This window comes from Camarhynchus parvulus, chromosome 4, assembly GCF_901933205.1.
Source record: "Camarhynchus parvulus chromosome 4, STF_HiC, whole genome shotgun sequence".
NCBI lineage: Eukaryota > Metazoa > Chordata > Aves > Passeriformes > Thraupidae > Camarhynchus > Camarhynchus parvulus.
This window is the reverse complement of record NC_044574.1, coordinates 30,234,876-30,523,233: the sequence shown is the minus strand read 5'-3', so window position 1 is coordinate 30,523,233 and position 288,358 is coordinate 30,234,876.

Here is a 288,358-nt window from a genome sequence, read left to right as displayed (position 1 = left end):
TAAAAAGTGACTTGTAAATATAAACAAATTCTACTGCCTTCCTGTTTCTGCTTTTTCTCTCATATGTAAACAAGTTCTGAAATGGTTTTTGACTTTTTTTTCCTGCTTGTTTTTGACCTTTACAATACAATGAATGCCAATGTGGGATTTGGCCTGCAGGATTACTTCTTTGAAGTATGAAAGAACAAGAATGTGAGGTGTCCTAGCTCATCTCAAATGTGAACTTTTCAACAAACATTGTTTTTGCCAAAGCATTCATCAAACTGGCTAGAGAAGTTAAACAAGCCCCATGCAAAACCCAAAGCTGTTTGGGTTTTAGGTTTGGAGACCTTCTTCTTTTAATATACGAGAGGTGTTTTCCCTGCAACTTCCCTTTATTACACTATACCGAGTAAAAGGAATATTCATTGAGAAACAGGTGGTAAATAAGACTTTAGAAAGCATGGAAAATGCCTTTCACTCTCCATCCACTCAGTGAACCTATCTGATCTTTATTCAGCTTTCTCCCTGCAATCTGCTTACACAAAGCAAACAGGAGAGGAGGAAAATTTTCTCTCAAAAATGACTGAAATTAAGATTCACATGTTATCTACTGGGCAGTGATTAAAAAATTTAGATTGTGTGTGAACCAGTCACCCTTCCATATATGATGTTAATTATTAAAACCTGAAGATGTGGACTCTACATTTCACTGGAAAATGAATAAATAAATTCCTTCTACCTTTAAGATGTTTTAAAACATATTTTATACAACTAGCTTCATGTAACAGACTATTTACATTTGGAAGAGAAGCCTTCTAAATGTTTGGTTATAAAAGATAAAACCTACCAGTTCATTAAGTATTTTAAAGAGATGTTGAAACATTATGTTGATCTTACTGTGGAGGAGGAGACCTTTGAAAAACTAATAGTAATGTGGACTCCTTCTGATTGTTTAATTGTGATTTGAATTTCTTAATTACTGTTTCTTAGATTTTTCACATATACTGGGGAGAAGGCAAAGCTGTACTTCAACATTTCAAAGAAGAAAGGGTTCCACGGCTTTTTAGATTGAAATAGAAATCCATTAAATATTAGAACAACATATAATTTTGATCTATGAGATGCAGCCATCTATAAGATATAGCAATATGTAAATATTTACTCTTACAAGTATGACATAGAAAATTGAAAATTATGTACACAAGTTCATTCATCAAAATACCAAAGTACTGTATGTATTCTTGCAGCTCCTGTCTGCCTTTTCTGTGCAAGTGGGTTCTGGGATCCCACAGAAAGCAGGAAAACCTCGAGAGTTTTCATGATTGACAAACCCGCATTCCCAACCAGACCTGAGGCTCAGTCTGCTTCTCAGTCTCAGAAGCAGGGGAGGGCTGTCATTTATCACAGGTAAGGGAGGCACATTTAGGTTAAGTCAGGCTGAGGCTCTTGAAGTGAGGACCCAGGAGACACGGAGAGACCACCTTCATTTAGTTTAAACAAAACAAAAGGTCTTAATTGCAGAAAAAGCCAGTAGTGTATGAGAAGTCAGAGCCCAGGGGAATTGAGAGAAGCAATAATGAGAAATGAAAAGCATACCCTAAGTTGAAGGTCTTGTTTATTTTTGTGACACCTGCCTGAACCAACCAAGAGTTACTTGACTGCACTGATAATTGTTGGAGTAAAAAGATCACATATGTATTGGTTTTGCTATCAAAAGTCACAATTACTGATTTCAACCTATTTTTGTGCTCTGCTGCCCACAAAGAAGTCTTTGTGGGTGTAGGCAGACACAAGGGATCCAGCTATGCAGCAGATACTGGCTGTTAAATTACAATTTAGATGCTGTTCCTGTGTGCAAATTAACAAACGTGAGGTTTTTGTAATAAATCCTCTTTCAAACATTTCCATTACTTACTCTGCTTAATTCAGTGCAGATATCTTTAGAAATACAAACCAGTCCTAATTAGCTTTATTCACATTATAACAGAGCCAGAAGTTTGAAGCAATTGAACAGGCTAAAAAGGGGGCTATTTAATTTATAATAGGTGCTATAAGGTAATCTGGACTTCCCTGAGGATTCCTTTCTGGCTTTGTTATCATGAAGTGACCCTGAGTGGCTGTTATATTCAAGAGCAGGCTGGAGAACTGCTGCAATATCTATATGTTTCCAGGGGAATTCTTTGTGGGTGGGCAGATCAAATGCTTTACAGCTAAAGCTCAACACCTGCAAATCTTGGCAATTTGGATCCATGTCAGCTTGAAGGGAGGAAGGGGAAAATGCCTCTTGACACAGTCACCAAAAGTGCTGCTAAGAAAATAGTCTCTTGTGAAAGTGTACTGTGATTGAGATTTACTTAGTGGTGGAATCTTAGACTTCTCAGGTATGTTCATGAGAAGATCAAGAAACAGGAATCGCTAAAAAATAATTACATGGATATATTAGGACAATCTTGTGGTGTGATAATTACATGCTCACATCTAGTAAGGTTATCTTTTAAAAACAGTATGATTTCTACAGCTTTTTTATGCTTCACTGAAAAAAGTGCGTTTGAGGATTTTTTCTAAATAACTAAAACTCAGTGAAATAATAGACAAAGGGACCAGTTTAATTGAACCCAGCCCTGTTTTGCTGATTCAGTGTCTTGTTCATCAAAGAAAAATGGAAATTAATAGTAAATGAAATTTGTTTTCAGAAAAGCAGAATCCCAGGAACTTTTTTCTTTTCATAATCATTGATAATTTCAGGAGTTGATTGCATAGAGAACAACAAAAATGAGAGGGAAAAAAAAGGTACAAGTGTCTGAAATTTTATTTTCTCTTCTTTTAAATAATGATTTAAGAGCACAGTCTTACATGAACATAATGTGTTTGATGTATTAAAGCCAACAGGGATCCAAAAAGACCTGACATTTCTGATGCTATTTTTGAGAGGGGTGACACTATTGAGATGAGTGGTTCCACTGCCTGAACATCTTCTTTGAGCAATGTACTCTACACGTTGTCAGCAAAGATAAATGCCTTAGGCATGCCAGGGATTTCAATTTGTACTCATTATCACTCTTTGTTTCATGGATGATTAGGTGCTACAGAAGTGCCTGTTATCTTTATCCCAAACAATGTGGAATAACCTTGCTCATTCTGTAGGTAACAATTGATATTTAGTACAGATTACTCTGCTGCAACTACTATTGCAATAAAATTATTATATTTTTATAAAGAAGAATTAAGATAATCAATATGAGCAAACTGGTAATAAATAGAAACAGCTGATGTTATAAGTGTGATTAAGATGGCAGTTTCATGCTTAGCAAATAAAATGCTTTAAAGAAACCAAAATGTCACCTGCAAAAGTGCAAATGCTTTCTACAACTAATAAAAGTCTAGTTAAATTTAAAAGGCCAAATTTTCATCTTCTTTTTTTTCAGATTCAAGAGAAGAAAAATGTCATGGCTTTGTCTAAAACATCACATTCTTAGCCTGTATCTCCCCCAGTTCTTGCTTTTTAAATTTTTTTTCTATCTTGGTTTGATATTGGGTTGGGGGGATGTTGTTTGTTTGTTTTGTTGTTTTTATTGATACTTTGGAAGGACTGTATTTTTGCAGTAAGCTTTTGTTCAGAAAACCATTTCCAAAATTCAAGATGAAAACCTGGAAGAGATTATTTAATTGAGCTGAGCCTGGGCTTGGATTTCTCTTCCTGCTCTAGCTGTTGCTGAATAGAGACTGTGTTTTGGTTTCTGCTGTAATCCAGGCAGGAGCAGGAGGCAGAAGGCTGATTCCCAAACCTCTGCTGAACATACAAGGAGTTTTGAACCAGATCTGCCTGTTCCTGTCCCTTAAAACTTTATATAACCACACAATTTTAATGTTTACCCTGATGGGAAGAGGGAAATATTTTAAAATATAAGTGATAAAGAACAGGGGAAATACATTTCCTGATTATCTCTGGCTCTAAATCTACTTGTGGTTGTAAGGTCAGAATAACAGTGCTGTCCCTTTCCATCCTCACAGCCATCAGCCATTATAAGTGCTTTTCTGTGCTGAATTTTATGGGTGTTAAAGATCTACATGTTCCTTTCACTTCATCCGGAGTTATGAGCATTTGCTGACTTTCCAAATATTGGAGCTGAAATGAAAAATTCCACTCCACTCTTTACTGCCTAGTAGCATTCAGTGCCAACACAAAGGTTGGTAAAATACCAGGGGATGTGCATGAAGTCAGTTTTAAGTGTTATGAAGGTTCTCAAATCCAAACAGTTTTTCTTGTAACACTGGAACACATGGGTTGGATGCCTCTAAACAAAGGAACTTAATTGATATGGATATAATTAAAGGTTAAATTCCAAGCAATTGGAGCTCTTGTTTGTCATTAAAGCAAAGCATTCTTGACTTTTTAAACATTGTTTTTAAAGTTTTTAAATATTCTTACAGTTTTTCTACATTTGAGGTTTTTCCAAGTATTACATTTTAAATTTCAGAAGCTGCCTACTTGAGCCATATATATAAAAATCTGTTCAATTCAGTCAGCTGTAAAAGTTGTTTAACAAGGCATTGTTCTCTGCAGGCTTAGCAATATAAATGTTGTGTAAGCTGAGGAATGAATCTGGGCAAGAATCTGCTCAACAAAAGTACATTGAGTAGACACAGAATTTTCAAGCATTGGTGTCTGAGGATCTATCTCACTTTTAGCTAATCTAAAGCTTGACATAATGAAGGGCAAGTTTTACACTTGCATGTACCACAGGGAAACAATAGGATTAAGGTATTAATACAAGAAAATAGCTAATTTGTCTTGTAAACTGTTTCATCAGGGACCACACAGTCAAATTCTCCAAGTGTCTGCTTATTTAATATTTAGTCACTGATCTTGTTCCCATCCTTAAATTCACAGGATGGATAATTTAAAAATACTACTCCAACCCAGAGAACTTCTCTGCTACTCTCCAATATATAGTTGCCAGAACATCTCCTTTGGTTCTCATTTACAGTTGTACATAATGACTTCATGACACTGACAAAAGAAATAACAACTGGTATCCATGCCATTTTTTTCAAGTATTATCTCAACTATCATGTCAGTACTTTGACAAGTGATGGGAGCAGATGTATTGCTGGGCCTGACAAAAATATGACAACACTCATGCACTGTTTGTTTGCTCTCATCTTTGTGACCTTTAAAAGCACCCGAAGCAGTGAGGTATCTAAGTCCACTTGAAAGCTGATATATTCAACTGGCCTTCTTCACCCTTCAACTCCATGTGTGTCCGCTGTGTGGAGGAATCAATAACTAAGAAACATCTAAAAGGTAGGGAGCATATGCAAATATGGGATGGAGAAAAAATAAATGTAGACCGGAGAAAAATGCAAGGACTGGAAGTTTTTGCTAGGTTAGCACACAGTGATAATATAGAAAACATACTATGAATTAGGTTATTGTACGGTTATTTCTTTCATTTTGTGATATTGCTAGTCTTACTGTCCTAAAGTTATATTTCTCAAACTCAAATTTAAATACCCATTGTGTGTTTGGAGAAAAGAAGTATAAACCGCTTGAGGCAGAAAATATTTATTAACAGTAGTTTTCTCTTTTTCAGCATAATCATCATTTGCTTTTACTGTTAGGATATTTTTTAAAGCTACCTGTCAATCCTTATATCTTGGAAAACAAATATGGTAGGAAATATCTGATCTCCAATAAAGGTACCTAGATATGTCTGTGTCCAGAAGTATACTACCTCAGAAGAAATACTAGTTTTATTTTTCGTTTTCATGCAAATCCTCTCACAGTACCATTTTACAGTTTTGTGTGCCGAGGGGAGGATTCCCCCTTTGTCTTTAAAATTTGTTGTAAAATTTAACCCAATCATCATGGAATAACTGTAGGTGTTTAAAAACAGAAAAGGTGTAAACTCAAACCAATTTAGCAAGGCATGGGTCAGAATTGCAGCAGGGTTTCACCTTGGAATCACAGCTAAGTACATTACATGTACCATCACAAGCTGTTCAGGCATCCTTGACTTTACAGGATGTTCTTGCGCAGCAGTTGCTGAAAACTTGTAAGCTTAGCTTCTCATGCCCTTATCCAAACTCTTCAATACCACAGAGATAGGTGACACCATTGTATCAAAGAGAAATGTACTTAAGTGTAATGGAGTGGAAATTCACTCCAGCAGGTTTAAGTCCAAGTGTCAGATTGTCTGAAGATGTGTTTCAGGATTCAGCTCCACTAAGTGTTTATCTAGTGACAATGTTGCTAAGGATACAGCCATCCTCTCTGCTTATTGCCTCAGCCACTGAATACTTGTCTTATTCTTTCAGAAAGTTTCTACAGAAAATTTGACTGCTTAATGGAACCTGAAAGTTGGTGGTCATAATTAAGTTACAGCAATTGTGTATTTTATTTCAGTGGAATGTAGCCCTACTTAGATCAGGGAGTGAGATGCAACTGATTTTCAGCATCTGATTTAATAGAACTGCTACTTTCTTTTTTTGTTGTTGTCATTATACATGTTAAATCAATATTTCAAGTTGGTTAGTGTTCTTCCCTGGGGCATCTTTTTTGATTGTCTGTGATTGTCAAAGCTACAGTAATCACTGTCACCTAACACAGTTAATAATTTAAGGTTAGAGTTGTAGCACTCACTGAAAATTGGTTTGCATCCCAAACTTAATGTCATGAAAATTCCTTTTCATACTAAACTGAGTGACATATTGAGAAAAAACTCCATTTCATTGATCTTCTACACATTGATGTAGGATGCAAGTTTCCATTCCAGTCTATTTAGAATGAGATAACAACCCGTTCCATACACACAGTCCAAAACCATCTTCAGTTTGGACTGTAAATTTATAAATGACAGTTCCACAAATTAGACTTGAAAGGAAAAGCTGAGCAGAGGGTTTTAGAACTTGCAAAATTCAGGACAATTTGTACAGGAAAGAGCCTGGCTGTTTATGTTATAACTGCATAAATCCCAGAGATGTCTATGACCAAAATGAATGAAAATAATTCTGCCATCTTCTCACTTTTCAATCTTTTTTTGGTCCCTGATGATTAATTGTGGCCCCACACTGAGTAAAGTATCCATCTATTTGTAATAATCAGAACTTTCTTAGACAAAAATATTTTTGGAAGCTGTTGTAAACAGCTACTGGGAAAATACCTCTACAGAACTCAGAGCTAAGTTTGAAATGGATAAGCCTGAATTTTCCTGTCTAAATATTTTCTTATTCCACAGTTAAATTACTGAGTGTAGCCTTGATCATGTGAAAACATTTGAGATTGTTTAACTTGTGTATAAATGCATGCAGGATTCATCTGACTCCAAACTTTTTCATTTCAACAGGCTTGCCACTATATTTCCTAGATTAAATTAAGAGACTGGATTCCACATTAGTTCCTGTAAAGGAATGTGTTCCACTGGTCCTAAGTCTTGTGTTTGCTATTTTATATTCTACTCAGTCCAATCTCTCTCTGTTGAAGTACCATCTGTTTTCTTACACTTGGCCTTCATCATTATGTATCTTACTTATAAGGCCTTAGTTTTCCTATTTCAGTCTCTCTCTAAAGGCTCAGATGTATTTTGGACAGAAAGTCTTGATGTCCCTGGCCAAATCTCTTCTACTTCAATTGATTGCCCACAACCAGGCTGATTCTAGCTTGCATCTGCATTTATTCCTTGTTCCATATATGTTCCTAGTCAGAACTTGTTTCTCACCACACTGCAACACACAGTCTTGGCCTTTAGAATCAGATCTTTCTTTTTAGGCATCTCTCTATCAGATTTCCAGGAGCAACTTCCAGCCTTTTGCTCTCCTCCTCAAAAATTGTAGCTCTTCTCCTCTGTCCTGTTCTCTCTGCCCTTCCTACTACTCTATTCAAACTCAAGACTTCTTTAATCTTTTCTCTAAAGGTTTTATATGTTACTACTGATTTTTTTTTAAGTGAGAAATTTAGGATTTAAAAAAAAGACATTTCTTAAGCTCTTATTTGGTCCAGTAAAGTTAGTCAAAAATCAAATTTTTTTTTTTCATATTTTGGGACTAGAGAGTGTATATTAAAGCCAGACACTTTGGTAACTTTATTTACAGTCATGTCAGCAATCTAGTGTAGGGGGTTTTTCCAGTACTTCAATCTGAACGGATCTTTACAATTTTAAGAGAAAAATAAACAAAAAACCAAAATCAAATGCACATACAAAAAATTATAATATATAGTCCAAGAAATATTTCCAAGCAATATTTTCTGTGCTCAAAATTCTTGAGGATTGTGGCTTAATCCAGAGTTTTTCAAGTTAGAAGGCTAGGTGTATTCTTCTGTCTTAAAAAAACCACCACCTTTTACTTATTTTATCATAACTCTACACATTTAAGGTTGAAGGTTTATTGTAGCTAAAATTTGAATTTACAGATGTAAATCTTTCTTATAAACACATATAGTAATTTGTGAAAATAATGGTAAAAAAACATAGATTTTGAAAAAAACCCTCATTTTTAGGAGCTGTGACTGATTTGTTATTGGGAACCATGTCCTCCTCTATCTGCTTCTGAAGCTGAACTAGAAGAATGGTCAAGTTACAATTATGTTAAGATACTTTTTAAAGATATAGACCTTTCAATAGGATTATGCAGTGTGTCCCCTTTGCCAGCATTTAGACTTTGATTAACAAACATAATACCTTTCACTCAAGTGAAGCAGGCATAAAAATCTTCTGTATATACTTAATCTGCTTACTGTTATCAGGCATGCAAGCCTATCAGAAATAAACATATCTATTTTATATATTCCCTTAAGAAAGATTGTCTGGTGCCATTTCATAAAAAAGATTCTTTCATTTTTTTTCTCTGCTTTTCTTTTCTTTGAGTTATATCACTACTGAGAGTGGGTGTTATCAATTTCTCAACAATCTAAGCATAGTACTTTAAAGAGAAGAGAAGAATCTGTAGCATCTGCCAAAGTTCTGTTTCAAAAGGAAAACAGATTTAAACAAACAAGAGTATAATTTCAGAATGTGAAATTATTCTATTTGCTGATATCATTCCTTTTTAAAGAAGGATTTCAAAAGGATTCTTATCACGACCAACATGTTTGAAAGCATAAAATCCCGTTACCTTCTCAAAATAGTTTGATATACTGAAGCAGCTTCTGTGGCAGCCATGAGCTACTCTGTTGTTCGGTTTTTAATGAAAAATATCTTCTGCTAGGGTGAGATCATAGGAGATATATGTTGCATTGTTCAGAGTATTGGAAGAAGGCTGCATAGTAATTAAATTATCACTGCATATTGTTATCTATTTAAATAGCTGATCTTAACATCTACCTGAGCACATGCCCATTTCTCTCTTGATTGCTTCATATTTTCAGACATCTTCCCTTCCTTGCTCCAATATGCATAAGAACCATATCCAACACTCAGAATAAGTGAAACCTGTTGTGCTACCTAATCCCACAGAATAGTGGCAATTGGCATGGAGAGTAAAAAAGAAAATAATCAGTATTTATAATTATCCATACTTTCAGTTTCACATAAGCAAACAGGAAGAATTTTTCCTTAAAATTAACTTAGCACTAAAGCTTCTATAATAGAGAAATTTGTGTCAAGAAGATTGGAGGACTTGTTGGAAGAATGACTCTTTCCAATGCCAGCTTGCATAGTCAAAAAAGCACACCTCACCATTTAGAACATTTCAAATCTTAAGAGCTTTCTTTTACAAATCCCAAATTTGATTTGTTTTCCAGACCGATTGTTTGTCAAATCAGAAAATATCTTGCCTTATTTTCAAATAATTGTAATCTCTTAAACTAGATATCCCTCATACCAGCTGTTCAGCTTGATCTGTACTTTCACCTAGGATGCTTGCTCCTTCCAAGCTGTCACATTCTACTGCTTTAGTAACCCATGTGTTGATCCAATTTTGATGAACAGTTTTCAATCCCAAATTTATCTTTTTTATCTCTACGGACATAGAGATAAAAAAATTTTGTATTCCCTTCTCAAGAAATGCTCAGTCTTTTCTTTCAATTAAAAAAATACCTTTTGTTTTATAACACAATGTTGTTTCAATTGTGCTGTCAGGATGCTGTTTTGGGAAAAGGAGGAGTGGTCTCAGTGGGATTAAGAACTGAATCAGGAACTCAGACTGTGCATTATTATATAAAACAAACAGGCACACCATGAATTATGTAGTTTTACATTTCTATCTTGGGAATCTAATGACAATGTAAACCACTTGAGCTTCAGTTGTATGGCTTATGATGTCAGCAGAACGCCTCAGTGGAATTCTAATCTCATAATTCCCAACTGCCCACTATACAAAAAGCATCTAGACAGAAGAATGAGAAAAGGAGATGATATTTCACTTTGTCATCTATCTTAGGAGTATGAAATCCACTACATCACAACACTGAGCCTCTTCTTTCAGAATGTAATCCTAGAACAAGAAAAAACTATGGATTTTTTACTCAGGTAAAGATTAATTTTGCTTTGAACATACACATTAATATGAAATACATCCACAGGTTTTTCAAATAGCAAAATAAATGTGGCGTTGATGTTTTTAACAAAAATATCCTGAGCATAAGGGTCTAAATACTGAGCAAGACATGATGACTCGAACAGAGTAAGTCTGAATACTAACATATTACTCAGCTTCCCAATGTCACACACATCAAAGAGAAGATTTATCTCAGAGGATGGCTGATGCTCTGTCATCTGGGGAAGTTGTTCTGCCTAAGAGCATTGGTAGAGAAATTTGCTATAGCAAAAGCAGAATAGTTCTGACACAAGGACCTAGGGGACCCTTCTTGACTTCAGTACGTTTTTTAATTTACTCCCAGATAAAGAGGGATTGGCAAAGCCCTCAGTGATTTTTTTCACAGATAGCATGGTGAACATAAGAGGAAATGTAAGGATTTACCTTTTTCTTTAAATGTTTTTTTGTTCCAGTGTGAACATATTACTTAAACTCTCCTTCCCATTTTGAGGGGGTGGCTTCTTTTTTTATTGCTGTTTGTGAAACTCATAATTTTAATGATAAACCACACCCATTTAACGAAAATGACTGTCATTCACTGATATAACTCCATAAACTAAATAATTATTTATCAGTTTGATGAAGCATGAGGGGTTTATTCCTACTGTAAAAAGTCACTGAATCCACAGGAAACTCAAACCAAGCTGAATATACTCAGTTCTGCACTCTCCTTCATAAGAAACAGGTTCTATTGCCTACTGCTCTTTGCCTAACTGGGCACTATTAAATATCTCTTGGGGTCATTTGTTAGACTCTGCTTTCAGACCTGCCTAATGGGGTTTTGGTCTTTCTTCATTATTCATCTCTAATCAGCTTTTTCCCATCCCACAGATATCTGTTGCTAAATCTCCAGACAGGAACAACCAGCTGGCAAATTGCGGACAGTCTTTGAATTTAAGCAGATTTAGTAGGGTTTCAGTGAATGTTTATAGGGCTTAAGCTAATTGGAAATAAGATTTACAGTGCTTCATTTAACCAATGCCATTCTATACTTAGAAAGAGAATTACTGGTATATCTTAAAACAGTAATCTAATTTACTCATGAGTATAACTTCCTTGAGTACAGACACAGCCACTGCCAATTTAAGGCAACAGACCAGATTTAGTTTTAACTTCTACAGTGTGGGAAGAATTAGAAGGTCATTATCTGCAATTATACCACATATAGACAAATAGCAAAGTCACACTTGACACATCGGGATCAATTAGAATCAAATGGTAGTTCTTTCAAAGGAAAGTATAGAGTCTTCAAACAAAAAGTACTGATTCTTAGAGTTGTTCATTTCTAAGGAAATTTGGTGCTTAAATGCCTCAAAATAAGGCTTGCTTACATTCATGGTAACCACTTGGCAATAATACAAAATATTGTTTATGTTAATTTGACAAGACCAGATAAAGGAAAAAAAAACATTCCTAGAAAGTAATTCCCAAGTCTCCTATCACTTATTTTATATCTTAAGGACATTTCCACAAACCTCTGCATCATTCAGTAGGCTAGCGAGAACAATTGTCTATATAAGTATAAAGCCCATCCTCCCTGGGAACTGAAATGGATTTTCATCCTGCTTATTAATTTAGTTCATTAATAATTTAAAACAGATCCTAATTTCTTTATGCTCAGGACTAAACAGGTGCATAATGTCGCTGTTGCATTCCAGCTGTCTTGCTGAGTTTTCATTTCTTTTTTTAAAAGTGAGATCTTTGAATAGTTCTTATATTCCCCTTACTCTTTTCACATATGCCTCAACAGGCTGTATTTCTAATGTAAATTTCTTTACAGTATTTTGAACTTGTTTTCAGTGGAAGGTAAATAAATAAGGCTGGGTCTATTTACTGCATGTAAAGTCACTTAGGAGCACAGCTGAAAATGGTTTATTTAAGTTAAAGCTGACAGGTGAGTGTTTTAAGGTTCTGCTAAAATCACCAACCAGTATGAAAACAGGTTAAAACTTATTTTCATTATGATAATTTTACCAATGTAATTTCTGTTTTAAATGGCTGCTAATATTACAAATATGCAAGAATTCACTGCAGAAAATAAATAATAATAATTATAGTAAGAAAAAGAGCTGTCACCTGCAAACAGCTGCCATGAATTAGCCTTGCAACTTTATATGGGTTGATACATATCTGTCTGTGTCAGCTATGACACTGCTATTGCTTAAGATTCTCAGTAATTGTAACTTGTGATCCTGAGTCAAATTGTGGACTGAGCAGAGAGAGAAGAAAACATTCCTTCCTCCCCAGCTTCATGTGTAATCCAAAAAACATCTAGAAGATGCCTTTCTGATTTTTACATATCCTAAGTCTTTCTGCCATAATTGTATCATTTTCTGGTTCAGCTGCTACTCAGCATAACCAGGTTAACATCCCGTAGGGTTATATCCCTTACACCACTCTCATGAGGAGTCTGAAACCCAGGAGGCAGCCAAAAGCAAATCCCCAAGCAGCTTGGGATTCAGAGACATGTAGCAGGTCTCAGAGCAGCTAATGAGACTGTGTACTGTGCTGATTTGCTCCAGTGGTGCGGCTCTGGCATGGATAAGCAACAGGCTGCTGCATTTCCTGTTAAGTTTTTCTCTTACTTTTTAAGTGTATTTGTCTCTTCCCTGTTTGGAAAGAAGTGTTTCAAACTTAAAAGGAATATCAGCTTCAGACAAGTTTAAATAATATTTTCTCTAGAATAATATCTAATAGCATTTGAAAGATTTGCAAGCAGCTTTTAATCCGCTTTAGGAAATCACCCAACAAAGGAAAATAAACTATAGGGTAAAATCACAGCTTTATTTCATGCTTGAACTCTAAGAGCCTTTGTCGTGCATCATTTTAAAAAGATAAAGTGTTGAATTAATTTTTAACGTAAAAGACTGTTGTTCTTGTGGTTGATTATGAGGAAATCGATGACCACACCGAATGCTCTAGCAATGGGTAAGAATTATTTCTTAATACTTCATTATTATTAGATGGTAGACAAACCTTTTAGAAACAGCAACATGTATTTAGATGACCTGATTTTAAAACTGTGGAACACATGGAGATTCCCTCCAATATATATTCATGTTATACTCACATAAATCCTTCCTGTCATGAGTAACACATGGAAATCGTGCTTACTGGTAGCTATGTACTATCCTCCATTATACCCTTTTTTATTCTTTCTTTTCCTTTTCCTGTTTTTACATCTGAAACTGAGAATAGCTTGTCCCAATACTAGTGAAGTGGATCGGGTACTGGAGAGCAGAAATGAAAAAATATGTGTGGGCTTGACTGAAGAAGAAATATGAGACATTGTGGTTACTCACACCTTGCTCTTTATTCCCATTCATTTGTAATCTGTGTATAAATACAGGGTGGTGACAACAAAAGAGAAATTATGATTGTTTCAATCAATATTTGGATTTCTGAAAGAGGTATTTAGAGCCTCACAGGACTTCACAAAAAAAATGTAGTGGCATATACAATTTTAGCTGTCTTACATACAGTTGTAGACTTGAACTTAATCTGTACAAGTAGCAAGTAGTGATAATTCTGAGATCAAAAAAACAAAACAATCTACAAAGAGTTCTTTTGTTCTGTGGTCCAAAGTACGGTTACCTGGCTTAAACAAAACTCAAAACTAATAATTTATAGATTACACTTACATATTCTTACACTTACACTGATACACAGGCAGTGACTGCTAACCTGATAAAAGCTGTCCCTACTCAGGGACATACCTATGTAGGGTGTGTCCCTGAATACAACTGAAGATATTGTTCAGACTTTCAGATTTTCCTTACTACAAAATATCACTAATTATCTGGCCTGATGTCCATATTTCACTCATTTTCATGCAAACCCTACTTGTTTCTATGCTTACATATGGAATTTGAAAAAATGTAAAATGACTTAATAATGTGCTTTTAAATGAAACAAGATGTAAAATGAGGCGTCACGAAGATCTCAAGAGAAAATGCATATGGGAAGGGGAAGATCAAGAAAACACAGCAGATTCCTAATTTTCCAATTTCCTTCACTGAGCCCACAGTGTACATTTTTCTCTATGACCCTGAAACATTTAAACCAAAACTAAGTCCTACTAACACAGGACAGTTTTTATTTTGAAGGCTTAAGGACATCAGTTGTAAAGAGGAGAGATGATATCATAGGCCTGACTAGGTAATAGTTATGATATTGCAGCTGCAATTTGGCATGTCCAAGACTACAGCATGGCATTACTTATGTCTTGAAAAATCTAAAAAGGTTCCTTGAGAAAACATACAAAACTTTCTTGGTAAAAAAACCAACTTTTTCTTATAAACAAGGTAACAGTTTTCTTCTGTGGATAGGCAAAGAAATAGACATGCTTCTGTCTTCTCAGATGATGCTTGATTGTCATTTTATGGCATACACTAATATTTGATTCTGCCAGTTGAAAGACAGATTGCTAGCACACTCTCCTGACTAAATAAAAGTTTTCCTCAAACAAGACAGAGCTTATCACATGAAAAATACAGAAGAGAAACAGGATAAAATAGCAAAATTAGAAATTCAATATAAAATAATACTTCTGCTGTTCCAATCAAGACATAAAACAGATGTGACACTGTGACCAAATAAAAAATAATATTGTTTTGCTATAGACGTGAACCACCCATTAGAAATAATTTCTTTCCATGGCTGGCTTTCATAGTACAATACATTTGGCACAAGTGAGAACACCCATGGTGGAGTACCAAGTTTAGAATTATTTCTCATGATGGATAAATTTCAGAAAAAAATTTCATCATAATGATATAACAAATTGGTACTTAAGCAGATGTTTTATCTGGACAAAGTAGTTCAGAAACCTAAAAGAAGGCAGACAGGTTTGCTTCTGCTCATCAGTTCTTTAGTATTTAATTTCTTTTGGGATATAACTTTGAGGAATCTAGGTAAGATTATTCTTAAAACAAAAAGTGACTAAGAGTCTTGTTACTCTGACATAGAAAGTGGGTCTCCAACCTGCTGATATGCTCAGCTCCTTTTGCAGCTGACATACTACCAGACAGAGATCTGTCTCAGTTTGAGCAGTTGTACAGGGAGAAGAGCTCCTCCTGGCAAGGCAAGTTCCTTGCTGCTGGAGGAAGCAATGTGGGTCATGCCCATCACAGCCTTTTCAGCTTAACTCAGCCAAGTGTCATTGTAGGAGGAAAAGCACAGGAGAGCCTGAGCTGTGAGCTGGCAGAGTGCTACTCCATTACACCACTTTCCATTCAAAGCTAGAGCCATACAGAGCTGCTCCCATTGCGACAGTGACAGATAATCTGCAAACAAGGAAACTCAAGGAGACCTCTGCACTTTCCATACTGTACTTTACAGCGTTTGTCAAGGACCTTGCAAGGGTTGTAGATGTATACCCATCATAAATTTTGATTCCAGTAGTTGCTGTCTGCCTGCCAATTATCCAGAAATCAAAATAGAATTCCTTACCCCCAGCCCTAATTTCCTAGCTGATCATAATACACTCTGGAAGGCTATCCTTTCCTTTATTTTACTGATTAATGCTACCTGTATGCTAAATAAATTTTAAAATCTTTCACGGTGAAAGCATGCAAGCTTTTGAATATTGGGGCAGCTGAGTCCATAGCATAATGGGGTCTTTGATAAATTCCAATTATCCTGCTAACCATGACTCAGGCCCTGAGAAGAAAAGTTTTCAGTTCTGCTCTATGGCTTCACTGGTAGCAGATTTAATCAAGTTCTCATCTTGCAATAAGTCACTGACGGGCATGTGATTGTAACTGGCTGTGACTCACTGCGAGCGGGGAATGGACTCCCTGATTAAAATGCTCCAACATAATCCTGGCATTAGGACTACTCATGAGGTCACAAACCATCCTCTTGCATGTTTCTGCTTAAATTAAAAGTAAGAATTTTCAGATTTTAAGTGCTGGACAGCAACTACAAATAAACGAACAATTGTTATGTCAGTGTCCCACCAAACCAGGTAATTAGAACTTAATAAACTCATCATTTTTTAAATGAAAAATAGACATGTCTATTAATTTTGAGATGGCAGTAATAATCTCAGAGACTTAAATTGTTTTGTTTGAATTTGGCTCTTCAAAATCAATATAGTCTACTATGACACCTGATTTCACCTGCCCATTTTTCAACTACAGGATTAAAAAAATCACACTTTATGAATAAAAAGTAATGCAATAATTAAGAAGTCTGTGAGTAGGCTAAGGAATCTTCACTCTTAAAAATCCTGAGCCTTTATTACATTGAAACTAATTTTTTCCTTCCCCCCCCACCTCCTCTTGCTAACACCTTCTTGATGTAATGAAATTCATACCATATAAAGGAAAGAAATAAAACCTAACCTTCTGGAAAAGGATATTGGAAACTAAGGCAATTCAGATTGTCTTGTAGTTAAAGCATTGGCTAAGAATCAGATAATGCAGGGTTAGGATCCGACACAAACTTCCTGTGTGTTTTCTGAATGCTGTTTCCAGCCAAACTATGATAGTTTGTTTAATCATAGTGAGCTAAAGCATGATCCCCTGTGATTCATTTGAAACTACTTGTGGAGCAAAGCATCATGCCTCTTTGTGAAAGGGGGAAAAAATCTTCAGCCTCCTCCTCCCTTGTCCTTGGATCAATGGAATGGTAATACAAATAGGAACTTGCCTCCACAAAATGTTCCATTTATTGCCCCACTAGTGTTGTTCAGATATTTCAATGATGGTGTTAATTGTCTTGGTCCAGAAAAGCATATAAGTATGTTTCTGGCTTTAAACACAAACACTGCCATTAAACTTTATGGCTTACTTAAGTGTAAGACCATTAAATCATGGAGAAGTCTAGGTGAAATCTGATTGCTATACTTAGCACCTCTGAACCATGGAGTTCTGGAAATACCTACAGCAGTGCTGAAAGAGCAGTTGTTCTGGGCTCACTGCTACCTCCAATGCAAGGAGATCATTTAGACTTCCTGACTGATGAAGATTCCCCCTCAAATATCATACATGATAAAGAAAATATTACCTAAGTCTCTAAGTATGGCACTTATACAAAACACTTATATATTAAAGAGTTCTATCATGTGTTATCTAATGATATTATTTTGTTTTACAACTATGTCCATACACATTGCATGTAAGAGCCGTTTTATACCCCAGTTCAGAATGAAAAACATATTTCTTTGAGCATTGTTTCCTCACCGTTCAAATATACTGTGTATTACTCAAGAATTGCAGTCAACACTTTCTATAATCAAGCTTTTAAAATATTCCTTAGTCTGGGACAAGTATTAAATTTCTATCCCCTTCCTACTGAGAATTTAAAAATCCACATTTGAAGCTTGATATTTAAACCGATTATTATACTTTCACTCTTTCTTTGGCCAGCTTCTTATTTAGTAGCTCTTGTTTCTAAATGGCACTCCAATTAAATGAAACTAAAATGAAACTAAACTAAAATCGCGCGATTTGTCACCCGAAACCTTTAAAAGCAATATCTTCAATTTTTTTATCTGTAAAATTTTGTTTTACATGTAAAAGAGTAAGTATTCTGCATAAGAAATGTGTCAGCTTTTCTGGGGTTATATTATCAGCAGCACACATGACTTTGCAGTGTTGTGGTCTACACTATTCTGGAAGTCAAAATAAACTTCAGTACATAACTTACACAGCATCATCTGACATAGCCACAGGCAGCTTCACACAAGAGTTCAAAAACAATTTGCTTGGTAAATTAGCTATTTAATATTGCAGCAATATTTGATTAATTAGTCTTCCAATTTATTAGTGATACATGGAAATTCAGAATTAGATTAGATTCCTCTTCATTATACATTAAAATTATACATTCAAATTAGTTTCCAGTTAATAATGTAGATACTTGACATATCTACTAGTATTCAGTATCACCACGTATGCACATTGTTGATAATTCAGAACTCATAGCTGCAGTTTTTCCATCATCAGACTTGTATTTACTTGGTCACATATGAAATCATTCTGCCATGCAAGAATGCATGCATTACCAAATGCTCAAGTGCATTTGAAAGTTGTTATTTGATGCACGGATTCAGATTGTGTTCTCCTAAATCTCTTCTCCTAAATTTCTTTTGCAATTTAGAGATGACCTATTGCTTACAATTCTGACACTTGATTTCTAAACTACCACCACAAAAGCTTCCGGTGGTATATGCATGTTGTATGTCAGTGACCCTCTGTAAGAAAGACATGCAAAATACTTTACCTGATGGAGCTGGACAGCAGCAATGTAATTGCAAATTGATGCCCTGACTCCACATTGTGGTGCTGTCTCATATTTTTGTCACAATACTCGGGAAGGAGTGCAAGCAAGCTCAGCAATTGCACCAGAAGCCAATATAACGCAATATCAGAATGTCACTAATCAGTTATTTCTCAGCCCTCTGTGATTTTGCTCATTGGAAGTACTTCCCCTTCCCTTTCCCTTCCACCTAAGTACAGCAGCTGCCTAGAGACCTGTTTCTGTCTCCTTCCTAGACCACTAGCTTGCAATCCTAGCCATGACATCTCCATGAAAAACAGTCAGAGGTTTACTATAATACTTGCAGCACTCCCAAGCTTTCTGTGTTTTAAATATACCTGGGAACATGTATCTGAAACAATACCAAACTCCTATTAATAATGCAGTAACACTCCATAATAACTCACATCTCTTTCTCATTGTAAACAAGTTTGGATGACTGGATGACTCTTCCCTGTTTTCCTCCCCTAGATTTTGAAAAAATGGGGAGGGGGGAATATCTTTTTTCTTAATACCACTGTTAAAAACTGGTCTACAGTGTCTCAGAGTAGTATGTTTGCATTTTAATAAAAGTTTTATTCAAGTTTCATACTTTATCAAGGGATTCATCTTTGTTAAGGATCATGATTTTTGAAAAGGAATCTGATGCTACCCACATGACATATATTTAAAGGCTATTACCCTAGCAAAAAAGGGGAGCTATAACTTAGAAATTTTTTGTCCTAAACTGGGGAACAATGGTATCTGTTAAAGAGTGACATGTACCTTTTACTAGATGTAACATAATATCTGTATCGCTACTGCAGGTTTAGCCTGTAAATCAGAACTCAGCTACTTAAAAGCAATAGCTGACCAGTACAATGTAGCAATGACATATTTATAGAAATATAAGTGTATTTTTTTGTTGAAACTTGCCAAAACCAGCAACAACTTGCAAACTTTCAGGGCTCCACATATCAGGTATTGGATTTGTCTTCATTCTGCATCAAGGGACCACTGTCTAATTAACTGAAACAGCCAAGTGCATTTGCCAGCCTGGATTTACAGAGGCAGGTATAGTGTGAACAGTGGTCCCAGCAGGGAAAATCATCCAGCTATCCTGATTGCATCCCAAAATATTTTGGGAGTTTGCTGAACAAGAGTCACATTTACTGAGGTGCTGATTTCACATTGCTCCTGTTTGGGTTACAAATGGTACTTCATGCTAAAATAGGAGAAGAAATATTTTGTTATGAGAATTAAATGGCTGTAGTGATTGGTAAAATTGCATATGTTTCTCTTGGTAGTTTCTTTTTTAAATTTTATTTCTTGGATTTCAATAAGCCTCCATCTTTTCAGCATGTGAATTTCCTCATCTTTTCTCTTTTTTCTTTCCTTTTCTTTTTTTATTTTCTTCTCTTTTTTTCTTTTACATTTATAGGAGTTAAAGTAAGTGAAAAGAACCTGTCTCACCAGTACCTCCCTTCAAGCAGCTCCAAGACCTTTGCACACAGAACTGACTGTCAATAAAAGAAAGAGACATGAGTCTTTGAAAAGCATTGAGACATACATTTTGGGATGGTTTTTTCTAGACAGAACTTCCCTTTATTTGGTAAAAAAGATAGCCAGATGAAGTACTAGAATACATTATAAGGTAAGGGGAAAAAGCATGGCTATAGCCTCACAGACTTCACTGGTTTTACTTGGGCCATAGTGGCTAGTACCATTTTTCAGATGGTAGTCTCTTTAATGAAATATAAAATTTTTAAAACTGTGTATTATCTATTTTCAAAAGCCTCATTCAAACTTATAATACTATCAGTACTGTCTAATATAGAGGTATTCCCACAGCTGTCACCTTGGACAAATCTATAGGGGACCCAGAACAAATCTTAATCTAGTTTTAATAATGAATAATGAAGGATTAAGGCCCTGGTATAGTAATGAACCACACTGATGGCACAAATTTCTTTTAAAATAGCTTTTATATTATCTGCGAAAAATATTATTCCTATACCATTGCTGATGGTTTTCTTAATAAGTGGGGATTAAATACGGTATATCTGTTTCAATATATGATTTTACAGCATGTCCTTGTCTTAGTTCATTAACAAATTAGTTTGCAATTTCTTAATACTATTTCTTTTGTTCATATAAATCCTTTTAAAAAAAAGTGCTCAAAGTATAGAATTCAGAGACAGGATGACAATTTTACCTTGCCCCAGATTTGACAGGACTACAATAAACCCCATTTGTAGATGAAGCTCAAAAAGAGGCAATAGCTTTTCTGTCTAACTAATGATTGAAGTGCACATGGACATGGAGAGTAAGAAAGATAACTCCATAGAATTAATCCATAGATGGATTAAATGACACACCACTGGTTAGCTAGTGTGGCAGTGGAAGAGCCAGGAAATTAAAATTAGTTGCATCTGAATTTGAGAATACAAAACATAGGTCTGTTGTGAAGATACCAAGCTGATATGTTTATACTCTGTTACTTGCTGCACTACAGTAAAAAAGGAGGGAAAAAAGGCACAAAAAACTCCCTCCATCCTGCATAATCTCTCTGCAGTAAGTCAGCAGTGATGTTTCTGTGATAAACCAGCCATGTGTTTCTCACTGTCTACTCACTTCTGATATGTTTCTCCTGCCTTGGAAAGTTACTGACTGATTTGTACAATTTGCATGAATTTTTGTATATTTTATATAATGCTTGAAGTGTTATATTTGTCTTCAAGCATGTTATTTCTGCAGTTAACTGAAAAAAAATTAGCATTTAAATGAAGATGTTGTTAAATTCTGTCACAGAGAAAATAATGGAACTATTAGTAGAATATTTTTACTCTGTTGAGACATGATATAGCTGTAAACTAGGCTATGTAAACTAGAGCTGAAAAAACTAACACACAAACTCAGGGAAACAGAGTATCTTCTTATTGCTATTCAAGGTGTAAACATCATCCAGAAACCAATTACCTTGGCATGTGAAGTTTGCGTATGTATGAAATAAACAGGAGAATCTGCAGCATCACACCCATTCCCCATTCCCTAAGGAAAAAAGTATCTATCCTGTTGATAATAATAAACTTTAAATTTTACTTTTAAAAGTAGGAATGGATCTTTCCATTCCACTGGTGGGAGATTTAAATTGTGCCTTAAATTACTGACCTCTATAGCTGGATTTTGCTACCAGACATTCTTAAGATGGATATGAAAATTATTTTCTTCTAAGGATCTAACAAAGGAACTGGGGGAAAATGGGGAAAAATCCATAGCAATCATAATATTGAGTCATAAGTAAAAAATAAAAAGTAACTTCTCTTAAGAATGTATGTTTTAGAGCTTATTCTGCTCTAAATTGCACTGAATCCACTGTTTCTGAGTATTAAATTACCATTAGTAAAGTAAAAACATTTTTCAGCTTTTTAAAATACGTATTTTTAAAGCTCTTGTTAATTGGTTACATATCAAATCAAAATTGTCTGTATGTAGTTGGATTTACAGTAAAAAGGGAAATGTGTTTTGCAGAACAATCTTTCACCTTAATTGCATGTTTATTTATACTAACCAAATTTGAAGGCCAGTTAGAAACATTATATCTAGCCCACAATCCCAAATTTAAATTATCAAAATCCAAGACTGCCTTTATTTAGTATTAAAATGTTGTTCTCACTAAACAGAAGTATTCATTTATGGTTTTCAGATTTACTAATATTAGAAATAAAACTCCTGAACAGAGCTTGCAAGCCGGAAGACCTCGAGGAAAGCTTCTATGCAGGAAACCCAAGGCGAACGAAATATGTGTTTCTTTTAAAAGATGAATAGTTCAGGGTATTTCTAAGTGACGTTAGTACTATTCAAGCCATTAGTTACAAATTATCGATTTCGTAATGCAGTTATCCTATTTGAAAATAGATTTTAGAAGCCATCTGTGCAATTCCCATTAATTTGCATAGAAGAGAATCTGAGCTTGAAACTTTAATTTTCAATCACTTTAGTGGCACCACTGATGAAAACAGCTACCACCCCACATAAACAAAATATTCACTCCCTAAAAACAAGTTCTTGGCCTCAAATTTATGAGATTTCCTCTTAAAGATTCCTCTAAAAATACTTCTTCTGAAGAGGATAATTTCTTATGTCTCCATAAACTTGGAAATATCCTAGAATAAATTTCTGGTCAAAGATTAAAATAGCAATCTGTGGTAGAACATATTTTTGACAGGGAAATAAAGCAGGCTGCCAGACATCTAAGTGGATTTACTAGAACTTAATTCTACTTGAATACATGAGTAACCATGATTGGACAAGATGGTCTATATCAGTCTCTGTTTTGGGCTTTGCAATGAAGATATAAACCAAATATCTCAACATAAAATTATTATCTTGGGGAAACAAAAATATCGGATGCTAATTGCTCACCTGAAAGTATTTCATGCAGACCTCAAACTAAAGTTTGGCTGCAATGCTGAACTTCTGTTTTTCCTGAAGTGCATGAGTAAAACATACTGTACATTACTGATGCGATTTGTGGAACCATATCCACAGCTTTCAGATTTTATTCATATGCACACACAATTTTAAGGAAACCAAAGCATTACAGAGGCAATTACTGCTCAGTAAAATTGCCAGATCTAGTTAGGGAAATTTGGAAAATAACAGGGACCTATATTATTTTAAGAAATACCATGAGAGTTTATTGTAAGCAGAACAGTCTGCATTGGAGGATTAGCCTATGACTGAAAGAAATAACAAATGGAACAAAGATATGTGGTACATGAATGTTAATTCTACTTCTGTGTATGTGGGTGGGTTAGTCTGTCTGTCTGTCTAAAAACAATTAGAAAACTTGACTGTTGCAGTTTGAACTAGGACAGTGTGTCAAAAAAACAGTGCATATTTTATGTCAATATAAAGGAACTGTGTCCTCATGGAATACCCCCAGTGAATGCTGGAAAACAAAGATTTACCTGCAAAACAATGTAGATTTTGTGATATTAAAAAGCTGTTGGAGTCAGAAATTTAAACCTAGTAGAAGATATTGAAATACCCAAAGTAAATGTTCATTTAGAAATATTCTGTAACTTCATTAAACTCTATAACACTCTTAGGATCCAATTATTTAAAATCTAGAGATGCCTCTGTCCAAATTAGGGTGCAAATGAGACCATATGCCAAAGTCAATAGTATGGATTTTATTTAACACTAAATGTGAAGTAGAGAGGGAGATAGGGAAGTGAGAGGGAGGGAGAGGAAAAGTGCAACAGAGAAACAGATTAAGTAGAAAGAATACCATGACTCCCTAGATTACAACTACATCCTAAGGGTTCTCTTCACAGGGGTTGCAGACTGTATCCATCAAGTGGTGGAAGGAAAGAGCCCACAGAACATCAAGCCCATGGGATTTATATTATGCTGAGGCTGGGTGGAAACACCCCTGTAACTCCTCTGGATAATATAATACTGAATCAAGGCACATTTTGTGAGTCTTTGACACCTTCTAAGATGTTGCAGCTGTCTCATGTCAGGGTTAGTTGAATAGATCATGGCCTATCAGCTGAAATGAATAATACCTCCATTCCACATGTGAATGTCCCTGTATTCAGAGGGAAGGTCCCACAGTTGAGTCACTATGTAAGGGAGTACTTTGACATTATAGGAAGAATTTACAGGACTTTCCTCTTATCAACCTCTTCCCTTATCTGGGAAACCTCTTTGTAGGCTCAGGTGTGCCTGCCCATCTGCACCTGGGAAGCCACTCTGAGCATCAGGGCAAAGCAGCCAGCCCACTGTTTAAGCCACGGGCACCAATCATCCAGTCTCCTACAGCTCCTGGGTGATTACTGCAAGTGGGTGAATGGTTGAGTCATTACTCACTAATACTCCAGTCTCTAACAAACACACAACACTGCTCCAGCCTAAATTGAATTACCTTAATTTTGGTCAGGATAATTAAACTTGAAAAATTTTTACTAACAGTTTCTTCATCTATTAAAGAAGCAGTAGAAAGTATTAAACATACAGTGGAAAGCAGTTTCTACTTTCATAATGGGGGTAGGTTGCCTTTGGATATGAGGTGTAAGAGGACCTGGGCTGCATGATATTCTGAACAGGTGAGAGAGGGGTGCATGGTGGTACTAAGTGACTCAGGAGAGACTCCTCAAAAGCCAATTGTGATTACTGCAGGAAGTCCTTCTAACAAAATGTCAGACAAAATAAAATACAGATAAACAAAAAGAAATGCACGTAGATTAAAACAATCCCAGCTTTAAATACACAGTATTGTGATATAAACTGCTGGGAAATTAAAAATTTACAATAAGGGATTCTAATAAAAACATTAGCCAACAGTTCAGAAGCATTTGATAACAGAAATAGGACACCAGGTATTATTAGAAGGGATAGAAAATGAACTGAAGTCTGCCATTGTTCATTTACACCTTGTGCTGTTCAAAAAAACAGGAAAAAAACTGGAGAAAAGCAAGGCTGATTCAAAGTAGAGAAAGATCTCCATGCAAAGAGTAACTGAAATGTAGGACTTTTCAGTACTGGAACCATGAAAGGGAGGGATGTGAATAGCATTGGAATGCTGAATAGGTAAAGTTTGTTCACTGTCTCTTACAGTAAAATCATCAATCAACAGGCTCAAAAAACCTCCAAAATAGGACTTTTTTTTTTTTTTTTTTTAAGTCATGTACATAAGTTCTGGAATTCCTCATTGGAACACATCTGTAGATACTAAACATCAGATTTTTCCTTCATTAACTAGCCTATGAAGTACTACTAAATATAAAGACAACGCCTCTGCCTTAGCAATCTTCCAAAACATGATTATAGACTCAGGGAGTGCATTTTAGAAGTTTTGGCTCCTCAGTGTCTCAAATCAGTCCTCTGATTCTATTCACTTGCTTTCAGTAAAGATTCACATTTGATATTTACCACTGTTGTTGGCAATGTATTGAACTTGTTATGGTCTGCTTTGATTAATCTGCTTTATGTTAATTTGAAATTATGCATTCATTTTCACTGAAGTCAGAAATTTCAAAGGTATCCTGTTGAACTAAGTTTTGTGAAAAAGATTTGTCAAATGGAATTCAATAAAAACATGTAAATTCATATTTATATGAACTGTAATATCATTAGCTGTCTAATTACATCTGTTACAGCAGTTTCAGAGTTTTTTGATATAAACTTGTGGAATATGAAAATAAAATTTGTGGCTCCATTTAACTAAGAAGTCTCTGACAATTTAAAGCTTTTTTAAAGCCAGGTAAGTTAGAAAATATCATTAGGTGTGGTGTTTTACTTTAACTGGTACATTTCCCTGATGACACATCATTAGAGCTTCTGTAAAATGAGGAACGCAGAATGAGACAAAGCTTCAGGGAAATAAATAGTATTAGGTACAAGCACTGAGTTTTCTTACTGTGAAAGGCAAAGTGTCTTAAAATAGACATAGCGATCTCAATTTTTGAACTTCTTCCTAGGCACAATATTGACATTATAAAGATACAGTAGAGTTTAGGTATATTATACGTTTATAGGTTTATTCTCTCTGCACAGAGAATATATATATCATCACAACCTTTACATTCCAAAGAATGTGGATACTAGGGAATGAAAGGACAATGTAAGGTTATGACATAGCCTTTGATGGCCAACTTTGGTCCATCTTAAGTAATCTTTCCATCTGGTGTCTATTTTAAGCTAATGCAGGATATGTAAGACAAATATCTGTTATAAGACTAAATATGACAAAATAGTTTAAGTCATTCCAATTTCTCACTTCAGATGCTGAATTGGACACACTGTATTCTTTCTTTCTATGTAACAGATAGAATTCTGGTACTCAGTCTGGAAAATATCAGTGCTCATCTGGGAGCACTCTGTCCCAGGCAACCTTTCACTTTTTGCAAAGGCCATGAGGGTAGAGTTCAACTGCTGAACTGCTACTTCTCTATTCCCTTTCACATACTCTTAGTATAGTGTTAACCTTTGTTCTGTTTCTCTTTTGTTTGTTCAGCTTCCAAATTCTAAGAGAATGCTGCATATATCCTCTTAGATATCCTTAGAAATATCCTTAGACCTTTGATGTACCAGACCAGACCGACACTACAAATACAGACAAAGGGGGTTTTCACAATTCTGTATTTATAGCTACAAAATGCAAACTTGCCCTTCATCAACTCAGCCAGCTGGAATTCTGCTCAGTACATGAGTGGGCATACAGAGTCCTGGTGGAGTTTAGCCACACTAAACACATGTGCAATAATATTGTAGGAGGTATACTGTCTCAGACTGACCCATGAGCCATGCTTGAAGAAGCTCCTCTACCATTGTGGGAAGACAGCTGGGGGTAAAATGAGTGAAAAACAGTAAGTTACATTCACATTCTAACAGAAATTATAACAGCACAGAAATTATAGGGTGAAATGCAATTGCTACTTCCTGAATGGAATCCGGTGGCCAGGCACAAAATCTGTTCCATGATGATTCCCCACATACATACCCCACATCCTGCAATCTTAAGCACACACTGAGGCATGAAATACAGGATGGAGCAGAGCAGAAACACCACAGCCAGGCTCTGCTGTAATCCTTGCAGGCCTGGGACTGTGATGGTTCCGTGTGTCTGATACAGCACACAGCAGCTGTCAGCCCAGGGCACGTCTTGCTGCTGAGCCACCAACTGTGGGAATGTTGGTCTCTTCAGATGAACTCAGTTCATCATCATCTAAATGTAATACTAACTCACACCTCCATCCCAAAATTACCTGCCCCCATGGTATGACCACCTTTCACCAACCATGCACTCTATTTTATTGCCTATATCTTCAACAGTGAAGCGAGAGAATTTTACACCAATGAGTAACAAATGTTTGATGGGAGAAAATAAGTTCCACTTAAATATAATGAAATAGTATAAAAGTGAGTTAAGAATGGGAAGAAGTTAGGAAAGACTCCATAGTACCTTCTGGGATCAGTCGACTGGCTGAACCTGTCTTTTCTTTTGTAGGGACATCTGTTGGTAAGAACCTTCCTCTATGAGCACTGAATTATTGACTCGAGCTGGTTTTCATTGGTGATTGGAACTTGCCTGTATATTGCTTAAAACTTACTGTTGCAGTCAGTAACCATCATCAGCAATCTTCAAACATTAACCCATCACAATTTTCTATTATCAGCATGTTTATTATTAAAGCCTGTCACTCTGTGAACAGTTTACCATGAGTCCCTCAAGTTCAATAGCAGTCAACAGCTGCAGATAACATACTCAATGAAACTGAGGAGATATGGGAGTGGGTACTTCTTTCTGGTTTGTAGTAAGAGATTTGACTCCAATATGCTCTTGTAGCATGTCCCTAACAATATCTGAACTGCCCTCTGACACAAAACACTGTTCAGTGGAGTCCCCATAACAGGACACTGACAGACTGGTCAGGCACAAGGGGCTTGGCTTTCCTGGGGCACTGACAGACCAATTAACACAAAGTTTACAAGAAAACGCCCTTTAACATGACAATCATGAAGCCCTTCATGACTTTTTCCAAAGAATACAGAAGTGTAAAATCACCCTAAATGCAGAAATAATTTTGCTTCCTTGCAGGAAAGATAATCAGTAAAACACAGGTAAAGTCTAGACCTTAGACAAATCATAATCTTCAGTGTTTCAGAAATATAAAATCACGTGTCTGCTAGCCAAACCCATGCACACACTACTTGGGTGAACACCTAAAACTGGAATTCTAACAGAGACAGAGAAAGTCTGTCATTTCTACTGTTCTTGATCTGTGGAGTTTAGACAATTAGCTTACACTAGACACCTGTTCTCTGATGGCCACGAGATCTTCATTAATGCTGCATTAAAAGTCTCTGTCACAGGCTTTTTGACTTGCATGTTTGAATTAAGCTATCCCTAACAATACAGAATTTAGCTTTCAAAGCTAGTGAGAATAAGGATATCTACTTGATTATGAGCATAAAGACTTTATAAAATTATAAACTGAACATCATCTCACCCATTACTCAAAGCTGCAAAGAAAGAACTATGTTGTACTATTCACAGATCATAGGAAGTGAAGTATAAAATTACAGTACATGCATAAACCTAACATGTAAACATTTCATAAGCCAAGACATCCAGTTCAATTGCTTTTCAGATGTGTCAATGACTTACAAAATCATATCCATATTATGACAGATTTTGATTTTTTTTAATATAGACAGATCCTCCTATAATATTACCAATTTTTAAAAGGAAGTTATGGTTAATTGTGAGAAAGAACATTATGGGAGTGTATGCATTTTGCATAGCCTCACATCTTCACTATTCTCTGAGCTGTGGTACATCCAGCAAATTCATTACCACAGAAGCTGGTAGCTGCTATTTCACACACTTTTTACTACATTCTTTCTACATTTTTACAATATCATATAATCTTCTATGAAATATAAACTCAGAAGTTAGGTAGTTATGAAAGAAACAAAACAGTTTTTAATTAGAAATTATGTTTTTTCATTAAATAGAAATATTTACTGACATTTCAGTTTTCTATCATCTGCATGCTTTCCCAAGAAATTAATCTTCACAACATTAATATCAATATAGAGTCATTCTGCAATGTCTGCATTATATTACATGGCTATATAACATTGTTAACATTTTATACTTTTTGACCATTGAAAATATTGATTTTTATTGGTTGCTGTATTCTCTGTGCCAGAACTCTTCCAAGTTCTTGTGTGCATTTCAGAACCTATGTCTTGCTCTGCCATGTGCTTCATTTCTTTCAGGAGTTATTTGCAAAAAGTTTTCAAGTGTTACACATCAAAAGTCAGACAGTGAACTCTGACCAAGTTCCTTGTGAGCTTTCAACCCAGGAAAGCCATAGCATAATGAAAAATTATAAACCATACACAAGACTCCAGAGCCTGTTTGCCCTGTCTGTACTGGGACCTTTACAGCACTCAGAAACAGCTGTGTAAAGCAAAAAACGTGTTGCTGCATCTAAAGGGGTTCTTAAGTCTGCTTTGGTTAAAAACTGGTTGGTAAGAACACACAGTTTTGATTCCCAGTTTGAAAGCATTGAAAGCATTAAGGCATTGTCAAATAAAAGGGTATGGTCATCACAGGACAGCACAACTCTTGCACGGCAGCTTTGATTATCATCCTTTATTGTGAACCATTTGGAATAGCTTCTGTCTCAGACAATGCAATACACCTTGAGCATGCAAAACCAGTCTTACATACCTGCAATGTGTAAATGCCTGCAGTCCAGGGAAAAATACCAAAAATAACTTCTTCTGGAGTGCAGTGTACAATACTGTGATTGCACAGAAAAACCTCATATAGACATATCTGTGTATGGTCTATACACATAAAGTGTTTTATCCTCGCCTTTGAGCAACATATCTCAATGCTCTATTCTCCCTTGTACTTCTAGAAACCATTTATGTCATGACCATTAAAATCAACCAGGTTTGATCCTCATTTTCAACATCACAGGGAGAGGAAAATGACATGCAATAAAAGACTGTGAGCTGGGCTCTTCAGGGTCATATGGAGAATAATAAACAATCAATTGCAGGAAAAGAACTGCACTATTAACAGGAAATATAAGATTTGTTAGAGTAATGCCTTAGAGGCCACTGTCTGAATGATTTTATAATATGTACTATTGAATAAGCAATATAATGAACTATCAGACACGTATCCTTATACCAGGTTTTCACATATCTCATATTGATTTGCTCTCACACAGCTTTGCATGCCATGTAAAACTAACTCTGCTTAGTTTTGATGGGCAAACTGTATGATATCCTTGGCAAATGAACTTATCAGATAGATACACGGACAATATAAATGTGTCAAGAAATTCCAAAAAGTCTTTGTTGCTTCTACTTACATAAAAGAACTGAAAGAAACATCCCTCTCCGAAATACCACACTTCATTTTATGTTCAACATAATGCCATAATCAGTCCATTAATTTACCTATCTAGAATATTTCATACAATCATACCATGTATAAGACAGAATATCTTTCCTTTATACCATAAGATTTATTTTATATTTCTTTCACCCTATTGAGGTAACCTGATAAGTATTTACTGGCAGATCACCTGGTCTCTACCTGGCATGAGGTGACAATGCAGATGAAAAACTGGCTGTTCCTCTGGGGAAGAAAATCTGTGTAGACAGTGGCCAAGGATTTAATTGAGTAGCAGATATTTTGCATTGTCTTGGGACGCTTAAAGCCAGATTGGCGCAATTAAAAAAGCACTAGCACTACCTCCCAGAAAAAAACCCAATACCCCCAAAACAACAACAACTTAAATTCAGAAGCAGCATAGATTTGGCACAAAATGCACCAGCTGATGCAGCTTTTTGGGCAACTGAGACCCAGCTCAGCCGTCTGATTTTCCAATATGGGTATTCTGATATTGCAGTGTGTCTTTTGGGCTAAACTGAGGTCTGCTCAGCCTCTACTGATTCAGAAGCAGGAAAAAAGTATATGCATATCTGTTGTGCTGCTTAGGAAACTGAAAAAATTTCTACCCTCTCATATTATGATGTGTTCCCATTGGTATTTTGAGGACAGGGTTCTTTTTAGCAACCCAGAGCTGCTGTTGCGTTAACAAAATATCAGATGAGCTCATTACAGAAGCTAAACTAAGCCATTCAATTTTAATACAGAAGAGAGAATATAGCTATGGAAATATGTTCTTTTAAAACAACTTGGTTCTGAGTTGAGACTTAAGCTGTCAGTTTCAGTCTAAAGCCTATTTTTACAGCCTGATTATAAACCCCTAGAAATGGAAATGTTGACGTATCCTTGGCTATAACAACTCTAACAGGAGATTCTGCAATAGCCTGTAAAATCAACTATTCTAACTAAAACCTCTGTTTATTTCATGTTACAAGGTAAAACTTCTGTTTATGACTGAAATAGATGAAACTTCTGAAGTATACAATACTGAAAAAGTAAAATAGGTGATCTTCAAAGCGTTACTCACATCACAGTATTTATACTATTTATACTCAGCATACAAAGTACTCCTAATATTTCAGTCTATTTAAGACCATCTTTAAACATAGATATATCTGCTTCTCCTCTTAATAAAACTCTCTCATGAAGCCCGTTGTATTTTTATGTTATTATTTTATCAGACAGCATGTGGTAAAGACTGGGTCTGTAAGACTATGACAGCATGTTGTAAAGACTGGGAAGATGCACCCCTGACCATGTACAGGCACACTCATGATTCTGACGTTATGTAAAAAGTCATCTTTACAGGACTTCCATTACTCACAGGGTTTTTACCATCCAACCGCACTTGAGTGCTTTGCTTGACTGCAGCTGGAAAGGATGGTAAAAAGTAAGGTGGAAAAGGATAAAGAAGGACAGGCATTGAATGGATATATCTATTTCATGTGAGGGTCGGTCAAGAAATATTTTTGCTAAGGTTTTTTTTTTTTATGTAAAAATTCAGTAGGTAAGGCTTGTAATAGGAACAATCCTGTCTGATTGAAATGCTAATTCTGTAGCTATAAAAAGTTCCTTCTTTTAATTAACAGTATCAAATTAAGGACAAATAAGAATATGCAAGAAAATTGACACTCATCTGATTACGCATAGGAATCTATAGTTAAACACAAAATTATAACTAGATAGCTGTTTTTATCTCACTATCTCTATATTAATGTCTGCCAAACATTCCATGCAATGTGTGTCCTTATGAATTCTGTCATGAATCAAGGACACAAATAAAACGTTATAGAATTAATTCAATGAAATATATTCATACACAGAGAGAAATACATCATTTTTACCAAATATACATGTAGGAATCATACAGATTGGTACGTGCATTTTACAATTTTAGTGTTTTGGTTCTATATCTGACTTGAAAGCTATTCCCATGAAGTCAAAGACATTTTTCCATTATTATTTTCAAGTCAGAAAATTATTTTGGTTAATTATTTCAATTTCAACACTAATATAAAATCTTCCTATTTAAAGTGAAGAAAAACTCCGAATCTATTCTTTTATCTCCATTTGTCTCAGGGAAGAAATAGAGTCCTGTATAGGAAATGATAGATAGGTAAGTCAGCTGTGATTCAAGCATACAGTCTGTAAATATTTCAATTAAAGTGTTCCCTAAGAAAGAATTGAACCTACATGAAGGACTAGATGTATTTTCTATACAGTGCACTCAAAGTATGTTAAAAGAGCACACATTTGTGCCACAAGTTGGTACCCAGGCCGGTTTTTGAGGGAAGCAACCTGTGCACTGGATTAGCATAGATGCCTCAGCAAGGCATCCCGCTTCATTCTTTTAGCAAGAAAAGCAGGGTCATGCAGCCTGCAAAACTGGCATTGCTGGGCCACTTGCTGCTGGAACCAGCATCATCTCATTCAGAATACAAATTCAGGTCACGCAGCAGAGCACACTGCTGCACCACGTAGCAGCCCTTGTGCTTGAGCAGGCCTCATGAGTTCAAATGCACTCATTCACATTGCAAAAAATCTGCTGTTTTCATTTGTTTCATCTTCTATGCCTGGATTTTTAAGTAGTTTTACACAGGAAAGAGGAATGCTTCAAGAAAAGCAAAAAATAAGAGATAATTAAAGGCAAAATTCAGTTGTTTTCTTTTTCTTTTTATTTTAAGTATAATTATCTTTCCAAGTTAAAGATGAAAAAGTAAAAAGTAAAATATACATGCATAACCATGAAAGGTTCTTTTAAAAAAGCTATTTTTGACAAAGCAAAATAAATTTTAGGTCCCTTCAGATGGTAATTCTCTAGGCAACGCTAAGTAAGAATGGCTCAGAATGCAGCTCAAATGAATTGTCTATGTGTTCAATAACTTTCTGGCAGTCGCAAGCTTCTGCATTTTTTTATTATGTTCCAGTGTACACAGGTTGTATGCTTTCCATACTGATATTTTATAAAGTCCAAACTTTGAACAATGAGTGAGAAAGTATACAATGCAATGAGTATTACTTTTACTTCACCTTCTGAAATATGTCAAATGTAATTTAAAAAGTAAAAGTAAAACCCAGATCAAGGTGTAATTAAGAAAGGAACATTATTCATTTGAACAGAGTGAGAATTTCACTTCATGATTGTTTAATAGCTATAAGTTAGCATTCTCAAAATCAGTGGTAGGTTTTGAAATGCTAACAAATGCATTATCAATATTTTTGAAGAATTTGCGGTATGTAAACACAAACTGTAAGAACAAAATTATTCATATAACAGTGTTTGTGTTAAACTTTTAACTAACAGTCCACAGTTCTACATGCATGCATACCAGAACTCCAACATTTAACAATTTTCAGAACTTCAGCAGCTCACCAAAATAAACAGAAACTCATTTCTCTTTTGGGAATATCAAACAAAGTCTTGCACCAAATTGAATTTAAGGTTTCAATCACTTACTCAAATGTATGTTTATGAGGGCAATGCTGAAAGATGATGAGACACATTTGTGACTACAGAAGAAACCCAAGCATATCCCTTGGATAATATGACAGATTAAGAAATTTGTTGTTTGGCTGATGCACCCTTTCAGTTCACTTAGATGTAGAAACAAAATAATTTTTCTACTTGAACATTCTTCCCGTATTTTAAGGCTAGTTTTGATGAAAATGTAGTTGGTGTTCAATTGTTTAGAATTTATTTTCTCCTGCTATTTTTTTTAATTCTTTTGTAGGGTTAACTCACATTTTCATAGTGCAGTGTTTCAGCTGTGGATTACAACAAATATGTAGTGCCTAAATTAAAGTTGGTTGGTGGTGGTTTTTTGGACTGGAGTTATAAAGTAACTCTTCTCTATTTAGTATGCCACAGATCAGTGTTAAGCTGTCACATCAACAGAAGTGTGCTTTTTTATTTTTAACATGTGTTATATTATGCTGGTAAGAAGTTGAGTTCTGGCTCTAGCAGAATTGTCTTACAGTCAATAAAGCAAAATTCATTTAATATTAAATTTGATCTTTACTTTTGAATTATTAGACAGCCTGGTTTATGCTGATATCCTCATAATGCTGATATGCCTCCCCCATCAAAAGCTGTCACAAGCACATTCCAGCAAAATGCAAATATAACTACAACAAGATCATAAAAAAATACTTTAAATATACATATCTACTACTTAACATTTCTCCTACAAGAAAGAAATTGGCTGTATGGGCTATTTTGAGTTGTTTTGAATAGCTGCTACTTATATTTCATATCTGTATAATTATACAACATGAAAATGAGACCTAAACCACTACGGACCTCATGACAAACACTGTCTGTGCAGTAATTAATTTCATCTAGCAGCAGAGTTTTAGTATTTGAACATTGATTCAAGAGAGACTAGAAGAATTTATGCTGACCTTTTATGTCAGTGTAATCATTCCACAATGAAGATGGCCACAGAAAATTATTGTCTTGTTTAGACAACTCCAGAAATAGAAGAGTTCAGCAGTTGTGTGCATGTGCACTCAGCATCACTTCTTAGGGTAGTAATAAAGGCACTGTAGATAACACTGACATTATAGAACTATACTCATCTGAAATTTGAAGCACAAATATATGCTGTCAAATATTAAACCTACTTGCAGGCACAATGCCTCTTGCTAGTCCCTTAGACTCTGTTAGTATTTACAAGAATTTTAAAAGGTGAAAGCATTCTATAATGTAAATCCACCACACAATATTATGGAAGAAAAGTGATTTTTAAATTTTCTTTATAGATAGCAATAAAGGAACCATGGAGAATAGAAGCTAAGGTATTTGTAAATTAGACAGACTTGAATTTAATCAAATAGGTCTATATTACACCTCTCGTCTTTTGAAGTGGATTTCTTGAGGACTGCCATCCTGACTAAATGCTCTCATGAGACACAGAGGGCAAATTGTCTGTTACTGAATGTGTATCCCTGTTAAGTCCAAATGAATCAAGCTATTACAATTCAGGAGTTTATTAACCCAGTTTCAGGTGATATGACATTGAAATTTCATGACTTTTTTTTCCCAGCAAATTAGCCATTGAACCAAAATGATTGAGAGCTGCCTCAATGTATGTGCTAAACTGGCTGCAGAAGTGCTCTGTCACTCCTGCTCTGTCACAAGAGCTGTGGTCACTACTGCAGTACCACAAGAGCTGTCACCACTATCATTGCTACAAAGACTGTCACACTGTCACCACCAAAAGAGCTCTGTCACTCCTGCTGAAGAAAGATGGAAGCTGATGGTACTAACCCCATTAGAACATTTGAACTCTTGCATGACCAGGGAGCACTGGTTTCCCCTTCTGCACCCATTTTATTTTCTCCCAATAGGCAGACTTTTTTTTTCCAAGAAAATAACTATTTAAAATGTGACTCTGATCACAAAGAAATTTTACCATCTATATTTAGATTTCTACATAAATATGTGATTCTGAGGAGCTCTTGCTGAGCATATTTCCTATTCTAACTCAATAACCCTTCTCAATTTGGAAATGTCAGAGTATGGTTGCAATGCTTTATAAAAATAAATATCTACATTACTAAGAAGCTTTTCTGCTTTCCTTTGGCAAGTAACCTCAGATTTCTCTTTCACTTGAGTGATCCTAATCCAAAAGTAGGGAGATTTCAAACACATAAACCAAAAAGTCTAAGAGCAAAGCAAGCCTCCTTACTATCCTAAATTTAGCCAAATATGAGGTATGTATTTGAAAATGTATCTGAAAAAATGCAGTGATTTATAAGTGCCAGGGGAAAAAAATCAGTTAATCACTACAGTCATCAAAGCCTTCCTCTCATGTGGTTTACTATTGAACACCTACTTTTATATTCTGCCATGTATCAATTTCTAATTCATGACTCTGATTGCAATCAGGGGACATCATTGCTCTGTATCTGCTGGTACTCATTAATGTTCACAGCCATTTTTGAGCTGTAAGGCTTAGATTCCAGCAGAGCAGATACAATGCCTAAATTTGTTTTATAGCTGAAATTAGGGAAACCCTTCTAATGAATGAGTACCAGATCATCAAATCCCATTGCTATAACTTTATTTTTAGCCAGGATTTTTAATATTAATCCTAACAAACCTGTGAGGATTAAAGATAAAAAATAGCCTGTCTCTTTTCTTCTATCTAAATAATTTGATTTCCCTAATTAACTGTCTAGGATGGAAGATTCATTGATTATTTGTTTTATCAGTGATACATATATATATTTTGCATAAACAACCTTTGAAATGATACTTTAGATTTCCAACTTTCCCTGTAAAATAAAAGACATGATATGTTTTTAGGCTTTTAACAAGGCCTTGGTCATTCTAAAACTGCTGGGTTAGGGTTTTCCTAATAGCTTTATCTTCTCCCTTGCAACTCCAATTCTAAATATAGATTTATCATTATCTGATTTAGGTAAATGAAATAAAGCAAATTAATGTACCCCAGGATTTAGTGGTTCATTGCAACCTGGTTACTAAGAGCCAACACTGAGTCACATATATTCTGGTTTAAGTAACTAAAGAGATTGGTCAAGACAAGATATCTGTATTAATAGTAAATAATTATATCCTTAGTAAGTATTTATTGCTATCCAATATGTCATTAATATTGAATGTCTCCAGTGGAATACTTTCTTTTCTATTCAGACAAAGAAAAAAAAAGCATGTTCTGATTTTGTATATAATCAGGTTAAAATCAGTCCACAGGTGACAAGAATCAAAATTTTTCTCCACTTACAGTAATGACTCCCATAAGCAGCTTGCATCAAATGAATAAATATCTCTCTATAGGGCAGAGGACAGCCATGCTTCCTCTGGGGCTCAAAGAGAGGCCTCAAACTACAAAAATGTAATCCTTAGGGAAGATACTCATAATCCATACATTTATTGAAAAATATCTATCCTCTTCCCCACATGAACCCTACTCCCCCAAAAAACCAATCAGTGAAGCAACCCTGAGAATGTCTATTTCAGACAATGTATGCCTACCTTGGATTTTACTCCCTGAAAAGCATCAAGCCATTTTAACATGTTGAAGTAATGTTGTAGCTAATAAATATAGCATTATGCAGAATAATTTTAATGTCATTTGCTAAGAATAATTTTTCTGTCTTTACTGTTGGTTGAGATTGAATATTGACTTGTATGGAATATATATCCCTACAAACAATAGTTTTAGAGATAAAGATATCTCATATTCCATTCTACAAACAAAAATAGTAAAAGCATTAGTAATGAAATACATCTTCAAAACTTTAGGAATAAATTTGCCAATTATTTTACTGAGCTCTCTCAAGCAACTATTTCTTACGTCTAATGACTTTAAAATTAAGTTACAGCTTTGTTACAGCTTTTGATTTCCTACCTTTGAAAGAAACATTTTTTATCTATTTTTTACTATATTTTTGATCCTTTTCCCATGTACATATGTGTATTTTAGGTGTTCATAACTATACAACATGTAATGGAAATAACAAATCAAGACAGAAATCACAGACAGAGCTACATATCTCATTACCTTTTTCTCTGATAATGAGACTGTCTTGATTTCAGTTACTAGCATGTAGACTGGTACTCATCATTGTCACATAAGTCACACATCATTTGTACTTTTCCAAATATTATGGATATTGAAATAACTCTTCATAGATGAGTGAAACTATTGTTTTACCACTGTATGAGGCAAGCCATGTGAACACACAGGAGCCAAAGCTTATGCTAAACATCACCCTATTCCTTTGAAAGCACCATAAATTAGAAACTGAAGGCAGGGAAAGGATCATTGCAAATATGAGTACCAGTGCCTAACTGAAGACAGCAGAGTGGGATGGGATCACTTAAGGTTACTGAAACTAGCACTGACCACTGATCAGATTAAAAGGAAGACATGGTGGACAGTTGTAGCACTGTCTTTAAAAGAATATAGGTAAGAAGCTTGAAGACAGATTTGATTTCACTGAGCCTTGGTCAGACTCACTAGAGACCAGTGATGTAGCTCAGCTATGAGATATTGTTCTGGAATGAGGGGAATTCAGTTTGCCTGGACCATGACCAGCAAAGTTATTTTTTACCTCTGAAGTGTGACTGTACAGGTGCTTTTGCTGTTTGGTGCTTAAAATCCATTTTACAAATCGGAAGGTGCTCTGAGTGTGCTTTCCTGACAGATACGGGTTGCTATGAATTTTAAAATCTTATATAATTTAGAAATTAGATACTTCGATCTGTTCGATCTGTTCGATCTGTTTGAAAGGAACAGGAAAGGTCAGAAGTTTAGGAAGAGGAAGAAGAACAATGAAACAAAGATAATGAAGCATTGCTACTGACAGTAAAATTATAGGGAAGTTATCAAAACCAGAGATCACAGGAAAAGTAGCACCTTAAATCATATATGAACTGATTAAGTGGATAGGTACCACAGGTAGAACACGGAAGGAAACAAAAGCTATCTGAAAATCATACTAGCTGACAATATTTGAGTTTTAAGAACACTAATTAAGAAACTTACTAAGTCCACCAATATTTTTGAAAGACTAATGGATAGATGAACACTTCAGGTAAGAATATGAGGAAAGGGAAGCAAAAACATGGATTTGATATACTGAAGCCTAAATAATCTGGTTTTCTTTGCATCCTTATTAAAAAACATAGCCAGCACTGTGAGTTAAAAATAGGAAGACATCTGGAGAATAACAAAATCTTAAAACTCAGAGAGTAAAACTTTAAATACAAATAATAGTGACAGAGAAACAGAACTACTTTTTGATGTTACAAGCAGAAGTGGAATAGATGAGGGGAAACAGTAGCCAAACTATGTCAAGATCTTCAATAGGCTTACAAAAAGATCTCTGAGCAAAATCTTACATTAGCTCAGTAAGCACTGCCATGTGAAGTAAGATTCCAAGTGGAATGCAAACAAAAGATGCTGATAAACAGCAATATGTATAAACTCAGAGACAGGTAAGCAAGATGTCCCAGAGGAAGTGCCTAGGTATTGTCATTTTCCACAACATAAAAGTATGAAGAGCATTAGGAGCACTTTCATTACATTACCACAATACTGACTGTTTTGGAAACACACAAATGTATTAAGCTCTAAGGAATAATCATTGCAAGCAAAGTGGGTATTTTCTTGTTCCAGTAAAAGTGAATCAGAGTGTGGTGCGAAAAACAGATAGAGCCAGGACTGGAGTATGTTATAGTCATACTTCTATCTAGACACAAAAATGGGACTGTAACTCTGAGCCAAGCTCTTCATGCAGTGCAAACGACGCCATTGGGAACATAAAACTTATGTTCATTTAAACTATTCTGTGAAGCCTCAACCCTGACCCAAAGCACAACCCTAACCCTAAGCACAGCAGTAAAAGCATGCTTTTGCTGAGGCTGAGGAATCCAGCACACAGCTGGTGCCAGGCAGAAAGTGGAGGGAGCAATGCTCTGGAGCAGTGCCTTGCTCCCCTTGGCATGCCATTTGTAGTTGCAGTGCTCCTGGAGCTCTGGGCTTTGAAGTTTTTTAAGCCTGACTCCAAACGGCATGCTAGACTACACCTGATAATTTTGTTTCCCAGTCACTGAGCCATACTGATAGGCATGAGGGAGAGGAGACTGCACTATGTCCTATGGGAGATGGTGACTGCTCTCACAGATCTTTGTAGCTTTTCAACTCCTTCTCATGACTTACAGCCACAGAACTTCAAAATGCCTGTCTTCAAAGGGGAACCAAATATCATCTTATGAGAGCTTACTCAGCACAAGTAGAACAGGTGACAAAGGAATAGGAAGGAATGAAAAAACAGGACAAAAAAGCAGAATTTTATTTCAAAAGAAAAATGAAGCAAAGACTTAGGTTCTCCATTTTGCAGTGTCAATGGACATGTATAATTTCAAATGCCAGTTCAAAGTTTGACATAGTTGATCATGATATTTAAAACAGTCGCATACGCATGTTCATTGGGTTGTGTCCATCCATGTCTCTAGGAGAAAAATACATTATACTATTCAAGGAAAAGTACTAATATAGAGACTTTAATGATTCAATAAAGACATGTATAAAGGTAAAAAGTTAAAACTACAACCTATCCACAGCTTACCTGCAATAATAAAAGACTCTCTCTACCAGCTTTGCTTTTCCAATTAGCTGAATATTTGTCAAGAATGATTAATGAGCAATTGATTATAGTTTGCTTTCAACCTGGGATTAAAGATTAGGAAGCAAATCCTGAGTTAAATCTTCGTGCCTGAGAGGCACAAAGATTCTGCAACAGTGTCTGTGCACAAGGACATACAAGATACCAAAGGAATTGTAATGAGGAGGTGACAGCAACACGATTTGGAGTGGGGCACCATCTTCTGTATGCAGCCAGTTTAGGCTTAAGGCAGGATGCTTGAAGCATCCTTTGCTCCACAAAAGGATGAAAACTTCTGGAAAGTTTCTCTTCCTGTTCTGCTCAAATATCCCATTGTTCAAAAGACCTACAACTGGCTTTGAATGAGAAGAAAAGTACTGGTCTTCAGGAATTCAGTATTTCAGGAAATGCAGAAAGACGGAGAAAAATATGCAAAGGGATGTAAATGGTTGTCTCTATGTATGTACTTTGTATTGGGAAGGAATCATACTGCCAATAATCCCTAATTTCTTGCCTGGCATAATTTTCATATCTCAGAAGCAACTGATGTGAAATAAAGTACAGTGTCTAGTAGATCTGGACAAAGACTTAGAAACTACATCATGATGACAAATCTATATTAGAATAGAGATAAGATAGAATATGCAAATTTTTCCTTTTTGCTAATTTCAGTGTTTTTGATAGAGATACTTGGGAGATTCCCTAGCAATTATTCTGTATGGTGCCAGGAAACTAAGCAACAATCTCCACTCAAGAGCAGGTTCCACTGCTGAAGTAATCAGACAGACCTCATCCAAATTAGTGAAATAATTTTATTTCCATCAATAGGGCATCCAGCTCTATTTCTTGACTCTTCCTCCTCCTCCGCAATTTTTTGTTCTCTTTGCACTGTGTTTTTTCAATATTGATAAAGAAATTCTTTTCTTTTCTTCCACCTGTCATATACAATTTTGAATTGGCTCGATTTGCCAAAACAATACAGTCATAATTTTCTGGTGATATGGAAATGCATTTTGAAATTAAATATGTCCTGCAGCAGCAAATTTTTTCTCTGCCAAATTAGATATACAGCTGAAATTTTAGAGATCAATATCCGCTCTCCAACTGGGCTGTCATGGCCATGATTTTGGCCTTATTAAAACAGGAATGTGTTACTTTTAATTGTATCATATTCTACTACAGAATACCAGGGTTTTCACAAGGATATTTTTCAGCAGCAGACAGAAACTGCACAGAGTCAAACACTGAGAATTGAGAGGATGTGATCTGATGACATTATTCAGTGAGTGAGTCAGTGCATCTACTCAGGCACAAAGAAAGAGGAACTGTGTTTTAATGTGGTATGTACTGTCACAGGACTATCAAAGGAAATTCAAGTGGGAGACAATATGCAGCTACATTAAACCCCTTAGCATTTGAGTTCCTCAGTGCTGTGCCTCGTAAGAAGAACATAAGAAACCTTTTGGAGCATCAGCAGCATGTGGCACAGCCTGCATAAACTAAAGCAAAAGCCTTTGTGAATGCAAATCTCCTGTGGCAAAAGTGCAACTGTTCTCGCCTCATGAATTAACTGCAAAGTTGAAAGTCCACTTCATTTTAGAATTCAAACCTTTTTGCTATTGAATGTTTTGTGATATTGGGATTTTTGCTCAAGGACCCTCTTAATGACTAGGATTTTTTTTTGCGGCAGTAAGAAATATCAGCCTTTGGTCCCCATGTCTTTTAATCTGTAACTAATCAAATGCCATAAAAATGTATAGGTTATAGCATTTATAGGTTATAACATTAAAGGTTATATTTTTTCAATATATTAAGAGGAATACACTAAGAAATTAATTTTATGCCATATGGCATAAACAAACATTTGTAAATACCCAACAAAACAAGTTGCTGCTTTAGAAACAGGATGTGTGCTCAGGCACAGATGGTTACCTTTTCCTTTAAAAGGAACCTTCTCTTGAAGATCCACAATAATAAATAAAAACAGTTCTAGAGACGATCAGAAAACATTCTATAACAAACTACTGCTCTTCTTGCCCGCTATGAGATCTGTTATTATTTAAGTAGACTAAAGAATATAACTCTTGTAAATGTCTACTGCATCCTCTGTTAATTTGAAAAAAGAAAAAGGATGCTGACTTGGTAAAAAGCAAATGGGAGGGGGGAAGAGAGAAAAAAAGAGAGAGAAGACAGGAAGGATCTGAATGCCACTATTCCTCTGCATTGTGTGTCTTTTTCCCTGCATTTGTAAGGTCATTCTATAAAATCAGATTTTATCAGGCACAATTAAGTAGCATTTCCCTGTATAATTTTACCTGACCTGGTTTTGTTTTTTAGGTAAACCAAACAGAGCAAAACAACTAAAAAAGTATTTAGACATATCATTCTGGTAAAGGCAAGTTGCAAGTTCAAGTTAGTTTCTCCTTGTGGTGTTAACCTGAGTCTCACAACACGCATTTGCGATACACCCATTATAGAGACACCCTGAATGGTACAGTGAAAGGATTATGTATCAGACAGATTTCAACTCAAGTTTCCGACTTGCAGAGCTGTTGAGATACACTTGAAAATGTGGCCAAAGATCCAAAAAAAAATAAGGTAGGAAAATTATAATAACTGCAAAAGAAACCATGGAATTTTAGAATCCTTTAATCTGAGATAGATATTTACTGATTAACTGGGATTAGATATTTACTGATTAACTGGGATTAGAAATTCTAAAGTATAGGCTCTACATTTAAGAACAGGATAATCCCCATATGATTTAAGCAATGAAAACACATGGTGATGTCTTCCAGGCCACTGTTTTACCCTTATGGTAGATAGCACAAAGAAAGAAAATTGCAGTTTCCAAAAATGACCTTGAGCTCACTAAAAGGAGGTAGGCTCTGAGGATCTTAGAGAGGCCCTGCAGGAAGGAGATCACAAAATGAAGCACTTTTCAGCTGCTAAAGACCAACCAAGATGTCTGCCAGCATAAAAAACTCTAGATACTATGCCCCAGATATTTCTGGATTTATCTAAACAGACCAACATAGTTGGGATTCTTTTTCTGATGCCTCTAAACTGAAGACCTGAAAGAAGTTACACATTTATAGTGACACTGAAGTAAAAAAGAAATCTAAAAATGCAGAAGAGAAAAAAAAATATTCTCCTGAACTGCTTCAGACTCCACATTCATGTGTTGGCAGGGAGATAGCTATTTATAATTTTAAAATAACACTGTATCATTGTGTATTATTTAACTGCAACAAAGGGAAATTATAAATATATTTCTTTTTTTCCTGGCAACTTCTGGAGGAGGAGGGCAAAGTTGTTATGTACTCGAATTGTATTATATTTACTGAATTTAAATTACACTTTGCACACACTTTAAAGATTTTTGTATGTAAACAGTACAGTTACCAACCAGTAACTGCAAAGAACATAATAATTTAGTGGTATTAACATATTTTGTATATTTTTCAGCAAGTGAATTAATTGTAAGTTATGTACTTTTTATGATCATTGAATGCTTAGTCTGTAAGTGTTTAATTTGAAACATTACTGATTTGCAATATGTGTTTCAAGTTAAGTGTTTGACTACATTCACTTTCCTTTCTGTCATTATCTGCTGATTAGTTTACCTATAATTGAAGTCAATAAAGTCTCCTTAATGTACTCTACTGCTGTGTATCATTAAATATTGGTTGTAATCATGGAATCACTTCAGTGCTTTGGAATTGCAAGAACATGTAAAGGATGCTCTGATACTCTCTTTCTTACTGAATAAACACTTAAGCATCCAAAACACAAATTAGTAGCAATTTTATTTTAAATTGTAATCACTAGTTGTAACGGTACCCCATTACCTAAAATTCTGATTTAGTTGCAAAATTACGATGTAGTCAGCAACTGGAATAAACAAGCCATCTTTAAGCAACAATAACACATATAAGGAGATTCCTATTCAAACAAAATAGAGCAAAGTGCCATGTGGCAAAGCTTCACCCTCCAGAGAATCCAACTCACATTTCTTTCTGCCCCAGAAGTCTGTGTGGCAGCACAATGTCAGAGACATCTCCAAAACATCAAGCATCTCAAAAATTGTTCAATAAAGCAAAAAGTAAATCATGCGCTACAGTGTTTTGCTCAGTCAAGGTCTTAATTTGTCGACATCAGTTCAGCATAGTCCTAGAAATATTGTGAATGAAGGTCTCCACATCAGATACCTAAGCTTACTTTAGGAGGCCTTGGAATGTGTAGGGTACCAGGAATATGATTTAAAATGGCAGGCTGATCAGAGGGACTGTTAACTAGCCAGCTATGGCAAATGGAGCAGTCAAGGGAAGGGACAGTCACCTTCTGCTTTGCAATCACTAGACCACATCTAAAATATTGCATCCAGTTTTGGACCCGCCCCCCCCCCACCACTACAACAAAGGCAGGAGTTCAGGGGAAGGCTACCAGAATCATAAAGATTGTTGTTCTTGTTGTTCACCCTGGAAGGAGAGGCTGAAGAACCAGGTCTTGTGAGTCTGGAGGAAAGACAGCTTCAGAGAAACCTAAAAACAAAACACTGAGAAGACGGAGCCATGCCCTTGAAAGCACTGAGTGGGAAGAAGACAAGATAATAGTGATAAGATGGAAAAATATCAGACTGGACATAGGGGAAACTTTTTTACTCTATACAAGTATAGTCGAGTAGTTTGTCCTGGGAGATTGTGCACTCCATCCCTGAATGTTTTTAAATATCCATCTGGATATGGCCCTGGGAAACGTGGTGTGCTTCGGCAGCTGACCCTGGCTAAATGGGAGGTTGTATGAGAAACCTCCTTGTTTCCTTAAAACATTGTCTGATTCATTGTCTGATATTGTCTGATTCAGTGACATGTGTTAATACTGTGACCTTTTAAAAAGAGACAGTAGCAACTACAAACAATCAGTTCAAATTTGAGAATGCCCACAGAGACAGGCAGAAAAAAATATTTGCTTACTTTTCCATTGCTGTGAGCTGTCCTACCAGCAGACAAGACTGGGACAAACACTATTTCCACTACTGGACTAAAGCAGGGTTATGTTTGGCTAGCAGGGATTGTTGACAAGGGATCTTTCATTCTTCTACCCTCTTCCATGTCATGGAATCAAAGGATGGTTTGGCAAGGAGGCCTTCACATATTTAGTCAGACTTTCTTTAAAACTGCTATAGTACTGAAAATGAACAGGACAGAAAATTGCATTTAAGCACTCTGTAAGTTATGAGAATAGCTAATGCATTTTAAATCTTTAACTATGAAATTGTTCAATTGATGCACCTGTATAAATATATTGCCACAGGCTATACATTACATATAAGACCAATGAAGTGGAAAACCTATTTGTCAGTATGATGTGATTTACTGACAGGGTATATTTCTTCCTCAGTGAAAATTAAAAATGGAGGATATATGCTGCACTATAGTCTAGTTTTGGTATCTGAGAAATTACTGATGAGCTTAACCCTTCCTGAGGGCTGCTGACATGTAAACTCTATTTTTTATTATCTAAAAAAAGGCTTTATTGGTAGATTTGAAAAGAATCACTTGTATCTCCTAAACATTTATAATTGCTCTGATGAATTAACTTAGAAAATTTCTTCCTTGTTGAAGCTTTTTATTTAGTTTCAGTAGGTCTTCAGCTAGCAGAGTAAACATTTTGGTCTGGCTTCATCACAACTATTTTTGCACAAAAATATGCTATACTATCCAATAAATGATAACTTCTGTTCTGCTTCCATTCATCAGAAAGAAAGCAAGAAAACTGGAAAAGAAATCTGATGCTCAGTTATTAGCTAGTTTGTAGCTAGTCAATTAGTCTAGTTTCCTGAATCTTCGTTTTTTGCCTTTCATGTAGAAGGTAATGATACATTCCAGTCACTCTTCCTCACCTGTGGAATTTTTTTTGACATCCATAACCTTCCAAAAATGAATAGAGTAGCTTTGCAATGACAAACATTAAACATTCTACCCCATTATCAGCCTCAGATGCACCCTTTAAATTGCCAACAACATATGTCTATAGACATCATTGTAACCATTCTCTTAGTGGTGTGCTTCATCTTTTCTTCTTGGCATAGATCTAGGCTGACCTTACCTGTGAACAATATAAAAAGACTGATGTTCTGTCCTTTTCTCTGTCATTTTTGACTAATTTGCCAACCTCATTCTGCAGCACTTGCTCAAAAGCTCAAAGCTTCTTCCTTATTTGCAAACAATCAGCTGAGCAGAGCACTCCTCCTTGTGAGCAGCACAGTAGCTACATTAGGACTCACAAAACAACAAAATCTCTCAAACTGCTTGTGCACCGCTGTGCTGCTTTCTGAATTCCCCCACAAGAATCAGGACCTGCGGAGCTAAGGATTTTCCAAATTGTTACGTAGCTCTGAAGAGTTAGTTAGAATGTTCATCCTGACCAAAATAAAAAAGGAAGGTCTGTGAATTGTCTGCAAGTTCTGAGCTGTGCACAATATAAATTCTGTAAAATGTAAAGTCTCAAAAGTGGAGGAAGATAAACAAGGCACATCCCCTCCTCCTTTCTCCCTACCTCTGAAGTGGGAGAGATACATAGAGAAGTTACCTACACCATCTTGAATGCTGTCACTGTACAAGTACTGAGACTATTTATTTAAAGACTATTTAAAGACTTCGTACTTGGCAAATATTCTGAGGTTTGTGTTTAATGCAGTAAGAAACACATGAGAGTGACAATTCAAATAACCTGTCCTTCTTTAAGCAATACTCTGGTATCACCTGATACCAGAGTATTCCAAATTCGCTTACCCATTCATATGACTGAATGGGTAAGCAAATTTGGAACAGGTTTCCAGGGTGACTTATATCTGGATTTTTAAGTGATGATTCATTTTAACTGAAGTTATAGAAACACAATCACTGTAAATATCTGCACTACCAACAATGACATTTGAAATTTCCAATTATTTAGAGTAAGAATACCAGTTTTAACTTCTAATGACTGGAATAACTTCTACTTTGGAAAAGCCAGAGACTATTCTTGGAGAAAACATGATAAATCTGGGCATTGTCCAAGAAAGTTTAAATTAAGATTTACTGGTTTGAGTCTTCAATTTTTTTTCAAACAGATTAAACTCCAATTGCATTTTATCTTTTCTTTTTTTTTCTTTAATTTCACCCCCTTCTTTGTATAATAGCATTTTTATTTGGCAATACTCCCTTATAATTTTCTCCAGTCAAATAATATCCCTTTCTAAGTCATTTAATTTCTACTTCCAAACCCACTAATAATGCATAATAGGAGACTACACTACCCCTCAAAGCCAACTTACAGGCTTACCTAAACATTGCCGGAAAATCTTAGCATTCTCATTTTTATAAGTTTCCCAACAGAAGGCCAATTTGTTTTGGAAGCCTTCAGGATCTCATAATATGGATAGGAGATCTTTGTGATTTATTTTTAGATGCAGAAAGTTTCAATTAGATAGTAAGGGTGAAAGAGTCACAGTCAAGAGGATGTGGGGGTTTCTGTTCTAGCTGCAGGCCTAAAATTAGATGAAGAATCACCAAAGCAGAAAACTCACCATTTTACTTTCTTATCAGACCTGTATTCTTCTAAGATGGAAAATGTTGCACTAAAAGATGCCAATATCCCTGCCTATTTTCTATGTATAAAACAAGAAAGCCCTGTTCATTTGACTGACACAGAAAAGTTCTAGAAAATACTTCAATGCTATAAAGAATTATTATTTTCCCATTTTTTTCTGCTATTTTTTATACCTCTAGACACTTCAAGACAGAATTCTAAGTATTACACAACACAGCAGTGGGTCTTGCTCCATCTCTAGGGGGTAAACATTTGTGGCAGCCTTCCATGAACTAATTGGCAGGGGCGGGGAAGTTGCAGCAGGAGCACTGAGCAAGAGTCTGAAGGTAGAAAAGGAAGATGGCTCAGAACAGCACTGCCCCAGCTCCATGGACTCTCCCTTTCCATCACTGCTTTCCTGTCACAGCAGTCAGAATGGCTGAGACAGAATTCTCAGACAGAATAAGCTTATGCCTGGCCCTCTACACAATCAATACTATCTAGTTGCTTGATTTAGTAAATTATTCAGTTAAGATATACTTCATGAGTGAGTGCTGCAGGTTAAATTCTGCCCAAAGCAAAGCTCCTTAAAGTGAGATCTTCACTACATGGCCCAGATTTAACTCCTTACACAACTGAAATGAAAGGTACACTTAATTTTCATTAGTACCTCAGATTAAATCAATAGTTAAATAACAGCAATCTTTGGTTCAGCCACTGAAAATATCATCAGAAAGGCAAGATGCCCAGAAAACATGGAAATGTTACAACTATAGGATTTATCAGATCATACATGAAACAAATGCTGCAAAGTAGATCTTAAATTGAATGCAATCATTGGAAGTAATTCTCAAGGTGCATGTATAAGAGGCTGGGACGTGAGATCAGCAGGATATGAATGAGACCTAGACAGCTGGTTGTAGCTGAACATGTAATTCACTTAAAGTTCATTGTAGTTAATTGTAAGAAATAAATGAGAAAATTGCTTTGTTACCCCCTCTCTGAAAATTACAGTCTAGATGAAACAAATACTTTGAAGAGAATGGCTTCTATGAAGGAAGTTATAACTTTAAGGCAGGAGATTGCTTACACAGCAGGATACAAACTACACCAATTAAAAAAAAAAAAAAGGCTTTTGGCTTATGTAGTGAATCTGCCAAGCAAATGAATTATAAGGAACCTGCTGCAGTTTGTCACCAGTACGATTTATTTGCAAAATCTATGTAAAATGCATCTACTATATTCCTGAATGGTTAACAGATCAGCATAGAATTCAAGAAAGAAAAATCAACTGCATTGTGCATACTGCTGTTTTCCATGCAATAGAAAGTTTGGCAAAATATATTAATATCAAAATCACCAAAAGAGAAGGAGACACAGAGATGTGAGTGTCTTCAATCTAAATCTGCCAGTTTCAGAAAACCTGCATCTCTGATCTTTTCATTACTATCCTGGGGAAGACAATAATGTCAGAGTTTTAAGCCATTATGGTGAACATAAAATTTTAATGTTCTTGTGGAACTTTAAGTGCATTTTTTTTCTCCATGTAACAACAACACCAACAACAAAGAGAAAGAAAGAAAACAATAAAAATCTGAGTCTTACCCATCAGTGTGTTCCAACAAGAACCTTAATCTTTCATGATGTCCTTAACTTTTGAGAAGTCTTTTTAAAAAAGTCTTTTTGATCCCCTTAAGTACAGCAAGAAATCATGAAGAGGCATTTAAAAACATTGCTCTGGAATCTCCTCTTTCTTTTCTTTTGAAGCTGAAAATACATCTAGGTTAAAGATTTATTGTTCTACATTCCTAAGCAAGCTAGATGAGTTTTAAAGGAAGTCCTGAATTGTTTCTACATCTGAACGATCTGAAGCTTGATGAGGCCCAACTCTTGCAAGGGGGCACTTGAGAAGAGATTCTTAGGCAGAAAAAAAAATTCACCATGACGAGTAAACATTGAAAAGCATACCTGTAGGTTGTAGAATCTGTGACTGAATGATTTAATTCTGAAATTCTTTGTTTGGGGAGCGTTCTTTAAAACTGACTAGATAAAGGTTTGCTAAATGACAGCTATTACTGATGCAGTTGTAAGTAGGAAAAATGAGATAAGATCGTTATTTCAGTCTTATCAGAAATCTTCACACCTTCATTTTTGTGACTAAATTAATAACTTTACTCCCCTCACCCCTCTTCCCATCATTTTCATCTCACTCTCAATACCTAAGGATGTTTTAAACTGATCACAATCTTCCCCCACTCCTGCTGACTTCAGCCACTATCTTCCCTATCTGCTCTTTAAAGGATTGCAATGAATCTTCTCCTCCTGACCTAATAACCTTTGCCATGAAATTTCACAGGTATCTTTCTCAAACTTCTATCTACTAATATCTGTCCTCCTACATTAGCTGATGCTGCTTTTGTAGTCTTCTTGTGAGCTCTTCAGGTCACAATAGGGAATCCTGAGGGTACTAGCTCTTAAGAAACACAGATTCTGTTCTGACAGAAGGCACACAAATCTTTGCATAACTTCCTGATCACTTTTTGATGAACACAGCCAACAGATACAGATTTACTGATATATAAGAAGACTAAGATTTAAATCTAGTCAGCCCTGGCTCAGCTGGAAATTAAGCCACATACAGCCTCTCCTCTGTCCATGAAAAAGGACAAAGTGCTCCATACCCCACTTTTTTTCTCCACTCCAACCCATGCCCCCTTCTTCAAAGTGAGACTCCCTTACTTCTGCCCCTAGAGATGGTGTGAAGGGTGTAGAATAACAACCTGCATGCCCACATGGCCCCTAAAGGCCTTGGCCAAAATTAGGGTACCAGGTCATGCAACATTTATTTAATATTCCTTAAGAATATGACTTTAGTACCCAAATGAGTTCTGCATCAGAATCCTCAACTCCCAGAATGAGAATCTTTCTGTAATTGAAAATTCCACACTGTAGTCACTTCGTGATAAATAAATCTACTATTTTCTTCGAGCATCTATGAAATACCAATTCTTGGTTTGTCTGAACACTTTTTACAAAGTCCAGCTCAAGAATTTGGTGACTAGGGCTGCTTGGATGTCTTTTCATTAATTGAAGTTTTTCCTCCAGTCGCTCTGGAGAATTAGACCCAGTGTTTTCAATGTCTGTCCTTTGTATTCCACCCTTGTTCTTCTCTCACTTCTCATTTACAATATAATTGTTCCAGCCACTAACCTGTACCTCATCTTCATTTATACTTTTTCTCCTAAAAATAATTTAAATATCATGATTAGAGATTTCCTTCTGAGAGAGATCTGAAAAGGATTATTCTATATCTTTCTTTTCAATGGTGGAAGCTTCCCAGCAGTTCACTGTTGAAATATTCACTTTTCCTCTAGGCAATCCCTTCCATATCAGCCTGTTGAATGCTTTTAGGTTTGTAGACAGAAGCAAACTTGCAAGATATGCAGACAGCTTGTGAGCTAAAACTCCTGAGCTTTGAGGGGCTTGTTTGCCTGCAGGGTGAACACAGTTCACTGCAGATCTACCAAAGTTCCATTTTGTTAATAAATGTACAGCATGTAGCAGCTAAATGAAAAATGAAATTCAGTAGTAATTCCTGAAGGACCTCAGGGATGCATTACATCGACAGAATGCCAATTTGTATCTTTAATATGATATTATACTGGTGAAACATCAAAATCATTTTATATGGATGCATGTTACAACATCCTTGTGGTTAGAAGAGTAATGTAAACATAATAAAAATGCCAGTTTTACCTTTTATTTTTCTAACGTGACTGTATATTTGATGGTACTAAAATACAGCTTTGAAAAATCAGATTTTTAGTCAAAGAAAATTCAAGAAATTCTCAAACATAAGATCTCCTAAAAGTTACTCCTCCACTGACTCCATTAGCAAGGTTTCGAGTTGCCCTATCTCATGGAAGAAATACCATGACTACTTTTATGTGCATTACTTCTTTTGGAGACATGAGGCTTTGCTAGGCTTTTTGTATTGTATTTTCTTTAGCTGTTTTGTGTATGCAGCCAGTTTTAAAGGGAGATTTTGGTCATCTTTTAAGTAGTCATGCTACATTAGTTGGCAATATTAACCACCTCTCACACCCTGGATATTAATAAATATTTTGGAGTTAAATTGAGTTGTACTAACTTTAGGCTGCAGCAGTGATGGATTATTGACTTAAAAATTAGTTTACCAGTGTGATGGGTAACCCCAGGCAGCAGCCAAGCATCCACATTGCAGCTCTCCCCCACCCTACCCAGCAGGCTGGGAGAAAGAATACAAATAGCAAAAGCAAGAAAACTCATGGGTCAAAATAAAGACAGATTAATCAGTGAAGACAAAAGGAGGAAAAAAAAAAAAAGAGATCATGCACAGCAAATCACTCATAACCTCCCTAAGCCCCAGCTTTTATTGCCACAAAGTGAGATTATATGGTACAGAATATATTTCTGGCTTAGGTCAGTAGTCCTAGCTATGTCTGCTCCCAATCTCTTGCCCACACCCAGCATACTCAATTAGGCAGAACACAGAGAGAAAACAAAGAATGCCTTGCCACTGGCAAACCACTGCTCAGAGGTTAGCCCAGAAATGTTTATCAGCACTGGTTTAGCCAAAAATCCAAAACACAGCAGCACAATGACTGCTATGAAAACAATTTAACTCTATTCTATCCAGAGCCTGTACAATCTTCTAATCCAGCACCACTGTTGGCAAAGATTGCAGGCACTGTACTGATCTTCTATCCACTCATCTTCTATCTTCTATCCTGCAGTATCAAAATTTTTAAGTTATGATTTATGCTGGAACTTGAACTTTTTTTTTTGCTTTGATTGACACCCTTTAAAAGGAAGCATAAACAAAAAGAATAAGTTGCAATTGTGGAAAACATTAATCAATTTTAGCATACTGAGATTTTGGGGTTTTTTTTCTGCTCTGATTTGGACCACAGTTTTAAGGCCACTTTTTTGTCTTCTCAGTATGAAAACAGTGCCATTCTCTCAGAATCCACCAATAAAAGTTCATCTGGGACATTTTCTAGATTATTACATCAGCATTCCAGCACACTACAGCTGCAAAGATAGCTCCAGCAGCACTTTCCACAGATCTGCATTTACAGTCAACAGTCACATGCAGTTACTGCTAGATTTAAAATTCAAAAAAAATCTCTTTACTTGTTTTTATTTAATAAGGAGAATGTTTCAGTTGTTCCCTCTTAACACTGAAATTTAACTCCTGGTGGCTGTAAGTGTATGACTCAGTAAGTTCATGCTTACAGTACTTACACTCCAATCCATAACCTTGGAGGAGAGAGGAAGAAGATGCACCCTCAAGGTTTCTTTTGAATCCAGTCTAGATTAATAATATGCAGAAACCATTGCTGTACCAACAGCTATTGAATAGTAACTGCAATTAAGTAGGTATTTTCCTATCAGGTATCTGTCCTTGCAATTAACTCATACCCATATTTTTAGTCGCAGGTGGGTATATAAGGAATAGGGACAGGTTATTCCATTACCCTAAGGGCTTGTATGTCCTAAGACTATGAATCTGCCTTTTGAATGCATTACACTTCAAATTTAAACTGCAGCCTGTTCTCTGATTAATTGTTAGACTGGAAAATTTTAGTTGTGGACTTCTTGATTAAGCAAAATGAATTAGATTTCCACTTAACCAAAACAGGACTGATTTTTACTACTTAGTTTTACTACTCAGGACTAAGAACAACTCCCTCAGTCTTCCTCTAATGTGAACATTGTTTTAAATATAATGCAACTAGTATTAAAGAGTAGTATTTCAGATAAATAAGTTTGTGTTATTTTATCCTATAAGATGGTGGTAATATGTATTATGTGATGCAGACATAATTTTACATTTAGACAAGAATGGCATTTTGTCGGGACCCAGGACACACCTCTGGCTGTCCAGGACACCAGGACCCCTGTTAGGGGTCTCAGAGACCCTGTCACAGAGCCCAAGACACCTGTGGTTTTGATTGTGACCCATGGAGCAAATTACCAACCTTATATGAAGATCAGCAAGCCACAACAGTTTAGGTAGAATAATAGTGAAATTATCACGGGCTGGAAAAGAAGATTTTGGGTTTTTTGGTATGGGGGTTCAGGAGGCAAGATGGAGGGAACTGGGTGTGTCCAGCCTTTCTCCTTCTTCTTCTTGGCCTTCATCTTCTGCTGTGATGTTAGCACTTGGGGATTGGTTTAGAATATAGGTGCACTGTCTAACATGGGTGATAGGTATTGGAGGGTAAAAGTAAATATGATATACGTAATTTGTGGTATAAAAGACGGCGCAGCCTTGGGAGCGGGCGGAGAGCGTCGTGGCTGCCTTGCTGGTCAGACCTCTGTCTGCCAGGGAGAAAATTTTGTAGATAAGACTTAATAAACAACCTGAAGACCGAACAACAGAGAGTCCAGTCTCATTCTTCAGAGCCTGGGGTCGCTCCCTGGACCACCCAACTCACCTCGGGGCAGAGAACAAGCAGCTGACCCTGAGAGCATTTTATGTAGCAAAGGAGAGATTAAGCCTAAGAAAATTTAAGGTGTACTTTAGTATGAAAACCTAAGCATGGTATTGGCTGAATATGACTATATAATTTAGTTGTCCCCTTGCATAGAAATAATTAGTATATGGAACCTACCGTTTATGGGAGAAGGTAGGTAGCAGGCAGTATATGGTCACCAGGGAATACTCTCCCAGCTTCAAAACAAAGCAGAAACATTCTCTATGCAAGGACTGTCAGGGAATGCCTAGAGAGCAGAGGTCACTGGCACCTCAGTTAGCATCTTGTTTCTAATGGCTCTCCTAGAAAATGCATTCCTTTGAGATGCAACAAAATCAATTCAGGCAACTACAGAATAGTTGGGGTTGGAGGGAAGCTCTGGAGGTCATCTTGTACAAACCTCCCTGCTCAAGCAGGGTCACATTTTCAGACACTGTTTTGAGTGAGAGAAATAGTATCACAAGAAAAGGACCATCAACACTTCTGCTTTCCCCTCCTACTTCTAAATTTCCCATAAAGAGGTGAAAAAGCTAGACAGATGAGCATAGAGAGGTTTTTAATATGAAAACATTGTACACTTTCCTCTTCCACTTACTGCGCTGAAACAACTTCAGCTATCCTGGTATGTTTATTCAGATCCTGGTCAAATGGGGAAAAAAAAAAAAAAGAGGGAAAAAAGAATTCATTGTTTACCATTAGGAGAAGAGGAAAAAAAAGTTGGGAAGAGAATGGAAAAAAGATGGTCAAGATAAAGGCAGTTTAATAAAGCAAAGGCAAAGGTCATGCTTGAAAGCAAAGTAAAACAAAGGATTTATTCTTTACTTCTCATCAGTAAGCAATGCCCAGCCACTTCCACAGAAGCCAGGCATCAGGGCAGGTAGTAGTCCAGAAGACAGAAGTCAAAAGTGACAAATTCCCCTTGCTCTCCCTTTTCTTCCTTTCTTTTAGCTTTCCTTGTTGACCAGACACCATATGGTGTGGAATGTCCTTTGGTCAGTTTGGGTCAGCTGTCCTAGCTGCGTTCCCTCCATAGTTCTTGCCCACCCCCAGCCCACTGATGGGGAGACAGCACTGATGCTGTGCCAGCACTGCCCAGCAGCAGCCAAAGCACTGGGGTGATATCAGCACATTTCCAGCTACCAATGCAGGGCACAGCACTGTGAGAGCTGCTGTGGGAAAATGAACTCCTGCTCAGCCAGGGCCAATACACTTCCACTGGTTTTCTTCCCTTTTCTGTGTCCAGCAGCCATTGTAGCATAAGTGAACACCACTGACATAAAACTATTACACCTCTCTGTACATCATCAGTTTTGTTTTAAGTGAAAGCCAAATGTTTTAAGAATTGAATTGAGGGGGATGAATATTTAGTATACAAAGTGAATATCTTTTGTTTTGTTTTGTAAATGTATGTTCTGATTTCTTTAAATCTGGTTTATCATATAAGAAATCAAATTTCCAGAATTTGCCTTGTTTCTGCACTGCTACTTTTTCCCCCTCCATGTGGGAGTAGGACTCATTTCCAGGAAAAAAAAATTGTGTGACAAGCAATATTGAAAGCTAGCATTTGTAACATTTGAAATTATCACAGTATAGAGGTCTACATTTTGTATCAAAAAATCTGCATTTGAACTTGGTAGGGTCCCTTAGACAATATCTATTTGAAGCCTTGAGGTGTAACAACAGCTACAGAATTAAAAATAAATTCCAAGGTCAACAGTAGTAGAAAAGATTTCAGTAACAACTTAAATAATGTGCACTCATTCTTTACTAAACATTACATTTAGCCATTGCAGAAACTAATAGGACAGCAATGTATCTTTCAAAGATAAATAGCCATACTATAATACAGTGATATGTAAAACATTTTAAAGTATAGTTGTTGAGTCCTAGTATTTATGAGATAGAGAAAGCAAAAGCATTATGCTACAGGGAAAAAAAAGTAATTTAAAATACCTATACATACTGAAATTCTTGAAATAGTAGGCTTCATATGAACTGGTCTGAGCCTGTGATGTACTTTTAAGTCTAATACAGCCACATTATTTATCCTTTAGTAAGGCTAATTAAATAGGTTGTGTTCCATACAGCAACCACAGAAATTGCTTATTACATGTTTTACATATTAATGCTGAATACTTGTCATGGAAACCACCCTGCTGTAGCAAACCAAACTTAAAGATAGTTTGCTTTTTCAAATGACATTGGAAGATGGGGTCACTGCAGATACACATATGTACTTTTAAATTACACTGAAGAGCATTTTAAAGGCCTTTGACTATGACTAGAGTCTGTTAATGTTATAGCTTTTTAAAGTCTATAAGTCTATAAGTCTTAAAGTTTGTATAGCTCTGAGTTCCTATACATCTTTGTGTTTCAAGCTGCGAATTCATCAGAAAAGAGGACAGAAAAAACAAGATGCAGAACAAATGTTTTGGTCATTAAATTGTCATTTTCCATGTATCCCACTGTCCACAGCAATGTGTGACAGCCATTTCCCTGAAGGACTTCACAATCACCCACAGTAAGGACAGCTGCTGACATTTGATAACGTAAACATGCAGAGAGTGGAATATTCTAATATTGTGATGTATATTAGTGTTCCTTGGGTTAGCATGTTAGCTAGAGACTGTGGCTGTGACTAATCCCTCAGGAGACAGGTGTTCATTAATTTCAATCATAATTCACTAACAAAACTATTGATTAAAAAATTAAAAAATTAGAAGGTGAGGAAGGCAGGCAAGGTAAGGATGATTGTAAACAAAATCATTTGCTATCTCAAGATAGATGGTCTTAAGTTTAATATTCTTTGTAAGTGGACAATCTCAGGAAGACTAGCTTGACAAAATAGCTCATTGAAATATTCCAGCTCCTTGATTCAACGTTTGACAAATGGAACAGACATGATTTGTTTTGGTCTGCAAGTGTGATGTTTGCATCGATTTTTTTTGCTCTGAGGATCATTGCTGAATTTCAAAATGGAAACTGTCATTAACACTTCATTCCTTCATATTTCCCACCCTCAACCATAATTTCACCAATTGCCTTTTTTAATGAAGAAAAGTGATGAAAAATAGTGAGCTGTCAGCAGCTGTTTTTCCAGCTACAGATCTATGCATGTAACCACATATTTATTATTCATCTGCTCTTCTCTCCCAAACTGTCTTTAAAAATAACAATTTATTTTTGAACTACTTGTAGCAATATTTAACCACTGAACCCTTTAATTACTTAAACTACTGACAAGCAGTGCTCACTCAATTGCTGAGATAATAGTTTTGTACATGCAAGCTGAATTAAAAAGGTAAATGAATGAATGTTTAAATTTTTAATAACCTGCCAGTTTTGAGTAGAAGCTGAATTTTCCTGAGTGGTAAAGATGCCACCTAAATATATACATGTGTGTGCGTGCAGGTATGTATGTACATACAGAAGTATCTGTTTTACCTATTTCCTTGGCCAAGTATTTTGTGTTCAGCTTTTTTTTCAGTTATGCATCGTCATATAAAAGGTGCACATCTAAACTAAGGTTGTCACCTACACGGCTTCCTGGTACACTGAAAGAAACTGTCACCGGCAAAGGACATGCCACGTGATTTGCAATCCTCATTTAGCATAGGACTGAATATGTACAAAAAGGGTTTACCTTTACCCTTCAGCTAAAGAGGAATCCTAGATTTATTTTCTGCAATAGACACCTTTTAGAAGGATAAAATTCTGGGACAACCCCCCAGCTTTGCTTAGAAACATGCAGCCAGAAAGTGAGTCTGTCATATGGTCAGGAACACTTCCCTAAATCTTTATACTTTTCTTGGCTCTTAAACTTAGTGTAAGTCTGTTTTGTATTTCATCAGCATTATATTATTTATCAGTGCCAAATACTCAGGATACCATGAAAATAAATGGAACTGAAAAGCAGGGATACCAATTTTTATTCTGAGTTGTAACTTGATGTGAAGAAAGCAGATTTAAGATCCCTGTGTATGTCACATGGGACTCTTCAGAGCCATCAAAGCCCACAAGCCCTATGGACTAGGACTTGACAGAGAACAAGGGAGGCCAACCACACAGTCTGCCCTATGCACTCCACAGCACTCAGGCTACAAAGAATTCAGGAATCCCTGTATTTCAGATCCACTTTGCTCCTGCTGTCTCACAGGAAGGGATATACACATGTTCTTACCAACTAAAACACACACAGATGATCTTTGAGCACCACAATCCCACAAAAACCATTTTTCCTTTTTTTCATAGAAATCACTTTTCATCCAAGTTTTCATGCAATATAAATGCGTTCCATGCTAATGCCCTATTCATTTACCATTGCTCACTCTATAGTGAGAAAATAATTATAATAATATTAATAATAATGCTATGAGAGACAAGAATGATTCTAGGGTCTTCTAAAGTATACTTTTCCCTACTTCCCATAATAGAAGTGATGACTTTTTAAACAGAACATAGAAAAAGTGTGCCCTAGCTAATTTACAAGATAAAAATAAAAAAATATTTTATAGATAAGGAATCATTCGTTCAGAGCTAAATACATAATGGAGACTGTTAATTGACTAAATTATAGATTACCTCATCTTTGACCTCACAGACACTTGGATTTCCTCGAGGACTGATGTCCTTACTGCTCAAATGTCTCATTTTGAACATGATGCTTTCCCTTACCTAACTAATTAACTGTAGGATCATGTTTGGCATATTTCCTAAAACCATTCCTATGAAATAAGACTTCTTGTAAAACTCTTCCAAAGAGAAAACAGAAGGTGCAAGAAGGAAATGTTGTGTTGCCATTTTAATCAGCTGGGAATTAGGAAATCTCCCTGGAGCTGAAGAACTGGGCTTCAACTACTTTCTTAACAAAGCATCCACTTCATGAGGACACAGTAAATTTCGTTTCTTTCTGCCCACTCCATCACTCTTGAATGTTAAAAATGGGTTCAAATCTCCTCACATAGAGAACAATCTCTTTCTTTCACCTCAGAAAAGATCTTCAGCAGTAATCACAATCTCTTTCTTTCACCTCAGAAAAGATCTTCAGCAGTAATCTGCCAGAGAAAAGGCAATCTTCCAGGTTCAATAGAATTTTGTGAGAAAGGGATGAGTGATAACTAACTCCAAGATAATTTTACAGCTGTGAGCCAGAAATGGACAGAAGTACTTCTGTGAATTATAAACTGTGCATCAGAGAAGACAGCACTTAAACACATCCTTCAGAATTCCCTACTGACTATTTACAGTATTTTATACTTAGATCCAGGTTCAGCTTCATAACTTTATGGTATGTATAAATGTCCAAGTAAGGAACAAAGTCACTCAGTATTCCTGTTATAGTGCACCCAGAGAGACAGGCTACACTGTACTCTTTGAGTGATCGGATTTACTCCCCCACAGAACATGTATTTCTTTACTCTCTACAGAGGGAGCCTACAAAACTAAGATTCCCACTTTATATGTCTAATCTAAGCTTCTGAAATACAGTGAGTATGGATTTGGTTTTGCAAGATTTATGTTTATCTCTTTTCAATACCTAACTTCCACAAAACTGAGTCAAATCATTCGTGCCTGAGCTCTACGTTACATCAGCCAATCTTTCAAACAGAAGTGCTGCTAGAGCTAGCAATCATATTTTACTTTCCTGGGACTGGATCCAGCCTGTTAACTCAAAGACAGAAACAAGTTATTCTGAAATCAGAAATTATTTGTAAGTGAAAAATGCCAGGACAAACTGCTAGGAATATTAATGATGAATATGTCAACCAGTTCTAATAAACATAATGAAGAAAAGTCTGGTAAAAACTCACTAGACAACATGCAATTAAATATAAAACTATTAATGAATTTCAAGTTTTATGTTCCAGATGAGAGAACCCACCATTACAGAAAAACAGCTAATGACATATTTGCATTGTTCTTCAAGGATATTTCTTCTAATTAAGCTTTAAAATTCAGCGTAATCAGAGGAAAAAAATACTTGAGAACCAAGTTTTTGAAAAATAGGTGTTCACAATGTAAATAGCTAGCAGACACATTAAAATAAGAAATACATAATTAGTTTTGCAATAAAAGACTGCTACTTATAGTTTACTTTTTGAACAGTCAAGTATCTATTTGTTCATACAAGTACACAAATTTTTTACATGAAAATTAAGGATTCTTTTATTTTTACTGAACTAAAAAAGACCCCTCTTTCAACTGATATATCTACACATTATGCTACCACAGACATAATTTATTTATCTTGATCAAAAATAAAGAAAAAAGTCAGAAATACAGAGTTTTTCTGGAAATATTTTGCAGCATCCTTTAGTGGAGAGAGATGCCTCAGTCCATTAACACAGCAAAACTAAAAGGCAAAAGCAAACAGAAGAAGCAGCCAAATTCTAAGGATCATTGATTTGCAAAGAGGGCACCTTTAGCAAATCAGTGGTACTCAGCCACTATGTGGTTTTATCTTACAGTGTGGCCTGAGGAGGGGACAGTTTCAGGGAAATAATATGGCTCCAAATTATCACAAATATATTCCAAAATTCATTGACTCCATCAAAATGGTTTTTGAAGATACAGTCATATTTGCACTAGAGAAGTAAATTTATGAGTTTTCAGAGGAGACAAAAAGACATTAGGAAACAACATGTGCATATACATGTCCATGTGACACAGCCTGGGCACCTACTATCCAGACAGAACTTTTTTAATAGTTTTTTCCAGAATAAAGTAGCACCTTCCTGACAAAGATTTGTGACCAATAATAATGGTGGTAACATTTTTTCAAAGATTTGTAAAGCATTATACAAGAATTGACTTATTTTTCAAAATAATACCTTACTAAATTCAGCATAGTTTCCTCAACAGAGCTTTATATATTCAATCACTGCCTAGTAAGTATCCTTTAAGTCTTGCTTAAATCTTACACTGGATTTTTTCATGTTCACTAAGGCTGAACACCATTCTCTTAGAGAAATCCCTCCTTTTGCTATGAGGTCTCTTTTCTTTGAATAGCACTCCAGAAAGTTTTAAGCCAGGTTTTCTAGAGTTCTAATTGTGCCTTCATAGACTAACCTCTAGATGGGAGAAAGCCTTGAGGGAAAACAGAGTTATGCGTACACATGTTCCTAATACACACATTCCTACACCATTCCTTCTACATAATGTGGTAATTGTTCTTCACATACTGGCAGCCACAGAATTCCATAAGTTAGACACCTACTGGTTTTGCCATTAATAGCTTCAATATAAATGAAAGCATAATCCATGCCTTCCCTATGTTCCAGCAAGAGTTCTCTCTGCTTCCCTTCTTCTCTGAGTCCTATTTAAGTTGTGAAGAATAGAACCTCTTTTTCTGGGGATACAGCACTCAAAGACAGCTCTAACTAACAGAACCACTAGCCTTAAAAATGAGAAAATCAAACTTTCTTATTTTTTCATTACTGTGAGCTAGTATTTTACATTTTTCAGGACTATCCCTATGTTTCTAAAAACTAAAAATTCTGAGTCTGGCTAAATTTGAAATTTGGTATGGCCACTATTTATGTCTTCAAACATTAGCAGTTCTGAAGACATAACTTTATCTCATCATATTTGCTCAAAATGGACAAGTTGTACCTAGAGATCCACAGGGATTAAAACAAGCACAGATCTTCATTTTCTGTACACCTGTAATGGGAAATCATTAGCCTTGTCAGGTACTTCTTCCCTTTCATCTTTTAACTTGAAGCAAGGGAGGTGTCAGATGAGAGATGAACTTGGGGATAATTATTCAATTAATTTACTCAAAATAGTAACAGATTGGTGCTAACTAGTTCTGTTGTATGTTCTGATTGTTCTCCACCAGCTCAAAGAAGACTTATAAATTGAATGGGAAAACAAGGGTTCAACCATCTGTGTGTTTAGTGTTTCGTTTTCCCTTAGCTAATTTACTGTCATGCATGTGGTGTGCAAATGAACTTAACTGGACATTTACTATCAAGTTCATAATAAGGTGATTCTCTCTGGTACATTTAACAGAATTAGTAGTTTAGAAATGCATATGGTTCCCTATTAGTTTCAACCTTCAACCAGTAAAGGAAACTTTAGGTTTTTAGATCATATCATTACAAAAGCAGATCACCTCTTTTCATTAAGTCTCTGTTTGAGAAGCTCACAGACAAGTAAATTACGAACTTCAGTTCACTAACATCAAAGTTAATTGAAGAGACAGGGTATGGTGAAATCAGGACCAGTTAGGTAGCTGTGTAGACTTGAGGCAAAACTAAAAATGAAGGCCCAGGTTATAGATACAATTTATTAATACTTTTTTCAGCAAGCCAAAGCACTGAAGTAATATTTCCAGGTACCTAAATCAACAAATACATAATGTGTGGAGTTATCTGCTGAAATTACTGAAACTTTCAAACACTTAATTTGATGCTTATCTTGGTAGACTACTACCACAAATTGCAGAAACATTTACACTAGATGAAATTAATGCTAATTTGAAAAATAAACACAAATTTTTTATTATTTCACTTAAATTCTATATTTTTAAAACTTACTAGGCCTAATAGGGATATAAGAGAATTATGCTTTCAGAATAAAAAAATTGGGGCAGGAATAAGATGAGACTACTTGTATTCAGGGTTTATCCATATAAATATGCATTTTATGTAAATAAACAGTTTTCATTCACCATACATTTGAGTCTAAAACAGCTGTCTCTGAAAGGCTGTGCTTCCACAGTCATTCTTGACTGTGAAAAAAAATATGCTTCAGTTTTTCTCCATATGACTTTGCCTGATGTGCAAACATAAGGCGCAATTCAGCTGCTCACTTCTCAGCTGTGAAGGGACTTTGCTGCCACTGCTTCAGGGAAAAATAAATTAGTCACAAATTATGTGGCTGTTAATAAACAGCCATAACCAACTGGTAAAAGGCAATCTTTTGGGGGAAAAAAATCCTTTGAGAGTGCTTTTTATCGTATTGGATACAAACTGCACAGGGCTACAAGGTACCTTTCAGTGAGTGACCACAATAGTGGGAGTGAGAATCATCTCTGTACTGTCCCCAGCTCCTGAAGGCAGAAAACTGGGGCAAGGAAAGGATAATTAGGCTGATTAAAGGTTTGTTACTCTTGATCTGCTCTTTAAGACTTCTCCATATTCTGGCTTTTGCAGCCAGAATATCTTCTATTCTGTGAGACCCTGCGTTTGCTGTTCAGAGACAGCAGGTCATCCCTTCACTAAAATGTTTTTTAAAAGCCTGCTTTATTAATTCTGTCATGTTCTCTCAGCATATGCATTTATACTAAAACATGAGGTGAGACCACCTTTTCTTAGATACGGACCAGTCCTTTACCCTTATTCCACCGACCATGTCCCTGAATCCTGCTGTCAGTCACACCAGGTAAGACATGCTCTAATGCAAACTGTGCAAATAAAAATCAAATAAATTGAAGTCTTCATGAACTGTTTTGAGGAAAAATTCAAGTATTTTCAAATTACTTCCTGGCCTCATCCACACTCTGAAAAAGAAAATTTCAGCAATGTGTCACAACATTATTAAAATTCATATTGCCCTGCAATTATGTATGTAGAATATGTATATTATTATTTTTCCCTTTCACATTTGTCAAGACATAGTGTGATGCTGTATCTCCTATGTCTTACCAATCTGTCATTTCCTGCATCCTCTCTGCCAGGTTCTCTTACCTGCTTGTGGGTCTCCCAAACTTTCCTTGCAACCTCTTCCACTCAGAAAACTTTCTAAGCAAGATAGAATAAAAGCTTTTTTTTGTCCTTCCAACATTCCATTTGAATTGCTTTTTCTGTGGAACCTACACAGTTCTGAAGATGAGATCACCATTATCACACAAATCAGTATTAACACGTTGGAGTCCCTCTCACTGTATCTACCTGTTCTTTCTCCCTAGTGAATCTTACCTAAAAATTATCCTTTCACCATTCTTGAAGACCACATCACGCACGAGATGTTAAGTGTCATTGGCAGATTCTACCAAGAACCTAAACAAGTTAATGGAAAAAAGTTAGTATTGGGAAAGGACATGAATGAAAAGAAAAGCAAGAGCACAGATGAAGCAAACAAAGTATGAGGAAAGGAACTGGAGTAAATATCTGAGTACAGGGAAAAACGTCCCAGGTTATAATTGTGAAGACCATTTAGGGAGAACTGTGAGAACCCCCTGTGGACTTCAGATTCCCCCTTTCCATTTGTGACAGAGCTATTATTTGCAGGAACCCTTTGTCTCTGCTCCCAAAGACAACTTTTCTAGGCACAGCACCTACTAATTCCCTGTCACTTGAGCAGAACTTGATTTTTTTTCTTCTGGAAGGCTGGTCTGAGTGAAGCATAAAGGCCCCAGAGGATGAAAAACTCTCCCAAATATTTCTGGATCAAGAAACTGGGGAAAGAAATAACCCAATCCAAGTTGCAGTTTTCCCCTCCCACTTTTTTACAGTTTGCATTTGCTTTCCTCTCCAAAAGAAAGGTAATAGTCTTGGCATAAGAAACAGACTATAAAAAATGTATTCAACCCAAATGCTAAGCTTCCTCAGTGCCAAATCCTCATTTAAGGAAACGTGTGCACGCTGGAATAAATTTTACTACAGTTAAATGGAGGGAAATCTTCTTAAGGCACACCAGTCAGACTTGAGGCAACATTTTGGATTCACTGTGATGAACCTTGCTGCTCTGACTTGGAGGCAGAGTTTACCTCCTGACTGGAAACAGCTTGGAAGTAATTTCAGACACACTTCACAATACAAACACCCTAGAATAAGAACTGGAACTGAGGCATCCAAAATCTTCAGGAAATCTTCTGAGTAGATTTATAGATTTAAGAAATGCACATATAAAATCCTAAATTTCCTAGAAGCAAAATCTAGAAATCTGATTTTCCAGCTGACAATATTTAGCATTGTCACCTAAGAGCTACTGTTGACAAGGTGTTTATCCTCAGGCTAGGTGTTCCCCTTCACACCTTATTTGCCAGTTTAACTCTCACTGATAACATATAAATATCTCTTTTTGATAGGAGATTCATGAAGCACACAGTTCCCAGTACATTCAACAGCCCAGTAATTAAAGTAGTTCTGAATTTCCCTTCTAACAAATTCTTCATTTTCAACTTCAATCCAGCACACCTTTATGTAAGCTGGAGGACATAACAACAAAGACATTGATGATTCTTCCAGAAAGAGCTTTTAAGGATGCTCTGCAGTCTACAAATAAATACATGTTTATAGGCTAGAGGGAGGAAGGACAGGTCATAAACTGACATAAAGGCTTACAGAATTGGTCAGGATACTCCTGTGGGAGAGTTCAGTTCAAGTCCCTGCTTCAATAAACATTTATTAATCTATACCATTTGAACAACTTGGAAAACAATGGGTGTTTGCTTCAGAATACCTTGCCTGACAGTTATGACATTCCTCCAGGCTTACTGTGACAGTGAACCAACGTAAACTAATTCTTACTGTCTTTGAATGGGATGAAGATGGCAAGAAAATGTGTTTTAAATACTACCTGGGAGCAGACTCCGAGTTCAGCTTCTCTGGTGGAACTAATTTCTTAGTTGCCTTTGAGTAAATGGCCATAGGCCTCATTACTATCTTCAGTGTTTCTTTCTGTCTAGTTTACGTTATTCAGCTTTCATATTTCTGTGGTTTTTGTCTTGGGCAATTAATTGTCTCCAGACAATGCAGATAGGGACGCTCAACCCAAGGCTGTAGTATTTTCAACGTTATAGCACCTAAATAATTTTCTGAATTTAACCATACCTGTTTTGGTTAGAATGGATATTATTGACCAGAGATTTGTTGTATTCCTCCAAAAATATAGTAACGTAAAAATAGGTTTATACCAGATATTCAGAAACTTTGCTGTATGCTATTTGGAATCATGCACTATTCCTAGCAGAATTACATCACTCCAGGAATTATTCAACCAGAAAAAAAGTAAAATCAGTTTTTGACTCAAAGTAAATCAAGCATGCATGAGGTTCTGGTCAGATTTTCAGTTCTTGTTTGCTTCAAGTTCTAATGCTCTTGAGAAAAGTGAAAGGAAAGCATACAGACTAACATTAAATAAAAATATTCACTACAGGTTAAATTAAAGACAAGAAGATGCCTCTTTCATTGTTACAGTATTATGAGATTTGCAGGCTCATATATGCTTCATGTTACTACCAGATTCACAACCACACACATCTATCTTACATTTTTAAAGAATAAGATTTCTTCTTGCAATTAACTGCATTCATAATTTCCCTGCCACTGTTACAGTGAAGGATCAGTGCCACCTACAGACAGGGATCAGAGTGGAGTCCAACTCAATGTGAAGGAAAGTAAGAAAGCATCTCAAATGTTAAATCCTGGAACTTCTAGTTAAAACAATCCCTCAGTAAAGAGCAAGGGTTGACATCAAGATTCACAGAAATACTCAGATCTTTTCATCTGCTAATGCTTACTGATCACAAGCATTTCCTTAACAAGTCACTACAAAAGATGAATTCTGGATGCTGCATTTGGCTGTATCACATGTCCAAATGCAAATCTCATGCACATCTGAATAAAGCAGAATACACCGCTGTCAGCTCCTTTTCTGTGCATCTAGCTAATTTTTGTTGGTTGTTATCTGAGTCAGTTCAAAGGGGAAGAACTCTTCCCCCTCAATTATGAGTGCCAATTAGATTCTGGTTTAATGATCCAGATACAATTAAACCCAGCCAACTTCTCACCCCAGACTAGACTGTATTAAACCAAACCTAAAACTTCAGAAGAGATTACAGGAAGGCTGGCAGAACAGAGCTCATTAATCAAGCTAGTTTAAGTGTTGGCAGAGTCATTGTTTCTCTTCCTTCTGCAGAAAGGAAGATAGGAGCAGAGGGGACTATTCTAGTCTAATCTCTTTGAACCCAAACCAGTTTGCCTACCCTTCCTGCCCTCGTACACATATAAATCCATACACACATCCATGTGTAAACAGGACAAACTGTGATGGAAAGGCATTAAATATTTACATACAAATAACGGTGGGGGTGTGTGGGGGTGTGTGTGTAAGAGATGCTAATCTAGCACCACTGATACAGCACAGAAAGCACAAAATTCACAATTCACCCACCTCACCAAGAGACCTGTGGCCACTGTAGCACAAAGGCTTCAGTTCAGAGAGGGATGGCTGCTGTAGGTGTGGAGAAACAAAGATTGCTGCAGCCTTTGAAAGCCAGCATATGACTTGTTGCTGGTGATGGATAGAAGAAACACAGCATAACTAAGGCTCATGAGAATAAGGAAATCAAGCTTTTTATTTCTTCTTCTGCTGTACACTTCCTGCATAACCTTGTTGCTAGTCTCTCAGAGACTAAGTTTTGCTATGTGTTAAAGAGGGTTAGTAGTACTTACTTACCTGACAGATATGAGATTAGGTTAAACCACCTAAAGCCTGGAGACTCTCCTAGGGAGAGTTCATTTGCAGAAGTAGTTATTAACTATTACTGCTGGACTGGCATATTGCAGGCAAACTCAGCAGCTTTGGGGATTTTAAAAGAGGAGAGTAGGAAGTCATTGCTGACCTCTCCTTTTAAATCTTACTTCAAACTTTGACCTTCTGTTTCACATAATAGGGAAAATATGGTTTTATGAGTTGCCAGGAATTTCTCCAAAATTATTTATTGCCATCATTCATTTTACCCAGAAACAGTCTGAGCACAAAAAGAATGAAGAAAAACAGGCTCAAAGATCCGTAATGTAACACAGCAGACTGTTAAAAAAGTGATGAGATTCCGCTGTAGAAACCATGTTTTATGCACTTCCTTTTTATTTTTAATCTTCTCTGAATAAAAAAATAAAATAAATAATTAAGACATAGAAAATAATTTCTTAAAATTACATTACACTTTATACTTTCTCAAAAAGCTAAAAGTTTTAAGCAACTTTATTTTGCAAATCTGCTAATTTTTTATCTATGCCTTTTTAGAGAGATGTTCAACTGATAATAGCTCCCATAATCTTAGAAAACAATTTAAATTCCTTGAGTCACCTTTCACATTCTGTTGATTCATGTTACTTTATTTGTGGTAGCAAAATATATAAAATATGATTTAGCTATCTAGACACCAATCAGCATATCAGTAGATTGCATTGTATAATTAAAATATATGTTATATACTTTCACAATTTAGTGAATTAAAAATTCGAAGATTATTAAGTATCCTCATATCCATCTCACAAATAACAGTTAAAATAAGTTAAAGTGTCTTGTACTTTATAACTGGATCAAATTGATTTGAAATAGCAATTTCCAAAAGCTCTGCAGAACTGATGTAAATCAATTATTCCAGACGAATGAAACTCACAACCTGCTCATCTATCTTGCAGTATGGGAAAGTTCTTCATTTATCACCAGTCTTCTCTTGAATTATACACTCCAATTTTTTCTACTTTTGAATGATACACTATTAGGAAAAAATTCAAAAACAAAGCCAGGCTCATAAAAAATATTTTAGTTATGACAGCAGACATAATCATTCCTCAGCAGAGAGCAATGGTTTACACTACAATGAAGTCCTACATTCTAATTTTTCCTGCCAACACATTACATGGTTGGACCTAACAGTTATCCCACTGTCTAAATTATTTCTCTATACAGTAGAAAATGTAGTATTTAAATCAAAGAGAGGTCATTATCTATTTATGTTGACCAAATACACTAGAAAGTGTAAGGTTTGTTATTCAAGCCAAGTACCACCCCAGTGATACTGTGCATATAATATTTACTAATCCTGAGCACTTTTGCAATTTTTTAACAACATATGCCATGGGAATTTGGGGGGAGAAGTGGAGACGGAAAATGGCATACTTCAGAATTGAACTAAATCCAAACTAAATAATAAGCTTTATTTAAATGTTATAGGTTAGAAACATTGCTAACACCAGAACCTTATTCAGCAGTGTTATATGATTGCTAGATGTTTCTTTCACCTATTAAAGAGATTGTTAGCCTTCTATTTTTTCATCTTCTACATCTCATTTACTTTTAATCTGACATCCTCATTTAGAATTACATCTGCAGTTAGAACTTCTGTTGATGCAAGTCTTAATTATGCTAAGGTTTAGAAGCAGGAGTTTAAGTCCAGGTTTTGGTTTCTTTAATGGATATGCTCATTATTTATAGATGTTTCTATACCCGTCATCACAGTAGATCCTTTGTGCCAAAAATTCAGCCTGCACTATAACCCATTCCTACATTCCCTCCCAGGTTCTGCAAATAAATTCCTTTGGACAGTTAATCTCCTGTGAAATTTTGTACATTTTATTATAAATTTTTAACTAAGATAACGTTTGCCTATTTTGTTTTCCATTAGTACAAAAAGAAGACGGAAACACAGAAACTCAGCCCTGAAACAAATCTTGTCTCTGTTAAGTAAAAAGCTGAGCACTGGTTCCCGGCACTGCTCCCCACTGCTAACGAGGCTTTAGCCAGGCAAACTGAAATCTACCTCCCAAAAATGTTTTTTTCATGTAAATATAAGGCAATACTTTATTTCAGGACAGACCCATTCAGTGCATAACGGATCAGGCTGTTCAATGCATGAATCTCTTCATCTGTAAAATAAGATGCTAATAATATTCTCTAATTAAACAGACACACAGACTCTTTTAAAAGCTGTAGTTCTCTAACATTCTTCAAAAGCATTCATCTTCACAGCTGAGGAATGAGAAAATGGAGTAGCAATTACAAGTTTTTCCCCGGTGCTCCTCAGCAAATGAGTACAAGTACTGGATTTCATGAACGTTAAGTTAAATCTTCACACACATTTGACAGGAACGACACGGGCACATTAGATCTTGCCCTAGAACAAGGAGGTGTATTTAATAACAACTGAGGTTGCTTTTAATCCTTGGATACCACGTTGGGCTGCCCTGTCACTCTACAACTTTTTAAATGTCCGTGTAGATGAGGGCAGGTAATGGACTAACAACTTGATATTATGTGCATCCACTGTAAATGTAGGCAGAAAACTTGATGCAAAAACTGCTATTGGCATTTTGAAAATATGACGGGCAGGTTCTGAGTTCTTTATAAAAGAAAGAGTCCTTTCCTTTGACAAATATTTTTGTGGAGAACTTATATTGGCAAGCAAAATTTCAATAGATAAGAAGAGCATAACATACTATTTATCTGTTGGGTAATGTGATTGGCGATCCTCTTGATATGTTCCATCTGTGCCTAGGGCATTGAAAAGTTCTTTGAAAATTCAATTATTTGATTATGAAATATTTCTTTTTGCTGAATTCTGCAAAACTGCTTTCAGGATTGAATAGTAAACGCCTAGAAAATAGTTTGTGTCCCTGGACTGATACATAATAGATGTTGATTCCTCACAAAGCAGACAACAAGCATTCTGTGGGACAGCACTATAAATACAAAAGTTTGGCTTTTGTTTTTAATATAGCACAGTCATATCCATTTTATCTTTAATTCAAGAATAGAACAAAAAATCCTATACAATCAGCTCAGATAAAGTGAAAGTGACCTTCAGTTTGTTTTTCTGTGACATGTATCAAACCATTCTTAATGCCAGAATATTTTCTTTAATGAGTCAAATAATTTTGCCAGAGGGAATTATAGTTCCCTGTTATTATCTTTTTGTCTATCAATAGGCCTTGTACAAATAGGAGCCAGATGTAACTGCAAAATTGTTTTCTCATCTGAGCTGCATGTCATATCAGTTACCATAAATACAAAGAAAAAGCACCTGTACTTGCCTTTGGGTCTAAATCTGCACTTTTCAAAGGGCTCTAAGACATCCAGACTCCTGTGAGATTTCCATCCTCAGAAGGCAGTGGTTATCTAATCATGCTAAAGCCCATGTTGGAGAGGAAAATTTGGAAACAAATCAGTCTAGCACTGTGTTCTGAAGTGTTGTTGAAAATTAGTGCAAATGTCAAATATCCTTCACATTTTTCCAAAGTAATTAAGATATTTGCAGAAAAACAACTTTGCAACCAACCACAGAGAAGGAAAGAGCATCTCAGTGGAGCTTAATTTACTTATAAACTTCTAGCAAATCAAGACAGTATTAACAGACATGTTTCTTTTATTTTTGAAGTACAGAATAAAACTGATGAAATTTTACGACTGGGGTCACAGAACATTTCAGTATGGCAAATATCAATAGGATATCCTCCTGTGGCTGGGGTCACATAACACCTGCTACAATGGAATCTATGCTGGTCTAGATAATCTTGTAAGATATTAGAGACAAGAAAAAAGGTTGTATGGATTCTAGGAAAGACCAAGCAAACAATGTGAAGCAGTAACCAAGTTCTAATGTATTCAAGAAATGCAAGATAAAAACTTTTGGAGGCACAGACTATCTGGGAAGAAGAGAGAGGCAGACTGAAGAAAGCACAAGTGCTTCCCCTACTTATTTTTTATGGCAACTCTGGATGCAGAATATTATGCTAGGAAAAAATCCTTCAAGCAAATTGAATTACATTTTTATTTTTTAATGCAGTTAAAGAGACAGAAATCTTAGTTCAACTACTAATCAACCAAATAAAATTAAGAGGCCTCATTTTGTGAAACCTCTGTTAAAACTAAGAGTATAAAAAGAAAAAGATATTTCTAACATTTCCTTCAAAGAGACCTTTTCTGGTTATTTTGGCAATAATTACATAAAGATTTGTTTTACTTGATCATTTTTTAAAGTTGGGTCCCTGCAATGGAATTACTGTCATATACTTTAAGGATAAACAAGAACAGAATATGAGTTAGGATGAATGTTCAAAAAAGAATCTTTAAGGTATGAGATATTTCATGATAATAAATAACAGGGAACTTAATTTATATTCTGTATCTCAGTAAGATACTATATGTCAAGAAGTTGAATATACTCAGTTCTTGCTATGACAAGGGAAAATGTTTGTTCTAACATTCATGCCTATCCACTGAAGGCAACTAATGTCCCATACAATCTCTATCTGGATGGAAAAGCTATGAATTACAAAAGCTGAAATATATGAAGGCTTCAAATATATCCACATGGAATTTTAAAATACTGCTAAGGTTTGTATCTATACCATCCTATTTTTGGTCACTGTTCGCATGTGTGCTTCTCTGGTCATATATGATTTTATTGATCTTCCATTCCTCTGAAGTTTTTGGAATTTAACTGTTGCCATAAAGAAACACTTTACTAACTATTTTTTTACATTATTCCATTAACAGATATTTTTCAAAATCAGAAAAAAGTAGCCCAACAAATCCACCAGGGAAACTAATTATAGCTGTATTTACATTCCTTAAAGGTTACTGAAAGAGAGAGCCATAGTAAAATTTTAATTAATTATTACAGCAGAACAGTCTTAGTGAAGATCTATTGCTCTTAACTGATGACTATCCTGGTTTTGGAGGACTTCTAAGATGTGTATAACAAGACCTGATAACCTAATATGCATTCTAAAGTGTTTGTATTTCAAGATTCAGAAGGCAGATTACTTTAATTTCTAAGCTTGCATCTTCCTTAAAATACAACTAAATAAATCTTGGCATTAGGTAAAACATTCCAGAATTTTTGTGAACAATTTTTAGAGACTATGGAACAATCCTGCAGAGACATACGTCAAATTAAGTAATGGTATACAAATGGAAAAAAAATCTACTCATTGCTGTTCTATATTCAGGACATGTGTGGAAGTAATTGTAAATTATTTGCAGATAGAAAGGTCTAGACACTTTTTTAAAAAATAAGGATTTTTAAATGGAAATGCCATCAGACATGAATCAGTTGTGACACTGTGAAAATTATTTGAACACAAATCAATAGAGTTGAAATGACCGGACTCTACTGTAAACAACATAATATTCCAAAATGCTTTTAATAAATCCTAAAATTATTTGGTTTGCTGTAGAATCTGCTTGTTTACTGTTGGATTATATAGGACTATAGCAAAACCACTGAAGACTACTGGCTCATTACTCACGTGGAATGAACTTTCTATTGCCTTTAGTGCTTTTTTATTCCATCTCTGAAGTTCCCCCCTCTGTAACCTTGATACAAATTTTACAATACATTCAATTCAGACTACTTTCAGATAATTAAAAACTGTTCATCACATTGATATGGCTAACAATCAGCAGAGATACTGCTATTAATTAAGTCACATAAGATGGAGATGTGAAAGTTTGTGACCTAAAAGTGCTGGCAGATTATGTCAGTAACGTAAAAGATAAGGAGGTTTGGGTTTTTTTTAAGGCTTATATTAAGAGAAATTAAAGGTATTGGGCCCCTCACTACAAGAAGAACATTGAGGCACTGGAGCGTGCTGGTCTCTCCTCCCTGGAAACAAGCAATAGCAAGAGCGGAAATGGCCTCAAGTTTTGCCAGGGGAGGTTTAGATTGGGTATTAGGAAAAAATTATTCATGGAAAGGGTGTCAAGCACTGGAACAGGCTGCTCAGGGAAGCAGCTGAGTCACCATCTCTGGAGGTATTTAAAATGTGTAGATGTGGCACTTAAGGACATGGTTCAGTGGTGGACTTGGCAGCAGGTTAATGGTTGGGCTCAGTGGTCTTTTCCAGCCTAAATAATTCTGTGATTCTTTGTTTTATGGATATACACCTGCTTAATTAGACATAAATTGCTAAATGTTCTGTTGGTCCAAGGAATTCCTATCCCATTTATTTCAATCCACAGGACCAAACATTCAGTCACTATATGAAGAGCTAAATGCCAAATTCAATCAGATTTGATACAGAAAAGTAGATGCTAAAAAGTTCTTGGACAGTAAGACCTGATTCATAGAGTACTAGGAAGTTTCTACTTCCATTCCTTTCTGTTGTAATATTAATGAGCAGAACTTCAGCAAGGAGTATTTTCTCAAGCAGAGTTCCACTTTTCTATCAGTAGAAATCAGTAAAATTAGCGTAATGGGAGAAAGTTCATGAACAAAATACCCAATTCATACACACTGAGGTTTCTGGTATCCTCTATCTATTCTTTTAGGCTCATTTTAATGGACTAAAAGGGAATGGGGGAGCAGACAGAATGCAAAGTTTTCTATGTTATTAAAATATTTGAGATTACACAAAGTTTCAGGTTTTGACAAATAGGTCAGGTGTTATCCAATGCACTGTGTGCTTAGCAGTTGAAGCTTTGTAATTACTTCTAAATAGAAAACCTTATAACCATCACAAAATGTTCATGGTGTTAGGATAGTCAATAGCACAACCACTGAATTAAATCAACTCTCTGTTTCCCAGGCTTTAGCAGCCACATTGATGCAATACCCAGAGATCATTGCTAGAAATCTAGGAACCCATGTTCACAGAAAGACAGACTTACAACAAAAATAGGTTTTCATTTAATTAACACTTTTCCTGACAAAACAAAACCCATTCTGGCACCCTGAATTTCCCTAAGTGCTCAGGAATCCTTACAGTACTAAGACAGTTTGTCCATTGTCTATTCCCAGCACCCCTAGATGCTGTGCATTTTAAATATGAATAGTTACATCAGAGATACATTTTTCTTTACATTTCTTGGCTATCTCCCATCTGTTCCTAGTCTTATCAACCTTACTATTTTCTTAATTTACTGGTCACTTGTTCCAAGAAATCATTATGTTCTCCAGGATTATTTATTCTTCTCATGAAGCGGTGTATGTTACTGGCATCTTTCCTAGAATTAATTTCACTTTTAGCAATATCTCCCCATGGCATCAATACATTTTTTTCCTTTAATTTTTAGAAGATCTATTTTCTACTTCAGTGATTTCCTGTTTCTTTCTGATTCAGGAGTCTGTATATTTTTAATATCTTGTACAATTTTTCTTTCATCTTTAACTATTCTTTTTCTCACCGGTTTAGCAAGGTGGCCTAATAGGTCCTGTGACTCCTTCCAAGAAAAGGAACGATCATAGTATAGATTTTAGGATTTCTATCTAGAGGGTGATTATTTTCCTACTGTCCTACAATGCTTATAGTGAAGTTAACAGCAAGACCAGTTTCTTATCATGATAAGAAATGGTAGGGATTTTAGAGTAGATGAAGAAAAACAATGGGATGCAATAAAAAAATAGAGAGACTGTACCATGAAATAGAAAGAAAATATTTAAACATGGTATCATAAAAAAATCATGGAAGTTTAGTTTTAGAGGACTGCGAATCACTAGCTGTCTGATTAAGCAGACAAAAGATCATGAGCAGCCATGGAAATATATCAGTCCAAGCAGTCTAGTCCAAAATTCTGTACGTACAGTGGCTCATGAGGAAACATAGCCCTTTTTCAGGCCACAGCTTAGCAGAATCAAACAAGTTGTATGCTGAAAAGAATTCTGCCACTGTCTTTATTTCACTGAAACCAAATTACAGTAATGTGAACATTGTCTCAGAAGATTGTTTGCAGAGTTTTATCTTTATAAAAGAAAATTAGAGCCAAAGTAACATAGCCATTCACTTTTTTTCTTTAGCTCTTTTTATGAGACGTAATTCAGATCAAAAAATTGGCCACCACTGCTAAATGCGTGCTTTATGCTGTATCTAAGACCACTGCAAGAACAACATTTAAGATTTCCTGATAATTGTTTGTTATGGCAAAAATGGCCTATCTGCCCTGAAAGTCTTATGAATTCCAAAAATTTAAAGTATTAGTAGTAACAAAATGCATTTGTAACTCCTCCAAACTAGGCTCTGTTCAGAGTGAAATGACAATGGAATTGTGAGATACAACAACAATGCTGGGACAGTCCAGCTGTGCCAAGCAAAATATACTACAGCTGAAGAAAATTTTGTCTGATGATAGCTTCTTCTTCTTCATAAGCAAAGCCACATAGTGAATCAAGAAAAAAGAAATAAACCAAGACTACAAGGAAATGTTATGAAGGCATTTGACTTCAGAGACAGAAGGCCAGTCTCACCTGTTGGAAGAGGACACTACCCAGAAAACAAACACTCAGAAGGAAAATAAACAAATAAACAGAAAAGTCCGAACAGGGCCGAGGGCCCATATTCCTTTCCCATTGCAAGCAACTCAAACATATGTTCTGTGGGGTTTTTTGTTGCTATGGATTAAGTGTTTTCTCTTTTTTTCCAGTCAATCCTCCCAACCATAAGTATCCTATTTGGTAAGAGAAAGTCTTAGATATCCCTGAGTTTCTCTATGTGTTTGTATTGAATTAGATTAGTCAGCAAGTATTTTTATCAGTTATGAAAATATCTAGCAGACAAGGAAAGAAATGGCTGAAAGTGCAAATAAACTGCAGTCCCCTAATCTCTGCAGATAGCACATTTCCAGAAAAAGCGCCAATGTAATTTCTTCCCCATACACACAACAAAAATGTAAAAGCATAAATGAAAAGTTCTAAGCCAGATCAGTTAAAAACCATTTACAGAAAAGGGCTAGAGACAGGAATTGTTCAGAAACGGAGAAGTCATTCAAATTGCCAAGTGAGTCATTTATATATGCAGATTGCTTGCCTAACGTATAATCTTGAAATATGCACTTATAACTCTGGCTTCAGTGAAAAACTTGAAGTTGATATTAAAAATACATGTAGAGATGAATTCTAACCAGTATTCATAAGCCCAATGTGCTACTGAAGGATAAAAAAGTAGAAGTACAGGCAGAAGTCAGACATTTCTTTTAAAAGTATTTATAACTGGATTTTAGTTAATGTGGAACAGCAGTATTGCTTAGGAGCATATAAAGAAAAAATTATGAAAGAGACACTAGTTCTGCCATGTTTAATTTTTAAACACCTAGAAAATTAGGCACCCAGCAGCAATATTCAAAGCGTTCAACAAGCTGAATTTCAAATGACCATTGGGAAGTGAAAATTCAAAAAAAATTATCTCATCACCCAGATGTAATAAAGAAATTAAATCTCTAAGATTTTCAAGATTGAACTCTCTCCTAGGATTATTCTCCTAAACCAGAATATCCTTTTTCAGGAAAAAAAACATAGTTCTATAAACATGTTTTTAATATCTAAATAAGATTGCAATTACAACAGCATGCATTTATAGGTAATAAGCCTGATAGCCTATTCCACTTGGTTTGTAATTAGATCTAAACCTGTAGCTCACATGTTCTGACAATTAAACTGCACAAATAATCATTGCCTTTCACTCCTCTTTCCTAATCCTTCTTTTGTCTTTCTCTCATTATCCACTTAGAGGTTTACTGCTAATCCAAAATGAAACAGGAGACATGGAGAGGCATGGTCTTAGTGAATGGCAGTATTTTGTGTAGCAGTAGCCCTGCAGACACAATACTCAGGCTGCTGTATTCAGCCTCTACTTCTCTACATCATGTTGAGCAACTGCACAGTGTTTTGACACTCTCCTTGGCACAAAGGTCAAGTTTAGATGTTAGGAAGAAACTGTTTATTGTGAGAGTGGTCAGACACTGAGACAAGTTGCCCAGATATCCCATCCCTGGAAGTGTTCAAGGCCAGGTTGGATGGGGGTCTGAGCAACTTGACCTGGTGCCCATGACAACAGGCTGGAACAAGATGAGCTTTAAGGCCCTTTCCAACAGAAACCATTGGAAACCATTCTATGATTTTATGACTCATAGCTTCGGAGAAGTGCTAAGATTCCTCAAAATTAACCTTTAGAATTTGGGCAGCTTTCTAGAATAACAATTGCTAGACAGAAACACAGTTTTCAAGGTGAAAAGCTGTATAGGTACTGTGGTTTTTTTAGTGGGACTAACATTAACTGCTTACATTACACACCTGTACCAGGTCTGAAATAAATAGCATGTGATCTTATTTTGATAACTAACAAGTAGTTAATATAATAATGAAACAAAAATAATGCTTATTTTCCAGGTCCTATGAGAAGTCTATTCAATACCACGTGGGGATTGTTTAATTGGAAATTATGTGGGAAAGTTTTATTTCTATTTCATTTTTATTATGGCCTCTTGTCTAATTTTGAACCAATTTTTCAATCAAAATGGACAGAAGTACATCATGAGGGTATCAGGGTACTGAACCCTGGCTTGTTCAAAAATATATGACTGAATGACATAGCTCTGTAGTTCATTAATGTGACCAAGGGACCAGCTTAATGACAGCCCAAGGGCTATCCATACCCTTTGGAATTTTGCAGGAATTGGTGCTTGCCCCAAAATTGAATTGTGTTTGTATTGTGCACTCACTGACCAACAATAAATAGTTTGGTAGCTATTTTTTTGCTTTTCTTCAATCTAGCATTATTAGTGTGAAGTTTTTTTCCAAGCATGAATTAACATGTATAGGAGATTAAAAGGGAAACTGTTCCCCTTGGAGCAGTTTTTGAATTTCACTGGGTCATTGTTGCTTCAACAGTAGCACAAAAAAACACTGTCCTTCTGATTTATGAGCTTTAGGCGTTCTACAGACCAAAGCCTGAACAAAATCCTCCCTCATGTCATTTCCTAGGAAATACTTAGCCACAACTTTGGCAACATTCTGATAAATGCTATTACCATAACAGTGGTAAGTATCAGTGGGAGCCATTGTCTTACCAGTTAAATTATCATAGGAGCAAAACATTTCCAAAGTGATTTTAACCCTACAGTTTATAATAAACACTTCAACCTTATTTTTGCTACTAGTAATTTCCAAAAAATTTCTTTTAGAGAAGTGTAACAAATGGTTTGTGCTACTTAATTTAAAGATTAAAGACTTAAAAAATATTTTTGACATCTAGCACTGAAGGAGGCAGTGCAAGCTTTACACAGCAAAACCAAAATATATTCTATCAAACACAAATATCTTTCTGCCCTTAAAACTTGTTAACTTCTCCTGTGCACTGTCAAACAACTGTTGTCATTCACTCTGAATCAGACAGGATGTTTTATAAATTTTTGTCATCTTGGTTTCTACAGAGTATGATTCTCATTTGAAGATGTGTTCATACACACGCATACAGCTGTTCCCATACAGCTGTTATGCTCAAAGGCATAAAATGCATAATGCAATACTTGAGGCAGACCAAAATCAAGGACGAGCAAATAACTCATAAATAAACTGTTTCTCAGAAAATCACTTCATGTTCCTTCCTTGTAAACACATTTCATTGCAATCTATGTCAGTCTTTAATTCTTTAAGTGTTTCTTAAGTTCTGACATACATAATGAAAAGTCAACATCGAAATGTGTGAGAAATTGAATAAATTTTAAAGTTAGAATGAATCACAGTGCTCAAATAAAGGAGCATATGAAAGGAGTACATGACAATTAGAATAGGCATCCAAAAATTATGGTCGAGAGGGGAAAAGCTGTTTACAGCCTCATCCAAAATGTAAAAACCTCTACATACACTGTTATCTGAACTAGATCTCTAGTGAGATTTAATCCCATGTTTCCCTTACCATCTAGCTACTGTGAACTGTAAACATTTGGGAACCAAAAGAGAACCAGGGAATATTTTTTTCTTTCTGTTAGTGTAGGGCATTTTCATAGAAGAGACTTAAACTTTCATCTAGGTAGACCAGAAGTATACATATGAGCCAACTGCTTTAAATTTGGACAAATACCTGAGTTCTGACCCTGTGTCAAGGACTAGTTATGTGCTGTATGCATATCTAGCAACTATAGAATATAAAACATATAAAAAACATCTGAAATAGGAATTTAAGCATAAATTTTTGAATTCCATGTGACTGATTGTATTTACTGGAATATTGTCTAGTGCTTTGTCACTCCTAGTAAATATTGAAACCTAATGCAAACTGGCACGGGCTCAACACAGCTGAGGGCTGACAGCAGCCAGTTGATTGGGACTTCCTTTGGGACATTAAGGCCTCCTTACAGCCAAGACTGAGTGATGTAGCTAGGAAGAGTCTGCTGTCACTTACACAAAAGACTAACTCCCACACCATTTTCAGAGGAAAATGCTTTGAGGACAATTTCAGAGAAATTCCATGATTCCTAGACCTGTTTTAAGTATACCCACTTTCCCTGTGGAAGTCCCTCAAAAAACTAAATGTTGTAAGTCCTCAGAAAGAGTTGCACATTTAATGCTGAACCAGGATGGGGGGGAAGACCTCAAAATCTTTCATGCAGTTGTGAGTCTTCACCCTGAGTTATCTACCTACCTCATTAAAAAAAGAAAAAAGTGGCTTGTACTAATCACTCAGCAGTGTCATCTAACTAGCAAATGGTTCTCCCTGAGGCTTTTCTACCTTCTGTAAAAGACTGAATATCAAGACCATCAGAAAGCAAGAAAATCAGTTAGTGTGGTCAGGGAACTTCCAGGCTCCTTTTCCTACTCTAAGTAATTCAGTCTATAAAAGCTGGGCATATGACTCCTATGTGGTAGCAGTACTTTCTATTCTTCATTTTTAACTGCTTAATTTCTCTTCCAGACTACATAGAAAGGAAATAACATTACAAGATTCTAATCATGCCTTACTTTATATACTTTATGAAGTAATTTACCCAGGGTACCTGGCAGGAGCTGTCAATGTGATTCACAGAAAACTTCAACACCCAGATCTGAGAAGCTGACTAAACTCCAAATATGGCTGCAGGAATTTTTTTCAGGATATCAGAGAATAAGCCAAATAACAGCATACCAGCCCAGTGTCCTGCCTCATTAGCACCCCCAAAAAACCCAAAATACACAAAAAAACCCCAACACATCACAAACACCAAGGGATAAAAAACCCCAAGAAACAAAAAAACAGACACAATAAAAGCTGTAGATGTCTTCTTTCCCCTATGACACTTGAAAATCTAGACCTGAGCAGACTCTGACATACATCCAAGTTGTAACTTGCCCTCATACTCATAGATTCCCAATATTATGTTTCAAAGAGCCTTGACAGCTTTTCTAAGCCAATCCAAGACATATTGCTCAGTAAGGAACATCAGCTGACATCTTAAATAATCTTGCGACAGCCATTGTAATCAAACAAGCCTCCATCTTGCAAAGTAGGGGTGGAAGAAGTTGGAAAGACTGGGAATCAGTAAGGTTAATCCTTCAACTTAGCACTTCTGTTCCAGGGCTGTACAGGACACTCCAAAGTATGACTCCTGAAATAGCAGAATTACTTCCTCTATGGGGCTTGCAAGGTGGAGTGGGGTTAGGTGTAGTTTGGACTCAGGAAATTTATCTTGGTTTTCTTTTCCATCATATGAAATGGAAAGACTATTTATTCTAAAGGGGATACATTTTATTTAAGAAAAATTAGAATTTGTTAGACAAATCACTCAGGAAACACATAACCAAAGGCCCAAAACTAAATTATTTAAACTGTGGCTAAATGAGTAACAAACTAGAAAGAGGCCACTTCTATCAGCAACATTCAGATACTTCACAAATTCTTTACTTCAGTCCAGTCAAAATACAACAGGAAAGCATTTTAGAGGCCTAATCCTTTCCCTGGGTTTCCAGTGATGTGTCGAAGTCAGAAACCACTTTGGAAGGCTGGTCAAGCCACAGCATTTGTATCCAGCCTGTCTGTAAATAGATGAGTATTATTGTAATAATAAACAATAGGGGAACCGAAATGCTGGCAGTAATGCTTTCTGAAGGACGATGAAAATTGCAGCTCACTGTCCTCTGGCAGGGATTAGTTTCACAGCTTTGAGGAATTTATCATATAATTGAGTAACATGTCTCCAAAGAGGAAAGCTGGCTATGATAGCAGGATGGAAGTTAGCATTAGAAACACCAGAAAAAGATAAATCCAAGTAAGCCATTTTTGGCACACAGAGACAGGTCCAGTAAAGGTTTGCAGAGTATCAGTTTCTTTCCCAAGTCAACAGAAAATGTCTATATAAAGACATATAATGTCTAAGTAGAATCTTGAAAGAAATTATGTGAGCAATTTGATCTCTTTCTTGCAGCAGAACCCTAACATATTTTCAGTCACTAACTGTGACCCAGTAAAAAGAAAATTCTTCCTTCCGAACCAAACAGACTTACTATCTGGATCCTGTGGTTTCTGAGCAAAACCATTTTAATTCTCTATAGAATACTGGGATGTATTATATCAATGTCTCTTCATTAAACCAAAAGTGTAATAAGTATTTAAAAATACAACAGCCACTAGTGCTCTGTCGCAGCTCGTATGTAATATTATTCTTCAAAGACAGCAAAAGCCAATGTAAATTCACAGCAGTGTTATGCTCTGTAATATTGTGTTCCTGTAACTGGAAAAGTTAAAATATTTCTAGCAAAAAGTGCTTCATATTTGTTTACAGCTGTTAGGTGGTGTTATAACCTCTGCTTTTACAGAAATCTTCATTTCTATACATTCTTTTTATTCATTCCACTATTAAAAATCCAGAATATTCTGAGCTTTCAATGTCTTTTCATCATATGCAAACTCACTATGGGGGGAAACCAATCTAATGATTGAGAATGGCTCCCCTATAAACCTTCCAAAAACTCACTGTTGCAAAAGATTTCAAAGGGCTCATGTGTTACTATCGGCAAAAAAGTCAGAGTGCAACAAAGATTTCACATCAGATAACCCCAGTACAAAGCACACAATGTTTTTTCCAGTTGAAAATGGATGCTCAGTTGAAGCACATTGGCCTAACTTGACTGGTGCCACTGAAACTTGCTAATTTATATAGCAATGTAGGTTCTGCTGACAGTCCCTTAAAACCTCAGAGGTATATTCCTGGTCCTTCTGGCACCAAACTTCCCCATGCCTAGCAGTTTGAGTGAAGACATTTTTTAAAATAAGAGGAATCACCAATCTTCCATCAGTTACCAGACGGGAGATAAATAGAGGGGGAATGTTCAAATTTTTTCAATATGAAATTACATGTGCCTAAAGTGGAGAGAAAGTGAGAGTTCTGATTAGGGACTTAAGTCAGAAAGTCATATAATTTCCCCACCACACGTGGAAAAAACCTTACAATTAATCAGAGTTGTCACCACAACTCTGAGCACAAATATTCCTTTAGAAGTATGTGCTGTAGCAAAAGCAGTGTTAACAAAACATTATGCATAAGAATGATCACAATACTGTGATATCAAGTTGAAATATTCTTTATCCTGAAGTTAAGAAAATTTTTTTTTCCTTTAAAGAAGAAAACTGAAAGTTTAATTTGCATAAATTTTTCTCATAATATAGTGTATACACTCATTCAACAGCCCATGTGCTCTCCTCACATTTGGTTGCTAAGTAAAATATATGTAGAATTGTAGCTAGTAAACATTTTATTGCAAAAACACTTGGTTCAATCCCCTAAGTCCTTGCATCCTTAAAAAAATATAATTTCATAGTTTTTATTCTGTCAAAATGAACTGCATTTATCATTAACTCAATGTTTTGACTTAGATTTGAATTCAACTATCCTGTAATTATTCAAGAAGTTAATGGGATCATATCTACTTTTCTTATGATCTCAGATGCATGGTAATCAGTAGTTTAGAAGCAACTCTCTCCACCAACTCCAACTTGTCATACTTGTGGGATCACAGAATCCTTCCAGATCTAATTCCTCCATGATGAAGATAAAGCAGAAAGTGATTACAAGCAAAGAATCTAAAGCATAGCTACTGCTGAAGAGGCTCAGTCTACTGATTCAGACAAAAACTAGTCCAGTGAGACAGACTGTGTGGATGCCAGGACAACTATTCCCTCTATAGTTCTGCTTCTTCTTTTTAATGTAACTTTTATAATTAAATGGACCACGGATGATAAAAACATTGCCTTAACCTATGTGTATAACAATTTTATCTTTTTTCTCAAAGCCATTCTTCCCATGTATCAAAGTCTTAGTTAACATCCTGAGGAAGAAGTAATCCACGTAGTGCAAATGCAGGGCAGAACCCTGCAGTCTGACGTGTATCTGTCATTCACTCAGTTGCAATATTGTAAAACTGTCACATATTCTGCAGATGGTGTCTGAAGATCTCTACAGCTCTCTCCAACAATTTCTGCAGATATCTCAAGTTATCATAGCAGAGCCTGCTTCCTGTCAATAGGACACAGTCTTGTGCCGTTCTGGCCTCTTTTGTACCTCAAAAGGTAAATCAGAAAGCAATAGTTAAGAAGAAGGAGACAACATGCTACAGAACAACCCAGCATTCAGCCAGTTCCAGGCCACTCAAAAGTGTATCATTATACGTAAAGCAAGCTATGTTTGCAATTAGTTGCATAAACTGAGCTGCAAAAATGCAGCTTCACTCACTGTTAACGTGAACTGGGGAGTGAGCTGGAGCTCACTCCAGGGTCTAGGCATATAGAGATCACCTTGCATGAGGGGGATATCCTATACTGAGATAATTTTCAGCTTAATGTTCCCTATAATGAGACATAAACCACATGTAACTCGGTCAAGAACTTAGCTTGGCAATGTTAAGGCAGCACAGTAAAATGAGATAAGGAACATTAAAATGCAGCCCGCATACTTGTCAGTCTTCACATTAGCTTCTTCACTTCATTGTGAAAAATCGAGTTTGTAAATCTCTATCTTGATAGCATCTAACTTTCAGGTCTATTATTCCTACCATGGCAATTGGGGACACTGTTGAGACTTCAAATGTTTTCTTGGCTCCATTGTGCTACAAGAAAACTTGAGGATAATTAAAAAGGACAGTACTGATTGGAAACTGCCAATCACAGAAAACAGCAAAGGTTTTTGTAGGCCACAAAAAAAATCTCTTCTGATATTTACATGATCCTGGATAATCCAGGATCATTTATAATTAGCTGAACTTGAGGATGTCATTTCAGTTTTTAGAAGGGCCAGTGTCATTACTTTGAATTCTGTGAGAGCTGTTTTACATCACTGAATCTCTACTAAAGGTCAACTGACAACACTAAAGTGTTGGTGAAAGAGAAATCATTACATGTAGCATTATTGACCGGTGTGTAAGTGCCCCATTAAAATTTATGAAGTTACCAATGATTGCTTTTCTCCAATAAAAATATTTTACTAGATAAGCATGCATTTGATATAATATCATGCTTAAAGGAAATTTGCAGCCTTCTTCTTCTGGTTCTTCTTTTTTGGGTTTTGTTTGGTTTTGGTTTTTTTTTTTTTTTGTGAGACAAATGTGGTACTTTAGATTATCTAGTATTTTCATCTTTCAACATAATTTGAAAATAGCATGTAAGAATCAAAGTATGAGTATTCATTTTAATACTTATTTAGGAATCTCTTCTTGCTACCAACCATGAAAGAAGCTGACTAAGAAAATCAAGATCGTTCACCTTCTGGCATATTATGGCCACCATCATCAGAATACAATCTCCCCGTCCTCCCATTTCAAATGCCAGAAATTAACTATATTTTCTTCAATTATTGGATCTCTGGACTGTGATTTCATCAATTATAAACTCTTTCCTCTTTCTGTCATTTTTAAGGAAACATCTGGGTAGGATTATTGAGCCTCTCTTGCTATTCCTCTTGGTCCTTGAGCAAAATCATAATTTTTGGAAAGACAAAACATGTCCAAATTTTCTCAATCTCTTTAAATGCTTAAATAAGCAACTGAGGCATAACATGTTTTGTTGGTCCAACAAAATATGAGGCCCTAATGGGCATATACAGTCTACAAAGGTATCACAGACATGTGTCCCATCAAAGCTTGGTTTTCATGCAGAAGGTGTGAGATTAGCACCTAGGTGGGCCTCTACCTGATATCAATTTGAGACATGAACAAGATATGCAACCTAGAAGTGCTCAAAAGATCTCCAAAAGTGGATGCAGTGCTCTGTGGATCTTCACCTATTCTTCTTGAAAGCATCTTATGCAATTTTTTTTTCTTTTCAAATACTGCAATATTTTCCTGAAACTGTTCAGTGAATTTCTAATTTAGGAGAGAGAAATTAAATATATTTCATTCAAGTCATGAATGAAGAAGAACTGTTACAACTGTGCTAGTTTTAGCTTTATCAGCTGAAGAAGTAACGGAACCCTTTTCAGGAATAGCCAATCTTTCTATTCATAGATCTGTTACTGATAGAGGGCACAACAGTGTTAGCAATGACTTTTAGACAGTATGCATTTAAAGAATATTAACTGTATCTCTGGTCCACTTTTTTTTCTAAGAACTGGAAATCTGGTACAACATGGGGTACTATTTATTTCGGCCACTTTACTCATTCAGCACTCAACTGATGAAAGGTTCGACATGGGCAAGAAAGGAAGAGAGACAGAGGAGTTCCAAAGAAGGCAGTTGCTATTGACAGGAAACAATCTATGATGTCCCCCCCTGACACAGGCACTTGTCAAAACTCAGTAGAATCCACTCCTCTCTCACACAGATGCAAAAGAGAATGAAGTATTTATTTTCCAGAAACTTTCTGTCTTCTCTAGTCAGGTAGAATTTGCTTGTAGCATTGGATATCAAAAGGACATAAAGGAGAAGCAGCAAAAAGATCTAACTTCCAAAGAATACTTTTTCCTGCGCTTGTTCTATTTTTAATCAATCAGAATCGTTGTATCATGCAACTTTCAGAACTAAAAATATGTTTACTCCTATTCTCCCAGTTAGATATGTTAAAAGACATCTCAAACCCAGCCAGTCAAGTAAGAAAACACTTAGAACACAGAGTAAAAAGCTTTGTGTTACATGAATAGTTTTTGTATCAATATTCATTTACTGTCAACTTGGAAATTCAGGCTGATTTCAAATGACAGTCTAAAATATATGAGCAGCATCAATCAGTCAAGCTTTATTTCATCTGCTTTTGTTGTGTCAGAATTATGTATCTTATTATAATATACAACACGAAAACGCAGTGGAAGCATACAACAAAAATACAAACTATAATGCCTAGTAAAATACAGCAAAAGATACATCAATTTATAGTATAAGGTAGTGTTGGCACAGCAAATGCTCTATAACAGCACTACTGAGAATACTCTAGCTTCATGTTGCTGTCCTCTCTCTAGACCCATATCACACAGTTACCTCTCAGGAATTTATGTTTATTTAACCTTTCAAGTTCCCTTAACTGGGCTAATGCTAAAAAGGAGTCTTTTCTCTCCTCTCAGCAAATATCTAAGTAAAATATTTACTTCCTTACTCTCTGTTTTAATATTAGAACTGGGTTCCATTCTCCTTTGCTGTAGAAAGGAAAATGCTCATATCTGTTCTGCTCATGCTTTTACAGAGATGCTTCCTTTAACTGGCAGTCTTTGCTTTTATGTCACAGATAAATGATAACAAACAGGAGGGGGTGGATGAAAAGCAGGTTTTTTTTATCTGTAAGCAGCCATGACCATATAATTTTTTTATTTTACTTTGTCTCCTTTATTGTCTTTCCTCAGTTCTAAAGTCAAAGTAGATTCCTGTACCTGACTTCTTTTCCTTTGAATACAAGCATAGCAGATCTGATCCTCAAGTTTTCTTGTGCGAAGAACCCCAAAATTCCTCCCTCCATCCTCCTTAGCAGACCTTGGTAACCAGAGTTAGCAGAAAAACTCCTACTCTATCTGGGTTTTCCCTCAGAGAGTAGAACTAAGCCCAGGTAAGCTTTTCCAAAGAAGCCAAATCTTTTTTTAGTCATAGTGCAAAGCAGTGTGTACCATTTCTGCAAACAAAGCATTTAAATTCATACAGATAGATCTATGTCTGTCACTAGTCCTGATATGTCTAGTGGCTCTTACTGATTTACTGATATGTTGCACAAGCTCCAAATCTGTATCAAAGATTCTTAACTGTCAAGATCCTGTTTTGCTCAAAACTAAAGTAAACATCATAGTTAGAATACCTTCTTGCAACAAATCTGAGATGAGCCATCTCCCCCCTCTTCTGCCTAATTGATTTGCATTCTGACTGCCCCATCCAGATGTGGAAACACATACACATACATAGATACACCTCCAAGATTAGTCCATTTTCTATCAGCTATAGTGATTGCAGCATTAGTTGTTCAAGCAGTTGATTCATATTACAGTTCCTAGTGATGTTAGTAAATTGGTGATGTTGGACCAGTTACTCCAGCCTACCAGGTTAGACCCAACATTGCTGAAGCAAAGCGGAGCAGAAGCTTGAAGCAGATGATAGACAAAGAGCCTTGAGCACCAGATGATAGCACTGAATCCTTCAGGTCTTGTCTTGGTTGATATAGATTAGTAAAGAGTGAGAGACATGATTTAACAAGTGCAGGATTTTTCCAGATGAGATTAGCATGGAGTGGCTCTAAGGATAGGAATGGATGGCAGAAGTTGTAGGTGACTATGAGTCAAAGCAAGGCCATAGATAGTTTTATGGCTTAGAAAGGAAGCAATAGTGATTTCTGATTTTAGCGGGGGCAGAACTGGAACAGGGAATATGACAGTACTTTGGATTTCTATCCACAAGTGTAGCAAAAGATGAGAGATAGGCCAATGAGACAAGTCCATACATTAGTGAAGTATGTCACCTAACAAGTTCTGGGGAAAAAGCAAAAACCTTCTACCAGCTCCAGCTTCCTAGACTTCACATATGAACAGAGACATTTTTTCTGTGACGCACTCCTTACTGAAAATGTAAAAAGCCACACATGCCTCAAGTTTCACGCAAAAAAGGCTCTAAGTATTCTTTTGGTCTCAGTCCAGGCTGAATCTGTGACATGGTCTGGGTTATTTAAATGATACCTGGCTTCATTTTCTGGTCAATTCCTTTCACTAGATGACTATTCCATCTTTCACCTAAGATGAACACAACTCTAGTCAGAAAGACGTGCCAAGACAGAGTGAACCTAAAGAAAAAGAAAGTATTTATTTTGAAATAAATATACAACATGTAGAGAACGGAGTTCAGAGTTGAGATCCAAGAATATCAGGCGCTGGTTGACTGTCTTGTGGAAGTGAGATGCATGCAAGAATTAGCTATTATCTGAGGAGTCAGAGTGACTTACTTCCTAGACATTTCTTGACACCCAGCTCTGTGACCAAAGAGAGAAGTAGCCCATTTTCTAGCATGAGTCCAAGATCCTCAGTCAGGTGGTTTTTCCCCACCAAATTTTTCAAGAGGCGCTAATACTCTAAAAGTTCAGAGGAGGATATACAGATACAGTTATGTCATGGCTTGTTTATGCCAAAGTTACAGTTTTTATGGCCACAGTTACATGTTCCAAATTCTGGATCAGAGTACAAATTCTTCAGCTTGTACTCTCTCCTAGGCTTAATACAGGCTCTCTGGCAAAGCAGCTGAAAAAAGCAGGTGCACAAGGTCCTCTTCTACTCTGTTCTTGAGGAACAATTCCTGTTCCTTTTACTCTGGTCTTGAGGAAAAAATTTCTTGGTTACTTACTGGGACTGGATTCTAACAGAGATGGCTTTTTGTGGGATTTTATTTCTCAGGCTCCTTGCTCCAACAAAGAACTGTGGGATCAAACTATCTCTAAGTTCTTTAAGTACTTGATTTCTTGCACATGTAATGGGGCTGGTCACTTTCTCCTGTATCTGCTCCTGTATCTCCTGGTGCATTTCTTAGCTGTCTCCAAGCCAGCTTCTCTGAACAGTAGGTTGAATCCAGCTCAATCAGTTGCAGGGTGCAAGGATCAGAAATGCCCAACAGAAGGAAAGAGTGGGAAGGCTGTAGTCACTGAGATCGTTTGCATATTTAAATTTAAACCTGTTTTCAGGTATAACCTCTTCTTGGTGGCTTGGGGATGTTTCTGACCCTCACCATTCAGAATCAGAGAGTGCAAAATTTACTGTCAAGACTGCAGAACTTACTGAACAGACTACTAAATGACCCACCCACTTCCTCCAACGTCAGTTCTTAAACAAAAGAAAATTATCAGACTGCAAAGTTAGTGTGACATGTTATAAATAGAGGGCCTACATCCACACTGTGACATTCAGTGGGACAGAAAGCAATGTCTCATTGCTGGTAGTGCCAGTTTCTTTTATTTCTATTCTGAGCTCTCTTATTGATCACTGGGTCTTGCCAATATTTCTTTAGAAGCTGGGGCGGTGGGGTGACTTGGGTCTTTTACAAAATACAGTTTTGACAGCTATGATGAAAGGTTGCGTCTGAATGCAGAAGCAGGCAAAAGGTACAGTGTGAGGGGAGCATAATGATTTGTTGGTGTTCTGTGAGCACCCTGCAGGCAGAACAATGCCCAAATGACAGGTGAACCTAAAAGGGTTGATAGATTTCTATAAGAATTGGGCTCTTTATCTTTGTTGTGTTCAAATTTCTCAGCTGTAAAATAGGGATAATTATATTTTCTTCCTCTCATCTGTTTTCTGTTTTCTTTATAAACAGAATTGTTCCTCTTTGTTTACCCCTCCCTGACATTTCCATAGCAACACACAAACCATATAAATACCTGTAAATATTTCTTTCCAAAAGCACATAGGAAAGAAAACCACTATTTCTACGAAGACATCAAGATTTTATATACAAATTCTTATTTTCAGCACTGCATTTCTCCATGTTCAAAAAACTACCCTTTAAAAATAACTCAGCTAGAAATTCAACTGAACTGTGCTCTCTTCCCACTATAACAATCAGACCTGTGCTCCTTCTGAGCACACATGCTCAGCACGTCCACTCTCAGCAAACTGCTAGTATATGCTTTTAAGACTACTGACTGGTTTGTGGAGCAAGTGTACTTCATGTTAGGTGTGGGTAAATGCCATAGTGCAAGTCCTATTAGCAGCAGTCCAAAGCAGAAGTAATGTCATTAAAATCAGTTGAGTGTTGTTGGTACAGTGCAAGTATGAGAAACCTGAATCAGTCCTCTCTGCTGTTCTTTAATTACAGTGTTGATTGATTAAACACTTCAATTTGAATCCACATTTTATAGATATGTGGCATTGATGTGACCAGCCTGACTCTTAATTCCATTTTTACCAAAACTAAGAAAACTTTACTTTTTTAATCCCTGCTCTTATATTCCCTCCTTAATTAATACAAAAGTATCTAAGCATTGTTTATGCTACACAATTTCAATTTCATGCTACAAAATAGCCTTGAGGTTTTGTGTAGTTGTCATACAGGGATGCACTACATCCACAAGGTAACATAGGCCATGATATTCCATGCACTGCCATAGGAGATAACTGGGGTCAAAATATTTCTCTTCATGAGGCCCGGTGGTTACAATAGCTTGTCAGAAGGGTGAGGTGAGGCTATCATAATGCTACATGTTGCTATCTATATGCCCTAGAAGTCCCTAGGAATTACCCCAGTTATAAAGTTTTCCACTGCCTGTGCATGTAAATGAGATAATTTCTACCACTTAACAGTGAAGTGAGAGCATTTTTAGTTGCTTTATCTTTCTTCTTTGTATGTCAGTTCAAACAAACATGCAATATGTAAAACCTGAGATCAAAGACTCCAGTTCCAGGTATGATAAAGGTGGATTTTATTGTTCCAGAAAGGCCACCTAATAAAGCAAGGCCCAACTAAGTTTGATGAACCAGAATTTGTAGGTTGGGCCTTATGACCTGACACAAAAAACTTATTGCTTAGTACATAATTGCAGCTAGAAAATGGTTTCTGAAAGTTGACAGACACTAGATGAGTTTTATATCTACTTTTACTTATTTTGACAGCTTAGAATTGTGATGTGAGGAAGCTGCCAAGGCTTTGTAGTGCAATTAAGTGACAAGAAAACTTTAAAGGGATTTAGAGTTAGGCTGTAAGTTGAAAACCAGGCTCGTGTCTGGATTTAGATTTGATTTCAATGGAATGCTTTCCTGTTTTCCTGCCCTTAAGCTTTGGCTCCTTCTGCAACAGAGGCAGAAAATAAGTTACAAAATTGAGGTCCTGCAGAAAAGCACATTCACAAGAAAATGTTATTCACAAGGTTCTGGAAATCTCCTTGTTTTCTTTCGTTCTGTGTGATCTTTCCTTATTTCTCACTTTCTGCCATCTATTCCCTTTCCTCCATTTCAATAATAGTTCTATAGCACATCTCTGTTAACTTCAGGATTTTTTAGTTCCCAGGTTTTGTTTCTTGTAGAAACAATTCTTCTTTTCAATCTTTGCTTCTTTTTCTTTTGTTCTCTTTTTTACTTTTTCCTCATTCCTTTCTATAAGATTTCAGTCATGTGCTAGTTACACTTTGTTTCCCCACTATTTCCATTTTCTCAACCAACATGTATTCTTTTCCTAGTCCCTTACCTTAGCACACCGTGATCTCTTCAAGATTTCAGCTATGTGCTAGGGTGCTGCTTTTTTCCCCACTGCTCTCTACTTTCTCAACTGACACGTGTTTTTTTTTTCCTAGCCCTTTAAGTCAGCCCACCCTGAGTTCTATATAACATTCCAGGGCTGTTTCCAGACCACTCTCAGTTATTTTTTGATGGTTTAGCTATCTGCACCCAACAGTATGGTCTCTTACATAGATGCTATCTGTCTTTAACCTATTTAGCTCAGATAGCAATTACAGAGCATTAGCCCAAACAACAGATGAGTGTTCCACGTATCCAGAGGTTTTGGCAGTCCCCTAAAGCCCATAATTTTTGTTGTGCTTGATACACAAGCTAGCTATATCAGTTTAAATACAGCCCATAAGTTAGACCAGCTATAAGCATACCCATGACTGCAGTGTCCCAAGTTTTCATTCAAAACATGCCTTAGGGTGCTCTTACCATGCTGGCCTTTTTCTTTAGGCACATTTAGCCTCACTTTTCACAAGCAATGTGCAGTATCAATGACAGTATTTGGAATTAAGCATGTTCTTTAGAAGATCATGCTTAAGAGATCTTTAGTGCAAGTCATAGTATTTTCATTGAGTACCCAGTACCTGTCTCCAGTCTTCCCACTTTTCACTTCTTTTAATTGTATGAGTACATATTATTAGGTACATTAAATTAATCCATATTATTAAAGAATTTAACACCTTTCAAAATTGGAAACCGGAAGTAGTTTCACTGAAGTGACATTAACATCTCCACACAGCTTTGCATTAAAATATGGGACATTAAAGTCAGGCTATTGAGCTGCAGGTGTGTAATTGTTACACTGAGGACAATGACAAAACTCTTGATTAACACCAGTGGTCCCCAAACTCCTCCTAAGGAAACCTGAGGTGCCATTCTAGGACTAGTTGGAGTTTCACATGATGAAGACTAAAGGAAACATAGGGCTTGTAAGGAACCATTAGAGCCCTGTAATTGGAAAATTCAACAGCTGCTCTCCTCAGCTGCAAAATATTAAGTGTACATGTACCTGCTTACAGAAATGTTCCTGAAGTAGACCCCAAATGTTTTCTTATGATAGGGGTGATTGAGTCTTTTACAGACAGATGTATTCCACACTTCAGTCCTCAATCCTCTCCTTCAAAATGGCATATCTTCAGAAGATTTGTCTTTGACTCATTAGAATTGCTCATGGGAAGCAATTCCCCATTAAAATGGAATAAGCAATAGACAGATAAGTAAACAGGAAAAAACCGAACTTATTTGTTACAAAAGAAAGTTTAGCCTTCCCTGGTAAAAGATTTTGTAAATGGTTTCTAAAAATTGGAAAAAACAGCCTCTCTGCTAAAGAAGGGGACTATATGACTTACATTAATCGACAAGGCTGTAAGAATGATGAAAAATACATCAAGCATTCTGAATGTCACTCCTAAGCAAAGCAATGTAAAGTTCACATGGGATACAGCAGAGAGACTGGCAAAGTGCCTGTTGAACTTCGGGTTAGAGCACTGTGGAACAGCTTCAAAGAAACTTTCATGCTCTGCACATAACATGAATCTGTCCCTTTAGCTTATTAACCTGCTTTGAGAGCTAAGCTTTGTCAGAGTTACAACTATAATTGGGTCAGGGAACTCCAGTCCAACCTGCCTGTCCCCAGATACAATTACAGGATTGTTTCTAACTTGTCTAGGCAGCCAGGGTTAACTGCATTCCCCTAATGTGTCCTGGATATGGGGACATGTCTCAGTCCTGTGTGCTGTGTGGCTCTTAAACTGTGAGTAATTGCATCTTGGAGCTGGGAAACTGGAATCCTTTACAGCTGCAGCGCAGGACTGACCAAAAGAAACCTAGGGGAGCTATATTCAAGAGGAAGGGTATTTCTTTTTTTCCCATGAGAGTTCCACAGAGCTCCAAATTTTATCTACTTTGTGTTTATGTAAGCTTGCTTTGAACTGTTCTTTCATACCTTAAATATCACCACAAAAAATGCTTGTTTTCTACTTCTCCCTATATAGTAAACTAATCAGGGACTGAAGGAACTTCATCTTTATTTATTAGGCTCTTCTGATTTAAAGAGATTGTGAGTTCCATCACACATCTGGTAGATGAAAGCCTACCACAGAGACCAGGAGCATGAACAGCCTGATGCTGTTCCCTCCAGCACATCTGTCAGATAGCAGCTCAGGACTGAAGTGATCAATGTAAGACCACTAGCAGCCTCTGCCAAAAAAGCTCCTGCCAAACTCAGGATGCAGAGATGTTTATAGGCTACTTGAAGTGTTTCCTGATGCTGTAATTAAGACTTTGCCCTGGGAATGTGAGAGCAATCATTGTCTTGTGCAAAAACATCTCACCCCCATGAAAGAAGAAGCTCATTTGCTTTGTACGCTTCAAGATAATGACTGTGAGAGACTGAAAGACCTTAAACATAGAATATTAGGGTACAGAAACTCTCATTATGTGCATTAGGGATGCATTAAATGTAGATCACACCCTTTTGAACCGACAGCATAAAGAAAGGTGTCAAAGGTAAACTTTACTCTCTATATCCTTTTTCTTCATTTTACAGTAAGTTGGAGGTACATTTCCTCCAGTGGAAAAAAAAGGCTCTCTAAGAAAGGAAATGCTTTTGTTTGCTTGCCCATTTGTTATAAATCCTAAGAAACTTTTACAGAAGAAAACCAAAAAACAAATCAAAGAATATTTCTCACAAATTAAAAAGCCTTGTGCCACACATAATTAAAGATTCAGGTGTATTTTAAGAAAACAGTGGTCAGATTCCCTGAGGGCAGCCTCTGATTCCAGTTTTATGAGAAAGATAGGGAGAAAGCAGCCTCCTCCACTAGCATCAACTGGTTTTGGATAGCTGCAGTTTAAGAAGGCAGCCAACTGTCCCGAGAGCAGATATCTGCTCCATGCAAAGTACATTTGTCCCTTTCCACAGACGAGGGGTAGAAATACAAAACCAAGCATGTGATTTCTACCTTCAGGGTTTCAGACATGTCTTTCTTTTCACAGCAGCCATCAAGACAGCAAGATTTGAAGCCAACCTGTTCCAAAATGAATTTAACAACTCCTGTACAATGCACTGAAAGCTCTTCTGGATGACTTTCACATGATTTTCTGGAGAATAGCAAAATATCAGACTGCAACTTCCTTTTCCTGATGTTGAGCAAATACCATTTCCTCACATGAGATATTGACTCACTATAAGCAATGGTGTGTCAAGGTAAGAAAAGATACATACAGCACTTCCCAAGCACTTTTTGTTATATGAAAGGTTCAGCTTGATCACTTGTAGAGTATACTAGTTTTATTTGTATGTTTATTCTATCAGAAAGCACAAGTTTCCATAGTTATTTTCATAGTAGAAAGTGAGAAATTCAGTACTGGTAATCACGACAAAACACATCCATGAAAAAGCGCATTTAAGAAAGCTGTCTTTACAAAAGGAAATTTGCCAAGAACGTCAGTCCTTAAGATGACCTTAATTAGGACAGTATTGATCCCCAGGAGGAAAATTATTTTAGGTGACGGACTGTATTGAAAATCATGCTGTTTTCAATTCCTTCTGTGCTCAGTCTTTTTCTCTTCTTCTAGGGGAAGAGGCTGCAAGATCTTGACATGCACAGAAAAGGGCAGGAAAATTAATCTTGTTGTCGTCAGAGAATCACAAAATCCTGCAACTAAACTAGTCACGCTCTGGACCAAATAGTTTCTCTCGCTGGCATGTTGTTCTCTGGTCCTTCCAGAAGCATCCTGCAGAATGAAGCAGGATTCTAACAGCTGTTCTGACAATTGATACTGAATTTTTTGTGACACACCCAAAATTTTTTGTGACACACCCAACATTTTTCCCATCTACACTCTCTGGAATTGAAGTCCTGGCTCAAGTAAATGTCAGATTACCTGGAGACACTAACACCTGGTTTTCAACCCATGGTATAACTCCAAACATAGAGGAGGAAGAAACATGCTCATGCTGGGGAATACACTCAGTGCTGGTAGCTCTGTGAGCGGCTGCAGTGCCAACTCGAGGTTCAGCTCTGACTTGTGAGAGCCCCAGAGAAGAGGCCATGAACTGGAGCCAGCCTTTGCACAGCAAAGGGCACGGGGACCTGTGGTGCCAGCCAGGGGACTGGCCACTCAGAGACATGGCAGGAGTCGAGGAGCCTCAGATTTTCCCATGCTTAGACTGGGAGGATACAAAAGGCCAGGGATTCCTTTGTTCAGGGTCCCTCCTCAGAGGCATCAGCTCAACTGCTTATTCTGTTGTTGCACCATGATTAAATTATTTACAAGACCCTGACATCTGAGACTCTGCTGTGGGAACCCTGTGGTCAAGCCAGTGAGAAAACCTGGTCTGACTGTGTGAGTGTGGGGTGCGTTGCAGTGAAAGGGCTTCAGTCCCAGCTCAGATGGTGGAGAGTGACCAACAGAGTTACTCCTGGATGGTCAGACAGGGAAGTTTCTGGAACACTCAATCTCTGGCAAAGTTAGCTCCATTACTAAATTTCATATTGATGCTTCTCATCATTAAAGAGGCGGTGATGAGTGCTGCAACCAGTATGCAATGCTGTTGTAACTTGAAAAGACCACACAGCCTGAGTGAAAAAAACTAAAACCAATTGCACTAGGGGAAGTTCAAGTGCTGTTTTTTCTACTGTCCTTTCAAACATAAATATATTCAGTTTTCTCTGAACCTGATAGATGGTGAGTCACATCTAATTGGGCCTGAAATTACTTTTTTCTACAATTGATTGAGAGTGCAAACCTGGGAACACAAGAGCCAGGTTGAAGACCATTAAAAACTTGGCCCCATGGTGTTAGCTGTTCTGTTGGCTTCCTTTCGGAGTAATTTGAAACCAATCCGTTCTTCAGCAGTACAATGGAGCAATTTTCTATCTAGTTGTCAAAAACAGAACAAGTAAACAGCAGTGCCTAAGAGGGGTTAGAAGTCCTTGTCACACTCATGGTCACAGTCTGGGAGAACGGCTTAGCTCAGCTCCAGCAGATTTTAACAACCAGTGGCATAAAAGCATGTAAGTTTTTGTTTACTGATGGCCAGGGATGAGCAGCACAGATGAACAGAAGCCTCTACAGCATCACAGTCCAAATGCATGTGTGTGTGGCACAGGGCACGCAGTCACCTTCCTTGAACCTAACTGAGAAATGTGTAACTATGGCAATAGGTCTTAGGATATTCCAAAACTTTATGGTGTTGAGACAGGCCCAAAATAGTCCTTTATTACTTCATTTCAGGAATTAGTTTGGTTTATCCTCACTTCATCTGGGGCATTTCAAAATGGCAAAATAAAAATGGAAAAAAATGGATAACCAGCCAAACAAAAGCTGATTAAAAATGGTCTCGTTCATATTGATTTGAGCCAGTACAACACACATTTAATTATGTGCACCTTAATTATTTCCTAAAACATTGCCTAACAATGCTGTGCATTGTTAAACAGTTATTTTTCCCCTCCAAATTCCTTCCCTGAGAAAACTACATTTCATATAGTGCAAATCAAAGTCAAGACCTGTACTAGTTTCTAAAGCACTTGCACATTCCTCAAAATGACAGCTGTTATATAGGCATCACATTATCTTTTCCAAATCTACTCTTCAAGTATTCTGAAGAATAAGGTCTTTATGGTTCAGGCACTTAAAACAGCCTCTGGTATTTGACTCTAATATAGGGAACCCATTACACCAAGGCATCATTTCAGGCCATCACCTCCCAGTACGTAAAAGCAAACACAACCTTTACCAGCCAGCAGAATAGTTAATATAAACATATGACAGGAGATACATCTATTAGCAGAAAACATGAACAGAAACTGGACAGAGAAATCCAGCCAGTATCACAATTAAACCAGAGGGAGAGACTTTAGAAAAAAAATCTTACTACACCTTTCAAATCCAAATTATATTTCTAAAGTACTCACTTTAACTAGAAAGAATAGTTTTAGTCACAGTGAAATCCATTTTTCGTTTTCAAAAAGAGTGAATTTTCTTTCAATGATAGAGAAAACCTTTAATACTGGCAGATGGAACAGAACTTTTATCTAAAGTTCAGATTATCTTTCCTCATACACACACCAAATGTTAGTTTTCCTCAGGTAAGAAAATGAACTGTTTACTGTTAAATTTTACAATCTACCACTGGACAAATTTCACGATTACTACATATGTGTGTGTATATATATACACACACACACACACACACACATTAAAAACACTTGGTGTTTATATATCGTGTTTATATATCTTTATCTTCCTGATGTGTTTTAAAGCAAAAAACATATTGTGAGCAAAGCCAGAGAACAATAACAATACATACATTCATGTCTTCCATTACATTTAGACTTCATAAATAGTTCATGATAGGCAAAAGAGAATTATTTTCCAGTGAGAACATACAAGAATTGTTATCTAGTTGAGATTTATAACTGCACAAACAACAGAAACATTTAGTAATAGCAATTTCTGTATCGTGAAATGAGAAGGTTACCAAAGCCATCAGAAAACACTCTTCCAATAAATGTGTGGGGCATATGAGGATGTTATTAATGTATTTATTTATATGACTTGGATAATTCTAAAGCATTGTATCTACTCCTGTTTATCAGACAACTTACAGAAAAGCTAGGAACAACTAGTCTTCAACTGCTGAAGTCATTAGCCTTGTTTGCAAAATTTTATCTGCCTATAAGGCAGACAGATGATTCTGTCTGCACCAGAATGCAGACATTCTGATGGCATTTTATTGCAGCTATAAGGTAGTGGTAATGCAAGGAGAGAGCAAAGCTTACCATTGCTGAAAGACTACAGTGTCTCCTGAAGCATGGGAATCATAATGATGCACAGAATTATGGGATGCCAGGAAGACCCCTAAAAAACAACAAAAAAACCATCTTACATAGCAATATTGCCCAACAATGCTGCAGTCATAATAATTCTTGTGGTAGCTCTGCTCCATTCTTGCAGTGGGAGTTGTTTGTCCTTCCATTCTGTCAGAAGAAATGCTCTCTAGATCTACATGGGTATTGCAATATATAGGCCAGGCTGGGTGCCTCCTTACTCCCTGGAGCCAAGCTATGTTGTCTATTCCCAACCACATATCTCCTATACAACTTTTAAGTCTTTAGAATATGTAGTCAGACAAGGAAACATCAGAGGTCTTATGTTGAAAGTGGTTTCCATATGAAGCTAAGTGGCTTTCCTGCCAAAGGAGCCCTTACACCTACATTTGAATAAATGCATTTGATGTATATTCACAGAATATTTTTTTTAATGATAACTGCTTCCCAAGTTTCTTTTCCGAAAATGAAACACGGGTAATGTCCTGAATCAGGGACACAGGCTCATGCATGAAAATGCAACAGTTCCTAAGTAGAAACAGCTGGTACAAAATAGCCAAAACACAGTAAAGACTTCTGCTATAAAGCCTCCTTCATCCAGATGCTGCAGGAATGTTGGTTACGACGACATCAATTTTTTCCTTTCCAAAGAATGCAGTTATCTTAACTGAAAAATTATAAACAGAAGGAAAATAAAGGCAATGCAAATATTTTAAAACAAGAAAGTTCTTAAGTATCATATTCTTGCACATCAGTACCCTGTAAGCCTCAGAGTCCCTATCAACTTTCTGATAAAACCAAGACTTTTCCCTCAGTTAGCACTGCAAAGGGTTCCCAGAGTAGAATGAATTTTGCTGTGTCGAATTGCAGGGTTTTTATTACTGGTAGTAATGTAAAAGGCACAAAAAGCAGCTCAACTCCTAGATCCCAAGAGCAGTTAGGAGTGCAAGCAACTACAAAAATCATCCTCTGGATTGTAAACTGCACAATTTTGATAAGAAAGTCATTAGCAGTGAATGAAGAGGGCCCTTTACAATGACATTGTTATATAGCTGCTTCAGAAGCAGACTTTAAGGTCACAAAGTACTTCACATCTTCCTGCAGTATAGACAAAATGCCATGTTTCAGGAAATCAGGTACAATTTCCTTTACTCTGAAGCTTCATGATTTCCCTTTTAGTTTCTAGGAGGTATTTCTTTTTTATGGGGCACTGACACTTTATTCCTGTACATATGTCATTTGTGCTTCGTTCCTTTCTCCTGCTGTAGTCTGGGCTCTTTATAAAAATTTTTGTAACTAACTCAGCAAAGAAACCTCATTAATAGCTACCTAACATGTTTTTGCTGTAACATTTCTCTCTCTAAATCCAATTAATGTCCAAATGAGGCAAAAAAAATCATCTAAAAATACCCAGTTAGAAGGCAAAATAATTCTCATACAAGTGAAAAGGGCTGGCAAAACAGAAAACAGCAGCAGAAGGAAGAATTGAATGTTCAACATAATCTTGGGGTGCCTGGAATATATAATGTAGACTAAGGGTAAACTGAACCTTAAAGAAATGGAGCCACAGTGAGGCAGCTCAGGTGCAGCTCCTGTGAGAAAAGTACCCCAAGCAAGCAGCAAAAGGAGATGTAACAGTCCAAGGTTGCTAGACACGGCAAGAAAACAGCTCTGACTACAGAGGCTGGGTGCTCTAGAATCTAGTTCACATCCAGCTGCCAACCTGCCAAAATAGAGAAGTCCCTGAGGTTACACTGTCATTCCCTGCCTGTGCACCAGTCCCAGAACTTCTTTCTCCACAGCTCATCAGAAGACATCATGCATCCTTGGGTGCCCCAGCCTCAAGAATACTGGGGTTTGTGCCTCTGAGAAACGAGATGAATGACCATTTTTGAGCTAGATAACATCCACCATATGTGGTAGACTTCCCTAAGAGGGCAGCGTGATGCAAATCCATGCAGTCTGCTAAGAACAAAACATTCAAAGTATTTCTGCTAAAAAATTAATTCTCCAGTGTCTATGTTGGATTTTTTTCCCCTTAATTTTTGGGCAATATATGTAAAATCAAGTACACAAATCAAAGCACAGTTATTGGGATTTCCAAAACTGTCTATCCCAACATAGCACTAGGCATATGAAAAGAGGCATCTAATTTGCATGTGACAATATATTTACCCCCAGTTTTTATTACAGACCTTTTCAAGGACTGATTCATATCAAAATATACTACTAGAAGTCTGAAAACGAGTCAAAGTGCAGCCATTTAGCAGTAACTTTGAGCTGTTCTGAGCATATTAATCAGAGGTACACCAAGCACTTCAGTCTCTTTGACCAAGCACATTCAGCCAGGTTGGTCTGGTACCAGAACTGGGGCTTTTGCCACATTATCTGTCTAAAAAGGCAGAAACCACCAAATTGTCATATGGTAAACAGACAAATGGTTCCAAGCTCTCAGTTGTTTCCTTTAACATAACAAGCAGGATGCCAAACTTAGTTCTTCACAAACCTCAAACAAGAGGATTAAGCTTCTGATTTTTTTGACTGAATGACTACTGGGTTCATTAAAAATACATATTCAGTAACACACAAATTTTCACAGTAGGAATCATAGCTGTAGCTGATTCTACTGGAAATTAAAAATTGGCAGTAGTCTGCATTTCACATGCCAGTTAGGACATTCACACACAATTAAAGCTGTGTTATTTATATAGCTATAATTATCAATTTATCTATATTTCAGTTTTAAATCCTGAATTAGATTAGCATATCACAGCTCTGTGTGTCTTAAAAGAGTTTTCCATGTAGAAATTTCCAGCTGCACTTCCCCAGGAGGCATATTAATTACATACATAGGAAAATTTTACACAAATTCAGCTTTAGGATCCTAATGTCAACATTCTAATTTGTTCTCCTCCTGGCTCAATAACATGCCCTAAGATTATGATTAGCTGTTTTGCACATGCAGAACTGAAGTGAAGTAGAGAACCAAAGTTACTCCACCTCTGTCTGACCAGCCCGAATAGAACTGAGCAATATTGGGCCACCATTGTTTCTTTCCCCTCTTTCCAGAAGACGGTCACCATTGCAGAGGCTGGAATAAACCCAGCACAAGTCAGTGGCTGTTCACCCATGATGCTGTGAGATGCTGTCTTTCCCTGTCCCATTGAAGCATCCAGATGAACATGCTGGTGGTACCTAAACACTCAGTCTGTTCTTGGCTAATTTCTGCTGTCATTATAAGTGGGCATCACAGCAACAGGCAAGCGAATGGTCCTTTGTCTCTACAGCCAAATGCTACCAACAGTTGTGACAGCTGCAGGATAGTTAGAGCCAGGCACAGCATTTTTGGTGAATGCCATGGTATCCAAAAATGTGACTTCAGCTGACTTCAATAATAAAAATAATCATTTTATGTTAACTACATTGTCAGTCTTGGCTCAGATTTTTTTCTCCGTGGTCAGATTCCTAAAGTAGTGAAGAGGAGAGGCAGGATACTACGGTCACCCAGCTGCATGGGAGAAGCACAGGTCCCCAGTGTCTACTTGGGAGTGGGAGGAGATGCTGGAAAAATGTGGAAAACATTTGGCTCCCTGTACAAATGCTGCAGATTAAAAATTTCAAGCAGGCACAGTTAAACTTTCTGTTCAATGTGAAAAATAACAAATATGATCTTTCTTCGTTTGAAAAAAACCACACTTTGGTTCAGACATACCCTGTTATTACTTTCCTTTTTCTGGCTTGTAGGAGGAATAATGCTGAAAATCAAGAAGTTGCATATTTGCTTTGAAAATATCTTTGACAGGTAATTGGTGTGTAGCACTGCCAATGCCATGAGCAATAGCAGCAGACTACAACTTATCAGCATTTGAAAAGGGATTTCTGGAAGTACAATGAACAGCAACCCATCACTGGCACACAGAATCCTGTTTGTTCCTGTACCTCCTTGTTAATGTTTATATTCTCTAACTGAAATAACTGAGGTTGTCATTTTCCAGGATCCCTCAGTCCCAAGAACTCCAGTTTAACCCCTTGCTTATTACATTTATTCAGAGCAGTTCATTCTCAAATATTTAGCATTTGAAACAGATGACAGGACAAACATTTTTATTGCTACTATTTCATTATTATGTATCATTCATGTGTATCAGAGAAGGCCTTCTTGATTAATCTAAGAATATACAAAACTAAAATATTTGCATATCTGAAACCCTTTCTTTTGCTGCTGTTAGAAAATAAAGGAATTGAAAGGAAAAAAAGCCACACATTGATTGTCTTTGACCATAGGTCAACCAGACAGCATATCTGCACCTGTTTACTTTTCACAGAAATCTTCTCTGTCTCTTTAGTAGCCTTTCAATTTACAGAGTGAAAAGGGTGAGAGTAGCTGTGAGCCTGAGCTGCAAAATCACACCAGCACTAGTGCCTTCAACTTCAAAAAGTTTAGTTATTTTCAACCAACTTTTTGGCAAGCCCATTAGACTTGCTTGTATGTGTGTGCTGCTGCTTTTCATCTGCCTCCAGAAGCCAGGCTTGGCTGGAAAAGGTGTTGGGTAAAAGCTGGACAGTGAATTAAGCTTCGAAATCAGGAGGGGAATGGGGGGGGGGATGGTGCTGAGGAGTGCATGGAGGACGGGGTACAGAGATATCCTTATCCAAGGATACTGATATCCTTATCTTAACAAATTTCAGTATTAGATGAAGGCAACTCTCTATATCTTTGTCACATGGTTAAGGAGAGAAGAGGGAAAATAATGCAGAAGATACATTGTCTGACAGACTGGTGCATTTAAAGTTAATTCTTTGCCTCCAGATTTTTCTCACCCACACTCCACTTTCTTTTCCTACTGCTATCATGTATTTGTTGTCATTCAGATGTCTAATGTGGGAGCCATCCAGATGTACTTCTCTTCCCTGCACTTATTTAATCATTCCAGTCTCATCAATATTATAGACTTTGTGTGTTTGTGTGCTCTGTTGATGAAAGTCACACACACACACCTTTGTAAATCTGCACAAGTCACAGTCTAATGAAGCATCTAGGAAAAAAAGAGTATTTTCTGGCAGAACTGAAAAGCAGCAAAGCTGTACTTCAGTCATCCCTGGGTTATCAAAAAGTCTAAGCAAATTCTATCTGGACCCCAAGCCCAGCAAAAAACCCCTTGTAGACGGAATGATCTTAAAAGCAAGAAGCCGGAGAATATTAACAACAAAAAAAACCCCAAAAACTGATAATGTGTATGTATTATATTGTCTTGTTATGAAAAAACGTATCTGAATGTAGCTTATTAGAATCTTTCTATCTTAAAACACTCTAGTAGATTTTTTTCATTCCATCCACTAAAGTGTGTTTTTCATTAGATTGATTGATAAACAAAAATACATTTTTAACTATAAATATTAAGCACTTATCAGTAAGTGCTTTTTACGATCAGTTTAATATTTTATAGTTTGCATTCACTGGGAAGACAAATGATTAAAATTATAGTATACAGAGGATCCATCAGGCAACAATAATTTGGACATGTTTGCAGAAGAAATTAGTGTATCAAAGACACAGCCAATACTTTCCATAGGATAAGAATCACTCTAAGGAATGCAATTGCAGGAGCATCATTTGTTTTGTGAAGCTATACCATAACAAAGTCTGTTTAATCACCTACCTGATATTTTCATTTGCACATGAGAATCCACCAGTGGCATGAAGCAGGAGTTCATCAGTAAAGGAATCCCAATTGCCAAGAATTTATATGTTTTTTTCTTTGCAGACATGCACTTATGTTTTTATCCAAATGGCTTAGGATTGAATCAGGACTATCTTATCCACATAGAGCAATACTTCACTCTTCAAGCAGACCCTCAGAAATCAGTAGAACTGTTCTGAAAATAAGCTGGTCTACTACGTTTGGCATTCCTACCACATCTAGAATTTCAAAGCTGGTGCAATAATTTGGTAAATATTTTAGGAACATAATCATGGGCAGTTATGAGTTGGCAGAGCTCACTAAGTTGACTTCAACAAAACTTCAATTTCCATCAGCTGAGAAGCAGAGCAAGAGGATTTAACTAAGTGTACAGAGCAATAAAAGAAAAGCCTTTTCCTATGTCTTACAGGCATGTGGTTTGCATTTAGCGCAGCATCCCATGGCATTAGGCATGCCAGCTGATCACTGCACCGGTCCAAAGAAATGCTCTGATTTTTAAATGACAAATGTCAACTTGTGTCAGATAAAGACAGTCAGTGAAACTCAGAAGCTAACTTTGTAATTTTCTTGCTTTTCAGCAACTTTCAAAAGTACTGATTTTGGTACTCTGAATAAAAAGAAATATGAATGAAATTGCAAGAGGACAAATGCAGAGAATGTGTCCATCACTTGATGTTATGTCACAAAAAGATTTGTCTGATAGAAAGGACCAATAAATTATTTAATATTTATATTTTCTCTAGAAACCTTTTTTTCTTGAGGATCCTTTTATCTCATTATCAAAAAAAAAAATGACCATAAGTCTGTGGCTTTATACAGATGCTGAGAAATTGGTTTCTTTCATTCCACACATGCACAAGCAAATACACAGAGAGTAGATTACAAAGGCATTTTCAGTGCTATGACACATTTAGAATTGCAAAATAAAATAGAAAAGGGGTCTTTTTCCCTAGTTAATAAGACCTTATTTACAAGACCTGCAGCTCTCTCCCATGCCCTGACAGTGTACAGACAGTGTCTATGCAGTGGTGAACATATACCCTGTCTATATGCAGTCTGCTATTTCAGGGTTTGCTTCATTACTATAACAGAATATTATACTTTTATATGTCATCTTGCTGGCAATTAATATTTATATCAGCCATGCATGATGCTTATTTCTTTTTCTCAGCATTAAAATCTGATTTAATTAACTCATTTTTACTGAAATTTGACTTTCTGCACATTAGCCACTATTATATTGTAAACATGTAAATCATTATGAAAGCATTTATTATTGGACTATACTACTCACTTTATATTCCAGAATGCCTGCTGGTTTAGTCTTTGAGTTGAATGTGAAAATTTTACTTAATAGTCCCAAATGTAGCTTAAGGGATCTGAATCTAAAATGAAAACATAACTGCCAAACTGTCAGGTTTTCCATTATCTGTTTTTTTGAGTCACATGGTATAAAAACCAAATAAACACTGGATATGGCTAAGAGAGAAATCTTCCAAGCATGGGGATTTAATGGATTGGTACAGCCCATCCCACATATTTCTGCTCCAAGGAGCCCAGATGAGTGCAGGAGAGAGTGAAGTTTTGGAACAATTTCTAACTTGCTGAGAGAAAAAGTGGGACAGGACTTTTGGAGGCCACATTGCCATACAGCAAAATTTTCTAAAAGCCTTTGCAAAACTCTCTTTCCAGAAATTTTATGTTCTCTTCTACCTGTATCTCTTGCAAAACCTACTTTTGTCTTCTTTAGAGGGGACTGTGAATTAAACTATGGTGGGAACAGCACACCAGTAACTCCATCACTCAGCTCAGAAGCGGCATAAACTCTCAGCAAAATCACAAGCTCACAATTGCCCTTTATATAGTTGATGTCTATTGTCATTATCATTGTATGACTTGAACCTGGTAACAACATATGTAGATTGGTTGAAATAAAGTGGAACTTTAATAAAAAGGAAAAGAGGAAGTCCCTTATCTTCTAGGAGTTTTTCTTTATATTCCCAATAGGAATCTTTGTTGCACATCTCACATACACAAGACTGGAATTGGCTGCTAAAAGAAACTCATTTACCATTAATATTTTATGGAATTTTCTTTTTTCCAGCAAGATCTACCTGAGTGTTCTCACTTTTGTCTATTAGCTCCTTCTTTTTGCTTGTTTTTTTCTCTTTGCAAAGAATGTGTCTGTAAATTGCAATCTTACCAAGAATACAGCTTTTCAGTGGGTACGCTTACTAAATTACCTTGACTAAGTTATTCCCCCCATTTCATCAGATGTCTATGCAATTTGTGTGCTTTAAATTACTAACAAAATGGTCATAATAACACATAAATATTAATGCCCACAGATTTTCTTTTCTTTGGAAAAAAATTATTCTGTTCAAGCTATCTAATGGATCCAAATCAAGACCCCTCTAACTATCCATGAAAACAGCTGCAGATCAACCCATAGCATTCCGCACAGGTTCCCTACGTGAAAACCTTAGATGTGCCTGCAAGCCAAAGCTTTAAATACCATTAATTCTGCCTCATTTTATAGTTAGTGGAGAATGACAGTCACAAAAGTGTTAGGGGTTGGCTGCATCCTCTGCTGGGTTTAACCACGTGTGTTCATCAACTATTCTGACACTGGGGGCATTGTTTACAGAACCACACCCTTGTAAAGAACTTCAGAGATTATTTAGCCCATCTAATTACACTTTTAGCTGAAATGTTTTGGGGAATAAAATAAATCTATGGACCATCTTGTATTTTTTAATTTGTGGGAAGAAAAAAAAAAAGTAAAAATTTGTCTGCTATTCATATTATTCATATTTTGATTTTTTGTTAAGTTTACTCATGTTTTATAGGATGGACTTGCATGGGGTTTGCTGTCGTGCTACAAACATTATAGTTACTAGCTTTTCATATTTTAAAGACTACAGGCTGAATGATCAACACAGATGCTTGCCCTAATGCACAAACCAATGTACCACTGTCAGTGCTGACAGAGGTTTATCTAAGCTATTCTAAAAGTCCTCCAGGCATGGTGATCTCTTAGCATCACTAGTGGTACTGATGGACCACTCTAGTCCATTTGTTCTTCTAATGTTAAGAGTTTTATTACAATATCTAACCTTATCCTCTTTAATACAGTTATCTTCTATTTATGTCAGTTTATTTACATGTAATTTTGGGTCTGTCTTAATAGAGCTGATATGCAAATTATCTATCTTCTCCATTCAAAGGGATGACATTTTCCCTGTCCTCACTTTTTACTAATGTCAAAAAACCATTTGACTATAGTTGGTCTTTTTATAGAAAATTATGGGGAAACATTTAAATGTTTAGCTTTTCAGCATCATCTCACAGTAGGAACATAAGGAACAACATACTGAGCAGACCACAGCAGTTGTGTGACTACAAGTGGCCAACTGCAACTGCTTAGGAAAATGATAAAGCAAGCTGAAATCATAGTTCTCTTAATATTGCTCCCTCTACCTTTAAAAAACTACTCAGAAACATGCAGTGTCAAAAACTGTATCTCTGTCTTTTTGTTTAAAATATTTTCTGGATTATATTTCAAGCTATTATCCTAGGACAAGGAGTTTCAGGATTTATATACACAATGTAAAAAAAAATATTCATTTTCCATCTAACCATATTTGTGCCCCAGTTGGTGTATTATAGGAAAAGTAATTTTAAACTGACCTGCCTAGTACATTCGCAGGTTCATATATTTCTGCCTGCCACCCCTCATTCATCTCTCAGTTTCTCTCCCCAGAAAAGAGGTGGCAGGTGAGCCTGGGCGCAGGGCTGTACCCCAGCAGAGGTGAGCTGAGGAAGACCCCTGGCCATGGCCCCACAGTGCCCAGCACAGAGTCCCCAGGGTGCAGGGAAGCCCCAGGGGAGTCTCTCCCAGCCCTGTCTCAAGATGCAGATATTTCAGAAAGAAAAACACCAAAAATGAACTCTGTCTATTTATTGGAGCGAGGATTTTAGTAGGTAGATTATTAAAAATCAACTGGTTTTTAACAGTACCATAACACCTTTTTGTAAAAAAAAACCCTCACCAATTTCAAGGCTTTCATAAATATTAAAATTTGTGATCATTTCTGATTTCTACCCTCTTCTTGCAAAAACACATGCAGATTTCATAGAACTGGCAATATAATTGCTTAAATAAAATTAACTAGTTTTCAAGATTCCCACTGCAGCACAAGGACCAAAATAACATGATTGCTTTTATGAGCTAATAAGAACTAGCTTAATCTTCATCAGTGCCATATATTCTCAGCTAGTAGTTCCTTAGCAACTGAAAAAATATTCCCTGCAGAAAAAGACAAAAATTTGAGAATGATATGTTTAGCTGATTTGCCCAAGGTGCAAAACATAAATCAAATTTTCCAGGACTTTGACATTTTTATATATTTATGCTATATTGAGCCAACAGCTTAACCCAGGTTTTGCTGTTTTTCACAATACATTTTATGAATAATGCAGTATGTGCAAACCTTTTTGAAAAGGGAGTAATGCAAATTGGCATTTCATGGTAATTTACTTGGATAATGTACCATTAGGGTCAACATTGCCAGTGCTGAAACATAGATATAATTACATATCAATGTTTTAATATCATCATAATTGGAAAATGATGAAGAATACTCATAATTTTGAGATGCAAGATGTTTTTAGTACGCCTGCAGTATGTTACAAGTTCCAAATAATTAAAAAACATCACACCCTGTAAATATGGTGCATGAGACAATGTTCCTTCTTTTTCCTTAACCAACTCCTCTCTCCATGTGCAGCAGGACAGAGCACTCAGCACAAATATTTTGCCCAGCTCCTATTTCAAAAGTCTCTCTCCCAGAAGAATGAGTTTGTGGAATTAAAATCCCATCAAGAGGGGGGAAGAAAGGTCTTATATGTTACAGCATCAGTTCTTTAGGGTCCACATTGCCTGGTATTTCTAGGTACTCTAAATTGCACCAGAGCTTTAGGGATCAGGCAACAAAACCAGAAAGCCATGCTCTGCCTTCTTGATGGATTCAGACATATTTGCCCTTCCTCAAGTAGATTCAGAAGGGATAATTCAAGATATATCTCTATGCATGCTGTGTGCAGTGTGATTTTTAAAATCCTTCTATAAAAGCTGCAAAAAATGCCTGCAAATTTTGTAGACATTATAGAGGACAAATATTTAATTGAAACTAATTATGCCTAATAATTTTCTACTAGCAAGAATTGCTGCAAAAGCAATAATTATTTAAATTTCATTTCCATTACCTTTTTTTTGGCTGTTTCACCTTCATCTTTCTTTGAACTTTGCACATTAAAATCACATTACATGGCCATTATTTTTTTCAAATTATCACTATGAGTCAGTGTCATTTCCTTCAAATTGAGTATATCTTTGGAGATTTTCTCCTTAATCTTCAAACAGTCACAATATTTGCTCTTTTGTCAACAGTAAAAAAAAACAGCTTTACTACTGCAAAGTTATATCTAGCCTTCTGTTTGAACACTCTGGACTTGACTGCTAACAGGAAATGAGAGAGACTGAGATGCTCCTTTACTTGCTGCTTTTACGATACCAAAGTTGCTAGAAGAAGTGATAGAAATTTTCCCATCATTGTGAATCAGCTTTAATATTTTATGCTGTGATTTAATTGTTTGACAGTGTGACTCCCTTGAAATGGGATTTTTTTCTTGTAGCCAATTTATTAACATGAAAACATGCTTGGTGCTGAAAAGGCTGCTAACACCTTGCTTGTCTTTAGATGCTTCCAGGTTGGTATTGCAATTTTATTTTGACTGTGCGCATTTAACTTCCACTAAAATTAATTGAAAGGCTGCACACTGAGCAAAAATATAAACATAAAAGCATATATTCAAAACAAAATTAAGCCAGTTAAATGAGAACATTAAGGAATAAGTTAAAACATCCCAAGAATTGGCAAGCAATTTCTGTAAAAAAATCTGAGGTATTTCTCTCCTCTTCCTTCCCTAAGTCTGGCATTAATGGGCAAGGTCTACAGTATGTTGAGATATGTCATCCCCAACTTTGATACACTGAAGACTTCAGTACCTCAGTTCATAAAGATCCTTTCCCAGGATCTGATAGCACATTGGTACCAAAGGTGACAGAAAGCAGCCTCCTACTTCATGCACACTAGGATTATTTTAGACAGAAAATTTACCTTGATCTACTATTCTAAAATCAAAAAGAATACCAGTTTCCCATGCAAATATTCTTCAATAATGAGTAGATCTTGATCTAAAGCTATGTTTAAATCAACATGGCTACTTTTTTTAATATCAGAGATAAAAACAAGCAGATTTTATGATGATGAACTACATATTAACTGGGGAGAAAGAGGGTAAATATCACAACTATATATAGTAGCTCAATTAATTCATTAGGATATGTGAGATATGTTCATTAATGGTCTACATCACATTCATTACAAGCTTGAAGAAGTAAAGGAGGAAAAGGCACATTATCTGAGTCCAGCTGATGGGACCACAGGTGACTCCAACCCAGTCCAGGTGTACTGAAGGTGCTGTCAGCTTAACTGGTTTTGGATCCATCATCTAATCATCTGCATCTGCTTTCTGACTCATATCTCATGTTATGAAAAGTTCTAAGACTGCATTCATATTCATGTTAGAATCATGTCAGAAATCACACTTCATCTAAAATAGACCTGAATAGTGCATAGAGCAAAATACACCCCTGATGTAATTCTATTTTTTAATAAAGGGATTTATTTAGCTCACAGGGTAAAGTTCTGATCTAAGACAAGTGCATTTGGCCATCAACAGAAAGATTATCTGGGTAAACTTCATTCTGATGTTCAGATATAAAAGATTCCATGCAGGTATAAGAGCAGTTAAAGTAGGTGCTTTTCTCCTCAATATGTATAAATTGGAGAGTGACAGATATAAATTGAAAGGAATGTTTCACATGTATCTTGCAGATATGTATTGCAATGAGACAAACACTGAACTTGGGTTTAAAATCCCCACTGCTTCCTTTCCAATATATGCTGCTGTTACTGGTTCCACATTACTTCTCAAAAATGGGCATTTCAGGCTGTTCCATTTTCAGTTATTACACAAGCTTGCCTCAGATGGATGTAGAAATTAGGAGCTATAACAGACCTTTCATTAAAAGGACATACCTTTTAAATGTAATTAATATCTATATGGTGTTACCTCTGGTAGGGCTTTTCCACTTTGCAAGATATTCACTGATCCAGTTAGAAACATATATTCCATATTTTACCTCATTTTTAAATCTTTCCTTCAGCAGTATTCCATCTACAGTAAAGTTTAAAAACTTTAAAATTAATATGATTTCCTAATTATTTAAATTTACATTTTCAGACAGTTATGCTACAGTTCAGTTTTCCTTTTTGTGCCTACCTATGCTTAATACATAAGGATTCTGTAGCTTACTTAAATGCTTTCATAATATCTCAATGAATAATAAGGGAAATCAAAAAATACATTTGCAGGCCAAATAAGTGCATATCCTCTGTTTTATTTCAAATGTGTTAATTACTAATGGCTGTGTGCAAAAAAGCCATTTGGATCATAATACCATACCTCCTGCAATTACTACTCATTAGGTACTAAGTGGCCATGTCCTTTCATTTGAACCCAAACATCAGGCTTTCAAAGTAAGTCTAAGAAGTAAAAAAACTACTTCTGCTTTTATAATTCTGTTAATAAAATAACTCTGCTTCACTAACTTTTTTCTCTATCTGACTTTGTAGCAGTGGCATACACACCTAACAATCCCAAAAGATACTGACTACTTCCTGACAAGCAGATGGGTTTGTGGCTAGAGCTGCAAGTGAGCATTACCCATTTAGTGGTACCTTATCACAGATGGCTTTTTGGGTGAGGCTTTAGGAGCAAGAACTGTGTGAGACAGGAAGGATCAGTTTCAGCAGAACAGTGTAAGGTGGCAGTAATTATCACCTGTCACACACATCATGAATCTATATGAGACTGAAGAGCTCGTCTGTCAAATCTCAGATGCCAAACGCTACTGATCTCAGGTAATACAGAATCAGTGAGACTGGCAGCACATCCTGTACATTTCAACTATGAGGAGAAAGAGGCAGAAAAAACTCTACAGGAGTTTAATCCTTTGGAGACAAGTAGGTAGGTAGGAGAAGCAACTCAGACAAATGTTTATATAACTTTTTAAATAACTAGAGAGCATTGCTGTTCATTCCTACTTCAATTCTCTAAGTGGGCTCCTGAAAAATTTCATAAAGAAGGCCTATAGACATCAAGAAGGCAAAGACTATGCATACCTGTATTTATTCATTTTATACATATATGCCCTCAAAATTCCTCATTGGAGTTCAAGGTCCATTAATCAGTTCAATATAAGTTACAGCAATCAGTCCATGTGAGTTTAAATCTCAATCTGCCATACAACATCATAGGGCTCTCCCACTGAGGGGTTTCTTCATATCTAGACTCATGGAGCTATGTCAAGCATACACCAGAGAAGTATCTTCTTTACTATGCATGACATAGCCTGAAGTACAATGTGTTTCATCATTTCAGTTAAAGCTGAACCATTTTGCAACCACCAACACTTCTGGCATTTGTTAAATTGACAGAAAGCATCAATGCAGGGTAAAAGACTTATCTGGACAGCTATAAATGCTAAAGTACATTTTACTTTATCCAGAAGAACAGATTTGAGCCCCTATATTTCTTGCCAGCCAGTAAGCAAACTACAATCCCACTTCTTCTGCTCCAGACCTCAGCAACAGTGTCCAATGTCCACCTTTGCCTCTACATTTGGCTATTCAGGTCTTTAATTTATCTCACTTGTTACCTCTGCATATTGCTCAGCCACTCTTTCTCACTCTGACTACACCCTTGACTATATCACAGTCATGATATAGTTAATTCTGAATATTAATAGCAGAGCAATTTGCTCATCCCAGTCATTCCCAGGCATTCAGACATGAGTAGCTAAGAGCTTTGGAGAGAGTCTGCCATCAGCTAGTCATCTCTCCTATGAATTATCATTCCGCATAATTTTTAAGCAAGGTTAATTTTGAGAAATTGATTGATCATGTCATTTCCTTCTTGTTAAAAGATAATACAGTCCTATTCTCTGAATTAAAATTCTGTGTTCTATGGCACAACCTTTTCAATGTGCATCCTTCTGATTTGATAACCACTCCATTAATCCTTATTCAAGCAGTAATTGATAGGTATGTGACAGTAAAGTGTCTATCCAATGAAAAGCCATGATAGAAGCCAAAATGGCACACTGTACATAACATATTGGGTAGTTAAAATCTGGTCATTTATTCCTATCACAATCTGTAGTAGGGACACAAACTAACATGACATGAATCTGTTCGCTTGACAAATCTTTTTTTCAGGGCAAAGAGCATAATGAAAATTGCAAAAGCTATTGCACTAGCTTAAATCAAACCCATGGCAGAATAATGTACTTAAACCTGTGGCCTTCTGAAATGCAGTAGGAACTGTAATTTAAGGTGCAATCAATTCCCCAGCTGAGACTTTTATATATATGGGAAATATATATGTTTCTCATATACTAGAAACCTGATTATTCAACCACAGAACCACATAATCGTATAAAACTCAGCACTGAGAAGCCTTCTGTCACATATTTCATCAAGAAATTCCCTTCAGTTTAGTTCCTGGCATAAAACTGATGTTCACCAAATGAATATACCATTAGCATTTTTTAAGAAACATCATATTTGCCTAGACTGTACATGAGGATACAGTAACTGTTTAGGTTGAGACAGTCATTGTTTTGACTGATTAGGTTCCATAACTAGAAAAGAACAAAGCAGATTTCTCTGCTGCATGGATTTAATCCTCTTTCTAAAACTCCTTAGGAACAGATCAAGAAATACTTTCAGATGAGTATTTTAGTGTTTGTACATCAAAACTCCCTACTCAGTAAATAAACCAGCCCATATCAGCCAGTGGTTTCATGATCCAGATATTTTCCTCATGTCCAATTCATACCAGCCAGTCTCAAGTCCCACAAACATAATCTGAAAATGTTTTGTGACTGCCTACACATCACAAAAGCAGGCAAAAGAGTCCCAAAACTCGAGTGTTATTTCTGGTCTTCTAGGAATTTAGTCCATGAAATATAGTGTAGTTAAAGCTGATGATGAGGTATAACTATTGTCTCATTATTGCATAGGGTCTTCAAATAAAAACATAATGAGACATTTTTCAACAATAAATTCCTAAGAACAAAATTTATTGTTCAAAGGTCTAATGGGACCTTACAGGTGAAATATATGAGATAATTAGGCCAGAATTCACTCTCACAACTTACGGGCAACTGCAAGCTGCAGTACAACTGTCACACACTCTTGACAGAACAGCACCTGTTGACCCTTCTCACTATGAGTGAAGGTTCTGAATTAAGGACTTGTACTAGTTAACCCCAGCCAGCAACTAAATACCATGCAGCTGCTTGCTCTCTCACCCCTCACCTTCCCTCTGTGGTGGGATGGGGAGGAGAATAGAAAAAAAAAGGTAAAACCCTGGCGTTGAGATAAGAACAGATTAACAATTGAAATAAATAAAAATGTAATGATAATACTAATTATGACAATAATGGTAATCACAATGGGAAGAATTGGGCTGATTTTGGCTGGGGTAGAGTTAATTTTCTTCACAGTAACTGGTGTGGGATTTGTACTGAAGAGTTATTACTGCTGAGATGGGCTTGCACAGTGTCAAGACTATTCTGCTATTCACCCCACCCCCCATCAAGGAGGCTGGGGGTGCACAAGGAGCTGGGAGGGGACACGGCCAGAACAGGTGACCCCAAATGACCAAAGGGATCCACAGAGCATCATGCACAATATATAAAGGAGAGGAAAGCAGGAGGAATGGGGGAACATTTGAACTGTTGGTGTTTATCTTCCCAAATCACCGTTATGCATGATGGGATCCTGCTTTCCTGGAGATGGCTGAACACCTGTCAGCCCATGGGAAGCAGTGAATGAATTCCTTGTTTTCCTTTGTGAATGTCTATGTATGGCTTTTGCTTTCACTATTAAACTTCCTTTATCTCAGCCTGAGTTTTCCTGCTTTCACCCTTCCATTTCACTCCAAACTGTTGGAGTGACGAAGCCACTGTGTGGCGCTTGGCTGCTGACTGAGTTTAAGCCATGACAAGGAGAGAGAGATTGGAATGAAACCCGAGAGAAATAAATGATGCAAAATACAACTGCTCACCATCCACTGACCGATGACCAGCCTGTCCCCCTGCAGTGATCATCAGCTCCCAGCCAAACCCCCTCAATTTATATACTGAGCATCCCATAGAAGCATGGAATATCCCCACACCCAGTTGGAATCAGCTACCCAGATATGGTCTTTTCAGCTTCTTCTGCACATCCTTCCTGGCAAAACATGGGACACTGAGAAGTCCTTGACTTAGGACAAGCACTATTTAGCAACACCTAAAACATCAGTGTGTTATCAACATTATTCTCATGCTAAATTCAAAACAAAGCCCTATACCAGCTACTGAGGAAAAAAACCTAATTCTATCACAGTTGAAGCTGGGACAGGTCTTGGTCAGCAGCCATTGAACATACTCTCTCAGCACATTGGAGTATCCTCACACACAGTTGCTCTTCCATTTTTCTTCCCACTGCACCGCAGTCCACTGCATACATTTTAGGATCCTATAAAGTGCATAAAGTATCTAATTAAAGTTAACCAAAGATGGGTGGAAAGGCTTAGTGCTTTCTCCATCTGCTGCATGGTCATTAATGATCCAAAAACTTGTTCAAGGAAATATTCACCTGCCATTGGTCTCAGGGAGAGCTCATCAAGCACTGTAGAATAAACAGAAAATCACAAAATCAAGAGAGATGCATGAAGAAGAAGTTTCAGACATTACAGAATGTAAAGCCATTTGCATTCATGAAGTGTCACATGCACTGCATTCTGTTATTAATCTGAAACCTTTAATCATTGACAAATGTATTCCCAAAGCACTTCTGGGAAGATCTGGAGGATCTTTTTCCCACTTCAGAATTTCTGTTTGATTTTATGAGCACTCTATTTCTTTCTGTCTTATAATAGTCTACTGTTAAATACTAGCTTTTTCTTTTTTTTTCTTTCTTTCTTTCTTTTTGGTACTTATTAAAGCAGACCTTGCTCTGTAAAACCTAATCCTCCTTTTTACTATCTTACACTCATTAGGGCATTTGAAGCTCATGGGATAAAATCAAACAGCTGTAGCTGCACAGCTGAAGTGACTCACTAGTGCGACTGGTCAGTGGCTGCATACAAGACTAATGAACTGTCTGTAGTCCACAAAAGGACTAACAAATGCCTACAGACTGCAGCTGTGGTATTGTACAATGAGGATACATAGACCCAAAAATGGACAAAACACAGCTTAAAGTTGTAGAGCAGGAAGCAAACATATGGTGCTGCTAATTGCAAGAATCTGAGAACATGCTTTAAATATGAATAAAGTAATTAAGTGAAAATGATGAAACACAAGATAGTCAATTAGAAGATGAAGATGAAATCCAAAATATATTGCAGACTAATAGCTTTGGGCCCTGCTTATTGAATAGTTGAACTCCACCAAGTGTTGCTAGATCACGGAAGTGTAAGGTTTGCTATTTTCTATATTTAAATGTGCCTGATAAACACAGCATCAGGTCAAGATGTGTGGAAAGGCTGAGCAAGTTTAGTCCTTGCAGGAGGTGAGACTCAGAACATATCCTCATGCACTCAACTATGAACAGTGAGTAGCTACACCCCCAAATAAGGGTCAAAGTGTTAACAGGGCCAATATTCCTCAGATGCTGGCTAACACAGTAGCTTATGCAAGAGACAGATGCCAGAAGGAACAGACAATAGTCAGAACTGCAATAACTGTGCTTTGGGGTTTGAATCATTTGGGGCCAGGCTGCAGGTTATTAGAACTCAATTCATTCACATGAAGGTACTCTTACTGCTGCTTGTGATTAATGACATTTGGGCAACATGATGAAAGACATTAAGATGCATAATCAAGAAGGCAAAAGCCACATGGGATATAGCAACTGGAAGAAACAGTCTTGGTTGTGACTGAAAGGAGACCAAGAACATCACAATTAGCACTGCTTCAATCATATGAGATTTTACCAAAAAAAGTGCCATTAAACTTTCCTTTGAAATATGACAGTGATAAAGGTCTCTACAAAAGTCTACTAGCAGACACCTAAGCCAAAGATCAATGTAGCCTATTGTTCCTACACTCATTCATAATGACTGAAATTGCTCTCTGTGAACTTAAATAGCTCAAACAATTTCAATGACCATTAGTATTCTAGTGATATATTCAAGTGCAATTACAACAGTTTGTTTCTGACACTGTAACCTAGGAGCCTTTAAATTGGGCTTGCAAATTGAAAAGTCTAGGGTTTAATCTGATGAAGAGTGAAAAAAAGACACGATTTCACATCAAGGCCTACTTGCAGGTCGTAATATCATCAGCTCTACAACTATAAAGCTATTGTGAAAATGAAACATGCCAAGAGTAAGGTACCAAAGATCATACCTCCAAAAGAACTCACATTAAAAGAAACATATATTGGGTTTGTGTGGCCAGGTTTGGTAGTGTAGGGAGGTGCTACAGGGGTGGCTTCTGTGAGAAACTCCCAGAAGTTTCCCCCATGTCCATCAGAGCCAATGCCAGGCTGCTCCAAAATGGACCCACCACTGGTCAAGGCTGAGCCCATTAGAGATGGTGGTAACAACTCTGTGATAACATATGTAAGAAAGAAAAAAAAAAAACCAAAAACAGTTCTTGTGCAGAAGTAATTCAGCATCCAGAGAAGAGAGGACTGAGAATATATAAGAGGAACAACTTTGTAGACACCAAGGACAGTGAGGAAGGAGAGGAAGAAGGTTCTTCAGGCACCACAGCTGAGATTCCCCTGCAGATCATGGTGAAGCAGCTGTGCCTGTGCAGCCCATGAAAGTCCATGTGGAGGAGACCCACACCAGAGCAGGTGGATGCCCAAAACAAGGCTGTAGTCCCATGGTAAGCCAGTGCTAGAAAAGGCTCCTGTTAGGGACCTGCAGACCCAGGGAGAGAGGAGCCCACGCTGAAGGAGGTTTCCCGGTAGGACTTGTGACCCCATTGGGGTCCCACACTGGAGAAGCCTGTCCTTGAAGGACTGCACCCCATGGGAGGTACTGATGTTGGAGTAGTTCCTGAAGAACTGCAGCCCATGGGAAGGACTCACATGATAAGTTCATGAAGGACTTTCTCCTCTGGGAGAACCCCATGCTAGAGTAGGGGAAGGACTCCTCTCCCTGGAGGAAAATGCAAGAGAAACCTGTGATGAACTGACCATAGCCTCCACTCTGTCTTTCTGCACTGCTGAGCAGGAGGAAGCAGAGCTGGGAAGGAGCAGGGGGAAAAGGTGAGGGAAAAGTGGTTTTAGATTTGGTTTACTTCTCATTATACTTCTCTGATTTTGACTGGTAATAAATTAAATTAACTTTCCCATGTCTAGGCTGTTTTGCCTGTGACAGTAATCAGTTTGTGATCTCTCCCTGTCCTCATCTCAACTTGTGAGCCTTTCATTATATTTTCTTTCTTCTGTCCAGTTTGAGGAAGAGGTTGATAGAGAAGGTTTGGTGGGCACTTGGCACCCAACCAGGGCCAACCCACAACAAGATACTATGCAGTCTAACATTGTATTTGAGAGCCAAAAAAAGCTGTGTATCTTCCAGAATCAACTACACCTTTAAAAAAAAGAATGGTAAATAGTAGAATAGAAACAAATCATTTCTTCCTCCACTAAAAGTATCACAGTACAACAACAGCTACTCCACTCCTGGGCACATGCAAGATATTTACGAGATATAGACCATATTGATTAATAATTAAAATCCAGTGCTGCTAGCCTGAAGCATGTTAAACAGCCAGTTTCATACAGAAAGGATCATAGGAACATCTAGTTAAAAGACCTCCAAGATCCTAAAGGCTGGATGTTGACTGAACACTGCCTGTCAACTAAACCATAGCACTAGGTGCCATATCACTCATTTCTTGAACACTTCGTGGGATACTGACTCCACTTCCCTGTGCAGCCCATTCCAGTGTTTCACCACTCTTTCAGTGAAGAAATTTCTCCTGATGCCCAGTTTGAACCTCCCCTCACACAGCTTGAGACCACTTCCTCTTGTCCTGTTGTTAGTGGCCTGGGGAGGTTGTTGCAAGATGTGCTGACCCCCATCCTGTGAAAACCTGCTTTCAGGTAGTTAGAGCGAATAAGGTCATCCTGAGGCTCCTCTTCTCCAGGCCAAACAATCACAGGACCCTCAGCTGCTCCTGACTCTCCAGATCCTTCACCAGCTCCATTGCCCTTCTCTGGACATGCTCCAGCATCTTAATGTCTTTCTTGCAGTGAGTGGTGCAGAACTGAGCACAGCACTCAGCGAGGTGTGACCTCACCAAGTACAGAGGCAAAATCCCTTCTCTAGTCCAGTTGGCAACTTTGGTTTTGATACTAGCCAGGATGCCACTGGCCTTCTTGGCTACCTGGGCACACCGCTCATGTTCAGCTGCTGTTGACCAGCATCCCCAGGTCCTTTTCTGCTGGGCAGCTTTCCAGCCACTCCACCTCCAGCATGTAGCACTGCAGGGGCTTTTGGTGACCCAAGTGCAGGACCCAGCGCTTTGCCTCATTAAAGCTCATACTGTTGGTCTCAGCCCATGAATACAGCCTGTTCTCCTAGTCTCCAGGAGATCAACACTCCCACACTAGTTAGAGTTGTCTGCAAAGTGTAATTGGATAGGATATAATATTGTTAGAAAGAGGTCTAGGAACAAAATTAGGTTCCAGAGAAAGTCATCAACATCTACTAGTGAAGGCCACTTTAACAAGGGATCTCTTGAAATAGAACAGCTGAGGACACCAGCATGTTATTGCAGTCAAATCAAGAGAGCTCTCCCAAAACCCTGACAAGTTACCCAGAGCTACACTGGTACAAGAAAGATCAGACTCTAGCTTACAATATTCATCCACACAGCTTGAGGGAAACCAGCTGAACTACCTTGACTCTGCTTCTGGAATGCCTTTAATGCAAGATCAGACATTTTTCCAATAGCTGTGCCACTGATAAGAAACACTGCTTTTACTGAAACTGTGTGGTAACTTGAGAGCTTTTCCTTTAGGATTACACAGCAAGCAACCGGATTTGATTTTTCTGCTTGATATTACAGGCTTCGTCATAAAATGAAACTGTGTTCTCTACCTTGACACTTAAGCCAGCAGTGACAACTAGGCACCAAGGCTAGAACAAAGCTGATCTGCAACTACTATCTACATTTCTTTTCCAAAATCTTGAGTATTAAATATTTCCTTCTTGTACTACTAAGAATGAAAGAAATAGCAACTTGCATTACTTAAGATTTCACACATTTTTTTAGTAATTAAAAATTATTAGTAGCACAGGACATTTAAATAATACAGTTTGGGAATTTTTAATTTTTTATTTGGTTGGGTTTTTTGTTTGTTTGGTTGTGGTTTTTTGGTTCTGGGTTTTTTGTTTGTCTGTTTTTGTTGTTGGTGATTGTTTTTGTTTTATTTTGGGGTTTTTGTTTGTTTTGTCCTTGGATAACATACTTTACTCTAAAAAGTCTGACCACATTTGATAACTGACAAAGGAGAGAACCATAGAGGTCTAAAATTGGATGCTGATGGCATTCTCACCAGCATAAACCAGCAACAGTTCTATTGATATCAACAGAGGATCAAGGACATTCCTAATTCATATTTACTGCCTGGCTATATGAACAAATGCCAGGCTCCTGTAAATGGAAAGGATATATAAATACAGTTTCAGCAACTTTCTTCACAAAAAAGACAGGAAAACATCAGTGGTCACACACCAAAATGCAGGGCATATTGTGAGATAGATATCCTATATCAAGATGAGGTTGATCAAAAGCACAGCATTTGCAGTGCTGAGTTATATACCCAAATTTATACCCACAGCATTACAGTTCACTTCCCCCAGCTAAAAGGTACACACACCCTTCAGATTGTGTCTGTACAGCCTGAGCAAGGCTTTCAGCAATGTTAAAGTATTAAGCATGTCTGGTTTTGTGACAAATCTACAACAGTTCAACGGGTTTTGGATGTACAGATCTTGATGAAATGCTAGACAAGTCTATGAAAGCACTGCAACATTCCAGCTTGCAGGGTGCCTTTTCCTGCATGGCATTTGAAAGCTCAGGTGATCCTACCCATTTCAACCCAGAGATATTTGCACCTCGGGGCATGAGCTCAGCAGAATGAGATGGGACAACTATGCTAAAATTATAGCTTTATACCTTTAGGCTCTTTGTCTAGCTGAGATCAAATGCTGCACAGTTATACTTTTATTATCTGTCATATTTACCTAGGAAGTGGTACTGTGAAAGTAGACATGCAACAGCAGTGGAGAGGTATGGACAAAAATGGGAATAGTCCACGGCAGCAATCAAAATACTAGAGCAAATGAGCAAACAACCAATGTAATTTCCTCATCTGGGTTATGTATCTGTCAGACGCCTACACTTCTATTGGGCAATATTTTCAACCATCAGTGAGATAATGAAGAATGAAACTGAGTAATGACAAAAAAAGAGTATCCAAATGAAAGTTTGGCTAGGCAAATTCAATGTAATTTCAAAGGTAATTAGTACAGCAGACTTGTGAAAAGAGTTGTCCAAGTCCTTGCTCCCCTGTCTATTTTCATCTTTATTTTTGTACCTAGTGAAGATAAACAGTGGTGGAAAACTTTTAAAGGTATAAAGCCTTTTAGAATGGAAATTGGCTCCATTTTTTTTAAAGATCCAGTCTTGTGGAATTATTTTAGAACATCCCTTTGACAGTCTTTTAGTCTCAGAAGAATGCCAAAGAAGATTTAACCTTCTGTTTATATTTAATGGTTTTAAGCCAAGCATCACTTGTGATGCCGTGCTTCTACTAATGAATACATTATTTTTTCATGTAACCAATATAAAGCAAATATATTCTAATGGAAAGAATAATAGTCCTTGAAATATGCTGCAGCTGTAAGGTTAGCACCTCAAAGACAAAGGTTGCTTACCTCACTTAAAGAAATGAAATGCTTCTGTATGTTGTATTTTGGGAGAACATGATAAATGCCAATATTTTCCATTTAAAAATAGCTTTCTATGTAGCATTTCTGATAATATTTAGGTAGGATGCATTTAATTGAAGGCTACCTGAAAGGACACGTTTCTTTTTTTCATTTTTGTTCCCAGATATTAAATTTTTCATTGTATTGTGTATGCTTCCATATTGAAAAATACTGAAAATGAGGACAAACCCAAAATTGGCTAAGCAAATCATAAGTGACATAAAATTGCAGATCTATTGGATGGAAATCAAAATATATCTATATTTTTAGATGAGACATGATGTGATTATCTTTTGCGTACAAAGTCAGTAATTGAATTAAAATCTGACTTGTCATTTATTGCCCATCATAATAACCAGAAAAAAAACTAGGAAGTGAGTGAAAAAAGAGAAAGTGAACATTCATTAGGACAATAATTAAACCACAGACTGAAAACCAAATTTAGCAGAAATCAATACAGACAACTACATGTGAAATGCACAGACAAAACAATAATTTTTTAATTATACACAAACTACCTAGTAAGAGAAGAATTACAAGAGAACATGCTCTGGGTTCAGTTTCTTTTTCAGACAATGTTATGGAAAGCCATTTGCTGAGTTCCTTCCCATACACAGGCAACATTATGGGAACTACATGCAAAACTAACAATAATTGTTCCTGACACGTTTGGTCAGAGCACATGTGAAAAACCATGCTTAGCCTAGGCCTCAAACAGAAACCAAATACTGATTGAGTCGCACTTTTGCAAGGAAATAGTCTGAAATGATAAAGCAGGAATTATCAGTGATTAATATATTCTGGACAACATATATGTCTCTGTACTGCAGATTTTATTCAGCCTATGATAAGTGTTTTTCCAAGCATCTGTAAATCAGCTCTGCATTTTTCCATTTCAAAGCCCTCTATCTTTTTCAGATTTGTTTGAAAGATGCTTTGACAAGGAAAACTATTACTCTTTATGACCCATTGAAATGCCATACATGATTTAAAGCGAAGTCTAAAATGGCCCCAAGTAGAAGCAAAATCTTGCCGTTTGACATTTGGATTCTAGAATTAACTCAGTGCCAAGGGAAGACTAAATACCTACATTTTCATCATTACATTTAGTCCATTCATCACAAAACTTAGGGACCTATGAAATTATACCAGTTTCTGAACTAAGAAGTAGGAAAAAACAGCTGCTATTTCTGACACCGATGATAAATTGACTGCTTGTACAGAAATTGAGGTGTATGATGTGCCCCAATTTTTCTGTAAGATTAACTATTTTCATTAGATTAACTATGTAAGAAGACAAGTTTTTAAGGTCCCTTAAGATTCCATCAGAAAAATTAGTAACTACTTTCATGTAGCTTCTTTGCAAAGGGAATGTGTAAAATTAATCTTCATATCCAGCAAAGTAGATTTTTCTTATCAATAGTCCCACCACATAACAGGAAGACAAGGAAATCTTGTCTTCTGTGTAAACACTTTTAGAAGGAAGCACTAATTAATGAGACCCAGAGGAAGATATTTAAATTCTTCTTCCATGTTGAGACATGCTGAAAGGTAGAAATATAATGAGATAAGAGTTAAGAGATAAGAGTTATTATATTAAAAAAGAAGAGAAAAGGTAGAAGTAACTCTGATAATCACAAGTTTTAAATATAGTAGAAGAAGAAGACAGGGCAAATAGAGATTGAACACTGGATAAAGAAACGTTAGGAGTGAGAAACAAGGGATAAAAAAATACAGTAATACTAGGCAAGTGAGCTGAAGCAAGTATTCCAACTAATCTGTTTCAGTAATATGTCATATCTTTGAAAGAAATGTGAATTTTTTCCATACAATGAAAAGATAATAACAAAATGGAAATGTTACTGATGCCCAACAGCTAGCTAACTATGCAGTGACAGCAGAAAACACAAGAGGACTGGAATGGAGGTATATTGATTAGGAAGAAAAGGTAAAGGAAACACTAAATGGAGTGCTTCAATTGGAAAAAAATAGAGCTAGCATGTATCAAGATTAACTGATTTGTTTTACAAAACTTTAAGAATATAAGAGACTGTCCATCATAGCACAGCTAGAGGTCTCCTACAATCATCCAGTAGTAGATATTGTTGTAACAGCGTTCAAGAAATAAATATTGCTAGGAACTGGATGGTTATGGAAGACATCAGCCATACAGACATATATTGGAGAAACATCTGTATCTCTGGTTCATGCTTTCATCTTGGGTTCAAAGCAATGTAATGAATTTATCCAACACTGATCACAAATCTGAGCTTATGTGACCTTCCCATTTCAGCTGACCACTAGGCTGAGGATCACTTCGCACATTTCACAACAAAAGCCTGAGGTGGGGCAAATTAATTGATTACTTAACACTAACTAGGCAAGCACCAGGCAGAAGGAGGAATTATTTCACCTGAGGATACAAACAGGTATAAGCTATAATTTAATAACTGTGGGCTTGAAATTATCCATCGGGGAAGCTGGAGACAGCAGATATTAGAGCAGTTTTATGACACTAGCTAATTTCTGTCCCCCTTGCCCCAAATAGGCGCTTGTCACAGGGGAAATGATCAGTTTATGATTGTCAGTAATGCAGTTCAGTGGGTCTGGGTCCAGTAAATCAGCAGGTGTCTCTGCCTGTAGTCTTGGAAATATGAGGAGCAGCACCTGATGAGGAAGTAACAGAACGCTGCCCACTGGCACACCAGACAAGATTTCCAGATGCTTTGATGACTCTCACTGAGCAGCACGGGAGGTACCAAAGAACTTTCCCTATCCCTTTGACAGTCATTTGTCAGTCAAAAAATACTGACATCACAGAATGGAGCTTGTTCAAACTCGGGTATCTCTGGCTAGTGACAGTTCTGAGAGGAAATTGAGCTTAGTATCTAAAGATATCAAGTGAGTGTCCAAAATAAATCAGACTCCAGACCAGAAAAAATAAAAATTACATCTTTTAACATAACACAAAACCATCAGTGACATTCTTCCTTCATCTAGAAAAAGAATTTGAATAAACTTCACAATGCTCTCCACAGTTTTTACAGCCTTTCCATACATACTGTGGATGTAACAGGCTAGCTGGACAGTAACTGTACCTGAAATGTGTGTCTCCTTCAGGTCATACAGCTCAATGTAGTGTATTTAATTTTTCCCTAAGCTAGACAGCAATACATTTTAAATCCTCCATTACACCCAGTGGTGTCTCTCTTTTTCTATGCAGCACACTGCTTACTTTGAATTCAGTAGGTGATACTCTTTTATTGTCAACATATTAGATATCATTATAACTTAGCACATGAGTGGTTTTATTAGTCTGTCACATCATGACAGATAGGAAAGTTTTGTTAAGGGGAGTCAAAATTTCCTACTGCAAAGTCAATCTCAAGCATTTTATGTGCGCCAAATGCCTTCCAAAGGGAGTGTTAACTGAACACAACACAAACCTAAAGTAGACAAACAACCCAGCTTACTGCAGCAAAATGTTTGATACAGAGCAAAACACTAGCTGAAGATTAACAGCCTATTAAAAATGAAATCAAGCTATTAGAAGCCAACAAGCATGGGGAAGGTTCTTTTTGTCATTCAGCTATTATCGCGTTTGATGTCGCATTAAATTGCCCATTGGGCAAAGCACTGAAAAGCTAATATGAGAATGCCTTGTTTATAATGTTCACTTTCATCTGTGAATTAAAAAAGCAATTCATCAATAACAAAACCAGTTTAAATGATGTATGAAGTGAACACAGGATTCTGCAACAACTGCTTCTTCCAGATAAGACCCAAGGATAAACTGCCTCCACAGGGGGATGAAAACAAGACACCATTGGGTTCTACAGGCAAAAAGCATTTTACTTAGCATGAAGGACTCTTTATCAAGTGCAGTCATTTAGATAAATTATAATCAGGCCAAAAGAAGTTCTGATCTGTATCTGTACTTCACAATTTTCCCATTAGCACTAAGTAAGGCTGTAAAACACTGTAATTTGGTAACAAGTCCCTTAAATGCCATGCAACATGTACAATTTTCTACATGAACAATGACATGATTCCCCTAAGATAGGTTTAATAAAGCCAAATGAATCAGTGGTTTCTGTTAGTTATTTATGAAACATTCAGGAACAGCTGCAAGAAATGTACAACTTCCTAAATGGGTTCCGCCTCCAGCAGTTGTGTAGACCAGATGGGAGAGTGACAAGTTCCACTTAATGTGCCACAGCATCAGCTCAGTCATAAAATGGTACTAAACAAATCTCCTTGGAACAGCAGCCACCTGTTTACTATCAATACACCTTCTATTTCTCAAATGGCAACTCTAATTTGTGATGTGTAACCTAAAAGAAGCAACCCCCTCTTCAACCTTACAAAGCAACCCGCAGCAAATTGGTTTCCTTTGCAAAAAGGCAATGCCTCACTCTTTATAGTCAACCTCAGGCAGTTTTAAAGCCTTTTATTTACAAAGCTTGCTCACACATTAGTCAGTGTACCATCTTCCCACCGAGAATTTCCTGGGTTAATTATTCCAGTTTGAGTTTGGTATGTCTTCAACTTTTACTCAGGAGTTATTAGAAACAGAATTCTGCAGTGCCTTCTGTTTTACCTCAGTGCCAGAGCCCCCGTCTAAAAGGGTCAGATCTGGTTTCTGCCCATAGCCATTATTTTCTGAACAAGAATATATTATGTGGGGTCTGTCACAGCTCACTCAGGAAGAGGTGTGAGGGGTCTCCAGATGTCTATGACAGCTTAGAAATTGTGTTGGTCTAGGGAGAGACACAGAATAATGCAATCAGGAAACATAACCTACATACAAACTTTCCAAATGTTTACTTCCATAACACGTTTGCTTTATAACAAGTGTTTCTATTCACCAGGAAGGCTTATTGCAGTGTCCTGCATAGAAGTGGCACTTCCACATCCCTTCATTCTAGAACATGGTGGTATAAATATGGAGACCTGAACCTATTCAAACAACTCACTGGCAATTGGAGGAGTCTAGGCTGAGATTTTTACAGCATGTGTTTTGATGCTGCTTAGATCCACTATGTGAACATAAACTTCAGGGAGTTCACCCTGCCAAAAGTATTTGGGAATGCACATCTCTGATGCTAACACACAATCCCAAAGAGGACTAGACCCAGAGTGGTCATGCATATGCCAAGGTTCTCTGACAATTAACAAGCTTTTATTCTTAACAATTGGCAAACAAGTCACCTCTGCAGATGTTTAACTTTCTAAACATATCCAATCCTGCTGATGTTTTGCTTGGACGGCATTCATTTATAAAGCGTCAGATGCTCCCCACGTCAGCATCTGCTCATTCATGTGGTAACTATTCTATTAGGGGATCAGGATTTCAGCCATTTGAAATTAAAACTGGTATGACATTGACAACAGGAGTTGGTGTGATGGATGTCAGCCTGTTTCAAAGGAGGATGTTGCTCTTAAAGGGAAACACCAAGAAAACAGAGCTCAAAAAGCCACAAGCCTTGCCAGTATTAAAGGACAGGATTAAAATTGGTTTATAGGACTTTCCCAGTATATAAAATTTTCCAGGAAATGATGAGGTGAAGAACTCTATCTAGCTTATGTCTCCATACAGCCACTGCAACTAGTTTTGAGCTCTTTGTACATGGTGTCTATTCTGCTGCAGAAGTATCTCAGTTAAAGGTTAAAATAAGAAACTTCAGGCCACCACATCATACTTCTAGAGAGGTACATTTGTTTGCTCTCACCTACGCTGGTTCTCTTTCTTCAAAAATGTCTGTGACTGTGAATCCTAACTGATATTCATTGTTGCTCTCCAGATAAGTGTACAGGTATCCACACTTAGGGATTTTCTTAAATTAGCACTGAAAAATAGCCTTTGTTGTTAGGTTTATTCTTTTTGCAGTGTTTCTCCTTTTCACAGCATTTTGTTCACACAATTTAGTAATTGTTTCATTAATCACTACTTCTTTTTTACTCATATTAGTATGTGGGAGATGTAGTTGTTTAAAAGAAATAATTTTGTTAGAGCTACTTAAAAATATAAAAGCAAATATTTTTCCACACAAACTATGGTGGCACTAATACTTTAAATGAACTAAATTAAATCATGAACATTGAAACAAAATCTGTCATATTAGCCACAAATATCAACCAATTTTTAGATTTAAATGTTTCATTTTGGAATATACCCCATGTTCTCCTAAAGAAAAAATGATTACCTCTAATTCTCTCTTGTCTCACTTTAGTTCACTTTCCCATGGGGCACACACCTTCCTGGGGTTGAGCAACATCAGCTATCTCTAAATGATGAAACAAATGAAGTCAGGCCTGACATCTACAATTCCTGAAAGGTGCTGCTGCCATGGATCTGCTGCAGGGCATGAACTGAGTGTCCCCTAAGAGACAAAGTACATATGCACCATGGCCATGCATGATGTCAGGTAAATATCCCCAAACACTAAGTGCTTTCTTTTTGTGTAAAAATACTATTTTCTTACTTAAGACATGTGAAAATATTCACTCCTTTTTTTGAAAAGAAAAATAAAATATTTACAGGAATAATGAAATTTCCTCTATTGGAAACACTTTATAATCCATATGAATACCAACATGAAAATACAATTAAATAAAATATACACAGCATGAAAAAATTATTACCTATAAATCAAAATCTGCATCATATGTTTACAAACCCAGGATCACACTACATGCAAACCAGAAAATGCAAAATATACTTCTGAACATGTATATTTTATTCAAGGAATGGATTTTTTTCACTTTAAGCACCTGAAGTCTCCACTGTGTCCCCAAGAGGCCCAGCCTGTCTCTGGCCTCTTCACCATGGCCTTGTCTTGCCATGGTGGCTGAGGCTGCCCTGGATGTCTCTCTCTACTCCTATTCCTGCACTGGGCACAGCAGGATGGGCACCAGACCACAGGGAGCCAGCAGCACTAGCAGCATCCTGCTGATCCATGCTAAAATTGCTTTGTGATCTATCCAATCACAAAATGTGGGAATGTGTTAACAGCGGAAATTAGAAGCAGGGAATATTTCCAGAGGCTCTTTATTTTACTTTTGTATCAAGGCTAGCTTACAGCAAGGATACAGTCAATCATCTTTGCTCAATGAATTAAGAAAAAATGATCAAAGTTGATACAGCCAGCAAAGCTGCAGGGTTGCTACTAGGGTGCATCCTGTGACCAATGAAATGTCAGACCATCTTGGAGCTAAATTCCCTAAGTGGTTTGCTGAAAACAAGGTATGGTCTAAACATTCAAATTTGATCCAAACTTCTCTGTTAGAAGCCATGTTCAGATTCAGTCACGTGCATGATCCTGTGATAATATTCCCTTTCCTAAAAAAGTCAGTGACTGATAATGCTATCAGGTTGTTTGAGCAGGGAGTACAACAGCACCTACTATTCACTCCTTGCTGAGTGTTGTTAGTCATGAGCCTGTAAGCTATGAAGAACACTGGCCATTGTGGAAACACCACTGAACAAGATACTTAAAAATTTGCTATTCAGCATTGCAGCAAAGTACCTATGGGACTGGTTTTCCTGTGCCTCAAACGCTGCAGTCTGCTACACATCCTGGATATAACTAACTAATCCTGAGCTGCACCAACTGCAACTTCTCCTGTTTTCAGATATTCCTTTTTCTGTTATCCCTACTGAGTAATTCATCAGATCTAAGATGTAATTACCCCCACAGCTCCCCAGGAGTACAAGTTACAAGCATGCCTTAGAAAACTGTCATGTCCTCCAATAAACTTGCTGTATCAAAAAACTTAAAAAACCTATTAACTAGATCTAGCTCCCTGACAGCAAACCCATCTGCTGTCTGATATAAAATTTATTTTAAACAGCATTGCAGCTGAGAGTCATGATGCTAGCTGAAAAGTCTCTGTCCGTGCCAAACTCTGCTGTGGTGCCAATCATTTGTTGTGACTGATCTGCTATAAATGACAGAATCTGGACAAGTGGCATTTAAAGACAAGAATAAAAGAACTAAAAAAAAGGCACATGGGAAATTCTTTCAAGGACAAGGGACAGCATAAAGGCAGCAATGGAGATGAGTTGAAAAACAGAGATAAGAAAAGTTAGAGGACACAAAACAGGATTCAGCTGCTGACAGGCACTCTGCTTCACTGCACTGAAAAATACTGATTTGCTGTGAAATTGGGAACCGTTACACTGGCAGATCTGAAAATATTTAAAACAGTAAGAGCAAATATCAATAAAGATTTCCAGTTATCTACTATTTATTTAACACCTGGGACTATCTCCCTTCAGAATCTTAAACACAAAGACGTGTCTACATGGCACTATTGTTAGTAACTTATTATTAATTCACTCTTCTGTAATTTATTGATTTAATAATGTAATTATTAATAATTTGCAGCATATTTGACAAGTAGTCTGCCAATATGGCAGACACAACAAGTTGTTTTGCATATGGCATTCTCATTATTTTGTCACTAAAAATTTGTAAAAACTGTATGTTAATAAAGAGGACCTGTTGTTTTCATAGAACAAAATTAAAAATTTGTTTTAATTAGTTGGGGTTTTTTCACGCTGCTGACATTAGCTATGTAAGAATTAGAAAAGATCTTTCTCTTGATGCTTTTTAATTAAATATCATTATAAGTCTCTGCAGCTTCAACAGAGAAGCTCATTTTTCAGTAACATACAGCTAGAGCTCCTTGAAGGTTTCCCTTGTAAAAGAGATGTCCATGTTCTTCTGTTTTATCTTTCACATTAATTATTAAGAAAACCCAAGCTCAGTATTTGTTTCCTCATGTTAAGAGAAATTTATTAAAAAGTTCTCTTTTGCTCTCTAAGATCACTTGCTCTATCTTTAACTGGACTGATTCCATACCATACAGAAGCTGTAGTCTAGATGCCTCATACTTCCATTCTCCCCTAGATCAACCGTGTTTCCAAAGACAACTTTTAAGGATTCAAACTTGAACACAGAGATGTAAACTGAGAGTAAGAGCAGGTTTATATTAAGTGGAGACTTCTTATAATTTTTATTAGTATGCATTTAATATGAGAACGAAATTTCACTAGGAAGATCCCAAAGCATCATAAACTATATTCCAACTCATCATCTGCTAAAAAATACTTCTGAATTATTTTTTAAGACAGAAGTATAATTACAATAGTTACAACTAAATTTAGAGGATATAAAGTGCCAATATAAAAATTATTATGAACTAGTATTCTGGGACAGTCAATAAAGAATGTCAGCGCTAAGAGGATATCATTTTTCTTCTATAATAGAAACTGCATAAAAGTGAATAAGGTAGCTAAGCTCATCCCACACATTTTTTTATAAAATATTCTGTCTTTGTTACCAGGACAAAATATTTATTTCACTTTATTTGCTACAGAGTTCCTCCCTACAGAGGCTAAGTATATCTCTGTATTAGCTTTGGAAACCTCATTTATCAATCAGACTTCTATTTTGCTAGATATCATCTAGCAAGATTTAGGCATCATTGTAATAAGCAGTAACAGAAAACTTGAAAAGATAAAGTCAGTACTGTGAATTTCCCTTTAAGGTTTTTCCTTTTCCTCCATCATTTCATAAGCCAAACATTTGCATCAGTTCATCTCAATAACCCAAACCATTAACCATTTGCTGACCAGGTTGTTATTGGACTTGTCAGCATATAAAGGTCTTTTCATATTTTGTTCCAATTGGGTAACAAAACTTTCTTAACGATTGACACATACTCAATCCATTCCTGCAGTCTTACCCTTCCAATCAAAGTAATGCACAGTGTTTTGCGTTAGTATTTTTCCTTCTTATTCTCCATTCTGTTAAGACCTCTAAGTCTTGGCTTAATTATGTGACCTACAGCACCCTATGTTTATAATATTCTGTTTAGTGTTCTTACACTGTTTATAAAATTCTGTTTAGTTTTTCCATAGAGATGTCAAAGCCATACAGGTTTACTTTTGCCACAGCTCTGACATGTGTCTGTTGGGGCGGCTCGTTTAGAAGACTGCATTGGTCCAACTTATAAAATAGACATTTTACCTTAGCAGGTTGCCATCCACACACTGCAATAATCTGGCATCTATAATTGCTCTCTGAGAGGGCTACCATGCTCCCACTCCCCTGCACAGAAGTGGAAGAGGTCCTGCTCTTGACCGTGAAGGTCTCAGTCCAGACAAATGAGCAGTGGATGGTCAGGGGAGCACATGTACATGGCCAGAATAGCTTCAGTTACAATGGCTGGCCTGAAACTGGTATTATTTGCTGTTTGCTGTGTGTTTTGATATCATGGCTTGGCTTCCCATCTTATTAATATTGGTGTAGAACTGGAGCCAATCAGCGGAAGTCCCACCAGACTCTTAGTAAAATGCCTGGCATAGGTGAAACCCAAAACTTGAACTATGTTCATTTTTAAAATGGTTAGTCTGACTAATTCTGTAAGATATTTTCTCTATTTCCTGATAGAAAATAGTCAAATGATACCATTTTTATAGCTGCAAAGACACAGGCTTTGTCAGCCTGTGTCACAGTCCTTATACACAGCAGGCATGAAAAGAGTAAGCACGAGCTTCTTGACAGAACACAGAGATTAATTTATCTTTGCCACCTCCTTAATTTGAGAGAACAATGTTGAAAACCTACTTTATTTACGCCTACACTGTATCAGGCGCATGAACAGAACTTTAGTCTTTTTAAAACTAGAATAACAGATCATTTCATTACTCCTCCAGACACTTAGACACCACTCATAAAGCACACTGTACTACTGAAATTTTCTGCATGTGCCTGCAGTATGAATATATATGCATCTTAATGCCTGGCTTTTTTCCTCTTGGAACTAGTTTCTATTCTGTAAATAGTACACTACCTATGAATCCACCATAGAACTCACTAAAAGAGCTTTCTGAATATCAAAGCATGTGAGTCATGCCAGGTTAAACTCAATCCCATCAAGTGACTTCTTGATGACTGGCTTGTGTTAACCAATAGGTGGAAGTAGTGCTGGTAAGACCAAGGTTTGAAAAGTATTCATAAAAGATTATGCAAGTGATAGTTTTACCTTCAGATCATTTGATAGGAACCTGAAACGCATCATGCAACTGCATCTCTTATGTCTAATACAGTATTATGATCAGTTTTCTCTTCCCTTTAAACAAATTAGAAAACTGGTTCCTTGGACCAGCTTCTCTTATATCCTCAGCCTCTCATTTCTTCGAAATTTTTACTGGGTCTCCAACCTTGTTAACCTTAAACAAATAGCAGTAGTTCATATACCTGCATTGTACACAAATGTGGAATATCCTGAAGCTCTTTGCCACTGCAGGGTCATTTCCTCGTGTTCAGTACCATGACCACTTACATCATGGGCAGATGCATTCGTGTCCTCAGATGAAACATATTCATACTCATGTCAGGCACCTTCATTGTCACACAAGAATCTCTAAGTCAGTTAATAAGGCTAGAAAACAGCATGCAAAATATACTTTCCATATCAATGCCAGGCTTCACACATTAACATTCTGACCTTAACTATTTCCAAGGATTGATCAAGCTCTATCCCAGACTTTTTAGCTGCCCTACTATCTCTGCTGTGATGGAACTTCTGCCTGGAGTTTTTACCTATCCCTCTGTTGTCCTCTCTTTAAATAGTCCTAACCCAGTGACCTCCATTTCATAGCTGCTCTGCAAGATACAAATTACAATCCAAATTTAAATGTTAAAGATGAGGTTGACAGGAAGAGCAAAGCATGAAGTTATCTGAAATATGTTATTTGCAGAGATTCATTGCTTATGGACTGCAGTAATTAGACATCTATACCTTAAACGTCTTGCATTTTTTAACATGGAACTCAGGCTTGTGTATTATTTTCTGTCAGGCTGAACTGTCCAATATTACCCTGGAGATAGACTGCCAAGTTCATTAGCAGAGGGTACAGTGGCAAGCTGCTCTGTAAGAATGCCAAGACTGCCTGCACTTCCAAATTTGAAGCTGCTTCTGTGGATGTGTCTCTTGAAGGCTGCTAAATGTTCCTCTTAATTCTCCAGAGCTGGTATAAATTATCTTTTTCATCTCTTTCTGCATTAAGTAACCAGAGTTCAACTCTCACTTCCTGCTCATTACTCAAATTCTCTCACAAAAGACTGTAGCAGGGGGGATTTATTGGATTTAAAATGTAGCAGATGAAGCACACTGCTCAGCAACAGTGTCTTCCAGTCACTCAGAAAAAGATTTTTTTCATTAATCAGATGAGGATACAGCACTAGCTATATTAAATATATGTAAACATCAATGTAGACATTCAGTAGCTTAGAATTCACTTTTTGACAGGTTTTGCTTACATAGGCCCAAAAAAACTGTTACAGTGCCTGCCACATCATGTACTCCATGGCACAGCAGCAATTTTAACCTTATATACATAAGTAATTATTTTTGTCTTTTACTTCCCAAAAAAGTCACAGAATTATCTAAGGAGAAAAATCAAAACCACTCTTGTCAGAATCTGTATCCAGCTTGGTGACAGAGAATTATCCTGTAAGTTATCAGGGTAGTACTGTTATCTTTCTAATAGCTAACCAAAATTCCCCTTTATTATAATACTCAATATTTCAGAGCACTAGTTACCATCTAAAGACTTCATTAAAATACTGACTTGGAAATACAGGTTACTTTTTAAGAGCCTAGCATTTAATTCTGTAACCAGAGAACTAAAAGCTCAATGATACATTAGACAACATAATCTCTGTGCATTGTTCTGTTGACAGGACTGTACATTATCTGAAGACAATGAACACATCAGTACCATAAACTTGAATAAAAGAGCTGAAGGAGTAAAATGCCAAAATGTGGGTTTGACCTCTCCAAGGATCACATGACTATGGTTGTAATAGATGGAACCAGAAATAATAGCATTTTGAGACCAGGAAATAAAAATGCTACCCACAAAGTGGATGGGAAGTCACAAGATGCTAACCAAATAATTTACATTGTTCTCAAAGTTCATCTACAAATGTAAATAGCAGAGGACAAAGAAATATCAACAAAACCGGCTGTAAAAATGTATGAAAGAATACTTCAGTTCTTTTTCTGTAGGTCTGTGTACAGTATCCACTTATACTATATTCTTGGTGTTTAGAGATACTATAAAGATTTGCTTTTATAGGCTTAGTCTAAGGCTCACTTAAGCCAGTAAGAATTTTTTCTTCTGTTACAATACTTACGATTTTTGTCCTAGGTTAAGAAAGGTATTTTCTGGATCGCTAAATGACTTCTAAAACAGCAAGGCATGATAAAGACTGCACAGAGTGGGAAAATGTGTGCATTTGTGTGTTATACAAGAAGTAATATTTTCTCTGCCCTGTAAGCCATGAAGCAGCACAAGATTTTATAAACCAGTGTACCAGGACAGCCAAGTACTGTAAAAAATGCAAAAAGAAAAAGAATCTGTCAATCTATATTGAGATGCATCTCATCTGTATGGAAGACCTTCTCTTTAGTAAGCATATTATCTTATCAAAAAGTGGATTGAAATCACACTATCTATCTCTGTATTTGTACATCTACATACAGAAATGACAGGGAGCAAAGCAAGAAGTAATTACTGCTTCACAGCCATATCACTTAAAAATATTGGGCAACAATTCTCTGAAAAGCAGCATGATTCAAGTACAGTTCATTCAATTAAAAAAATCCGATATGAATGAAAAGGTCAAAAGCCATTGGATTTGCTCAGAACTGTCAGAAAATTGAACTGAAGCCACAGGAGAGCACTGACAAGAAAAACTTAGCACTCTCAGATCTAATTTGGTCAGAACATCAAGACCATCAGTCTATCACTTGTAAAACTTCTTTGGTGCAGGTAAAAGCTAAAAGTATGCTGCACTCAGTTGTTTATTGGCATGGCAATTACAGCCTTATCAGAGTTTTACAATATGCAGCATCAGTGTCCTTTTATTTATGAAAGCACTTAGTTTTTTTCTAAATAAAGAACGATAATGCTAACCAAATATAACCCCACAATAAGCTCAAGTTTAAATACATGCTCAGTAAAAAAAATCCGAAGGCTATTTCCCATGACATAATTAGAACAGACTAAAAAAAAAAAAAAAAAAAAAAAAGGAAAAAGAAAACAATCAGCAACTGGCAAAAACCTACCACAGCTGTGAAAGTAACAGCAAAAAAAAAGTGGTAAAACCAGAAACAAAATTTGCACCTTTTCCACAATATATACCAGTCAGACAGTCTCCATCTCATTGAATTTGTGCTGAATCACAGCTTCACCAAATTCTGTTTTGAATGAAAAATGCTTCCCTTTACATTACCTGTGTGACTTCTGAAAGAAAAATCACACAATAGAACAGACTGCAGGGGAGTAAAGAGAACACAGAAGAAGGAAAGAGCTTTGTAATTATATCAGAGTGAGGATGTGCAAACAGCAGCCACTTGCCTGGCTGGCCACACAAGCTTTTACTGAGAGCAGCAAGCAGTGGCAGGAACAGCACTACAGGTGGCTGTTCCAAGGCAGCAATGCAGGGTGCAAAGCACCCTTATGGACTGCTTCTGCTTGGAAGAGGAAATGAGACAAATCTGTGGTTTCTGGTCACTTGACATAGCAGACTCCCCTAACAGATGTGAAAGACATGGTGTGACATATTTACTTTATGCACAAGACAGAGAAGAGGCAGCAGAGCAAAAAATATGATGAGGAGTGTGGAAAATGACTGGATGTTAGAAACACAGTCCTCAAAGAGATAATAATATAACATTTATAGTAAATCAGGGAGCTTTGAAAACAAATGATTGTTCAGCTTGAATATTAGCACTATCTATATATATATAAATATACATGTATGCACAGATGTATTCATGTAGATGAGTGCTACACTCCATCAGAAGATATAGCTTTATGCTAACATGTCTTATGTGTAACAGACCTGTACTTAGAATATTCAGACAGACATACTGATGAGAGTCATCTAATGCTGTCTCAATAAAACACACTCAAGACCATTTCAAAGCTAACACTGGGATTTTTTCTTTAAGATCTGCCAATGTTTGTGTAGATAAGTTTGAGTTAATGTCACAGTGAAAAGGTTGTTACTATTATTATCATCATCATCATCACTGCTTTTAAATTCTCAACATAAAAAATGTCACCTAAAAAAACCCTGACTGAGGAAAAATATCCAAGAAAGAAAATAAAAGTATCTGAGAATTCTTCAGTTGTTCCCTATTATGGAGACAGATACCCTGGATAGCTGGCTGGCTATCTAGATCCCTTACAGTATTGTGAAGAGCTCTACTTCTCAAAATTGCATCTATATTTTATGGAATGACGAGAGGAACTCAGGACAATCCATTCATCTCTTATTTTTTCAAGCCATTTCCGAAATATGTTCAAGACATCTTATATTATAAGGCTGAGGAAGAAGATAAAATACTTCAGGAAAAGACTCCAAGAAATCTAGAACCTGAGTTCACACCCAAAGAAAATACTACTCAGTGAGTATTACTTCTCCACCATGATCTCTGAGTCCCACCTGTGGGGTTTTTCTGAGTGGAGAGTAACAACAAGCAGCTGTGAGAATGCTTGCAGGATAACTTAGCAAAACAGAGTCACACAACAGCATCTTTCTCCCACCAATCTTTAATGCTATTGAGCAGGGTACTCCCTTGCATACAAGATTATGCCTGCCTCAATCTTCATGTATTGTTTGCAATATCTATTCCGCTGGAATCCCTTTGGCTGCTTAAACTTCCCTCAAAACCAGAGAACATTTGAAATCACCTTCCCACCTCCTCAATCTAACTTTTGTCCCACTCTTCTACTTCAGTCCCTTACTGACTTAAAATAATATATTTCTTTAAAATAACAGCAACAACAACAACAATAATAATAATCACAACCATACACATTATTTTGAAACCTGCTTTTATGCTAGGAACATCACCATAATTTATCTTACTCCACTTGAATAATAAACCAGAAAATAAGACTTTATCTTTCCATGCTATTACATTTTGCTTTCAATTTTTAATTTTTCTTCTTTTTTTTTTTGGTCTAGTTTTTACCACATACTCCAGCGTAAGAAGGCACAGTCAGGACTGAAGAAACAACCAGAGCTGCAAAAAAGGAAATGGATTTTGTAAACAGCACAACTCTATATGCCAGAGATCCAACAATCTAGAGCCTAGCCACAGCTTTGCCAGTGACTTACTGTGGGAGCTTAGTCAAACCACTCAACCTCTCAGTTACTCAGCTGTCCTTTGGAAAGTTCTATTTTACCTTAAAATAAAAGCTGTTGCACATGCATGATAATACCCAGTCTTTATTTTAACACAAAGCTCTCTTAAAGGCTTATACCTATGCATGGCAGCACAGACTCCATTCATCTTGGAGAATAAAGGGCCCTCTTACTGTGGAAATGCTGAGTTTGGTTTCTGATGATCCTATTTGAATGTTAGAAACATTATCACTTAGCATTCAAAATAAAAGGAAAAAAACCCTCCGGGAGGAATCTCTACTGGTTTAGGAGATTTTATTTAAGTTACATGTTCTCCACTCCCTCTCCCTCCGATCTAATCAGCATGTCCTATATTAAAGACATAAAATGTAACTTTAGTCAAACAATTTAAATTAGTTATACAGAACTTAGAGCTATCAGTTTTGTTGAAGCCCCAGGTGAATGGCACTTCAGCTCTATCAAATTCAGCTCCAGCAGTGAGCACCAAATCTCTCAAGGTTATTTTCTATCTGTAATGTAACCCAAATCCATCAATTATATAAATTCCTTTGGGTTAAAAAGTTGTAATAAATTGCTCTTGCTCTAAGAAGATGAGTGTGATGAACCTGTCAGTATTATTAGCAATAATAAGCTGTGAATATTCTGACACATCCTGACAGTCAGAACACACTGCTAAAGGATCAAGATTTAGCAATAAATGTACAGTAACAATGGGATCTTTCACTGGGTGCTCACAGCCAAGTCAAATGTTTAATTTCTTCATTATCTTTACTAGTGTGTAGACCAAAAAACAGCCCAATTCTCCAACTCTGATATTTGGGAAGTAATGTATACATGTGTTGAGCGGACTGCATTTTCATACAATTCATTATTGAAGGAAACAGATTAATTTAAATCCACCCCTTCTAGAATCTTGCAATGTATTCAAACTGATACAGTGCACTACTTTTTTTTTCTCCAAAGCAATCCAGGCAACAGCCAAGGTCTTCTGTATCATCCCTCCCTGCGTGGCCTACTTAATAGTAGAGCAGAGCTCAGATCAGAGGGTTGTTCTGTAGAATAAGGAAACTCTAACAAGGGAATTTGGGTATTAGAGCAGCTTGGCCAGAATTCTGAAAGGCTGTTTGGGAGGGCAATACGAAGAATCAAGATGCTTTTTTGTGTTACTTTTTCCTAAGGGGAAAAAAGAAATGAGGTCTCATCTTGCTGTATTGGTTTATGCCAGATAAAGACCAGAGGGAAATCAGTCAATAGGACAGACACCCCCAGAAGATCTGTTTGCACATTATTATGTAAACATTAATTTAGTCCAGTTTTGTAAGCTTCCTCACCCTTTGTTCCCCAACAATTTTGTTACCCTTTCACCAATTCAAATTAAGTTGAGACAAGGCTCCCAGATATGTTAAAATCCCTGTAAATTTGGTAAAATGCAATTGCATGGAAGAGAAATGGAAACTCTGAAGTGCCTCTACTTGCAGACAGGCTACAAAATTAGGTCATCCCTTTTGGATACCAAAGGGTATACACAACAGTTTTACCTTGGGATATAAACCCATAGGAAGCCAAGCTTCAAACTTTCCACAGCTAAGAAGAAAGAAAATGTGAGGTTTGCACATTTTACAAAGAAAATGTGGGGTTCTTTTTAGCAAATTGTTAAATTTACCATGCTTCTTTCAAGCTGCCCCAAATATCTGCAGCAATACTGCTTGCAAAGGCTGCTCAAGAAAGTACAGAACCATCTCCCACCAGCACTGCCTCAACACAAACCTATTTTTGGAGCAGCATTCCAGTTCTAGAATAAGTTCAGGTACAACCTGCCCACTTCCCCATGTAGTGCGATGTTTTGCTAACACAGCGAATCAAGCTCTATCTTAGCACAGGATCAAGATTATTTCAATAGAAGAAGTATTCTATAATACTGATTATCGTTTTTAATTTCTTGCCCAAGTTGATGCAGAACCCAGACCTGACATGAAACCTCCTCTTGTCCATATGCATTAACAGCTCATGTATTTGCCCTTATTAATTTCTCCTCAAAAAACATTAAATAAGGATCTCATGAGTTAGCTGTCCTCAGACCTGTAAACTATTAACACAAAATTTAAGGGATGGTCATTATAGTGGGCTCACTGGAGCCTTTGATATGGGTAAAAGCTTCCAGGAGACAGGTTTTCAGGGAAAGGTTTTTATTTGCAATTTATAGGGATACTGCAGGATATCTGTGCATGCTCAACTCTTTCATAATATCTGACTCTCTTACATAATTTCCCAGTGAGGTTCTTTGCCTCCTTGTCTCTGTTTCCTCTCCTTTAAATTCTTTACACTGCCTTCCTCACTTGAATTCCCCTTCCTCACACAATTAATTTCCTTCACTTGGGTATTTCACTCCTTCCTAACATGGATTCTGCCTTCAAAGATAAGGGCAGCTAAATATAGATTATATGGAACAGATTTGTCCAGGACACATTACTCTTTAGAGGACAGGTGGAGGAGACATTTGTGCTTTAATATAATAGTAAATACACTGAGACAGTGCTCCCAGCAGCACAGCTACACATAACACCAGATTGCTGGCAAATGACAGATAGACTTTATCCTGAATCCTCAGTGGGGAGCCCAAATCTGTATTTTTAAACCCATCTGGAGTATTCAATACCCTTGGTGCAATGAAGCCAACACAGGAAAAATGTGAAAAATGTGGGGTCTTTTTTCTTCTTTGTCTCTCTTTCCTTTCTCTCTTACAGCTTCAGATCCTAATTAAGATGACTTCTTTTTTCCCCCCACTGGAAACAGTTTAGCTTAATTAATTCTGACATTTCAGTCAGCACAGTGTGAGCTTGCTCACTGTTTTGCAGGATTTAAATAAATAAATGAACAAACAAATAAATAAATAAATAGCTTATCTCCCCAGCAGCTAACATAGTTTATTCAGCTTCATAGAAGACCAGACGGACAGAATCTCTTATTTACCATAAGACATCTCTCACCCCAACCCACACAAACATATTTTAAAGGAAGTACATTCATACCCTCATGTTCTTGCTCAGAGAGGAACATAAATTTAGAGGGAGGAAAGGAGATAGAGGTAAGAAACCAAATTAATGGCCCAGGTTTAAAAAAGAAACGAGAGAGATGTTCCACTGACCACTGTCAGCCCAGGAGGGCTGCTGAGTCCAGCGTGATGAAAGGCCCACAGTAAGTGAAAGGGACAGCGGTGAATTTGTGGTGGTTTGAGCAGCCATGGGATTGTGGAAATCAGCACTAAGAAATGTGGATAATGGCACAAGCAGCTGCCCAAGGGAGGCTCAGGGAAAAAGGATTAATGACTGTCGAGACCTGCTCCCCTTCCACTCCTTCCCTGAAATGCCAAACTGCTGAGCCAGTTATCAATCAAGAATGTGAAATACATTGGTGGATTGATTGGGTTTGATACAGTGGCAGCTAGCTATACTTTTGAACACTCCTTGAAAACAATTTTTACTGTGCAATGCTGGAGAAAGCCAACAAATAATAAACCTGTCAGAGTACTCACCGAGTGCTCGTAAATACTAAATCTGCTGCAGTGCCTTGCAGCTGCAAATGGGAACCATTCCAAAGCCTGAAAAATCGTCAATACTTAATCGTTGCATCTGATATCAATTCTAATTTAAACTTCTACTCTCTCTTCCCCCGTGTCTTATCTTCCCTCAGCAGAAAACACACGAGTCTTAATAAAGAATGTGCTGGTATCTGCCTTTCCTTTTAGTGAGAAAGGCATAGTCTTCTTTTCAGCCACTCTCTGTTTCTCCAGTAATTTATTCTGTTCTTCTGAGCCCATTTCAGGCTCAAATGTTTTTAAATGAGAGAATGAGGCTATATAATAACCAAGGACAACTATGTAGCCTTTACTCAGGCAAAACTGTCAGCAGCACTTTGCTCAACCAAAGGCGGATTAGAAGCTCAGTCACAGTATTTTGTCTTGCCTTTGCCACAGAGAAAGCAGAAAGAAGTTTTCACTCTGTATCAGTGATCGTCCTCCCATTCCTAAAATGAAGAACAACAAATAGACCTTGATATCTTTAGAGACATGAGCATGTAAAGCAGATGTGTGATTTTGCAGTATTTTTGGCCTTACACCTAGTACACCAGGCCTAATGAAGTCCTGATTATTCAGTTTTAAAAACATAAAGAAATCCTCATCAAACACTGAAGCTGTAGAAAAAACACAGCTTTTTGCCATAGCTTATGGAAGTATCTTGAATGGTTTGCAGACAGAGCTGTACCCTTTTGTTTTCATGAAATCTCTCTCAAGAATTATTCTTTTTCTTATCACCAGTGGGTACATCACAGTCTCTCTCGACACAGACCAAAAGGGCACATTCTGGACTTGAATAAGGATCACGTAATTTCAAACACCATTTTTGCATTTTTATAGTACTTCCATTTACAAATTACTCTTCACAATCTTTAAAAATGAATCCAGAAAAAAAATGTCAGCTTTTGTGAAAATATGGGGAATATTTTGCTCAATTACATAAGACAAGACACACTGTCTCATAGGAAGGACCCCAACAACCCAGTCTTCTGTCTCCAGCAGTGGCAACAGTAGAGACATGCAGGGGAGGAGCATAAAGTAAATGCAGCATGATCCTCCTCCTCTTACATGCTTCTGTCAATCAGCAATAAGCTTCTTAAATCATCTGGTCCTGTATGCTTTCTTGTAACTTCTGTGTCTACCTTCAAGGCAGTAAGCAACTTCCCTAACCCTTGTTGTGGTTTTATGACGTAATTTCCACACAAACAGGAAATATCACACACAAAAAACACACACAAAAAAAAACCCAAAACAACAAAAAAACAAAAAAGAAATTCAGGATGCTAGCCAGCTATGCACTGAGTAAACATGGTTTGTAATTCTTAGACAATATTTTCTTAAGTTTGTCTCCCCTTTAATGTTATTGTTTATCTTGTTTGGATATAGGTATGGTGTTCTCTCACACTGTTATCATTCCTCCCCTTTTTTTTATGAGTTTCATCACACTGAAATGTCTTGGCCCTTTGGTATATGTGACACAAGGCCAGCAGAAAGTTAGTTCCTTGTATATCAGGGATTTGGTTGGAAATATCAGATGTCTCTGTTCCAAAGGCATCCCAAGGTCTCATAGTACCACAGTCTGAACACACAAAAATACAAACATGGCAGCAGTAGGAAAAAAAAAATTGCTGTTTAAGTGCATCAGAGCTGAACATCTTAACTTGGGACAGTGCTATAAACCTCTCCTTGATCTTGATCTAACTGCCAAACTTCTTGACTGCCAAAGTCTCTCTAATGATCCACAAGGTTCTCGTATTCCATCTGTCTGCTGTTTACAGCTGCCTAAAGACCACCCTCCTTCCTCTTGTCTTGGTTTCCATGACTCCTTAAAGATATGTTCAAAGCACAGCTGGTATGTTCAAAAATACTGGCAAGAATAGGGAAAGATAACATTGTTGGGCATCATTTTCCAAAATCTGATTAACATTTCTACTGAGAAATTAAAGGTCAAATAGATCTCAGAACTACCCAGGGCATACCAATGTATTCAAAACTGCAAATCTAAACAGAAGCAGCAATGATTTTAAAGTATAATTTTAGCAGTTAAGAAATAATAATTATCTGGGATACTCCCTTGCTACATGCACTAAATCTGGAATTTGTAGAAATGGTTTTGCTGTTGTTTCACCTTTAGATTTGAGGAAATTAAGATGGGAGAGAATTAACTGTTCTGTGCAATTTCTTTACATAAAGAGACAAAATTAATTTCATTTAAAGATTATGACATCAAATTGAGACAGTTTTTGCAAACAAACGACTGTAAACCAGATTACATCATCATAAACAGAAAGTGTAGGTGGAGAGTGGTGATTAATACTGTCTGTATGACATGTACATGCATGAAGACATAAATTAATGTCCTGGTACTACAGAACCATAAAATATCCCAAGTTGGAAAGGACCCATCAGGATCATTAAGTCCAACTCCAAAGCCTGCACAGAACATCCCAAGAGTTATACCATGTGCCTAAGCATTGTCCAAATGCTTCTTGAACTCCGCCAGGCTTGGTGCTGTGACCACTTCCCTGGGGAACCTGTTCCAGCGCCCAACCACCCTCTGGATGAAGAATTTTTTCCCAATATACAACCTAAACCTCCCCTGATAGAGTTACATGCCATTCTGGTGAATCCCATCACCGGTCACCATAGAGAAGATATCAGTGTCTGCTCCTCCTCTTCCCCTCACAAGGAAGTTGTATCTGCAATGAGGTCTTCCCTCAGTCTCCTGTTTTCCAGGCTGAACAGACCAAGTGACCTCACCCACTGTTCATACAGCTTCCCCTCAAGGCCCTTCACCATCTTCACAGTCCTCCTTTGGATGCTCCCTAGTACCTTTATATCCTTATATTGTGGCACACAAAATTGCATACACAGAACTTACTTGTTTTCATAAGAAAATCATAATGTTATTATCTTCCCCAATTTTATCTGCAAAGATAACAGGTAAGATTATTTCTATTACTCCAGACTTAATGGAAGATGTTGGCTGAATGTGCTTCCTTATACCCTGCGCCTATGTTTTAAGTTTTCTTGTTAATAGATCTTATGAGCATTCCATGTAAGCATGGTTTCCTACTTTTGTCTTCAGGAGACATGACTTAAGCAATGAAAATACTATTGTCTTACTATCCTTCAGAAGCAAATGTGAATAATTCACAAAATGACTCTATATGTTTGGAACTAGGCTTGATATTATGAACCCGTGCACTGTAGAGTTACTAGAGGCTAGCTATATAGAGGTGTTTGATGTTTCAAGCCTGCCAATGTTGAAGAGGGATTTGGACAACAGCCTTAATAATATGCTTTAGTGTTTTCTCAGTCCAGAAGTAGTCAGGCAGTTGGACTAAATGACTGCTGTAGGTCTCTTCCAACAAGAACTATTCTGTACTACGCTGTTGTACTTCAAACTTTACAAACTGCTTGCTGGCTATAAAGCTAGATGAACTTCTCTGCTGTCGTTTTGTTTCACCTTGCCTGGAAATTCCAGTGTTGAAACAGGGCAAACAGCAAAGGATTATAAATCTAGATTACCCTCTCTTGAAATGGAGGCACTTCTGGTCTTTAGGAACATTGAATAAACTAAAGAGCAAACTGAGTAATACTTACACTGAGAAGCTTAAGAGGGAAAATACAAGGACTTGTAGTTGACCAGGATTTATTCCATACAAAATTACTGGAAGTACTTCCAACAAATAATATGTGTTTGAAACCTTGGACTCTGGTTGTCCGAATATCAGAACGAAAATAATAAATCTCTGAAACCTGTTATTATTTCAAAGATGCAACTTGCAAAAGGCATCTGGAAAGAGTTTTATGCATTTGAATATTTAGACTTGTCAACATTGCTCTGTTGCAATTAATTCAATGCTAATTTGCTAAGACTATCTTCCGTTTCGATAAGACCACATTGCGTTGTTGTTTAGCTCCTTTTGTGTTCTGCCATGTGAAATCTAAACTTCTAAATTTAAATGTCTTAGCTTTGCCATCAAGCCCAAAAAATCTTTCAACTCCTTCTCCATTCAACACTTTTAAGACATATTTCTTCAATGCTTTCAAGAAAACCCTTAATCATAACAACAGGAGTGGATGCAAGAGAGAAACTGATCTCTGCTAACTTTATTTCTGGGAATTCTTTGTATAGATTCTTACTTGAATCAGCATGAAGACTTAGCTAGTGCACATCCTCTATGCTTCATAATCAAAGCATAAATAAATATTCATTAATTTACCACCAGGGGAGTTCAGCTCAAACCATGTACTGTACCTCAAAGTTTATCCAATAGAGACAAGTACTCACAGAAAACCACAAAACTTAAACTCATAACAATGCATACTATGAAAACATAATTACAGTTGTATGACTAGCTGAAATTTGATAGTATGCCTTTAGTATAAAGGACCAATTAATAATATATTGCCATACAGCAAATTTAAAGTGTGTAACTCATCACTGGAGTACATTGCTCTGCCTCAAGAGACTGTTGATTTTATGCCATTTCAGTTAATATTTTCAATATATCAGTTACAACTTCATACTTATTCTCCCTCACTTCACTAAATACAGTGGTAGTTACATGGGGTTTTGGAGAAAAAGCTGCCATATAAGATTTCTCGGCAAAAAGCAAAAAAGAGGTTTCTAATGAAATGATTTGTCATTATATCATATGAAAATATATTTGCAGGACCTTTTTTATTTTCACCTTTGCCTGGACAGACAGTTATAGCATATGGTGATAAACTGCTAAGTAGTTATAATACAACACAACTACTGCTCAGTATTTGCAAGGCATCAAATGCAAACAGGTACCTCTTTGTAGACAGCAGCACAATTTATCTCATAGGAGGGAGTTTGTGTGACCATAAACTTAGTGAATTCACTGAACAGAGGAAGAGGAAGAAGAGGAGGGCACTATGGAAAGGCCAGGTACTTCTGTGAAGGTGACACTGTCCCATCTGTAGATCTCAACATTTAGTGTTCTGACTCCTTATCTCACTGAAGGTTTCCTTGCACTGTCTTCTGCTCTTTCTACATTATTTTGTCTTGGAGACCTGGGAACTCACACAGGTCTGGAGACATTGACATAACAGATCACTGCCATACAACATAAGGATGTCCTGAAGCCTCACACAACCCAACCACCCTAAGGAACCCTCAAAAGTCAGCAGTATTATTCCAGCCTAGGGCAAATACAAAATAACTTTTTTAGCCCATATGAAAGAAATATCTGACCAGTAGACTAACTCCAGGCATGTAGCAAAGAGCAAATACAAGGCACTTCCTGTTCCCACACGTAGTGTCACAATCGTAAGAAAAATTGTTCCACCACAAAAAAAAAATCACATAGAAACACATAGATTCTTTACACTTTACTCTTCAATAAAATGTACCTTTATAAGACACACTTTTTTGAAAATTACAGTATTGTAGAATTACCACGATGAAACTTTATTTCACATAGAAAAAAACATTTTTTCTTTGGAATTACTTATAAGCCCCCTATATTTTAATATTAACAAGATGAAGAAAGAGTACTTTGATCGCGATATTTTCAGAAATAAATCTCTAGACAATGCCATAAGAATAGAAATATTTAAGGTTTTCACCATATCCAAAGCACTCAGAATGCAACACTGATCAAAAAATGTTTCTATTCTTTATTTTCAAATTTTAATTCCTCTATATTGCCATAAGTTCAATGCATCAAAAAAGACTAAAGTTAAGCAAGTTCTTTTCATGTCATGTAGGAAAGGCTAAAACTGTTTTAGCCAAGAGAAATGTTCATTGCTTTGCCATTTTCATAATGCCTTTCATTTGCTTCACATAACTATGAACTATAATACTGCAGAGGATCCATTACAGAAAAAGCAATAGCCAATTGAACAGATGGGAAGAAGAAATGGAACCACAAAGGGAGAGAGTCTAAGCTGTTTGTTCTGTTGTAGTTATGAGCCAATAAACTAGACCTTTATCAGAAATAAGAACCTAAGATTACCATTAACCTGTAAGACAGGAAAACAGCACTATGGACTCACCTCATATGTTCCCTACGCCACTGTTTATTTCTCCCATTTTTCTTCATCTTTGTCATGTGCTTAGACCATTGGCCTCCAGAAATCTTTTTAACCTGCACATTGGAAGCCTTTTTAAGCACCCCTCCACTTAAACAGCACCTGAGTTGCTTACACAGAGGAAGCCAGCTGGAGCAGCCACACTTGTCTTTTTTCACAAATACAGAGCAGCCAGAGGTCTACACTTGGACAAAAAAAAGCATTTCAAGCCAGTGTTATTCCACGACTACAAAAAAACAGAATTTTGTTGAGGGCCCATTTGGAATACAAGTGATCACCTGATTTCCTGCAACGAAAAAACAAATTCTTCTGCACCAGAGGGAAGGAAGCAAGAGAAGTTCCAACCTGAGGAGTACCCTCAGGGTTTTTACAAGAACAGTCTCACATTTTCAGGTTGCTACTTCTAGCCACAAGCAATTCCTGAGCATGGGTAATAGTGCAGTTTCAAACTGCTATTCTTTGTTTTATCACTATGTAAGCATTATATATTACAGAATTACGGTTTCCCATACACTTCTGTAACAGAAAATCCTCTACAAAATTACAGACCATCCTTACACTGTTCTTGGGAAAACCAGATTTTAAATGGGAAAATAAGAAAATATATGTCCTTAAAGTTGTTCTTTAATTATCATCCTCTTGTCATATTAAAATAAGGTATCTCTTTACTGAACTTGGCATTCAAACATTAAATTGGCTGACGTAGTGATTTGTAGGCTCACATGAATACTGCACTCACAGAAAGTAGATAGAAGTTCACACAGTTTAATGAGAATTGATGATGGTTCTGCAAATTCCTATCCCTTTTACAATGACTGCCAGGAGGGAAGGGCAAATGTGTGTCATGCTACATTGTTACAATCAAGGTTTAAGCATTACGTCTGCTCATTTAAAGAGCTGCTCTCTTCTGATCTTCCTAGTGCTCTGTAATTAGACAAGCTACCCATTTTTCTTCCACACTATTTGCAGTTTCACTGATTTATAGAAAAGAAGTAGAGCTGTTTATGACATATGAAATATAGAGCAGGTCATAAGCGTGGATTACATAGTAATGTTCCATATAGAACACCTGGATTACTAAAATCTTATTTAATAACGTATAGGAAATGGAAGCATTGCTTGTAAATAAGAGTAAGGCACAACCACAATTTCAGCCTTAGACAGATTCCAATTTCACTTTTTGAGCTATGATTTTTTTTTGTGCTGTAGTGATGTAAGGACCTGCTTCCACTCACTGAAGTTATCTTTGAGACCACAGAGCACCTTCATCAAAAACCATATTGCTAGCATGAAGGCAACGAGGATGACCTGATCACCAAAACACTTGGAGACATGCAGGACACCCTAAAGAGAATAAGAAGCAAGCAAAAAAATACTGCCTGGTGAAGGAAAGAATGGCAGAATATGACTTTTCTACCATCTCTATTTAAATGAGAAATATATGCCTGGCAGAAAAATCCAAAATTCAGAATACTAAAATAGATTAACTGCCAGCTTAACAATATTATTTTTCTACGCATGGGCACCATTTCCCATTGAAAAAAGTAAGATGAAGATCCCTTCAGGAACAGTAACACACTTGGAATGCCAGAAATTAGCAACAGATCTTGCTAAAACCAGACTGGGTAGTGAAGAGATGCTATGTATAATTTTTGTAGCTTTATAAAGAGCTTTTTTGTAAATAAGGACTAACTCCCCAATGAATGATGTGTAAGCATTTTATCTTTAACATAGAAGTGAGATATTCATAGATATGTAGAGCTGATGATATGGAATTATCATTACAATGCGTGAATAAAATAGTAAATCTACATCTTTAAAAATGCCACTGTTTCCGTTATTATGTGGATGTGAAATGCAAACTTTACGCTTAGCTTTATTTGTTTGCTTAAACATGTATTTATTTTTTATGCAATGCACTTCTGCAAGCCACTTTTTCTTCCTCATATATTCCTTCTCCCACCCAAAACATTAGATTTTTTTCAATCTCTTTCTAGTTTTCTAGGGTTGAAGATCTCTTTTTAAGGATAGGGAAAAAAGCCACATTTTTCCATATTTTTATAAGATTAAAACATGGCTTACATTATGGGCCAAATATCGGTTCCTTGAAAATGAACTGCAGAAAAGTTCAGAACTATAGTTTGGCCCATCTGGAAACTCCAAATTCCAACTGTTCATCCAAATACATGAAAACAATAAGGTTTAAAAATTAAGCTGGAAATTTCACAAGCCTTTTGAGAATTATTTCATATTCTTCCTCCTATTTGATCTGAGATAGAAATTCTCTAGACATTTTTCAGCTTATATGAACATAGTTTTTATTAGAGACAGATTACAAGCTCCATAAAACTGAAAAATAATGGGATATGATGAATGGGCAATTAATTGATTTCTTTAAAATATTTTTTTTAAAAAGATAAGGTTCAAGTTGCAATTTCTTTTGTACAAATAAATTCACATAAATCACTAGCATTTTATTTCTGTTGGTAGTATTACATAATATGCTTGAGATTTTTTTAAAATTTACAGTTACCAATTTACTCTGAAGCATTCAATTCACATGAACTAATAATGGAGTAGCAAACGGTGCCTAGCCTGTTGTCAGTAGAAAATGGTGCTGCTCTTTCAAATGAGTGAGCAATGCCAGGAAATTGCATATGCTCTCTAATCCAGCGTGGACAAGCATGTAGCTTCAGCAGTTTCCCAAGAGCTCTTGAGTTTTAATGTGATATGCATTAAGGGAATAGGCTGGAACTCTCATCATCTCCTGCAGTGTCTGCTCCTCCAATACATCAGAGACAAGGTTATGTCAAATGGGTAGACAGATTTGACAGAGATGGACAAGTTAAGTCAAAGTAAAAGAAAATTAAGTGCGGTCTTGTAGAAAAAAAACCTTAAGTCCACAAGGCATGCCTGATGTACAGGTCATACAATCCAGCTGGTTCTTCTTGGTATTTCTATTTCTAGCAAAGTTTAAATGCAACATGCATCTAAAATATCTCAGCCTTCATTTCAGCTGGCACAGCTTGAGTTGTCCATAATTGTCAACTTAAATCCAATAAACTGGTTTACAGCGATCAGTATTTGCAACCATTTCTAAACTCACCTATTAGTTCTTCAAGTACCAGAGAGCAATAGTTGTACTTTATCTCTCCTATACTCTAATAAATTTTTGCAACCTTATTTCTAATTAAGCAAGATACCTATTTACTGTTTTATTGTTCAAGAAGGTTTTTCAAGAAAATAAAGATGTTTCAAGAAGTTTTCAAAAATATGAAATGTTGTACCATTCTTTGGCGTGTCAAGTATGCCAGCTAGCTTAGATCCATTCTACACAAAAGGATAACAAGGTTAAAATTAAGTACAAATGGTTGCAGATCCAATTTGGTCTGAACAACAGTAAGAGGAGCAACATTACAACAACATTACTCTAAACAGACATTATTACAAGTCATCATCACCGAAGGAAAGTTTTTCTTTTCCCGGCAGTCACAAAAACAGTTTACAAGAGAACGCTTCTTACTTTGACCACAGGTTAGTGGGAATTAGAAATTATCTGTTTCGATTCTGAAATTATCTCTTCTCTCCTACAGGTCTAAAAGATTTCCCTTGATTGTTCAGCTTTCTCCTCAAGTTTTCAAAGGGCTCTACTAGGTAAGCTGTGCTGCCTGGTGTTTTGAGAGTTTTAAAAATTACTTTGTCACCCTTGCCTGCAGAGTTCCTCATATGCCTACACTCAGATGATCCATTCACAGGTTTTTATTTTCCCTCCTGCAGAGGAAACCCAGTAACTAATTTTCCTCCAAATTCTTCTGTGAAGTTCCTAAGAGGTCTCAAACTTTCCTCAAATCCTGCTCACTAAACCAACAGCTCCTCCATTTATATTTTCTAATTTTATTCCTAGCTAAGAGCTTCGTGATCATACACATGTCTATAGAATGTATACATTCACTGGGCTTCCTTATAAAGGTAATAACCTGCAATGCCAAGGCTGGACTGAAATGTTTCTAAATACCCTGCACAACTAGATGTGCTCATATTTCACCAGAGCTCTTTAATAATTATCAAGGTAATGGAACCCTTTCTCTACCATCAGGTTTTTACTGCTTCCTACCAGAGGCTAACTAAAATTGCAAGTCAAGCCTTATACATATTATTTTGGGATTTCTGAAATCCATACAAATTAAGGAATACAGAAAACCAATAACAATGGCATGGTTTATGAGAAAAACAAAAAATACGTATTTCAAAAACCACAAAAAGCTCTTGATTGATGTGCGGCAAGCACATGACAACTCGGTTTAGTTCCTGATTTAGCCCAACCAGACTCTGTCTTTAGTTTTGGTTAAACAAAAATGATTTCTGCTCACACTAGCAGACGCTTTTGTTACTCAGCCCAGCAGGAAGGCTACAAATTCAGTGCTTAGAAAGAAGTCTGGTTTACTGGAAACCTATAGCCCCCTAATATCCATGTTTTGTAGCATGTTCATCATTGCAGCATTCAAGGTTGCAACACACCCCAATTAAAGTGAACACAAAAAAGAAGCCTGTATACATCTCACATCATTCCCTGAACTGTGCTTTGACAACGATGCTTTAAAAAAGCCAAGGGGAAGAAAAACGTTTTCGTTTTCACTGTAAAGGCAATAATGTCAGGACTCATTGATCTCACTGGAAGTAGACTGAATAAGAAAATTTATAAGAAGGCCCTTGATCTTGAATTTGCTAATATGATTTTAGGCTTTATTTTACTGCTAACCTTACCTGTTGAATGTGTTCTTCAAGTGTGAAGAACTTGGAACATAAAGGTAAAAGCTTCAAGTGCTTTAAAATTAAGGACAAAAAGGATCTTGATGCTCTTCCAAAAGGGTAACAAAATATGGTTCTAGCAGTCAGAATCTGCCATAGTGAAGTTCTTTGATACCTAATTGTTTTGTAAACACCAAAATTTTTACTTAGTATAATATATCAAAGATTAATTACAAAAGCCTTCTAAGATTATCAAGAAATTGTGAGAAAATCACTGATGATGTTCCTGCAATACTTCTTCAGTAATTCAGCAGATACTTGTAACTTAGTTGCAGTATGACATTTGCAAAAGGAAGAATTAAAGCAGAAACAAATATAAAACTTAGAGCTGCAGGTGTACTTTTTCTCCCTTGTAACCTAAACAATAATCTACCCTGACATTTTCTTGTTCTAAGACAGGAACAAAACCATCAATCTTGGGTTTTTAAAAAAATCTGAGAACAACTTTGTACTGTGTAGTGGAACAGTTTTATTCATGATTCAGACTGACAGAGACCAGATAACATCTATGCTTAATTAAATGTCCTTTTGCTAAACCATTGAATTTGCTTTCTACTCTGCTTCACAGAAATATAATTCAGAAGAAAGGCTACATGAGTATGAAGTTTGTGCTTGCAGTAAGTTTTATATCATAATTCTTAATATACTTATGGAAAAAAGGGATGTTACCACAATGGTAACCATATCTCCTCTATTCACTCCACCTGTTGGTGTATGTGTCAGGAAAGATGAGCCCTGGAATCACGACCTTACAAGCACACAGAAAGAAGAAAGAGAGACGGAGTCAAGTAGGTAAATACACATGCAGTATTGATAGGAGGTTGCTGGTGTTTTCTAAAATGGCAAAAATAGTGCATGTGAACACATCTCACAAATCATACTGATTTCGGCTCCTAAAAAACAGATATTGTCATGCAAACTTTGCAAAAGTAAGTAGTTTTAAATTGTTAATACTGTTGTCTACAAAGTCTTCAGGTAAGTTTTCATTCGGGACTACACAAATTAATAAAATTTTCCTTCCAATCCCTTTAGCATCTTCTCAGTACTGCAGACTTCACACAAGGCAGTGAAAGGCTTAAACAATATCCAATCTGAAACCCCTTGGGGCAATTCTTTTAGAGGCACTTCCAAATTCACTTGCCATAAATTCTCATAGCTCTGCATATTGGAGATTGCATTTTTAACACATTACCAGCTGGGAAAAAGCATGCTGTAACTGTCTTCAAACAGGGTTTCCATTCCTAAAGGAGACCTATGCTGGCAAAGATGGTGTTCTGAACAGAATAACCATAGTTAAGCTTAATAGGATTTACAGATATTTAGCATCTGAAATGAAATTATTTTAGAGTGGAAAAAATCAAAATAGATGGACTTCTTATTCTTTAAAATAAGCTATAGCCCTGCAATCTTAAATGGGACTATCATGTTTTAGCCATCAGTGTCTACTTAAATATGCTCAAATTATACCTAGGCCTGGCTTTCAAGAAAACTCAAAGATTTAATACGTTATTGTTCTGTTTTAAAGAGAAATAAAGCCAAACCTGTTTTAGGAAGTCAGACATTCCATGTGTAAGTTTAAAAATCTCTCTGCAAATATGAAAATTGTGTCTCTCTACAGCAGGACAGAGAAAAACATAATACTACATATTGTTTCAGTCTTTTAAAATCACCACAGTATCATAAATATTGCCAAGAGATAACTGGCAGTAGCTGGAGACAATTTTCAGGGAGAAAGCTGAGATAAGCTGTTTTGCAGCAGTATGCGGGGGAAGCTTGGATAACCCTGCATTCACAGAAACATGTGTTTTCTTCAAAAATATGCTTCCCTTACAAAAGGCATGTTCTGCATTCTATTGGATTTGCTTGGCAAGGTTTTGGTAGAGAGGGCTGACTTCTCTGAGAAGCTCTCAGAAGCTTCCCTGATGGAGTCAATGCCAGATGGCTCCAACACAGACCCACTGCTGGCCAAGGCTGAGCACATCAGCAACAGAGGCAGCACCTCTGGGATAATGCAGTTAACAAGAGGGGAAGAAAACAAAACTTGAGCAGCAGGCAGAGAGAGAAGTTAAACACTGAGCAAAAGAGCTCTGCAGACACCAAAGTCAGTGCAGAAGGAGGGGGAAGATGTGCTCCAGGCACTAGAGCAGAGATTTTCCTGCAGCCCATGGTGCAGATACATGGTGAGGCAGCTACGTCCCTGTAGCCCTTGGAAGACCACGGGGATGCAGAGAACCACGTGCATGACCCCATACTGGATCAAGTGGATGCCCAAAGGAAGCTGCGATCCCATGGGAAGCCAGTGCTGCATTAGGCTCCGTGCAGGACCTGTGGAGAGAGGAGCCCACACTGGAGCAGGTTTGCTGGCAGGACTTGTAACCCCATGGAAAGGACTCACACTGGAACAGTTCATATAAACTGCACCCTGTGTGAAGGACTCCAGTTAGATAAGTTCATGGAGGACTGTCTCCCATGGGACAGACCACGTGCTGGAGCAAGGGAAGAGTGTGAAGAATCCTTCCCCTCAGGAGGAAGGAACAAAAGAGGCAATGAACTGACCATAACCTCAATTCTCTGTCCACTTGAGCCACTGGAGGGGTGAACAAGCAGAGAATTTGTGAGTAAAAATAAACCTAGGAAGCAGGAAGGGGAGGGAGAAGAGGTTTTCAAGATGTGGGTTTATATGTCATTATCCTGATCTGATAGACTAAGTTAAACTCATTTCCCTGAGTGAAGTCTATTTTGTCCATGATGGTAATTGGTGAATGATCGCTCTTGGTCCAACCCAAATGCTTTCGTTATATTTTCTCTCCCCTGTTCAGCTGAAGAGGGCAATGGCAGAGCAGCTTTGGTGGGCAGCTGGCATTGAGGCCGGGTCAACTCACCACAGACATTCAGAGACTCTTGTGTTCTGGAGATAATAAACATTTTAGATCAACACTTATTCAGACTATTAAAACATCTAAAGCAACACAGTCCTTGAACAGAAACTCTAAAGGACAGCATTTAAAGAACGTTTCTATGCTCAATTTCTTGTACTTGACTCATTTCTGCTCTCAGAAAGAAGAATAGAAGTAGAAAGAAGATAGGGAGATGAGATATGAACCCTCGTCTAATTCTGATGGATTTATGTATCCTCTCATGGGCTGTAAAGCATTATTTTGATACTGGTACTTATCAGACAGCATGGTAGCCATTAATAGCTAGAAGGGATTTTCTCCAGTACTTTATTTAATTAGGGTTTTTTACAGGAATTACATAAAATCTTAGCAACTTTTAACTTTCTAAGCTGAATAAAAGCAAACAGCACTGAAGTGAAAGAAAGAACACCTTTTGACTTTATCAGAAATTTGATTCCATATATCATGTATCCCATTCTGTTTCACTTACTCATTAATATGACATTTCCATATTTTCTTATTAATATCACATTGCTAATGATTTTACAAAAGCATTAATAACTGCTTAAGTTAATCTAGCATGAGCAAGCCTCATGAGCCTACAGCTGTTTGAACCACACTGAAACTCATGGGTCTTAAATCACAGAACCTCTTTATGAGAGTGCAAAAAAGAAAACCTACTGCAAGTGAATGCAACTGCTTACTTTCTACAATTTGTTACAGAATTATCTGCAGATGAAAAAGAAGCAGGGTCCCTGCTTTGAGACACTATTCTGCTTCTTTGTCCCACAAAGCATTCAGGAGTGTTAAAATATGTTCACTGCAGGTATGCAGTTAAAGAGCACAAGCTAAAATGCACTACATCCTTCTCCCAGTGCTCTCAGAGAGAAATAAAGTGGCCTTGATTCTCTACTGCTCAATCCTTCTTAGTTTAAGCCTTGGTAATTTCAAACTACTTTACCCCTCAAAGAAAGAATCCACATTGGGGTTTAATGTACTTGTGTTCTGACATAACCATGACTTTGAAATCTCTGGCTGAAATATGTTACATAAGAGGTAATTAATTATTATGCCATTACTCACTTATTCAGACCATTAAAACATCTAAGGCAACAGGGTCCTTCAATAGAAATTATAAAGGACAGCAGCTTTTTGCAATGTGTTACAGTGTTCAACAGAATTGACTTTTGACCTATACGAAAGGCTTTGACTTTTTCTGCCAAAATTTTTTGGCAGCCTGTCCAGACTTACTCCTTCAGCAAGAACAGTGTGTTTTCACATCTATTCATTAAGTCCTACTGTGAGATTGCTGTGTGTGAGGAAGCAAGAACAGACATTTTAAACCATTTTACTCACCATAACCAATTGTTGAAATAATCTGATTTTCTCTCATTATTACAGTTCTCATTTTGAGTGAAGCTCATTGGTGAAGACTGAGTGCAGCAGCTGACAAAGCAGCTAAGTCAGATAACTAGTTATTAGCTACTTCAGCAGATCTCAACACCAGAAAAAGTCAGAAAAATTAGCAAGAGCTAAAAGATGATTTGTGCCATTTTGTTACAAAACCAGCCACTCTAAGGATTGTTGGCTCTTTGAGGACAAAATCAGTAGTCTTAAAAATCAACACAGAAACAGCAAAGTATTGGAAAGCAGCCGCTCAAATGCAATAAAAAAATCCTGGTATTTACTTCTTAAAAAAAATCCACTTTTTTCTTTTGGAGGATTAACTTACTAGACTTGCAGACTACTGGCATTTGTGAAAAGGGTTAATTAGCTTTTACTGCACAGACACAGGGAAATCCTGCTCAGCCAATACAAGACTGTCCTTGAAGCCATTCAAATGAAACACCTTTGGTCAAGAAATATATCTCTATTTCTGTCTAAAAATGAAGTTAATTACTAAATTATATGGTGATGTGGACCATGATACATGGTAATATGAACAGGTCAATGCACAATTCAATTGCTGCTTGACACTATCCAAGGAGGAAAAAAAAGTGATCACTCCTGAAATTAGTGTTTTGGGGCCATACAAAACGATGCAGCCTTTTAATACATTTCCTATTGGGCAACTAGCAGCAAAACTACAGTTTTCATTGCTGTAAAAGCTTTTTGAAATTCATTAATGACAAAAATGTAGAGCTACCATGATCCATTGCCACCATTTAGATCAGTCTCTTTTAGATCAGGTAACTCCCATTCAGTATTTTTTACTTATTTCATGTGTGTTATGGACAAGAAGACACCATATCATATAAAACCATCAAAAATCCTTTAAAATAACTTAGTCTAAAGCATTATCATACTGTACATTAAACTGAGGCAAGGAAGGTTGAAATAGTTACTTGATTGCATCTCCACTTAGTTGTTGATTCAGAAATAGAATATCTTTATTTAATGAAAGCACAGTTCCTTCCTAATTTAATGCCCTTGTTTCAAAAATGTGCCATCACGTTCATCTTTTCATCTTTTCTCTTTCAAGCACAAAGCTAAGTGAAAGTTAAAAAAAAATTTTGGACCAAATTAGAAAGGTAAACTCCAGTCAGACAAGATCCTATTTGTTGCTTGAACAGAAACAGGTATGAAATCACAGCATGATTAGTTCCACAGACTTAATTGACCAGAGCTCGCCTGCAAGTGCTTCCCAACATCTGCAATCACAACAAGGTTCATCCACACTGCTGTCCTATCCTGGCCTGAGACACCGCACACACTTTTGTCAGCTGATAGCTATTTCTGTACATACTATGACTTCTGCTTGTTCTGATATAGCTGTCTGATAAATGGGATGCAATTGAGATCTTTCATGTCCCTAATTCATGAACTTTAGAATAAGTTTACAAAGCAACATGCTATTAAAACTAGATCAGATTTTCAAGACAATCTCAGAAAACAGAAGATTCATTTTGATAAATTTTTGTAATATCAGGATAGATTTCTTCTTCAACAGTTAAAAGTTTACATGAAATTTAGCCCAGAAAATGCGACACAAACGAGTCAGAAATCATTACAAGTGTCACATTTATTAGCACACTTAACCCACTAAAAATGGAGCAAGGAGAAGGGAGACAACTATTCCACTAGAAATACTAGATATCCAAACTTGGTTATTATTTGTAAATAAAAAATATCATCCTACATGTCTGAGCCTATGCTGTACAGTGTATACAGCTGTACAACACACTGTGTAAGAGTTACAGCCAAGTGAGGGCTTCAGTACCCAGCCTCATCACCAGCTGGGATTCAAGGCAGAGCTGTGATGTGTCAACCAATGACACTCTGGAACTGAAATTAGAAGGATCTGTCCACTGCGGAGTGTTTAATTCATGACAAGAATGTCACCGTAGGAGATGAGAGGGCACATCTAGGAGCCAACTGTGTGCTTTCCCAGGCAGTAGCAGCACACTACAGGGTACAGCGAATGAAATCAGATGAAATATGCCTTTTGTAAAAATGAAATAGAAAATGTCAACTCCAACAACCCTGGAAAGTTGAAAATGAAACACTATCCGGGGTGGTGGCATTACTGATAAGTATAATCCCGGATGAGCCAGAAACTTAGGAAAATTCAGAAATATTGAACAGTGAAAGTACCAGCCAGCAAGTATAAGTATTGATTGCTCTGCCTTCATCATGGTGTGCAAACTCTCTACATTTTATTGAAATTGCCTTCCTGGAAGTGTTACTTGAAAACTACTAATATCAACTGCCCCCTGCCTATCTGATACACAATATTATATCAACAACATCAGTAGGGTAGGAGTTGCTTATTAAAATCAGCAGGGAAGAACAGGGTTTTCGCTCTTTTCACCAGAGGGTAAATCAGATTCATTTAATGGGTGTAAATGAGCTTAGAAAGAGACCATCTGCACATACATTGAGAGGCTTATCATAACATAAGTGAGGTGTTTATTCATAAAACTGTAATTGCTATCTCATTGCTTTGCTCCATTTTCTAAATAGTTTCACACATATACAGATACTGACATCAGAATAACTCAGTAGATGATCTGCTGTGACTTTATATACTAAGCCTTAAAATTTTACTCAACTATCTTATTTTAATGAAAAAAAGTTGTCCGCGATTCACACTTGAATAAATATAACTTCTGTTGGTCTAAAATTTATCTCTCAGGTCAACATCCAATTTTGAGTCAAGACATGAAAACTGAAGATCTATCCGTTTTCATAGCATTTTGTTCTTGTAGTTACACCCTTCCTTCAAAGTTATTTCGCTAACTTGAATTATTTTGTTTTGGCTTTTTACAATGAGCTTTCATTTCTCTGCTGTTTTAAAGATCTTTCTCATAGTAAATATTTTCTACTCCAAGAGATACCTATACAATGGCAGTCAGATTTTTTTTTACGCAAAAGGCAAAAAATCTTTAGCATCATAAAGTAAGAAAATGCAATTCTTCTAATGTTGGTGTATACTGAAGCAAATCTTTCTCATTCTCAATCCAAGTAGTTTTCAATTCCTGAATAACCCAAGTGAACTAGCAATAGCTAAAAGAGCAATGAAACAAAAGCCCAACTTGGCTTTAATTTCAGCTAGCAGCCTACTTTATTTTTCCCCAAACACCCCTATCAATTTTAACACTTCTACTTTTAACTTTTTAATCTACTCCACTGGTTTTGCTCAAGTTATCTAGCTAAGATTGGCTGATCCAAATTAAGAAAAGACCTTTTTCTTTACTCTCAGAATTGCACATTAAAGAAGTCTGAGAGCAGAGTGGAGCAGGGCAGAGCCCTTTGCTATTCTTGCTTCTAGCTACACTACTCTGAACTCCCTCTGCTAGAGGCAGATGTGACTGTACCTTAGCATGACTAGGACACACCCCAGTCCAACAGTGCCTACAAGCAATGAAGCGCTGAACTGTAATCTGGAATAGTCGAAACACAGGCAAATGGCCCCTTCTCCCACTTCTACCAACAAGATAAGGGTGTCTGGCAGAAGGGCAGACATGTGGGACCATTAATTTTTCAAATCATTGCAGCTAAACCTCCAGTCTAACTGCTGACTACCCAGGGTGCCACACAGTCCTCACAAGAGCTCAAAAGTATGATATGTATTTTTTTCACTGATTAAATTGTCCCATTCCCTCCAACTCATACTTTTTTCATCAGAGAAAAATTAATTAAAAGACAGTTGAAATATACGCATCTGCAGAAACCATACAATCAAAGAGAAGGCTCTCCTGTTTTAACTCAAGGTTTTAGGTGAAGGAAAGGATCATTATTAATGATGACTTCAATTAAATTTATATAGTACCTCTGGGGAAACTTCAAGCCATATGTTGAAATCCCTTTAATGGTAATAGTATTACTTGTTCTTCTATCAAGGCTAAAGAAGATGCTTATGCCTCATACTTCTCCGTTGGAGGACAGAATGTACCAACAGTGTTGTGAGAGGGAACAAAAGGACAAAGAGATCACATTAGTAGCAATGATATATGCTTTTCTGCTTTCATTATTAAAAGGGATGCCATGCAACAAAGAGAAAAAGAGAAAGGGTTTGACAGTACATAGTCAATGTTTACATACGTTACCAATCAGCAAAAAAGCATTTTAAGTGAAAGAGAAACTATGCTGAAAATTCAAAGAGAGTTAATTAAGCTCTTATCACCTTTAAAGTAATTGTATGGGCTACACACGATGGAAAGGCTCATTCAACAGCTAATTGTATTAGTTTCAGCAGAGTTACTCCAGGGACAGAGCTGGCCCACTTTGCCAGGTGACTCACAGCCACAGTTTGCAACAATAGACAGCACGTCCAAATACTCTGCATGGAGAACAGTGAGAAATGTTATGCCACAGGATTCATATTATCCAAGCTGAACCCTGCATATGCTAGAACAATTAAAGGACCAAAACACCTAAATACATCTCCTTTATTTTAGACCATAAACCCTATGCACAGATTCTTTTCAATAACAGGATGTCCCTTCTATTGTTAATTTTCTTTATACTTGAAAACCAAAAAGAGCAGGCCTGTTGTATTTTTCTAAGTAAAATATCTTGGAAGCTCTCTCAGGACATGAAGGAAGATTTATTCAATTTGCTTCTAAACAGCTTGTTTCTTTTCCCATGACAAAAAGATAGTTTCTCTTTCAAGTATTTCCACACACTCTTTTGCTCTGGCCTTCATTCTTGGTCAGTGCCATCACTTACAAATCCTTTGGGCTACCTTCACTGACAAGTACCATTAAGTGATAGTACCATTAACCCACAGTCAAGGACTTAACAAAGACATTTTTCTAAATCAGACACCTTTGATCTTAAACAACACTTATCAGCTAACATGTCAAGAAGAACATAATGCATATTTTAAACATGTTCCACAGTGGACAGTCTCCCCCCGCAAACGCAGATGAGAAAGCAAGCTTTGCCCAAGTAGCATGGGGTATGCAATCAAAATGGAAGAAGACAGAAAATAAGGAAATCAACAGGACAATAATATGCTGCCAATATCAAACCACAAAATTCAGCAGTTTCCAAATGGAGAAATTTAAAAAAAAAGAGTCAAAAATGTAGCTATTTAAGTCTCATCAAAATGAACTTTTTCAGGAGACTTGAATACCAAATTATCTTGACTGGAAGCGGAAATAACGTAGGTTTCTTTTGTGGCTTTATCACCAAATCGTGTTGCAGCACATACCACAGACAAGACAACCACAATACACAAGGCATAACCACACAATTTCAGAATGCTTCAACCCATACAGAGCAACACCATACCACATCAGAAGGCTGCAGGTACCTACCCATACAGAGTACCACCACTCCACTTAAGAAGGCTGCCAGCATCTGCCCTTGTCCTTCAGCCCAACCTTTTATACCCCTCACGTTCATTCATTGCACCTGTGTGCCCTGTGTTCCCTTTGGTGATTACTCAGGGCCTCTGGGCACTCCATGGCTCATTGCTGTCAATGCTGCTCACCTGCTGCTCACAGCTGCAGCCCATTGGGGATGAGGCTCAGCCACAGCCCCACTCCTAATCACCACAAACTGGGGCCCTACAAAATCTTTGTCATCAAACATAAGACATATTTCATTATCATTCTTAAGTGCAACCTGGCCTAAAATTTGTCACTCAGTGGACATAGTCAATATATGTGTGTGTGTGAGATAGGAATTAGACTGCTAGTATATTTCCAAAACATATGTTGCCTACTATTCTACTTGCACACTTCATCAAAGTCTATCTGCATCCATTTCTTGGGAGGATGAAACTCCCTGGGTTTTAGAAAATGTCTTTTCCTATCTCCAGTAATATTCCTGATACTTATATCTGTGTCCATTTCCTTTTCCCTCACTTGCAGGACTAGAAAAAAATCTTGACAATCTACGACAACAATTTCAAAGACATGTTTGGTCTCCCCATTACTTGCCCAGTCTTGTCACTGAGAGCCACTGCTTCTGAAGACAAGATGCAAGTGGCAGTAGGGAAATACGAACTTTGCCAAACTCCCTGAACTCCCAGACTAAGAAACTGCTCCCCATCCCCTTTCTTATATGCTAATTGTCTTTCATTATCTCACAGCTGGGGATGAAGTTCAAGTGCATAGGACAAGTAGCTATTGTTCAGTACAGGAAGATATTATTTTACAAATAGTAGTGTAAAACTGCATGAAGATTTTGCATTAAAAAAAGAGAGGTTTAGATTGAAAAATTATTTCTACCAGATGATTTATGGTTGCCTGAGAATACTTAACCTGGCCATCTCATCTGTATACACAATGACACAATCTTGGAAAATAAAATTATTTTCTTCCTTTCCCCTATTTTTTTTTAATCTCATTAATTCTCCGTATGTATGGGACAATGGGACACAGAAGGGAGCTGAATTGTTTTCCCTGGTATCATAAATGTTCTTTTTTCTACCTTTGACATTCTTGACTTTATAACTTTCAAGTATAAGGATGCAAAAGAGCAAACAGTCCAATGCACAGCTTTACAACCACATCATATAAAAAAGGTAAACTCTGTTATGAAGTCCTGTCTAATCAAATGTGAGTTTGATCTGCCGCTCTGATTGGAACGCCTGAGTATTCCAGAAGTAGTGTGTATTTCTACCAATGAATAATGTAGTTGCTCCAGTGCCAACACTGTCATTTATCTTACATTTTTCTTCAGTCTTCCTGTTGTTCAAAGCCTATATATTATATATGTGTATATGGATAAAAAATAATTTCTAATCTCCCTTCATTAAAGGTTAATGCAACTCTTCAGCATTACTTACTTATGGTGTGCTCTCCATTTTTTCCCAGGAGCCTTCCTCATACCTGTCTCAGACTTGATTCATCTTTCTTGAACACACGTACGTTCCTTCTATTCTCCTTCCTGAAAGTAGTATTTATGTACATACAAAAAGATATCCAAGGAATAGCTAAAGGATTAGGAAATTATACCATCGCTACACTGTCATTCCTTATAATACTGAGCACTGCTTTCTGAACAGCTAAGGAACTTCCTTCAACACCCAACAAGAAGCTGAATGAATTATTCATCACAGATCAAAATTAAAAATTCTTGACAATATTTGGAAAGGAGAAAAGTGGCAGTCAAAGCTATTTTCCAAAAGCTTTGTGTGGTTTTGGTACCATGGACAGCTGAAAAATGCGAGTCAGTTGAGCATCAGAGCTCAAATTGCTATAGTTTAATAAAAATTCTTGGGTTTTTTTCAGGCTGTGTGTGACCATTAAAGTGTACTCTTAAACCTTATGCAAAGAACACATAGATTACCTGCTTTTTAGTTATCTAACTTATGTCAACATGCGGTACTAAATACCAAAATGGTGAATGTGGTACACAAGTACTGGTTTCAAATAGAATTGCTGTTATAAAGTCAGTCATCTCAAGAAAGAACAGATGGATGTTTTTTAATAGACTCTTTAATAATCATCAGCAGGGAGAATGGATCCATTGCTGTACTAAATGAAAAATAACGTTTATTGAAATCAAAATTATTCCTGTTTTTTCAAAGAATGTTCTGGAATAAAGATTAGAATTAAGACTTTTGAGGTCCTAAAGGCAAACAAAAGTTTAAGAGAACAGCCTAATGTATGCCAATGGGTAAACAATGCAACCATTTCTCTGAAACATCCTTCAGCTACAAACATATAGTATGTCCAAAGGAATATGAAATCTAGTTTTCTACATTCCCCTTTAAGGTAGGTAGCAAAAAGTAAAGACATTATGCAGTAACAACTTTCACTACTGACTTGAGGCTACTAGTGATTATGCAGAATTAAGTCCCATTCCAGCAGAACAACTTAACTGTAGGTGTAATTGTGTAATTCTCATCCTTTCCATCTGCCATGGAGAATGCATGATGGATTAACATTTATTTATTTATTAGCCTAAGCTTTTGTAACTGAACTGGACAAGTTCTCCCAGAAACCCTGCAATTACACAAGAATTTAGTTTTTTCTGTACATGGACTTTGGAGTACATTTGGAAAGGTGGAATTAATGAGGCAGTGACTAATCAGTCATACTGGAGGACAGTGACAAACAGGACCACAGGGATCTGTCCTGAGATGTGTCACATTCAGTGTCTTCATCAATGAGTCTTTAAAAGGATGGTGTTTTTCAGGGAGCCAGGCTTATGCAATTCTCTGGGCCTTTTGTTTTGACTGAAAGAGTAATTTCTGACAGATTATGGAGACAATCTGTTTGGTTTGGGCAGAACCATCAGAGAAATGACTGCACTGCAATTGTTAGGAAGGAATTACAACAATACCCTATACCAAGACAGCACATCCAGCATGACTGTAACTATGCCAAGAAAACTCTGCTTTGTATCACAGCACAAGCCCCACATATCTGTGAAATAAACTCTCCTCTGTTGCTGTAACATGTTTATACTAACAGTTCCAGTCAGCCTCAGAGATTACACAATTTCAGAGTCTTAGCTGACATGATTGTGTCAACAGATTATTTACTGAGATGCACAGATGCTTATATAGAAAAAAAAAAAGCGAAATGAGAGTGCAATGTGGAATAATCCACACAAGAAGATCATGAATAACACAAAAAGTTTGAGAACAAGTTGCCTAACACAGCCACCCAAAAATACTCACTGAGGTTTCAGTCCTGCAAGGTGTTGGACTCTTTGGAGAGCTGTCTTAAATCTCCTTGAGTTTTGCAAGTCACAGGGTCCAGCACCTTAAAGTATTAAACAAACATATCCAGAACTGTTATCTCAGAAGAAATTATACCACTATCATTACATCTCTTTTCCTTCAATAAGCACTTGAAAAGGTGTTCTGGAGAGGGAAATCATGAATACTGACTGAGCTATCAGGCTATAAAAGCTGTCCCAAAAGCATGAACACAAAGCTGATCATTTACTGGTTTTGATATAAATAATAATCAGATTAAGCATTGAAGTACATGAGGATAAAAACAACATAATGGCAGGCTATCAAAACCGTCACAGCCTTCCAAAGCTGCCTTCTGGGCTGGAATTAAAGAAGTCAAAAGAATGAGTAAATATAAGTGGGTTTAATCCTTGCTCAGTGCTTAATCCAAACAGAAGCTCCATACTTGTAAGAGAATTAGCCTTGGTGATGAAGATTTACAGTAGCCAGGAAGCTTTTTCCTGGAGAAGGAGGAAAATATATGAGGAGGGATCAGTGCAGCTGAAACTAATTATTTCATGTGAGGATAACTATGCAGAAGTAAAAAATAGGGCAGATCGAAAAGGAAAAGCCAAAACTAAGGAATGCTATCTATATTTAAAGGTTACTGAGAAAACATCCTGTGCTTATGATACCTTCAGGACTTGCATACTTCACAGCTACTTGGGCTGGTATGTCTTAAAATCAAAGTAATAGAGGAGAAAACCACACTAATTCTATCACCTTGATGAGCAAAATATATGTAGATTTCTATTTGAATGGACTCTGTAAGAACATACCAACCATTCTATAAATGTCTATGAAATACCTAAAAAAAAGAGGAAAATCTGATGTTTGCAATTCCTAAATGATACACAAAACAGGTGAATTCAGTAAATTGTCTCTTCCGTTTTTAAAAGTCTTTTCATCTCTTCATTTCTCCTTGTTTGTCTGTAATCTGGAAGAGCTGTACTGAAGTGATGAACTGAAGGAGCTGTCTTCAACTTCACTAGATGAACAGAAGATAGCAAGTATCTCTTGGAAATGAATCACATAATCCTCATCAGAAAGCTTTGTGTGGAAAATTGACTTTCTTTGATAAGTCAACTTGTATCCCATCAGAGATGGCATAGAGCTATCAATTAATTAATAATTAAGCAGGAAGTCAAATATCTGCCAAGTCCAGAGAGAGGAGATTATTAATTAAATCAGATAATAATGAACTTAGCAAGAAAACAGTGATTAATAGAATAATGAAGGAAGAGAGAGGAAGTGAAATTATTAAAATTGAGGTGAGAAATAATGGTAAAATAAGATGTATAGGGCTAGAAGAATACAGCAAGGTAGGGTAATAATTAGGTTAGTAATTAGGGTATCACTCCAAATTTCATAATTTCACTAATATATTTGGTACAAAAAGGAGTAAGTTTGAAATCTGCCAAGGAGATGTGGTGACATCTTACGGAAAATTTGCCTATGCAAAAAGATACCAAAAAGGCAAAAAAGAAGAACCAAATTACACAAAGGAAGAACTGAATTACACTGAATACTAGAGAAGGAAATATGGGGTTAAATACAACAGGAAAATATGCAAGGCTATACAGTTCTGAATGAATAAGAAATACTTATTCATTCAAAGCTGTTCAATCTTATATTTGAAACTACACAAAGAAAAAGACCTGAGTATAATATACAGTCACTGGAGGACTGTGAAACAGTGGCTTTATTTGGATATGGCAACAGTCAAATGTGGAATGTGTAAAAGAGGTATTTCCAAGACAGAACTGAGGGAAAAATTAAGAGTAGCACTACTGTGTCAGGATCAATGACATTCTACCATCCACAGTCAAAACACCAATCAGACTCAGGGAAGACAAGAGCCATTTTACCTTTAAGCATTGAGCTGACAGGACAATTTCCAAAAGCAGGAAGTAGTATTAAACAAAATGTCTTCAAATCACATACAATTAGATATTATATTATTGTTGAAGCAGCAGAAAACTGGATTCAATCACTTGAAGATACAAACCATTCCTGTGTTCCTACCCACTCTAGCAAAATCATCATATACTATTAAAGTTCAAGTATAAAAATCTACTAAAATAGCCGTGTCAACCTCTAATATAATATACGATATAATATAATATAATATAATATAATATAATATAATATAATATAATATAATATAATATAATATAATATAATATAATATAATATAATATAATATAATATAATATAATATAATATAATATAATATAATATAATATAATATAATATAATATAATATAATATAATATAATATAATATAATATAATATAATATAAATCACTTGCCACCATAGAGGCTTGTGTGTTTGGACACTGGATTGAAACATAGAGCTGCTGAGCTGAGGAAAGGGAGGAGACATTATCAGAACAGTGCTTTATATTTCTGTGTATGTGCAGAGATAAAAGGCATTGTATTGTACTGATTATCTGTCAAATGTACCTCCTGAGAAACCCATCTGCCAAGCTATTCTTTCATTCTTCTGCATGAGGACTCAAAACACTCAGTCACTATTTGCACAGACATTAATTCATACAACAAAACAAAACAGCAGCTCTCTAATAAGCATTGAATATTCTGTTGATTTCAACACACACACAATATTGAACCCTCGAGGTTAGCTGGTAGAAAAACAGTGAATGTCTGATAGAATCAGGAAGCTGGGGATCTTTTTTCAGTCTTCCTGCCAAGAAATCTGGAGGCAAATACACTTGAAAACAACATTTCTCTCTTCTCTGGGCTTGATATTAAGTATATCAAGTCTCTTGTAACAATGGATCCCTTTCAAGAGCCAGCCATTATTCGAAAAATGTTCTGTTTCCAAATTATTTTAGGGGAAATATTATTTATCAGATTTTTTTATAAGTTGCTGTTTGATTATAAATGTGATTATCCCTGTAATTTTCTTAAAGTTTCCCAGCACCTGGAACTCCAGTTTGAATCTCCAGAAGAGTCCAGCTGGAGAACTAACAGCAGAACAACACAGGGCATGCTATGTCTAAGTGAACAAATTAACCCAACTTAATTGATTTGCATTCATAGATAAAGTCTCTACCTCACCTGAAGCTTTAACTCCAGAGTGTAAACTCTGTCACTCATTAAATATTAGGCCAGTGACCTAGACCACAGTTCTGGCTCTCCAGGTTGACAAAGACTTAAGATTCATATTCTGAGACATACCATCCAAATAGAGAATGTTGTAATACAAAGATAAGTCTAAAAGTCAGAATATCTGTTGGGAGAGTTATTTGTAAACCATCAGGAAGTGACTGGTGGTCAAGAAATCCTAGTGGATTTGTAACATATTCTAGCATCTTAAAAGGATGCTAGCACAAACTCAGTATAGGTCACCAGCATAAGGTACTAGTTTAGTAATAGAGAAGACATTCCTTCCTGTCATGTAGGTCTCCTGGTTGAAGAAGATATGCCATAAGTTAATTGTAGAAGAAAAATTGTAAATTACCTTTAAATACAAAATCTCAAAGTTTTATAAGTGATTTTTTTATCTTTTATTTCAGTTTTGTAAAACTTCTATAAGGAGATTAATTTAGGTAACAAAATAATTTATTAAAATATTGTCCTTATCTGAATAGTCCTTTTTACTGTGCTTAATTTTGCAACACTTCAAGGTTTGTTAGTTCAGTTCTGAGCAAGAATTTTTGAAAGTTTTTCATGATAAGTCCCTGCAGGATTGAGAAGCGAATCTGTTTGAGTCTGGTCTTTTTTAACTCAGTGTCCTTCTGGGGGCAATTATGGAATTTTTGGATCTGGCCTAGGATTCTTCTCTAGTGAAATCTGGTGGGCTACATAACTACTGGAGATTTTTAAATACCTTCACTCTAAACAGGCAATCTCAGCAATGTAAACTCTCTGTCTCACATGAAAAGAGACAATTTTACAAATTTATCAGTCTCTCAAACCATTTCTATGTGATTAAAATTACTAAGAAAACAATGATACTACAATTACAGACTAATATCAGTCAAATTTAATATTGCAAGAAATTTACCTCAGTAAAGACAACACGAGTAGATTTTACAGTCAGTTGTGGGGTTTTTTGTTTTACTGCTCACCAGAAAATTCCAAATTTTTTCCCAAACTCAAAAGACTACAATGCATGCTCTGAGTCTTCTCATTTCCTTTTCCCATAATGATTAATGTTCTTATATTTATTAGACAGAAAACTAATGACGAGTGAATAGGAAGGAAGACTACAAACCCATGAATAGCACACAGAAAGTGAATAGAGAACAACCTTTCATTCTTCAGCATAAGATACAGAGCACTCAAGGACAAGCAAATAAATGGAAATATGGTTTCATCACCCATCACCCACACTCCATAGTGAAACTCGTTACCAAAGAACTTTGTGGAAAATGAGTATTGACATGCATTATAAAAAAGGCAGGACAACTTTATGAATAGCATGTCTCCTGGTGGCTATCCAAAAGAATGGTGTGCCTGCCATCTCCCTGCTTGCCAGAAGTTGTTAGGCCAAAGCAAAGCCACACTTGTCTTGCTTCTCATTTATTTTCCTAAGCATCCACTACTCATCACATCCAGGTACAATTTTTTAGAGATCTGCATGCACAATTTGCTAGTTTCCTCTTTACAAAATAGACACTAAAGTAAATGTTAAAAATGGAAATGTCAGAATTGATTTTCATATCTTGTAATAACTAGTTTGCAGGAACCGGAAACTAATTCAATAAAAATTTAGAAAACATTTTTACTGGCAGGAAATCACTTGTCCAAGAACTACTTTAGGGAGACAATTCTCATGTCCAACTACTTTTATATTAAAACCAAATGTTGTCTTATATTGAAAGCATTTCATTACACAGCTCATGCACCTTATCTAGAGATAATTTCTAACAGATTCCCACTTTCCCTGCAAAAATAAGTTCCTAGGCATTCACTTGCTTACCACAGGAAGAATTTCTTCAGGCAACTAAAATCAGTTTAAACAAAATGCATTTTTCTATCGCTTGACACCCTAACCAACTAATATAGACTGTGATGAAGGTTAATGAAGACTGTTTACAATGTGTTGTATCTCTTTTCCCATATATGCAAAATTTATCAATATCGCTTTTTTAAAGGAAAAAATATAGCTTAAAATCCAAAGATTATGTACTACTTCTTTCAGTAAGTTATGTATAAGAAAAGGAAATATTAATAATTGGTACACTGTGGCATTTAGTACTCATCTCTGGTATTTCTAAAAACAACAGGCTACTTTGGCAGCCAAGTTCATATTACCTCTAAAAATATGTACTAATAAATGTTAAATGCTGAAGGAAAATTAGGGCTGCCCTGCTGCAGTTTTTCTATGATTTGAAATGCCAGTAGAAAGGTCCAAAAGTTTCTTGGGAAATTGAGCACCACAATTTGCTTCCTGCATTTCTTCAGCACAGACACTTGGCCAGGGATACAGAAGTGAAAGCAATCTAAAATAAGCTCTCTTCACACAAAAGTAGCAGTTGACAGAACTGCTCAATCACAAACTACTGCTTTTAAGAAATTATTTAAACACCTCAAAATGCATTGCTTGAAGGATCCTGTATCCTTTTTTACACTAGGAAATAATTTCCTATCTCTTACTAAGTCAAAACTGAGAGTCATTGGGCTTAAACAGCTCATGAGGTCAAAACACACTGGTTTTAGAACAACCACAGAAACTGTGAGTTGCTCCCAAGGAGAAAGCATTTAGTGATCCTACCCCCAACACTAACAGAAATGTTTTTATCAGTAATCATATGGTAACATTTTACTTCAAGAATTTTTTTTTTTAATTCTTGAAATGTCTTTAAAAATAAATTTGTAATTTCACAGTCAAAACCAGCAAAACTACAGGTTGTATTTTTCTTAAGGGATATTTGACTTATCATCAGAAAACTACATTGCAGAGTACATCTGGAAATTCTCAATACCCAACCATTTTCATTAGAGCTGATGATTTAGAAGATATTTTAAAATCAAGAACAATGACTCAAGTACACAAACATGGATTAATGAGCATGGTTTTGACCCCTAGTGGGAGGTTATCTTTGCAGTCAGAAAACTGAAAATGTTTCTTGTTTCTTTTTTCCTTCCCCCACACAATTAAACTTGAATTCAGCCTGAAATATGCAGCACGTGACTTCATGGTTCATCCTGCAGCTGATATATTCACAGCTGATACTGTTGATTCTAAAAGGGATCTAACCCAAAAAATACACATGAGGACTTAATGTTTTAAAGAGACGTGCTGGGCTGGATTTGGACAGACAGACAACCCTGACAGCACATCTATATTATGAAATGGAGGGCAGCACAGTGGTCCCTAAACAAGCAGAGATCCAAGACACCAGTTCATGAAGAGGGAGAGAGCACAGTACAAAATTGCTTGAACAGCAAAGTTTAACACCTGCATTATGAGCTTCATGCTGCAAAAAGCAGACACCACCCCAGGCCACTCAGCAATTTCTGTCCAGAATAAACAAGAGCCAGATTTGTACCCACAAATGAAAGAAAATGGGATTGAAGTCAAGCAAAAGACTGCAACTCCAGTGTCTCCTGCCTCAGTGCTGTACCCCAACACACCTAAACCACTCAGTTGCTGCTGTCTGGTGTTTTTAAAGCATCCTTTCCCACATAAAATAAACTGTGCTGTGCCATAGAGCTAATCAATTCTCGTAAGAGTTGGACTCAAGGATCCTTGTGGGTCCCTTCAGACTCAGAATATTCTCTGTGTGTGATTCTGTGTTAAACCGACAGCCTAGAGGCCCCTCTAAATGTTTAACTGAACTAGAAACAGCTACCTTATCAAAAAGAAGTCTGAACTTGTCAGTGTACTCCAAACACATTTAGCAGATGATATCTATCAGCCTGACCAAAACAAGTGTGGAATTGTGACATTATTAAGGATGCAAAGGATACCACCTGCACAAACCACAACCAGAAGCTAGAGAAACAAATTATGAACTAAAAGAGATACTGCCCACAAGAAGAAACATACATTTTTGGTCTCTAGGCCATGCACTACTGAAAAAGGCAGATATGCTTTAGAAGATTAAAGAGGGGCAACCCTGTCTGAGGATTCCCACTGGCAAGAAAGTGCCCAATTCTGATTTAGTAGTCAGAGAATCCAATGAATAATGCATTTGGGGTCACCGGTTTTTGAAAATCTCCCTTTCTGTTAGTGGCTTCTATTGGTGTCCCTGTGCGGTGTCTGGCTCTTCCCATCTACGTCTATGAGGACTCCATATGTAGAATTCACATCCCTGGATTTGGTGGCTGAAGGGTGCACCTGCTCCACACAGTGAAGATGATCCACTGATCCCAGGGTAGTCTCCAAAAGCCTGGCATGTTTCAGAGGGCTAGGGAAGCACAATGTAATCTTTCCCCAGACGCCAGAAGTGCTGTCACAATAATACTCAGCTAAAATACTCAAACCCTGCCTCCCAGCATACAGCATAAGCTCAAATAGAGCATAAGGCTGATACAGCTGCAGTGTCCATTGCCCTACTGCTGGTGACATCTACATCATGCACTTCAGCACTTCACAATACTCCAGGCTGTCCAATGCAACTGGTCATGTTTGGACTGCAGAGATGTCTGGTTTCCCCCTTTTCCCTCACGGCAACTCCACAAAAGCCACTGAACCATGGGGCAGTCAGTAAAAGAAGCTGCAGAGCAAAAACAGAGGTAGAGCAAAGAAAGAGAAGCATCTAAAAAAAATTATGTGAGAAAGCCTCCACCACCTCCATGTCAATTTTAATGAAATGCAGATTGGCACAGTTATCACATAAAACCATAAACAGAGACAAATTATGTACAAACAGCACAACTAAAGGTTGATTGAAGTGTTAAAGATCAGGTCTGGTAATATGTAATTAGTCACGATTGAATCACTTAAGACTAACTGTTGGTGCATAGAGTCTCAGAGGAATGAACTGTAATTCTGTAGTTTATTGGTATTTATGTCACTAAACAGTTCCTTGAATTTCAATTTTCACTGTTTTTACCAGTAGGCACTGTTTCTGAAATAATACAATTCATCTCAAGCATTGTGTTTGGCCCAAATCCACAAAGTAGTGGGCCCCTAAAAGGTAATGAAACCAAGAGTTCAATTTAAAGTTTATCATCTGGGGTCCTCAAAATGTATCTAGCATCTAATTATGAATAAATAACCATTTATAAACATTAATAACTGACAATTATATGAGAAAAAAAAACAGTTCTAGGTAAGCTTTTAGCACTTGTAATGTTATGGAACTTCCCTTAGTAAAATATTCAGTCTGTAAAAATCAGGTGGCTTAGGCATCAAAAGTGATATTTCCAAAAACTGCAGAAAAAAAATTACTTTGTATTATTAGTCTCAAATGATAGTCATAATAAAAATTGAACATAAGTAAAGAATGAAAAGTCTAATAGGGAATGAGAAATGTACACATGCAGCAGACAACAACAGAGGATTTCTGAAAATCAGGTAATATTTCCTTCTGAGCATAAAATATTTTCCCGAAAAATCATTTTTCTATCTCAAATTTTTCATCATCCTTTTATTTTAAAGCTTTCATGCAAGCTGCTAAAGAGGATATTTATCTTAAAACATTATTGTATATGCTCTTTTTTCTATGTGATCAGATTTTTCAAAAACAATCAACTACAAAAAGAAGTTACACTCTACAGATTCAACATATATTAACAGTCATTATCATACAGAGAAATAGGTGTATTCTCTTTCAGAAGTGCTGAGAGAAGATGGGACCATTTACACATCTGAAAAATCACAAGGTGTTCTGATTGTAGATCATGGAAGGAAGGGGCCAATTCATGTAACTAGACAAGATGCACTTGCTAGTTGATTTTTTTTCTGGCACATCTATAAATGCTAAATATTATTTTAGCATCCACTAAGACAGAAAAATTCCATTTTTTTTTACTGCATTCATAGTAGTATAACTGTAGAATTTGATCTGTAGTCTAAAAACGATCTTAGCAACCCCAATTATTAAAATACCCATTTCTCAAAAAAACATTACCTTAGATTCTGCAGAAGAGAAATGGCATGTGACAGAAACCAAATTTTCCATTAGCAAGGAAGATCAGCTTCCATCACTGGTCTCACAAGACTCCAGTTGGACCCACAGAACTTCCTCACCTGAAGAAGGGACTTACAGCTCTAAAGTTTAATACAGGACATTTAGCAGCTGAAGAGTTTTTAGTTTTTCATTTCAAATATTTAATTACAGGACTTACATCCATCCTCCAGCTCTTCCAGATGGATCTCACTGCTGACAAGCAGTCTTCATGTAGGGGCTCTTCATGGTCTACATGGGCTTTCAGGATCACACCTGAGGCTTCACTGACTGCAAGAAAAAGAAATCTGATCCCATAAGTGCCTTGGAACAGCAGGACTTCATTGCTGGTCCCTCAAAACAGTGTTTTGAAGAATCATGCCCACACAGATAGGGACTGTAATTATTAGCCTAGTTCTTCTCATAGTTTCTCTCAGAAAACAACCCCTCAAGGAGCTTTTGTCCTCTTCATCACTGTCCTCTTTACACAACCTTGTCCAGCATACTACTGCTCCTTACACAAAGATTCCTTCCTCAAGGAACTAAACAAATCTGAGGAGCTCTCAGTGCTGCTTCATGTCAGTAGCTACTTCTTCTAAACAATTTCATTCACTTATGTCCACAGTTTAGCGAGATAATTAAACCCATTTCATAGTAAAGTTGTATATTTAAGAGAGTGTACTTTGTGCAGCCCAAAGCCCAACAATAAAAGGCAATGGTATGTTTATTAATGTCCCCGTAGTCTGCCATTTTTTATGCTATTTTACATGTGCATAAAACCACTTACAGATCCATGTTCAAGGTTGCTGGATAGAATGTACTTTTTTTATTGCTGCTTGACATTCCCTGAGTCTTTGAAATAAGCAGTTATTCACTGAATCTTCAGACTGGTTTTTGCTGTTCACTACTGCTCACTGTTTATGTAAATGTCTTTCCAACATATTGTCCGTCCTTATTTTTTATCTGCTTCAGACTGCTAGGCTTCTGCTATGTCTACAAAAAAACAAAGAGAAAGATAAAGTCAATATTTTTTGTCAGTACACGTGGCATCTCAGAAAATGAATTGTAGCACTACACATTATTAGATGTGCAGGTAATGATGTATTCCCCCTGCCAAACTCTTCTGAGATAGTAAAAATTACATGCTTATTGCAGACACACTAATTATGTGCAGTTACAGACAAAAAAAATTGACTGCCTTCCTGAGGCGTAGATTAGTCTGTATTGAATGCTGCCTTTGGCAACGCATTTAGGAATTTTATTTTAATTTTCTTAACAGCAAATTAGAAATATATTTGAAAACCATTAAATTTGAAATACTGCCAGTGAAGCTGATGAATTAAATTGATAGTGGAGTTTCTCCACCATCTATTCCTGACTGAAAAGAAGGAAATTATTTGGCTTGCACAATGTGATTTCAGTGTTTCATAAAACAAGAGTATCTAGAGATGACAGACAAGACCGGGACTATGCCCGGGGTTGCAGAAACATATATAACTACAGCTCCTTTTCAACAGCTCAATAAAAAGTGACTTTGTATGTACTCCTTTCCTTACTAATAATAGCAAAGGAATATACAGGGGGATAAAAAGCCTTGGTCCTACATCAGGATAGGCCTCTGACAAGCTGAAATTTCCAAATAAGCCCTAAGAATTGTAGGCATACAGGTTGTCACAGGCTGTGAGTGAGTTCCTGCCTGGCTTCAGCACTGCAGAGGACATTCTATCACAATCCTCCAGACAGCCTGCTTCCTGCAAAAGTCTGTCTTCACAGGCTTACATTTTGTTACATCAGATTTGTTCAGCTAACAAAAGATATGTGTTTCTAATTGATTTGGTCTAGAACTGGTACGTAGCATGGCATTGACAAAAATAAATCAGTTATAATCTGCAGGAAAACCTTTTTCAAGCTGTAAGAAAGTTCAGAAAACAGATCAAACCACTGGGAACACCCCTACCTTTTAAAAACAAAGAACTGTGCTATGCATCTCAAAAATGCACAGCCTAATTGGGATAAAAAATGCTATGGACCTTTAATTCAAAAGAATGTCCTCTGTGAGTATACCTTTTAGTAACCGTAGCTAAAAGCACCAGAAAACAAAAGGAGAAGCACCATTAGTCCTAATCATCTTCTATCTGCTGCTGGAAGATTTGTACCTCACATAAGACCAGGGAAAGGCTCTCAGCCACGCAAATTCATTAATGGAGGAGTGGTTTTGGCCTTTTCCTTGTGTCTGGCAGCACCAGGGAGCCCTGGCCCATGACCAGGGTCGGTGTCCCTAGCCCTGCACAGCAGGCAAACACCAAGTCAGCCGCTGCCTGGGTAGTCTGCAGCATTCCCCAACTCTGGCACTTCTGTACAACCACTCACTCTCTTTGAAAGAGCATTGTTCCACATGCTGGGGTTTTTTTTTCTGGAAAAAGCTCTTTAACAAATGATTCAAGACCCAGCACGAGAAATCCACACACAAGGCAGTACACCTCCAGCCAGGTAAGGAGGGACAGCGGGTGGAGCAGGAAAGAGGAGGTGACAGTGCCTAAGTTTCAGCTACATCTGGAGATGTGTAAATCATTGAAGACCTTAAAAGTAACTCTGAGGCTCAGTGGGACAAGCATGCTACCTTGGAAGCCTCTGCTCAGAAGCAAAATAGACACTGAGCTAAGACACCTTCTCCATATGATCTGGCTAGATGCCAGTCTACAGTATTTAAACTGCACCAGGCTGGAGTCATGGGGATTTTTGGGAATTTGAATCCCCAAAACTTCCCATTCTGCAGTCAGAGGTGCAGAGAGCTCAGAACCATCTGCATTGCCGGCCCCAGTTCGTCCTCTGTTAAGTGAACCCTCCTCTAGAAAGTAAAGATCAGCTGTAGAAAACCAGGTGTAGCTACAGCAATGTAAAGCAAGACCTTGTTTCCATTTTTTCTGTTTTCAATAGAGCAGCTACTAGCAGCAACATTCTGCTGGAGCAGTCAACACAGAACAACATTTCTCCTTGTGCTCACACACTCAGTTTAAGGAAAAAGAAACATCTGTTGCTCCTGTCTTTGTCTAGTTCATTTATGAAGGCTCATTATTTTATTCTTTCTGTTACTACAACTTCCCTCTCTCCATAGAAACTATTGCTGACAATGCCTATAAGGTAGATCAATCACTCTGAGCAGAAAGATTTCATTTTCAATTCCCATTTTCATACTCATTAAAAACAGCAACAAAATCCTTAAATATATATTCATTGTTAATTATAATTATCCTATAAGCATATTGTCATTTTGCAAATGTCACTTAGATTACAAGAAAAAATAGCAAAAAGGTATTATATAGTCAATAAAGAAAAATATACTTTAGGCTACATTACTGCAAACGGCTTTCATCTAATGGAAGATGTAAAAGGAACTAGCAGCCCACAATTCAGTCAATTTCCTAACACAAATTAAACTTGGATACAACGAAGTTCTCTTGGGGGAGTGCATAATCACTGTTTTCTAAGATGCTTTATCACCTAACCTGCTCTGAACTCCCTTGACGCTTTGAACTTCTTCACAGGACCCAGGCATAAGGGGAATTTTCCATTACATGGAAGGGGCAATGGCATGATTGTACTAAAAGCACTTTCAAAAACACAAGGGAAAACATATTTAAAAATAAAAACCAAAGAACAACTTCTCTATATTATTTTGGTATGTTCAAACTCTGTAACCAGAATTACCTTTTGTTAATCGACTGTATCTCTGCAAATCTCCCCAGCACTAAATACAAGAAATGTGCTACAAAAATACCAATGCAGAAAAAAACCAGAAGTTAATACTAAAATATACCTTAAGAAAGCTGGTATGGATAAACATTTTTCATGTCTTTTTCTGTTGGTACCTAAGTGAAAATTGTTCAAGCTTATCCAGGCAAAGAAATCTTACATACAAGGGCCTTTTATTAAGGGCCTTGTATTAAATCATGTATTAAGAAATTACTAGCTGCTAATTTGGTCCAGTTTTGTTTTTAGGCATCTGAGTTGCCCAGCTTCACCTTGAATTTAATGACCTATCTAGACAGAACTATTGTTTGGTCAGATATCCTTCCCTCCCAGCCTTCTCTGTTTACATGTAACATAAGGTAATTACCTGTATCAGAAAGGTACTAATGAGGATAAATATTAACTGGATTCTCTTTAAAACTGGAAGAGAATATATCAGAAAGAGATTTGAAGCATGACCTTGCAAACTAAGGTATCAGACATGAATGGGGTTCAAAAAACTGACCATGAAGGAGCCGCATTTTACGAACCTCTTAAAAGATCTTTAGAGTTAAGTAAGCCCAGGGATGTAGTTCTGTTTTCCACAGAATTTTGAGCCAAGATGGGAAAGTCCACAAGTTCCTCTAATTTGCCACAGATTTATGGACTACTGAGAAAGTAGGTGCTAAAAAGGATTAATTCTTGATTTACATATTCTGCTAGTAAAGTGGCAAGGTCTTATGGAACAAACACAACGGCTGCAAATTACGTAATTATGTATCTGTATGCAAATTTGCAGACATCTCCTAAATGCTGGAATACTATTTGCAATGCTAATTAAGTGCTTTTTATTACCTCTGCATAATTCTTACATGTGATCCTGTACCAGATGTCACTGTCACTTGGAAAGCCTTCATTGTCAGGTTAGCTGAGGCAGCAAGCATTAACACTGCTCATAAAAATCCTAGTTTTAATTAAATTTCCTGCAGTGTCTCAATAATTGCTCATTGTCTTCCTGTCCAAATCAGGTTGATTCCTTTTTTCAAATTGCACACCTGAATCATAACTTCCAATGCATATAAGTCTTCCTTCTCCACCTCAGCATTATCAAATATACTAAAAAGGAAAAAAGACAGGAAAAGCAACATCTTCAGATGCCCATATCATTTCCTTATGGAAGTTTATGCAGTAAATGTCAAGAGAAAGACAAATAAGGGATACTGATTTTGAAAAATGTTGAACTGTTTCTGTGCAGGAAGAAGTCATATAGAGGTTGCAATCATCAGTGGCATCACTCCTTCACATTGTAACTCAGAGTAAGTTGCAAACCAGGACCATATTTCCTCCTTAAGCCATTTTTATGAAAGGCCTGATTTGAACAATGTCTTCCACACAAATTTCTTGATCTTAGGCTAAATGTCTGAGCAAGGATGCCAAGAAAAAAAACAATGGCGCGAAGAAACAAGCAAGAAAATTAACTATTTCTTCCTCTGAAAAAAGCAACTTTCAATTTGTTACTTTTAGTAGGCCGGGATCCAATAGAGTGCAACTGGAGTAATAAAACAAGTATTTCACTTCCAATATCTTGTTAAAAGAAGCTTAGTAAAAACTTTATGATACCCTTGGTTAGACCACTGTCGTACAACACTTTAAGCCATGAAGTAGTGACAGACCTCTCCCAGGCAGTTATGGGAGTGCAGTCATTTTAAAGACTCAACTGGCCAACCTTTTCTGACTGAACCGCTCTGTTGTTTGCAGAAGCATGATAGTCTTTTGTGTGTTCTCCCATCCTGGCTAGGCTTCTCACCACACTCAACAAAGACTTTGATTTTACTTGATATTACTCACTCAATGCCAAAGACCTTGGCATTGAGTGAGTAATAAAGGACTCTACAGAAAGACTTTTACCCACAGTTGAGAGTGAAACATTAAATCAGACTTCTCCACAAAACAAATAAATATTACTATATTAGATGAAGCTGAATCTTCCAAAATGTCTCATTATTTGGAGTCTACTACTACACAAGTTGCTGTTGGAAGCACTTTTTGACAAGGTATATAAAATTATCCTTGGTACAAAGTAGGCTTCATACCCTACCTGGCTCAGCTCAGAATAAATCTGGGACTAAGGTAGATAAACTCTTTTTTTCCATCTTCCATTTTACAGTATTTTCCATCAAAATTATTACCCGTGAGATTCAGGAGTATCAGAGTGAAATCAGAAAGGCTGCTGGGGTGAGATTCAACAGCAGATTATAACATCATTCAATTGTACTTCACTAGGCCTGTGTAACCAAAGTGCAAGAAAGATGCAGGAATTTTTTTTTTTTTTAAGGAGCTGATAGAAAAAAGAATCTACAATAAACTCCGTTAGACCAAAAGTTTTCATAAATTAGGTCTGGCTAACTCGATCTAAGCTATCTATTGAGAACATTCAGGAAATCTGCATTACTTTCATCTGAGGACCAGTTTTATGGACAAGCCTTATCCAACAATTCTCCATTGCCAATTGGCTAGGAGCTTGGTGTCTGAAATGAAAAAGGAACACCCAGGAATTTACACCATATGTGTGTCAGTTGCCCACAAGATTGATCCTTTAGAAGTCATTTATCTTTTGCTTACATTTGGGAATTTTATCCTCATTCCATGGGTTTAATGTGAGGATTAAAATACTCAGAACATTCATGTGGATACCACTGCCACCTGTGCTTTTATTTCTTCATGTTTCTTTGTCAAAAGATATTATTTCAATATTTTTAAAAAAAGGATATTATTTCAATATTTCAAAATATTCTGAAAAGCTGGGTTCTGTACTGGCTAGAGTATATACAGAACATATAGAATCATTAAGGTTGGAAAAGACTTCCAAGATCATTGAGTCCAACCTTTCACCAAATATGAATAATAGCTCAATATCAGCCTATTCACTAATTCACTGCTTGGTATTTACAATAAACCAAGAGGGCGTAGTCACCCCTTCAACTCCTCTAGGCTCCCCAGAGAACAGGTAAAATCATTACTCTAGAATGCTTAAAATTCTAAAGAACAAAGCAGAAGAAGCTAGAAATGGTCACTGAAATACTACTTCTACATCTACTGCTAGACATTATTAGAGCACCCGGTTAAAAAGTGGCATGAAACTCTAAAATAATGAATAAACTGTGTGAGTTTAACATTATTTTGAGTTCTAAAAAGGTTTGCATAACAGTGGCATAGCTATATTTCAGAAATATCTAAAATGATTAAATGTGTAAATACCACATGCAGGCAGTAGAATGGTATAAACTTGTGTTCTTGAAATTTGAGATGTCAACTTTCTTAAAATCTTTCTTCAGCCTATTATTTCTCTTTTTTTTAATTGCCTGGTTACTAAGTCTAACTAGCAACTATTTCAGCTCCTTTAATCAGATGAAAATCATACAAAGAAAAATGAAGGGTACTTAGGACAATTTTTTAAAACTGTTCACAGTCTCTTCCTTTTTCTATTTTTTTTTTCTTGACGCTCTTATTCATTTTATAATTTCTAGATTGCCGTATCACAGATTTAGCATTTCAGTCTGGACTTTTCCAATTGCAAATTCAGTCTCTCTGTGGATTTTCATTACAGATATGCTGCTACAGGTTTATATTAAGATGGTCAGTATCTCAGCATTTCCACCAAAAATCTCCTCCTTTACTCTTTTTCAGTAACTATGCCAGTACCTTTGTTTTCATAACACAGAAATTTTGTTTTCAATAAAAGCAGCTACTGCTGAACATTTGCGGTGAGTCTAAGTAACTTGGGCACCCATTTCTTAAGTTATGTGAATAATTATTTTGGGGAGTTTTCTGCTTGACTGCATAAAATAAAACAAACTACTTTGAAACATTTGTAAAAATTAAAATGAAGATACTGGACTATATTATCCATTGTGTTATAATAAAATAAATGTATATGATTTTAAATTAAGCTGAATTCTGAAACCAAAGTAGATATGTCTGATTTTGACAAAACTGAACTAAAATACACAGGTTTTCCCAATTCTTTTATTAAGCAAAAAAACCCCAACAATTCAAGGGTCAATCTGCATAGTTTTAATAAAGTTTGTTTCTTGAAAAACTTCACTTGGTGAAGTTATTCACATAACTTCTATTACAAATTAGAGAAGTTAATTTCTTTTACTACCTCTAAAAATGTCATCTGAAAGTGCTGTAGGTGTGAAAAAGATAATAAATATCACCAAAGTAATCTTGAGTAGTAAGGAAATTCAGACTACCATGATCCAAAGAACAAATTAATCTTGGCTACCGCTCAGCTGCTTCCCAGCAAGCTGGCTCCAGGAATTCTTTGCTCCTTTGAGATCACAATGTTCTATTTATTTCTTTCCAGCAAGAAAAGTTCCCATTTAGTGATGTTTCTAAAAGTATATCCAAGAAAACTTATGCATTATGAATAGTTAAGCTTCATACAATCAAATGATAAATCTAAAGGTCACTCAAACTTCTAGGATTAGGACAAGTCAGCTGATAATATTTTGAGACTAGTTTTCTCCCGCAGCAAGATTGTTGGACTTCTACCAAAAAGAGAAAAAAATATTTTTTAATACTTCAGGAAAGACTTGTATGCCCTGTATACTGGTCATGCATAAGTTTAGAGGCAGCACTGCAGAGGAAGGGAAGTAGAATGGTAACTGAAGATCCAGAAACCTGATAGCCATGCAACAAAGAAGACATGAACAGATCTAACTTGATTTTTTCTATTAACGTTAAAAATAAAAATATAACACAGGTGACACAAATATGGATGAGGTTTGGGAGCAGTTGAAAGGATGAACCTGAATTATAACACTCCAGAAAGAAAGGTACAGTTGTAAAACAGCCATTTATTTCTTTCCCAAAGGAAATCCTAAATGCAAGTAGCAAAGATCATTTGGATTAGTACAGAATATCTTAAGGTGGACTTCTGTAGTCAAATACTTGTAAAGTCAGGTAATCTTGCCCCAAAGACTTTCACAATATAAAACCCTGAAGACTCCAAAATAAGCTAGCTGGGGCATCATATTTGTGATGAAATACAGCACACAGTGTGAAGCTTAAGGATACAATTTTAATTTTCCAGCAAAGCCCGCAAAGCTGTGAATTGAAAAAGGGAAGTTTAAGAGGAATGGGGATATGAACAAAGCTTTTTGAAATTTATCAAATAGAGGAACCACTTGGCCCTTTCTACCTACCACAAAAAGCTGATAAGGTTAGGAACATAGATGTATTCATATGAAAGTCACATAAGGCCAGGGAGAGCCCTGGGATTTTTTTCAACTTTAGACATGAAAAAGAAGTCACAGCATATGACTAAAAGTGAAAGGTACTCCCCAGTTGTTTTTTAAAAGTTTCCAGAAATAAACCTCAGATTCAGCCAGTGTTAATAGGGTCAGAATTTCCATGCCAAGTAGTGATACCAAAGGGACTGAAGAAAAGAGATGTAGTTCTAATGTACTAATAATGACTTGTCTCCTTGGATTTTTATAAAATGTCATGCATTCAGTTCTTCAGCCTTTCTGCCCCAGTACTCACAGGAGTCCTCTACTGTGAGCAGGTATACCAGAAGCATGGGAAACACTAGCACAAATGAACTCTAGGAGAATATATTATTTGCCAGCCATCTAGCCTTTCTTCATATATATTTTCAGCTGCACAGTACCTGACACTGTGGAACTGACAGCCTTGTGCTGCAAAGCTTTGGGAAAAAAAACCCATGCATACAAAGTTTTGGGGAAAAATGACATATACTTCAAGTTTTATTGTAAGGAAGTTATTTTCATTGTTTCATAAATCTGGTGCATGGCCCAGTCATTCTGTAAAGTCTGACAGAGAGCATAGCTTCATACTTCATGCCTCCTTTTTTTCTTTGCATATTCTGGTGTAGAGAGACATGAAGTCTGTCAGCAGTTTTCTGAATATGCCATGGTAATTTTAAGCTGCTTTTGTTCAAATAAAGGAACTGAGTTGAAAGACATATACAGAAATCATTTATCTTCAAGCTGGAAATACTGTTCAAATAATTCCTTAACTATTCTTGCACTTCATTCATCCTGTAAAGCAATTTTCTTCAGTTTGTTACAGAGTCTATAATACCGGAATAGGCTTTCTATTTATGCTTTTAATGGTCTCCAAGGAGATCCAACCTGCCATTCTTACAGTTCAAGGTCATATAGTTTTGGTCTGAAAGTCCTTTCATTCATTAATTAGTTATTATGTTGAAGTCAAATCCATTATTGGATCTAGACAGAGATGATTCTGTTGTGCCTTTTAGCTTTCTCTTGTTTTGTTCTTGAGAGGAGAAACCACGTTTGAACCATCTCTCTGTGTCAGTAAGAATCTCAGGCAGTCAAAATAAGATTTGGGCTTTTTCAAATGCAGCTACCCCTATGTTTATTGAGTGCTGACAAATCTTTACAATAATTATCATAGAAAACAAAAACCTTAGATTCCAACAGGTTGATAACATCCCTCTCTGCAGCAGAGGTGACCTTAACCTTGTTACACGTGCCCTGAAGGGAGTCAGAGAGAATTTGCTGGTAAATCTGAGCCTCTTCCTACACACAGGACACAGCTCACCCAACTACAAACAGTCATCATCACTCCATGCATGGACTAAAAATCACCTTCTGCTTTTCTTTCTCAAACAGAATAGCTTACCACTATTAAGAATCAAAGTCAGTAGGTTCACAAAGGTTATGATGGAATGGTAGCATTCTTCTGGTCATCAAGATTTACCTTAATAAGATTAACATTGTCTCTTGCTTCACCTGTACTGGTTCCAGCCCTGCACACGGATTCTGATGCAGAGGGAAATTAAGTAACAGAAGGTCACTCTGCCCATTTCCATTCCATTTGAATGAACCCTTGGAGGTTCTGACATGGTAGGAAGTGTGTGTGTTTGTGCGAATCCTGAAAATGTTAAACCTCTCCCCAGACACTGCAATTGAACTCTTTCAAATTTCCAAAAGCCATTTTGTGTCTTAATATAATTAGAGCAATCTTGGTATCCTTGCTTCCTACAGCTGTTCCTTACGATTGCAAGTTACCTGTCAAAAAATTCAGCTCCCTGGTAGGAAGAGAAGACTGACAGATGGTGAATAAATTCAAGGCTAGTTTATTTTTATAACTGGAAAATAAATTTCAGACATCCTGGTGGTCTACAGATTGTTTCCAGGTCTTTTCTATTTTTATGAAAGATAAAATATGACTTGGATTCATGATGAGGCAATTTAATTTTAGCCAAATTGCAGGGAAAAGTAAATGCCAGCTCTTATTCCAAACTTTAACCTTCTGAGCCACTGAGACATTTATCTTATATAAAAATTATTGCAACAATAATAATACTTTTTGGTTTACAACTAATTTACTAGGAAATTAATATTTGGTTTTATGAACACATTAAGCAGATGGTACTTATTGTTGAAATTATCCCATAAAAGTACGTGTATTCAGACTTGGTTACAATGCAAGGCATTAGACTCTTTCAAAGGGCTGGTGTAGGGATTTTTCTTTTAATTTTTTTTTAACAAGATATTTTAAATCTATAGTATTCAACCTTGGGGTTAACTGTGGTGACTCCATAGATACATTAATTTCAAAATTATTGTCATGATCATTTTCCCTCAGGAGGAGGAAAGAAAAGAGCATTATTAATGTAAATAACTTGCACAGTTAGAATTCTGATCTCTCATTAGTTTCATCACAATCACTGATAAACTGAATAACTGTTATAAAAGTTAAAGAATGGAATAGCCACTCCTGACCCCATTGAAGTTACCATTAAACTTGCCTTTAGTTTTGGCAAAGCTTCAATATCCTTCAAATAGCACTCTTGAAGCAATCCTGTTATCTGCAAAAACTTGCAGAGAACTGCTGCCATTCATCTACAATTTAAACATTCCATTCCACAAGAATTCCCTCTGAAATTCACTGCAAACTGCCCTTGACTAATAGGAATGATATAATAACTGCACATGTACTTCTGCCTGGTTTTAACACAGACTTTTTCATACTCTATCACTAATTCAGATTCAATATCATTCAGTCACTGAAACTGTGCAGCTAGAAAAGAAAAGCTTTCTAAATTTTAAAGAAATTCTATATTTCCTAAAACTTTACATATTATTTAAGGGCATTGCAGGAGCATGTTACACAGAATTATACATGCAGCCTGCAGTCCCAACAACAGTCCTGCTGTTGATTTTGTACCATCTCCAAATAAACAGATACTGAAACTGGCCTAGGTACTTGTGTGGTAACTGGCAACCCTGTCACTTTGCAGGTGAACAAAGACTAGAGAGAAAAATTCATGTATTAGAAATACCTACAAACCATCTTTTTATTTCCCTCCCATCAAGCCAAGCAAAAGATGAAAATATTTTTAAGAACTTCACAGTTCATTTTAAAAAATCTGACCACTGAAAGAAATGGTTAAAGAAATTATTGGTCAACTCAACATGAGAGAATATACACCTGTATGAAATCTGATCCTCTGTACACATACTAACTGCAACTTGATCAGAAATTTTCCAAGCTACATGACTATAGCTAAGGCTCTAAAACCTTTTTAAAAGGAGGTCAGTGGCCTGACATTCAAAAGTGATAATTCTGCCATTTATTCTTTATAGCATGGTTGCAGAAATATTAAAGCAAATAGATGAACATATTCGTCCTATTGACAGAAAAGAAAAACAACCTATGAATCACTGGGTGCTCAGCAGAGTGGAAAATCGAACTAAAAAAGCAGGTATCTAAATTTAAGTGGAAGAACATGATTTTTGGCACAGATCTGTGCCTCATAACTTCTGGCAATCTTATTCCATTCTCCTCTGTTAGGAGGAAAGAGATCCACATACAGAAGGCAATTCAGATGTTATTTTGACTGTGTCTATACTAAACCAAAAGGGAACTTAATGAGATAGATAGATGCTCCTAAATTAGGTGTCTCAATTAAATTACCAAAGTTAAGTTGGATATATTCCAGCTAAGTTTAGAAGGTCTTGGACACATTCTCAAAACTAGAAAAATAAATTCACTTAAAGGTGTGTACTTAAACAAATGTAGAAAGATTCACAGCAGACATCTAAAAGCCAACCTTAACTATAATTAGTTGCAACAAAAAATGTAATTTTTCCTTTTTTTCGAAAAATTATTCATAAAGCATAAAGTCCCAATTAAGTCAGATTATAAATTTATGGTAATTTATTACAACATAAAGTGATGGCTAAACCACTGAGAACAACTGACCTGGAAACCTGGAATCCTGTGCTCCAAAGTGGTTGCAGGCAGCCTGCTGAGGAGGTTGGGTGGGAGAAATGGCAGGAGCCCTGGCAGGTTTCTGATTAAAAAGATCAGCTGGAATGGCATCAAAAATTGGGCCACTGACACACAAACAACTGCTGGGAAGTTCTTTGGAGCATTCTAAATTTATATTTACATGACCCAGTATTACTTCTGGCTTACTGAAAATGGCATGCTACTTCAGTTAGACAAGATGCATCACAAACCACAAACAGTAATCCATCAGAGAAGTTTTAAATCAACCTGGCCTGTCCTCAGGATATTTGCAGACATACTCTGTAGCAAAAAGTATTTTATCTGAGTGCATACAGGCTGATTTTACTGGATGCAGTAGTGTCTCCAAGTTTCTTACTAGTTACTGACAAACATGGTAGACTGGTGCGTACCAGTCTGGGTATAGGCAGGTTCCTTTGTTCTGTAACTCACCTGAGAAAGTTTAAAAAGAATAGATATAGATGTTTAGACATAAACATCCTGGGAAAGTGAGAATTGCAAACTGTACAGCACTTGACAGTAAGAAGAGTATTCTAGAGCCTCACAGAAAACCACACTGTCCCTGGGAAAAAAAAATTATTCTGAAATCAAGATTCTAGGCACTTCACAGGATGAAAGACTTCCATTATATTATGAAATCTTGGCTGTACACACACTGCTTTCCTGTCTGGCCCTGAAGAAAAGCAGCTATTGTTTATCTCCTAAAATGAGAAATACCTCTGAAGACACAGAACGTTTGTCACCCTACACTACGGAGGAGGCCTGGATCTTCTTCAATGTATCAGGGAAAGCTTTGTCACCGGTTTCAGCTGCTCAGGAATTTTCCATCTGATCCCTTTTTTTTCACTTTATACACAGTAGTAAATTGCGCAAACCACTGAGTGAATGAAACCCACTAAAATCAGCTCTGAAACTACCAATGATTACATTTTGGTTTTAAGTTTTTAAACAACAATTTGAAGCAAAGATCTCTCCTAGCCTCAAGTGAGCTAAGCCTAGACTAGAACAAGAAATACACCATAAAGTTGCATTCTCTATCAACTCCTGGAGGTTAGGCCCTTGAGCAAGGGTAATTTAGCACTGAAATTACGTTGTCTTTTCTTGGAAATATCTGTGATCTTCACCATCTGTTTCATGCAATAAAATAAAGTTGTTGATTTGATGCTGTATCTTCATACCAGAATAAAGGCCAGTTCCTATTTGTCTCAAGCAGGGGGAAAAAGTAATTATAAATTATAATTAAAACAAGCACATGATTTTCGATATTTTAATGAAGCAAAGGTAGCTGCACTTGTTTACAGCTCCAATCAAATTCAGATCATGTTAATTGGAATTTTCAGTTTCAGATGAGTAAGACTCTAGCAAGCAGGCAGAGAAAGAGCTCCTAATGAGTTTCCTCACCGCAGAAAAATTATCTGGCAAACAGTACAAAGATCACTCAAATGAAAACAAATACTCAATAAAGCAGATAATTGACTGCAATCTTAGTTAATAAGATGGCCCCAAACTGCCCTGCAAAAATGCCAAAGCTACTAAATATAAATGTTTATCTTTGTTAGCAAAGGAAGAGGAACTGTGTTTTTCCGGGAAACTTCTATACAGTTTTGTGGGAGTCTAAAGTATCTTAAAATTAATAAAGCATTTTATGTCATTGTTTCTGGTTTGAAGTTTTATTTTAGTATTGAATCTGATGGTGTATGACCTAGAGTCCCTCCCATCCTTTGAACCTGTCAGCATCAGTATTTGTTTACAGTGCCAAAAGAGGATGCTAAAATGGAAGACCGGTCACTAACATTTTTTAAAGACCTATTAATTGTACCTGAGGATATTCTCAACTCAGCATATATACACATGCTTGTACACCCATACACATATGTGTATGTGTGTACATGTATATATCTGTTTATGTATACCACAATCTAATGACAACACAGCCAATTTAATCCATTTTTTTCATTACAATTCAAATCCTTCAAATACTGAAACTGATGATAAGGGAAACAAGCTTTCCAATAAGAAGATTCCCAAAATATCTGTGTTGCCTGAGAATTCCTTTTTTTTTCAATAAACAAATAGAATAATCAAAGGTCCTTTCTACAAGGCTGTTTTAATGTGACTCGCCATGAAAAAGTCTAGAATAGCATGCAGAAATTCTCTTGTCAGCAAGGTACTGCATATGTGGTGAGAATCCAGCCAATCCAGTATTACTGCCTGCATACCATTATGTGCTGTCTGCATACCATTAAACAGCTTCAGTGTTTTTCTTAACCAAGACAGAAACACCTGACTATTCCTGTTGCCTTGGACAGCATGGCAGAAGAAGTATCCAATGTCCTTTTCAAAGCAGGTTGTGGGAATTGGTTACAAGGGACAGAATATTTGCTATGTCTCCCTCATTATGTCCATCTTATGCCTCACCTTTCTGTTCATCCAATGAGTTATTGGCAACAACAATTTTTTTGAGTAATACCTATATTGAAACTATGTCAGCTCCACCCAAAAAACCATACATAGATTATAGTTTTCTAAACTACATAAAGTAAGATGTCATTGTAAAGAAGGAAAAATAAATGCCCATAATATCCTTAGTAACATTTCTGATTCCACATCCTCCCTGCTGTTTTAGGGAGAATGCTATTATACAGAGCTATTTTTAAATGGCTTTAAATTTAAAATTTAAATTAAAATCCTTCTAATGTCAGATTTTTGTGAATGGCTTACTAATAATGTAGCTGTTCCTCCTAGAAATCTCAAAGTTGGAAGTGAAATACTCTTTTCCCTGACTCCCCAACACAGCCAATCACCCCAAACACTTTCCCACAACTTCTTCCCAGAGTCAATTTTCTTTCTCATGAATGCTCACAGGGTATAGTGCTGCCATCTTTTTTAACATAGCTTCTATCTAGACCAATGAAAGCTCCTCAAAATAGACAAAGGAGTTGGAGGCAGATGACCTGCTAGTGAACTCAGCAAATTCAAAAAACTGAGAAAGTATATAACCTTTAATCTTTATCTAGACTTTGTGCTTCCTTCTCCCCCCCATCAACAAACTTTCAGTCCTCCTTTCTTCATAGTTCAAATCCCTGTTCCTTTTCATACATCGACCTGTCTAATTTCCTCATAGATCTGCCACCCTAAAGAGAGAAGGCTGACACTGAAGCTGCTATGGGGCAGACAGACATTCCCACTTCAGCAGGCTTTCCACTCTCTAGAAAAGTGTTCTGGTTCTCCAATTTCATCTCCCCTTCACCTGATTCTGACAGGACAACATAAACCCTCTGCTACACTTGCTTAGCCTCTTACTCTAGATTTTAAAACTAAACTTCTAACACTTTGAGTAGTAAATGAGCCTTAAAATTGAAAAAGCAAAGGCATACCAAGCCCTAGAACAGATGAAAAACAAGAGGGACACAAAAACAAACCACCAAGCCTCCTCAACCTTTTCCGTAGCCTCCCCTCTGCTACAGGAAAGGATTTTACTATTTCAAATCACAATTCCAGCCAGTTTCTTTCACAAATCAAAAATCCACAGATCATGATGGTGAAGAATAATACTTATTTTGTTATATATGGTATACATCTGGTATAACTGGTACTGTTATACATCTAGGAAAAAAATAGCCTCTTTCTGAAATAACCTTTTCACATATATGAGCAGAAGGTAATCCATCGGTGTAACGGCAATGAAAAATACAGGAGTGTAACTTCCTCATTGATGGCAATTTGAACTGAAGCAACTCACAAACATGACCCTCATGCAGCTCCTGCTTTTTGCTGAGGATGTGACAAGGAGGATTAAGATATGACAGACAGATTCCCCAAATGGACACTCATGTCATAAAACTGCAATTTCTCCATTAATACACAGTATACTTAAAAAGAATCTTCTTGTATTGGATAGAGGCGCACATTCCAGGCCCTTTCTTCTTTCTCTCACAAAGGTGCTAAGCCAACGATTACCTCTAAGCTTTACAAAATTACAAGATTTCACTTTCATACTGTGGCAGATTTCCCCTGACAGGAATCCCAGTAACATAGAGATAGACCTCTGTGTTGGATGGTATCTGCATTTACTTGTTATAATTTATTTACTCTGTCATCTTGAAAAAACCAGTTAAATGCTCTGCCTCAGTTCCCCCTTCTTCAAAACGGAGATACTAATCCTTAATTCCAGATAGGGTCTTTCACCAGCTGTTGCAATAAAAGTATTGTGTAATTAGATAATATTACTGCCAGTCTTAGCAATTCTTTTACACTATATGTATTCTTATAATTTTAGATGGATTTTAGTAACTGCACTAAAAAAAAAAAAATTTAAAAAGGCCTATTTCCTTGTCCTAGTTTAGCCTTAGAGGACCTGGTTAATGCCTCACATACCTACCTACCTTTGGAGTTTGAATTCAACGTAAAATATCCCTGATACAATTACACTTCCTTCATTAATAAAGGATACAAGCAAATATATAAAAAAATGCTCATTCTGGAGATAAGGCTACCAAGTTTCTAGCAAGTTTTATGTGATGAGAAGCAAAGAATCTCCAAAAAGTGGACAAATACTAACAACCAAATCTGAACCCTAAGCCGATGCAGAGAGGCAGAAAACTCTGAAACGAAGGATCCTTGTGGTTTGCCCAGCTGGAACAAGAAGCCAGCAGACTATGAAAGGCAATCTGCCCAAGTTTCCTCAGGTATTTCTGCTAATATGTAGTTTTTATCTGCGTCATTTGTAGTATTTCAACCAGGACACAGATGGGATCTACTGGCATCCACAAAAGTGCATGTATTGACAAGAGCTGTAAAATAACAAGAGATCTAGAAGCCATTTGACATGCTGTTGGTCCATCTTGCCATACTGTAAGGAAAGAAAACTGAAAAACATTCCTATGTAAAGGACTTAAAGGAATTTGATACAGAGATATATTTTAAAAAAGCAAAAGCACACGATACTCCAAAGGAAGTAATATGACATTATACCCATAGCTGTGATAATATTAGTATAGTGACCCATGATTACCTACCAAGCAAACTGGAATTATGATATTATATAGAAAAAGGTGCTGAACCAGAAAAAAAAAAGGATGAAGAAAAGGGGGGATAAAGCACTTATAAGCAAATACAAACACAGTATCGATCAACACAGCTACTTTTTGTTTCTGTCAGACCTGTCAGTCAGTGATTTTAAGATGAGAGATTGGAAGCAATAGCATATGTGTCTGCTAGTGGAAGCTGCAAAATTATTATTACAGAGAGCAGTATCTTGTAGGCAGTAGAGAATCAAGGGAAATGGTGCTGAGAGATAAAAATGGAAATAAATGGGATGAGTTTCTGCTACTCTGCATGCAATCTTCCATTGCAAGAATATTTGAGGCTGTTGTATGCCTAAAAGACAACATATTAAAAGAGGCAAGGACTGGCCTAAAGTTGGTCCAAATCTCACGTGTCTTTTGGAAACCACAATTTACATACATCTCACGTCAATCCATTATTGGAGGCACGTACAGGATGGGGTTCAGTAGAATGGAAATTTAATTTCAAATAGCATTGTGCACCCTATATACCATCTACTCTGTACCCAGTGCAATTTCCATCAGTTTCAAGAACTTTTCTAATTTTTGCTTTCTGTAATCTCCTATCAAGCAGAACATTTCTATGCCATAACATATTTGAATAGGGACCACTAATATCAGAGCCTGGAAACTAGACAAATGTTTAATCCTTTTGGCATGTTTCTGAGTGCCACATGACATAGGCAAATGTCTCAGGATCCTGAGAGACCTCACTAGTAAACCAATTAAAGGAGTACTATTTAAGCTTCTGAATTCAGCAACTGAGAAGAACACTAACCATCTTCTCACATCACCATATTAAAAAATGTAACAGCGATATCTGACCCAAATTTCTTTATACAGAGATGCATTTCCACAAATCAGAGCTGAGACACTGTACTTCATAGGTATTTGGGTACCAACTTTCTTTTTCTAAATAACAGAAAAATCTGTCCATAGCAGAAAGCTGGCCTGATGGAACTCAACACTTCTATGATATAAATATTGAATTTAAAAATATTGAAGGAATAGCTCTATGCTTCCTTCCCCTTGCCCTTCCCCTACTCCCAGGATTAAAAAAAAAAATCTTTCCTATTCTTCCCTTGTATACATAGAGGGAAATCCTGGTTCCTCAAAATCTCTGTCAGAACTCTTCAATTCTGCAGACCTAACTTTTACAGTAGGAGCATGTCTATTCCAGTCCCACTGAAAGGTTTTGTGAAAGTCTGAAGTCAGGGGTACTATGATCTTGAAAATAAAGTCAGATGTTTAATTTACATATATTTGTTTTGTCAAATGCTAACCAAATATTGAATTAAGCAAGGCAAAACAAACTTGATCCTTGTGCATACTATGTCCATCATTTAAGCACATTGTATCCTGAGCAGGAAAGATTTTCTGCTCTGAGAGAAGTCCTGATAAAAGCAGTATTAACAATTACAAGCTAAATTATTATGCAATAAGTCATTATTTTATATCCTTAAATCTTCATGAGGGCAAGATTTCCTCAAAGGAAAGGGAGGTGGAGATCAATTACTGTCAAGGTGGAAAGGAAACCACAGATGACTCCAAGGCATGAGGGCAGAGGCAGGGGGGAGAGACAAGGAGGACAGCAGAGTCAGCAGCCAAGTGAGGAGAACCAGGTAAGGGAGATCCTGCAGAAAGAAAGGACAAAGGATTTTTCTCAGGAACTCACATCACTGAAGAAAAATATTCATGGAAGCATCCACAGGAGCCACATTACACAGCTCAGTCATATGCACAAAGAGGGTCCTTTATTACATAGAAAGAAATGGTCTAGGGTGCCTTGAAAGACTTGAAATTTAGAGAGCCTGAAGGGCCCCTCTAGTGTTTATATCCAAAAGACAGGATCTAATGTCCATGGACCATTTGGCAACTTATTGAGAAAGACTGACTTCACATGTAGATGATCACTGATTTCAGTGAGTTCATAATAACGTCTTTGATACCACAGATCCATCAGTTACACAGACACAGGGTTTAGAGAATCAGACAGGAAGGACATCTGCACTCCTATATTATACAATCATAGGGATGACCTGAATTCCTGTGTAAAGCAAAACACCATATTTAGGAGGAAAAGAAACTCCTTCAGCCTAAGCTACTATATTCTCCCAAGAGACAACATCATTAGCCTCATATGTGTAGTACTACTGTTGCTGTAAAAAATGTTTCACTGGGAGTAAAACATACACAATTAACCCAAGGAAAAAAAAAGGTTTTTAGCTTCAGTATTATATACTTCATTGTTGCTTAATTCCTGGGTCAAGTTTATTTATTTTTAATAAATGCACAGAAGATCGAAGTCATTTTGATGCATTTACAATTACTCATATTCTTAAGAAGGGCTAGAAGGAACTTTCAGAGGTAATTAACATTACAGTAATCAAGTGACAGTGCTTAAGGGTGTAATAGAAAACATTGTAAAGGAGCTGTCAAAACGTACAGCAAAAACAAAGCTTCTTTATGGAATGTGGTTTATTTGAAATCATTAAGAGAACTGTTTTTTATCTGCAGTCCACACTAGGAAATTAATGTATTTTAAAAAAAAAAAGGAAACTCCACTATCCTGAAAAAATACCTTTTCAAAAAGCCTGTGTCCACCACCTGTTAAAAAATATTTTTATTATTTTACAGTTATTTCTACCCAACTGCTCTAGCAATTAAAATTCCTTTTTAATCACACTGAAGATGGTCTCTAGGCCACTTGTCTGTCTGCAGAAAATTGAAGTTTGAAGCCTCTGAAGTTGTTTAGCTGCCAACTGCATAAAGTAAATCAAATGAATTGACACTATTAGCATCTAAAGTATGTCTAAGTAAAAACAAAGAAACTGTTTTCCTGGAGGAGTAATTTTGACCTCCTTTTGGTACTGTACTACTTTTAGTCAAGTTTTTTATCAGTTCAAATTAAGAGATACTGTAGAAAAATGACCAATGATTATATGATTAATAAATGTATAATCCTTTCCCCAGGTTATAGTTCTTCATGTACCCTTGCAATTAACTTTTTTGCCTGAGGGTCACATCATCCAGGCAAACAGGAACAGAATCAGAAATGCTAGAGAACATATGGTATTCACACTTTGCATTAAAATATCTGAAGTGAAATGCAAAATATTACTTTCAGTGGAAATAATCATGTCTTATTTCATGACTTTTGGAGAAGCTGCTGGTTTTTTGTTGCCACCACTGATAAGCAAGTACTTCTTTCAAAGCTGAAGACCAAAGGATAGACAGATTCTTGTAAGTTCGGTGGAAAAACAATCAAGGAAACAGAAGAACAATGATCCAATCTTGTTCATAAAAGACAAGGACCAATAACCAATGGAGACTCATCTGCATGTCCTTTCTCATGGCCCAAGACAGGCACCTTTACCTTCAGAGAGAGAGCATCTTCTGCTTCCCAGTTTGCTGTCACAGACTTCAAACAGTCCATCTGCTCCACTGCTATTAAAACCAAGAAAGTAAAGCAAAGTGACACCGACAAGTGAAGAGCATCACTCAGAATGGTCTACAAAAAAAAAAAAAAACAAACACTGTCTATCAATAAAAAATGGGGAAATGACTGAGAAAATCCAGATTTCCCTTTCTAGCTGTGTAAGAGATTTCCAGAGAAATCACAAAGAACTATGAAACACTCCAGGTTTTCTTCAGTAAAGTGAGAATAATGTTTGCTATGCAGATGGCAGACAGGCTAGATCTTAGCTTGGGAGGTCATTGTACTCCAGTAACATAAAAATCAAGTGCAAAAGATGTGTGAAGTTCCAAATGAACAGAGGATAACTGAAATAACTCAGCAGCTCTAAGGCAGACCAGTTTCCTTTATTAATTTGATTTTCTGCATAACAGTGTAAGTTGTCTGATACCATGCAACCATTTTTCAAGTGGAATTGAGATGCCACACAATATATAGCACCTCCCATATATATAGCTATATAAATAGCGATATTCATGTTCTATCAGTTCCTGCTATCCACATGAAAACAGTAACTCAGTTATTTCTGCAAATTCAGTAATCAGACCAAATGCATATGCAAAAGCCGTGGTCTGTTGGATTGCTGCTCTGCCTGAATTAGTTTTCTGATACACTGATTAGCTAGCTGAGTGCATAGTCAATCACACGGTGATGAGTTTACTGTAAAATTGATGAAGAACAGACTTCAATATTTATTGCCTTTGTCATGGATACTGGGGGAAAAAAGGGGATTTTACATAAAGCTATTTGGTAAAACTAGACCCCCTGAATATTATATGCATATAAAATGAGTTCATTTTCCTACTCTCATGTAGAATTTAGTGGCTACTTGCCAGGACAACCAGCTAAAGAATTGCTTATTTCCAAAGCATAACAAAACTGCAGACTGTTAGGAGTACTTGTGTAGAGCTCACAGCTAAGCAGTAGAAATAATGCTTGTAATGGCCTTTAGACCTTTTGTTTTAGCAAAATATGTGCTGTTTCAGTGAAAAGTGTTTTCAGGTTACTCCCTGCCTCAGGATTCTGCCTGAGAAGTAAAGTAACCAGAGAGTAAGGGTTCTACCAGTCTGGACACCTTTTTATCTACATGGAGCTCATATTAGTCTGCAGCAGCTGGTTTTATGTAGATGAAATAACAGTAAGTGTGAGATTGCTGGTTCATATTAGAAACCAGACAAGGCAAGCTCTGCTACCAGCAAACTTTTCAAAGAATGGAGGGGATGGTTAACTAGGGTTTTTTTATCATGGTTTCTCATTAATAACCTAAAACAAAGGATAGCAGATCCTGATACATTAGATTTTGTTTGCTTAACACATGCTATTTTATGGGGACACATTGGTGCAACATGAAAAAGTCCACAAGCCTGTGAAAGGAAGAGAGCCAGGTGTTTTTTTCTTGTAGCCATCTCCCATAGGTAAGGAATAAGACTGGCTGACGGGGGACCTTTAGAACAACCTTTTAAGTTTAAGAGACTGAATTAATCCCTCCTGATTTCCTTTTGCTGTTTGAAATTATGCAGTGGCAAGCAGATTCCGAATTTTATAATGCCCAGGATGTTAGTTAGCATTATACTTATGCTACATTGTATTCTGGGATTGAAATAAGATGTCTCAATATAAATTTAAGAAAACCCTAATCTGTTTTCCAGGAACTGTGTAGTAAATTGGATCTGCATCACAAAATCTTTACTGTTTCCTCCTCTTCTGTTGTAAGATTACTTCTTAAATGTAATAGCTGAGATTTTAATGCAATTATTTTTTCCTTATGATAACCTTGATTCACTAGAGTGACAATGATGGAGATATTTCTTTTTATTGTGCAGTTATTTTAGCTACTTGTTCATCATATGCAGTCCTAGCTTTTCTCACTGAATCACAGCAATACAAAGAAATAGGTTAACTTTGCTTATAAAGTTCCAGAATCTTTTAATCAAAACCCATTATTCTGGGGTCTGCTAGATATACAGGGTATGTTTCAATGTTAAAATATACAAGGGAGCAAAAAAGATCTCCCCACTGCTTGATAAATAAATGACTGGAATAAACAGCCTTCACAAATGGGTTGTTTTGTCTTTCTGCTTTACCAGACAGGAGAAAAGAAGAAAAGCAAATATTTCAACATCCCTTTGAGTTTCTGAAATCTCATAAGATTTCTTGCTCTTTGGTCCTTTTACTTCTGAGTTTTCACAACAGCAGCAAAGATGGTAGGAATAGGCTCTATGGGCTGATCAGTCATTAGGGTGGTATTAACCACACCATGAACTTCTCTGTATGCTCAGGAGGCCTGGAAGCCTTCTGGGAGCTTTCTGAGACCTTCAAGATTCCCCCATTCTCTTTTTGCACAAAAATTAGGTGATTTGCATTTTCACCAGAGAACATCAGTGACCACATCGTAGATGCAAATTAGAAATTCCAGACATTCACCCAAAATACACCGAATGGGGCTCATCACTGATCTAGCACAGACAAGGTGAGGAGTCAGACTTGTTCTCACATTCTCTGCAAGCATCCTGCCCATTTGATAATACTTTTTTATTCTTGGATTATCATAAGCATGGCAAAACACTTCCACTCCTGCTAATGTCTATTTAGCACAACAGTAATTAGCACCAGTAAATATTTTTGAAAAGAAAAATTGAAATTCTTAAATAAATACATAGCAGGAAGGATTATAGCTCTCTTCCTCTTTGAATTAAAAAAAAAACACTTCAAACTATAAGGACCTGAGATTACAACCTACCTTTTAATAGAAACATAATCATTTAAGAAGTAGTATTAGATACCATCAAAAAGCAATTAAGCAAAATTCACTGATAAAAACATGCTTATCTGTCTTTTATACTTGCAGGTAAAAAAAAACCAAACTTGTATCTGAATTCATATCTAGAGATTAGCAATCACGGATGTCTGTCTTTCAAGTGTTAACTGTTTTAAATCTTATCTCTGCCATTCTCCTTCTTCAACTAAGGAAAAAAGCTCATAGTTTCACTGAAGATTTTAGAGTATAACATTTATATTTCAATCACTAATACTTTGCTGTCTGGAAGTTTTTATTCATGCATACAAAATAACCTCTTAATAACCTCTGTGGAATTACAAAATACTCATATTTAAATTACACAAAATTTAAGCACAATAGCCTTGCTGGTTTAAACACTTGATTTAAACTAAATAAAATAATAGGTCAACTACTGAGCACTGTGGGATATTGTTAGTTTAAAACACATTCTATAGTGAAAAAAGTCTTGTTATATTGCTCAAAATCTGCATATGACTGTTCCAAATCTTGATTATTCAATAGGTGTAAGGATAGCAGCAACTGACACAGGACTGCAGTATTTACTGCATATAATATGTATCACTTTTTAGCATTCTTAAAACTTGGAAATTTTTTTTTCACAGATTTAGGGAGAAATAAGGCATAGAAAGATCTGAGACAATGAAGCAATATCAGAACTGGAAATATCCATTCTGTAGACACGTTTCTTAACCAAAGGCACACCACTGCCAGTAAATTACAAAACACAACACAGAATAAAACATGAAGTGAACATAATTATCTTTATACAGGCACTACAAGGTTTTTCAAAACTGGAAGAAAATACCTAATATTTCTTTATATTTATATAAAGAAAATACTTTAATCTATGTTTCTGTGGATTAAACATAAACAGAAGTCTGTCAAGTCTACCAAGTTTTAGCTATTCTAAATCTCATCTCTTTCCATCGTTCTCCTTCTTCAACTAAATACCTCAACTGTTTCAGTGAGGATTTTACAGAATGTAGCAATTGGATTTTAGACAGTCGAATTTTCCTAAGTACATTTAGCACTGTATGCCATGACTGTCATTGGAGAACAAAAATTACTCATCATTCTTAGTTTATCCTTCTGTTGTTGTGATATCCTATATATAAACCATATGTTTCTGGTGTTTCATAGGGAGACACCATTACACCCAGTGCTGTGTATTATCTTACCACCCAAGGCAGAGTTTTGGAAAGTCGCCTTTTTATGACTCTCCATACAAGCCAGCCCTTAGTTTTTTTCCTTAGTATGTATGGATGGGATTGATGCTTACTAACAGTGGACAATCCTTAAAGAACATTTATATTTTAAACATACTGAGCCTACAAATGAGAACATTTAGCAGCATCTCATATTATTTAATCGAGAATGGATTTCTAATAAGGAAGATACTTCTCTGCTCCTGTATCTGTATCAGTTTTCTAAGTGAAGATGATGACCATTGCCTGCAACTACTGAAAGGATAATGGGATACTTTATAAAATAAGCCCTTAATAAAAAATGGCATCACTAGCTTCTGGAGAATTGCTTAAATACACAAAACCTTGAAAACTGTTAGCAATGGGATAAATTTTGTTCATTACAACTAACATAAGACTAAGTCAACTGGGCTGCATGTCCTCATATGCACACACTGTATCAGAATGAATTTCTAATGTCCACAGAGTATCTGTTTATTATATAGAAAAATACTGTGCTTGTAGTATTCTGATAAAACATTTCCAAACTAGTTTTGATTAATTTTATTTTAATTTAAATAAATTAAGATAACCCACAGAAGCCATAAATCTGGTATCTATAAATCAGAAGTAATTCTACTCCAGTCAGGGTGCTGGTACAAAACCAGAATAAGGTACATGAGAATCAGGACCCCTAGATGGTTGTTATCATCGAGAGGTTCATGACACACAGTCCAACCCAGTCTAAACTAACACCAATTCCAAGAATTAGGCACTGTTACAACTTTCTCATATTTATATATATCTATTCAGACCTGGGCATAATGTTTTTTCCCCAGACCAGTACTCAAATGAGGAACCATATTTTAGTGAGAGAAAGCAAATAAAAAAACTGTAATGTTAGCCACCTGGAGTTGAGAAATTATAAAATTACAACACTTAAAAATTAATTCCCTTACAGATGGTTACTTCTAAAAAATTAGTGCGAAAGTTGAGATCTTGAGGCTTTATGCTGAAAAGCAAAATTAAACAAATGCCCTTCATCTGTTCCTGTACTATCACAGAAAATACACAGGTATGTGTTTGGGAAGGCAACCTTGCATTGTTAGAAATGTATTTTCCCCAACTGGGCAGACACTTTTAATGCTATATTGTAAGGACATACTTTATTTCAGGAGATTTTCTTTTCAGCTTACTAAATCAACATTTCAGAGCATTTAATAAATCAAGCTGCACATACAATGTCATTTCAACCAGAAGTCATTTTCATTATTTCTGTGCCCCAATTTTTTGGTGAATTTGTATTTTCATGCATAAGGGAAAGAAGCCAACAATTGTCAGGGAAATTAGGTAAAGATGTCTGAATAAGATATTTCCCAATTAAATCAATGCAGGAAACTTCTCGTGGCTGGAATTCTTAATGTAGAAGCAGAATGCAAACATCTTCCAACTGCATGAGTTCTAGAAGACTGGTACTATCTATTTACTTGTATAAATGTGAACATTTAACCTGCTGTTCCTAAAACTGAGATTCATGCAGAGCAGTTTGTCAAGTGACTGCTGATGACATTAAACACTTTTTTTCAAATGAACATTGCTGATATGTGTAGATAAAAGAAACAGCAAGCCTGTAATAGAATCAAACAGCATCTCTCAGCAACCTCAAATTTCAGTTACAGCATCACTGAAACCCCTAATTTCTGTTACTGTTCTTTACACATGGCTTCAGGAGCTACACTGTCTTTCTCTTGCTTATGTGCCTCAGTGAATCACCAAAAACAAACAGACTAGAAGTTATAGAACAGTAAAATGAAACAATTTTGCTTTCATTTCAGTCAATGAGAACAGACAACCTACTGATACCCAGTAATACAAACCCTCAATTTCAGCTTCCGAATTTTAGTTTTTCATAGTTAAAGATGAAAAGAAAAACCTTAATGTAAATTAAATTTTCATGCTTAACAAGACAACTGGTGAGCATTTTGTTATGTTTGGTTGGCTATTCCTGTATCTAATTAAGTTCTAGGTTCCTGGGTTCCACCAGTGTGGATTCTATGTTGTCCAGTGAGGGCTCAGTTGCAGCCTTTCCCCAGCTCAGACAGCTGGTACTTCTTCTACACAAGGTCACATTTACACAAACTTGTAGGGACTTAGAATGTTTGAAATACCTTCACTACTGGCAGATTAGACTGAAGCAGAGAAATGGGATCATAATTTTTAGGTCAGGAAGAAAATTAAATAGTATGACCAATACTATCATAATAAAGTTTTGTACTGAGTATTTCTTAGCCTACTTCTTCACAGTACAGACACTAACTTCATCTCAGTAAAAGAAATACCTCTCAATATCCACATAAACTCAGCTCCTTTGTTAACACATTTTGCTGCTCACACGCCTTAAAGACCACTCCCATCTGGCATCATCCTTAGATTTCTCCATTAAATGGGAATACATACACCCACGATACATGTTACCAGCACCTGTAGTAAAAATACTCTACACTAATAAAACAAAATCTGAAAATATTACGGAAATAATTGTCTGGTAATTAAAAGTAAAATTTCATAATCTGAAAATCAAATGGCAGATTTTTTAAATCTGCCTTTTTTAGTAATTATTTTGGTCTTGAAGCTTTACTTCTTCAGTCAAAAAATAGCTGAAGCCAACTGAATGCAAGTGTTTTGGTATCAGGAACATGCTTTTCAGGTGTATCTGCCTCTCCCTCCATGTATTATACCCCTGTTTGTACAACAGAATGGTCTCAGAGAGCACCTGGATCCCTTCCACTTGAACTACATGAGGAGACAGAAGTCTGGGAGAACACCCAGTGCACTCTCACCTATGGAACAGGCCTAAATTAATTCAATCTAAAGCTTTTGAAATGTGTGTAGCATAAATGCCAGATCCTCAAGATCAATTATTCTGCTCTATAGTCCTGCTCCTATTGCACTGCCCTACTTGTTGTGGTAGGACATGGAGTAATACTCTGGACAGAACTATGGGCACAGCGTGTGTATTTGTGTACAGAAAACCTTCTGTTCAGCCAAAAAGAAAAAAAATCTTTACAGGGATCCATTGTCATAGGCACCTCTGCCAGGAACAGAGATTACAAGGAACACACTGAGTGTCTCTTTGGTCCCTGCAGAAGGGTGGGAGGGGTCTTTCATCAACTACAATGGGTCAAGGGTTTAAAATCTAAGAGATCACAAGAACACACTTGTGCATACAAAGTTCTCTGCAGACCTGAAAATTCAATCATACAATCACGCTGATGATGATGATGATGATGGCAGGTTTGATGGTTCTAATATAGACTATTTTTTATTAATAGGACTAGACATTAAACCCACAGATAAAAGGATAGATCATAATTAGGGGTGAATTATTAACATTTCATTTTCTGAAAACAATCTTCATAAGTGCTGTTTTAGCTCTCAGTATTTTCCACAAATATGAGATATTGGAATTTTCATTCCTGATAAGTTATGTGAAACACAGCAGTGCTCTGCAATATGCAAGCTTTAGCCAGTCCATTCCTTTAGACTGACCACTTCCATGCATTTCCCACCCATCCAGCTGATCCCACAGAAAAGGGAGAGGAATAACAACCAACAAAGATAACTGAACACACTTCAAGTTTTACAACACTCTGCCAAATGCTCAGAACACCAACACAGTTTGATCAGTCAGCATCACAGGGCGCATGACAACAGAACAGAGTGGCCCCCTTGGGCAGTACAGTACAGTATGAACCCAACATCGAAGCAAAGACTGTTAGGGGAGGTCCTCAAGCCCCAAACCATGTTCACAGAATAATTTAGGTTGGAAAAGAACCTTCAGATCAGTGAATCCAACCACAAACCTAATACTGCCAAGTTTACCACTAAACCACGCTTTTTAATACTTTTAGGGACGGTGACTCAACCACTTACCTGGGAAGGCTGCATCACTTTTATCAAATTAAAACATGACGTAAAATATATTAAAGTGGATGTAAGCAAATCTATCTGCGGTGCAAATAAAGTTAGGCCTTGGCCTTTGATACCTTATCTCCTTTCAAATAATTGATCTTACATCTGTGTACTTACTTCTACTTAGTGACAGGATGAATTTTTAATTCTACAATTAATCTGTGCAAAAATCATCTTCCTTGGTCCAGGAATACTGGAGGAATCCTTTACAACTCTCTACAACCTTGGTTCTAATGTTAAAACAAGACTAATGTTGTTTGCCTCCTTGCAAAACAGTAGTATCAACTAAATATGCAGAAATGCTCACATATGCAAAATGCAACAGATTTTTAAAGCAATTTCTAGCCATCACAAATTTCTTCTGCAGTCCCCAGTAAAACAGAATATGAAGCCTTTTCTTGATGTCACTGCAGATATTCTCTCACATAAACTTTTATCATCTGTCTCTGGTGAAAAATGCACAATCAAGGAAAGATAATGCAAATACTAAACCACTGTCAGTTAAAATGTTTGAGAGTGCGTGCTTTGGGATGATGAAAAAGCTCCTTTTGTATTGAAGCTTAAGTGGTAATGTTCTAACTGAAACAAGAACACTATTTTTAATCCGTGCTTGAAAGATCAAATTAAATCTGCTAGAGTCAACCTTGGTAGGGGTGTATCTATCAGGGACAACTTCTTTCTTTATGAGAAAGCAGCAAGTCTAAGGCTACTGGATACTCATTTGTCTAGTTTTCTGTAGACACTCAGGGAGCTAGGGCAATCATTTCTAGCAAAAAAGCAATCCCAAAATACTGGGAGATCAAAAGGAAAAATATCTCTTTATATACATTCCATTATTTTCTGAATTCAGCAACAGAATTTCAAACATAAGCTTGTCACAAGTTCACTGCACTTTTAGGATAATGTATCAGTGCATTATCTTACATCTTCCATTTAGTCACAGTCCTATCAGCAACATCACTTCAGTATTTCTGGCACCATGGTTGTTTCCACTACAAATTCTCTATTATACAGATGTTAAAAGTATTTGGGATCCGGTAAGTTTGAACTTTATTCTACAAGCTGTCAACTAAATGCAGTATACATTTTTAAATTGGTTTTACCCTTTTTCCTTATAGGATCTAGAGAAAGGCATGAAATTAACATTTGGCAGTTACTAAGAAAATACGTGTTCTCAGAGAACCCAAAGAAATCATAACACTTAATTTATCGTCTGTCAGTTTTTTACTACAATTGGCTTTTAAATACACTGGCCAAACATTGAAATATGGATTATTTTTGCTTTTATATATCAATTATTGAACATTTATATTAAAAATCATTCAAATTACATGAGGTAGTAAAAAGAGAAACTTGAATTCTATCATTTTATGCATCTTAAATATATGTAAATTGCCTGCTGAATACATAACACAAAATGAGATGTGCCCAGCAGCTTGGCATTCAAACCCCTCTGAATTAACTCCCAACTCCCTTAAAATTCTCACCTAACAATGTTGGGAAGTTCACATGAAAAGAAAAGGGGTGAAAAGAATGACAGAATGGCAAAAAAGAATGAACCATATAAGAACAATCAGAAATAAGGACCTGTTTCAAAAAGGGTGAGCTAGCCCAAGCAGGATACAGCAAAGCCTGCAGAGATCAGGGCCATCAATCTCTCAGCAACTGTGGAAGTTCCTCTCTATTCTTGTTAATTCTGAAGTTATAAGATCAATATTTTCCTCATCAGTTCCAAGCAGCAAAGATTATTCATGCTGTATATTTTAAAAAGCTGGGGAAAATGTAGGAAGTGGCTGATCCATTGACCACTGAATTCAATAGGAAGACTTTCATTTGAGGTCTAAAATTACTTGCTTTTTTGGATGTACAAGATTATTTTCATATCTCAACAGATATTTGGCTTTTTAGATTACAGTTACCATGTAAAATGTTAAATTACTATCTGCAACTATGAAAACCTGGACAGCATCATAATAAAATTACCTCTGCTCTACCTTTTTTTTAAGTTCTTGTTGCTCAAATAGAGAAATCTAGACGTTCTTAGCATGCTCAGTACTTCATGAAAGGGATTTTAAATCAACAAAGAAAATTTCTAAAGGTAACTTACCCCTTGATAGAGCCAAGTTATTCTCACTTCATTGAAAAGAAATGTTATAACGTAGACATTGTTTCCATAATGGAAACCCATTAGTCATCTGCTGATTCTGCTTTTTTTCTATGAAAATCTCTTTAACACAGACGTTATTCCTCAGTTCTCTTAGGAGATAATAAAATAATTAAAATTCTCTTTCAAAATTCCAATCTTATTACATTACATTCGTGCATAATATTTGTCTCTTTGGACCATTTCTAAATCCAACATCATTAATGCTGCAAACTGATCATTAGAATGTCTAAAAGCATATGGGAACCTGGAGGAAAACATACATTTCAGAAAAACACTGCAGCATTTCACTGAAATACTGTTTGTCTTCATCAAAACAGGAAAGTTCAGAGAGTGCACTATGTATAAAGACCGGAGTAAAAAATGTTGGACTGAAAAATTAATGAAAGCGATACAGATATTCTTATTTCTAATTAGGAACTGTAGTTTACTAGGACAGGAAGGTTTCACTGAAGACTCACTCCAGGGAATTCTGCTACATTAGCTTTCTTGAAATATTTCTGTGATCAAGGACGCAATATCCTGGAAATTAATAGAACAAGAAAAGAGCGAAGAAAAGGGGAGGTTTCAGCGGCCCTTCACACAAAAGCCTGACTTTAGAAAAATAAAACCAACAGGCCTGCTCGGGTTATTAAATCATTGTTTGGTGAAAATGCAGTATTTATAAACACTATAAAGCATGGGGAGTATAGTCAGTCAGTTCAGATTGAACTAATTTTCTTCATAGTCTGCGTGAAACAATGTTTGATATAGACTGTTACCGTGTTTTATCAAAGATTTTGCACTTGGACCTCAGCTAAGGACAAAAAAGGGATTCTAACTACTCTAGCCAAGAACTATAGATAAAGCAATTTTTCAAAAGAAAGCTACACCATCCAGGAGTAGGGCTGGCCGGAGTAACCTAACTTTGGAGGCAAACATTGTAGATGACTACATCTCAGACAGCCATTCATGTCCCATGACTCGAAGAGGCACAATTCCTCAGACCAAGACATCCTAGCACAAGCATGCGACAGGTGCCCTGCCAAGGCCTATGGTAGTTAGCTAAAATGTGAAAGTATTCATCAATATATGCAGATTAGTACCATCCCGGCGTCCAGAAAAAAGTAAATCAGATCACTCTGTATGCCACAAGGAGGCTTCCTGTGACATTTTTTACAAACAGCCCTGTACAGGTATCCATAGCCGTCTCTTATTTCATACCCGGAGGGTCTGAAAAGACAATAAAAGTTACTAAAAATCTCCCATTCGTTTCTGAAAGTACAGGATGCAGCTCTTAACTGTCACCTCTGGGTCCTGATGAAGGAGAAGAGCCTGCACATAGAGATATAGCAGCTATCAGGTGGCATCTTCAGTACAGAAAGAAACCTGTTTGCACTTATCTAGTTCTTTCAAGGATATCAGTGCATGAGTTTACAAGAGACAAGTGAGCTACAGACCAATGTTAAGATAGAGGTACATAGGAAATCAATAGCAGAGTAGGAAATCTAACTTGAGAAATATTTCCTTCCCTGTGACCATTGATTTATATCAGTGTTGGTAGTTGCAGAACAGTTTCTGACTACGCAAAAATACGTTTTGGAAGGGATGACTGGTAAGCTCACAGAATCTAGATACATGAATCAAAAAAATCTTCTTGTCTTCCTACTTTTCCCCTAACTATGGAATGTCCCTCACATTACATCATCCCCACCATAATTTTTGTTTCTCCATGTGCAAACTGCTGACTTTCTCCCCTCCATCTATAACACTGCTCAGTTTACAGCTGTAAAGTGCTTTGAGACCCTAGCATAAAAGTACAGGGAAACATAAAATGCTCTTGTTTCTAAGCTTATCATTACTCTGAAACACAATAGCTATTTTGAAGTCATACTGGGAATATATTATTTTAATTTGGATTGCCTTGACATTGTGTTGTGTTTCCATTTTAGAGTCTTTATGGGATTTATCATATTCATTTTTCACAAGGTTTTGTTTCCAGGTTAGTAGTAACATGAGATAACAGATTTCTTACTATTATTGTGAAGGAAAATGATTAAATCTGGATGTTCATTGTATATCTCAGCAACAATGGAGAAAGGGGGAAAAAAGGAACTTGAAAGGGTCTTCTATACATTCTGTGGAGAGATGCCTCTTATAGAAAAGTAGAGTTTCTGGGTGTTCATCTCTACTAAATTGAAGCCATATCATTGCAGCTCCATTCTAATTCCTAAGAAGGGCAAAATAAGAGAGCGGCTAGCAAATTAAAAAATTGAACTTAGTAAATACTTCCTTTGGTTTTGAATGCGAGAATTTTCTAAAGTTTATTTCCCTTTCTTTCACATAAGATGATTTAGAGCTCAGACACACTGACTGGAATGGAAGAGTAATAAGTAAGAAAAAAACGAATAAATTTTGTGTCTGCCTCTGTTAGTGGGGAAAATAATTGAAAGCATGACTGCCTATGTGGTTCCTCTACAACTTCAAAAGTGTACAAAATCACAGAAAAGGGAATGCCATCTGTTTGTTGTTAGGGTCATGTTTTTTATTTTCCTGCTTATACTCCCACTGAAAGCAATGAGAAGTTTTCAATCCTCCATAATGAAAATGACATAACTTTATTCTCTCTCCTATATTTGCTTTAAAGTAGGCTTTATTATGCCTTTTCCTCTTCTCCTGAGTATGTTTAAGTCTTGTTAACTAGCACTTTGAACATTATCTATAAAACAGAACAAAAGTAGCAAAAAATGGTCACCACCTTGTAAGAGAAGGATAAGAAGAAATAGTGGACCTCCCCCAGGTCTGAATGTTTTCATCAGGAAGATTATTAAAAGCAAAGCCACTGCAATAACACAGAATATGCCTTGGCATAATGAAAACAAGATGTAAAAATGTGTTGGTGAGAAGGGCAGCTTTGAAGCAGCTGCAGCCCGAGCTCTATAATATCTGAAGGAGGATATGCTAGTAATGGAAGTGTGCCTCGTCTAACTTCAACTATTCATCTCAAGGGGCGATTTACAAGGTGATAAAAGGTTCCAAGCTGCAAAAGGTACTTTAGACGGTTAAAAAGCAGCATTTTACGATCATTTCTTCTGTACAGTACACGTTGTTTCATTAATCAAATGCTTATTCTATTAAAACACCCACTCTTTTAGCTGGTGGGACAACAAGTTTTACTACCATGAAATGGCATTAAAAGCCACAGACTTCCCAGCTAAGCCTTTGTAATGATTGTAACACAGCCCAAGCGTGGCTGTCTCCAGAGCGATGGCTGAATGGCATGTCTGCCCTGCTTCACTCCTTGGCAAGTGTATTGGCATGCTTCAGTTCTCAAGGTCATGTCACCCTTTCCAAGCAAGAAAGCAGGCACAGCACACGTGTATTCCCTAAACCAGAGGAAAGCCAGCAGCTCACATCAAATCTGACTCTGTCGGCATTGAATTCCTTATTAAATGAGCATTAAAAGCCAAGCATGGCTGTGGCAAAGGGAAAGCTTCTGCTCAGAAAGACAACAATTGCAATGCTTTAAAAATATCAGCCTTTTGATCTCCTAGAGGCAAAAAATCCAATGCTCACAAGGAAAGTTAGAGATCTGAGGACCTGGTGTACGAACCAAAATAAACAGATAAACATTTAAAGAAACTTTTCTCAACTCCTATTTTAGCCTTTGAAAGAGACTTCCCAAATCAAGTGTGTCACACATCACCAGCTAGGACTTCTTTGCTTTTCTACTCCTTAAATCATCAGATCGCTAAAAAAAGGAAAGTGATTCATTATTTTGCAAGCCTAGACCCAAAATTGAAAGCATTTAAATTCCTATGCTTTATTCTACCAGGGAAACCAAAGCACAACTCAAACAGGAAAATCTGCAATAGAGTCTCTCAACCATACATGTAACTTCTCAGTCCACAGATATGAAAAATAACCTCTATGCAAAGCAGAAAAGTAAAACAAAACAGCAAATATTTGGAGCCCACATAGCTGGACTTGGAGAGCAGGAGAGGGATAGGGAAAAGACACAGTTGATTTTTGCAGGGCAACCACAGTGACCACCAAGGAATTTAAACTCGCATTTTAATGAAGTTTATGTTCATTAAAATTTAACAAATGTTAAAATAGTAACTATATTAATGAGGAAAAAACCCCATGACAATGTAGTGGCTGACAGGGGCTTAGAAGTCTAAATTCACATGAAATTAACTACAATCAGTGCAGATGCATTTTATAATGGACACTAGTAAAGTAATTTAAATTCATAAATTGTATGTTTGGATGAAACTGTATACTTGTTTCAGTGTTAAAGTTCAGGCTGTTTTCCTAAAATGTATAACTAAAATCCTATAAATGCTTGGGTAGGTTTAAAAATAAGAGAAAATAAATGTTTCAGAGAGCGTATCATAGTAGCATTAAAAAATGCAAAAGAATGATCATATATTTAAATATTTAAATATGTTAAATACAAAATCATCATCCTAACATGTGACAAAAAGATATTTTATTTATCTAAACAAAAACATTTTCTTGTTATTCTGTGAGGTGGTAGTTTCAGTATTAGTATGGAACAATGACATCACAAATTAAAATCCAAACCATGGCAAGTGGATTATCAACATTCCAATGAAAACTATTCAGGAAAGCTACTCTCACTATTACTCTACTGAGCTTGGTAGAATCCTTTTGAAGTTTGTACGTTATTTTGTACCGTTGTGTGTCTGACAATATAGCAGGAGTCTTCCACTAAAACACGGCATTCATCACTCTGTGTAACCTGTTTAATTTGTGTGAAACCAATCTGTGTCACAGCAGGAGGCAAGGTGTCATAACTGCTGCTCAGGATTCAAAAGGATTAGCATACCGCAGAGAAGAGGTTAGGAGGGAATTCTTTCAAAAGCACAACTAAAGGCTGAAAAAAGGTTATGTTGTGTTAATACTCACACAGCTCTAAAGGCAATTGGACAGATTAGGATGCAGAGCCTGACTTAGAGAGAGCTAAGTGGCTACTGCATTATGGTACCCATCAAAATGACCAGTCAAAAGGTCAGTCATCCTACCCACACCATTCACCCAATATCCTTTTTCATTCAATGCACAACGGCCAAGTCCTTATGAGAGGAAGATCTGCCCTAAGCCCAGTCATCACATGCAATTATCTTTAGGCTGGAGTCTTTTACTCCAGATTTCTCCATAGTGTACTGCAATGGAAATTCTCATCAGCTCTCCTCATAGCCATGTACAGAACCTTAGACAACTGAGACACAGCACAGACTTTTCTTCAAATTCTCCTTGAAACCCAGAAAATGACAGCTGCACTCAGGAGCACAAGGAAGAAGCAGTTCACTTCCAGAAACATTTCAAACCACAAGCCACTCTGTGTTCTGGAAAGAAGAATAGACAACGGCAGCAGTTCACCTTCACCTCTTTAAACACTAACAATTTTTTTAGGCAGGCTTTTCTCTTACTACTCACATGTTTTCAAGGAATTCCAGAGGATTACCAAACTCTGCACACCATGAGTATTGAGTTAGCTGTCAGATGTGCTAGCTAGATTGCTCCTAGACAAGGGTGATTACATGTTAAGAAACGTGGTCAGAGTTTGAAGTCTGTCCTCACCTCTTAGATCACTAGCAACAGGGGTCTCCACTTTCCAATCACTTTTGCAGACATACAACTGAACGGATAAGCATAGTCAGCAGGACCTTCTGCAGAAGTCATCTCAAATAAAGTACTAGGACCACAGCAAAGCTATTTCATCTCTAATGGCTTTAGGGAATCACTGATTACCTTAAATAAACAAAATCCTTGGGGAAAAAAAAAAATTGAAGAATTTCCAATTAAATACTAGCAGTATCCACTCTGCAAGGGAAAGAGAGGAAATTTAAGTTCAAGTATCTGAACGCATTAGATATATATAGTCATATAGTTTTCAAAGATTTTGAACACTGTAGCTGCTCCTTGAACCTCACATTTCAAAAAGTAGATGCCTATTTTGGAAATGTCACCCAAACTATGGCATTTACCCCACGTTTTATTCTTGGCAACAGTCTATGAGGTTGGGTTGTCATCTGAAAGCACCTGTTCTATGCTACTTGTAAAAATAAAAAAATAAATAAATAAGCCTTTTCAATATTTTCTTCTTGTGCTGTACAATTTGGAAGTAGGATTTTTCACACGTCTTCTTGATCAATTATTAGGAAAGAAGACAGAGTCAAAAATCAATATTTAACCCAATTGCTGCTAGCCCTTGTCATATATGCTTTTGCCTACAGACAGAAAGAGTTGCAGTGATCTGGAAGAAGCTGATTGCTTATATTCATGCTTAAAATCAATTTTAGCATGAAATACATGAGATCAGCTAAAGAAAATGTTTAGTAGGATTAAAACAATCATTCACATTTACATTTTGCCAATGTGTTGACAGTTGTAGTTACTAAATGTTAAAAAGTTTCTTATTTCTGCAGAGTCAACAGTTCACTGCTTTCTCAGAAATGCATCAGAACTACAAATTGTGTCTTGTTTTTGCCCAGGTACATAAATGGCAAAAGGCTATTGCATAGCAAGTTACAGACTCATTGCTTTCAGCTTCTCTTCTACTTTTATACAGCCAGTAATTCCGGCCATAAAGTCGAATCAAGATCATCTTGGAGTCTCAAATACGATTGTGAGTTCTAACTGTAACTTAAATTAATCCAACTGAATTACTCTGACTTAAACATAATATAAAAGGAAATTATAAGACTATTTTACTATGGTTCCTGATTGGTTTCTGTAAAGTGAATAAACAGCAATGTCCCCTATTTGTAACAAATTTTAAAAATTCCACAGAGGGAACTAGTGAAGAGATCCTTCATATCCATTTCAGCAGAAGCTAAGGAGAATATTAGAGACACAATTCAAAATCTACTCACAGTTTCATCTGTTGTTGACCTTCTGCTCAAAATGGGAAGCTTGGTAAACCACAAGTGAAGTTGTACAGCTGACAATCCAGCAGGACCAGTTTTTGTTTTTTCATTAATCATCAGGCTGGAAACCTTCTGACTTACCTCAACAACTCTTTAATTTTTTTTATTTGTAAAGGGATAATTCTTAAAATATTTGCCAAGGGGTGTAACTACCTCTCCTTTCTACGTGTAATTAAAGCAAGGAACAGAAGATCTGAGTGACTGCCAGAGGTCATACAGGAAGCCAAGAAGAAAATGTGGTGTCTTTCATCTAAAGGAGCTGCTTAAAAGTTACAAAATATACAAATTAAGAGAGAAAGAAAAGAAAAACTCCAGAAAAAAAAAAAAAAAAAAAAAAAACAAAACAAAACAAAAAAAACCACACACCAAAAAAAAACCACAAACAAAACAAAACAAAAAAACCCACCCAACAAAACTAGTAAGCAGAGTCATGAAATATGATTTGGCAGTGGTCAATCAATGACAGAAGCCTTGTCACTTTTACCCTCATGATACTTGGACTAAAATACAAAATAATTCAGTACCAGTCTCCTTGATAAATCAAGCACTAGAAAAGCCCTGAATGCATTATTTAAGAGATGAAGAATTTGCTATAAAAATACAGCATCATTAAAAATCAGAAGTCCTATGAGGAAAGAAGTTCAACTTTTGTCCACACTTCCTACACCTAAACTTCTAAGATTTTTAATCAGAATTTCTTATTGTGACATTAGTATGCAATTAAGCTCTGCTTTTCATTATGTGATATTCTCATATGAGAGTACAACAACATTTTTCTCTGGGAGCTAAAAGTCAGTTGTTTAATCTTGTGGTAAGCTTGCATTTCTTCTGAAAAAGTCAAGAATAAACTGATCATGACTTTGGATTTAGGAAACAATTTATACCAGGTCCTAACTTTTATCTTATACCAGAAAACACCAGAAACAACAGAAGTAAGAGCATCGTGACTAGATGTATTGCTCCTGCTAAATTATTAACCTCACAAAATTCAATAATAGGACAAAGCAATGAGTATAGACGTTCACTATCTGCACCTTAAGGTATCTCAGGAGAGTATCACAAGCAATTAATACAAAGCAAAGTACTCTTTATATAAATATTGCCTACAAAAGAAGGAAACCGCAGTTGGGAAAACAGTGTCACTAGGCTGAGATAAAAATGCACTGATGTAGAGCAACCTGCATGCAATATGACTGCTTTTAATCTTTGAAGTTATAGGGCCAGTACCTGCTGTAGCTCACCCAGGTTTCTGGCCTCCTCCCCTGTCATGGCTGGTAATCTTTCATCACCACTCCTTTTCAGCTGAGACATCTGTGTTCACCCCCTATAGGTCCCAGGGGAGTGGAGGAGGGGAGAGGGGGCAGAGAAGGTCCTCCGTCACCTTTGTTTTGACCCTCATACTCCAAGCACTCACCATCTTTCTAGCAAAGTAACAGGAAATGCCAAAAAGGCACTTCCCTCCCCACAGCAGGCTGCTGCACAGGGGTAGTTCTGGTGCTCTTCAGAGCCCACCTTCTCCATTGCTCTGCCAACTCCTCAGCTTCCCAACACATTACGACATGCATCTCCAAAACATTCAGTCATGTGACCTATTCCAAGCCACTGACAGCAGTCTCATTTTTAACAGAGAATTTCAAAAACTGGAGGTTTAACCCTGCATCAGAATGAAAAAAAGAGTTGAAGCAGAAAAGGTTTTCACAAAACAGAATGCATTTTCTCTCCCTTACTGCACTTGAGATGCAAGAAAGGCTCTCTTCAGAGAGGGAACAAGAAAGCATCACTCCTACAGATGCATGCAGCAGAGACTCAGACTGGCACTGACCTTTTCAGCTGTTCCAAAAGTAAGGACACAAGAATGAGATGGAGGTTCAGCGATTAAAAGATCACCCATTCCCACAAGATAAATCAGATCACCAGGTAACAAGAATTTTGGGAACTGGAGTCCAAGCTTTACATCCCTTCCAAGGGGAAATGTTATGGCTTAACACCCCTAACAAGTAAAGAGTACAAGCATATTTCTAGCAAAGCAATGGTGCAACCAAGTGGAACAGAATGTGTGTACCTCCCTCACTGTGACTTACTCAAAAGAAAGAAGCATGGTAATTATATCAAATAACTGAAAACAACTAATGATGTTTTTTATCCATACCTCAATAAGAATCAATTGAACTTTCTGTGAATTTAGGGAAGCTAAAACACCAAGAAAAAATCATCACTGTATTTGTGGCAATCATATGGTATGGCATAATTTCCACTGATAAATATATTCTTATCCTTATCATGCACATCCGGGTTACAAAGTAATCTCCCGATAATGAACCCTTTCATTCTCCCTACACAGGTATTGACAAAATTTGTGAAGAAAAGAAAGCTCAATAACCAAATACATCTCCTCCTGCTCCCAGTGAGATATATTCTGGGGTTTTATAATGAACATGTTCCTTAATGATTAGACTGTCACTGCTCCCAAAAGATCTGAGGTGTTTTTATTGAATTTAGTTCTCTAAGTTTGAAAGGGCAGTGCAAAATGACTTTCCAGCTGATCAAGTTGTTTTGATAATGGCCAAGGTATTGACTAGACTTAAGAAAATAGCTTGTGTCTACCAATGATGGAGAGAACAGTAGAAGGCAGGAGAGCTCTAGGAACGTAGCTATTGTCAGAATGGATATAAGTCTAGCCTCAGGTCCCATCTTTGGCAGTTCCTAGCCTTGGATATGTCCTTCATTTTTCTCTAAATCTCCATCAGAGACAGACACAAAGTGAGCTGTCAAACACAGAAATCTCATCCTACTGATTGAAATTGACTTAAAACTTTGAACAAACACCGTTTTTCTAAGACTTACCTATCACTTTTTGTATTATCCATAAATACTCACCCTCCTGCAAATTTATGATAACATTTTTTGTTTAGGAGTTTGTTGGGGTTTTTTTTCATGGAAGCAATAATTTTCTCCCAGTGATAGAACTACATCACTTATTTTCCCAAGAAAATTGAAACATTTAACCTAAAGCATTTTTTAATTCCTTTTTTGCATGAACTTTCATTATTTCATTTTGTGAACTGACACAAATGGGAAACTATCAAAAGTTCATTTACACATTTGTTATATTATTCAACCTTTGTTTAGGCTATATAGCTTTTTTCTTCTGGTTTTCACTACTGGTTTCTGCCTTTTAACATGTCCTCAACTGTAGTTCCTTGACTGTCGAAGGAAATTGCATCAAGACAATGTGTGTGTGATTCAGGACTTCGTCTGTGTGAAAACAAATTATGAATGCATCTCTCAACTGCAGCATATGGTGTTATGTGAAAAGAAAAATCAACACAAATCAACAATTACAGCAACACTTCAGAAAGCCTGTGAAAAGAGTGAGCGCCTATACAGGGAAACCAAACAACGCACAATCTGATGAGGTTCAAGTTACTTCCCAGAGTCAAACTGAAGGGTAATCACATAGCACTGGCTCATTTCACAGCCAGAATGAACAACAGACTGTTTCCCTCCTGCATGATGGGAGTGTAGCATAGTACTTGCAGAAAGCTTTAAGATTCAATTTCAGGGGTGGATCAGTTGATAGTGAACCATGCTCTCATGAAGGAAACCTGAAACAGGAGCTGTCAAACATCAGAGCATTCACAGCCTGTTGCAAGTGTTCAGTCAAGTCTGATTTAGCAGAAAGGTGTCTGTGTGTCATGCAAGAAGAACTCAAGCTAACCATAAGAGTTGGGGTTTTTTTCATAATTCTACCTAGCAAACTCTCTCTCATACCATCTTCCTATATGGCTTATTTCACTAATAGAATGCAAGGTGAGGGAAAAAGGGCTACACTGTGTTTCAAAAACTGCAAGATGGAAGCAGCAAGAACAATTCCCTATAAGGTCAAGGTCCAGTTAAAGACAGAGTGTAATAAGCAGGAGAAAAAGCAAACCTCAGCTGGGGTTTGTGCCATATAGTAAAATATCAAAGCAGAAATCTAGACACACTCCTGACATGTTAACAATGACCACTTACATACAAATGCTACTACCAGCTAGTCTTCATATTTCACTGCATTTTGTTATTTCTGAGTTTTGTTTGGAGGGCTACAAAACACTGAAGAGTTAATGGATAATCTTCTCTTCCAAAATTCTAATATTTATTATTTTTCTATGTTTCTTACATGTCTGCTGACATGTTCTGCCAGCAAAAATGCATGGAATCTGATTTGAGAAATTATGACCATAATATGGTCCTCTTATGAATGTGAGCCTGAAAAATAAAGCAATTAAGATTCAAAGAAAGAAAATTATGAAATAGGCCACTGCTGCAAAATCAGTAACATTTTATAGGACACTAATATGTTTAGCAAATACACAGACTTACTAAACATTTTTTTCTGACATATTTATGAAACTAAGAATTAGCCCCCTATTATTACTGGTATTTTACACTTCAGGAATTCATCCAAATGAAGAAAAGGCTCATATCTACACAACTGCCTTTAGCTACCTCAGCGTTACACAATGCCTAATGCTACTTGCAGAAGTACCAAAAGGATTCAAAGCTGGAACCAACTTCTCTCATTAGCCTGTCAGAGCTTAGTCAGATACAGCAGGCCAAATACCAGCATTCATGCACTTACTGATTTGAAAGATAGCACAATGCTTGGGAATTGGAATTGTGAACCATCCTTGAGGCCTGTACACCATCTCCAGATGAGTCAAAGTAAATATCTGAAACATTGCTCCAAATTAATGACCTACCCAGCTTGCCATCATCCTCACTGACATCGGTTGTTCAACAGCAATTTCTCTATGAGTCAATGAAATAGCCATTTCAAAAGAGAGCACAAAGAACTCATGATCACACTAAATTGTCTCTTATAGAGTCAGAGAATGTTCCTTTATTGGCCTATTTCCCATTTCCAGCAATTGTATTACATAGCAGGTATTTAGGAGAGACCTCTGAATCCTTTTCTATACCTCTGTTACATTAAACTTCTAGAGAAAGATATTGTTTCTGAACAATTACATACCCAAACTTGAAATTCTATTTAAGCTCTTTTGTTCTGTTCAAAAATGACTAAAAGACAGTAAAAATGTCACTTTATGTATATTGTAAATTAACAAAGCTGTATAAACCACAGAATTTTTACACATAGAAAACTCAGCTTTTCTGTAAAACAAATAAATACCACTAACACTCAGATAGTGTCATTCTATCCAGTGAAGATAAGAAAGCAGTTAATTCCTCATCTCTTCTCTTTCAACAGATTTTTTGTCTCATCACCAGAGTGTGTGTGCGTCAACATCACTTGAGTTATCTGAATTACTCAAGTAGCATTTGAGTTACTCTGTTACTCTGATTATAGTATGTTCTATACTAAGAGATGCAGGTTCCTGTTGAGAAAATATGGTTTACAATGGAGTGTCAGTGAAGCAAAGTACTGTGATATTTCTAACTTTAAACTGGAAATCCCAAAATGTCCAGTGTTAATAAAGCTTTGCATTTTCTCACCAGTACATACCACCCCACAAATGACACAGGCAGCAAATCTCTAGACTCAGTATAGAATAGCTCTTTGAATCTATATAATCTTTCCACTCTACTCTTCATGGTCCCAATAAAGCTCACATGTGATCAGTGCATAAACCTTGGAAAGAAATTACCAAATTTCAATGATACAAGAGCATTTCAAGATTACTCCTGATCCAAACTGTCTTGTAAGAATGAAGTTAAGTGTATAAAACCATATTTCAAGCAACTTCCTTGAAAGCAAAAATGCTCTGTATTGCAAATCACTCAATGTCTAATCCAGCAAAATTAAACTGACATATTCTTTGGCCATCTGGGTTTTTAAGTCATCAAGAATTAACATGAAAGTGGAAACTAATTAGGCCTTAGAAAGTTATGCAAACAAAGAAACCTACTTTGCCTTGTCTCACGCTTATTGCAAGAATTGCAGAGGTTGATACTACAAGTGTATCAATGCCTGAAGAGCTTACAAAATGGTATCTGTAAAATACCAGAAGTTTTCAATATTTTTGTTGGTTTTAGAATTTGAATTTCAACATAATAAGTAAAATTGTTTGGTCTCTTCAGTCTCCTGTAGATTTGCTACAAAGTATACACCATTATACGCAAGAGTACAGATAGCTGGAAGGTTTGGGACTTTGTCTAAAATAACTTCATCAAAAGAAATTAATGACTTTTAGTTCTTCTAACCAAGAAAGTCATAATAAATTAATATATCTAATTAGAACCAACCTCAGTGAGATTACATTAAAATCTCATTTTGTTCTGTTAAAAAATTCAATAAAACTATGCCAATTAAATTAGGCAATCAATAAGAACAAAGAACAAAGTGATTTTCTTGATGTTTCATCTACTTTGCTCAGCCACTAGAAGTCATTTTTAACAGCTTGTTGACAATGTTCCTCCCTTGACAGTGCTGCAGGTAGTATCAGATGTCACATCCCAAATCTGCTTCAACAAATCATCCTTGCATTGCCATTTAGCCCATCTGCCTCTGCAGGCAGTTGAGTTCTCCTAGGAAGCCCAGTACTACAGTATTGTGGGGCATAAAAGTTTATAGGGTGGAAAAGTGAAAACAAAGGGAATACTGAATTTTAACTTAAAGTGATACAGGGTGTAAGACTATAAAAATGTAATTAGCAAGACACAGGCTGTTGCAGAGGTCGCAGTTTCAGCCGTGGATGAAGGAGCTAAGGAGAACTAATGGTTTGTATAAGTATGCACTATTTCATTGTCTGCAAGACTGAAGGGTGCTTCACTTTTGCTTTCTTTTACACTTTAATGCCTGCTGGTATTGCCTTCCCATATTGATCTTCAGCAAAAATAGATTGGCCATACTGAGGAAGAAAAATGTACCAGCCAGTTTCCAGCAGCTCTTACTCAGCACAAGGTGCCATTCAGTACAGACTGTGAGGAACTAGTGCAAAACATTCACTTTCTGTATTACTTACATTGAAATTGCAAATTGTTGTTGCAGACATCCCTGTATTCTACTTGTCTAGCTTCTGTACATCTCAGCTTGTTACCTAAGCCATCAGAAACATCTTTTCTTCAAGGTTGGTCTCAAAAACAGAAGCAACATTTTAATTAGTGGACTGATACAAAATGACAGAACTGATCAAGCTGCCACATTAACAGAAAACTGTCACTCTGATGGAAAAACATCAGCTCTAATACCAGAAGAAAGAAAAATAGAATCTTAACTGCTACATACAGAAAAGGCATTGCTTTAGTCTCAAAACAAGCAGAGTTTTGGTGCATTCCTTCACATTTTCTATGAAAGAAAGATTATTCTTTCAATTATTTGATCTTTCTGCAAGGAAACATAACAACTGACTACTGGGATGCATCCCCCTCCACTGTTCGACTCCAGCAAGACTCACCCTCAGAGGCTGAAATGTTATGGTTTACAGATTTAAACATTTTTATGAAGGACTTTTGCCTATTATAGCAAAACTGTGTAACAAAAGCTGCATGGAAGACCACCACACCGCTGAGTGGGCCTCTGGATTGAAGCCCTGGACTGCAAGATGCTGGAGAGAAGACAAAGTGACTCAAGTCTGGCTGGGGGAGAAGAATACATTCACACCACCTTCGGGTGGAGACCACAGCCCCAGGCTGTCTGCTGTCAGGCTGGCACAGACCCCCACACCAAACAGGGGAGCATGAGAGGTTTTACGTGTGTGGTGAAAAAGCCTCTGGTGGGCAGTGAATGCCCATCCTCCGCCGTGCAGACCAGCCCAGCTGTCCCGGGGTGGGCAGCCACCTCCATGGGACAGCCACATGAATGACAGCAGAGGGAGTGTCATGGCCCATCAAAGGCCCTCCCCACGACCAAAGGGGTCCCCAGACCCTGCACCAATGCACTGCATGTAATGCAAAATGATGCAACAGATGCAGTGTCAAACCTAGCCCTCTGCAGGGAAGGCACCTGGGCATTCCCACCTGCCCAAAATGCATACTAATCCAGTAGATTTTTTGGCATGGGGCACCTTCACCACCAAGAAGACCAGATGGAAGGGAGCAATGAGACATTGTTGGGACCCTCAGAAGAATGATATGTTTCTACTCAACCCCTGTCACTCTCCCTGTACCGCTTACAGACACCTCTTTTTTCTAATTCTTTCTTTTCTCTTTCTCTTTTCCTCTTTTACTATTAAATAAAATATTTCCATTTTTTGGCATCAACATCTAACTTTTTTTGTTTTTAATCAAGTTTTGGGGTATATTTTGAATGTCTCTGGGTTTGATCAATTTTATTCACAGAGTTTTATTTGCTCTTCTGTACTCAAGTTCGTAACACTCACTTAATTGTGCTGGACAGATTTTAGAATGGAGCTCTACAGCCTCTTTAAGCTGAGGGACTTTTATACTTTCACATTTCATTCCATGCTGCCAAAAGCCTTCTGCTCCCTGTGCTTTCAGGTTCCCAGCTATATTATAGCTTGACTGAGAGAAGGTCCTCATGTCTCAAAACACCCAACTTCTCCAAAATATACTATGACAACCTACAGATTTCAGTAACTGACTAATATGCAACTTTTAAACTTTAAATCGTTTAAACTTTAAATCGTTTAAACTTTAAATCGTTTAAACATGATTCCGTCCTGGTAAACCATTTCTGCCACAAATAAATGTTTCAATGAAGCAGTACCTGAGAATCTTGATTCAAATTAAGTCTCAGAGACTAGTGACTGATTTAGGAATGACCTTCATTATATTGAATAGTTGGGTAGTTATTCTTTCATACTTCCCTGATAAAGACACTTTTCAGGTTGCCTCACTCCCTAGGCAATCTGTGTTTATTCTCCTTACTGCATAATGAGGTCTAAGTGGCATTTAATATTGAATAAAGGCTGTTGTAACAATCTCAAAGCATCCCACTTTGACATTTTAGAAATAAACATTAAGGCAGCCTGCATGGCTTTACTAAGAGTGGCAAATTGTGCCAGATCAATCTGCTTTCTATGGCGAAGTGATGATAACGGTTGACAAGAAAAGACTAACAGATGTCATCTACCAAGACTTCTGTAGCACCTTCAGTATGAACCCACATGACATTCTTATCTTCAAATTGGAGACATATGGATATGATGGATGGACTACTTAGTGGCTAAGGAATTGGCTGGATGGATGCAGCCACAGATTTGTAGCCAATGACTCTATGCCCAGTTGGAGGCCAGTGATAAGTGGTGTCCCTTCAGGACCCTGTCTTAGGACTGATGCTCTTCAGTATCTTCATTCATGATCTTGGGGGACCAAGTGCACTCTCAGCAAGTTTGCAGATGACACAAAGCTAGGCAACAGGATAGGATGTCATCCAGAAGGACCTAGACAAACGTGAGAGGTAGGCCCATGAGAATCTCATGGAGTTCAGGAAGTGCAATGTGCTGCACTGAGTCAAGACAATCTCAGACATGAGCGCAGACAGGAAGAATAAGTCATTGGGAACAGCTTTGCAGAGAAGGAGTAGTGAATTCTTGAAGATAGCAAGCTGGACATAAGCCAACAGAGTGCACTTGCAGTCTGGGAGGTCAACTGCATCCTGGGCTGTATCAAAAGAGGAGTGTCCAGTACGTCAAGGGAGGTGATTCTGCAACTCTAGTGACCCCACTTGGAGTACCATGACCAGCTCTGGGGTCATCAACATGAGAAAGACATGGACATGTTAAAATGCATCCAGAGAAGGGCATGAAAATGATCAGAGGGATGAAGAACCTCTCTACAAAGACAGATTGAGAGAGCTGGGGTTGTTCATCCTGGAGAAGAGAAGCCTCCAGAGAGATTGGCATTTCAGTATCTGAAGGGGACTTACGAAAAAGAGAGAGAGAGATGGGCAGATAGTGATAGGACAATGAGCAGGGGTTTAAAATTGAAAGAGGGCAGGTTTAGATGAGACATTAGGAAGAAATTCTTTAGTCAAAGTATGATGAAGCACTGGAACATGTTGCCCAGTGAAGTTGTGGATACCCCATCCCTGGAAGTGGTCAAGGCCAGGCTGGATGAAGCCCTGAGGAACCTGATGTAGTGAAATGTGTCTCTGCCCATAAACCAGGGGGTTGGAACTGGATGATCTTTGAGATCCATTCCAGCCCCTGCCATTCTATGATTCTATTCTATTACAGTTGCCCCATTTTGTAGTGCATTTCCATTTGAAAATGGAACATATTTGTAGAACATATACAATTACTGTTTTGAAGAGGTGAAATTGAGATTATCAACATGAAATTATTTGTTCTGTACTCATATCACTATTCACAATTTTGCCATTTTTTAATCTTACATGCAATGAGGAGGAATGTGAAAACATTGAAGTCCTTCACCAAACTGTTTCTCCCCAGCTACAGGACTTCTTCTATGAGCTGAATATAGAGTGGAAAAGAGACAGTTCCTGTGTTGTCTGTATAATCTTCACTTTTAAATGCAAAATAGTCTTTGGGACAAGGCCGCTGTCACTTTTCAGCCACAAAAAAATACAGAGTGAGTCATTACAATGCCTATCTCCCACAGAAACTCCTGGGTGATTTGCACTTGTTTAGTTCTTTGTGATTTTGGGGAGGTTTTTTCTTTACCTTAATCTGAAATTCAGTCATTTGTACCAAGAACTGCAGGGTATAAGAAAGCTTAATGTTTCTGAACTCTATTTTAAAATTTAATGGTGCTTTAGTGCTTTGCTTCAAAGTATGAGGTACACTACAGAGTTCTTAAATGCAAAAGCTCAGAAGCTACCCCCTTCCTTATCTGCCCAAGAGGTTAGCAACCTGCAGGAAAGCAAGAGAAACAGGACCTGTCTCACAAACATGTATTGGTACAACTTTTACAATGCAGTATTTAACAGAGACATAAGCCATTCCTCTTCCATCTGTCATTCTTGTGCACATGCTACATATTATTAATTCAGGACTTCTGGGACAGGCACATAAATCTGTATGGAGCTGGGGGTCTGGGGTGGGGAGGGGTGTTTGGGTTTTGTGGGATTTGGGAGGGGAGTTAGAAACACTCTGTGATCCAACATGCCATTGTCGCTCCTTTGGATCCTAACACACAATATAATTTAAACATATTTTAACAATCTGCGTGATAGTGCCACTGCTGCAGCGTTTGTCGTTTAGAACATTAATATGGCAGCTGGTTTAAATTTAAAAAAAAAATTAATAGAAAGGCTTTTTCTACACTAATGACTAGAGAGGAAAAAAAAAACCTCTTTTTTTTTTCCAATAAAAAGACTGGAAGAAGCAAGGAAAGAAACTTGAAACAAGCAGAGATGATCTCTGGAATTCTTAAAACATGTATCAAAGGAGCCTCTTATTTTGGGGCCATCTCTGAGAAAACAGAATAAAATCAATCCTATTTTTAAATATAAAATAAGCAGAGCATTTTACATTTGTTTTGTCTCTAAATAAAGCCATTGAAAGTTATGATTCACTTGCCAGGCTTCCACTCTCAACATATTTCAGAAATTCTTTCACACAGGAGTTTAGAAGTCCAACTTTGGATAACTCTTTAACCCTTTCAGTAAAAACTACTTGTGAACTATCACTGAGAATATTTCCAGGAGTAAATCAGTGTATGGGGTGCATGGCTTCCTTGTAATCTCACCTTCTTAGACTTCTACTTACTCTTTTTGTCCTTGTCCAATTATACTTAGCCATAAACCTGAAAAAAGAGCCCTGATGGCTAATTTACAGAACCATCATTAAAGGAGGTCCCATATGGACTGAGCATGATTAGAAAGTTGAATTTCAAGTCTGTTCATGGAACAGATTCTGGTATTAAAGAAGTGCTGCTGTTTGCAGTTCCTAAATTAGGTATATTTGTTACAAAACCAGCAGAAGTGATATGCCACATCTCAAGTAGATTTATGCTTAATTGTTCCTTGATGTTTTAACTGATTTATACGAAGTGTGCAGAATTAAATAACCCTCCTCTAAACATCAAGCTTTCAATACTTTCTCTCACAGTATTGTTCTGGACATGTCCAGCACACAGCTGGATAAACACAACATGCAATGGGTGAGCTACTGGCTGATAGGTTGGGCAAAAAGGGTTATGATGAATGGGACGACATCAGACTGGGGACCTGTCACTAGTGGGTGCCACAGGTTTCCATCCTCAGCCCTGTGCTCTTCACATCTTCATTAATGACTTGGACACAGGACTGGTAGGGATACTGAGAAAGTTCACAGATGATACAGAACTGGGAGGAGCTGCTGACTCCCTCCAAGGTAGGAAGGCCCTGCAGAGACACTAAACTGCTAAACTGAAATGCCACTCAAGTATCCCAGGTTTTACACACATAAAAAGGATGGATATTCTTCTTCTTTTCAAAACTATTAGGAAATTCCCTTTGAAAATTATTAAAGCAACTCTGAACTATCTGATGTATTAAAATGACTCATTAATGGTATAGAAAAGGTTACTTCATTTTTTTCAAGTCTGCAGTTGATGAGACACAAACTCACCTGAGGTTAGCTCAGCTAGTTAGAGCAGAGTACTAATAAAACTAAGGTTGTGGCTTCATTCCCTGTAAGGGCCATTCACTTAAGAGTTAGACTTGATCCTTGTGGGTCCCTTCCAACTCAGAGTATTCTGTGATGTAGCCAAATACACATATAAGGAAAACAATTATATTGCACTGTTAATCCATTACATCGATTTTTTCAACTGGATCAGCTTTTAATATTGAATGATAATCAAGCTGTAATTCATGCCAGACAAAAAAAACTATCTTGATATTTTTAAGATTTGGAATATTGCCTAGAAATACTACGTTAAGTAGCTATGGGACAAGCGAAAAAGTTAAGGAGACTAGAATTAAAGAAAACATAATTAACCAATTTAGAACTACTTTCTGATCTGACTAAAGAAAAAGAAGAAACTAAGCAAGATGGAGATGAACAAAGCCTGTGATTTTCAGATTTAAGACTCTGGAAACAATTGCACTAATCCAAAGCCCTCTGAATAAAGTACTATTGACAGTAAACTTGAACTTGTACTGTCTCGTACACAGAAAGGCAGAAAAAATCTATAAATGCACTTCAGCATTCTTAGGTAACAGGCTTTTCAGTATAGGTAGACAGATTGCTCAGATAGTAACATTTTTTCATTTGAAAAGTTTTTACTTACTCTTTTCTTCCACCTGACCACACTCAAAAGATAATTTCAGTAGATTATCAAGCATTTCTGATTTCCTGTTTGCCTATTATTTTCTTTCTTCCTAGGAAATATCTGCTCTGATGAAGATATGCCAGCATAAAAATCTGAGATAGATTTAAGAATCAACTCCAAATCACACATCTAAGGCAAGAAGAAACCTGTGCATTGATTCATATTATCCTGCATAAAGCAAGAGGCAAGCTGCCCTACATTACTGTCCATTTAAAGTCCAGCAACTGTGTTTGAATTCAATATCAGGAAAAAAATACAATTCCTAAAGAAATCTTTGATTTTGGAATTTTCATTGGCAGAGAATGCATAGTAGCTCATGGCAAGGAATTCTAATGAAACTGCATTTAGTTTACTCCCAATTTTTCTGATTTCAAATTCTAGCCATATGATTTTCTATAACTTTCATTGCTAAACTGAAGAGTCTTCCACTACATCGTATCTAATATGAAAACTGGAAAACACTGCATTTTTGATTTCTTTACATCCTAGACAACAAAAAAATTGCTTCCAATTCTTTAATCCATGTCCTAACTCTTCTTTGTACCACAACTACTTTTTATTGTGAGGTTTAAATATCATATTGTAATATAATAAGCTAAGAGATGTTACATCAAACACAAACATTGTACTTCAACTCAGGACTGCTCTTTTCATTGTTTTAGAAACAATTATTTCTTATTAGTACCTCATTTCATTAAGGTTTTCTCACATCTAAAATGATGTCTTGTGTTTTGTATTTACTGATTTCAAATATTTCCCCTAAAGAAAATGTGCTTTGATAGAAGAAGATGTATGTACAATTAGGTATGAAACCTAGGATGCATGTGGCTCTCATCTTTTAATCAAAAGAAGAATACATTTTCTGTGTCAAATACAAGATTTTTTTTTGTGGACTTGCCAAATTCAGAAGTTATTCTCCAACTCTTCAGATGCCAAAGCCTCTCTCAACAATCTATTTTATCCCTCCCGTCTCTCATTTGTCTTCTCCTTTTCTTCAAGCACTTTTTAAAAGTGCTTGTCAAATCTGCTTTATAGCTTAGATGGGGGAACAAAGGGCAAGAAACATCATTAAGTATCAATCTCCTAGTTTTAACAGCCTGGGTGCAGGGATATTAGAATCCAGAACTCAAAACCATGATCTAACCTAACAGTTATGACTTCCCCTTTTAATTTTTTTAATGGGGTCTAAAATATATGCATGCTTGAACGGGGGTGGGGGGGGGTGAAAGTTAATCCTGGTTGCCATGTCACTCTACAAATCAAAAGCAAGCAATCCATTACAGATAGTTTTGAAGGCAACAGTACTACAGTGGTATTCCTGATGGATTTAGAAATTATGGTCTGTGCAACTTCACAGGCATTAAGCATGAAAATAAAACCATTAGATCTTCTCAACAAATGGAGTCACTATTGAAGGATATATTTTTTTCCTGCTCACAGTTGGGTTTTTATTTTTCCAAATTGGAAACACACCACATAGAGGAAGTAATAACATTGCAGTAAAGTATTCAAAGCCAAATTTTTATTCACATTGATTATCTTTTACATTTTGAAGTATTGCCTTTGTACATCCATCTGTAAATGTTTATCAGATAGGAATTCAAACCCTTTCCTTCATTAAACCATTCTATGGGAACACTAATATACTTTTGTTATATCTTTGAGCAAAGGGGAAAAGAAATAGGACATGGATGGCTTTTCATCCACCTTCCAAATTCAAAATCTGTATTCCTTTTTCTAATCCCCACAACTCAGAAAAATACATATATTTTTAGTTTCAATTTTATCACTATAATATTAAGTGCACATGAAAAATGCTTCTTCCGATCAGAATATGAATGTTTTCAGAAGTATTTGAGTCTTTGTCCATTTTTATCATATTAAAATTATTTGCACATCCTCAGATAAAAAATGAAACCGCCATTTTTAGCTGGCTAGTAGATGACAGACTGCAAATAAAAAAAAAGGTGGGATCTTTCCAATCTCAAAGTTAATTTGTTTATGCTTCAAATTAGTGTCCATCAACACACCTCATGCCAAACAAATACATTTTGATGAAGGAGCAAGTAGGAGGAGATACCTGATTGAGTCTTTCTTAAAGGAGAAGTCTTCAGGGATTCATGCCAGATCTAAAGTGCATATCTTTATTATTTGACCAGTAATAGTTTTCTACATTATTTGGAGTGTGATCCAGGCAAACATTTGCTCACAGTAAACTTTTCTAAAGGATCCCTTGTATTGTCACTACAAAGATATTTCTTCATGCACATCAGTTTCTATTGCTTGTGCTCTACTTTAACAGACAAGTGAAGGAAAGCTGCTTACAGACTTGGGCACACAAGAAAGGATACCCAGCTTCTGTTATCACATAGTGTAAATCCCATTAGGAAAAGACTTCTGAAAGATAGGGGAAGCTGTACCCTTTTTTACCCTTTGTCAAGTAATTTATTAAATTTGCAATTTCAGAGACCCTTATGCTGACATTTCTGAAAAGGATCATTAAGTCAGATGTACAGTGAAGAAAAGGTGCATTTTTAACTCAACAGCTGACGAGCTATATGTAATACTTTAAGCTGCCAGTCTATTTCTCATACATTTGCTGCAGAAGTTCATGCGCTCCTTCCCTTTTTTGCAGGATACTAAACTCAACAACCTCATGCAGAAATTGGTCACTACCTGTTTAAATGTTCCCTGCTATACACTAGGCTTAATTTTTTAGGGTGTAAAGTGCTTGCAGCTGCTCTGAATTTAACAGTTATTGCAAACATGACTATTACACCCAACAGATTTTATCTAGCTGGTGGAGATACTCGCAGAGATTCTGCAACAAATGCCAACTGCATTTCTTCAAAAATATGCATCACAACAAGTTACTGCAAAGTAGTAATGGGAAAATGAGGGCAAGTAAGAGTCTAGATAAAACACAATTAAGCAGTGCAACAGATCAATTAAATAAAAATTTATTAATGGTCACTGTAGTCTCTTAGGAATAAATTCATTTTAATTAGCTCACATAAGTGGCTCAACACATTGACTATCTTATGAGAATTGGCTGCAGATGTTATATTCCTTGGATTTATTTCATTCACCAAGTTGTTACATAATGAATCATATCTAAGCAAGAAAGAACCTAAATTTACTTCTCAATTTGCTTGATCTCTTTCACAGAAAAATGTTAATAGTTCAATCAATGCAATTTAAATGTAAGATAACCTCCACAAAGAGCTCTACTTTGGAAAAAAAATGGACCAACAATTAGTATAGGCACTGCTGCAACTTGTGGAAAGAGGCAATTAAAATAATCATACACAGAAAATTTCCAAAGGCTTGAAAGAAATTATATGCAGACAGTATCATACATAATGAAACTCCTGTTGCCATGCTGATACATAAACCATTTCTCTCTAAAAATGCTATTTTACTTCAACAAGATTTTCTGACATAGTTTAAGATATAACATTTATTTCCTAATAATGTTTAAATAAATTATTATTAAAAGCATTTTTATATATACACACATATACATAACTATGAAACTGGATTTCCCATTATGAATTAGATTATACATAACTGTAAGTGTAGCTATAAGAAGTTACCACTTTTACAAATCAGTTTAATTTCCCTGCATTGCAGTCACCTAAAGCCTTCAATCGCTGCACACAGGCATGTAACATATGAAAGTGAAGTTGTATAGGCAACATGTTGGATTTAAAAAAAAAAATATTCGCTGAGTACTTGCTCTGAGTTTTATTAATGTGTAGCAGCACTGTAGAGCTGTCAAAACAGTGATCACTGAAGAAACATTAAATAATGAGCATTTTCTTTGTATTTTTTGTTAGCACCGTTTTCTTTTTCATGTTTCTTTTTGCCCATTTTTTACTATCTACCACCTATACATGATAAAATGATTACTTTCTGTCATCATCAGAAAAAGTTCATAATTAATCATTATTATTATTGTTTGTCTATGCAATTGTGTTAACCAAATAGTTCTGCTGAAGTACTTAAATAAGGTGATAAGATCCTGTTGTCTGAACAGCAGGAGGGTTGTCTGAACCCACATGAGGGTTTTCATAATTTAAGTTACAGCAAGATAGTTTTACTCAAGTAAGAGACATGATTCCACCTACGAACAGGACTGCCCATTAACACTATTCATATCAAAATAAAAGTAAATGCTTATCCCATTTTTTTAAGAATCACGTATTATCTCACAGTGTAATGTGGCAGAGTGGTGACTTTACAATGAGGAAAGCACAAAGGACAGCTATAGACACAGGATAAACTGTGATTGTCTTGCAAAGGTAACTACACAGAAGGTATACAGCTACAACTTATGCAGGCAGATCCAAAGTGCTGCAGATCTGCCAACAGATCCAAAGGAAGGAGCTCAGGCAGCTCTGCTAAAAGCAGTCAGCAGTAATCAGGGTCAGATGCCAAATAACACCAATTCTTTTGGTGGGGTTTTTAACATATTCCAAGGACTACTGAGGACATACCTACACTAAAACTGTTACCATCCAGGCTAACCTATTTACCTCAGACCTGCTTGGGATTTCAAGCTATGTATTACTTGTACACATATCCACATGACTTAGAACATAGGAAACACTCTCAGCAATGATAAAGTAACACTTACCCCACTCTTTAATTTTTGTAATAGCTGCCATGGTTGTAGGCCCACAACACATATTGTTTCTGCACAGGAACTTTTCTAACAATTGGATGCCTGTAATAGAAAATTTCTAGCCATAAAACTGTTTTCTTCCTGGTTCAGCTGTTCTAACTATAGATAGATGTACTGAAAATTATGTGAAGGGAAAATGTAGGAGAAAGGAGTAATTAGAATGTTTCCCATATTTATTGATGGATTATTTGATGTAACAAAATCTAAGAATTTTTTCCTAAAAGTGCTGATTTATGCCAAAACTTTAATAAATAACAACTGCATCCCATTTCACCTCTGCCCATTTAAAAACAAACAAACAAACAAACAAAAACCCTAGGAAATTAGCATTTCTTGTGGGAAAGTACATTTTTATCAAATGTTTCCTGCCATATGTATATTTAGGTATGCATATGTGGGTCTTACCTTAAAGGCAACTGTTAATCACCCTGGGAATAATTCACCCATTCATTAAACCCCAGTATAATATTGTAGAAGTGGGCACAAAAGCATCAAGAACAATGTAGTGGAAAAGTGCTGAGGTACTAGCATGGCAATGAAACTAAGAGGCAAAACTCTTTCTACAGCAGCAACCAGTACAGAACCCCAGATGTCCAGGAAACCAATGTAAAATTAAATTTTAAGTATATATATATATATGTTTAGCTACCAAGTTGTGTTTGCAACACTATATAGACATGCTTGAAAAATAATAGGCTTGTTACTTTTGAATTTTTGTGGCTCTATGAGGGGTGCACAAGTAACTGAGAACAGAAACAGAACAAAAGGGGGAAAATCTATTTCAGCTACACATGTATAATTGCATTTAGTGGACTGAATTCTGCCAAGTCAATGGAACAGCATGTGACATAAACCAGTTTAAAATTAGGCCACAAGAATCTATCCAAGCTACAATATTTCCAAAATGTGAATACCTATTAAGAGTCTCTATTGTACATAACATCATATTAGCTCCATAATGCTTTGGTCCTGCTTCATGAATGAAAAATGCTTTAAAACTCAACCAAGTTGCAACGTTAAATAGGAATAGCAACTCAAGAGACAGCCAACTGAACAGATTAAATATAATTTTTAATAACTGTAAAGCTGCACAGTGAAACAGAAATCCTACAAATAAAAGAACTGCAAAGTGCACACTTTATGTGCCCGATGGCTTTTCAAAGGCTTATATTGTGGTGGAGAGCAGAAATTTAATAACTCTGGTGATACTATCATGTAGCACTAATAAGATACAGAACATTTGGAGAAGTCTAACAGCAGACAGTTATAACCAGAGTTGTTTGGAAATGCTATCTATAGATTAAATTAGCTCTATGAACAAGGGCACATGGACTGAACTTCATTTTGTTATTGTTTTCCTTTCTCATCTTAATACATTTAGTTACTTTAAACTACTAATAATGAGGTATTGGCTGGCTGCATTTACAGTAGTTTGATCTCTCCACATCTGGCTGGACCTATGTGCATATCGTCATTACTATGAGAGAAGATGATTGCTAACATGCACTCAAGGCTGAAGGTGTATTATGACCACAGCTGAAAGGTACTGCAGCAGCACAATGCATCCTCAAACAGAAAGGCAGGAACAGACCTGTACATGATAGCAGTACTTCCCATACCTGGAAGCAAAAGACACATACTGAACACAAGCTTCAACACTAACAGCTTCTAGAACTTCTAAATGCGCCATTGGATTAGTGCATAAACTACAACAGCTTTTTCTGAAACTATATAAAGCCTGAATTTTTATTTTTGAAGGTACTCAATACTTGCAAGATGACATCTGTCAGGATATGTCTGGTCCAAACATGCTGGAATGTAGAATTGAGCTACCCCAGTTTGCTTGAAATGGGGTAGCTTTGGCAAGGGAAGCATCTAGTCAAAGCAATACATATTTAATGAAGTTCTAATAAACAGCTGGACAAGGGAATATCCAGCGTGAGTTATTATAAAATATGATACAAAACTAGAGCAGAAGAAAGGGTGAGAAAAAAAATATTAAGAGAGAATGAAAATGTATGCAACAGATTTATGCAGATCAAGGCATTCCTTCTTTACTACATCAGTGGCCTGGCATGTGATGTGAGCAGCATAATAATAATTTTTTATATATGGTAAATATCTACCAGCTGTATTCTAAGGCGCAAACCATAAAATGCAGCATAAAACAATTAAAATCAACAGAGACAAAGTTCAGGGTACAGAAAGCTTTTGATCCACAAAAATGGCAGATGTTATATTTGAGTGACTGAAGACCAAAAATATGAGTGAGAGCAAGTATAACTCAGTTTTTAAAAGTACAGCTCAATCCATGTGCCAAAGGGTTATTTGATTGAATATGATATGATTGCCATATTCCTAGTGAGGCAGAGAAAGAAAAAGAAAAAATTATTTTAAAACTTTAATTAGGCCACAAGCTAAGAAAATTCAGTAACACTTTCCAATGGATTTCAATAGGTCTTTCCAAGTTCAAGTTAAGAAATTCATAAAAATTTACACTGTATTGATATTAAAGCACAGAGTTTTTCCAGAGTTTTAGGCTGGTAGAGTGAAGCATTCATATCTCACTTTTTTAGCAAAGTATCCCTGAAGTACGCCTGTTCTGCAAAGTGTCAGGCTTTGCACCCTTTGGGCAGGACAAGTAGTACACTTGTAAGGACAAAACAGTAAACCCTTTATATGTTGTCTTTTTTGTTGTTGTTTAATGATTTAATGTAGCCTTCCTCCTAAACGCTTTCCAGCTGCAGACCTCTTCAGTGAATCCTGAGTCTTACAGCTTCTTTCAACTACAGCTACTGCTGATCTCATTCTGCCATCAATGTCTTCCTGTTGTCGCTTCTGCTGTTGCTACTGCCTATTTATTTTTCACTTTCCAAACTGCCTCGCTGCTACTCCAGCTCTACTCCATATTCCACCTCCAACAAAGGAGATAGAACAGCTTCTCCTTCATTTTGGGCCTGTTCCTTAGAATCCTCTTTACCAGATTTTAAGATGGAGAGAGCAGTTCAGATACTAAAAACCGCAACCTGCCACAAGCAGTGAAACCAAACGTGTTTCTGTGCTTGAATGCACAGCATGCATGGCATCTCCTATCATTAAGGAGATTATCATCAAAACCCTTACTACCCAGATGGGAACTGAAGCACTGAGAGATTAAAGCATTTCTTCAGGACTGCCATTTAGCTGTGAATAACCAGGAATCAGAAATGTTCCTATCAACAGTTCACATGCTTATGCTGCATTGGCTGCCTTCCTTAAATCATGCAACTTCTTTATGCAGAAAACTAAGTCAACCACAAATACTCTGTGCTGAGTTCTGCTGTGATTTTCTTCACAGTGGCTGGTATGAGGCTGTGTTTTGGATTTGTGCTGAACACAAGGTTGACAAAGTAGAGACATTTTTGCTGAGTAGAGCTTTCACAGAGCCAAGGAATTTTCTGCTTTCTGTACTGCCACACTGGGAAGGAAGTTGGGGGTGCATGGGAGGTTGGGAGGAGACACAGCCAGGACAGGTGACCCCAACTGACCAAAGGGATATTCCAGACCATATGGGATCATGCTTAGAGTATAAAGTGGGGGGGGGGGGGAGGTAGGAAGAACGAGGAAGAGGGGGATGTTTGGAGTGATGGTTTATGAATTCTTAAGTCACCATTACAAGTGATGGGGCCCTGCTCTACTGGGGATGGCTGAACACCTGCCTGCCCATGGGAAACAGTGAATGGATTCCTTGTTTTGCTTTGCTTGCGTGGCTTTTGCTTTCCCTATTAAACTGTCTTTACCTCAACCCATGACCTTTGTCGCTTCCACGCTCCCAATTCCGTCCCCGGCCCTGATGGTGGGGGAGTGAGCAAGTGGCTGCGTGGGGCTCGGCTGCTGCCTGGGGTGAAACCATGACAACTTTATACTCTAAAGGAAAGAACTGTACTTATGAATTATTTCTTCATACAAATACTGAGATTTATACATCTAAAACATCAAAAAATGAAACTTCAACAGCTATCAAAGCAAGGAGGTTTAATCAGACAGCTTGAAAATCATGTTTGCTTTCCTTACAACTCACAATTGCCACCTGGTTGACAAATTTTGAGAAAAAATAATATTATTATGAAAAACCATAATCCTATTTTATGAAGATTCAGAAGCTTTCACATTAATAGCATTCCTGCCATATTGGTACCTAATATTGCCAATTTTCCATAAAATCAGAAAACAAACTCAAGCCATGTCTTTTATCAAGGGAAAAGGAGAAGGCAAAAGCCAACAAGGTCTGAAGAACAAAGATTGTCACAAAATAAGACTATGATACTTAAAGAAATACTGATTCTTTACAAAAGTATAAAGATAATACTTCCCAAGGACACTGAAATGGAGAACTATGCTTAGCACAAAACATTTTAATAAAGCAAGAAGGACACAGACAGTTCAATCTGCACGTGCCCTAAGAGAGTCTACAGCCTGCCAGAATACCCAAACCTAAAGATATCCTGTCTAAGGAAGATCCATTATCTTCACTCAGGGAAAAGTTTAAATCTTCAAGGACCAATGAAAATGTATTTGTCTTCATTTGGTGGTTTGTTATTTCCAGAAGGCAAGGGAGCTGGGGAGGAAGCTGGTTGTTTTAACTTGGTCTGAAAGAATTCAGCAAGACTTATCTTTGAAATTTATGCTTCCTTTTGGTTTCAGCTATGATGGAAATGATGTTAAGAAATCCTTGGTGGATAGCTCAGTGTTTGTGGTTTGAGTCTCATCTGGAGGCAAGGATCTGAAAGAAACACAAAACTGAAATATAACAGACAACCTGATTTTTTCCAAAGATGCAGGAACAGCAAGCCAAGTCCATCCAGCATCCTGTCTCTGACAGTGGTCAGTAGCACATGTAGATGGGAAGAACAGAAGCAGCATACAAAAGTAGTTCTCTAGAATATTTTTTGTTTGATTCACATGATTTGTGGCTTCCAGACTTTCTGAGCCACAGCCAACAGCCTTCATATATTTTCTTTTCATAAACATATCTAATGAATTTTTGAACCCTTGAATATCCCCAAAATCCTGGGACAATAAGCTTTTAGAGCTTTACATTGTACTGTGTGAAGTATCACTTTCTGCTTGCTGTGAACCTGTCACTTGCAGTTACTATTTCATCCCCTCCAGGTCCTGTGTAAAAGACAATACAGCCTGTTCTCTGATCAAATATCTATGACACTTGTACTTCTCTAAACTTCTATAATCTTCAGATTCTTGGAAGATCAGAGATTTGCAGTGCATGTGGTAAAAAACAAACAGGCAAACTAGAAGGAAGGCAGAAGAACACAACTGCTGATTTTATCTGAATGTTTCATCCACAGATCTACATTAGCTTGCAGTTATTCATCCTGAAGAAGAAGCTGCATTCATTTCTCACATCACACACTGTTAATCTTCTGTAACTCTCTACAAACTCTAAACTACATTTGCATAATCAAATTTTCTATTACAGCTGTCTTTCTTGCACTTTCCTCTGGCAGCAACTCTTTGAGGGGAGAGAAAACAAACAGAATCAGAAAAATAAAGGGGGGGAGGGGGATTATAGGAAGAAAGGTATTCTTTTTGTAGGTGATCAAATGAAAAAGTCCTGCTACAGGATTAATCACATCATCATTCTTTGCCAGAAAAGCAGTCTGCTATCTCTACCTAAAAGGATGGTTGCAAGCATACATCTCATAAGAAAGTATTATATATGTAAATTAACTGTGACTAAGGTCCAGTTAGCACCAGTCCAAATTTTATAGTAGTTTTTAAACTGTTAATTTGTTAATCAGTTGATGTACTTTCTTTATAAGATATGTGTATTAGGGAAGATTATAGTAAGATTAGGCCTTTTTTCCTGTTAGTTTCTTGTTCAGCTCCCTGTACCTGCAGAGGTACTACCTCTGTACGACAACAGAGATGATGGCAGAAAAATAAAAAACACTGATCATGGAAAATGGGAATTTGAGACTTCTTTCAGTAGTGGTGCCAATTTATTGCTGCCTGTCAGAAATCATTGAACTACATCTGCTGACTGGTGATGGACTGAGATACCTGACTGACGCTTCTTTTCCATCTAGACTGCAAAATTTTTGCATTAGACGTTTTTTTGTTCATTAACATAAATAACCAGAGGACACAATGAATCCAAACAACTTCATTTTGCTGGGTATGAACAACAAATATTGGAATACATAAACTAGGTGATATGTTTCAGTCTTGTAATTTTCTGAACAGGCAGCTCCAGGAAGACCACTAGAGGGCCCACAGTTATTTAAAGTTTGAATCTCCATTTTGCATTGCACATTAACAGCAAACAGGAACTTTCAATGGATATGCCACCAGTTAATGAAGTCAGCAATAAATTATTTTCACAAAAGTCAATTTTCAGGAAATGTAGTGCTTAAATGCTAAGACCCAGATTAGCTTAAAACCTGATCAGAAGATGCTACTTCGTTGAGCCCAAACCATTTTGCAGAAATGTTGCAGGCAAATGGTTTCTGAGAATCATTCTGAGTCATCTTCCACAGGACTCAAAATGAAGTCACAACAGCCCACCCAAGATGGACTAAATGTTAGTGTTTCACAACTACAAAAGCCAAGGACAATAGCCCAGCTAGACTGCCATGTGACCAAGGAAAATGCAGTCTTGGTGTCCATGGTTCCATGTGCTCAGAGCCACTTTTCTGGGTTTCTGTTGCAAAATTTGAGAACTGATGCTGTTATCTGGCTCTTAGTGGTCCCACTTGGTACCTCCAGGGTCTAGCATAAGTTTCCTCCTCATTTATTATTCAGAGGAAATTTGGATTTTATATATAGATGCATATATATGCATATCCCCCCTCAAATTTGGATAAAATAAAAACATTGAGGCAAAAAAAATATTTGGAAGGCAGAAATACTGATTCTCAAAACCGTTACTAGCAGTGTTATTATCATGCTATAAAATAAATTTGAAGAAGCTAGAAACAGCTAAAATCCCCCATCTTTTTCCATCTCCTTCTTCCCTCTCTTTTTTCTGTCCAGGTTTCTGCACTCAAGCAGATATCCTGTTAGGTTTAGATATTTCCTCAGTTATGCATAAAAAACCCAAGTGTCAAAACCCCACTATTAACCAGGCAAGAGAAGTAACAAGAAATAGATTTTCCTTAATGTACCATCTGAACATGAGGAAAATGTTTTCCTTCAAAGTTGTCACCATGTTGTATACAGAAGCATAGTTGTCTCTTTTCAAAGCTTAGTGGTTTGTCTCATTCAGCATTATTATTCCTAAAGATAGCGAGAATCACAAAAGCTAGTAAGAAGAAGAAGGAATCCATCCCTTCCTCTTCTTCCCTGTGAGAATCACAGTTTCGGTAAGATACCTCAAAGATGCTGTTGTGGGAGGAAAATTACAATTGATATGGATTTTTTTTTTTTAAAGAGAATTAGAATTGTATAAAATTAACCTCTCCCTATGGGTTTCAGTCAGAGTGAAATATGAGATTCTTTCATCATCCTTGATTCTAACTTTCCTTTCATGAGAAAGCACAAAATATCTCAGTCACAGCAGCAAAACCAATGCTGACATGTATAGTAAATTGTTGTGAGGAAGTAAGGTGTACTGCTTTGGCCATGCACCTGGAATGAACAATATGAACATAAAGTATTTCTCTAGGGAAATCATAAAGGTTTGTATGAATCCGTTTCAGGAAAATGAAAGTGAATCCCTGGTTGCAGACAGATTCTTCTGTAGCTGAACAGCCAGCTACTTACAATAGCAGCTTTAGAAAGCAATTTAACAACAGCCAGGCTGGCTCTAATGCTGCCTTTTCAAAGTGCAACACAAATCAGTTTCAGCTGGCTGAGCATCTTTCCCACCAGGGCTACAGTACCTCGGATTCACACTCCTGTACAACATAATCCAGTAATTAAAATAACATCAGTAAGCCCTGGCTTTTCAAAGGTCTGAAAGGCATGCCATGTATACAAGTGTTTCTCTTTATGCCAGAATCCAGTTTTGAATTCCCTGAAGTCAGAAGCAACAACAATCCCTAGAAAGTCTTCTGACAAAGTCAGTAGATGTTGCTGTCATTCATTTCAACACCATCAGAATTCCATATTTTGTGTTTACCATTTAAAGACCACCACCTTGCATCGGTTGGCCAGAATGAAAGACTGCCAGGCCCCACTTGAAAATTGCTCTTTATATATTGCTCAGCTATAACAGATGGAAGAGGGAGGCTTCTGCTAGTGGGAAGCCAGACCAAGAGCGTTTGTCTCACAAACTGAAGCCATGAATTCATATTCTTAGTCATTAGCCAAAATCAATTTGTGAACTTTGTCATTATCACATCTGGGTTTAGCTCGATATTGCTCACCACTGAAGCAAAGTTGTCTTGAAGTTAGCTTTACAGAAAAAGTTCTGTGTATACTTACCCAAAGATAAATACTTTGCTCTAGGGAGCAAATGCCAAGAGTACAAGGACAAGGCAGAGGGAAGGGAAGGGAAGGGAAGGGAAGGGAAGGGAAGGGAAGGGAAGGGAAGGGAAGGGAAGGGAAGGGAAGGGAAGGGAAGGGAAGGGAAGGAAGGAAGGGAAGGAAAGGGAAGGGAAGGAAGGAAGGGAAGGGAAGGGAAGGGAAGGGAAGGGAAGGGAAGGGAAGGGAAGGGAAGGGAAGGGAAGGGAAGGGAAGGGAAGGGAAGGGGAAGGGAAGGGAAGGGAAGGGAAGGGGGTCTTACAGAGTGAAAAGAAACTCAGAATATAATCACATGGATGAACACTAGAAGTCAAGTGAGGAAAAGGACTTGGTTGGTAGGAACAAAGACATGCAAGAGATAAAGTAGTTGCTGGAGTAAAAGGAAATTTGAGGGTTTGAAGGAAACAGGAAGGGACAAAAATGGGTGAGAACTAGAATAGAAAGAGGCAGAAATGTTGCATTTCATTTTAATAAAAAAACAAACAAGAGGTTCTCAATGGAGCATACGGGACATGAATGTCTGATTGCAGTAATATTCCTATTGATATGTATTTCTGGTTATTCAAAGGTAGAGAGCAGCCTTCTACTTTTTGCCTGTCTTCTGCAAATAACCAGTCTAAAGAAATGATTTTTGTAAATGGAAATTATATTTGTAAATGAAAAAAGCAAAAATTTAATAAAATATGTGAATATCATCATGGAATAAAGCAGCCACTTTTATACTTACAGCTTTAAAAAGAGCAAAACTATTTATCATGAGCAAGTCAACTATAAATACAATTTGGATAAGTTTTTTAAAGGCCCTGCATTAAAAAAATATTTAAAAATAAAAATCAATGTAGCCTTGCTTAGGCAATCATTATTAATTATGGAAAATGACTGCACTGATGTATGGCATGATTTGGAGAATGAGAAAGAAGATTAGGGAACTTTTTTGCAGCCAGAATATTCAAGATTTTGGAAAAACAAGAAATAAAGAATTCTTATAAGCTAAACCACAATATGTCAGGGGTGAAAATTACTCTTTCCATAATAGAAAGAAATACCTACAATCTAGCAAGATGTCAATGATAAAAGGCAGTTCCTTATATATACAAGAAACAATCTTCTACCAAAGGTAACTACTAAAGACCTGTTTGAAGTAGAACTGGAGGTCATCGAAGGTTAGAAAAATAGGACTAATATTTCCCAACAAATTTAAGAAAACAGTCAACTAGCAACCTCACTTTTGTGTTCAGAGACATCTGATTTTGAAACATTAATGATTTAATGCCTGACAGACAAAAAAAAATTATAAGACCCAGAGAGGTCATGTTTCAAAGACACTCATAACTGTAGCATCAGCATAAAAATGAAAGATGATAACATCATGATGAAAAATTTTTCTTGTGGCATAATAATTGGCAAATTTGTACAGCCAAGGGAAATAGTACAACTCATCCTATTACAGCAGGATTCCTGGAGAAATGAAAATTACATGTGAGAGTTGCTCTCCAAGAGACCCCCAACATATATTTAAGACAGTGGCCTATATGAGTGCTGTCTGGCTGCATCATTTGGGGTCATGAAAGGTTTCACATGACTGCAGTGACAAAGTCTCAATTTATCCACAAAGTAAGTTCAGGAGGAAAGCTGCACAAACAGTTCTGCACAACAGGCTGAGATGGAAAATCACTTCAAAATAACTGCCCAGTGAAAGTGAAGGGAGAGCATAATTGTGGTCTATATCCCCTGCCCTGGGTCAGGGCAGTTTGCTTTGTACCCAGCTGGAGGGTCTATCTGCACAGTAGCATATACTGTACAATGACTGTTCCCCAAAGCTGTGGCACATGCCACAGGTGGAGCATGCACTGGAGGATTAGATTCAATAAAGCACTTGGCAGCCTGCAGAAAAGGTATCAAAACCCCAAATCAGGTGCTTCTTGACAAATAAGCATTGTGGAATATGACCCAAAAACTCCATCTAGTGCTGTTAGACTACAGTTCAAAACACTAACAAATAATAAGGCAGAGGTGGGGGGAGCCCAAAACCCCACACCTATCCAAAACTAACTTAGCAATCTTCACAAATTTTGTACACAGAGGCCTGACTTCTAGAGGCCATGATATCTAGATGTATTTTAGCACAAATGTCACAAGTATTCCACTTGTCCTTTAGTTTTGCTTTTTTTGTCCTCTATATGAAAAGGTCACTTCCATCCCATTCAGCTTTCAGCTGAAGTGAAACAGTTGCCCGTTCAGTTCTGAATGCTTGGCTGCTTTACAGAAGTGTCTATAACCTGATGTTCTCCAAATATACAAAATGTCTGCTTTATGAATCAATACCAGAATGTTAGCAGGTAAAAACTTTTAGCAGTTCTGTAGAAACTACTCTTTCAGCCCCTTTCAGACATTTGAACAATTCCAGCCCTATTTTTTTTCCCTTCTGAAGAGACAGCCACTACTTTTTGTAGATTAATGGTGTCCAGCATTATGTCTGGTACACCATTATACCCGATAGACAACATGTGACAAGGAGGTAAACTCACCAAAGGCAAATGACAACCCTCATGACAGACTCTTGTCACAGATAAAATGGCTGAGCACAGATTGATAGGAGGAGCCAACCAAGCCAAGTTTTATGAGTCACAGCTTGTCACTGACCTAACCAGTGCAAAACAGAGTTCATTTGTCTGCATCCCTGCAAAAGCAGATTCTCCAGTAAGCAATTTCATAGCAATAACCCAGCTCCAGCAAAACTCCAGGCAAGTTAAGAGGAGAAACAGTGAAAGAAATGTGACTTCTCATTCAATTATTAAGTTGTTTGATGTCATTTAATCACTCAATCTGTATGCACCAAAATGGAAACATTTGTTTTAAGTACTATTTTCTACCCTTTCTCTTTTTAGATCACATCAACAGCCATTTTTGTTCATCTCTAGGGACAGCAATCTGCTGCTACTTTTCTGTTAAAAAGTTCACAATATGGAGAAGCCTCAGGAACAATTAGCAAAAAATGCTGATGTGAACTCAGCAGAAAGTCCTCATACACTCTCCAAGGAGATATTTGGAAGCACAAGAAAAAACATCAGCCAAAACCCCTCTGTCATTTTATGTACTTCAGGAAGTATGCAATAATTTATGAAAAAACTGTGCCTATTGAAAAGTCTGTCAAGAAAGCTTCAAATAAGTGGGTTTTTTTTCCACTCAGTACTTCCATTATCTGCATAAGCTTTTGCCACCTTGCAGCAAAATCTCCTGTGATGGGCTACATCTGCTGCTGCATGCTGCGTGCTGCCTTCTTCCTTCCTCTTCCCCTTGCCCATTCAGAATCACAACCCAGTGTTCACTACTCTATCCCCAGCCTTCTGCTCACCTGACAGCTCTCAGCAGAATGGCACCACGAAAACCAGACAAGAACACCAGGCAGTAGGCAGAGTATGATAATATGCACCCTTTGCTAAAGCAATTGGGCTTACATTAAAACAGTCTATTCAGCAGAATGTATTTCTAGGGAGAAGGCATGCTTTTTACCACTTTGTAGCAAAGCTGGTTCCTGCAGGTCTTCCTGTTCTGTAACTTTCATTCAACACTGAAGGGGATGAGATATATTTATATTTAAACAGCCAAATAATATCACAGTTTGAAAAATATGTTAAATAAATATGCATGTTTTAATTAAGACGGGTCAAAAAGTAGCAAGAAGTAGTTAATGAAACAGAACTTTCTTAGAACTTTAATAAATTTTCTACCAGAGTTCATCATTTTCACTAATCTCAAGAGCTTGCTTATTCTACCTCCAAATACCACAATTTTTTAGTAAGGTAATACTCACTGGGAAATAAAAGAATTAGAATTCTTATTATTAGAATTAGAAGACCAGTAGAATATGGCCATTTGTATTAGAAGTATTAGAATATGGTCCCAAAAGCAACATTAGAGCATCAAATTTTCTGGTTTATGTGTGCTTAGCACACAGCCAAAATGATCGTCAGATATTTTGGATTCACAGTCCACAGTTTATGAGGCAGTTCCTCCTCCCCCAAGAATACACATAAATGCACAGTGTTTATATTCTATTATTATTTTTGTTGTAATTGCTGTTATCATTGTTATTGTTGTTGTTATTGTTTGGGGGAGGGGTTGGTTAGGTTTTTCTTTTTAGTTCATTCTCCAGTGATTGAAACTGCATAAGAGAAGTTATGGCCCCCAATCAAAATTTTTGCCTCATTCTTATGACTTCTCTAAACACTCAAAGGGTGTGTGACAATACTGCTGCCAAGGTAGAGCAAGATCCTGTCAAAAGATATTACAGTAATAAGACTGTGCTGAACTGTTTTTTTTCATTCTGTCTTTTTTTAAATCAGTAAGAAATACTGCCTTGTATTTTAAATTTTCAATATTAGAAAACATTACCCCAGCTACAAAGCATATGGCTGTGAAGATATTAGCATTTCAGTATCTATCCAGGATACAAAAGTAATTTCAAAATTATAATTAAGCCTTTGAAGAGTATCCAATTAGTGTGAGAAAAGAACTTTGAACATATGTGGAGCTCTTTGTATAAACTGAATTAAAACAACACCATTGAAAGTCACAAATTTTGAAGCTTTGCTACCTATGTGAACACCACTATTTTTCCAAATATTTTATGTTGTCAGCATCATCTTCACCAATTACTGGCTTGTGGTTACCACAGACTACCTGAGGAGTGGGAGGAAATACATCTAATTAGTTGACTGACAGTGGCATATAATCAGCAGATGACATTTGCCACATGGGAGATAGGAAGAAGTCTTAATATTGAATACTGTCCAAGTAAGGGGGATTCTTTAAAATGGACATTAGATGGCTTTTTCCACTATCCTTAGGATCTTCCCACATACAACCATAATCTTGTTGCAGTCAAAGAGCAGACTCCAAAGGTTGTTAAAGCTGGGAAAGTAAAATAAAGTCTATGAAGAGCAGGTTATATTCTTTAAGGCAATACAAGCAAGAGCTAAAATTGATGTTTTACAAATGGCAGGTTCAGGCCCTGACCAAGACTTTTCGAAAGTGACAAGTCTGTGACTGTCTTAGTTCTGCTAGTGCTGGTGAACCATTACTTAAAGGTGTAATATTAATGTAGACAGTGGGACAATTCATAGAGTTACTGACCATCACTATGAACTAAATGCCCTTTAGTGAGCTAAGAATATCAACAAAGTAGCAATATCCTCCTCTAGAAACACGATTATATCAGCTATGAAAACTCTTATCAAAGCAGTTTCTGCAGTATGTATTATTTCTTCTCTCCTATAATCCACACCATTCCAAAAGCACAGTAAATTTGCCCTTCAAAGGTCCAACTTTTAAGATTGTATTTTGACACTCAGCAGATACTGAATTATCCAGAAGTTACTTTGCTACTCTTTGGCAACTTATGTTAGGATATTAAAAGGTATTTTACACAGGAAAGGTTTTTTCCATTCTTCATTCAGTTAGAATTGGATAGAAATTCACAATCTAGAATTGCATTCTCCCTGCTTCATAAGAAGTACTGGACATAGATAAAAACACAAGTCCCTTTTTGAGAGATCATCTGTGAACAGACACAAAAGTGACACATATTAAAACTGGAATGACCCATAATTTTGCCTCTAGACTATACCCATCTAATTAGTTTGTAAGTGCTGCTAATAACTGCACTGTCAGGTGCATGTGAAAAACAGCATGCCTAATTTAACCATTATGGTAAAAAAATTACATATTTAGGAAGTCAGCATAAAGTCATTACTACACATGATTTCTGATTAGTGTCAATGCAGTCTGAGACAAAGTTTCAAACACTTCAAATAATTTCAGGCTCCTCTTTAATAAACCATGTGGTATCTGTGTTTATTTCTCACTGACATTTCTTTACACATATATGCAGTGGCCCACCTTCAACACACCTAACCATAGGGTTGTAATGCTGCTCCTCAGAATGTTTTCTGAAGCTGTAGCTCCACACCACCTACTTATTAATAGTGCCTACTGTTTTTATAACTTTTACAACTACATTCATTCTGGACATGGATGTCTCTAAATGAAAACATTTTTTCAAGGTAAGGTGCTGGCACTGAGTTCTGTGACTGAATTTCTTCCCATTTGTCCAGTCGCTCACATAATTAAACCTCTCTGTTCTGAATTTGAAAATTAACAGGAGTTCTTTCCAGTTGCACTTAATTCAACTGCAGAAAAGAAGTTCCATGGCTTTCCAAGAAGGTATCCTGTGACCACAGGGCGAGCAAAAGTGGATTGGAAATGGATTAATGTAATTCTGAGGAGCAAACCAGCCCTACCTGATCCACGGTCAGGACAGCATAACTGTAACTTGAAAGCCACTTTCCACCTCTCCAAATCTGTTCCTATCTGCACTGAATGATACTTGGCTAGTCAGAACAAACCCCATGATTTTAATTTCCACATCAGGCAATGCTTCACAAGACCAAAGGTAACCTTCTCAACCATTATAAAAAACAAGTTTGAGTTTATGTTCAGAACTAGATTTACACAATGAGGATTTCAGCAAAGAAATCGTTAGACTACTGCACAACACTGGAGAAAAGAAAGAACAGATCTGAGTAGCAGTTCCACCGACTTAAATAAAACTTACAATAGCAATATCTCATAAAGGCAGAGTTGTAGACATTGCATTCTTACCCTCACACTGCTGTTGCCAGCAGTGCCTACTGTGCTGCTTTGCACTGTGACCAAGTTACTTTTTTGCATAGTACCTTGTACATGGCTATGTTTTGGATTTGTTCTGAAAACAGTCTTGATAACACCAGGTTATTTTTGTTATTGCTGAGTAGGGCTTATACCAAGCTAAGGCCTCTTCTGCTCCTCACCCCACCCTTCCAGCAAGGAGGCTACAGGTGCACAAGTAGCTGTGAGGGGACACAGCTGGGATCCCAGCTGACCAAAGGGATGTCCCAGACCATATGGCTTCGTGCAAATATATATCCTCAGCATATAAAACTGGGGGAAGTACAGGAAAGGGGGGGGCATTTGGAGTGATGATGTTTGGCTTCCAAGGGAAGGGTTATATGTGATGGATCCCTGCTCTCCTGGAGGTGGCTGAACACCTGCCTGCCCATGGAAAGCAGTGAACAAATTCTTTGTTGTGTGTGTGGCTTTTGTTTTCCCTATTAAATTGTCTTTATCTCTACCACTACTTTTCTCACTTTTGTCATTTGAGTTCTCTCCCCCATCCCACTAGGAGGGAGGAAGAGAGTAGCTGTTTGGAGCTTAGTTGCTGGCTGGGGTTAAACCACACCACCTACATAAAGAAAACAGCATATATTTATAGGGAAACTATAGTAACAAACTGCCTTTAACAAAGGATATTGATCACAGATATGAGGGGCCATTCTCTCCTATTGGGATCTTCTGGAAGTTTAATGTCTCAAAGCAGCAAAATGAGTCATGAAAATGAGGACATACTCATGTTGTTTGTATCCATAAGGAGCAGAACTCAATCTTCTCTATAGGAAATGCGCATGTAGCCACCATTTGTGCCCTTGAAAAATTCTGTTTTTCATGTAGATAGAAGCCAGAGGATTTGAAATTCATAATAACCAGAAACAAGCACAACAGGCATGATGGGGAATAAAAAAGAACTAGAGATTACATTAGGAGGAATATACTTTTTTTAGAGGTGATGCCTTGTCAAGTGAGTATATCATATCATATATCTCATTGGGGGTTTTTTAATGGGGTGTCACTTCCCTTTGGGTTTTAATTGCCAAGAGCAAGAAGATAGAGCTGAATTATATATTACTTGTAATAATACTGGCAAAGACAATAAGTTGTAATAAGAGCAAGCATAAAAGATAATGTGTAAGAATATGGAGAAGTGTGAAAAAGCATTGGGAAATATATGCAACAAACAGACAAATACATTAGAAACACACTGTTAAAATTACTATTTAAAAAACACAACACTGGATGCCCTTGAGTACAGGATACATCCTTCACCAAGAAATTCCCACCTTCAACAGTAAAAAGGACAAAGTAGTTTTTTCTATTCTCCATTTCCATTTTCCATTTCCACACCTTCCTGATCATAAACACCACAGATTTTCTGCATCCAGTGCAATTTAAAGGCTTAAATACTATTCCCACTGAAGTTAACAGGAATCTGTAACATTTATCACCTTGTTAATGGCTAGCACTGCCAATCACAATTAGCCCTTAAAGAAAATAATTTCTTTAATATAATGTGTTTAGCCACTGTAAGTACTCCACTTATTCTCACAAGAGGAAAAGTGGCTGCTATTTCCCCATCAGCTTTTCTCACAAAATCCCAATCTCAGAATACCCAATGTCTAAAAGACCAAAAGAAAAAAAAAGGAAAAAAGAAAAAAAGAGTAAAAACTGAAGTTCAGCTAACAAAAAAACCCCTATAAAATATTCAGCAGAATTTCTGAGGCAGGAAATACAGCACATCACAGTTAAGACAGTGTGGAGCAGATGAAAGATATTCCGGGCTTAGATGCACGCAGTAACTCATCTGATAGAAGAGCAGTATTTCCAAGGCTCCGGTGCGTCACATACATCATCTAACAATATTCCCCTTCACACTTGTTCAAACATTATTCAGAGCCTGACAGCCTTTCAGGCCACTCTCTGCTGATTTCACTCATTCCTCACATGTCATGCTGCTGCTGCTTTTCACACAGCAAGCCAACAATCCCACAGCAAGGCAATGATCCAGTGTTTCCTCTCATGTTAAGGTTAATACACAGGCAATATGGTTTAAAACATTCATGTAAGCCCATGGCACTCTCATAACAACTCATTTGGATCCTTTGCTGTAAAACATTTCACACTGTGATTTGAATAGTGATGAAACCAAACACATCTGTAAAATACTTTGTAAGTACTTCTGTTAAGTCAGATGCTGTAAACATTGTACAAGATACAGTGGTATGAATGTCTCTTTTTGCTGATAGTTGAAAAAAATATTTGCCTATTTATATGGAAATGTAAATATGCAAATAAGAGAGCCTTATAAATATTGTCAAATCATACAAGAATGAAAATGAAACACACATCTTTCAGTAGTCCACAGTTACATACACACCAGTTATACTCACATCCTGTCTGTAAAATGATGAATGATAAATAACCTAAAAACAATTACACCATAAACACAATTGTAAAAAAAAAAATCACTGTCCAGCAATTAGTAAACTGGATCCAAACATTCAGGAGGAGCTGGCTCACCCGAACATCATTTGTCCCCGGAGCTTATTAAATTGTCATGTAATATTTTATTTTCCACACATTATTTTTCATACCAATATCCTAGGTGGTGAGATACAGGTGAGGTTTCAAATTAAAAATGTAAGGTGGAGGTACCTCAGCAGAAGTGTTTATGAAATAAATAGGTACCTTCAGAAAGACAAACAAGAAACCTACTATAGTGTGCTTCTATCTGGTTCCTATCTAGAAAACTGTCTAGTCCCTATCATTTAACCCACATAAAACATGTCTAGTTAAAAGAGTAGAGAGGATGCTAACAGATTAGCACAGTGCTAATCTACATAATTTTATCCTCAGCATAAAGTAGCTGAAAAGTCCATCTCTAGAACTAGTTCAGTTGCCATAAAGGGACAATTCCTTTAAGTGTCGTGGCAGAGATGATTTCTTCTTGTGGGGTTGTGTATCCATTGTGCCTTGAACTCTTCCCTTACCTCCAAGTTCTGCTCATAAATCCTGTCTGAAGAGACAGCACAGTACTTTAGAAGGGGCCAGCCCTGTTCTCTATCTGTCTAGGAATCCATCAGCTTTGTAGAGGTTGCTTGCATATTTAACATAAAGTGGCTAATTAATCACTGGCATGGCTGTATCAGTGAAACATTTTCAGTTTGTTTTTTGTTTATAAAGTTTGCTATTTCTTTGTGTCATCCCCCAAAAAAGGAATTGATATCATTCACTCTTCAAAAAATATAAGAGGAAACAGAAAACTTCACTTGGAGAAAAGCACTAAGGACAAAAACAAGCATTGAACAGTTAATAGGAAACCAAGAATGAGAGTGCCAAAATCCTGTCAGGATGTTAACATCCTAAAAAACTGAGTCTAATACGCTACTCACAACTCTCTGATACAAAACAAAAAATATTTTTCATGGAAATGGTATGTAGAAGAGGAGATGTATAATGTATGAGACAAAAGCAAATTATCTCCCTTCCCTAAGGGAATAGCTTTTGTCTCAGATGTAGGTCATGCCAGCATTCATATTTTCAGTATTCTTTATATGCCCATTCAAGCATTATAGATTATTATGTCAAAATGGTACGCTGGGATTTTTTTATTGCAATTAATACCCCTTGTAAGGACCTTTGTGGAATGAACTCAAATATCACCAAAAGCAATTAAAATCTACTGGAGACATAAAATGAAATGTTAGGCTAGCTAAAGGGAAAAGTGGTGCAACATACTTTTCTAGGATATGAGACACAGAACAGAAAATTAATAGAAAGTATAGTAGCAAGGCATGAACTTCAGAGACCATGAAAACAACAGACAGGATAATAAAAATTGTTCACTGGTGAGAACAAATATATAGGAAGCAACCAGAGGCAAATCCCAAGCTTCTATTTTAGCTTATTTTATGATTATTTTTAAAAATTTAATATTAATAAAGTGAAATTAAAGGGCAGAAAAAGAATAATCAGGTTTTCAATTAAGTAGCAATGAATCTTTATTCCAGTTTGAGACTTTATTCCACTTTGATACCTATGATGCACAAGTCTATAACTTTTTTTTAATGCTTGAAATGGTTTTAGTGCTTGAAATTCCACTGGTTATTATTCTGCATTCTGTTTTAGTCTAAATAACATGAACTGTTATGGAAAAGACAAAATAAGCAAAGATGTGATTAGTTTAGTCTCACAGGTTCATGTTGCTTAGCTTACATTTCAAACCCAGAAAAAAAAGACTTTACCTGAAATGTAAAGTATTACAACTATGCAATCAGCATAGATTTTTTAACTCCAACTTCAAAATAGATATGAATGATAGATGGTGTTCTAGGGACTGTTTAAAATGTAGCTGCTGTCAGAAATTAGCCACCTGATAATTTGTCAAAAAATGGTGATTTCCCAGCCTTTCCATATTCTATTGTCCAACAATATTTCTTCTGCGTTTTTCAGTACAGTTACTTTCTACAATTACCACATTTCAGTGACAAGTGTGGGTCTCAACTTCCTAAAGCTTCAGATACCCAGAATCCTTTTTTCTGTAGCAGGAATCAAGTCCCCAAACCTCAGTGTAGGTTGAGAATTTCAGAGAGCTGTATCTAGCACTGTATGTTTATATACAATGCACATTCTAGCTAATAAGTAAGCAGCAAGACCTAAGGAAGAGATTATGCACACAAATGCACCTGCAGCCTTCACTGTGACATTTTGTAACTCTTCAAATGTGGGCTTCACTGTAGTAATACAATTAATTAAATGCAGTTGTTCTCTAATACAAAAAATTATACTTGATATTTTTAACAATATAAATTTTTGCTCTATAGTAGGCATGAGATTGAATCTCTGATTAAAAGTGCAAAATTTATCTAACCCTAGATTACCAAGTGCCACACAAAAATCCACAAAGATAGTAAAACACCAGTTCTTTAATGTATCAGTTCATTAGGATACTCCTGATCAGTAACATTTGCTAAATGCCACTCTTGGGCCAGTCTCTAGTGAAGACAGCTTTCGTAACACCACTTGGTTATCATCAATGCCCTTTCACCTTAAGTCTCATTTCTAAAAGTACTTTGATACCTCTTGCTCATTTTTGTATTTCAGCAGACTACAATCTATTTCTACCTATAAGATTACCAGTAACTGAGATATTTTCCACAGAAATTATATTTTTCCATGAAGAAAAGCCATGCACAGCGACTCTTGATATAGGACTAAATTTATTTTGTACCACATTTAGTAGATTGATGAATTAGCTGTAAATCTCTCACCTCCCTCTCCTCTAATGTCAGTATTCTATGACACTGTTTACTTGAAACTGGTAAAACCCATCCTTTCTTTACAAATGCATGGGACTTCATGCAGAAAAAGAGTGATATTCATATGAGGAAGGCTGTCACAGATAGCATCATATATAAGCAAGCAAAGTACAGCAAAGTACAAAAATACACAGCAGGTAACATCACAAATAATAGAAGTGCTATACACCTTTCATTTTTAATCTAAGTACAACAACACTTAATACATTTCATTCTGTGTGATAGTACAAACAAAAGGACAGTTATGTGGCTGAAGAATTTAATTAAAGCAGGAAATAAAGTTAGTTTTGGGCACAGCTTCATCATTTTCTGTGTGCTAAGATCATTCTGCAGTTTCATATGACTTCAAGCAAATTAGGTCTGCTCAGAAGCTCTAAAAATTCATCTAATTGAGGCACTTAGATAGGGGTCTAGAACAAATGCTGTACCCCAAAACCTGCCTTGAGAGTTCCATTCTCATAAGTGCTTTCCACTGAAATTTATTACATATGTTATATAACCTGGGTTTTGATATCATATGCAAATTCTGTAGGCAGAATATTTAAAGAATATCCACAGACATCTTTGTTGCAGAGCTCTGGAATGCAAGGATTAAAAAAAACCTCTCCTGGAAGTATGGCTTAAATCCATACAAAGTAAAGAGCACTCATCTCACTGACAGCGCCTTTTTTGTTCTGACTTTACCCTAAAAGGTGCACTTCCATTATTCACTGAGAATGAAATAAACACTAACATACTAAAGAATAATAAAGCAAATTTTTAAAATTATTTGCATCACTGTCATATGTCAGCCAATTGGATATTACATGTTAATCCAAAGATAAAAGTGTGACTGAATGTACAAATGGGTACACAGTCCCTGATAAACCTTTTTTTCCTTTAATCAGTATTGTCACTAAATTTTAAAACCTCAATCAGATATTCAATCCCAGTTCCAATAATGACATAAAAAGCACCCCTTTAAATCTGAAATAATATAAACCTATTGCAGGATTATTTTTTAAAAAGCAATTTTTCTGACTCTTCCCCTTACATTAAAACTAACTGTATGATCAGAATGAGCATTGATTTGCACTTCTGAGATCAAAAGAATTCTTTTGATAGTCTCCTATTTGTAGTGGTGTAGCTGAGACTTGAATCTGTCTCTCTGTTTACATGTTGAAAGACAGCCATAGGAGCAAGTGATCAGAAAACATGATTATATATTCCTGAAAAACAGCCAGCTGTCAGTATTCTTGGTGCCAGTGTATGCAAGAATCTGCAGCCAGGGTTTCACAAGACACAGTGCCAGCAATACAGAAAAAACAATTAACAAACAACACTATAGTCAATGTCATATATTTGGAGAGAGCAAAAAATAGAAAAGTATGTATTTCAGCAAGGATTCAGGCATAAGGAGCTGGCACACCTCCAGTCTGAGTATCACAATGAAACTTTCATTTCCATGAAAGCAACAGATTTTTAATTATTTTTAACACTAAAAAAGAAAAATAAAAGATTTGTCCTAAATATTTAAATAGGAGCATGTATAAGACAAAGCACACAAATCCCTTAGACCTCCACCCTTTAAAAATGGTTGCTTCCTCTTGACAATCCAGGAAATCTAGCAAATATAGGATGCAAGCACAAGAGGTTTACACCACCAGAGCACAGCAGGAAGCACAGTAGTACAAGGAGGCTTTTATGCCATCCTAGAAGGAAATCTAGCCTAAATTGTCATTTTTAGATCCATACATGCTGCTCAAAACCTATATCAGGACATCAGGAGACACTGAATTTACAGAACTTCATGAAGAATGGTATCGCTTCCCTGGCAAGCGAGCCATCTGCATTAGCTATTCTTGCTTCGTGTAAGCACGTTAGCATATCAACATCAGCTAGAGTTTAAAGACAGAAAAAATATGAGTAGAGACAGAAGAAATATGAGGTGTGGTAGAGAAAATCTACTTTGCCTCATTTAAGACTTGTCCCATGGCACAAATGAATGTCCAGACTCTATAAAAATTATATTCGAAATAGGAATACAAACAAAACTGAATCTCCTTATCCAAAATACTCATTCTTTCCTTGCTATCCCTTTCTCTAATAAGTGAGAAAAATATTCATGAAAACAAAATCCACATTAGAATTAACATCAAAATCTACAAATTGATTTTTGTTCTTATTGGTAACATAAGCAAGAATTGTGTGTGGTACAATCATATTAATTTATTATTAAATAGGACCTAGAACATCCCCTAATATTTCAGTGAGCATGGCACCACACCCATTAGAAAACAGGACTATTTAAAACACAAAAGAACATACAAATAGTAGCAACTAATTTCAGGTAATTACCTAGGCTTCACTGAACTCAACACTCAAAAATCTATTGGGTGGAACAGATGGGAGAAAAGCAGAGACATCATTTTCATTGCTTTTGAAATGAATAGGTCAGAAGTTTTAGGAAGGTGGAACATTCTAAATAGCATAATAAATTCTCTCCTTCAGAATTTCACAACCTCATGAGAAGTAAGTTTGGGTTATATTGCTTGATGACTAGCTGCATTATGGCTAATGAATCCTGATGATACTTGCTGAAGACAAAATGCGCCCAATACTCTGTTTGTGTGAGAGGTAAACAGCTGGGGACAGGGCATTCAAAAGAACTTTCTCTTGCTCTGCTGAAGCATGCTAACTTCAGTATTTCAATCTTGGCAACTGTTTCCCATTTTGGGACCAAAAAGTGATCCTGTCCAAAACTTAACTGCCTGTTGTTTAGTATATAAACACCTGTTTGTCCTTACCAATAAAAGTTCTTTGAATTGCAATTAAATCCAGATTTGAGCAGATGAGTGGCAAAGTTCAGACTCCCAAGATTTTTTTTCCTCTCTCCTAGTAGAGGATATTCTAATTTTAGTTTTTCAGATCATATGAACGTGCACATGGAAAGCTCAAACCTGAATGATGACTAAATTGCATTAGGTTGCACATTCAAGAAATCCATGTTACATGACTTTTAAGAAGTTCATACTGGTGCAATAAATTTATGAATCTGCTTTATTTGTTTTATCACAGTTTTTGCAAACAAGGCCCATTGTTTAATTTTTAATGTAGGAGATGGTGGAGGAAAAGGTACACAAAATTGTAGTTAATCTGGCACAATGGTATTTTTCTTTCTTCACAATGAAGCACTGTTCTCTTTCTTCTATGGCCTGTAAATCCAGTACTAATACTAAACACTGCAGTGTTTCAAAGTCCATTATATAATACTCCTAAGGCATCCAAATAGTCACAATTTTGTTTAAATAGACATTTGAATAAAATTTAATTTTAAAATGCTCCTTGCCTCCTTCCATTTTTCTCCTTTCGATGGGTAAAAGGGGTTAAAAATTAACTAGCTAGCAAACTTGGATTTCAGTAATTACAGGTAGCAATTTTACTCTATTGCTTTTCTAAATACAAAGGTAAAACAAATTGAGTTAAACAATTCCTTTATAACTAACTTTTATGTCTTCCATATTGTTCTAACCAATGCTTCCAAATTCCGTCACACTATAAAACAGAGACAAACTTAACACATTGAGAGACTTAGTTTCAGTTTAGTGCTTGGTATGGTAATTAAGTAATGCTATTTTCATTCCTCTTAAAGCTGTAATGAAGTACATATTAAAGAGAGCAGAGAAAAGGTACTCTGCCAAAAGCCTTTGCTATATTGGGAGTGTATTTTAGAAACAAACTGAACATAGTTTATCGGTAATGGATACTCTCAAATTATTCTATCAATAAATCCACATTCTCTGTTTCTTTGAGACTGAGAGCTTACACTGGAACTTGATGGACTGAATGAGACCTTGTACTTAGCATGCCTGAAAAGCACAGGCTCACTGCTCACAGCACTGATTTGCAAAGCCTGCTCTCGCTGCAGGACCTAGAGAGAGCAGAGGGAGCAAAAATGCAAACAGAAGCAAAAGTGAGAGAAGCAGAAGAGGAATCTCCATGACAGCATGAAGAGGCACAGCCAAGCACAATTAGTTTTAAAGATAAGGAAAAAGGCTGAATAATTAACACAGTACAATTTTCCTGGGACCTGGAACATAATGCAAGTCTCATCACAAGTTTTCATCACTCTCAGAGCAAATACTTTTGAAATCCCAAGGAAAGAATATGTCTATTACTCTTACTTTCAAGAGCCTGATCCAAAAAGAATAATTATATTGCTAGTCCAGGAAGATGCCGAATCCACTTCTCTCATCCTGATGTGCTACTGGGTTCCACACACCACTGGCATGGGGTTCTCATAACTTGGTTTTAGATCACAGAGACAAGGACAAAACACAACTCTCAGAAGCTGACAGGCAACAATAAATATTGCCAAGGTAATCTAAATTCAGTCTCAAGTCAACACTTCTTATAAATGGTCCTTAATTACAACAACACAAACTATTTTCATTGCACCTTTATCTCAATGAGAGATTTCTTCAACATATGTACAATGACATATCCTACTATCTCTAAAAATACAGCCTCACATGCTTGCATTTCTCTTGGATAGGCAGAACAGTGCTTTCTATGTACTGTCATTCACACAAGTTGCTACTCTCTTCTCTCTAATAAAGAAAAAAGTGATAAAAAAAGCATGGGTAATACTCATACTACAACAAAACAGTGTCCTAATGCCCAATTTTTGTTCAAGTGGCTTTGAAAGAAGCATACACTTGCTATTATTTCCAGGCCTCACAGTGGCAGAGGGGTTTTATTTTATTCCCCCTCTCCCTGCACCAATAATGTAGATATTTTAAGAGATTTAATGCATAATTGCTGTGTTTTTGGTATATTTCTCCTATGTGCATCAAATCTACTGAGCATTTCCAGTATAATACCACAACACTAAATTTAATTATGCTGGAAACTATTTTTTGTCTTTTTATTTAAATCCATTAGGGTGCTTATAATAGGATATTGTATTGGATTCTATTTATTTTTAAACTGCAAACATGAAATAAGTATGAATGTCACAGAATAAATGTATCCTTATAAACCTCTACAAATTGGAACAATTACTGAAACAGCATATATCTGTTTTACTAGAGTCTATGCCAATTGATGTTTCTCTTGTTTCCCACTGGAAATTACCTAATGCAGACAATTAAGACCAACCACAGTACCACCATACTCTTTCTGCTAAAATATTATCTCAGCAACTCATTGAAACTATATTAATAGAAACATTTTGAAAATAAGGAGAAATAACAGCCTTGAAAGTGCTGTTATATAACTTGAATAGCACGGAAAACATCTAAAAATGCTACCTGATTTAGTCTGGTAATCACAGTGAGATCTGTAACAGCAGCCCTTAAATTTCTCTGTTGCATGTGTTGTATAAATAATTGCTTTAAAATCAGTGTACATCTGCAGACTGCTGGATCTGGCAATAGCTATTACAGATTTACCTACATTTCAGGGCACAAATGTACCATCCCCTGAGCATTCTAGACAGCAAGTCACAAATGTACTTTTCACAAGTGCTCTAAGATGGTAAAACTCAGACTTGACTTCAGGTTATTAATTGCACAAAAGATGTTGTACTGGGACATAAAAAAGATAATATTTTGGAGGATTACTGCTAGTTTAGCCAGGTTTTCAAGAGCTGGTCTTCAGGCAACTAAGGCTAAGACTGTAAATATGACAATGTGCATCATACACTTACAGAGCCTGTTTATTCTCAGTTTAAAGAAAGGGTGACTCAGCTATCAGTTCAATATGTGAGCAGTGATAAAAGTAAAATGATGCTTTTCTTTACCCCCTGAAAGGCCTCGGGGGAGATCATTATTGTATCTATAACCCTTCTTCATTCCACTCTTCATTAGCATTGATCCAACTCTAGAACTAGAGCAGCAAGCTGAACTGTCACTCAAATCACACAGGTTATAATCAGATCACCTTGTCTACACTGGGAAAGCGGCGTGTTCATCCTGTAGAGAGATCACTCATTCATCACCTTTGCCAGTTAATGAATGGATTAACACTGGCAGCAAAAATGAAGGCATTTTTTTTCCTAATTGGTTATTGTTCAGATAAAAAATGCAATCTTAAACATCCAGTGACAGTCCAAAACTATTCTCTCTCTCTGAGCATACAAGGAAGAGAAGTACTAATATGAATTGCTTCTCAATATCAGTATCAAGAGGCAACAGAATAATTATATGGAGTAAAAAAGAAGGCTGATCTACCATAATACAAGATTAAAACAAAAATGGTAAGACGGATGAAGCACTGAAGAAAGTCTTTCTTCACAGACTTCACAAAGAAACAACTGTCAACTATGTAAAATTATACCCAACTGCTAGTACTGCCTAAAGGCGTCAAAGACAACTATTATGTTGATTTTGTATGTGTCAGAATTTCTTCACATGTTGGTTAGGAAGGCTGCATGACCTTGACACTAGAACAACAAAAGACATTGTGAAATCTGCAGACTCAAACTGAAAAGCCTGCCTTAGAGAAATGTCACTCACAGAACCTGCACTGCTCTTGTAAAGACTGATGAATTTCAGCTGTTAAGCTCCTTTTTGAAACATAGCAATCCTGAAATAGTGATTAAATATGGAGGTCTTTCTCCTTAGCTACTCATGTTAGCACTGTAGAAAAACGTTGTAAAAGCAATGTTTTATCTTGCTTCTGAAAATTAACATTAAAATTAAGTTATTAAGAAAAAGGACATTGTAGCTTTAGGAGGCTTACTCCAAAAAGATCTCAAAGCAATTTATAGACACGGATTAAGTTAGCCTGGAATAAACTGCAAATATATTTCTGACTTATATGAGGAAAACTGGACAATCAGAAAAATCAGCTGGAAGGACATCCTTTATTTTATTAGGTAGCTAAATCATGCCCATTCATTGGTATGCAAGAAAATAAAAACGTATATGCCACAGGAGTGGAGTCAGCACACAAAACTTGAAAGATTTCTAGTACCAGTTGGAATGCTCTCCTTCACTGCAAAGATCCTTCACCCTCCTTCAAAAAGCCCAGCAAGTGCTGAGAAAACCACAGAATAAACTCTGATGCAAGTTCTGTATAGAGGGAGGGCTGCTTTCAGAGCTCAGAATGATACAAAATGCGAGTCATAATTTATGTATATAGCACAGGTTGCTATAATGGTATCCTGTGTTTATTGATAACTGTAACTATCGTAACCAGGGTACAGAATTGTCAGGAGATCTTTCTATCAGGTAAACATCACTAGATAATTTATTCCAGCCTAGTACCATGAACCTGCAGTCACGCTTACTGGGCAGGCTGACAGAAACTTGAGCTAAGCTACTGTTTTATCACAGTTAAAACTTTTATTGTCTCTCCTTCCAGGTGTTACAGAAAACAGATTGGAGGAATGCTTAGGCAGTGTAGTTGACATGTGCCCTAAGGTTTTTAAGAAATAGCAAAGTGTAAGACTGATTCCAATAGCACTCTCATATCTCACCTATGCTATTCAGATATCATATTCATATCTCTCAATCTGAATAACTCTATTACTACTGACTGAAAACTTTATTTTGTCAATTGTTAGATTTTGCCCCATTCTCACAATTTTTTACTTATTGATTAATGAATCTATTGGGATGAATTCTAATCAAAATTAAAGACAATATTTCCACTGAGCTGGGAGACTGGCTAAAGCCAGTAAAGGCCAGATCTCCAAATTCTGGGAAAAATTCACTGAATTACTTGTAAATTGGTAGTTGTGCTGCTAAAATGTAAAACATATTTTTGATTCTTCAGGAAAAGGGACCACAAACTACAGCTTTTAATTCAAAGCTAGCAATTTCCTCAGTATCCTTATCGAGTGTGCGAGACTGTTATGGGCTGGCTAAATATACTTCCAGAATTTAAGACCCAGAACACTCAATGTCATATTCAGCTTGGTCTTTCTTCTGTAAAGAAGACTAAAAACAAAGTTCAAAGGAGACAGGTGCGACAGTGGGTTGTGCTACACTCCCAGTATTTCTCATACTCGGAAGAGGAATCCAAAGCATTAAGTCTTGTGTTTGAGCTTTGATATAAAGTTCAATGAAATTATAATTTTAAAATTATCCCAGTCTGAACAAATTATGTTTGTCAAGCCAGCCGGATCTGTCTCAATGTCAAAGATTTAGAGTTTAACAGAATAGCTCAGAAATTGCTTCAGATTGTTGAGGGGAAAGCTGGAAGGAGAGCTTGTGATTGAGCACTATGACTGAAACAATTAGTGAGCATTTCCAAAGACAGGTGCAAACAGTTGCTCTCACTCCACTTGGATGGAGGTTCTCTTCATCCAGGCACTGAGCTGATGCAGTTCAAAAGCTATTTATTGATGTTAACAAGACATTTGGCCGAAACTAGCATATCCTACGCACAACAAGGCCCACTGCCACGTTAAAACGACTCACAGCAGATGAGCTCAATAAACTCACTCCCACCTGCTGGTTCCATGGAGTTGCTGTAGCAAAAACACACTCAAAAGGCAGACAGTGGAATGTAACAGATGATTAACTGTTTTTAATAATCATTGAATGAAAAGTCCCCAGTAAATTGCAACAAAAAGATAAAACATATTTAAATCAACCCAGTTTCAGAAACTCTTTTTGATAGTGAAAAGCAAAAAAAGTTGGCAGAATAGTAATTATCTACATTATTATAATTAAAGGGAGAGAGAGTCTATGTCTGCATGCTAAAGAAAAGAAAACTTGAGCAAATAAAGCAGAGCTGAGTCATAAGTGGGTTACTGACAAATTAAAGCTGCTAAAATATACTTGCTAGAAAACAGGGAAGGGAGGATTAAAAAACAAGCTCCTGTGGAAAATCTGCTATCTTATTCCTGAGAAGCAGAACGAATTTTAAAGAAGGACTTTCAAATAAGAAGCAAATTGGCAGCTTCCTAAGAAAGAACTGGATAAGCTCTAAGCAGCTTGGTTTATCAAATGGAAATTTGCTTTCAAAAGGGGTATGCTGAGACAGAAATAAAGAAAAGACTGAAGTTTGCCCAGGAGTGAGCCTTCAGTTTATTTGTAGGGAAAACACTGATCAAAGCTTGCCAAAACTGGAGAGTATTTAAGGTCTTGTTAACAAAACTGACAAAAATCAAACCTCATTTTCAGCTATTAATAGCAGCACAAGAGCTACAACAATCAATATTTAATCTGAAAGAAGAATAGCTGTTTCAAGGAAGTTGATTTCAACTTGATATTTCATCTTGTTCTTGTCAATTAAAAAAAAAAAAAAGAAGCCTACATGGATTCCTGACATGATTACAGAATGTCAACATACAGAGATAGAGACCTACTCAGAAGGAGCTTGGGCTTCAAATGCAATCTGATTTGAGCAGTTACCCACCACTGTGAGTGTAAAGATGAAGGAAAAAAATCTCAGATGGGGAAGGGAATGGTACATAGCGTGACAACTTACATACAGTTTGATGCAATCACTGTATGAGACACATGCCAGTGAAATTATCTGAAGGGGTGTTGTCAGGGGAATCACAAGATAGCACAGAGGAAACTACATGCACTACTTCTAATTTAGCAGGACTGCCCTCCTTACTCCATCAAGGGTTCGTGGAACAGCTAAGGTATAGTTCAGTGGTACCTGAAAAGGGAACTACTGCACAGTACATATCTCTACAGTTCCCAACTTACAGAGCACTGGCCTCCAAGTGTCTTGGAGCCAATGTCACAGAAATAACGAATAATTAACATTCTCTGAAAAATTCAAAGAGTTACTACAAACAGGAGATTTTTTTTAAGCTATTATTGAAGTCACATCATTTTCCTCTGTTTCAATTAAGCTTAGGTGATGACATTTTTACTGTTCCTGTGGTATTGCATGGAAAATTGAGAATACTTGACTAATACCTGCACTTTTCTTCAGGATTAAGCCTGTACAGAAGTATTCTTCCTACTCTCTCTGCTAAAATATCTAGCCTCTGTTTTGTGCAAACAGAGAAAACTTTCTTTAAGAAAGAGGTTAATGAAACTCTGTGAATGTTTTCTTGACAGCCTCTGCAGTCACTCTGCACATTTCCTGCTGGAGCTCTTCCACTGTATAGAATTTAATTCAATGCTCTTTTGACCAAAATGAAGGAGATTGACTTATGACATAAGAAACAAGAGTAGTAACTTCAAAACATATATAATTTGAATGTACTGGAGCAGTTCCAACCAGACAGTTAGAAAGAATCTACCTAGAATAAAAAACCAAGATCCTGCTTATTGGACATTTGCTTGAGTTGTTGGAAATTGATGTTACACTGAATCTAAGGTGACTTATGCACTCTGAGCTGTTTAATCTACCTCTGGCCACCTATATTTGGCCTTGAAGTCTGTATCAAACATGCACAACACATATTATTCTTCAAAAAGAACCTAAAAATGCAAAAGTTTTTTCACATTCCAAATTAAGGAAAAAGCCCACTCAAATATATAAATCCACACACTTCCTTTTAGCTATGTACAGAGATGTTCTCTAGGGAATTTGCACAGGAGGTAAATTACCTTTATATGCACAACATCTGCGTATGTTAATCTTTTGAAGAACATGTAGGGATTTAAGGGAAAGCTCTGCAGCAGTTTCAGCTACAGTTTTCTAACTGATTTCTTGAGAAGACAGGTCATCTATTTGTGAGTGATAACCATTGGCTGAAGTTGGATAACAAATGCAGATGTTAGCATGGCTGCCATACTTGGAGATAAACTAGCAAATGATGAGAAAAAACCTCAAATGGTAAAAGTAGCTAAATTAGTCTTCCATCAGATGACCATTCACAGATTTTGTGCAATAGCAAAGTTGATCCACAGAAGTTTCTGAGAAGAGAAGGAAAAATAATCTGGACTAAAGCTCTCCAGTCACTTGGACTGCACAACACCAGAGAGCTTCAAACCAGCAACTAGCGCCTCCATGGCAGAGCCCTCTGTTTTAGCCCATGCTAATTGTTGTGGATACTTTGCTACATGTAGCTCTTCCAGGACCAAAACTAATCCTAGAAGAGGGACACTGTCTTTGAAGCAAGAAAACGAACTAGAGCACAGAAGAATTTTCACCATCATCTGGCAAAAGCTTCCGAAGCTTCTAGCTTTGAAAAGGCTGTGACTGCCAAATTTAATGGCTTCATTTAGCTTCACACAATGCTTCCTGGTTTACAACAACAACCAGTCAACTTATCTCTTCATCTCAACAAGACTAAATGCTACATTAGCAGCCTAAAGAAAAGGCTGAACCTAATTTTATAGTTACTCTCATCCAAACACATTTTTTGCAGGACCATTCTGGTACACAAATACACATTCACAAAAGGAAACCAAACCAAAGAAACACAACCAACAATGTTCTGAATACTGTTTTTCAGTCCTTGGGTGAAAAAAAAAAAAAACAAACCACACAAGTATCTTGTGTTAGTGTTACATCAGACACTTCTGCAATTAAAGATTCCTTTTGAGATTTATATCAGTCAGTAAAGCATATGACACGAAATATTTTTGCCACAGAAAGATCTCATTATTCATAAAATTATTGACTAATCTTTAAAAAATAAGCTAACAAAACAACAGGAGGCTGTTCTAAGAGATGAATATTCACTTTTGCAGACATCTATAGTATGAAAACAACCTGTCAACTAAGCTGGCACTACTTTCAGTAAAAATGAAGCAAACATTATGGACAGCTAAGACTTGAAGAAACTAGAGGAGTAACCAGTATTTTTTATTTTACAAATAAATTTTTATTCTCATAAAAAATTTTCTATACTAACCTCAATTAAAAGAAAACCTATTAACATTACATTTTTCAGGAGTAAAGAGAAACTTCAGACATTTTATTATAACAGTATTCTTACATCCAGGGGAGACTCCATGAGTCTTCTCACCAATTAAATACCCACCTGTCTTTGGAAAAACAGAAACCACAACCAGGAACATCAATCAAATAATCACACAATGCATAACTAAACTATGAAACTAACTGGCACAGAATGTTACAGAGAAAATGAAATAAAAGGTTTCAAAACCAAATTTAAAAAATGAAAGAAAAATACACTAAGTGACATTAAAGGCTGTACTTTTCTGGTATGTTAGACTACAGAAAAATAAGTTAGCTTTCACTTTAAAAAAGGACTTCATGTCATTACCACATAGTGTGGTTAACCACAGTACTAAGTGGTTAAAATTGCTCACCTGATGGTGTTTCAGTCTAACATGATTGCTGGTTCATTGACTCATTTATTTAATTTTAATTGCAAATCTGATTAATACTTAAAATACTTACATTTCTTTCTAGTTTAATGAAAATCAAAGTGACTTTAATTTAATTTTAACTTGCTTGTTAGAAGTCAGAAAAAGAATGGAGGTGATTTTTTTCCCTCATTTTCTGACAGCAACTTGTATCTGAATCGTGAATGTAAATAAAATTACTGAATTTATCTAGATGCCACACAGTTTTCAATAAATTAATTTACTTTTCCTTTACACTCCTGAAAATGTCAATACATCTCATGGCACGTGCACATGAAATTAATGGCAATTAATGATCTCCCTTGGCACCCAGCTTCCTGCTGTGTGATGAAACATAACCCACAATAGCTCCTACTACCTTAATCTCTGATGTTTGCCTAATCTTACCCTTTTTCCCATCAAAAATAACAGAAAATGGAAGATAAACAAATTTTTTCTAAAGTTAATTAAAATGGTCTTCATGTTACAGCTATCATTACAAAACTTAAAAAAAAAAAGCCACATTAATAGTAATCCCTTATGACTTTCAAAGGTCAGGTAATCAAACTACAAGGAGATACTAGAGTTTTGATTCCGTGATACCAAAGACATTCTGCGTGTGTCCTGAAGGATGAGTTAATGCACAAGATACAAAATATCCCCTATCAAGTTCTTTCCATAACCTTTCATTTAGCAACATATGTCCCCATTGCACTTGCTGCCAGAGATTATGCTTTTAAAAACAAGCAGACTTCCCCACATTAATTGTTTATAGTGAAAAGTACATCATTCCATTAATGGTGAACATAAAGTATGCACTTATGTGCATCCCACTATATTTTATTACATGCAAAAATATCATTCCCTGAAGCCAATATCTAAACTTCATTTCATGTCATTAGCTTTTACTTATAGCAGCTAAAGATCAATTAAGTCATTATATTTTTATTACATTAAATAAATGAGAGAGATTGAATTAATTTTTTTCATCTCTCCACTGTTACAATTTGTTTCTATTAATTATAAATTTAGATGATTGCTACCTTTGAAGCATGGTTGTTAACACTAATATACAAATACTGTTTAATTGTTGTTTACGTTTGCTATAAATTAATTGCCATCAAAATTAACCTCTCTCACTGACATGTGATAAATTACAAGGAAGTTGATAGTCTTCTACAGGCTTCAGTAAATTTCCATCCAGTAGAATAACACATTAAAGAATACAGCAAATAAAAGAACAGATATGGGACAGCAAAACATCTCAACACATGCTAATAAACTACACTAATCTGATATTAATCAAATGTGCAACATGAAACACCAGTTCAAAGAAAACTGAGAAAAGCATCTGCTACTTAGGCTCCCTGCCTATGCCAGGTATAACATTCAGCTCATAAAGCCAATGCAGCATAGGGACCCAAAACCAGGGTACAGAGGTAGACAAGCATCCAGACAATAAGCTGGAGTTGGAAGAAAGATGTCAGTGCATTTGTCTGGGGAACACAAAGGCAGGGACTATACTGGAAATTAGACTACACAGTAGGGATGCACCTGAACAGTGAGACTCAGGCGGTTGTGACCTGGTAGTCCAGGTGGTGGTGACTGGCACAAGCCTTCTGCAACTACAAGAACTGAACAAAGCAGCAGGAGTAAGAGTCCTCTGTGACAGACTAAACTTGCAGACACATAATATAAACAGTGACCCATCCTCTTTTAGCTATTGCACAAAAAGTTCAGCCCACGACTTGCAATCTGGCGTTGGTAGCTCACACAGCTGCATCTCTCTGCAACAGACTTCAGGAAATAAATTCTGCCCTCAGGTGCCCAACAGAAATCAGCAGAGCTGCTCAGATGTAAAAGAAAGAATAATTTATTCCTACCAATCTACCTCTACTGATTTCAACTGATATACACCTGGGATTAACTGGCTATTGATGTTTGCATCTAAGCATACAAACCAGACTATGACTTTAAGGCAAAGCCCCCAGTTAGCAAAGGAAGCAGAAACAATGCAAACTAGCCAGTACAGCTGAAGGAAAGTGTGATAAACATACACTCGATCCTGAGCTCTGGGTGTCAGGGGGGCATGGGTAAACCTGATGGAAGAGTCTTAGCAAGTTATATATATTCTAGTTTTGGTGCTTCACTGCTGTATGCAATCTTGAAGGATGCAAAGTGTTTTAATGAAGAGAGGATCACACAGGAGGAATGTAAAATAGCATTTAAAACACACATCTCAGAGCTAGAAATCAAATTATTTCTATTTTTGTGATAATAAATTGGCAATTCATCAACTGGAATGCAAGGGGATTTACTTTCTGCTGAATTTAACACAACAGAAAGATTCTCCTTACTCTCAACGCAACAGAAAAAACTGAGTTTTGGTCTGCTATATGTTGAGCAAATATCTTAATCAAAAGGAAACCTCATCCACTAATTACACCCACAGCTATACTTCATAAATGGTCATTTCAACCAGTGGTAGGTTTGCCTGTAACACTGAAGGACTTAAGCACTAGAAGACTACTGCATGTATGATCAACAGAGGGCCTAAGTGATGGACATCTTTCCTTCCTAATTCCAAGAAACTATGCAGACTAATTCAAGAGTTGAACTGCTTTCTCTGTTTCACTTAAATAGAAGTGGATTCCCCCTAAAAACTAGCTTTCCTTAAAATTTCTATACAATCATGCTTAACAAATAATGCACTCTTATCATGTGTGTGATTCTTGATAGACAAGATAGCTCCCAAACTCTTGCCAATAAAGCTTTTTACACTTAACCTTTCACCTAGAAAAGCTTATAAAGAGTTTTTATATCAGATAATGCAGCTTATTCCAGATTTTTTTCCAAAACCCGTATAAATTCCCATATGCCCAGGTGCAGCTCTGAGCACTGTTAGCTGGAAAAGGATTTTCAGATCACTCTTATGCGGTCATGTGTTTGGAAAATACATTCAGTATTTCAAGCAACTTGATATTTGATGTAGAATACCTCATTGCATATTCAGATTCTCTCATACCTGCCATTGTAAAACAAGAGAATATGAATTATAAGACCCTTAAGCAACATATGCAGAGGATCAATCACGTTGTAGCCTAACTGGGCACTGAATGTTACCATTGCTTCACACAAACACTGTGCCATTAAAAGTGCAATTACTAGGATGTTGATAAAGTGAGCTATTAAATGAGAAATCTCATCATATTTGACAATGCATTTTGAAGCATTCCCCATTAAGGGATGAGAATAAAATGTTTATGAGCTAATTTAGTCCAAACATGTTTGTAACTGTCTATGGTTAGCACTGTTTGATCCAAGAAAAGGTTATACTGATTTAAGTGAGAAAGACAAAAAACCTCAAACTCTGAGCATTTATACCAAGCTTGATTTTTTTTTCCAAACCAAGACTATATCAGAAATATTACTAGCAGTCAAATCACACAAATTCATTGCTCCCTGGTGGCTAAAACAAACCCATTGTTTCTCTGCTTGTATTGTTCAAATAACTGGTATGTGTGTATTATTTTATCTTTGTCCTTCCTGCTGTCATATATAATATACTGCCAAGAAAATTGCTAGGTTTTTGTTCCACACACCTACCTACAAAAAAGAAAAATAGAGGGAGAGAATAAAATAACATGGATGGGGGGAAAAAAAAGAAAATCTTTTAATAATAAAAAGCTGAAATGCATTATCTTCTCTATTTGACATAAGCTGTTAGAAAATATCAAGCTCAGCAATATCAAGTAATAAAAAATAATGACTTTTAAAAATCCAAAATAGCTGCCAAAATTTAAAGACAAAATGCAAACTGCAGAATGTAAGTCTGAATAATAATGGTATAATATAGAATTGAATATCCCCAAAAAACACAGCTGATCCTTCTGAAAAAAAAATAAAAGGCTAATAATCCAGTTTCAGTGATAGTCTATTATGTCTGAAAAAGCAATATTCACTCCCTCAAGGTAATTAAAATTTCCTTCATCTATTCCAGCTTGAGCAGTTGCCAGTATTTACACCCAATACAAAGAAGACAGAGCAAACTTTAAACCATAAAGGGTATTGAACTAAAGCTATCCACCAGCATGAAAAAGAAATTAATTTGGTAGATTAATAAATTAATTATAACCCATGATAAAATAAAGACACTCAAACTCATCCTACTGTCACACTAATACAGATGCAAAACCAGTGAAAGTGAGCTATGAAACAGCTCTTCATTAGAACATTTTTTTCACTATTAGATCAGTCCAAAATTAGAGGATTTGTCCTGCTATATTATTATCTTGCTGTTTTATTACTTGCCCTAGCATGTACGGTAGCAGACCTATAAGCCTGATATGTGTTACTGCATTCTACTCAGAACATCCAACTCCTACTGAAGTGAATTATCAGGTGGAAGACAGGCTTCACTGGTGGAGACTTAAACAGACATACATTATCTATGGAGCAAAAGAAAGATTTCCCAAGATACCTAGTGGGAATTGTCAGACTGCATTATGTTCCTGCCCTAGGGACAGCCTCGTTCACTTGGAAAAGAAGTAAATGTATGCTATAAAGGTATATTGTTAACAGACCTGTGGCCCTGGAAGTGATAACCTGAAAGAGATTCAGCCATTTGAGGAAGAGAAAGCATTACTGAATGAAACTGAGAAAAGCTACAGCAAGCAGAAGAGGTTAGGATCTCTAAATATGAATATAGAGGTTGATAAAGAGTTGATATCATACCTACCTTCTGAGTGAAGGTATTTTTATTGAAATTTTACAGGATTTTTTTCTTGTCTCTTGTTGGTTTTGTTAAATTTGGACCATTTGTTCTGTTTCCCAGAAGGTAGAAGGGGAAGAAGACAAATATTCTAGGTTTTTTCTATTGCAATAATTTCTGTTTTGATGGAGAAAAGTATGCCAGTTTTTCAAGCATACTACTGGATAATATTTATCCACTATCCACTTAGGTATCTTCTACATAGCTCTCGATGAAATAATTGACAGAATTATTGACAGAAAATTGACAGAAATGACAGAATCATTTCTTTCAAAATGGAATTCCAGTTCTTTTTACTTAATCAGGTAAGCTATTCAACAATTTGTAAGCTATTCAACATTTTCTTCTCAACAGAAGGAAAACCAATGCTTAGAAAGATGCGATGAGTTCATGTTATTTAATTAATTCCAATACTACAAATGCCATAATGGGATGTGTTTACCCAGTACTAACTAATGCACGTTCAATAGGAATCTGTGGGCTCAGCTGCTCTCCAGAACCTCAGGTTAAACTGAAGACAAGTTGTAAGTTTTTATACTATTAGGCCTGACTATAAACAAGTTACATTTGCTTTAAAAACATGCTGTGAAAATCTAGTAAAAAAGGATTGGAGTTTGAAGATGAAGCTAGTCACTACAGATTTCTTGATTTGAGCCATTCCTAAGCTTTGCCTTCCATCCCTTCTCCCAGTAATCTTCAGTGCTCAGATTTTAAAGCATTCACAGAGTAGTGCTGCCTCTTTAGACACAACCTGCACTGGGCGTGGTGGAAGCTTTGAGCATATTAGGTGATGCAATTCTTCTAACAACAAACTGAGGGGAATAAAAGCCTACATAACTATTTGTTTATCTGCTCTTTACATTTTGTGTTGGACAAGATGGCATCCAGTTTCTTACCAGGATAAGCAAAGGACAATAGGAAGTTGAAAGCCCATCCTGCAGATAGAACTGAAAAACATGCAACTTTAGCCCATGTATCATGGAAGCAAAATAAAAAAACCAGCTCCAAGGTGGCACCACACAAATAAAATTTGAAGCATAGTAAACTCACAGATAAAAGGTAGGATAAGGCACATGGTTTAAATATTCTGCATACTACATCTGTACCTGCTTTTACTTCTGTTTCTTAAAAAACAAACAAAAAAAAACCACATTAATACTACACACTCTCCTAGATGTATAAAAATTACAAAGCCCAGCTGTTGAGGAAAATGTTTTTAAAAAATGAAAATCAAAACATCAGAGTAAGTAAAATTCTTAGGATAGTATGTGGCGTCATGTGGAATAAAGAATACACATCAAAATAAGCAGTATAAAGCAAGAATTCATAAATATTTAATGTATTTTTCCCCCTTTTCTTCACTTTCTCTATGTTTAATCCATCTAGATGTTGTACTAACAGTGTCTTTCCTTTTGCTCTTACCTTCAGTTTAAGGTGCAAAAATGAAGATGCAAAGTGACAGCTAATTGCAAGATGCTGGGCACAGTGCCACAGTGCATATCAACATAGAACACACAAAGCCACTAATACTTCAGTACAAGCAAATCAGAGACGTGTCGAGACATGTTAGGCTGACATTTCTACAAAGAAACTTATTTTTCTCTCATAAGACAACAATGACAACCTCCACTGATGGCAGGAACAGCATGGGCAAAACCCATCAAAGCTCGACATTGCTGACACGAGTACAATACCTGTTGATACTGCGGGGAGATCCTGCTGTTCACCATGGTCTCAGTTCTCCATCTGTCTTTTTGGATGGTTTTTTCAAAGCACATTTCCTATTCCTGACATCTTCATCCTTACTAGGTAATGACCCAAATAGAAATGCATGAACTAGAAAAATCTGAATCTTCTTTCTGAACTTTTACACTGAATTATTTGTTTTGTTTCATCATCCAGAGTCCACTGGCAAAACTATGAAAAGAATCCTAGGAAAAGGGCATTTCTTGTTGTGTTGGTTTTCAATCAGTGATGACTTTTGTGGACTTGGCAAAGGTGAATCAACAAGACAAAATGTCAGTGATGTGCTGAACTACAGACCTCAGCCCTTCAAGGTCCAGGCAGATCTTTCCCTCTGTCTCCATTTACATATAGCAGTTCATCTAATGCTGTGTCAAATAAAGTATTTTAGAAAAGGATCTGATCAGTACCAACTCTCATGCTATTCAGGATGACTTTTACTGCACATGGTACAATTACTTAATCTGACAGTTATCAATTTCCCTACAGTTCTTTAACTACAAAATGGATGAGCACAGCAATTTTCTGTCTAGCAGTGAAGAGGAAGTGAGGACAGTTGCCTAAGTGAATACTTAAAATTTAAGATTTCCCGGAAGAGAAATCTCTGTAAAGGTGATATAATAAATCTATCATCATGTCCAAGAAAATTTAGCCATTCTGACAGTGATGAATCTTACCCAACACAATCTTGTGTATTGCTATCATCTTATCTTCCAAAAAAATCCCTTTGGCATTAAATATTTAGAAACAGTTGACTCCTACCACCCCATTTTATGTCATAAAGTTTTCCCAACAACAAGTTCAAGATGTACAGCACTTTTTCACAGAAAGAAATCTCAGGACATATTTAAAGATCTAAAAGAAAATTCAACTGTAGTCTAGAATGATAACCCCACAATGAAACTTAAGAATAGGAGAAACAATGGATTGTTTGATTTATAAAATGGCAGCAATCATAAAGAAAATTCATGATTCACCTAATTTAGAGTCCCCATTTTTATGGACTCAGTTTGCACACAGATGAGCACAAAAATTTCGACTCCCAAAAGCATCTATTCATAGCAAACAACTGTCACACTCATGCTCATATGCTTGGCTGACTCTGGGCTGCAGTTATTTCTGCAGAGAAATCTATTGCAGCACATCTAAAGTAACAAGAAAATAACATATATTTACCACTGAGCTAAACCCTTACCAGGCATATGCCAAGAAGAAAGCCGCCTAAAATAGCTGATCTCCAAAAGGAAATAAAATTATACCATTCTACTTATAGAGCCCTTTTTCACTCAGAACATAGGGTAGCAGATATCATTTGTGAGAATGAATTTTAGGGAATTCTTTGTGTCTGTAACCAATGAGGAACCCTCTCCATCTTTTGTATTCCCTATTAAAAAAATTAATTTCCTGGTGGTAGGAAAGGCAAAGGCATAATTTAGAGCTCTTCAAGAGAATCCCATCCTGCCAGCCCAAGGCAGGGGTGCTGGAATTAGATCATCCTAAGGGCCCCTTCCAATCCAAACCATTCTATGATTTTACCTCCATTTTTCACTTTCTCCACTTCCCAAGTAGGAACTGCCCCAGCCAAAACTTTTGTCTTTGGAGACAACATGCTTCAAATTGGGTATCTGTGACGGTGTTCACAGGGGTTTTCAGGTGAGGGAAGAGATGAGAATGTTGACTCCATGTTCAGAAGGCTTATTATTTTATGATATATATTACATTAAACGTATACTAAAAAGAATAGAAGGAAAAGTTTCATCTCAGAAGGCTAGCTAAGCTAAGAATAGAAAGGAATGAAAAACAAAGCTCTGCATCTCGGACAGAGAATCCAAGCTGTCTGGTCTGTGATTGGCCATTAATTGTAAACATCCAAGATGGGCCAATCACAGATGCACCTGTTGCATTCCACAGCAGCAGATAACCATTGTTTACATTTTGTTGCTGAAGCCTCTCAGCTTCTCAGCAGGAAAAAATCCTAATGAAAGGATTTTCATGAAAAGATGTCTGCAACAGGTATCCAGTTAAGAAGCCTTGAATGAGTTCTGCAATAGATCTCAAATTAGAGACAAGACAAACCACACAGACACAAAAACCCAAACAAACAAACAAAACAAACAAAACACGCCAAAAACCCAACACAAACAAACAAACCCACCAACCCAGCAACACTTGCTGATTTAGCACAAGCCGGGAAATTAGGTGTGAAACCTGGATCCTGGATACTATGTAAGGGCCAAGGAAATTCATTGATTTTTTTAACATATACTGCGAAAAAGATGTTTTTATATTCCTGAATGCTAACAAAGACACAGAAGTCATTATTTAAACCCAAGATTTTTTATATAGAAATTAAATAGAGAATGTAAAGGAGGAACAAAATAGCTCATATCTAATCAAAACTTAATTAGAGGGTTTTGGTGGGAGAAAGTGGAAGATAGTTTCAATCTGTCACTTAGAGTTCATGGCTTTAAGCTTTCAAAAGCACCTAAATAACATTTCTCCACAGCAAAATTTAAAGCAAAAGCTGTGTTTGGCCCTTCACAAGGACTGCATCAACTAGAGAGACAGGAACCAAAATCTTTCAAAGATGCAACATTAAAATCATATTTTCCAACTAATTCTATAAGAAGAAAAATATTACAACCTTAATGATTACTTCAAGACCTCTTTAAGAACTCTGGAAGTCAAAAAGAACTATGGAATATAAAACACAAACACTCAGAGCTGAAATAAAAAGGCTGAGACACCAATCAATTAACAAAGAAGCAGAAAAAGATCCTATAAATACACTAAAATACAAAACCAGAAGAAAATACAAGCTGACTGTTTCACAGGGAAGCCAGGTGAGCTGATGATAACAAAAAGGTTAATTTATAAAACAGCTTTATTTTTAAAAAATAAGATGAATTGTAAGCAGATTTTTTAAAGAGGACAAAAGAATTGGGCAAGTTAGGAAACATAGGTTAAGGAATCTTCAGATAAATTGTATGTACACAGGTTTGCAAGGCTTGATTGAATTCTGTCTTTAGGACCCAGTGGAACAGTCTCTCAAACTTTAATGGGTTTTTCAAAAATTCACTGGATACTCTCAGGGGACTGGAAAAGGATAAACTTGGTACCATCTTTAAGCAGGAGAGAAAGAAGGGACTGGGGAATTGGAGACAGCCTAACTGATTCCTGAAAAGATTCTGGAACACATTATTGAGCAATTTATAAGCACCTCAAGAATAATAAGATGATAAAAAACATATGACATGGATTTGTCAAGAAAAAAGTTTCTATCAAATTGGCATAATTTATTTCTTTGACAGAGTTGCAAGCTAATGGATAACAGGGAAGCAATAGATGTGATAAACATAAGCATTACTTTTTTTTTTTTTAATTCTCTACGGCATTCTCTTAAGTATGCCAAGAAAATCTGGTCTGCATTAATTCCCTGTAACATGGCAGAACCATCTAAAAATCTCCCAAGTACAGACTTCAGCAGTTCCCTGTCAAAGTGCAAAAGGATTTCAAACAGACAAGAGCAACCAAAAAGCCCCTTACTTCTAGTCAATATTTTCACTGATGATCTGAATGACAGGCAACGTGGATGGTGAGGAAACAGCAAAACAGAAAAACTTACAGATAACAAAGCTTAACAACATTGTGAGCACTTTCAATTCGCCTCTATTTTCAGGATGGTTATGAACATTTCCAGAAATTATTCAAAATCAGAAGCTGAAATTCATTATGACAGGGTGAAGAAATCCACTACCCAGTTATGATATTCAAAACATCTGCCCACATTAGGTACTATGAAGAAGATGCTGATCAACCATAAACTGAGCAAGCAGATAACAATGGAAAAATTCAGTTCAGAATATTGAAATTTGTCTTCAAATATACTAACTGGAATTTTATCTTTAATATAGGAGTAATTTTCCATTTTACTTACAATTTTGAGCCCAAAGATAAAACGAATGTGCCTTGTCTTAAATAATGACTTCAACAAGAACACAGAGCAGTTTGAAAGAGTCCAAAAGAAAACCAACAAAAATACAAACAAGTTTGGGAAAAAACTGTTCTTTGGGATTAAAGCTTGAAAGATATTTACATTCTTTCATTTCATCTAGGAAAAAAGAAAAGGGGAAATAATTGTCAATACTTGCGAAATAAATGACAGTTGACTCTTCTCTATGCTGACTCATAAAGAGAAGATATTTCCATCCGCAAAAAGATTAAACTTAGATTCTAAGAAGTATTTTTGTGACATGAGACATACCCAAATTGTCTTCACACCTTTCAAGGCAAGGGAAGGAATTGATCCAGTCTGACACGACAGGATCTAATCAATAAGAGCTCTAAACACTGAGCTACCCCTCACAGAAAGAGGATGTTGCAAACCTTCTTCACTGTCTGCTCTAGTGATCCCAAGGAATAGAGCACATTCAGACAAGTACCAAGAAAAGGAAAGCTTCTTCCAGGGACAAAAGGAGTACATGCTGTTACTGGGCAGGCTAATAAGCAAAACTTCAGACCCATAGGAAATTTCAACATAAAAACTCAGTGCACTTTTGTCCATTATTAGGTAAGAAAAAACAAGCAGAATTCTTTTAATGCAACTTTGTATTAGTCCATGAACCATTACCAGGTGGGACTTAGGAGTTTGCTATCTTCTGTAAACATATAGTCCAAGCTCTTTAAACAGCCTATATTACACTTCGACATTACAAGCCCAAGTCTGCAAAACTGCCATGTTTTTCAAAATGCCACTACATCATCCCTGTTTTATATAGCCTTATCCATGCATTGGGAGAATGGATAAAGTAGTATCAACAAGAATTTAAACCTTCAGCAAATGTATGAATGAATTGACTAGTAGTACATATAAAAATTACTGATGTACTTGGGAGAAGAGTGAGCCAAAGATAGATGCTATGGATCCAATGTAGGATGACAGAGCTCTATTAATACTGTTCATTTACAGCAGGTCAGATTCTACCATAAAAGACAAGTTTGGTAAGGTAGAAAACAGCATGAAAAAGAAAAACCTAGCATGCAGTAAACCTAGGATCTGCTAAATTGTAAGGGACTGTTGGTTTTGCCTTTCATTCTGAATATAAGCATTTTGCAGACACTAAAGTAAATTACTGTGGAAGAGAATTTTTTGCCTACATGAACACTGAGACCACAGTGTTATAATAAAGAACGAATACACTCCATACCACATTTTGTCCCCATCAACCCTATCTCACCCCTTGACAATCACTTTCTGTAAAAATATCTTAAAGACATATTTTATATGCTGGGAAGAAATTACAGCAGTCATCAGCCTTCCATTTTCCCTAGGAAGAGAGAAAAGAATGGCAGTGCTCTCTTGCTAGGAAAGTTAACAGTTTGCACAATCTAGTATGTTCCTACTGAATGATAATTAACATTACTATATTGGCACTTTAACTTCCCATGCTTTAATCAACATAAGCAATGCCAGTTTTCACTGCAGAAATCCTGGGCCTGAACTGAATACCCCAGTACTCTTGCTCATGGACTTTCCCTGAAGTCATCAAGCTTTATTCACTTCTCACTTAAACAGGTTAGAATCAGAAGTGGTACCTACCACTACCATGATATAGTAGCATCAGTGCAAGAGGCAAATTAGACATTTCAGGCTTTAGTGTCTCATGTTGCCAAACATCCACACGCCTACATGGTAAGGCTATGCCTTAGGAGACAAAAGAAGGACATATAGGTACTCTAACTGGTATTTGTTACCCAAATCAGTATGGATCTATAGCTGAAAATCTCTCACTAAGGACTATGATGCTCAATATCTTTAGGCAGAGATTCAATCCATCTTTTCTGCATTGCTCAAGCCTTCCTTTCTGCTATCCAATAGGTCAATGGTTTCCTAACTTCTATACTGCATAACATTCTATAAAGTGACAGCATGTACTCCATCTAAAGTTAATACAATTTAAAAGGGAAAGTTTGGTGAGCAAGGGAATCTTTTTCGGGTTTTTTTCTATCACCAACACTTCCTGTTTCTGGGAGAGGAAACGTTCCTTCCATTCAAAATGAAAACTTTCGCACGTGCAAATTTAAATGTTTTCTAAAACTATCTCCCAGCATATATGTACAGACCAGTTAACAAAATTGCTGTGTCTGTCTCCCTTTAATCTCTGATTGAAGGAATATGACTAGCTCTCCTTAGTCATCTCTCATGCACTCTTTAGATCTAGTAAGATTTCTTTCTGTCTTAACCTTCACTGTATCCTCTACATACTGTCAGTTAAGCTCCAAGTAATAAAAGAGATCCTGCAAAATTAAGAGAATAAATTTCATTTTAAAGGTTGAAAAAACAAGATTTCCCACATAAAGCTACAGTTAAACACCAAATTGATCTGACTTTAGAAACAGTTCCTTTATCTTCAGTGACTTGTAATGTGACTGCTGCCTCTTATAACACTTCTGAATTACTGTCACATTCATCATGACAGATGTGGGTCATTAGAACTGAGGAATTAACTACATGCATAAGGGATTGGGAACAGACTGGTTTTGATGGAAAACCTAAAATCTACCAGAACTGGGAGGTCAGGTAGTGCTTAAAAATTACTTTCTGCCAGTAAAAACAGAACTGTAGGAGGTAATTATATGACTCTATAAAAACACTATGCTTCTTGATTGGACTAACATATGGACTCCACGAGTTCTCTGGACACAAAAAACAGTAAAAATGTGACCCTGATAGAGTCTGACATCAGTCATCATAGGTGGCATGGGAAACATGCACCACATGGAAGAACAAATCCAGAGATCTAATCCCAAAGGGTACCAGAAAATCTTTACTTCCTGCAGAAATGCTTGCCAAAGTACATTCACGGGATTCTCTGTAGAAAAAACAGTAAACATGATTTTTGGTCAATTATTTTATTAACAAGAAAAAATCAAAGTAAATATTCATGAAAGACTGTCACAAGTATCTTTCATGTAAGAAACTTGGTAGTTATCAAAAAAAATTTACACAAGCAGTATTTATTCTAAAGCATAGATTTAAAATGTTACAATAGAGTTAAAATGTTACAATTGAGGATAATTTATGGAAATCAAGGGTTCCAGTTAACCACAGTGTACAAAAGCTACCCTATAGTGAACATGCTGTTTGCCACTGCAGTGCTTGCATATTCAACAGCAACTAAAAGTGCATGGACATCACTTTGTATCTCAAAAACTGCCAAGTTTTTCTTCTCAACATATATTCATGCAGAAAAACAGGACATTGAGAATTACTAATTCATCACAGCATTTAAATGAAAATAAAATTATCTTACAAAATTTTAAGAGAAAGCAGATTGATCAGAGCCAGAAAACACAGACTGATAAACAGAATGATGACAAGGAACTGCCTCTGTTAAATTCAGCAGAAGAAAAAAAATCAATCACAGACGGTTACTGTCCCTTTTCCCTAGTCCTTTTTGTTGTTTTCTTTTTGTAATTAAGTTTATAAGAGCCTTTATTCTGAGATCACACAATGAAATGCAAAGAACTTCAACTCTAAAAAAGCCCGGGGATAAGCTTCTCACCCCTGTTTTGTTGCTATCTAACAGATCCAGTATCATGAGAAAGGATATACCTTTGCCACTAATGTGCTCAGTGCAGTCACAAAACACAAGCATTTACAAACACTCCAGAGTATTTCACCTCTAAATACATGGGGAAAAAAGCCACAAGACCTGAATCTCACAGACAGGAATTTTCCTATCTCACAGATAGGAATTTGGAATGAGGTATCTAGTTATTTTTAAACTTCATTTAAACTTCATTACACAGAAATAATGGCAAATTAACCAATGGTGTCTGCTCCCCCTTGAAAGCCTCAGCTGCTAGAATGCTCATTCAGTGTTGCTTCAAATTGAGAAAAGAATACAATTTTGATCTGATGGGCTTTTCTTTTCATTTACAGGAAATCTGCCAGCCAACACAGAGTGTTGTACTATTGCACCACATTCTTAAAAGATAAGTAAGGCACAACTCTGCATGCATAACAAAATTATTAATCTAGGTCTTGTTGTCAGGATATATTTCAGGTGATCCCAGCTGTTTCCAGGAAAGGAGCAGGCAGGTGCTAGAGCTGTGTGCCTCTGTTTATGGTAGTAAGCAAAATGATGACTTGACAGCAACACTCATCATAATCACTCTTGCCCCTGCTGTCTCACACATATATACAACCTGCTAGGAACAAATCCTTATGCATCAGAAAGCTGAATATAATGCAAGTAGTGACTTGTGGGGAATGTAAAGTGATTCTTTCGGGAGTTATTTGGTACTACTACCTAATGTCAGACATTTAACAGATGCGCGTCCGCCTGGTGAGTCAGTCCGAAAAACCTCTTTGATCAAAATGAATGCATCTTAAGCACTAAGTGCATTTTACAAATACCTTAGACCCCTGACCAGTTCCAACAAGACAATTCACAGACTATGTCCTTTTACAGAAATCTTTCTATGGCATATTTTGAAAGAAGCATTGACTGGAAGACAGATGCCTTTTAGTGCAATAATAGATATGCTGTGTTATACATAGATCCAAAATCTATTGGTTTTCCAATGGAAGTAATATCTATTTCTTGAACTTATTGTATTTCACCTAATGCCATGATAGATGCCTACAGCACAGTAAACTGTATTTTCCTCTTCAACAGTAAACTATTTCTGTACTAGACACTGTGTTTGACATTAAGGATTTCACACCACAACTCCAATTGAATTGGAGCTGTTCAATATATTTCAGGTAAGCAGGTCACTTGCATTTTTACAGGACAAGATGTGTTCCTTTTTAAAAGGTATAGAAAATGAGAGTGTATACATAGAGCTGGGATCCCAACAAAGGCCACTTCCTCTTCCAACCTTTCCAAAAGAAACAGAGGGGTTTTAGCAACCTAAATTTTCAATGGTTGAAGGCTATTTGTGAATAGATTAACAATTTTCCCTAGGTCTTGCTAAACTATATATTTATGAGTACATTTTTTTTCTGTTAATCAACTTTGAAAGCAGTCAAAAATAGTCAGTATACTAACAGTATACTAACTACTCAGAAATGTTTTTACTTTCTGCCAAATGGAGAACAGGTGACAAACATGTTTTTCCATTCAGCTATCTCTGCCTCTAATACCTACAACAAACAGCAGAAATGTGCTGTCAGAAGTGTAAGAGCCACAAGCCCAGCAATCCTGCACTGCTTTGCATGTCTAGGCCTTGACAGGCCAGGCTATTTCTGTGTTTTATTACCTGTTATTACAGTGTCTTTACATTTGACCTGTAGCTTGCAACTATGAAATGTGGTACACATCAAGGTACGCTAGGTTATTGAACTTTTAGTACTGTAGAAGCAAATGTGACTTAATGCAGTAGTTTAATTGCCATTTAAAACAAGTGCCAATCTTTTAAGTGATTTAACTAACAATCACTTACAAGTAGCAGGTGTTTTGCCTTCAGATGAAAGAAGATAGCAGCTAATTTCTGAAGAAGCTATAATGTCAACAGTAAAGCTATTTTAGGAAAAAAATATATGAATTTTGTGGAATCTGTTATGTTTTATCATAAGAGAAAAGGAACTTGCATTACTCTGGGCTTATAAAGAGGTTTTTTAAATTTATATGGATTCTTGTTATTCCTTAGCAATGGATCAAATTCAGCATTAACTAAAAGCTAAGTACTGTCAGCAGCAGGATTCTTACTCTACTCAGTAGGCAGCATACATAGGCCTTCGAGGGGATGCCAAATGGGCACAAATGTCCCTGAAGCTCAAGAGATAGCACTGTCACTGCTATGACCTGCAGGTTTTATGGTAGCGATGATGTCTAAAAAAAGCTGAAGTAAAGCATCACAGACATTCTATCCATCTTTATTTTAGTAAAACATTGCTTAAGGACAGGGCATAGCCACCAGAAACCTAGATCTTATATAAGCTAAAGCCTAGCAAGAATATATCTTAAAAGTACTTATATTTTTATGGCTAAATATCTGGTTTCAAGTACCAGTTTTCCAACAGGGAGGACAGAGATTCTGGAGTTTAATTGGTAGGTGTCTGATTGCAAAGTGAATAGCATTTAAAATGTTAAGACTTTGCCATTCAGAGCAGGAAAGTGCCACTCGATCACAACATGTTAGTGGCTAAGTATGTAAAGCATTCTCATCCTGATGTATCGGTTTGTGATCTTCCTGCATTGTAAGACAGTTAGTGGAATCTGACATATATGATTAGCCACAAAACATTTCTTTAATAATTAAAAGGAACTATCTATAATTTTATTTGCCTTATACAGCTGTTCTGTCATGTACTCCATTACTAACAATGTGTTAATATTGCATTAAACAGAAACTGTGATCAGTTTAGGAGCACAAAAATTGGTGCCTATATACTAAAGTCTAATGAATAAATCTAAATGCCTTCTCTGTAATATCTGAAGTACTTCCTACTATTTGTCCCAAGTCAGAAACAAGGCTTTTATTTTGAGAAAGCAATGTGAGAGCAATTTTTCTCCTCACTCCTTTTTCCTTGTCTCTTGCTCTTCCTTTTCTTACTGCTAACCTTTTTATCCTCTATCTTTATTGTCTTTAGTTGTGCCCAAGGGAGCTAAGTTGTAGTGAGTTTTATACTTCGCCTAGGAGACAGAGAGATTTGTGGTCATTCTTATCTACTCAGATAATAATTTCCAAAGCTTTGGCTGTGTTGCTGAGGAGGTCTTGTCTTCTGCCCTCTGAGGCTTCACCCTTGAAGTTGACAGCTTCATAATTCCTGAGGAATACAGCTGTCAAGAGAGGTTGCATTCACAAAGAGAGTTTCTCTGAGGTAACATGTACCAATTCTGTTAACGACTTTGAAGATTAACCCCATGACCTTGCATTTAACATAGCATCCTGTGAGGAGTCAGAATCATGAGGCAAGTATCAGTATGACGCGTCCTAATGGTCTGGCACGTTGAAAGAAGAGGGATGTTATATTCTGAAAAACGTGAAAACTGTTTCAATCTTCACCAGAGATACACACTCACAGACAAAAGCTTGCACAACACCAATGTACTCCAGGTCACAAAATCACAAAGAATTTACTCACTCTCTAATGTAAGTATATGAACAGCAATATCATCACCAAAGCCCTAAGTTGTGCTTGAAGGAAATCATACACTTAAAAGCGTTGCTGGATTGGCAGACCATCCTTCATTTTTGCAGATTCATACAGGCAGTGGGAGTGAGGACAGATTTCCTATTTGATAAACAATTTCTGATCAGCTATAGGTTAAACAAATGTATTTCTCATTCTGTCATGAGCTCTGTGTGTGTAGTGGTTTGAAACTAAAGGAATAATTTCCCAATTTGCAGAGCAGTTTGACAAACAATAATAGGTTCATTTTGCAGAGGATGTACTGGACCTTGCTTTACCAGCACTCTCTTTGACATGCTTGTGTTAAGCTCCAGGCAGGTGACTTCCATGCAGAGATAGAAATCAGCAGGAAGCCAGAGAGCTGGCAGAAGCAAGCCACACGTAAACTGTAAGTCCTGCTGAAAAGACAGCTGCTACACCAGTCATTTCACCACCTACATGTGATGACAGCTCCAGCCTCAGCATTTTGTGTAATCACAACAAACTACAAGGAAAGAAGCAGTAACATAGTAAAGGTAATAAGCACACAGAAAGCTCAAGAATTAAAAACAAAAACGAAGAAAATAACTAAAAAATCCTCAACCATACAACTCTCTTTTCTGTGAATTCCATACTAGCAGTGCTGTCACTTAATGCCACTGCAAAACCACAGCCAAGGCCTGACTTCAAAGCGAGTTTGAGAGCCACAAGTGTAACTAGTACAGCAGCTTGTCTTGCATAGAGGCCAGTAGAAAAAGCTACAGGAAAGAGCATAAAAAGAGAAAGTAAAGAAGAAACTTGCCTCATTTTGCCATTCCACGTTCTAGCAATCACATTTTAGATTTTAATAGTTGAAAGATTCATCAAAACACTGCTTCACATTTTTCTTCCATGAATTTGCATAATCTCCATTTAAATGCGTTTGTTCTTTATGAAGTCCTATCTCTGTGCATTGCAAAACCAAACTATGGATCCCATGGAAAAGAATCTTAATTTCATATGTACCAAGTCTGCCCTTTGATTTTGTCAACAGACTGTCCTCTACTTCCTATACTGAGGGAAATGAGTGGGTTTTTTCCCTTAATTGACTTTCTGTATCTATCTCATTTATGATTTTGTATTAACATATTGTACCACCAACTCCCCCTTTAGTCCAGCCAGCCCATTTAAAGGCAAGTGCTTCAGAATAAAGGCGAACACTTGGGGTTTTCCAAACAGCTCTTTACATTATCTGATTAAAAAATAGCATGTGCTTATTCAACAAGCTGTTTTAAGGACAGACAATATTGAATGGCTTAAAGGGGACTTAGTGGGGCAGGGGAGTGGAAGCCAATTGGTTCATTTTTCAAATTTCTTTTAAAATCACTGGGGAAAATTCACAATACTAACCAGGATGGTCTGACTCTGGATTGTGGATCATGACTAAGAGATCTCCCAGTACTTTAGAAAGGTTTAATGACAAAAGTCTGTTCTATTTAGTTCCACAAATTTACCTAAAAGTGTTAGGAGAAAACATGTTTGATGTGACAACTTGGAAAGAAGATCTTAAATATTAATGATCTTGAAATAGAAAGCCTGAAATATGTGTTTTATCTCTTGTGCTCACTACAGATGCAGGCTGCACAATATTCTGTCTTGAAACTGTGATACATATAACATCTACATCTAATCATAATTTGTATCTGAAATACACTTTCCTTTAGCAAAGAATATATAATTCTAGCTCTCAAGATCATGACAGATGCTGCTTTATATAAATCTGTATAAACTTTTCCTAAACAAATATCTTTAAGTAAAACATTTGAGAACTGCATTTAAAAATAACTTCAAAATGTCTAATGCTAAATATTTGGATCTTTTTTAATCTCAGGAATTTCAGGATGTATGTGTAAATCTATGGAATGCCATAAGCCTTCACTCTTTGTTTCTGTATATACATGTGAATAAATACCAAGACCCTGAATTTTTCATTTAGATAAAGTATGAACTATTGCTTTTTCCTCCTCTGTGTTGTTAATTCTGTTAACAAGAAATTGCTACAAACTTTTTTAGTACAAAAATCATCTATTCTCCCAAACTAGAGATTACTATACCTATTGACAAGAACTGAGGGAACTTACTGACAAGAATTTCAGAGGGAAAACTGTTATTAAAAGCAACACTGAATATTCTGATACTCAAGAAAGCCAATACTAATTATAGATGCCTTAGATGATATAAAATAATTCTCATTTTATACACAGGAATATGATAGACTGGACTTCCAGATTTATATCATTATAGGAGAGATTTTTTCTTTAATATATACGAGCTAGCTAGTTAAGCCAAGTCACTATTCAGAAAAGAAATGTCTAACAAGCACCTTTATCCAAGAGATTGTCTCAAAATTTATAAATTAATTTACCTCCCAGTAGATCCTGGGATCAGGCCTACCCCACTTTACCTGGAGGCCATATCCATTGCTCAACATAACCAATTGTTTACATGAGCTAGGCCATTTCTTCTCAACAGTACAATTTAGAAATATTGTATACACAACTTCTCTGCTACTTACACGTGTTGCACACTGTCTTCAACTACTCTGTGAACTCACATCATTTCACAGTTTGAAGAATCCTTAGCAAAATAAGAATCAGATCCATAATGAAGTTTTGGGAGTAACAATATTATAAATGCTAAAATTGCCAAAATATATTACACATACACATATTCTCTGCTGCGTGTACACCCTCTTTTAAAATCTTAGCTAGACTTTCAATAAAAGGAAAAAAAAAACCTATGATAATATTTCTTGAAATGTCCTAATCTAGATTGCTATATTTCTCCATCCCACCAAATTCACTACCTCAGCCCTGTTTTCTAGGACATCAAAACCATTGTCTTTTTCAGAAAGACTAGAGAGCTAATCTGTTTCTTTAAGAAAACACCATCATCACTCCACTGTTCCTTTTCTCTCTGCTAAACCAACTGACCTCACTCCCAGCAAAGTTCTGCATCAACCTTTCTTTCCAACTTGCTACAGGATACCTCTCCCAACACCTGCTCTTGTAAGGCCACTTGGAAAGGAAATGGGCAGTTGAGAACACCGAACACTTTTGCACTGGAAGGTTTACCCATGCAAAAGAGGCAGGGTATTTGGCAGTCAAATGTGGGGTTTGCAGAGAAAATATGAGAGTTTTGTTTATGCAAGCACTTTCACCTGCACTGTGGATAAATGTTTATTTTCTAATAGAAGTTTTGTGAAACATCCAGCAGATGTTTTGACAGGCAAGAAAAAGTGCTCAAGTTCCCTTAGTCTGTCCAATTTCTAAGAAAACTGCTTGGCCAATTCATTTACAGATCATAGACTGTTCAGTTCCTTTCATTTTCTAATCTCCTGAAATCTGAATATTAATCTGAAAGAGAATTTGGAACAGATATAATGTATTTTGAACTTCAGTCACCAAGAAGGATTTTGCCTTGTTAATCTCAAAGGATTGGCACAGAAATTTTACCACATTTTCTAAAAAAATCCATACAAATTTGAAGTCGAGTTCTGGATTTAATTGAAGTAACCTTTTGTACAATCTAGCTTTAATGAAGTGCAATGAAGTTAAACTCCATAGGGGCCATTAATCTGAAACACTCCATTAAAACAACTACAAGGGGAGTTTTTAATAAACAGTGTGAACTAATGCCCATGTGGAAAGGTAATTGAGAGGGAACTGGTGTCTGGGCCAGATTGTTATTAAATCCTTATCACAGGTAAAGCTGAAACCCCAAATGGCAAGCTGCCATGTGATTTATAGTGACCTTCTCTTCCTAGCCTTAAAGAAAAGACTATGTTCAATAATAAAAAAATCCTGTGACTAAGCTATAAAATAACTGAGCAATTACTTAGAATAATTTATACAGTGCAATACACTGACCTTGCTCCAAGCATAAAATCTACAAAATAACTTCAGTAATAAAACTGTGAGCTACTAAAAGGACTAAAGGTTTAACCATTTTTATTGTGCAGAACCTGAGGGTACTATGAATACATATCACACTCATAATACATATCACTCTCGTAAGGAGAGCTTAAAAAATCCTAATTTTTTAATCTTTAAAAAAACTTCTCTAAAGTCTGGTAGGGTTTTGCCATATTGCAGGAATGCCTACTGTCCTATTTTAAAACATTCTAGTGGGCTGCTAAAGTCCACACTTTTGAACATAATATACACTCAGCAGCTGAGCCCTGTCTAAGTCTCACAGGAAGCAATGCAACAAGACACAGAAAACTGCACCACAGAACAGTTTGGTTTACAGCAGTAAAAACTGTACTTCTAAGAAAGAAAAAAAACTCTAATTATTCTCTTGAAAGGTAGTATAATTACCTATATTTGCTCTAACAAATTGTGTATAAAAGTAGAATGTATATATAAAAACAAACAATACATACTTTGAAACAATCAAAATACTTTTCTGTAAAAATTTGAATAGAGATTACTTCAAAATGATAAGAAGCATGGCTTCAGAGCAAAGTGGAAATGTATTTAGTATATCACTGGCTCTATACTTTTTTCTATGCTTCAAATGTCTGCAATTCTTATCTAAATAACAGAATTGGGATGTGTTTCGCAACCAGACATATAATAAGCGTAAGAGTGCTGCAAAGTTTGACAGGGTCAAGTATAATCAACAGCAGAATACTTCAGCTGAAAAGAAAAATAACCACTTTTATTTTTCAGTCTAGCAAAAATCCAGATTGTAGCAGATACGATGCAGAAAGATACAAGCTATGCACAACATAATTGAAAGACAGAAATTGTCAACAGGCTCATATCGTGCAAGACAAAAAGCTGTCATCCTGATTAATTGGAGCTCAGTTAATTTGGCAATGTGCCA